Source organism: Pezoporus wallicus, unplaced genomic scaffold (genome assembly GCF_028554395.1).
Source record: "Pezoporus wallicus isolate ANWC-B61680 ecotype Strahan unplaced genomic scaffold, APGP_CSIRO_Pwel_v1 contig_6658, whole genome shotgun sequence".
NCBI lineage: Eukaryota > Metazoa > Chordata > Aves > Psittaciformes > Psittacidae > Pezoporus > Pezoporus wallicus.
The window spans coordinates 2631842-2920199 of NW_026642312.1; the positions used below are offsets into that span (position 1 = coordinate 2631842).

General features: G+C 37.1%; 1 protein-coding gene across 1 annotated transcript; it reads left to right on the top strand.

The window, feature by feature from the left end:
• The first annotated feature begins 851 nt into the window (after positions 1-851).
• Positions 852-120528, top strand: DNAH5 (dynein axonemal heavy chain 5). The gene is made up of 79 exons (XM_057428820.1): positions 852-1010; positions 6277-6411; positions 6731-6815; positions 7999-8162; positions 9755-9976; positions 10503-10640; positions 11240-11416; positions 12143-12256; positions 14605-14712; positions 15411-15533; positions 17062-17277; positions 20301-20408; positions 20884-20969; positions 21751-22072; positions 24550-24756; positions 25796-25967; positions 27255-27400; positions 29525-29684; positions 30166-30408; positions 31228-31418; positions 31502-31601; positions 32999-33135; positions 34603-34804; positions 36303-36538; positions 38188-38406; positions 39112-39174; positions 40122-40360; positions 41212-41452; positions 41908-42107; positions 42888-43041; positions 43650-43813; positions 44477-44633; positions 45576-45788; positions 46631-46855; positions 48194-48366; positions 49447-49625; positions 50677-50864; positions 51329-51523; positions 52198-52332; positions 53688-53795; positions 56279-56432; positions 58074-58220; positions 59786-60027; positions 62034-62210; positions 62695-62899; positions 63357-63499; positions 64234-64368; positions 65985-66107; positions 66969-67182; positions 67810-68033; positions 70115-70310; positions 74102-74274; positions 76878-77008; positions 83994-84147; positions 84914-85181; positions 85819-86050; positions 87459-87573; positions 87816-87992; positions 90825-91028; positions 92200-92379; positions 93249-93386; positions 93942-94077; positions 95302-95618; positions 96290-96445; positions 96860-97042; positions 100356-100599; positions 101568-101682; positions 102134-102324; positions 102745-102866; positions 103626-103775; positions 107270-107515; positions 109040-109259; positions 109918-110123; positions 110947-111150; positions 111770-111985; positions 115777-115989; positions 117347-117499; positions 119337-119568; positions 120062-120528. Exons 1-79 carry the CDS (start codon positions 933-935, stop codon positions 120211-120213), a joined length of 13911 nt encoding a protein of 4636 aa, XP_057284803.1. The 5' UTR covers positions 852-932; the 3' UTR covers positions 120214-120528.
• The last annotated feature ends 167830 nt before the right edge of the window (positions 120529-288358 follow it).

Below are 288358 nucleotides of genomic sequence, written 5' to 3' on the forward strand. Positions count from 1 at the left end.
GATAATGTGGGGAAAATGTTTTACTCATGAGATTTTTATCAACATTGAGGTTGTCAAGTGATTTTAGACATGATTCACATTGGTATGAGTGGAAACAGAAATATTTAGGGACATATTAAGCCTGAAATAGCTGTAAAACATCTAGTTTCTCTTGTTCCTAATATTGGATCATTAGTTTGTTTTTCTTGGCATTTTCAAGAGGACATCAGATTAGATTCTGTCACTGAAATGGAAATAAATAAGGCTATTTTAAGAAGAAAAATCTCAACAATCCTTGCTGGAGAAAAAAAAAATAAAAATTAAGTAGCTATTGTGTAACTGAAAAATAACTGAGACTAAGTGTGCTGGCATAAAAATATGAATGAAAAATTGGGTAATTTAGTAGTCTGTAGGTAAAAGCTATCTGAAAGCTGCTTGACTGTTGTTGCTATATATTTAAACAGTCGTGTGATAAGGAAAAAGATGTCTATTGACAGGAGGATTGCTTAAGAAGGCGAAACACAAATCAGACAAGCAGTTATAAAATTTATTTTTGCAAATGGTTATGTTGCCCTTCAACATGATGGATTGTATTGAGTGGTGTTTGCATATAAACAATATCACCTTAACAACACTGTGCTTGGTAGCAGTAATTTTCAGCTCCTAATCTACAGGCAGTGAACTCTGATGCTTAGAGACCTTTAGTTTCTAAGGGAGTCCAATTTAGGTTTCAAGTAATTTAAATGCACATTAGAGCTGAATTTTAAATACAGAGCTAAAGTCAATAGTTGTTGACTTTTTAGGGCCTTCTTGTGTTTTCTTAGAGTTATTTTGGTGTTCCTACAGATGAGAAATGAAATAAATAAGAACAAAAGGTTGGAGGGAGAGAGCAAAATAATGAAACGAGAAGCTTGCTCCATGGTTTAAGGCTTATTGCTGAAAAACAGTACTTAATGATTGTATCAAATAGTACAATGTTTAGAGCTGGAAGAAAGCATCTTTGGAAACAGAGCATTGGCAGAGTTATAAAGGTAAGGAAAACTGAACTTTGGACTAGGTAGAGAGTAGTAACTGCATAGTTTGAATAAAGGTGTGAAATGAGGGGCGGGGGGGGGTGTAAAAACTGTTTTGAAATGGTTTAAGTGGGTAATGTTGGTTTCAAAAAGCATTCTAATTACATAAAAATGGATAAACTTTGCCTTTTAAAGCAAAACATATTTTGGGACAGGTATTTGTCACGAGAAATAGTTTTTTTTGTGTAGCTGGTCTTATAAGTTAGTTGATAAGGAATCAATCAAGACTTTGAAAGATAGATTTGCATTTGGAGATACTTATGCATTTGACTACTGGTACTTGTATCTTGTCCGTATTATTGCACTGGTCTGGTAATAGTATAATTTCACAAACATTAGACCAGTGCAATAAAGAGTTTGATGCTGGATCTTGCAACAAAACAGGGGTGGCCTCCCTCTGCCACCAAGGAAAACTTTCATTTATCTTTACTTTTCCCATACTATAAAATGGGAATGGAGTTTTGAGGACACTATGTAGCACTAAGAAACGGTAATAAAATATAGAAGCCACTAAGACCCTTAGGCTAATTTTAAAAGCTGGTTATTTGAACAAGTTATTCCTGAGTTAATGCAATGTCATAACAAATGGGAAAGCTGTGCTTGAGGTTTGAGACTTAAAAGCCACTAAGGGGCTTGCACTAATTCTGTAGGGTATTTGTTTTTTGGAGAAGAGTGAATAAAAAGGTGTGTGTCTGTTGAAAACTCAGGGTGCTTGGAAAGCATAAAATGTTTTCCAGTTTACTTTTACAGGTAAATCAATGAGCAATACTTAGGCAATATAAAACATTAAAGTAAAATGAGAGAAAAGTTAAAGGAGAGACAGAGGAATGCCATGTTGATTAGACAGATTTTGGGTAAGACAGTAAATTAGCAGTAAAGTACTCTTTTTGACTCTTTTACTATTGAACTTCACAATAAAGTTCAAGTGCATTGCTTATCCACCAGGCTTTGATCTGAGTGTGTCTAAATTCAGTAATACATGGTATTCTGACAGCCAAGTGCAGCATTGCTGAATAAACTGTGCTCAGAAACAAGTTTTAACTTGTGCAGGTATGACTTGCATACTAAACATTCATGCTAACTCTAGAATGTCTGCAGACACATTAGCAACTGCCCACTGTAATGGAGAAGTTGGCAATAGTCAATATTTGGTTTCTAAGTCTGTTGTTTTAAAGGGAGGACCCCTAGCACCTCTGACTTCTGATATTTTACTACATTCTGCTTAAATATATATACTTATACACTCTTGTGATAGTTAGAAAATACTTTTAAAATAACAAGCAAACAACCAAAACATAACTTAATCCCCACTTGTTGTTTCAGATTGATGATGTGATGTCCATGGGTTTAGGAGTATGTTAAAAGGGCTTTAGGAATCTTCCCTTTATTCAGCTTCAGGGGAAGATGTCTAATTTTCTGTGCTAATTTTTTTTTTGTATTAGAAATTTTAAGGGTTTATGGAACAAATAAACCAAGCTACCTATTATAACCAGATTAATCATCAAAAGTAATTTTCAGTTAATTAGTTTAGCTTTGGGCTTACATCTGTTGTGCATGAAAGGATGACCTTTCATACCTTTGTAACTAACTAAGAGGCGGAAAAGAAACCCAAAACTAAATGTGGTGGTGTTGCTCTTCTTTATATCAAGAACTGAGGTAAAGCAGTATAATTTAAACTTGGACAGTCCTTCCATGTATCTAAGTGAGAAAGCGTTTTCTTTTGCAACTACTGTTCCACCTGGATTTTCCAAAATCATGGGTCATTATGAGGAGTCTTTGTTTTATGACCTTGATCAGAATTGTTGCTGATACTTTTCAGGGTTTGCATGTAAATGTCACTGCATTTACCATCAACGTTTCCCTTACCTGCATAAATGATAGCTTTTGTGCTTTAGCAATCCTTCCATCTTCAAATCTTAGTCTTCCAGTGTTCTATTAAATATTGTTTGTTCAAATTACATAAAACTGCCTGTCTTTTTTGTGTTTTTTTTTGTTTTTTTTTTTTGTGTGTGTGTACAGAGGCTGTCTGGGGATATGTACTTCTGTAGTTTATCCTGCAGGATGTAAAATACAAATACACAGAAACTCCTAGGCCATGACCACATTGCTTGTTTAAAGCATGATGGGGGGGTAGTTAAAGTTAGTGTCTTGAAGTCCAAAGACTGAATTTTGGAACAGGTTGGTGAATTCCTTCACTGAAGGTCTGGTTGATATGAAAGGGTTGAGGGCCTGAAATGCATCACTGGACAAAAATCACAAAGGAAACAAATGTGGATCAGAAATCTACTTGTTCCTTCATGAGCCTTTTGCTTATTTACATCTGACCCTTAAAGATGGATGGGAGGGAAAGAATGAGAGGTAGAAAGCTCAACATTTTCTTACAAGTCATTCATTGAGATTCCTAATCTTAAGCAAAGAATATCTTAAAAATTTATTTTTTTTTAGTGATATGTAAAAGGAAACTGATATTTTGATCAGCTTCCAGTCTAGTTTGAGTGTTTTCAAATATTTAAATTAATGACATACTATAGAAAGCATTTAAGTTAGGTTTCTTCTACTTTTTGGGGGACAACTGAATCCTAAAAGTGAGGCAGAATTGTCTTCATCTGACTGCAACAAGTGAAAAGTGAGAGTTTGTGACTGGGAAACACTTCATTTGGGGAGAAGTTCTTAGAAATGGCAGATCATCAAAATAATAGAGAAGCAAGACAGGCAGGATGTGTTCTTGACTTGCATTGTAGCAGCTATGAAGGAAAACATGCATGTAACTTGTAGCAATTGGGTGTCCACTGGAACAATGCAAATGCCTTTCAGAAATGATGTGATAAATGCAAGTTAATGTCTTTAATAATCATAAAACGATACCTTTACTATTGAGATAAAAAGTCCTTGGATTCTCTAGGTAGACTTCATTAAAATAATTTAAGTTAACTAGATTTTTACAGTTTTGTGACATATTAACAACAAACTCTTGTGGGACTTAGACATAAAATATTGCATAACGCTATGCGAGCAGCTACACACAGTAGCTACTGTATTTGTTATAAAGCTTGAGAGACTGCAATTAAAGGATTGGAAACATTAAAAGAACTGAAACAAATGTTGGAGCATGATTTCCCAGTTTGAGAAGGTGCTCATGATTTCAGCCTACATAAACAGCAACTTGTAGAAGAAATGGAGACTATGAACATATCACAGGGCCATCTGTATAGGTGGAGTTGGGAACTGGTAACATAAGATGAATACCTTGTGTAGCAATGTATCTGAAGTTCTATACTGGAAACACAGCAGAATATAGAAGTATTCTCTGTAGTTAAAGTAAAACAAAGGGTTTTTTGCTAGATAAAGTAGAAGCTAACTAATTGTCAGAGTATTGGTTGTATTTTCTATGTTAAAGATGCATCATCAGTTGTGCTCAAATTACTGAAACAACAGTTTTTAGGATTCTGCTGTTATAATCTAGTGTGAAGCTGATTCAGCCTAAAATGGTTGCTTTTTGTGTGCCTAACTAGGGGGAAAATTTTCTGATTTGAGAACATGTAGGAAAGACCAATCCTGTGGTGACATTTCACTTTTGGGAAAGTGATGACTGCTGTAGGGAACGACAGAGCTAAAATAGCATGAAGTACATGTACAAATTAATCTGCTACTGCATTCATCAGGTGTGTCTGTGTGTGTTTGTCTTCCACAGGGTAAAACATTTCCAGTGCATTCAGCATTTATGAAAGTGTGCTAGTAATTATGAGTTTACCAAATATTTGAAAATTCCTCCAGAAAGTAGGAAAGATGCTTACATAAGGGTGTAAACTGTATTATGCAAGTTCTATTGGCTCTGCAGAAGCTTGTGGATAAATCACTTGTGCATACTTTAAACAGTCACTAGATTTTTTTTTCATAATCACTGGGGAAATAAAGATTGTATTTACCACCAATGAAACATAATTCTAAATTTTTTTTTTAAATGAAATGATATTAAATCTTGTAATCCACAAGCACAACAATGCCAGTAACTATTCCAGAAGGCTATTTTGTCTATGATGTAATGATGTGTATCACATATGGGAATTCAATTCAATTAGTAGAGTAGGCATACTGCTTGAAGAGTGGTATAATAACTATAGTTAAGCACATTTGTAAACACTTGTGTACCTTGAAGCTTGTGGCTTGTTTTACTTCTCATTATACCAAAGAGATAAGGTATGAAACCTCAGTACCCTCCAGCAGCATCTGTCTTTATTAGAGAAAGCTTACAATATCTTCCACAAATAACAAAGATGGGTCCGAATCCTATCTTGATGATCATACATGATCAGACTTAAAAGTCTGGGACTAAGTACTTAGGGTGTTGAAGATAACTTGCAGAATGATGGAGCTGTACACATAAAATGCCTCTCCCTCTCTGTGGCAACTGAGGCATGGACTCCAGTTGTGATGCAGCTGAAATCATTTACTGAGTGAGCTTATAGGCTTTTGATAGACCCTTGCCTAGCAGTTAGTAATTGTTAGTATCTGCTAGTTTCTTTTTAGTACCTTTTGCAACATCATACGCTTTTCTCAACCAATCACATTATTGTTCACATGCCTTTGCTTGAACAACTTATTTGTTCGCGGATGTATAAGCACATTTCTCTGTTATCACTTTCCATTTTCCCTTAAACACACATTCTTTTGTCCCCTCAGTCCACATTGGAGACTTTCATTAGCTCCCGGGAAAGTCCCAGCTACAACATTACATCTTTGTCTTCAGTAGCTTCTTTGTTTCAATGTCTACAGTTCTCAGAGATTATCTGGGTGTTCTAACTTTGACTCCTCTTGACTCCCATGGTCTGCCGCTGATGATGGTCAGGATGTTCATGCTCTCTTTCAGGTCTGCTGGCGCAGCTTCTTGTGCAGCATTCCGCACACCTCTGCTCCCTCCCTCTGCTCCCTCTCTCTGCTCCCTCTCTCTCCTCCCTCCCCCACCCCAGGCTTTCAGCAAATAGTATTGAGCAAAAGGCTGATAATAGAGATTTTGCGCTAAATCTGAAAATAGAACCCAGGGAGTCAACTGTAACATTGTAATGGGTAGCTTATAAAAATAATCATTTGTGTGCCTTAGGAATATAAACCATAAGTATGGAGGAATGTAATAATTTTTACCTTTTAAAAGAAATTTTAGAATTTTTATTTTTATCTTCAAAATAGATTGCGAATTATTCATTGTCCACTTTGTGTTTTGTAACAGCAAAAGCTTAAGGAAGAAAGGGAGGCTAAACGTGCCAGGCTGGATGGCAGGCATGACTACTTACTGGACACCATTGCCTGCTTTGGGAACCTGGACAAAGCAGAAGTAGAAGATGAAATTCTTGATGGTGACCAGGTAATCTGATGAATTTGATAGTGAAGCTCATAGGGTGCTTTAGAACTGATATTATCATACTCTGTGAGATATTTATCAGACTTTGTGTCTGAGATTACTCTAGTTTTCTCTTAAAAAAAATATTTCTCAGCAGTTTGTAATTAAGTTGAACAAAAGTGTCCTTACTTTCAGAACCTATTGTGATGATTTTGAGATTGATTAGATATTTTGCTTTCCAGTGGTTATAGTTAGTACAATAAGTTCTGTGACTGTATTTCATGCAAAAAACCCCTTTTAATAGTGCGTATGCTATGCATAATCTCAATATTATCTCAAACAGATAGAGTGCATTGACAAATTCCTGGCCCCTGGAGGTCTGCGTCATCTGATGTTCTACTATCAAGATGTGGAGACGACGGGTACAGGTAAACAAACTTGGGTTCTCCAGCAGCATGTAATCACTGTACTGAGCAAGTATGCAAGGAAAAAAGCAACTAGTAAAGTTCTTATGTGCTGAGGCTTAAGGCAGATCAAATTCGGTTGTATTGGGACACCAATCCTTGTTCATGAAATGAGGATTGATAAAATTACTGAAGCTTGTCAGTGTACTTCCACATATTGCTTGTATGCAGCAGCAAGTAATTCCCTTGTGAGCCCAGCAAATCTCGTCTGGAGGGGTGAACAATGGTTTTCAACAGTTAAAAGATGATTTTAATGTGAGGTGAGCAGTGATAGGTGCTCTGCCCCTCCCTGTCATGCCACCAGTCTTTCCTAGAACCTCTTCATATTTCTTCACACTTTACCATTCATCCAGGTGTCCTGCTACCAATGGCCCCAGGAGGCCTGCAGGATGTGTAGTAGGGCCATTATCCCAGAATTCCCTTTTGCTCATATCCCGTTTCCTTCCCCAGTGCCCACATGTTATCACACCTCTGGGGAAAGCCTATAAGGTGGGGAGGGGGACTTACGGGTGGTCACCTGATCCAAAAATAGGGATCTCTGGGCACATAGTCACATGCCTGAGAAAAGAAAGGGTAAGGGACCTGGCACTTTTTGCATTGTTTTGGATGTTGTCCTTTAACTACTGGTGTCGGTGTCAGCAATTCACTTTTTGATCTTTCTGTTGTTGCAGTGTCTCACTAAAATGTGTATGCATGCAATTCTACTGTAAAGGAACATTAGAAAACTAGTATCAGAGAAGCAACGTGTCGAAAACCACAATTTAAGATATTTATTCCCTCCTCCCTTCCACCTCAACTGAAGACACTGCTGCTACTTGCTGACTCTTTACAAATGTTCCCAACAGCCTAAATGTGGGAGCAGCATATTCAGCAATCCTGAACTTTTGCTTAGAAGGAATAGAAAAGAAATAAGTTAATAGAAATAAAAGGCTTTTGATGTGAGAATTAGAAAGTTAGATTAAATAGTTCTTACTGTGCTGTGAGGACTCTGGATGCTGCATGCTGTGAGTGGGTAGTCCCATGGGGTGGTTCCCAGGGGCTGGGACTCAAGAGATACACAAATGATGACTGAACTGTTTGTTTAGAAAACTCTTATTTGAGTAAATAATCAGTGGGTTTTAAATATTCCTTTAATTTGAATCTATAGAGCAATTTGGCCTTCCAGAAACAGGAATGACCTCTCATTTGACAAAGAAAAAGAAACCTAAAGTGTTTGTGACAGAAGGAAAAGAAGTTGCTTTAACTGGTGTATGCATTTTCTTCATTAGATGTGGTCTTTCTAAACACATCACAGCTGAGAATATTCGCCAGGTAAGAGTCAGTGACTGCTGGTCACTGAACATAATCTTGTTTAAATTTCATCTTAGGGTATTTGCTCTCAGTATGTGATATGACAGTCTTTGACACGCAGGAATGAGCAAAAGGACACAGTTTGGCTATGTGAAACACAAGGCAAAACAGCAGGGGAAGGGAAAAACTCCAACATTATGTAGGGTTGAATTGTATTATTGCTGTGAAGAAATGATGCTAAGGAAGAAAATTTATAATAATCTAGAATAACAGAGTAATTAGTCAATACCTAAATAATAAACTGTTTAATCTCAACAAGTGCTAGCAAATCAATTAAAAAAAAAATCAAGAATGGCTTTGTTTTTGAGAGTGTACATGCAAATTATATACAAACAAGTATTTACTGGTGAAATACTCCTTAAATCTATGACAATCTGAAGTGAACAAAGCTGGATCAAGTGCTGCAGTAATGAGAACAGAGTAAAATGTGGGGTATCCCACAGCTGTAAGTTATCAGAGTGTTGTGGAAAACTTTCAATGTGCTTTAAAATAGGGGTTTTCAAGTACAACCTCTAAACCAGCAAGTTTTAACATTCCCCATCTCTTCTAAGGGTGGGAAAAAAAACAAACCAAACCCTTTAAACCTCTTTAAAACTGTATTTTGCCCAGATAGGCAAGAAATAGAAGAGCAAAGGGTGGGTGAGCCGGTGTCATCAGGTTATTATGATTTGTACACATGTATGCTTTAAAGTTTTATGCTAACTTCTTAATTTTTTTTTTTTTTGTGATTTTGAAAGGTCTGGCTTAGAGTTTTAACCAGTTATATACTATTTAATGTTTGAAGGTTTTTTTTCTTATTAATAGTGCTTGCAAGCTGGTATATGCAAATGAAAGATGTGTAAATCAGACTTCTTCACAAGTAATGATATAGACCTTGATGATAGTAAAGGATACCTTAAAGCTAGGAAAGACAAGCTGTAAAGTAAAGCTGGTATGTGTGAGGATGCATCTAATGTGTGACACTTGAATACAAGTTGTCTGGTGTTAAATTATGTTACTGAAAAAAAATCATGTGGTACCTTCTAATGAAGCAAAATATGGCTGGCAGATTAATGTAATTTACTTTAGAAGTCAGAAGAGTAATTTTCAGAATGTCTCTCTCAAACTGGATAAAGGTATTCTTTTTGGACCAAAATCTTTGGGCAACTGCAAATTGGGTTTAACTATAGTTCATAATTCCTCTGGTATTTAAGCCTTTTAAATGCATTGATCTCTGCCTATATAGGCATATATATCCAAATACATTAAAAAATAAAATTCTGATAGCTTTAGAAATGGCAGACTAATTTTATTCACCCATATAAGCTGAACTTTATAAATAACAGTCTCTTATACTCTCATTGTATTTTGAAGTGTTTTCAGATCTTTGTTTCCTCAGAATGACAAACTGTGACCATGTGCAAATATTGCAGCCCCTGTTAGCAAGAATTGTGCTGGTGGCGTTTGAAGGGCCCTTTTAATTTTTGAAGTAATCAAGGCAGTAGGACAGGAATAAATACAATGATGGCAAAGTTTTGTTTTCTATTTTAACTTGCACTGTGTTTCTTTTACAGGAAGTAAATTTTAATGTGATGAACGTAGGTCGAGATGGCTTACTAAAAAGTGTTGAGCAGTTGATATTGGAAATCTTCATTCCAGCCTTACAGACTATGGACCATAGCTGGGTTGAACTTGTTGAACCTCAACTAGCTTCAAGTGTTAAGCAGAACTTCCTTTATTCTCTTGAAGCATTTGTTAGTGTGCTATCAGGAACTCGGCAAACTCTGTTAGAAAAGGTAGTATATTCACATGGCAAATAGACATTGAGCTAGCTGAAGAATGTCTCTTGCTCTGGAGCACTTGAATTAACTGCTGTTGTAGAATACTTATAAAAATAGCTTTTGTTAAACTGGACAAAACCAACCCTTTTTTTTGTTGTCATCAATTGCATGTTGATCTGTGGCTTAAATAATTCTGCAGGTGCTTCTATTCTTGTTTGTTCTGGTGCCTTTAACCATTTGAGCTATTAATTACTTGACTCTCCAATGGCTGTGTCCACTCTTAAATCAAGAATGATTAATGCCTGACAACTAGTTGCTTTAACAGTTAATTTCTACTCAGCCTTTGTGAAGGAAAGAGCATGACAGCACAAGGTGCTAGGCTGGTGAATTCTCCAGATTCTAGTGTCCAGTTCTGACTCAAACCAGTTTAATTTAAGCTGAAGTGGGAATATTAAGTGGGGCAATCAGTTACTTTTTGATGCTCCTGGATTATTTGTTATGAACATTTCAGCGTTTCAGGGTCTTTTAACCTGTGTTTTAGATCAATCTGAAGAATTGTGAAACATATGATCTGAAAACTCTAAGAGGACCTTCAGATTACTTGGTGGTTGCTAACAGTGCAGATGCTCTTGAAAAAATAGAAGTCTACATGAAAGGATGGACCAAACAAATTGAGCAGGTGATAATATTGAGAAATTGTAAAATACGACAACATCTGCATATTGACAGAGGATGAATTTAATCCTGTTGGTGTATAGCTACCTTTCTATATAATTAGATGTGATCAATCCCTGTATTTTAAAGCATTGTTTGCATTTTGTGTGCTTTTACTTCTGCATGGGAATATTATTGAGAGATTTTTCCATCTACTGGTAAATAGAGCATATAAGTGTCTTTGGAAGCTTAGGCTCTGTTTTTGCTAGTCATCTATTCTTAAAGTAGAAAACAGTAATTCTCATTGGATTTAATGAAACAAAAGGAACACAATAATTCACTGAACACTATTCTCAGTGGTCAAAATTTCACTTTGAAACATACTTTGCAGGTTATTTGCAGAAAATGTAATTTTCTGTAACAGTGCCCTTGAGATACTACTCCCTTTTTGACCCAGAAGTAGAAAAGCCATGCAAAATTGAGGCCTCTGATGTGAGGTGGTGGCTGAGTTGAGTAATTTATTGTGGGAGGTTAATACTGGAAGTTAAATTATGAATTAATCCATAGTATCCATGCAGATAAAAAATATTAGCATCATTCAATAATATTATTCTATGATAAAAGGTTCTTGCAGAAAATGATCAGTTGAGAAAAGAAGCTGATGACCTTGGACCACGAGCAGAGCTTGATTATTGGAAAAAGAGATTGTCAAAATTCAACTACCTTACAGACCAACTGAAGAGCCCAGATGTGAAGGCAGTGCTTGGAGTACTCACTGCTGCTAAATCCAAGCTGCTGAAGGTTACTATTTTGACTTATGATGGATGCAAAGACTAGAAATGCTCTGTATACTGTAGTTCATTTTGGCAACGTGTGTAGCATTGCTGTTGGGGAAAATATCGAAGCATCTTTGCCTTTGCTTTCTTTGTCTCTTCCTATTTCTCATCTTGAGTAGATAAAATTTAAATCTATCATAATTTATTGGAGAAGACTGAAAATCCCTTTTGTCTAAAGGCTGATAATGTTCTGCATCCACATGGTTCAACAGAAATAAATACTTATATATCTTTGAAAAGTTGATTATTAAATCGGACATTGATTTAATGAATTGGATATTTGATGAAAAGAAAAACCCCACCACTTTCTCATGCTTTTACAGTGCCTCTCTAAACTGCTTGTGGGGTCATAACTTCTCACATTGACACAATGAAGTTAAAACCACAAATAGAAAAATAAGTGAATAAGACATAAGACAAATGTTTATCAGTCCATCAAGCAAAAATAGTTAACAGGTGATGTCTGTGTATTTTAGAGCAGCTTGTCTTGACACTGCTACTGGTGTAATCTGTTGAGCTGAGTGGTCTAAACTATGTTCAAAGTCAAGTAATTGAAGCAAAAAAATGACTTGTTCCTCATTTTGGGCAAACAAGTAACTCTCAAGTAATAGATCTGTACTTTCAAATGTGGTTAAAGACTAATAACAAAGCAGCTTGGGTTTATTTTTCTTTCCCAACTTTTTATTCTTAGAACTGGCAAGCGTTGGATATTCGCATCACAGTTGCAGCAAATGAAGCTAAAGATAATGTGAAATACCTCTATTCTCTGGAAAAATATTATGACCCATTATACAATAGTGATCCTGTAAGCAGAACTTTTTAATTCTTAACATAAATCTCTTGAGGCCACTAAAATTAATGTATTTTGCAGGATCAGTTTGGAAATTACATACATAGCATTTGTGGTATGCGTCTCCAGATTGACTTTTTTTCAGTTATGTTGAAAGTAGCCTGGTGGGATTACAAAATAAAGTACTTGTTATTTTGTTGCTGTGGTATCTATGCAGCTTTTGGTCTGATGATGGGACTGAATTCTGTGCTATGGGAGGAAGTGAAATTTTTGAGATTAAAAAGAAATAAAAAACGGTGTGTGTGTGTAAGTGAACCTAGCGCTATGCTAAGGACAAAGGCTGGGCTTTTGTCTTTGTGTTGGTGGCCAGGTCATGCTTAGCCAAACATCTATAACGCAATTTTCAGCTACTTGGGTTAGGAAAACAAATACAGTTATGCAAATGTTCAGGTGTAAATATAAAGGACCTTCTTGTAACATAGTAACAGGACATTACAAGCATAACAAGTAGTAAACAAAACTAGCCAACCTAAAGGACAAGATAGGAGGAAGGATTCTTACTGTCCATTATAGGCTAAAGAAGGTGGCAAATTATTGCTTTTATTAAAACGTGTTTTTCAACTGAATGTATGCATCTTTATAGTCAGAGATGCATGAAGAGTATCTATGAAGATTCAAAGCTTTGATCATCCAAGATACCTTTCTTTCTCTCTCCATACTTTTCCCAAAGTGAAATTGCTTCCAAACAGTGCTCTGGGCAACCATGCTGCAGCTCTGTTTGTTTCCACTTACTACATACACGCTATTAGAACAGTGTATTCTTTCAGTGTTTTCCAGTATGATATTTGAGTCTCTCTGGTGAAAGGTTGGGTATGATACCCATAGAAACCACAGTTGAAGTTAAATATGCTTGCTACTGGCACTGTGCAGGGTCTGTTCAACTTGATCTGCTTTGTGCTTCCCCATAATGACTCTTACCAAGGAGGAAGTAGTGCCATCTTCAGAGAAGTTTAGTTTTGAGGAGAGCATGGGGGGAAGCCATTGAGGTATGGAGAGTGTACCTTTTCCTTACTGATATTTATCAGTAAAATATTGAGAAGCAGTTTGTCAGTAGAGTAAAACTGACATTTCTTTGAAATTCAGAAGCGAGGAGGACCTGTCTCAAAAATCTTTGTCTGGCCTCTTCATGGGCTGAAGACAGGATTGCTGGGGTCTTGAAATGATGCTTCTCTTCAAAGTATTTAGCAAAAGGCATTTTTTTGGTACACAGGAGTTACTGAAAACCATATAGCGCACTGGAGAATTAAAATGGTGTGGTGGGTCAACCTTGGCTATGGGTTAAGCACTCTCTCCCACTCCTCAACAGGATGAGGGGAGAACATAGCATGAAAAAGCTCATGGATTTTTTCAAAGACATAGGGTTCACTTATCTATTATAACCATGGATGAAACAAACTTGACTTGAGACAAAGTAACTCAAGTTATTGACAGTTAAAATGGATTTAGGTAGTGAGAAACAAAGACAAAAATTAAACCCACATCTCCCCACCACTTCCCCCCACAACTCCTGTCTTCTTTTCTTCTTCCTCAGAGCATCACAAAGGGATGGGGACTGGGGGGGCTGCAGTCAGCCTGTATGGCTCCTCGTCCTACACTTTTCCCTGCTGTGGCCTGGGGCCCCTCAGGGCTCACAGGGCTGTTTCTCACCTGGATCCCCTCAGCCCTGGCTGCTGGGTAGCGGTCTCCCCTTACCCAGGATTTCTCTGAAGCGCCTGCCCATGGCTGAGGGGTTCAGCTCTGTCCTGCGGTGGGGTCATTAGAGCCGGCTGGGACCAGCCTCCCCTCACAAGGGCTGCCTCTCTCTCCAGCACCCGCAGACCTGCACCCCAAAAATGGCCTAGAAGATCACCTCTTCCCAGACACTTCATCTACTATATTAATTTTTTTATTACCTAAATGCCACTACTACAGGAAAGTTGGCTGTAGTTCCTTTTTTCAAATGAGTGCTATGAGGCTTAATGTAATTTTTTTGTGAATCTATTTATATACAAGCTTACATCAGGTTTAGTGAAAGAGTGTACAGACATGCAATTTTCGGTGAAAATAAGTGGTACGTTTGGTCTTTATCAAATTTCACTTGATATCAGAGCATTTCCAACCAAGACTAGTGAAAATTTTTACCTAAAATTGAACTGGAGAACTTGGAGGGTGAAGTAGAAGAGGCCCAGGGAAAGAGGCAAAAATGTTAAGGAGACCATGTTCGTAATATTCCTGTGTTCTCTAATTAGATGTTGAGCTAATGCATGGCAACAGAAGTACTCAGTACAGAAGTACTACAGTTCAGACTCTGTATTTCTTTCCAGGTGTCCATGGTGGATGCTATTCCAGGACTCATAAATGCAGTAAAAATGATTCAGAGTATCTCTGAATATTACAACACATCTGAAAAGATATCGTCGCTGTTTGTGAAGGTTGGTGCTTCAGCATGAAAGGAAACTTTCAGGGATTTTTCTGTGTGTTGTTGCTTGAGTATGAGAGAGAATACATAAAGGAAGTAAGTAATTGAAGAGGCAGCTTTTTGGTCAATTTAATGATGCTTTTTGAACGTTTAAAGAAGCAGAAATAGTGATAAAACTAGTTCAAAGTTACAATTTATATTATTGTCTGTAATTTGGAGTTGTAAGAATTTTTTCAGGCTTCTTGAAGATCCAGGGCTGTTCTCAACCCTGACATGAATTGATTGAGGAGCTTTCTGTTACAATGAGTTTTACCTGTGGTGAACTGTTTTTTGTAGCCCTTAAACCTCCTTAGGTTTGCATGAAGAAGGAAATGCAGTTGGAAGGACAACCTATTCTTCAATGATCATAGTCTCTTTGCTTTCAGAAGTGTTTCTTTTCAGTCTTATGACCTTGTAGTTCTCAGTGTCATTTCAGGGTTGGTTCAAAGTGTTTAGGTTTAAGGTGAGCATAGTTAATCAACAACATTTTAATGGCATAATGGTCTGGGGGCTTGGTATTACAAGGGGAACAGACTATGTGTCTGGTTGTTTGGTACTGCTATCTTGCAGGCTTTAAGCCAGTGGAGTCAAAGGTAGGGGATGAGACTGAAAGAAGGGCAAGTTCTGCTTTATTTTGAAATATTCTTTTCACAAGATGAAAATTGTTTTCAGGTGACCAATCAGATGATTGCAGCATGTAAATCTTACATTACAAACAACAATACGGCCACCATCTGGAATCAACCCCAGGAGAGTGTTATGGAAAAGCTACAAGCAGCCATTAAACTTAAACAGGTAGGTGGGAGAGCACATGGAAAACAATATAAGGTGATTTAGCAGCATGTGGTTAGGAAAACTTTATTTTATACAAGGAAGCAATGTTGTAATGTTTGAAAAAGGAGCAACTGAAAATACCCTTAGGAACTGAGGCATTTATGTTATGGCTAACAGGGAATTTAGACCAGTGTCTGTTTACCTTCCAGAAATAGGATTTCAATGGTTAGCCTAACTTAACTATGCTGCTTATATGAGAATTACTTGGATTGTCATGCCTGAGTTTCTTTAGAAAGTTTCTTACATGATGAAGATGGATATATGATAGAAATGAAAACAGAGTGAGTTACTGAGCTGAAAGTACTTCAGAGATATGTGGATAAGTTATACCTTTAGAAAGGGCAATTCAGTGAACTGAGAATTCAGCTGTTGAAGGTTGCATCCAGTCAGAATATCTTCTGTTTCAATTTATGCCCATTGCCTCTTGCCCTCTGTTACTTTGAAGAACCGAGTTCTGCCTTTTTTTGATAACTTCCCTGTAGATTTCAGAAGGTTCTTGTTAGATTTTCTCTATTATTACTTTTTGATTCTTTAATAATATGTGACTGGAAGATTAGAATTTTATCCTGGTGCTTTCTGAAGAAGCAAATTTTGCATGCTTCTAGTACAAATTAGTGTAAATTTATATGATGTCTTAGCATCAGCAGTGAGTAGTAAATTTGTGTATTTCTATAAACATATAGTAAATGCTGCATTAAAATATGGTGAAGGATTAGTTTATTTCAGTCCGGTGAGTTCCAAAAGCTTTCAGAAAATCAATAGATTAAAACTTAAAATTTGAATCACTTAACAAATTTAGGAAATTCTGGGCCCTTTTTATTAGTATTTCTAAGTGGGGTTATTCATATGTATACTTGATAAAGAAATAATGAACATTGTAATCTAAGGATTATTTTCTTGAAAGAAACCATTTCAAGCAAATCTGTTGACTATGAAAACTGTGTGTAGGAAGAATTTAATTTTAACATATTTGAAGCAGGGTTTGTGACCAGCTAAGAATGCAGAATGAAAACTGGAAGCTGATGACTTTAGAAGGGGTTTTGTTCTGGAAAGTGATTTTGGAAAATTTGAAATACTATTACTCAATAAAACTGCTCAGCACACAATCATTATTTTCTGTCTCTGGAAACTGAAATCTGGGTTGTCATCTTGGATATTCAGTAAACATACCAAGCCCTGCTGTAAAATAGAGGAAACTGAATTTCACGCTAGCTAAGGATGGAATGTACAAATACATACATGTGCAGTTCACTGATTTAATAAAATGTATGATCCTGTAATGGTATTGTTGGGTTAGTTTTCAGACAAATCCTGCTACCCAGTTTATAGTTCTCATGGCTATTTATTGATGAAAATTCTACTTGTTATCAAGATAGGAAAATATCTGCCTGCATAAAGTGTTCTACCTAAAGATAGTGCCCTTTATTATATGCTTAACTTCTTTTTTTCTGTTTTGTTGTTTTTTTTTTAATTAATTCTTTGTTTTCAGGAGTATCAGAATTGTTTTCACAAGGTAAAAGAGAAATTGGAACAAAATCAAGCTGAAAGACAGTTTGCTTTTAGTGAAGTGTATATCTTTGGAAAATTTGAATCCTTTCATCGACGTCTAGTAAAGATAATAGATATTTTCAATACTGTGAAAACCTACTCAGTTCTACAGGAGTCTAAGATAGAGGGATTGGAAGGAATGATCACAAAATATGAGGTACACAGTAAATTTTGGATATCCTGTCCATCTGACTTGAACTTTAAACAGCAAATAATTATGAAAATTAGAAATGTGTTTGCCAAGAGGAAAACTAACTCCAAGTTGTGCTAAAATTACCAATTAGTGTTTAGTGACATAACTGTGTGATTGCTGGGGAAGCGAGCAGACAAAGTGAAGAGGGGCAGGTGGGCATGTGAAGGAGGTCTGTGTTTACTTTTACTTGTTTCTTTGAGCAATTGGAGCAGTGGTTTTATGTTAGGACCAGGAGAAAAACTGAGAAGTGCAACATTTCTGTCTTTATGAACATTTTGCTGGCTATGAAAGTGTACTGTGGCCAAAATTGCAGTATGGGGCGAAATAAGTCCCAGTTCAATTTCTGTGCTGCATAAATGCAAACAAATATAATTTTGTTTTCTTGAAAAAAGTAATTTGAAAAACCTATACCAATTAAATACAACCCTAAAAAACTTGGACACTCAGATTGACTTTTTTTCATTAAGCAAATATGTCCCTGCCCGTGGCAGGGGAGTTGGAACTGGATGACCTTCAAGGTCCCTTCCAATCCAAAACATTTTATGTTTCTATGAAATAGCAAGCTTAATTCCAGCAAAACAGATTATTAAATTTACTTAAAATCTGTACTCTAAATCCAGAGTACAATCATCACTTTTGTGTTTTATGAGGTCAGAAAGAAGTATTTCACAGATGGCTATATTTAAGGTGGGAGAAGAAGAGAAATGACTTAGCTGGTTTGCTCTGGACAGCTCTTAAAGTTTAGGCTTTTTCTTCATTAACAGCAAAATCATTTTGCTTGTTAGTATCACCATTCAGGGTTCTTTCCTGATCCTTTTATTTAGTAGGAGAAAGACTTGAACAACAAGGATCTCTTCTAAGTATATGAATATGCTAAATCATGTTATTTTCCTTCCTTCTTTCCAAGATTAACTTTCTTTTCTAGAAAGAATTTACTAAGCCTGAGTTAACTTACCTTATGTCTTTCTTAGTGCGGTATCATAATTACGGTAATTATATACTGTATTATAATATATACTTATAATGTTACATGCATAAAACATAAAAATATTGTAATTACCATAATTATGAAAATTATATGTTAGAATAGAAAATAATTTTGTAAATATAAAAATAAATCAGAAGTATTTAATGTGTGGAGTTTGTAGACTGCTTTTAAAGATCACATGTGATACAGTGGCAGTACAGGCAACTGAGGCATTCTAATTTGCTTTACCTTGTCCATTGTCTTTTTGTTATGACCACAAGTAAGTCACTTTGTTTTAGTTTAGTAACTGTAGGGTCAAATATGAGCTTTCCTGTTGCAGTCTGCGGTTTTGATTCCTTGACTGCATCCTTCAGAGTAGTCAGTTTTCTTCCTTGTTCTCTTCTGTAGTCTTCTGAGAAGAAACCTAGGCACAAGTGGAAGGCTAGCTTAGTCCAAGAGTATTCCACATGGGCAGGATAGGTGTGTGCTGCTGTAAATTTTACTCTGCTCACTGAGAACTCCACTCTAAAGCTGTGCCAGGAAGCACAGCTTTTCTTCACAATTCAGGTAGCTGAGAATTTTCAAGTTGTGCTATAAAAATACTCTTTTGGTAGGCTGCAGCACAGACATTTATTTGGGGCATTCGTATTTGAAAAGCTGCTTGTGACCAATCGTCCAGGCTGTGATGCAGTCTGCAAAGTGTATGCAGATATACTGCATTATCCATTGCAGCACTCAAGTCCTAAAATAAGGGCTTTTGTGTGAGACCTAGTTCATAGAGTTGTAGAATAGTTAGGGTTAGAAAGGACCTTAAAAATCATCTAGTTCCAATTCCCTGCCATGGGCAGGGACACCTTCCACTAGATCAGGCTGCTCTGTGCCCTGTCCAGCTTGGTCTTGACCACTACCTCTCTGGGCAACCTGTTCCAGTGTCTCACCCTTCTCACAGGAAAGAATTTCTTCCTTATATACAACCTAAATCTCCCCTGTTTCAGTTTGAGCCCATTTCCCCTTGTTCAATCACTACAGTCCCTGATGAATAGCTCCTCTTTGGCATCCTTGGACACTCCCTTCAGATATTGCAAGGCTGCTACAAGATCAATTTCATTTGGTGGGTGGGAGTGGGTAGGTGAGAGGAAATTATACATGCCTTGGTAGAAAATACTACATGGAAGGTTCTGGATAGTATGCATAAATGGCAGAAAGTGATTGTACTTTTTTAATAGTGATAAAATTGAAGTACTGAAGTATTTGATGTGGACCATAGCTACAGTTATGTGACTTATTACATGACTTGAAAAATGTTTACAATAGGAAGTTATTATGTTGCGGGTGTTTATGCTTTACCACTTAGTTGTTATTTGGGATTTGCTTGTTTTTAGAGGAAAAGATGGAAATATTATTTACAGTAAATAAAGATGAAGTTCCATTGGCTTACAATAAAATGTTGTAAGTCTGAGGTGCTGAAAATATACTGAGCTTTGTAGGTATACTGTGGTAAACTACTAGGATGTTGAACAGCGGCTCAGCTCAAGGGTGATGCTGATTCATTTCATTTGAGTGGAAAGCAGCTATGTAAGAGAATCCTGAAATAATAGGTTCTGGGCTGTATATGATGCTTCTTACTGTGTCTTTCAAACTGTCTGTTTTTCTATGGAATCAGCTAATTTAAAGAGATGGAAAATGCTAATGTGAAAATATTTTTCTATGTTGAACTGCATAAGAGAATATTTAATGGATAACAAATGTCTTTGAGGAAAAGCAAGAATCTGAACTTTCTGTCAGTTCTAATTGACTTGAAACAGAAGTAAATAATATAAATGAAATTCATATGACCATTACAACAACTTGAAAATATCATGTAAGCAATTTGCATATATTGCTCAGTAAATAAATGGGAACTAATGGCAAAGGTAAAATGAGAATGTGCACAGCCCATTGTACTAAATATTTTGGTGTGGTGATTCTTTGTGGTAAGCCAATTTTTTTTGTGATTTCCTTTTTCTGTGACACTGTTTAGAGCATTGTGGACATCATGAAGAAAAGGCATTACAATTTCTTGGATCAGCGGAACGTTCATTTTGACCAAGACTATGAAGAATTTTGCAAAGAGATAAATGACCTTCAGGTAGGTTTTATGATTCAAATAATTTACTGAGGCATCCTTATGAAAATAAAAATTTTTATTACTGTACTTTATTTGGAAGTTTGCTAGCAAGTTTAACACAAAAATGGATGATTTTCTTGCGTGACTGGGAGCATAGCACAAATAAGTCAAATGATTAACTTTCTCATAGTTCTGAAGTCACAAGTTTGTGGAAGGAAAGGGTAACTGTAGAAGATGGTGAAACATCTGAGGGTACAAAAGCTTTTGTTGGTTGCACAGCCTCAGAGGGAATGTAGAAAGACAATCCCTTGAAAGTTGACTGTATTTTGTTTAATTCTTGAGAGGAAGAAGAAGGGGAAATTGATACTTACTGGGGTTAGCTTCATACAAATAATGATCCAATAGAGCGCATGATAAAACATAAGGCGGTATCTGGCATGTTTGAGGTGTGTACCCTATGTCGTTCTCTGTTGTAGAATTATTTTCTCTCTTTTAGGATCAATTAAGGGTTTTCATGGACATCACCTTTGAAAATATTCTGAACACTAAAAGAGCACTGAGTATGCTGAAGAAATTTGAAAGGTAGTATGTCCTATCTAGATTGCTGGAATTCCGCCTGGCAATGGAAATAATACTTTAAAGATTATGGGAAATGGGGGGAGCTGAGCAGAAGGCACCTCCTTTAAATGCAAACAAAAACCAGCTCAACTTTCTCTCACTTGTCCAGCTCTGTTAAAAGATATCTTTTTAGCAGTGTGGATAAATAAACCCCACATCTTTTTTTTGTATCAGAAAATGCAAAGCATAAGTGGAATTCATATTTGATCTTTCAAAAATATAGCATAAGTGCAGGAATACTTTATGGCTGCTAGAATAATTACTTTATGTTTGTCCTTTAACAATAGCATTAATTTGTTACCACAATGCAGTTAACAGAGAATAAATGCTTGTATTAGGAGACAGTGAAATTTTTCTTGATAAATTCACATTGTTGCAATGCAGCCTCAGTCTTTATTCCATCATTCTTCTTATAATACTCTGCTTAATGGAGTAGACTGCTAGTGGTGGATTGGTTACAGTTTGCTGCACATAATTTTAGCTCAGTGTTTGAAAACAGTGACAAAACAGAAAATGTGTAGGCTTACTTGGAAACTTTTAGCATTTGGTCTAAATCTCAGTTGCTTAGAATCAGGTTGTGACAGCATTTTTTTTTTTCAAATTTTAACAAAAAATCAGCTGTTAAAGCAGTTATTTTCTGTAGAATGCAAGAGAATCTGGAACAACTGTGTTTTCCAACAATGCAGCAGGAGAATTTCAGAAGTATTGAAGGAATTTTTTAAGTGATTATTATTTTTCTAAGCAGATTACAAATCCCCGCTCTTGGCATTGATGAAAAGTATCAGAAAATACTCCAAAACTATGGCCATGACATAGAAACAGTCTGTAAGATATACACTAAGCAGAAGCATGACCCTCCGCTGGCTCGTAATCTGCCTCCAATAGCTGGTAAGATCTTGTGGGCACGCCACCTATTCCATAGGATCCAGGAACCCATGGAGTCTTTCCAGCAGCACCCAGCTGTTCTGCAAACACCAGATGGGAAGCGCATAATCCGCAACTACAACAAAGTAGCAAAAGTTCTTGTGAAGTTTGAGGTGATCTACCACAGGGGATGGCTTCAGCAGGTAAACCAGCTGGTTTTGATCATGATATCTTAAAGAGAATGTGGTGGATTTTGTTGATGGTAGACTACTAACATCTAGCTTTACAGTCCAGATTGGATTCCTGTTGTTTCAGGCCTCAATGAAACACTCAGAGCAATGTGAAGGAATTTCTGGTTAATAACAGTTGTCAGGTACACTGAACTATAGACTCAGGATACCTCCTAAGTGAAGGATGAAATGAGAAAAGGTATTTTATAATAAACAGTGTCTGTACTGCCTGTAGCTGAATTTAGGAGGAACTGATACTTCATTATAACTAAAAGGTTATAATGAAAAATATTTATTATGGAAAAGTATAATGAAGATTCACTGGTAGCTACATCTGTGTCCTTTGGTTAAATGATGTAGTGATCAGGTTATCTGACATGCTCCTTGATGGAGCAGCCACATTCTCCTTTCGCCTTTCACAATATAACTGTAACATCCAAGTCATCTCCCCTGAACTGGTGCCTTCCCTTGTGAGGTCCTAGTGATCTGTGGTCTGATTCTGATCACGTTAAAAGTACATCTGGTTTCTCCTACAGCAGGGTCAAATTGCATTGGCAGCCATATAAATTTGCTTAGCCTGCTCCAACCTTATATTTATTAGACGAGAACAAAGAGAGGTAGATTTGAACACAATTTCAAGTTTTAATACGAATACACATGCCTTGAAAATACAGGATAAGTAGATCCGTTTTAAAATCAGTGCACTTGTCTAACAGGTGTGGCAAAACCCCAAGGCTACTGTTCAGTAGTCCCCTATTCTTGAGGCAAGAACAGACGAATGTGGACATGAGCACCAAAGAACACAAGGTGGAGCTCCTGCTCTACTAGTGAACAAAAGGAAAACCGTGGGTGTCTGGGAGGCAACGTACAGTGGGGATTGCAAAAGAAGCGCAGATAGTCCTGTAGCTCCTACTACTTTTTTATTCTTCTGTGAAATGGAAATACTTAAGCTTAGTGGCACTTTCTGATATTTCCAAACATTTTTCCCTCCTTTTGCCTGTTTGTCACTGGATGGTTATCACCTTGTTCATGTTTGTTTTGTTTTTTGTTTTTTGTTTTTTTTTTTTAAGCGTATGATTTAAAACTATTATTTTTTGTGCTGCAACAAATGATGTTCAACTTGGATATATTAAAATAATAAAATACTGGGAATTGTGAAAGTTTTTATAATTTTGTGGTGGTGTAAGATTTGTGCTTTCAATCTACCCCCTACTTCTGTTACTGTTTTCTATTACCTCAATAATGAAAATTCCATTTAAAAAAAACATAAATGAGAGGAAGAGATAGATAATGGGAATAACAACGAGTGCAGTAAGATTTTCTGGGGAACTGTGCAAAAATACATTCAGCTCTTAGTTATGGCGGCTGTGCTGAGTGACTTTGATGCTAGTGGACAGAGCATGACAACTTCACAGACAGAATTTGATCAGATGATTTCTTGAAAATGCTGTGTAAAGTGCAATGATAATACAAGATACAGCTGAAACAAGCAGTAGAGTCAACTATATTTTAGACATTGAAAGAGGGTGCAAATTTTCAGTCTGTTACATATACAAGAAAATGTACACTGAAAGAAATCAATGTGATATGAAACTACTGCTTAAAAACAAGCTCCATCTCAGTGTAATGTGATACATGAAGTTTGAGAACTAAATAAAGAACAATAAAATTATGTCAGCAAAATGACAACTAGTAAATAAGAATAGCAAACTGTTTCATGTAGAAAGGATTTTCCTACCTAAGGCATGACTTCTTCCTGGTATAGCCCAAATTTTCTATGTGTGGGGGTTTAATGAATATTGTCCCTTCTAACCACATGGAGAACAAATGATATCCTAATATTCAAATAGGGCAGTTAAACCAATAGTGTGATTAGGCTTTCCTTTTAAGAATTAAACCCAGAATCCATAATAAACATTATTTTTTGTCTTTTTAAAAAATTTGCCTAGAGGTTGAATATAATTGGTAGTTCCATTAAGATTGGTTTGTGGCTTATCTGAGGTTGTGTTTATATTCAAAAGATATCTAAAGAAGTTATCCAAGAAAAATTGAGTTCATCGAAGAGGTTGTGTGCAGCCTTATAGCAGGATGTAGAATAGGTTTTAATGAAATGAGAGTTCAGATTTAAAAGGATTGAACTAAAAATGTCTATGCCTCTGCTTTTGATGTTGGACTGTGGAATGCAGTTTATGATATACAAGAACCAACAGAAGAATGTCTGTGGGAGAGAGGACAGTTAACTTGATTGTTAAGCACTTGAGTACATACAGATTTTGTTAATAAAGTTTTGTTCTTGATTCATACACTATCAATCTTGATTCATACACTATCAATCTTTATTGTCAGCAAAATCTGATTTTAGTATCTGCCAAAGTGATATTTATGTCCAAAACAAAGTATTTCGTTGTATTGGCTTGCCTGATCAGGAATGATGGCTTTGTTTCCTGCAGATTGAATTAACCAAAAGAGGACTTGAGGCATCTCTCTTGGTAAAAGCACCAGAAACAGGAGAATTATTCGTGAATTTTGACCCTGAAATATTAACTTTAATCAGAGAAACAGATTGCATGGCTCACATGCACCTTGAAATCCCACCTTTTGCAAGTGTTATTCAACAGAAGAAAGACTGGTATAAGAAGATTGTCAACAATTTGCATGTGGGTTTATTTTAGTTATTTTATATATGTGTAATGTACATTAAGATGCCTGGGTTCTAAACATATGGAAGAGAAAATATGAAGTTCAACTATTATGCATTAAGAAAATATTGGAAAACCTGGGTTTTATCTCTATGTCTTCTTGAGGCACTTTTAAAAAGAATTTCTGGACTTTGTATTTTCTGTGAAGTCATTTCAAAGATGCATGGGTTTAGGGAATTTCTACAGAATTTGGGAAAGAGATGAGGCTGGGAAGGAAAGGAGGCTTACAAGGTACCTCTCTCTGTTGTCTGCTTTTTAAACAATAAGCAATCTATCTCTTATCCAATACTGGAGTCAACATTGTTTACACTTTGTTTTGAGAGTGGAAGGAGCAGGTGGTATGCCTTTAAAAAGTGTAAAGCATCCAGCAAGTAGCAGCATAGTTGCTGCACCAGTGTTTTACACAGATATCTGCGGAATAGTTTAAAAATAGAAGCTCAGACTTCCCTTTTTCTCATCTTTCAAATCCTGTGGGTCATTTTGTCTGCCTATGAACAGACAAGGTTCTTGATGACTGAAGCTGAGGATTCAAAGATAGGTGTTTAGAAAACTATATCTTCAAAGGACTACTTGATTCTGAAATGAGAAAAAAAATTCATATTAAGTCAAAGCTCTTGCAAGGATTGTGTTATGCAAAATGTGAAACTAGATCAGCTGGTTAAAGATGCATTGGAAACCATCACACAGACACTAGCTTACTCCACACAGTGGGATGGGAGAGGGAATCTGGAGGTTAAAAGAGAAAATATGTGGGTTGAGATAAAGACAATTTAATAGGGAAAACAAAACCAGCATGCATAAACAAAGCAGAATAAGGAATTAATTTAATAATTCCTATCAGTAAATCCAGAGGAATTTTCTTAATTTATCATAAATATGTGCATGTGTGTCCTGGTTTAAGCCCAGTTTAATAACTGTTACATTTGAACCCCAGACAATGTAGAGATGTACAAATCATTGTATATTATCTAGCACTTTAATTTTCTGTTAATTTCAGATGATGCTGGCAGAATATAGAAGAATTAAACTGAAAATACAACACCCTATTGAGCAACTGGTGGCTCCTCGGTTAGCAAATGTAGATGATGCTATCCAGCCAGGTCTAATGCTACTGACATGGACATCCTTGAATATTGAGAAGTATATTGATTCAGTTTTTTACAAGTTAAGTAAGTCATTTGCTTCTTTCCATTAGCTTCAGCTTGTTTGTTTCCATATAAATGCAAGCTATATTATTAAACTTACTGTCCTTTATATGGTTTAATTTAATTGGCTTATGTATGAAAGACATCAGAATTTCCATCTATCATTTATGAAACCTTTGTTTTTTAAAACGCCTTCTTTGTTTCACATAATTGTCAAACTTTTACTAATATGGAAGGGATGGCAGTTAAAATTAGACCAAACATAAAGTGCTGGGCAAATGGTTCTGTGTATTCTGAATTCAAAGAATGATAGCTAGTTTTCAAAAGAGCTCCTAGGTTTCAGACTTTTCCTAATCTTACCTTTAATAGGTACATTTAATATAATGTACAATACAAGTTCTTGGAATAATATCTCAACTGAGTTGGCACTGTTACTGCTCAATAGCTTTTCATATTAACCTTTTAGTTTTCTAACATCAATGTCTTTAAAACCAACATACACATCTTGGGCGATAGCTTTGGAAACAGATGAGCTTGTCTTTTCAAAAGATTATTGCAAGATTGTGCTGAGATGTGTATTGTTTCTGAAGCACCAAGTTCTTTTTGATTCAGCTTAATTACTACATCAAATAGATTTTGTTTTTTGAAATGATATAAGTAGTTATAGTGGGAATTTTCATTAGTTGAAATAGCAAATTAAAATGCATTTTAGATGCTAACTTGACATTACACTCCATTTAATTCTGAGTAATACAAGTAGTTTCAGTCTGGAGCAGGCACCTTGCTGGTATTTAAATTTCTGCATTGAAAGCAAATTGCTATTAAACTGTGAAAATTCTAGTGATTGTTTTCTGTTAACTATTATTTGACTTTTTTTGAAGGATAGATGTGATGTTTGTCAAAAGTTTCTGTTGTGAGTGTGTTCTCCAAGTGGTAATGATTTCAAGCTGTAGAAGTATTCCTGGATCTCAATTGAATTTTAATGTCTTTATGTTTGAAATGCATATACTTTTATATACATATATGCATATACCTATGAGCTCATCTGATACACATTTATAATATTCTGCTTGTTATATCCTAGAATATGGATAGTATACAATAAGGTGCATATGCTATTCAAGAAATTAATTATGATTTCAGTGATTAACTTCGCTATAAAAGTTTAGATATTTGACATAAGCTGGTTAAGGTGTAGAGTTCATACAAAATTAAACATGACTGTTGACATAAAAGTTTAAGCAGAGCACTGCAAAAAACTATTGCTTCAAAGTTCTAAGCTTGTCTTGAATCTTCTGTTTGCTTCAAAAGCTGGTCTGGAGTTATTGCTTGATCGAGTGAATGACTTGGTTGAATTTCGTATTGATGCTGTCCTTCAAGAAATGACTAGAGTGCCACTCTGTAAGTTGCCAGATGATGAACCACTGAGCTGTGAGGAATTTCTCCAAAAGACTAAGGTTATTAGATAAAAATTTCATAAAGAGGAGTTCAATAGTTTTGAATTAAGATATTTTTCTGTTTTTATGACACGAAACTAGTGCAGAATTAATGAAGCATGCATGGGAAAGTGAAAAAGGGAATCCTCACTTGCTTAGCTGCAATCTTAAAAAGGAACAAAAATACCAAATGCAAAGAGGTCGGAGTTCAGATGTTCTTTTCTGAGTTTGTTACTTTCAAGCCAGCTACTGCATGATATTTCTTTCATGCTTTAATATCACTCAACTGAAAAGTTTTTCCCCTGTGATAGTATCTTTTTTTGTCATTGTTTGTTATTTAATTCAATTCGTTTAAATAAGGGAATTGCTCATCTGATGCCTGTGAATAGCTCTGTAACAAGTACACTTTGTTGCCTGGGAGAGTAAATACTATGCAATTGTTTGTGTACTGAATATCTTTGTTAATCCAAAACTCTCCTGAGTTGCTAATGGGATGTGCAAAATATACTCAGAAGTGCCTAGGTGGAGTTATTCTGGAAATAACCCCTTCCTTCATCCCATCAAAATACTGTTATGTTGACAAGGATTAGCTGTGAGCAGTTGTTATTCAGTTAAAGAGCTGACTAAGCTTGTAATAAAATTGGACGTCAGAATGATTTTATGAGGCAATACTGAGGTATTTTGGCATTTCAGGATATAATGTTTAACTTGTGTTTTACCCTGAAATAAACTTCGCTTTAGTAAAAATTGTAGAAAATCATGTCGATAATCCCTATCCCTGGCCTCTTAAATTAAAGTTTTTTTTCTTGCTATACTTAGCTTTTTTGGCCTTTCCTCTTTTGTTCCTTGTAACAGCTCACATTGTTTTTAAATACAAAGTAAAACTTACTATTTTATGAAGTGAATGGTTCTTTTGTAAGTCTCACACTTTTGTAAAGTTTTTTTGTTCACTCTTTGTTGCTTTCCTGGTAGGTCTGGTACTATATTAAATGGAGTAAAAATATGTGAGTGTGAGCATAAGCACCTTCTCAACACTATGCGACAACTGATACTGCTTAATCTGCAAGAAAATGTGAGCTGCTACACAGCAATTACAACACCACAGCAGCAAACTGATTTGGGTTAGCAGAACAAGTGGTATACTAACCCCAGTTATGGGTACAATCAAAACAGTAACAACATTTGTAAGCTTATTGTAGGTTTTAATTAGAAGGGACTGTAAATAAGTTCTATCATATAACCGGTGTCTTTAAGTTTCTAAAGAAATTGCTGTAACAAAAATATTTAGACTGTGGAAAAAACCTCAAAGTACTTTGTTTAGGAGTAGTTGTGATACTGCAAATCAGATATGGCTTCTCTCTCAACTAGACTGAATCATTAGGAAGATCAAAGATTCTGTCTTAAAATTTGGAGGTGACTGAATATTTCTAATGGCATAATTTTTCCAATTATTGATTTTTAATTAAATGGAGGTAACCAGGTTTGATTAAGCTTAAAGAAATAGGAGATAACAAGGAATACAAAAAATATAAGGCAGTTATAGTTAAAAGTTAGGGTTTGCTAAAGCATACTTAATAAGTTTTACCAGAAGTATTAAACCCCCCCGAACAATACTTTAATACATTTCTGAATTTTATTAAATCTAATTCTTTGATTCCTTATCCCCCAGTTACTAATTTTCTTATTTATTCTAATAGATTTTGGTAGCATTTTTTTATCTCCTATCTATTTATAAATGGGAAATATGGTTGGCTAATACTCCTTTGGCACAGCCACGTAATGGTAAAACGGCACTATCAAAAGAAAGGATAAATCTTGTACATCTATATTGGAAAGTTAAGAAAATTAAGAAGCACTTATTTTTGGGAGCCCTTTAATGGAACTAAGCTTTATAAACACTGACTCATTATATTAACTATGGGTGAGCCATGTGATTTAGGAAAAAAGCCACAGTGATTTTGAAAGACAAAAAAATCCAACAGTAAATAGTTCTGAACAAACCACTTTAAAAATAATGTTCTATATTGATCTTGTTTTTCACAAGTCTGAGGCCTTGACATTTGTGTTAGTGAAGGCTGCTGTGACTGTGAAATAGACATGAGAACTGGGAAGATAAAAACATGTATTGTTTTTGCTTTATAACAGGAGCTCTGTATAAGAGGTTCTCGGACTTTACATTTGAAAAGCTCACTGGTGGAAGATGCTGTTAACGAGCTGATTAACATGTTACTTGACACTGAGGTACAGGTCAGTAAAGAAGATAAGTCAGTTGTACCCACTGGTGAAGTAAGGGAAAAAAATACAGGTAAGAAGATTTTATTGTAGCCCTGTGGTTATGTTTATTTTGCATGCTGATGGTATGTGTTGGGGGTTATTGTAGCTTAGCTGACTGAAGTATCAATCAGTATCTAATGTCTAAAGACTTTTGTTTGAATTTCCCTGAATAATGGATCATCTATCAATCATTTATCATCTTCTAAACAGATCAATATTATCAGGCTAACTTGAATGTTGAAATGTTAATGCCATAGAAGCAGCTGCTTGCAGGCTTTGCTTAATTCCTAGAGAGAGAATATAAGAAATGATATCTAAATCATGTCAGTTTGTACTGAGTAAAGAAGATGGATAGGAGTGAAAGGAATTCTACACCAAAGTACAGATTACAAATGAGTATAATCTGCACTTCTGTAAAATTCAGCTGTTTTTCAGAGACCTATGGAGCTGCTGCTTTATTGTGTTTTAAGTCCCATAAATTGATTTAACTAACTAGATATATGATATTTTAGCAACAGAAGAGGAAAGAAGATCAAAAATTTTGACTTCATCCCACAATTCCAGTGAGATATGGGCTGGACTGTCTCCTCCATTAAAGAGGAAGAGAACGGATTTAGAAGTATTAGAGGAAGAAGCCAATGAACTGCTTTCCTACTTCAATCATTGTAATATTGACGCCCTTTTGAAAGTCATTCGAAACACTTTGGAGACCATACGCAAGCATATCCATGCATCTTCCACAGTCAGCTTCTTAGGTGGCCATATTACAATACTTTGCTTTATTAGGTCATAAAACCAAAAAAATTATAAATGTAATATACGTTGACTATATATATATATATATATATATAAAAAGAAGCCACATATGTAAAAGAAGGGAAAACAAAGGGAGTTTCAATAAGCTGTCTCGTTAAACCACCATCGATAACATGGTATATTTCCAAAGGATTTTTTTTTTCTTGTGACACTAGGAATGTGTCATTGCAATGCTGTTTCTCTTAGGACTGACTGTATTGTTCTGAAGCCAGATATTATGTTTGGAGCTGACTTAATAAGTACTTACTTACTTGACCTTGGCTTTTCCATAAAACTGTAAGAAAAAACAATAGAGAAAGAGATGCATAAGTGTATCCCTTACTAATTACCTTCAGATCTTTCTATGCATTGTTATGAAACACTCTTCTGTTTTCTTGTTCCATACTTTTAAGAAACAAATATAAAGACATTTTTTGTTTGGTCTCTGTAGCACACAAGGCATAGAATATTACGAGATTGTGCCCAATTTAATATGCTGACAGGGAACACAAGCCAAAATTTTCTGCTGTCAGAATTTAGCTGCACAGAACAAGTTAAAGAGGAGCTTCATGAAAAGAAATAGCAAAGCACTTAGTTTTCTCTTGTGCTGCTGTAGACTTTATGTCTTGTAAATTACTCAGGAACCCTTTTCTTCTTAAGGAATTGCACTCAATACTCAAGAAATATATATTGGTTTATATCATTGCAGTGCACAGTCTGACATCCTGAGAAAAATGTGAACAACCTTTTAATTTCTATTTTTTTTGTCTTTTGTTTAGAAAATCACAATGCTTCTAAGAAGAAAAAAAGCGCCCATCCTATAATTAGGACTAGTATTAACTTATCAATCCCTAATATCATCATGTCACCCTCTTTGGATGAGGTACAGCAGACACTTAATAAAGCTGTACATAGTATTGTGAAAGTAATGAAAGGAGTTGGACAGTGGAGCATGGAGAGAATATCAAAGGTTTGTGTCTTTTAACTGCCTCACTTAAAATTAATGTTTCAAAACTACTGTGAATAGTACATGAAATTTTATTTCTTCCTCAGAAGAAAATGTTAGAGAAAAAAGTGGCTTTGTTGCGGTGTGAGAGCAGAGACAGCGATTCTGATGGTGGAATGAAAGAGTCTGGAAAGAAAAGTATCCATGGTAATTATAAACTCTGACATCACTCAATTTAAATGTTAGGTTAATGTGCTTCATACAGAATATGTTAAAGCATATTAAATACAAAATGCATTAAAAGTGGTGGAATGAAGACTTTAGAGATTTTAAACTGCCTTGGAGGATAAATAGGATATAACAACAGTGCCAGGGCTTCTCTTTGTGATTAGAAACCAGGCTTACCTGAGAATACTTGTCTTTGTGTGGATTTGAGTAAGGGAATTTTTTTTGTGCCTCTCAGAGTGTTGTACTGCTTTGGGTTTTTTGAAGCATGCGAAAAACTGCTGGGGTGCCAGCTTCGCCAGCACAGTAGAAACTGGGAATGAGTTTGGAGAATAATTATAGTCACTGTCACTACACAAAACATCTTTCATGATTTGTCAGTGCGGTTTGTAACATGGCATGTTCAAATGGCATCGTTAAACTTTTGCTGAAATTCCTATTCAAAGGGTAAGTTGAACTTAAACACAACCTGGTGCTGAAAAGAAATATTTATATCAATTGCAGCATTGCCGGAGAGAGGATTGTTTAGAGGATTGAACAGACTGAAATTTCTTGAACGGTTTTATCTTAATCTGTTTTGTGATCAAACATGGAAATAAGATATTGAAGGCATTAGTTCAAGGAAGTTTAAGACAGTATTTTTGATTGCTGTTTGTTTCTTGCCTGAAATGGTTTAGAAGCCAAGCAAATTAATTGTTGTACTTTGTACTTCAGGTACTTAAAAAATAAACTTAGTCCTTTTGGGTTAGCTCCCTTTTGCACACCTTAAAATTAGGAAAGAAATGCTTGAACTGGTTAAGAAATAAAATTGTTCTTTCAAAACTAAAAATTTCTCTTGCACGAGATGAAATCAGAAAAGATAACAAGTTCAGTCTTGTGAGCATTTGCTAACTAGTGGACCTTCCTTTTATTTTTCTCTCCTTTTAAGGACTGGCTATGATCATCTTCTTAGATTTAATGTTAATTTGTATTTCAAACTGTCAGTTGTGATCTATCCCACATTATTTCAGAAAATAAAAAAATGTATGTATTTGCTCAATGCTGAGACACCAGTAAATCACTTGGGTGAAGTATACAGGATAAACTTTGGGGAGAGGTGAGAGAAAAAAGATTATAGTTGAAAGATTGGAGTGGAACTTGTTCTAAATTTGACAGAGTACCTAGATGAAGCAAGTTTCCTAAAATGGAGAAGTTTATTAATTTGTGGCAATTATATTTGCCACCTAGACTTCTAGTTTCTTTTTTGATTAAGAACACAACTCTTTAAAATGCATGCTTATTGAAAAAGAGGTTTTTAGGTTTTGTCTATAAGAATTTACTTGTCCTGAACAATATATCTCTGTTATAAATCGCTTTTGAATTTGAATCTCTTTTTATAGATAGTCTGTCAGATGTATCATCACTCAGTTTGCCTGATCCAGTGCAAAGCCAGAACTACTTTAAGAGCGTTTCAGAGAACAAGGAAATTATTAAATTAGTCTCTTTACTCAGCACTGCTATCAATTCTACAAAAAGGGTAAGACAATAAAGACGTTAATTTAATATCACTAGCCAAGGGATATTAATGCATTACTTTTAACATCCTTGAGCAATAAGGGTAGGCATTTAAATCAGTGATAAATCATGCAAATGAAAAAATGTGGGATGGTGGATGGAAAACATGTGGCTGCAAATTTGAACATATGTTTTGAAAGTGTAACATGGGTTGTGTACTCTGTTCACAAATTCGAGGTTTCGAATATTACATAAAGTAAAAATCAGATCTGATGAAAAACTTACCTCCAATTGCTGAAAACATCATAAAATAACTCTAGGTCTAGTTGAGTTTTATGTATTTAATATAGAACTGGTAGTAATTGTGCGAGTGTGTTAAATACAGTTTTATTTACATAGAAATTCTAAAGAAGCCAGCATGATTTCTGCCCCATTATGAAGGGTTAATGAAGGGTTTTGGAGGAAAACTGGTTGTTGGCTTGGCATTTGTAAAGTGCTGCATAGGATTTGTTGCTGAAGGTTACAAGGTAGTTAAGGGATATGCATAATTTCTTTGCCCTTTTCTTATACTATGCACTCTCTAGCAAACTGTAGGTATTGAACTGATATTTCTTTGGGGAACTCTGCATCAGTTGCTCCTGGGGCCAGTCCAACCTTGCAGTGAAGCCTTTACAGGTGAAAATTTCTGACCCAAGGCCTTGTAACTTCAGTGGTATGAAAGTATGAAAGTACAGCAAGCACAATGACATACAGGTTGTGCTGAAGCATAAGGTGCAGTTGATAATGGTAGATAGTTACCTTGGTATTTTAATACTCAGTATTTTGTAATTGGAAATTTATCATTTAGCCAAATTTAAATGCCTGCAAGCACTATGTTTATCGTAAGTCATGATGAGGATTATCCCTTGTAGCATTCACTTCTCATTTACTTGTTTAATTAGCTGAAGTGACAATGATGTAACTTTATCTGATATTCCCAAACTCCTGAGGATCAGAAAAATAATTATTGCACACTCCTTAATAATACTAAAATCAAAGATACTTGAATTGAGTGTAGAATTTAATGTTGACATCGCCAATATCAGACATGTAATAAATTTTACGTCATAACTGCTCTTGCTATTTTGGGCCCTGGAGCTCACATTTCAGTTCCTAGTTCAGAAACGGTAGGTAAGGACAAGTGTACTCTATCCTAGTCTTAATGGAGTATTTTACTTCCCACTGATTCTTAGGATTTTGACTGAAGAATCACTTCATTGGAAAAAATGTAACTGATTTGACAAATTGAATGTGATTAGCATGCAGTTCCTGGCAAGGTTTGTGATTGCTAATGGAATTTGCTTTAGCTTAAATTTACCAGCTGCCTTATGTTTAATGATGTGATGCAACCGGCTTCACCATAGACTTCTTAATGTATTCCAGCAAGCACATGCTGGAATTTCTGCATACAATACTGAGAATCTTTCTTTGAACTTCTGATGTGTTTCAGGAAGTTCTTACAGCTTTGGAGAGTTTTAGTTGCTACCACCACATATGGCAGAGGGACAAGGAGGAAACCATTGATAAATTCATGATGGGAAACCCATTACTGTCTGAATTTGAATCTGAAATTCTGCATTTCCAAGACGTGGAGCTGAAAATCAGTGCTGAGCCTGAGTACATCTGCGTGGGAGCTATTGCACTGTACACTGGTAGAGTTCAGCTTTCCACTTCTCTCTAGAGAATATATGCTTCCTGACTCGCAAAAGAAGGAGAGATGTTGCTTAGTTTTGGGTGGGTGAACTAGGTTAAAGATGGAATGGAGAAATGGCTGTTTGCTGTTTTGCAAATGCATGCAAAAAAACCACTAATGCAGGGGTATCTGTGAGCTTCAGCTGGAGTTCTTTCCCCCATCTGGATACTTTGCTCACTTACAGAGTGGATGGTAGATGTTTGCCTGTCCTTCTGTCGCTGATCCCCATAGGTACATATTTTATAGGAGTAAGATGCTACATTTGATTTATGCTGCTTTTCTCCTTGCCTGGTTCCATGTAATGAGACAGCTGAAAAGCATTCTAGTTAACACAGCTGATAAAGTGAAACATGCATACTGCTGCTGATTCTCTTTTTGTCATGAAAACCAGGCTTCAAATCGAATAGCTCAGGTTACAGATCACCTGACTAAATTTTGCATGAGCATTTTACACCAGTATAACAGCAAAGACAGTTAGAAACTAAGATGGACTGTAAGAAATCATGCAAATGATTTTGAAGGGAATGTCAAATCTGAGGGAGCAGAATGATTTCTTCATTAGGAAAGAGTGTCAATCAACTGTCTTTGGTTATATCATAAGGAAAAGAACCAGAGAAACAATCTGGCTGTTGATACTTAGTGGAGGTGAAGTAGTTCTGATATTTAATAAATCAGAAAGACTATTGGGTGTGAAAGGTAAGCACTGTGTGAAAAAGGGACACGAGTGATTTCTGCACAGGGAATGAATAGGTAACAGTGTTGAAATTATATCCACCTAGAATGTTATATAATGCTTGTGTTGGTATTGATTTTTTACTTTTGAGAACTGAAAGGAAGAAGTTTGTATTTTATGTCATAACTTTAGAGAAATGGACTGGATTGTTGCAAAATTGGGCAGCAACTCAGCAAGACTTCAATTTTCTCTCTGAAATTTTTTTTTGCCACTTGGTTCCACTGATGCTACAGACGAAACTTAAAAAAAGTAAATAGTTGATGGACTGTTTGGTTTCATTAAAAGTCAGATCTCTTTTGCCAGCTTCCATAATCAGACTCTTACTTTTCCTTCTTGCATTATTTCTTTTTTTTAGAGATTAGTTTTTGAAAAGATTTTAGACTTAGACGAAAATATGAACCAATTTGTTAGTGATGTATAGGACAAAAATTTTATGATGATACATGAACAAGACGGCAAGTGTGGAGTCCATCCCCATCTTTCCAGTAGGAAAGATGATATATTCTGAGCTGATATAGGAAGTAAGCAATCCTGAATTGCAAGCAATCCTATAAACCACTCAAAGGTGTCAATGCAATTTCATGCTTTCTGTACATGGTACATGGGTAGTTAGTCTGAGAAAAGAACTGGGACCAAAGAGAACACATATTACAGAAAGATTAAAAGCGCATCTTAAAAAATATCTGCAATATCTAAATATCTCTTAATTGTTTAATGTTTTTAGCTGATTTGAAGCTAGCATTGAGAACAGAAACCAAAGCCTGGGTGACTTTGCTGGGGCGTCATTGTAATAAGAAATACCGAACAGACATGGAAGCAATTTTGGCTTTTATAGAGGAAACTGATAAGAAGTTAAATCGCTGCATCAAGGATCTAGATGATATAAGAATAGCCATGGCAGCTTTAAAAGAGATCAGAGAACTACAGATCTCCATAGACTCTCAAGTTGGGCCTATTGAGGTAATTAACAGGAATGTTGCATGTATGGGTGCCGTTTCAACAGAGAGCAATTATTTTCTGGGTTAAACCTTAACAGTGCTTTAACTGTGAAAAGATATGATTAAATACGTGTTAAATATTCGGTGGCAGACCTGTTGTGTTTCTGTAAACCTTTTTTTAATGGAACTCTGATTAGGACAAATGTAGGCTTGTTGAGGTCAGGGTGGTTTAGTGAATAGTGCACAAATTGAGTGATTGCGTTAAGAAGAAGACGAGGATACAGATGTTTTATGCAAGAAACCTTTTTGGCACTTTCTGGAGCTTTTTGGAACTTCTTGTGTAAGAAGTCTGTGTATGAAAAGCATTGATTTATTGATTTTCCTCTCTGTATTTTTTTTTTTTTTTGGTTTAGACTACTGAAGAAGCTGATTATATGTGTGAAAGTGATTATCAGCTATATCATGGGCTGAAATAAACAGAAAAAAAATGAATTCCTTAAAGAAGTTCACTTACTAGAATGTATTTATTGAGCATCTGTATGCAGTATGTTCTTGTATGTGCAAATGATGTAAATGTGCATAGAGCCTTTCCATAGTCTGAAGAGTACAGCTAAGAAGGAATGTATCTCTCAGCCTTATAAACTGTGAGGGGCTCCCTAGTTGTGTGAAGGAGCAAAAATGGGACAAGTAGTTTATGGTGAAAAGCAAAGCATATCTGTATCTGGAACCTCCTGTGAAATTTTCATAGGTAATGTGATCTCTTGGGAAATGGCAATTTTAGAAATTCCTGGTAAGACATATCTTGATTTGCCAGGTAATGTTTTTTTCACATAGTGGGGTGGCAGACAGTTTTGCAAATTGCAATTTGATCGAACTGGAAAAGGTAAATGAAAATAATTCTGCTCTATACAAAATTTTTCAGATGGACTATTATACCATAAGATTAATTTCTACCCACCTAAGATAATTCAGAGTAAGTGAATTACAGTTGTGTTTTCTGTGAAACTTGACTAAGGGTTTCAGTATGTAGAGTGTTTATACGTTGGTGATACAGCTGAAGAGCAAGTAGATTTTTAAATAGATTCCTCACTCTGAATGATGAATGATTATAACATTTGAAATATTTCCAACATCTTAGTTGTGGTAATTTTTGATGTGATTTTCTAATTCTTTTTTTTTTTTTTTTTTTTGAAAACATGAAGCAGAGCTCAAAGGTTTTGTAGAATAGAAGGTTGCTTCACTTTCTTGAACGCCCCTGCTTAGATGCTTTCTCATGGTTCACTTCCCGTAATATTCAGCTTGGGCTATTGCAGATAACTGATGATATGGATCAGAAAAATATTCTAGTTAAAATAAAACTAAAATCTGTAGACTTCAGGAGTACTTTAACTGGAAGTAGCTTTTCAGACAGTCAGATTGCACTAGGACAAATAATCTATCAGAAAGCAGAATGCTATGCAAAAGGTGAGCTGTTAAGGAGAGCTAGCTAGTTTTATTTTTGATGTTTCTTTCAGTTTGGTATAGGTTTGCCAATTGCTATGCATAAAGATGAGATTTTCTTTTCCTAACATATGAATCTCTGTTCTTAAAAATTTTAAAACTTAACATACATATATGTGTAAAATTAACTTCACTTACCATTTTGAGTATCTTGATTGAACCTTCTGACAGGAATGTTATGCTATGTTAAACAAATACGGTCTTCTTGTGGCCAAGGAAGAGACAGAGAAGGTGGACACTTTGCACTACACTTGGGAAAAACTGCTAGTCCGTGCAAATGAAGTACAGAATGAGCTCATTGCTTTGCAGCCGAGCTTCAGAGGAGAGCTTATTAACACTGTGAAGACTTTTACTGAAGACTGTGTGCAGTTCTATTCAGATTATAATCAGGCAAGTGGTTTACTGTATTAGAGGAGCTTTTGAGGAGCAGTGGGAACATGGAGACATTGTGGAGTTGACTAAAGGGAAAGGGATATGCATCTGTCTGAAGATTATATTTGCTCTTGTTAATGTGGTATTTGAATTTCAAAGTAGGGCAGGCTTTGCTTATTTTTTATATGTGACTAAAGTATGTAATGCTAGCAACAGTTCTTAAAGATTAAGACTTGAAACATTTAGGGTTTATGATAAACAGCTAGTTGTCAGGAGGAAATGTGAAGATTGGGACTAATGAGAAGTTGTTTTAGAATGCAAGAAACATTTTCTGATGTCGGATAGAAGTACGAATGACTTAAACTCTTAAATTCTTTCTCGGTAAGGTATGAGTCAAGCTGAACCACTCTTGTATCATCTTCTAAGTAATGCTGATTTTTACTTGCCTAGCCTTTACATTGTTATGAAAACTTCTGCGTTAAAAGAAGAAATAAATTTCCTTCTTTGTTCTTTAAAAAAGAAAAAAATGCTTATTCTAGTAGATAACTATGATCTGTAGTGTCAGTTATATCTGACATGGGGATGTAATCCTACAGCCACAAAGATTTCTGAATTTAGCATTTAGAAAACGATGAATAGAAGAAAGTGGTGGCTATATTCACCCTCTAAATTCACATTCCATTTATTTATAATTTATTTATTTATTTATTTATTTATTTTTAGAATGGGCCAATGGTGGTTGGTTTACAGCCTCAGGAAGCCAGTGACAGGCTTACTGTGTTTCAGGTACTGTTAATTCTAAGGCATTGTTTAACAGTTATTGCAAGTAAATTAACACCTGTAGGCTCTGAGAATGAATCAGAGCAGTTGAACTAATTTTCATTGATATATTGGGTTACTGATTAGGCAAGGTCTACTGAGAGCTGATTTGGTATTTTTTTCTATGCATTTGCAAGGGATGCTAGTTAAAATTAGTTTTTTTTAGGAGCTAATAAAAGGCTAAATGATGAGTAATAATTACTAGATTTAAGTATCTTGATAACAGCCTACTCTCAAGTTTAGGGTATTTCGCTATATACTGGTTTTGTGTTCATTATTGTCTTTTTGTCATGAGTACAACTCTGCCCCATCTTCCCTTCCCTTTGTTTTTTTTTTTTTAAATAGTATTAAAGATTTCCATTTAAACTGCCTATTTCATTATTTTTCCTGTCGAAATGTTTTGTTTGTACCATGATTAATCTCTATCACTGTAATGATGGCTTCTAATGTTTTTTCTTTTCCAATAGTGCTATTCATTTGGCTTCCTACTATATTCCCTCACATTACAGTTGACAAATTTTGTTATTCTTTGCTGCTTAAACTGTAGCAACCCTTACTTCAACCCTTCAGTAAAAGAATTGCACAGCATACTTGAAGGGGTAGGGTTTGCTGCATCCACCTTCCTTTGCTTTGCATGCCATGCTCCACCTCTTCAATGTGCAAGCATTTATTGTTCTATCGCTGTGCCACAGGGAGTAAATGGCCTCCCTGTCAGCTTCTAATGTGCCTCCAAGCTAACTAAACGTTACTTTTCTCATGAAAATCGTTGACAAAGCTGTCAATAGTGTAAGTTGTTAGTATCTCCTGTATACCTTTCTAGTATTTGCTAGACTTTAATCACTAATGCAGCTTTAAGCATTATGCCAAATCTTGAATATTTAATTTAGTTTAATCTGTTTTTTATTCTTTCCTAGAATCGTTTTGATCATCTTTTTCGGAAATATATTACTTACACAGGTGGAGAAGATCTTTTTGGTTTGCCTGTAACTCAGTATCCTCAGCTGCTTGAAATAAAGAAGCAACTGAATCTATTACAGAAACTTTATAATCTGTATAACAATGTAATTGACACAGTCAGTGGCTACTATGATATTCTTTGGTCAGAATTAGACACTGGAAAAATTAACAATGAACTCCTGGAGTTTCAGAACAGGTGAGAAACTGCTGCTGTGGTAAAGATGCCTAAAATAATTTTGTTACTTCTGATATATGATTATAATAATTAACACCAATAATGTATCTATTCATTGGAATATGAAAATAATGCAAAATAGGAATTTTAATTGATAAACACATCCACTACCAACTTCGTAAAATAAAGGAGCTAGTTTTTGACTCTAGGTTTTGAGAGGTACTGTTCCTTGGAGACCTTCTTGGCTATTTTATTTTATTTTTATGAGTTTGGAATATATGTTAAAATTGCTATTTATTTTGTTCCTGAAGGGAAACTTCACTTGTTTGTTGTAACAGTATTATTCATGAGGCAGATTCACCATAGATATCTAAGGCACATTAGTGACTTGCTGAAGTTTTCCTACAAAATCTGATGTATTGCATACCTGCATTCATAGAAGCTGAACTTTTCATCAAACCAGTAATCAGATGATTTAAAGAATTAAACCTTCATATTCTGAGGAACATGTGTTTTGTTTTTTTGTTTTTTTGCTTTTTTTTTCCCTAGAGTACAGATCAGGGCATATCACAAACTTTAAAAAAAGGTGAAATCAAGATATAAAGCAGTTCAGTTAATTTTTGAAGATAGCTTGGACAAAGCATATTGGAATTATGCACTTACACTTTTTAAAGGTTAGCATGTAGGTTGCTGCTCAGCTACCAGTCAATGAAATAGTATGGAAACAGATTTTCTTGCATACAGAATCACATACAGAATCTTCAGAATACAGGCAACCTGAATTTGAAAGACATGTGGTTGGTCTGTGGTTAAATGTGTAACAGAAAAAATATTTGAAACTTGTGGAAAAAGATTTCATTGTTTCTACATAGATGCCATAAGCTTCCTCGTGGTGTAAAGGAATGGCAGGCTTTTTTCGACCTAGAGAAGACCATTGAGGACTTCAGTGAATGCTGCCCGTTGCTTGAGCGTATGTCAAGTAAAGCAATGATGCCTCGGCACTGGAAGCAGATTGCAGATCTCACTGAACACAACTTTGATGTGGAAAGCGAAACATTCAAACTGAGGAATATAATGGAAGCTCCACTATTAAGATATAAAGATGAAATAGAGGTATTGTGAAGGAAAAGAAATGGATGCAGGAAACAAAACAATCTGCTTGAATAGTATAGGAGTAATAGTAGTAAGAAGGAAAATGGAGTATTTCTAAAAAAAACCCGGAGAAATGGACTATCACTTCAGCTTCCTGTATAAAATGACACAAATAAATTGTGGTGTCAACTCCTCTTTTTAAATCATGTAACTTGGCCCAGGAATAGATTTGTGAGGGTGCCTTGATTTGCAACTTAAAGATATTAAAAGTAATCACTATATTAATATTTCATTCCCCAAAGCTGGTCATGTAGTATACAAATTATTAACTATGGTGTTTGTATGTCTGTAGATCTTTCCACTTAATAAATATTTGCTCGTCAGCCTCACTAGGATTAAAGGAAATATGAGTTAGATTTGTATATTAGAGACATGAACCATTCATGGCTTGTTTTGACATCCTTTTTATTTGAAAGGATATCTGCATGAGTGCTGTGAAGGAGAGAGACATTGAGCAGAAGTTAAAACAAGTGATAGCTGAATGGGACAACAAAACATTTGTCTTCACAAATTTTAAAACCCGTGGGGAACTTCTTTTAAGAGGTGACAATGCGTCAGAAACAATTGCCACCATAGAGGACAGCTTGATGGTTCTTGGCTCTCTCTTGAATAACAGGTAATATGAAAAGTGGGGGAGATAAAAATATCAGCAAGAGGCTTTGTTTTATTAAACAAACATATATTTCACAGAGGAGAAGGTAAATAAATATCTAGATAAAAACTAAGAACTTTCTTGTCCTTGAAATGCTCATGGGCAAGTTCTTATTGTCTTTATACTTCCAGTAACTTCTTTTGCAAGCATGTAGATGCAGTTCAGACTTCTTGAATAATCAACTGGATAGTTTTCATTGATGAAGAAAGTGGTCATGAGCAAAAGAAGGAATATTTCCTGGTTGTGGAAGGCATACTACAGGCATTACAGACACTGCTACTCTGGCCTTGTGACAGGTCACTGTCTCATGCTGAACATGCTGAAAGTCCTTGTTAAAATGAGCTTCAATTTGTCTCATTCAACATGCCAAAGCCTGCACGCAGAACCTGATCATCAGGCAGATGTTCAAAAGCAACAGTTCAGTTGATAAGGACCTCTAGGAGTCTTGCAGCTTTCAAGAGTCTTGTATAGCCCCTTTATGAAACTACTTTGACTTAAAATTGAAATCTTGCTTCTATTTAGCTTCTTTTGGATCAGACCTGCGCTATACACCATCTGTACAAAGCAGAAAGTTGGAGCAGATTTGATTTACAGCTGCTAACTAGCTGAATTAAGTATAGGTTTTTATATTTTCACTAGACAAAGATGTAAGCAGCAAAATTATTCATTCTTATGAATAATATGCTGGCTTTCAAGAGATTTGCTCCTTCTTGAAATAAAACGAGTGTCTTCTTTTTATTCTAGATATAACACACCCTTCAAGACACAGATTCAGAAATGGGTGCACTATCTTTCCAGCACAACAGATATCATTGAGAACTGGATGACTGTACAGAACTTGTGGATTTATTTAGAAGCTGTTTTTGTTGGTGGTGACATAGCAAAGCAGCTTCCAAAGGTTTTCAGACATGCATTTTTCAGTTTGATTTTCTACAGTATGAAATTTAACCTTGTAGTCATAATTCATGCAGTAACATAAGCTACTTTTTTTTTTTTTTGGTAATTAACAAAACTGGCTTTGCTAAGAAATTAGGTAAAAAATATTGTGTTAGAATAATAACATTGTGTGAGGTAGTTGGCCTATTTGTTTCTGTATTGTAAAATTGTTAACCAATAAGTTTTGTGCCTAGCAGTACATAGGAATCCTTATCTTGAACTTTCATAAATAGCTTTTAAAATTGAAAATTAACTTTTATTTTTAGAGAAAAAGTCTTCTAATTTAAAGAATGCACTTCAAGCAAGAGTTTTCTGTCTTTTTCTCTAAGAATGATTTAAAGAGAAAGTAAACAGCAGGATTGGCAGTCAAGTATAAAGCTGTATTGTGTAAGCTGTAAGATTTGTGTTTTTCTAAGCTGAAAAATCCTTAGAAGTTGGGCTCTAGATTACTAATAAGATTACTGTTGAAATTACTGGGTGCCAATTCTGCAAGCAAATACCTTTGCCCTTTTCTCTTGTCATTCCTCCATCTCTTTCTTTCCTTCCACATTCATTGTCATATTTCAACAGGAAGCAAAGCGTTTCTCTAACATTGATAAATCCTGGGTAAGGATCATGACCCGAGCTCATGAAACACCCAATGTTGTTCAATGCTGTATTGGAGATGAAATCATGGGACAGTTACTACCACACTTACTAGAACAGCTTGAAATCTGTCAGAAATCACTTACAGGGTAAGATTACAACATGACTGCAGTCTTGAGCAGATGATTGTGAATTGTGTAACTAGGGAAAGAGCAATTGCTTGAATACTGTCCCATGGACTTTGCAAAGATGTTCACGTTCTAGTATAAATTCAATTGAACTGAGTAAACAAGTTAGCAAAATGATACAAAATCCTCCAAAGACATTGTGTAGCAACTATAAAGAAATGTTTAATTTGTAACTAAGCTATCACTCTATCTCTGCTGAAACTGAAGCATGATCCAGCATGGTTTCAATCCAGGAGACAGCCTAGGATTTATATGTCCTATTCAGATCCTTCACAAATCTGTGAGAAATTCAGTTTAAGAGACCTAAATAGCATGTAACAGACTTAATGTAAAAGCATTTTATTTTGGTTTTGTTTCTTTTCTTTTATTGGTACTTACATAATAAAAAAATAATAAAAGTTTTCCATTAAATGACTTCTGATGCTGAAAGAGTAGCATTACAACAGATGCTTAACATGAAGTTATGATGGATAAGAGCTGTTGTCATTACCACTGCTAAAAATTGCAATTATGCATTGTGAGAAATGCAGGCTTTAAAGAGGAAAGGATGTACAAGCTAATTGAATTCACTTACCATCTACAAACGTCCCACCCCCTTCCTACCAATTTTGATTTTAAATGCAGGTACCTGGAGAAAAAGCGCCTCCTATTTCCGCGATTCTTCTTTGTGTCAGATCCTGCTCTCTTAGAAATTCTTGGCCAGGCATCAGACTCTCACAACATACAGGCACATCTCCTCAATATCTTTGACAACATTAAAACTGTCAGGTTCCATGAAAAGGTATGTACTGCTCATACCTTAGTGTTTCATCCTTTCAAATCAACAATGTGTGATACTTGTTAAATAAGAAAGCTACCTGGGTGCATAGGGCATTCAGCTGTTTTAACAAGCTCATCAGCTGTTTATTTATTCAATTTAATATAAAATGAAATTGAAGATTTAGTTTTATGTTCTCATTTACATAATAGGAAAACTCTATACAGAATAGCAAAACAAACAAAAAATTGGCCCAGTGCTTAGGTTTCGGAAAAACCCCACCCAATACTGAACTGCATTCTGTGGCTTAATGTAGGCTAGCATTCTCTCAAATAAGCTGCTGACTCTTTATGTGGATATGTGTCTTTAGATTGCCTGTATTGTACTTTCATTCATTTTTTGATTGTAACAAAAAAGTACCTAGTCTCTCATTTGTTTCTGGGTTATTCTTAATATTGCCTTCAAACCCACTGCTTGAAGAACGTTTTCTTATACCTTTTACATGAACAGAAAGCAGCAAAAAAAAAAATTCTTTTTTTTTCCTGTGTATGTCAACACTTCCATTCATTTGAAATTCCTGTAATTGATCATGTTCCTTTTGTGCTTCCATTAATTTTCCATTGCAAGGCTGCAAATTTTGTTAGGATATTAAACCACCAGTAATGGGGGAAGGTTTCCTTTATTGTGACTGGAAGTTAGATACTGTCATTGAAACTTAAGTGAAGTTCAGGAATTTTCAACATATTGAGGTTTGTCTCCTTGTTCTGATGACAGTGTTTTGCTTAAAGCCTTTCTGCACACCAAAAGTAATAATTTATTTGTTTTTACATTTCACTTCAAAAGGTTGGTATAATTTATTAGTTACCTAAATAAGTTTGATGAAATGATGTCAGGAAAATCAAATAGTTATGGTAAAGCTAACAATAAATCTGCAATCACAAGATGTTCTTGCTTTGCTTTTATCAGATATATGATCGCATACTGTCGATCAATTCACGAGAGGGTGAGACTGTAGAGCTGACTAAACCTGTAATGGCTGAAGGTAATGTAGAAGTTTGGCTCAATTCTCTGTTGAAGGAATCTCAGCTGTCCCTGCATCATGTTATTCGCCAAGCAGCTGAGCACATTGAGGAAAGTAATTTCCAGCTGACTGAATTTCTTTCTACTTACCCATCCCAGGTAATATCATTGTTAAATCAGTGGATAACTGGTCACAGATATGTAGCCCATTAACGGAGTTTTTTCTTGGTTTTGCAATCGAAATTGCAGCCAGTGTTATAAATGCAAACCTGACATTTAAATTAATCTCAATCAATTCAGCCTTTTAAATTACACTTCACATATCTGAAACCAAAAGCAGAAAACTTACTCTGAAGGGTTTTCTTGTTTCCTTTTTTTTTTTTTCATTTTTATTTTTTTACCTCCAAAGTAATGTTGAATGCAATAAATTAATGTAATGGAGTTAACACTTTTACAAGCTTAATACTTGACTAATGAAGGAAAAGTAGTAAAATTCTATGCTTGTTTATATATTCAGGAAAACAATATATTTACTGGTAAAGATTTGGAGCTGATTGTACTGTTGAGTGAAAATTGTATTCTTGGTAGAAGATTCTTCACTTCTGATCAGGAATGTTGATGGAGAGAGAATAAAGAGTTTGTGAATTATTAAAATAAAAATTTTAAATCAGAGCATTAGTTTTTCATTAGTTAATTAATTATAAAGTGTATTAATTATGCATAGCATTTTTATGCTGTAAATTATATTGAACAATTGTAGATACTGTCTCCAATGCTCTGCTAATACAAGACTGAAGTGTGTTCTTAACTATGTGTTTATGAACAGAGTTGGGACACAAAACAAATGCATGGGGTGAATGACCTCACGGTGGTGGATGCATGAAAATATAATTTTTTACGAATAGTAGAGGGACACTTTCTTTAGTTTATCTGTGATTGTGAATGTACATTTTAGGTGAAAGAGAAAAGATTATGAAGCATATACTTTTATGTTTCCTAAGGTTGGGTTATTGGGGATCCAAATGATTTGGACAAGAGACTCAGAAGCAGCTTTGACTAATGCCAGGTATGATAAAAAAATTATGAGAAAGACGAACAAGTTTTTCCTGGATCTTCTGAACATGCTGATAGATACGACTGCAAAAGACCTTAGCTCAGTTGAGCGAGTTAAATACGAAACATTAATCACTATTCATGTGCATCAGAGGGACATTTTTGATGGTCTGGTAAGTACTGAAAAATTTACAATGAGGTATGAGGTGGTTTTCACATATAAACAATGTGAAAGGACAAGAAGAAAATATTACTATACCTATGAACTCGTGACTCTTAAACTAAACATTTAATTTCAGGGCTACTATGATTATATGACCTTGAGTATTGTATTATAAAAATTATGTTGTTGCTTCAATCCATGTCTTGGTTTCTCTTGATGTAATTCAGTGTTTTCTCTCCCCACAAGCAACAGCAGAATTTTATAGTGTTTTGTGTTGGCCCACTTAAGTTAGATGCCTCTATTGCACGATCACTTAAGGGACTTGTTTGGCCTCATACATTGTGTTACAAGTGATTATCCTTTCTCTGGACTACATTGTGAGTTTCAAAGAGTAAATAGAATGAATGTAGAGTTATAGTACAGGAAAAAGTTTGAAGTTGGCTGAAGCTACTGCCCTTTTACCTATAGGAAGCTCTGGACCTAACTGAGATTTAGCTGTCTGGAAAAAGAATTACTGAGATTTTTATCTTGTTTTATTTTTCCTCAGTAATTAGTGAGAATTGCTGCCATTGCTGATAGCCAGGCATCTATATTTTCTTTCTAAAAAGAGTTGTTTCTAGTTACAATCATCTTACATAAACTGTAATTTTTAGATACAAACTGCAGGGCATTTTTTTAAATCGTATAATCATAGAATGGTTTGGTTTAGTAAGGACTTTAAAGATCATCTAGTTCCAACACCCCTGTCATAGGCAGAGACACCTTCCACTAGACCAGGTTGCTCAAAGTCCCATCCAGGCTGGCCTTGAACACTGCCAAGGATGGGGCAGCCACTTCTCTGGGTAACCTGTTCCAGTGCCTCACAACCCTCACACTAAAGAACTTCTTCCTAATACCTAATCTAAATTTACCCTCCTTAAGCTTAAAGCCATTCCCCCTTGCCCTATCACTCCATGCCCTCGTAAAATGCTGCTCCCCAGCTTTTCTGTACACTTTAGGTTCTGGAAGGCTGCTATAAGGTCTCCCCTGAGCCTTCTCCAGGTTGAACAAGTCCAGCTCTCTCAGCCTGTCTCCGTAGGAGAGTTACTCCAGATCTGTGATCATCTTCATGGCCCTTATGTTCTTTTATGCTGGGTGCTCCAGAGATGAATGCAGTACTCCAGGTGGGGTCTCACAAGACCAGAGTAAAGGTTGATTTTTGTGGTAAAAATCAAGATAGATAAGGTCTCCACTATTCTGTGGAGCTGTTCTTTATGCTTTTCATTGTGATTGCAGTGCTACTTAGATAATTGGAAAAGTAAATGTTAACCATGAATACCAGAGACTTTTTTTTCCCCTCTTTTCTTAGTGTTGCATGCATATCAAGAGTCCTACAGACTTCGAGTGGCTGAAACAATGTAGATTTTACTTTAATGAAGACTCTGATAAAATGATGATTAAGATCACTGATGTGGGTTTCACGTACCAGAATGAATTCTTGGGCTGTACTGAGAGGCTTGTCATAACGCCTCTTACAGACAGGTGAAAAAGACTGATTTTATTTCTTTATTCTTTGATGCCAAAACAAGAGCAGTTGAGTGATTCCTATTGGATGCAAAATAAATCTCTGCAGAGTATATCTTTCACAGTCTTAGCAAAGACAATAATTTTGCATGGAATATGTGACTGTTTTTGTTTCTGTGCCTTGCAGCATGAATAAATTCCAGCTTAATTTTTGCCACATATTTGCATGATCCTCACAGATGTGATGTATGGGACCCTGATTCTCATGTATGTGAGGCTAGTACCTGAGGATCAGGTGCATTCAACAGATAAAATATGCAGAGAGTGATACAGCGTTTACAGGCAAACTAATGAGAATAGCTAAGAAAGAATAGACAGGAAAAACTTTTATACAGCTGCAGTGGATAGGAGAGCTTTGATCTAGAAAGATGTTGAAAGAATTGTAGTATTACTAACACAGAGGTCTACCTACCCAACTGGAATAACACAAAGAATACTTTGTAAGCTACTATTGGAAAATAAGGGCATTGGTTGTTTCCTTTTGTTTTGTTTTTAATTATTGCCTACAGAAAATCCCAGGGCTTCTCTTTCGATACAGCTGTTAGCTGGTGTTTTACTGCATTACACATAGAATTTTCATTTATGAAAATGGAATGCACTGTATGATCAAATTTTAAAGGTGATTGAGAAAGGAAGGTTTAGCTGTCTTTCATTACTGTACTCCACAGTATAATGTAGTTCAGCACTGCTTCAGTTAAAGTAATTCAGGAACTAAGCTAACCAAAGTAGATTAGTCAGCATCTCTGTATCTTCTCTCTTCCCTTCTTGTGACGGTTCACATGGTTGATTATTGAAGATTATCTGCTCTTCCATTTTATGTAGGAAGAGACAAACCTTAATAGTATCTACATCAAAGGCAGAGTGAAGGGTTTTCCTTCTTACTGACTTAAATCGTAATTAGAGGCATGTCATTTTGGTAGTTTTCTTGACTCCTTAAAACCAGACTTCTGGTAATACACTTGAGTAAGTTCCCCTGTTGCTATACGGAAAACTCTGTGCTGCAGCCTCATTAAGTGATGACAGACTGTTGCCTTTTAGATGTTATATCACTATGGCTCAAGCTTTAGGCATGAACATGGGTGGAGCGCCTGTGGGACCTGCAGGAACTGGAAAAACTGAAACCATCAAAGACATGGGACGGTGCCTTGGAAAATATGTAGTGGTCTTCAACTGCTCAGACCAGATGGATTTCCGAGGACTTGGGAGAATCTTCAAAGGTAAGATATTTGACAAAAGGGCCAACTGTATTCTGGGGTGCATTAAGTGCAGTATAACTAACCAGTGAAAAGATGTTTGTCCCACTGTTTACAGCATTGGAGTGGCCTCACCACAAGGTGAGTTTTGGGGTCAAAAGTGTAAGAACAGCAGGTGGTTTTCAGCCTTTTAATAAATGCAAATAATTAGTATCTTGTTAGGAATGTAAAATATATTTGCAACACTGTCTCCAAGAAAGGTAAATGTCTGAAAACATAAGGCAGTTTATGAAAAGATACATAAAGACACTTAAAATAATCAAGGACTACTGCCAGTACAAGAGGAAAAAGCTGTGAAATTTATTGCTGAACTAGTAGTATGCATTTGATTCTGATTTCAGTATTTTGTCTCCTTCAAATATCAAAGTTCTTATCAGTTGAAGGAAGTGCATGACAAGCACTATATATCTTAAAAAAAATTGGCACAGCTCACTGAAGTTAGATTCAGACAACATTTATTTTTTTTTGGTGCCTGAAATCAATATGTGTCAGTTATGGCAGATGTTGAATTGGAGATCAAGTCGAGGTCTTTGACTGTTGTATTGTTGCAAGTGACTGTGTTGATGATTTTTGTTTTGTTTTCCCCCACATATGTGGAAGAATGCAGTTCTGACACAGACTGACTCCTAACTTCTTTCCAGGTGAAAGCAGCACTATTGTTCTTTTTAAACTCTGCAATCAGCTATTGACAACCCATCATATTTTCAGACTGATTACAGGGATTTTTTTTGAGGGGCTGAAGAGGAACAGGAAAATATTAAAGATACTAAGAGAAGGAGAAGAAAATGATGGATATAGTGTACTAGACAAGCTTAAGGGCTTCTGGAACTTTGTGAATTCTTGATTGAAAAAGAATTAAACTCTTCTCCTGTCCCTTTTCCAATCCTCAAAAATAAACCTCTTCCCCACCCTACCCACAAGGTAGATTACCCTGAATTTTGGCTTATGAATTGAAAAAAAAAAAAAAGGGTTAGCAACATAATGGTCAGATGCTTCATTGTCTTTCTCTTTGAAGGTCTTGCTCAGTCTGGCTCCTGGGGTTGTTTCGATGAATTCAATCGTATTGATTTACCAGTACTATCAGTAGCTGCACAGCAAATTGCAATTGTGTTGACGTGCAAGAAGGAATGTAGAAAAAGCTTTATTTTTACTGATGGAGATAATTTGGAAATGAATCCTGAATTTGGCATCTTTCTAACTATGGTAGGTATTCACTAGGTTTCTAATATGCCAGTGATGATTGCAGAATAATTGTTTCTAACCTGGTATGTTACATGTACTTGCCAGTTCTTTTGTTACTCAGCTCTTAGAACTCACTGACTGTTTGAGATCACTGAGCATTACTTCACAGATAGTTTGCAGGGTCTTGTTTCAACAACATCAAGCACATGCAATTAACAAATTGTAAAAACAAGTTTTTAACTAAATGCTAAATTAATTCTGCATGCTATGTTCTAGTTCTCAAAGTATTCTTTTTTTCCTACAAGTACAGAAAAATGGCTAAAGAGATATAGGGGAAAGTAGTCAGTAAAAACGGGACCTATGAGACAAATGTAGGTGTGATTCAAAGCCAAAAAGCTTTTTGTCAAACCAGGTTACACATTCCTTTGCTGATTTTTCTGTTTCTGCAAGGTGCAGTCAACTTCATAATCCATTCTTCTCTCCAGAATCCAGGATATGCTGGAAGACAAGAGCTTCCTGAAAACTTGAAGATCAACTTCCGTTCAGTGGCTATGATGGTTCCGGATCGTCAAATCATAATTCGTGTCAAATTGGCTAGTTGTGGTTTCATTGCTAATGTTTTGTTGGCGAGGAAATTCTTTACACTGTACAAACTGTGTGAAGAACAACTGTCAAAGCAGGTGATTATTTTCATATGAAGAAAAATATCTTAGGGAAAATCTGTATATGATGTCATGACTTATTAGTATCTATGTGAAGAAAATGAAAAAGTTCATGTCCACTAAATAAGCTAAATGACACCTGTGGTTTAGTAGTGCAGCCTTCTGCTGTTATGGAGGATTAACTCCTGCTACAGGTTTAACTCCTGCTACAGGTTATCTGTACAAAATGGGTCAGTCATTCAAAACACTGTTTATTATTAAGATTTATCTTTAATGAATGGTGAGGATTGGGGCAAATAAAGCTCTTATATGCTGGTTGGTCTTCTAGAGTGGTTTGAGGCATTTGGTTTGTGCTGTCTGTGCTTGTTTAGATGTTTCTCAAATAAAGGCACCTTCCAAGATCCACAGATGATGCATTATAATGCTGCTAGTTTACTTCTTAATAGTCCTTGAGAACCTTATCTTGGTTCAAAGACTTGTGATTACCTTTCTTTTCTCTGTCACACCTTACTGTTTAACAGAGATGGGGAATGAAGTTGCCCATAGTCATACAGCCAAAGAGTAGGATTCTAAGAGGCATTTGTTCCACATGTACCACTTCTCATACATATCTACACCTTAAATGATAAATAAGAATTGTTTGATCCTTGTTAATGCAGGGAAAATTTTCCCAAACTTTGCATATCTTCTAGGTGCATTATGATTTTGGCTTGCGGAATATATTGTCAGTGCTACGAACATTAGGAGCAGCAAAAAGAGCAAATCCCACAGATACTGAGTCCACCATTGTCATGCGTGTGCTAAGAGACATGAACCTGTCTAAACTAGTAAGTTCCAAGGTCCTGGTGTTGTGGTTTAAGCTCAGCCTGTAACTCAGAACCATGCAGCTGCTCTCTCACTCCCCCCTTTTCTTCCCCCCACTCCTGGAGGGATGGGGAGCAGAATCGAAAGAATGTAACTCCCATGGGTTGAGATAAAAACAGTCCAGTAACTAAGGTATAACACAAATCACTGCTGCTACCCCCAGTAATAATAGTGATAAGGGAAATAACAAGGGAAGAGAATACAACCGCTCACCACCCGCCAATCGATACCCAGCCTGACCTGAGCAGTGATCTAGCCCTTCCAGGTAACTCCTCCCAGTTTATGTACTGGGCATGATGTGCTGTGGTAATGGAATAACCTTTTGGCTAATTTGGGTCAGGTGTCCTGTCTCTGCTTCCTCCCGGGTTCCTCTTCTCCCTGGCAGAGCATGAGACTCAGAAAGTCCTTGGTCAGAGTAAACATTACGGAGCAAGAACTAAAAACATCAGTGTTATCAGTGTTGTTCCCAGGCTAAAAGTCAAAACCACAGCACTACACCAGCTACTAAGAAGGAGAAAAATAACTACTACTGCTGAACCCAGGGCACCTGGTAAATTAATTAACTTGCACTTTGGAACGACATGTTTTTCTCTGAAATACTGTTTAAATCTTTTGAGATGATCACTAGAAGATTGGATGCGGCCTTTACACTGAAGCTAGCTTGGAAATGTTCCATTCTCTCTGTGTTGGGTATTGGTTTTGGCTGGGCTTGGGTTAATTTTCATTGCTGTACTTTGTATGGGGCTGGGAGGGAGTGAACAAGAGGCTTTGTGGTGCTTGGTTGTCTACCTGGGAACAGCTTGAGTTGTTCAATTTTTTTTTTTTAATATATTGCCCTTGCTACCTGCAGAAATAAGCAACCAAACAAAAGTTTATGGAGTAACCTCTTGAGAACTTTTAGCCTAAAGTATTTAATAATTCTTTTGAAATAATCTGTTATTCATAGTAATGAGTAATATCTGTCTTAAATAGCTAACAAAACCTCTTCTGTTGCTGTGTTACTTCATCTCCTTTATAATTTTTTTCTACACCTTAGACAAATAACTTACTATTCATATAAATGTTGTTGCTAAAATCTACTTTAATAAATTCAGTTGGTTTATTTTCTGTAACTTTTGATTACTGGAAACATCACATCTCCTGCTAGGTCTTTAGCACCTGGAGTGTTATAATAGGTGTTTTCTTTCATTTTCAAATATTTCTTCAGCTCTGATATAGTTAGGGATTTTTTTTTTTTTTTTTAACATGCTATAATAAATAATGTTTTAATCTGTGTTCCCCCCCACTGTGTTCCCCCCCACTCCCTGGTTTTCACTAGATTGATGAAGATGAACCCTTATTCCTGAGTCTAATTGAAGATCTGTTTCCAGATATCCAGCTTGATAAAGTAGGCTATCCTGAACTGGAAGCTGCCATTGATAAACAGGTAATGTTTGTCTTGATCTGTGCTGCTGTGGCATAACTATCAGTATGTGACATCTAAGAAAATCATTGCTTTTGAATTTACCCAGCTGGTAATAATATGTTTTACTCTTTAGAGGAAAAGTAAACTTTTCCATAAATCTTTACCACTGGTAGATTATTATTAAACTTGTTTTTAAAGGTGTCACTGAATTGTGATTGTCGTGTCCTGTGGTTTTCTTGTGAGTCATTTGTTGTGACCACTTAGAAAAACACGTCTACATTCCCTAGCAAGTTGGGGGGGAAGTGGAAAAGAGAGCAAAGAAAGGGGTCTTGATCATTTAATAAACTATTTAGTTCAGTTTAGTTAGTTTATTATTTAGTTTAATATATTGTTTAATAAATGAAAGAAAAAAAGAAAAAAGAAGAGCAAATTATGCAAAAGCAATTGCTCACAGCAGACCAATGCCCAGATAGTCTCTGAGTAAAGGCTACTTTGGAGAAAACTCACTCCAGTTTTATTACTGAGCATGGTGTTATCAGTGTAGTTAAACAATCATTAAATGTCCCTTCCAACCCAAACCATACAATGATTCTGTGGTATGGAGTATCCTTTTGGCCATTTAGACTCAGCTGTACCAGATGTATCCCTTCCCAAACTCTTGCTCACCTCAGCCTGCTAGCTGACTGGACTGTGTGAGAAACAGAGGTCTAGATGCTGTGTAAGCACAGTTCAGCAATAGCCAAAACACTGGTGTGTTATCAACATTGTTTTGATCACAATTATAAAACATGGCAAAATGGAGAAACAACCCAGATCCATCCCAACCAGATCCAGTACATATGTACAACTGTTAACAGGATCTTTTGTCAGGTCTACTTGTGAACATCTTTTTTGATAAGGGAAATATCTAGTCTATACATTCATCGTAGAATCCATGAGTGTTAGAAATTGTCAAGAGAAGATAAATCTCCAGTGATGGCATGGAACTGCCTTGTTTTATGTAAAGAAAGAAATCAGTTCAGTTACATTCTATTAGTAGCATCATAAGATTTTGGATATATATTACTGTATATATGTGGACTCTGGAAAAAATTCAGAAGGCTATATTCTATAGTGGAGAGATAGGCAGCTTGACTGGTTTGGTGTCAGCTGTGAGATCTGTTAAGATGTAAATGTATCCATGGAAATGGTGCCTCTGATGTCTTTGTTGTGCTTTGCAAGCTCCATTGCTTCAGCAGTTGTGTTCTTCATGACGATGAGGAGTTAGCGACAGCATATACTTTATGGTTGGTGTTGGTGAATTCATCTTGTGCTGCCTTCTGTTCTTGGCTTCCTTGCAGATTGAGATAAATAGGTTGAACTGACATGAGCTTTGATAAGTGAATAATATAAGAAGTGGTAGTGCCAGTTACATAGTTACAATTGACTGTGACGGTAATTTTAAAAACTGTTTTGTCTTATTGGTAAAAAGTTAGTCCTTTTTTTACTGATAATATTTTTCTGAGATTATTTTTGAAGCATAATTAAAAGCAGAAATCATACTTAAAATATAGTTGTTATTTTGAGAGCTTCACTTTTATAACATGATCTTGAGCTTTTAGTATATTTTTGACTGTCAAAAAACATATAGTGCTCTATGAATCCTTAAGAAATAGTTCTAGCTTTTCTCTACTGGCTAAAATCTATTTTTTTCACTTCCAGCTGAGTCACTTTCACAAGCAACAGCAATATCATTACAGTGAGACAACTTCTTTAAGCTTGGAACTAGCAAAAATTAGTAAACAAGCATATGATACCTGATTCTAAAGCATCATGTCTTTTCTTAGAAGTATAATATTAAAAGGTTACTCAAAGCTCTGCCTGTACACTGAGAATTAACAAAATGCTTTACAATAAACTTTTGACTATTGTAAGAATTTAGAAACACAAATCATCATCATAAAAAAGCAACTGTTCTGAGAGACAACTGAAAATGCTGTATAGCTATGGAAGACATTGGTAGCAAAAGTGTTTCTAAAATTCTTGGCTTTTCCTTAAAATTATATTTTAATCCTAAAAAAAAAATAATGTTTTAACCCTAAGAAGATGTAAAAAAAAAATAAAAATTTTTTTTCTTATTTTATTTTTCTGAATACATATTTGAGTACCAAATTTCTTCACAGAGAGGGTAACAAGGTGTTGGAAGTTGGATTAGGGAAGTAGTGGAATCACTGTCCCTGGAAGTGTTCAAAAACATGTAAATGAGGACCTCAGTGATACGGTTTAGTGATGGTCTTGGCAGTCCCGGGGTAAAGGTTGGACTTAATGATCTTAAAGGTCTTTTCCAACCTAGCTGATTCTATCTATCCCTTCTTTTTCCATTTTTTTTTTTAATATACACAAGAACTTTACAACGAGTGTAGTCTTCTGCTGAAGATTTATGTATTTATTTATTTATTTTTAAAGCATCAAAATATCTTGTGCTCTGAATTACTAGTAATTTGATTTTCTGTCACTTTCTATAGGTGGAGGAAGCTGGGCTTATTTGTCATCCTCCTTGGAAACTGAAAGTTATCCAACTTTTTGAAGCCCAGAAAGTAAGGCATGGATTGATGACACTAGGACCTAGTGGTGCAGGAAAAACTGTTTGCATCCACACTTTAATGAAAGCCCTGACAGGTATGTGAATATTTATGTTGTAAACTGTTATTAAACTTTAAACCATGTTGTTTTTTCATAGAAAGCCTAAATTACTTCACTGTGAGAACATATTACTGGAAGAAACTGTTTGTGTTGTATGATACTAATTTTTGTGGTAGTACCTTTTGAAAGCTTGAAAATGTCTGATGTTGGAAGTCGTACAATACATATCCTATATTCCAAGTTATGAACTTATATCAGAAGTTCTTATTCTAGAAACACTGAGAAAGATGCGCACTCTCTGGGTAGACAGCTTGGGCAAGTGATTAAACATCTCCCAGGTTTGGCTGAGGTAATGCTGAAACCCTCCCCTAATCATAAGTATTTAGCCCTCTTTGAGCATGATTCACAAGACAGTGTTTTTATCTGCAGTAAAAAACAACTGCTTCTGTCCTGTGTTGCTGCTAAGAGATCCTGTTTTAGGCAGTGACAATATCTTCAGGGATATTAATTTTGTGTCCTGGCTGGAGGCTTGAGGAATGTGTCTTCTTGTCCTCTGTATTTCTAACCAAAAATATTAGTAGAAGAACTTCTGTTTGATCTTATTAAAAGCTCATAGCTGAGGGAGAAAAAACACATCACTTGATGTAAGCTTGTGTTACCCCATTTCACAGGCTTCAGTGGGCTGCTTATACAATTTTCCAGAAATGGATAGTTTCTGTAAAATATTACTCAGCCAGTTGCCAGTCTCTCATCTATGCAGTAACTTAGTGTGCTTAAGAAACACTGTGAGCTCTGCATTGCAGGGTAAAGAACTGTTCCATTTTGGGAAAAAAAACAGAAAGAACACATAGTAGTGTTATACTGTTTTCCTATATTTTTGTAACACTGAGATGTGAATTACTACCAAGATAAAGCTGCCACAATGCTCTTTTTCAAGCTGATCTTCTAGTATAACTTCAAGAACTGTAAAACTACAGTGATTTGCCAGGCTTCTCTCTTGCATGATAGTGAGCTGTGATTATAATTAAGATTTTAAGATAAGCCATTTTTTACCCTTGCTCTTTTAACATTATTGGTTCCTGTGTAAGTTTTAATATTAGGTTTTCTAAAGATGTCTGGCATAGGATTTTTTTTAAACTGTTCTTAATGAGGCAAATATAAAGGCTATATGATCATAATATGGCTAGATAGAAGTTGGCTACCTAAGAGACTTCACAGGGATATGCCAATATGATATACTTTTTCTATTCCAAAATGTATACAGATACACAACAGGAAGAAACAACAGTCAACCATGTGGAGCATTTCTCTGGTTTTTAGTCACTGGGATTTAAAAATATATATCCAAAAAAAGGCTTTAAAACTCTATTGTTTGGTAAGCCTGAAAAATATTAAACAAAACCTTGAATCAATTTTATTTTGTTGTTCTCAGTTAATCTATGAAACATGAATTGTACTTTCAGAAGTTTCAGAACTTTTTTGTACTTGAAATTTTGATGGCTGCAGTTAACAAATATTGATGTATAGCAAAAGATAAATTTTCCAAGTAAATACATAACCTCTTATAATGATGAATGCATATTAAAATGTACATCTGGGTGTAATGATTTTGAATTTGTCAAAGTTCTCTGACTGTTGAAAATAAAACACAAACTAACTAATGATCTGCCTTCTTAGACTGTGGACAGCCACATCGTGAAATGAGAATGAATCCTAAAGCTATAACTGCTGCACAAATGTTTGGTCGTCTTGATGTGGCAACAAATGATTGGACAGATGGAATTTTTTCAACGCTCTGGAGAAAAACTTTAAAAGCCAAAAAAGGTAGAATGAAAAACAGTTCTCTTCAAAACAAACGAAACAATCAAGCTTCAGGACATCTCTCTAAAGCATATTAGCAGACTTTTTTTTTTGTACATACATGGAAGCATTGGATATATTGCTGCAAATTGCTGCAAAACCTTCTGTCTATTGTATAGTCTCTGTTTTAAATGCTTTGTGTTCAAACTGTGTATTGTAGCAAATACTGCTTTACTTATCCCTGTTTTTCAAATGACAAGCCCTTGATGGAAACACAGGGAATGTGAGTGCCTGTTTCCCCAACAATGGTATACTATAAAAAAATTTTGGTGCTGTCAAGATTTCTACCTGGTATTCAGGTGCTGTACTAGAAGGGTATGAATTTCCTTTGTGTCATACTTGCTAGCCCTGCACATGCCATAGTCCATGTCAAATTGCACTAGACAATTCTATTTAGGCAACCAATTTCTGCCTGAAGTAATGCTAGCATATATTCTTAGATTGATACATTAACTAAAAGATAGTTGGGTGCTAGTGGATTCTTCCTTGTATTGTCTGAATATTAATATGTGACCTTATCATTAGGCCTTTAAGGAAGGACTAAAATTAAGAAAAGAAGGGATGAAAATCCTAGCTTATGTTGTCTTTCCTAGTTTTTAAGGATACAGATACTTTTAAAATAGAAAATACTTTAGGATTTGATTTTGTTGGTTTTGTTTTAAATCTAGAAATTGTAGCACCCTTGATAATGTAGCATAGCATTAACTGCTGATTTTTCTGTTTTTCCCTTTAATGTGAAATAAAAATTAGCACAACCATGTGACTTCCTCAGATTCGCTATTTGTAACACTTCTGTAATGTCTCTTATGAAGTGAATTCCAGAACATCTCACGACTGTAGCTATGAAAAACCTCCAAATATAAAACTACTTGCCTCAGAAATTAGAAGGTTTCTCATCTGGAACCTTCTTGGTTCACATGCAGCAATGCATCAAGTCACCTACACCTAGATGATAAGGGCTTGCTCTAAAGGCAGATGAGAGTGAGACTCTCTCTGAATAAGGGCTATCTAGCAATGCACAGCAAAGGAAGATGGATCAAGTTTATAAGCAGGAGAAAGAACAGCAAAAATCTTCCCCTTACAGATCTCTTACTTATGAAAGTGATTTTTTCAAGAGTTCCTTTCATTTAATCTCACTACAATACACCACCTCTTTGGAAACAAACAAATTGTGGTTTTAAATAGTCCTGTAGTTTCTGTCTTCTTTATGTTGTTTTGTGTAAGTTGAAATAAACTTGATTTATTAGTATGTTGAAGACTGGATCCATAAAACTGCTTCAAACTATTGCAAACTGATGACTTATGATGATAAAACTTTATGTACTGAGCAATGGATAATTTTTATCAGTGGGTGGTGAAATGAAGTCATTGAAATTGGGAATGGAAATGGTAATTGTATTAAAAGATGAGATTGTAGCTGTGTGCATGAATTTGGAATTAGTTCAAAACTTGTCTGCAGAGAGACAAACTGGTCCTTGAAAGAAACTAAAACTTCCTCAATAGGTATTTTCATCTGTTATTTATTATAGGTGACCATATCTGGATAGTTCTTGATGGTCCAGTTGATGCTATTTGGATTGAGAACCTTAATTCTGTTTTGGATGATAACAGAACACTAACTCTGGCAAATGGAGATCGAATACCTATGGCACCAAATTGCAAAATAGTCTTTGAACCTCATAATATTGATAATGCCTCTCCAGCAACAGTTTCAAGGAATGGGATGGTATTCATGAGCTCATCAGTTCTCAGCTGGAGCCCTATCCTTGAGGTATGATAGCTAAGTGATTAGGTACTGGAAGTTTTACTGGTTACTTATTCAACACTTCACTGTTGTTACTTTAGGACCTAATTTTGTGAATTTTTGCTACGAAACACCTTTTACACTGTATAAACTTATAGGTCAGCATTTAATACAGCAATGTTTCTGGTATTAGTTTATACAAGAGTGAATAATGTATTTTTTCAGGAATATTGTCAACATATTACACTTTTAAAAACATAGACATCTCACTTTACAGAACATTTGTAATTCAAGGTATTTTATACACTTGAAGATCAACTCTGTTGTCAAAATATCAACTACGCTGCAACCTCCAGTACAGCTTCAGACCAAGGAAGAAGAAAGAATTTACTCTTACAGGCTGATTCAGGAATATAGAAATCCTCAAAGAAAAACATTTTATTTTGCCTTATCACTCATGATTTACCTCCTCACTTTAAAGCGATATGCAGACTAAATTTAGTTGTGTTGAAGTAAGTGTTGAACGCAAGTAGTTTCATTTAATCCATGACTTTATGCTTTTATTTTGGTGGCAGCAACGGTCAAAAGGAAAACAGATCATGGGTTGTTTTGTTTTGTTTTGTTTTTTGCTTTTGATTAACTAAACAAATTTTACTCATTTCAGCCATGAAACAACCATTCCAATGTCACTTTCTTGTTCCCTTGCCCCCCCCCCAAATAATATTTTGTTATAAAATTGCAACCTATGGTGATTTATCATTTGAGCCAAAAACATTTATTTGGTTTTTGTTTCATTTAACTACTAAATAAAATATCTTGATCAGTACATCTCTCTTTAAGTCTATTTTGGACCTTACAAACTTTTCTACTCTACCCCTAATATTTTATGAATAGCTGGTGAATTTCCAGATGTCTATTTTAAGGAGTTCTGCCTTTCATTCTTTGGCACTTTGTTTCCCACCTACCTGTTTCTAGAAACCTTTTCTGTATATCTAACTACTTGTAATCAGTCCTAGACCTTCTTTATTTTGGGCAGTAAAAGATAAGTTTCAAAATATTATAAAGGTCAAAGTGTATAAAGGAATCACAGAAACACGAAATATTTGAAGTTGGAAGGAACCTTTAGGGACTGTGTAGTTGAACACACCTCGCGCGTTGTCAGCTAGAGTAGGTTGCTCAGTACTATGTCTTATTGAATTTTGAGATGAAGACACCAGAAGCTCACTGAGAAGCCTGTTCCTGCATTTGAAAACAACCACCTTTTTTTTTCTTATGTTTAAATGGAATTTATTTAATTTAGATTTGTGCCAAATTTATTTTGAAGCTTGAGAATCTACAAGCATTTTTGCTGATGAGCGTATTTCATGTAAGAAATACATTCATGGGATGTAAACGAGAAGCATTCTGCCACACAAATGAGAGAAAGCTTCTAGGTAACTTGTAGAAGCAGGTTACTATGTTGAGCTAAAGACATGAAACAACAAATCCTGTCCTATGATTTTGAGAAATAGGTAATTTTAACTGGGTTTTGTTTATCCAGCATTACAGATACTGAGATGCGCAATAAAAAAGACACATACCAGCAGACATCCCCTCCTGAAATCCCTTTTTTCTGCAACAGCCAGATGTTTCTGGGGTACCCTGTACCACTACTAGACACTAACACTGTACACAGTGAATCAAACTTGTGTTTGATGAATATGAAATTCTTTCTTTGCAGTATTAAACAGCCACTGTGATTAAAAAAAATATTTGAGAATAATTATTTTTGCATTGTGGAAAAGTACTTTAAAGTACTTTTTTCTCCAGTGTCCATGTTTAAGAGCCAGTAGGAATTATACATACTTGAGTAAAGTTTGATCTTCTGCTAGCCAAACACTAACCAACAGGCAAGGAATCTGGGCTTCCACCCCCCCCCCCCCCCCCCCCAAATCAGTGTTCCATGCTCCCTGGACCTTTTTAATTACTAGAGTTAAATTTACTGATACTTGCATTGGGAACTAAATTTATTTTCTCACCATGCTTTGTGACAGGGATTTTTGAAAAGACGTTCATTCCAAGAAGCTGAAATTCTACGTCAGCTGTATTCTTCTTCGTTCCCAGACTTATACCGCTTCAGCACTCAGTGTTTGCAATACAAGGCTAAAATGCTGGAAGTCTTTGTGATTATGCAGAGCATTAATATGCTGCAGGGTCTTATCCCACCTAAGGTAGTGTGGATTATTTTTCTGTATTTACTTAATTGAATGGAGATAATTTTAAGTCATGAGGTTATGTAGAAAGGCGATTCTTTGACAACTTGGAATATTAATGAATACGCAGGTTAGTAAGGAATTCTTCTTCTTTAGAAAGTAATAGCTATGATGTGCCTTCTTCCATATTTGGTTTTGATGTTAAGCACTGACGTGTAGCATGCATCAGATTGCATCTTTCCTTCAGATTTATTTTTTTTTTGTGGATTATTATCAGATTATAAACTGGAATTCAAACAGATTAAATGCTGTAATGGGTGGTTAAAAGTGATGCTTATAAGGTACTTTTCTATATTTTGTGGTCTACTTGATATTGGTTCAATCTGTATATTGATGAAGACATCAGTAAATTTAAACATGACCGAAGGCTTTTAACGTGATGTTGCTATGATTATCAAGTAGAATTTTCAGGCAATTGAAAATAAAAACCTTAATCCTTCAGGAGCAAGGAGGAGAACTGACTCCAAAATACTTGGAAAGGCTGTACATCTTCTCTCTTATGTGGAGTGTAGGAGCATTACTAGAGCTGCAAGACAGATGCAAAATGGAGCACTGGCTTCGAAAACACGCAACAATAAAACTTGATCTTCCCTATATCCCAGAAGGCAGTGAAGATACCATGTTTGATTATTATGTGGCATCTGATGGTTAGTAACCCATATGGGTGGTATGGGGTGAAACTTAAAAGTAATGTTAAAATTATGCTTCTTTTACAGAATCAATTTAGAAATTTCTTGTAGCTTACCTGCTTTTGTGCTCCTTAGCAAGTATTGTTTTACAGTTACACTTTACTGATGATGTTGTATAGAGCTTTTTCCTTGTTTCCTGTGAGAAATCAGAATGTAGATATATTGCTACAGAAAGTTTCATGGACTTTAATAGACTAAAAGAGACAAGCCTTGTCATTGTCATAATTTATGTAGGAAAAAGGAGTAAGCCTTAACTTGAGAGATTCTTTGATTATATGATTCTATAATTTTGGTCTGAATTTAAGAGTGGTATTACAGTATGTGAGATGGGCACTGACAGATGACTCAACTCAGTGGAAAATAAAAGAAGTGATGATGCCTTGTATTTCTAAAACATTCATTTCTTTCTTACTAGGTAAATGGGTACACTGGAATACATGTGTTGAAGAGTATGTATATCCCAGTAGCAGCACTCCAGAGTATGGCTCTATACTTGTGCCTAATGTTGACAATGTGAGAATGGATTTCCTTATCAAAACCATTGAGAAACAGGGCAAGGTACTTCTATATTTCACATCTAAATAATGCTAACAGGTTTTTATCAGGTTTTTTAATTAAAAAGTGAAGTATTATATTGTTGAAAGGAAAGAGTAATTTTTTAAATAGAGAATGGTGATTCCATTCAAGTATATTCATGTGAATATACTTGAAGCCTTGAATACTCATTGCTTCCAGACTTTGTTGTCTTCCACTCACCCATCCTTTCTGTAGTGGAAATAACCATAATTGCAGCTGAGATCAGGTCAGAAGTGAAGTAACATTTTCATGTAGCTTGGAGAGGAGACAGCAGACAGGTCAGTAGAGTGCCAGACTCTGCTGATATGAACTCCTTCCACATGGGGCAGTTACAGCGTTTATGTACCTTTAGGTTATGCAACTTATGCACCAAAGCTGTGTCCAGTAAGCAGGATGTGGTAAATAACACAATCCAAAAGAAGCTGAAGGCTCTCGATAGTACATCCTTTTCCAGACAATCAACTCCTTTTATGAATAATCCACTTCTCGGTCAGTTAAATTGTGCTGACTGACTTGACCACTGTAAATATTTTTAACTTGAGGCCTGCAAAAGCCTATGAGACATTAACTGTTTTGTTTCCACATGTCCCTTGTTGAGAATTCACTTTTCATAACTTTTCTAGTTTCATTTCAGTTTTAAAGCTAAAGGGGATTGCTGAGGCTTTGCCAAGACACCCAGCTCTTGTGTTTATTATTTCGATGTTGTCTTTGTCTAGGCTGTCCTACTTGTTGGTGAGCAAGGAACTGCAAAGACGGTTATAATTAAAGGTTTTATGTCAAAATATAACCCTGAAAGCCACATGGCTAAGAGTTTGAACTTTTCATCTGCAACTACTCCATTAATTTTCCAGGTATAGTAGTCATTCACCTTTTAATACAATGTGACTGGATTCAGACATTGTTCTGAGAATTTGCCAGAGGAATGCCTCTGAAAGCAGTTTATTTAATTGAGAATGAGTACAAAAATTAAAAAAGCATCTGTTCAAAACGACTAAGTGTCCTAAGACATGATTTAAGACTTCTGTAAAAACCATGTTCTCTTCAACTTCTTCAGTTGTTATTGAGCTGTTCTTGGATTAGTACAATACTACGCATATTATTTACTTCATCACATTTAATGTTTTTATGCCAAAAGTATCAGTTCTCGCTAACTGGGTAGAGCTGTTGGTGACTTCCCTCAGATTTCACTAGAAGCCCTGAGTAAAATAAGTGCTACCCACAACAATCTGTCAACTGTGTGCCATCTGCAATTTAAATTTCAGTAAATTACTCCTTAAAAAAGTAACACATGCAGTGCAGCTGCTCTAAATAGAACTATAAATACTTAAATCCTGAACAGTGCTGCCTATCCAAATTTCTACTGAGGTAGTTTGAGCTATTTCAGGGTTTTTTAACCTGATGGGTATGCCAAGCTGATGCACTGACTATGTTGTAATCAGAAGTGCTGTCTATAGGCTCGATGCATCATGTATCATCTGGCTCTATAGCACAGTAGAAACTGTTAACACATTTAATATTTGAGCATGTAATTTTGGTCTTATTTTACTTAGTGATTTTGCTTCTATTGAATGGGCTATAGAAACAAAACCTAGTGTCAGTACCTCTATTTTTATAAAATATATGTCAAATTTGTTGATGATAGCAGATAGTCTGTTGATGGTAAAGAAATCTGAAATAGATGTGCAAGTCTAACAGTCAAGTATCTGACAACAATCTAGACTGAAGCACGGTCTGTTCCGACACATGCGTGTTCAAATTACTCTGACTTTCTTGGCCTAACTGATGCCATTTGTGTAAGAAGGCTTTCCAGCCTGCTGTACAGTAACTTAAGCACAGTGTAAGAATGCAGATATTTACATTTGCAATAATGAATAACAACACCTGGTTAAGTGAGCCTTCACTTGGTATAGTATAAATACCTGGTATAGAATAAATACCTGGACCTTAAGAAAAATGGGTTAATGGAAAGATGATGGGAAGAAAAGTGGTAGTAAGTCTAGCATTAAGTAATTTCATCAAGTGTATTTATGTTTGTGAATTTACTTATCACTGTATGCTTTTATGAAGTACATTGATGTATGCTGGAAAGGTCTTCAAGATTCATGTATTTCAGCTCTGACAGATTATTGGTAAATAAATATTAATATTTAAAATTTAATAAATATTAAATAAATATTAATAATTATTGCTAGTAGTTATCAGTTTTTCAGATAAATTGAAATGGTATCAAATTTATGAAACTATTAGACACCTACATTAGACATTTGTTCTGTTACCAACCTAATACTGTATAGTATGATATTTCAGGCACTCAAGTTGAACTAGTGCAATTAACTGCAGTAGATGTGTTGTCTAAACCTTCCTTAGTAAAATTCTGTGCAGCAAAATCATCAATATGTTTAAACTTTTGAATCTTGTATGAAAAGAAGAGCTGTTAGTAACTATGCTAATAATTGCTTTTTAACAGCGTACAATAGAAAGTTATGTGGAGAAACGCATGGGCACAACTTATGGTCCACCTGCAGGCAAAAAGATGACAGTCTTCATTGATGATGTGAATATGCCCATAATAAATGAATGGGGAGATCAGGTTAGTTTGTTAGAAAAGAAAAAGAAGGCCAAAGATTTTCTTATTTTCTTTCTTTCCTTCCTTAGCTTTAAAAATGACTTCTCTTTTCTGTCAGGCAGCAGGGGTAAGTTTCGTATGTAGTGCTTGATTTTTAAAGCTTCTAAAAGAACCCATCAAGTTTTATATTGTCCTGAGTTCAGTCAAAATAAACATGCCGACTACAAGAAGCAGTTTAGTGGTCCTTAAAACAAGCCTGTATGACTTTAATGATATTTCTAACAAACACTCATTTTTTAATAATAAAAAAATAATACAAAAAAAACCCATTTGGCACATAAATTTTGATAACAAACTGGGTGTGTGGACAATAATTGAAATAGTAATAATTTTATGAAAGTAATTTTACAGAATTCTATGGAAATAATTCTATGTTTGCAGCTTGAAAAACCATTTGTGATTGCTGAACATGGAAATTTCATAAAAATATTTGACAGCAAATGCAACTATTGAAGATGTATTATCTTGGGCTTGCTTAGGACAACTGGAAGTTTTGTGCTAAAAAGGAGAAGTATTTCCAATATAACAGTATTGGAAATCATGCAGCATACAAGCAAGAATAGTTTGAAGTATGAAGGATTAATTCTAAGCTAGGGATTACCCTCTACTCCAGGATTTTTGTCCACAGGTATTACCAATGAAGAAGACAATCTAAATATGCTTATTCCTAACAGTACATATTCCTCCTGAAGCAAATAAGCAGGAATTTGTGTGAGAAAATAATATTACAGTCTTTATTAGGTCTTTCAAGTGCATAAATGTGGTTTGTATTTCATTTAATCGTGTGTATAATATTCTGCTATATAATGCCTGATTATTTTACAGGTCACTAATGAGATAGTTAGGCAGCTGATGGAACAGAAAGGATTGTATAACCTGGAAAAGCCTGGTGAATTTACCAACATTGTGGACATTCAGTTTTTGGCTGCCATGATCCACCCTGGGGGAGGTCGCAATGACATTCCACAGAGGCTCAAGAGACAATTTTCTGTATTCAACTGTACTCTGCCTTCTAATTCTTCTATTGACAAAATTTTTGGTAAAGGAAAATTAGCTTTGTATCCATCCCATTTTTGAAAATGGTAGTTGATTTTTCCTTATCCCTCTGTTTATAAATATTATGATTAAATTTGAGGCTTAATACCCCACTGATTTGTTTCCCAGCATATTTTCATTCAGTAATCACTATTCACCTGCAATTTCATCAATCCTTAAGTTTTTCAGGTCCAGTCACGTCTTTGAACCTATTGGTATGCAATGTGTTAGAAAAGTGGCATGAAGGCCATTCCTAGTTGTAGTGAGGATGCTGGAGAGATGCTAAGGTCTACTGTTGCTAAGAATGACTAACTAATGACTAGACTTTCACAAATGACAGGATCATTGGTCTCAAAGAAAAGATTGGCTATTCAAAGGCTGGGGAAGATATTTTAATAGAAAAAAAAAAAAGACCATTTTTAACAGTTAATTCAGAGATAAATACCCAGTGAGCTGGTAGCAGAATGGTGTTAAGATCAGGTGAATCAAGGTTTGAGTAAAGACTGAAAAGCCATTTCAACAAATTAGAAAAAGGTTTGGGATTAAAAGTGAAAAGGAAATTTAAGAATGTTGCTTTTGGTTTTTCACTAATGTGCACTACTCTTTCAGTTGGCAATTTTTTTGCCCACAGGTGTAATTGGAGAAGGGCATTATTGTAGTGAGCGGGGATTTTCAGCAGATGTGAATGAAACAGTAGCCAAACTGGTTCCACTGACACGCAGGCTGTGGCAGATTACCAAGCTAAAAATGTTGCCCACGCCAGCCAAGTTTCATTACATCTTCAACCTTCGAGACCTCTCAAGGATTTGGCAAGGAATGCTAAATACTACATCAGAAGTGATCAATGAACCGAAGGTAAGTGGTTTTGTTATAATTAGCATATAATTAGTGTAGCAAAGAGGGTGGAGAGTCTATCTTCTTGGCATTTCTGGTTAAAAAGTTTTTCGGCTTGTTTTGAGGTGAAGTGTTTTAGTTCAACTTTTACAGTGCCAACTGAAACAACTGTGTTTCATAAATACAACTGTATTTATATACTGCCTCTATCTGCTCATTCTATTACTGACTGCATCAGTGACACTAGATAATGGTCCGTAGTGAAACACACAAAAATAGAAAAGTAGTTTGACACGGGTTGTGGGAACATAACCTTGAAAACAGGGGAGTTAACACTGCTGTTAGCAAAAGGGAGTCTCATACCAGTTGCAAGACACATGAGATAATGGTCTGTGATGGTTCCTCCCCGAAAATCCCCTAAAAGTTCCCAGCTCCAGAGGCCCTTTTTGTATAGCTGGCTATTCCTTCTGAAGTAGGCTGGCACCCTGCGTCGGAACAAGTGTGCCCTTTGGCTAGCATAAAAGCTTGAGCCTCATGCAATGCAGGGAGGCAGACCCTCATACCACCAACGTCAGTGTTGCCTCCAAGGGAACGCCAGCTGAGGTTGAGCCTGCTACCTCTCACTGCAATGATATCTCTTGGAGCTGGTTTCCTGATTGTCCTCACATGGTCTTAAGGGTTGGTAAGACAAACACTCACCAAAAATACCCATCACTGTTTCTTTTACGCTTTGCTGGCTCTTCCTCCCTATCCTTTCCTATAGTAATAAACAGTTTTTTTCTACATTGTGTCTCACTTCTCTCTCAACCTGGAACACTGAGACTCCAGAACACTGACAAATTCCAGGTGTTTTTTGAAAGAAGTGAGTGAAAAATAAAAAACAGAAGCAGTGAACTTATTTTAAAATAATGAAAACGTGTATACATTGATTAAAAGTTCCCCTCTCTCCACTAGTGTCTTGAGGCTTTCAATCACTGCCTAGTAGCTGCTTAATAAATGATTTCTGACTTACAGTTTAAAAGGAAATAGTAGTAATGAGTTATAGTTATTCCTCTTTATTTATTTATTTATTTTTTTTTCAGAATCAACCTTTCTTCCAGAAAAGCTCAACTTTTTATGCATCATTTCTCATTTAATTGTTTTAAGGAAAAGTCATTTAGTGTTTTCAGCACTGAAACATGAAGTGTTGGAAAAGCAACATTTATGATAATGATGGAAAATTTGTTATACATTTGAGTTGTATAATCACTTCATGGTTAATGTGCTTCCCTTGTTGTTGAATAAGCTCCTGAATTCTACTACATCTAAAATTTGTGTTTTAGAATTTATTTTCATTTCCAAAGCTAAAAATATTCATCATGACAATTATGCGTATAAATTCTAAATTAATTCTGTTCCAAGTATAACATTCCGAGTATAATAAACAGTTGCTCAAAATTTGTATAAATTTACATATTAGTTCTAAGACTTGACGTAGTATGTGTCATTTGTACAAACTGCTGTAGATTTAAACAAGAGGCCTTCAAAGAGTACTTGGAAATTTTTCTATGACTGTGTAGTGATAGTGCAGGATCAAAACCTGTGCTGTCAGGATTAAGAACCTGGCAGGTTTTCCTTCTCCATCCTCTGACCAAACTGAAGGGCTGTAAAGGTGTATTTGGAGAAAGAATAATATGAGCACCTATGCCTTTTTTTTTGTTTTTTTTTTTCTCTGCTCTCTAACTACTTCAGATATACTATTGGGACTGACATCTATGTTTGGGATGAAATTATTCATGCCATGATGTTATTATTTCCACCCACCTTCTGCTTAATGACCAGCTAAAAAAGTGGTTGATAAGTGCATAAATATATGTTAACAAGTATACATATGGCTAGGGAAGTGAAGTCTTAATTTAGTAAATACATTCCAGTTCAGAATGCTAGATTAAGGCTTCTTGCACATTAGCTGAAAGTTAGTTTAAGATACTGTTGGTCAGAATGAGAAGCTCAAGGTATCTCTCCTACATAAACCCCAACATACTACGGTTTCTTTTCTAGCATTAGTATGATTTTAAAATAAATAAAAATGTCAGACTGAATTTTTTTATATATGTGTACAGGTGCTGATAAAACTGTGGAAGCATGAATGCAAATGTGTTCTTGCTGATCGTTTTACAACTTCAGAAGATGTAAATTGGTTTGATGCAACTGTGGTAAAACTTATTGAGGAGGAGTTTGAAGAATCAAAAGCGTTGCTGGATTCTGACATTGATGCATTCTTTGTTGACTTCTTAAGGGATGCTCCTGAAAGAACTGGTAAGGTTGGGCTCTGATAACCATGGAGATGGCAAGAATAGGGTAGGGGATATGATAAAATAGACATTAATAGAAATATGTCTTCAAAAATGCTTAGTGAATTTATGCATTAAAGGTGGTTGTTCCGTCCAGTGACTTTGAAGGTAGTCTGTTACCAGCTGTGGCACATCTTTATATTAATGGGATTCTTAAGCCCATATTTATATCCAGGTTATCTGTATCAGAGAGTCTTGCTTCCATTTCCATCAATGTGGTAGGTAGAAAGAACTGTGAAATAGTGAGCAAAAGTCTAAATTATTCTAAAATGATGAAAGAGTGTGGTATGAATTACTTGAAGTGGTAGGGTTGCAGTACTAGATAAAGAATAACACTCTAACTACTATCCCCTGGAAACCTGGTAAAAGAGTACGGGCTCTGGGCTAATCCAGTATTTAAGGAAATACTTGATGCATGATTTCGTAACAAATGAGTATTATCTCAAAATCTCCTGAATGTTACTAAAACCTTTTGAATTACCCATATGGCTTACAACAATGTCTTTGTGTCTTTTAAATAAAAACGCTGTGTCATTAACCTTGCTAAATGACCTGGGAATATTTGTCACTTGATGAAAAAGAACATAAAACGCCTTTTTAGCTTCTGGAGAAGGTCATTAATTTAAGCTATTGGATGGTTCAATTATTTGTATTCATGTCACTGTAATGGTGGATAGTGGAGGCAATAAAAGGTTGGCATGAGTAATCAAAAGCTATTTAAATATCTTCTTGGATAATTGCAGTAGTCAGAAGGCAGTGACAAAGGAGAGTAAAGGATAGGAAATGTTTGACTGGAAGAAATAAAATAGAAGCAAAAAACAAAGTGGTGTGAGAAAGTAGTAAAATAGATCCTTAAATCCATTCAATAGTGAAGCACTGGAAACCATTGTTTTGAAGTGAAAAGTGCTAAAAGAAGTATGTGTTTTTCCAATTAACTTGCTTCTTATTTACACTGTAAATGTACCTGCTGTGTAATGTGTCATTTAGCATGAAACTTTATCTAACCCTCATTTAGAAAGGGTATGTGTTGTCCTCAATATATTTGTCAGAGCATTGAGAACCCCTTTCTGTTTTGGCTATAAGTGAAAAGAATAACAAGTGTTATTTTAGTTGTCCTTTTAATGGAATTTAGTATTGCCTATTACAATAGAAGTGTAAGAACGGGAACTGGATATCTGAGCTCTTAATTATTTAAAAAAATACGTCTGACATTAATTTCCAATAACCCTCTGCTGAAGTTAGTGATACATTTACATATACCCCTCTGTCTCTGGGTTGTACAGTAATAACATATTTGTCACTGAGATAAATACACAAAGACTTGAAATTAAGTACCTCTAACATCAACTTATAGACCTTAGCTTCACAGAAATTTAGTTGTGCTAGTGTTCTTTAGACCATCAAAGTGTTCAAAGGTGTTTTTTATCAGCTTTGCCATTGTTATTTAATGCTTGTGATTCTGTATCTTGAGACTATAAAAACATCACCGCAATTTAACTCTTTTTGCTGTATTCCTTAATAGTTCCCCCTCAGTAGCTGAGTTGTTTAAGTGTCTTATTCAACTTGTAAGAAACTTACTTCCACCTGGAATACTCCTTTTCTTTAACCAGTGTTTTTGCAGGTTAAGATAAGAAGTTGGTTAATTTTATTTGATCTAAATCAAAAAGGGTGTTCATACATGCAGAAGCAATACAGAACTGGAGAATTCTAAAATTAAGGTGACTTCAGGCATACACAGAATGCAATACAAAGGACAGCTGAGTGACAATTAACAACCAACTAATATTGAGAGGTTTGGTTGTTCTATAGGAAAAAAAAAAACATTTCTATAAAAGTTTTGGGGTTTGTTGGAATTTTTTTTTTTTTGGTTAGTTGGTTGTTTTGGGGTTCTTTTTGGACCACTGCTAATTTGTAAAAGTAAAACGTGCAAGAGGGAAATGGAGAAAAATTAAAATGAAAAAAATGTTGCAGATCCTATTCTAAATACAACACAGTTTGATTGCTTTTTTTTCCTGCTTCTTTTGCCCCTTTTCTTCTATTTCCACTGGCTTCCAGTGATTTACTAAGATCAGGGAAATGTTTATTTTACTGGAAGGACTTAATTTATTTTAATAGTTAACATATTTATTCGATAACAAAGAGGAGGCTTAGCGAAGCTGATTGTTAGTAATGACTGACCTATGGCAACTCGTAACTGGAAAAATAAATCCTGCAACATATAGATCATGAAGTCTTCAAAATAATGGAGCTATTTGTATGTAAATAAAAGAGAAATTGTACTGTGTGTACTAATTTTTTGAGGAAAAACAAACCAACCAACCAATCAAAAGCCACCATGATGTCTGCTTGTGGCACTCCTCCAGTGAAGTCTGTCAGTTATTTGCTGAGGATACATGGGCTGTATAAGCAGTGAGATGGATTGAAAATTGGCTGAGTGGCTGAGCCCAGAGACTGGAAGAAAGACTAACAGAGGGCCAGAAACCTGTAGTGTACCCTAGGGGTTAATACTGAGTCCAGTCATCCTCAGCATCTTCATTATTGATCTGGATAATGGGGCAGAGCATATCCTCAGCAAGTTCCCAGATGACACAAAATTGGGACAAGGAATGGATGCTATGTCAGAGGTTGTGCTGCCGTCCAGAGAGACCTTTACAAGAATCCTACAAGGTTCAACAGTGGGAGGTGCAAATCCCATGCACCAGTATATACTGGTGGTCACCCATTTGGAAAGCAGTTTTGCAGAAAAGGACCTGGGGGTGCTGGTGGACACCATGTTCAACATAAGATACTGATGTGTCTTTAGAGGGAAAAAAAAGTTAGTGGCATCCTGGGCTACATTAGAATGCTGCCAGCAGGTTGAGGGAAGCGAACCTTACCTTTTATTCAGCACTGGTGAGGCTATACCTGGAGTGCTGTGCCCAGGTCTGTGCCCCTCAGTACAAGACAGACAGGGACATACTGGAGACAGTCCAATGAGGAGCCAAAAACATGACTAAAGGACTCTTGCATGAGGAAAGGTTGAGAGAGCTGGGACTGTTAGGCCTGCACAAGAGAAGGCTTAGGGAGATTTTCTCAATATGTATAAATACAAAAGGAGAGTACAAAGGACAGAGCTGGGCTCTTCTCAGTGGTGTCTTTTAAATATGATTAATGCTTATGAATGGAAAGATGAGACAAGGGTACTATTTCCTCATTTCCTTTGGGTGGTGAGGATTTAGGAGTTCCTTGTTGCTTTCACATAATTTGCTGAAACAAATGTATGCCTTTTCACAGTGAATATACTATTTTTTTTTTTTGGGGTAGTCATTCATTTTGGTAGGGTTGTTTTCTTTTTTTTCGTTTGTTTGTTTTTTTTTTTTTCCCCACTAGTGAAATCATTTAAACAACTTAGAGTGTTTTTCCTTCACAAACTTTTTTAACTGCAGTATTTACTTACATTGATTCACTGGGTCTACATTTGCTTCTACCATTTAAGTTAATTTCATTTTTTAATCGTTCAGATTTCAGATGTAAAGAAAGCTCCTTATTTTCTTCTGGTTTTGTCTTTGAGAATCAAGCAGCTGAACTTGCCATTCTTTGTAGGTAGGGTATAGGCAGCATTCTCATATATACATTTAATATGTAATGTTATGTATAATAATCCTGCTTCTGGGTGATTAAAGAGAATTCTAATTACCTTCACTTACTCATTCCCACATTGAGCCTTTGTCAATCATTTAAACTGTTAAAATTTTATTACCTCTTTTTTTGTTGTAGGTGAAAAATCGGAAGAAGTTAATTTAGATATTCCCAGAGTATATGAGCCAATTTATTCCTTTCATCAGCTGCGGAATCGTTTAAATAAGTTTTTGCAAGCATACAATGGGAATGTCCGTGGTGCTGGGATGGACATGGTTTTCTTTGAAGACGCTATGATTCATTTAGTCAAGGTACAGGCTTACTAGATTGCCATTTGTTGTTGTTGTTCCCTTGCTCTCAACACCTGTGAGTGGAAGTATGCACAAATCCAGGTAAATTACTTCTAAAACTGAAGCAAGTTATTTATTGCTAGTAAATATTTTGTCTGTCACTCTAAAACTCAGCTTTTCTGAAAATGTATTGGATGGAACTATTTTTTTAAAATTATATTTTATGTCCGGTGAGATCATGGTCTTCAATATTATAACACTATTTCAACTTTTCTTCCTGCTAATTCTTCTGAGATCCCTTTCTCTCTTTGAAATTAGTCAAATCAAATTCAGGTTAGAACTCAATTGGTTGCTTTTGAAGTGGTAGGCACAGCTGAGTATAAATAAGGGAATAAAGTTAGTCCAAATTTCCTTTGTAGATAGATCATGTGTTTACTTTAAAATTCTTTTGAATGTGGATTGGAGCTGATCATAATTTTTAGCATAGCACAGCTTGATATGATTACCAACACAGAATAGGCTTCATACAAAGAGAAGAATTTTTTTTTAATAATTTTTATTTCTCAGTTACACCATGATGTTATCATAGAATCATAGAATGGTCTGGGTTAAAAGGGACCTTAAAGATCGTCTAGTTCCAGGCCCCCTGCCTTGGGCAGGGACGCCTCACACTAGACTATGTCATCCAAGGCTGTGTTCAACTTGACCTTGAACACTGCCAAGGATGTAGCATTTACCACTTCTTTAGGCAGCCTATTTCAGTGCATCACCACCTTTACAGTAAAGAACTTCCTTATATCTAACCTGAACTTCCCTGTTGAAGTTTAAACCCATTACCCCTTGTCCTACCACTACAGTTCCTGATGAAGATGCCCTCTCCAGCATCATTGTAAGCCCCTTCATATACTGGAAGGCTGCTGTAATATCTCCACACAGCGTTCTTTTCTCCAGACCAAACAGCCCCAATTTTCTTAGCTGTACTGCTTATCATAAATTATTAAAAACTGAATATTGGATTGTACTCTCCTAACAATATAATAAATATCAAAGCAAATAAAATTTATTTATAGTTGGCAAACATATTGCATATTCAGTTTTCAAAATTTTGGTCATAGATACTTGTAATCTCAAAAATTAGTCCCTTTCCTTGAAGTTCTTCCCTCCAGAATGGATCATGCTCTCCTATGGATTTCTTTAGGAAAAATTTTAAAGCTAAGAAATATCTTACTCAGAGAATAAAGAAAATGTGCCTATTTACTCTGCTTGGCAACATCTAATAGCCATAATTGAAGTGATCAGCAATATTCCAAGGGAGCTGTGCAAATCTATTTTCTTTCTCTGATTAAATACTAAGTATGCTTAGAGTAAACCTTCATACTTGTTTTTATTTTTGCTTATAAAATATTGACTTACGAAAAATAACTAGTACATTGCCCCCAATATTAAAATATACGTGTTTACAACTGCAGAAACTGGCATTTTTCAAGTTTTTACAAGCGTGAAAAAAGTACGTTAGAGAAAAGGCAACTAAATAAGTGTCCTAGGCTGCTTATTAGCATAATGTAACTCTGGGGACATCAGATATTCAAGATAACAAAGAGAACAGGAGCCAGTACTCTGTGTCATTACTTGTGCGGAAGAGACCAACTGCCAACCAGCTGGTTGGTATTACCTTGCATTTGAAGGTCAAGTAGCTCCATGCTGCTCTGGAAATTAATGTAGTTTTTTCTGTATGAGTACCTATCCATGTGCAACTGATGTGATATGGAGCAAGTTAGTCTCCTGTGCTTAAAGGCATATTTTCTCAGTATCAGGTAACAACATCTAGCTGTTTCCAGACTTCTTGGCATTGTTTTAGTTGTGGACAGTGGGACAGGTGCTGCATGCAGTTCACAGTGCTGAAATTTTTTTTGCTCTGAATTGCAAAGGGTCTTTTTGTTTACATTGTGCTGCTCTAAATTGTAATGTGGAGCGGGAAGTAACTGCTGCCTTTTCCTAAAAAAGAAATAATGAATTGGAGAAGAAAGGGAGATGTACTTGGGAGACGTTCTGCTGTTATCAAATATACATACTGATATTGTGCATTTTTATAATCAAGAAAACCAGAAGCTTAAGAAGTTTGATTATAAAGGCAGTATTATTACCTGCTGTAGAGAATACGGGAGACTGTTCTGAATTTAACATGCCTGGGACAGCTTGTCTACCTGGTCACAATGAAAGGGCCTGGAGAAATGAGGCTTACTAAAATCTGTTAAGAGAGTATGGTATTGGGAAAATTATTTCCTTCCCAATTTTTATAATGTGTCATGCTATGACAGCACATCACTAATATATCACAGTTGAGATTTACTTGTGCTTTGTGAAAGTGTGAGATGTAATTCCACTGTTAATCAAAAGTTCACAGGGATCGTATCAAGTGGTTGCTATACTATTGACAGGTTTACAGAAAATATTGCAAGGTGGAAGTGTCCAGAGAATATACTACTAATAATATAGATTCCCTTAATTAAACCTTGAAAATTTAATTTGTTCTACATTTCTAATGTAAATACATTACTGCAGTAGCATAGGATTTTTAGGTGTGTAAATTTTACACGCAGAAATAAATGACTGATCTTACACAGATTTCTCGGGTGATTCGCACTCCTCGTGGAAATGCTCTTTTAGTAGGAGTTGGTGGATCAGGAAAACAGAGCTTGACAAGATTGGCATCGTTCATAGCTGGCTATGATACATTCCAGATAATGTTAACAAGGTGAGCATTAATCAAACTGTAAGTAGATAAGTACTTTGTGTTTAAATTCTTCCTAAGAATGAAACAGGCTTCCAGTCTCTGCAAAGGGAGAAAGAACAAGCTAACACAGGCTGAGCACTGTTACCTAGAGTGGAAAGATGTGAAAATCCTTAGAGACTTATTAATTTTGCTTGATTTAAAATTATAGAACTATTCTATAATTCTGTGATTTTCTACATTAAGTCTGAGCCATTACCATCTTTGGAATAATAAACTGTCTTGTGTGTTTCACAGAATGGGAAGGATTATTTGCAGTGTCAAGTTAACTTTATGTCTTTTTCCACAGTACACTAAACTGTACTGAAAGTAGTTGTAGGTGGCATCTATCCATAATGCCTTATGAGTTCATCTTTTAATATTTGAAATAATGCCTGTGTGAGGAGATGGAATCCTCATCCCTGCCCATTAATTTGGTAGATCTCATGTATATGTCAGTATTTTGGCAGTCTTTTCTAAGTGTATCTTGCTTTATTTAATATTGTTCAACCAAATGTGGTTTCTTGCAGAATAACTTATGAAAGATATAAAAAATAAATTGTAACTCCTCTGAATATTTTAGGATGGGTGCCTCCCAAATTGCCTGTAGGACAAGTCAATGTGCAGAAAATATTTTCAGCACTCAAATATGGTGTCATTGTAGAGAAGCTAATTTTTTTAGTTCTTTTGCAGCAATGTTGGCTGCAGTAGAAATTGTAGATTCACATGTAGGAATGCCTTCTGGTGAGGACCTTGTTGAGAAATAAGAATGACTTCAGGAGAGATTACAGTACAGTTCACAAAAGAAGCAGCAATAAATTGTTGTGTATCATTCACAGAGACTTATGAAACCACAAGAGGGTGAAATATTGAAGTGGTGTGTAGCTTTCTACTTCAAGTTGCCAGAGGATCTGTATAAAGCCCATGAAAAAAAAAAAAGTCCACAAAAGATCTGGGGAATCATTGAATTGGAAAGCTTGTAAATCTCATGTGTGCACCAGATGATTTCAAGAAGCTATCATAAAGAATAGACTGAGTGAAGATTTGAGTAAACATGATTTTAAGAAAGACTCATCAAAGATTCTGACAAAACATAATCCTGCCTTGCAAACCACTTCAAGTTCTCAAGGTGTAGTTCTCCAGGGTCAACAAGCAAATGTAGAAGTGTGATCAGAATCCCATCTGATTGCTAAGAGTTTACTCTGTACTTTTTAACCTTATTTATCTGAAACACATCTAATCACATGTGCCAAAATGCCTCTGGGAAAAATTTTGAATCCTTTTTTGGATAGATGTTTTATTTTCCCTCTGTTAATTGGTGAGTTGATAATAGTTGATAGAGTAGATAGAAGATAATAGTTGTAAGATTTTAAATGGTTTCATTTAGTTTACCAAGGTAGATGATAGTCATAGTGCTAACTCAACTATAAGTATGTTTTTTCGGGTTAGTATTTTTGTCTAATTTTGAGTAATTAAATGAATAACTCTTCCAATCATTATTTCGCCCTGCAGCTGAAACAAAAGCACATAGAATATTTGTGTCTTTTCTGTGTCTGTTTCTAATTGTAGTAGTGTCTTTGAAGTGTCTTATTTACAAACACATGTATGGAACCTTATCTTGGTGATTGTGGCGACTTTGTGGAAATGTATAAAAATTATCTTCTTAATCATCAAGATAAATATTGTAAATCAGTTGTATTTATTTCCTGAGCTCCTGTCTAGTAATGAGCAGCTGCAATGCAGGTTTTGATATTTCAGGTCATCCATGAGATCTCTGTGGTTACACAAGAAACTCTTAATGAAGTTGCATGCAGCCAGTTCTCTGTTTTAATTCCCAGTGTGGATCCTAGAAACCTCAGCTTTTATTGCAGTCCTTTATGCAGCCAGAGAGATCATTTCAGTATAACAATGTGTGTTGGGCTTGTGTGGCAAGGTTTTGGTAGCAGCCCAGCTACAGGAGTGGATTCTGTGAGAAATTGCCAGAAGCTTTCCCTATGTCCGATTGAGCCAATGCCAACTGGCTCCAAGATGGACGAACTGTTGGCCAAGGCTGAGCCTATCGGTGATGGTGGTAGTGCCTCTGGGGTAACATAGTTAAGAAAGAGGAAACAAACCTGCTGAGGAGCAGCAGCTGGAAGAAGGGAGTGAGAATACGTGAGAGTAACAGCTACTCAGACACCAAAGTCACCACACCTTGTCTAATATTTTTAATGTTTTTTTTTTTTTTTTAATCTCTCTTTTATCTTTGCTGCTTCTGTCTTTCCTTGCTGTTAAACTGATGACTTTAACCAAAGGCCAAAATAGTTTGAGTTTTTCAATCAGTCAATAAAATCTAAAGTATCAATTGCTGAGGTGAGTAGCTCGAGAGAGGACGCCTTCAATACCTGAGCGGGGGGGAGATCAGTGTCCAGGAGCCTCAACTCAGAGCGGCGACAGCCACCGAGGGGGCCTCAAGTACTCGACAGAACCTGCCCAGGAGCCGGCAGCTCAGCTGGCGAGAGCGAGCAGCTGACTCACAGGGGGCGGAGCCAGGAGGAGCAGCCCCGTCCCTGTCTAGTTAAAAACCTGCCCCAGGGAGTGCGAGCGAGTAGGAGTGCGGTGAGGTAATTCGCGCGGGCAGGCGAGCGGTACGGTGAGCACTCGTCGTATGAGGCAGGGCGCCGTCTGGGGGCTCTGCTCTGGCTGCCCCGGCGGTGTCCAGCGTAGGCACCCAGACAGAGCCGATGAGAGGGGAGGCTGCAGTGCAGAGCTCGGGGTGTAGAGAGTGCCTGCACCGGTCTGGTGAGGGGAGGGAACGCAATGGGCAGGGCTGCACTCGGTGCTCCCTGGTGGAGGTCCTCCTGCAGCAGGTGGCTGAGCTGCGGGATGCCATTAATGGGCTGCAAGATCTCAGGGAAGCTGAGAGGAAACAGGAATGCTTGCTCCTGGCCCAAACTGTGCAGGGGCCTCGAGCTTCGCCTCTACCTCATGAAGCTGGGAATTAGTGACAAAAAGACAAGAAAAAAAAAAAAAAGGAAGGAAAAGGGCAACCAAAAGCGAGGGGCTTCCCCCTAAATCCCCTGTCCCCACGCGGAACCGCTTTGCTGTCCTGCAGGGGGCTGATGAGGAACCGCACTCGAGCCAGAAGCAGCCAGCTGGTGCCCTGGTAAAGAAGGTCTCTACTGGTGCTGCTAGGAAAAAGTGGCGGGATGTAGTAGTAGGGGACCCTACACTGAAAGGGACAGAAGCACTCGTCTGCTGTCCAGACCCCGTCTCAAGGGAGGTGTGTTGCCTACCAAGGGGCATGGATCAGGGATGTGGCAGAAAGGCTGCCTGCTCTAGTAAGTTCCACGGACTATTACCCACTCCTGGTGATACATGTGGGTGCTAGGGATATAGACAGTAGTAGCCTGGGGAACATAAAGGACTACAGAGCCCTGGGGGAGGTGGTTAGGGGCTCTGGAGCTCAGGTGGTCTTTTCATCAATTCTCCAGGGTACAGGGGAGGACCTAGGAAAAGCTAGGAGGATTAGCCAGGTTAATAATTGGTTAAAAGGGTGGTGTCATAGTCAGGGGTTTGGGTGCCTTGAACACGGGACCGAAGTTTGTAGGCCAGGTCTAGTGGGGGCTGGTGGAGCTGGTCTGATAAAGAAGGGAAAGAGCAGTTTTGTAGGAGGCTTGCCAGACTGGTCAAGGAGGCTTTAAGCTAGATGTGTTGGGGGAGGGGGGCATCATTCCATTCCAACACACTCAGTCAGTTGCCAGAACCTATAATAAATGCTTGGAGCAATGTAGAGATATCCCAGCCGCCCCAGCCAGTGAGCCAGCTTCAGTTGGAGCTCGGCTCAGATGCCTCTATACAAATGCCTGTAGTACGGGGTGCAAACAAGAGGAATTAGAGATGTGTGCATGTCTACAGGGGTATGATATGATAGGCATCACAGAAACATGGTGGGATGGCTCCTATGACTGGAGTGTTGGAATGGAAGGTTACAGGCTCTTTAGAAAGACCACGCTTGGCAGGCGGGGAGGGGGAGTTGCTATTTATGTTAGGGATAGGCTGGAGAGTATGGAACTCTGTCTGGGGACAGGTGATCAGTCAACAGAGAGTTTGTGGGTCAGGGTTAAAAGGAGAACAGTGATGGGAGACATTACTGTGGGGATCTGTTACAGACTGCGTGACCAAGAGGAATCTGTGGATGAAGCACTCTACGGACAGACAGGAGCAGCCTCACGCTCACAGGCCCTTGTTCTCATGGGTGACTTCAACCACCCTGACATCTGTTGGAATGACGGTACAGCCCGGCACAAGCAATCCAGGAGGTTCCTCGATTGTGTGGAAGACAACTTCCTCCTGCAAGTAATAGAGGAGCCAACAAGTAGAGGTGCCATGATTGACCTCGTGCTCACCAACAGGGAAGGGCTCGTTGGAAATGTGACGCTCCAGGGCAGCCTTGGATGCAGCAATCATGAGATGGTTGAATTCGAGATCCTCAGGACAGTGAGAAGAGCGTGCAGCAAGCTCACTGCCCTGGACTTCAAAAGAGCAGACTTTGGCCTCTTCAGGTACCTGCTTCGGAAGGTTCCATGGGGTACAGCCCTAGAGGGCAGAGGGGCCCAAGACTGTTGGTTGATATTCAAGTATCACCTGCTACAAGCTCAGGAGTGTTGCATCCCAACTAGAAGGAAGTGCAGCAGGAGGGCCAGGAGACCTTCTTGGAAGGATAAGGAACTCCTGAGGAAAATTCAATTGAAAAAAGAGGCTTATTATAATAAGTGGAAGCAAGGACAGGTGGCATGGGAAGAGTACAGGGATGTTGTCCGAGAAGCTAGGGACCAGGTTAGGAAGCTAAGGCTCAGTTAGAATTAAACTTAGCTAGAGGTATTAAAGATAACAGGAAGGGATTCTACAGGTACATAACAAATAAAAAACAGACTAGGGAGAATGTAGGCCGCCCCAGGAAGCTCTCGGGAGAACTGGCTACACAGGATTTGGAGAAGGCTGAGGTTCTGAATGACTTCTTTGCCTTGGTCTTCACTGGCAAAGGCTCTGACCAAACCACCCAAGTCTTGGAAGGCAGACGCAGGGACTGTGAGAATGAAGACCTTGGGCCCACTGTAGGAGAGGAACTGGTTCGAGACCATCTTAGAAATCTGAATGTGCACAAGTCCATGGGTCCTGATGAGATCCATGCGCGGGTCCTGAAGGAGCTGGCAAATGAAGTTGCTAAGCCGCTGGCCATCATATATGAGAAATCATGGCAGTCAGGTGAAGTTCCCGATGACTGGAAAAAGGGAAATATAACCCCCATTTTCAAGAAGAGGAAAATGGATGACCCTGGGAAGTACAGACCAGTCAGTCTCACCTCTGTGCCTGGCAAAATCTTGGAGCAGATTCTCCTGGAAGGCATGCTAAGGCACATGAAAAACAGCAAGGTGCTTGGTGACAGCCAGCATGGCTTCACTAAGGGGAAATCCTGCCTGACCAATTTGGTAGCCTTCTATGATGGGGCTACAGAACTGATGGACAGGGGTAGAGCAGTTGATATCATCTACCTGGACTTGTGCAAAGCGTTCGACACTGTCCCACATGACATCCTTGTCTCTAAATTGGAGCGACATCAAGTTGATGGATGGACCACTCGGTGAATAAAGAACTGTCTGAATGGCCGTACACAAAGAGTTGTCAATGGCTCAATGTCTGGCTGGAGACCAGTACCGAGTGGTGTCCCTCAGGGATTGGTGTTGGGACCGGTCTTATTTAACATCTTCATGGCTGACATGGACAGTGGGATTGAGTGTGCCCTCAGCGAGTTTGCCGATGACACCAAGCTGTGTGGTGCTTGATACGCTGGAGAGAAGGAATGCCATCCAGAGGGACCTTGACACGCTTGTGAGGTGGGCAGATGCCAACCTCATGAGGTTTAACCATGCCAAGTGCAAGGTCCTATACTTGGGTCGAAGCAATCCCAGGCACAGCTACAGGTTGGGCAGAGAAGAGATTCAGAGCAGCCCTGCAGAGGACTTGGGGGTGTTGGTTGATGAGAAAATGAACATGGGCTGGCAGTGTGCGCTTGCAGCCCAGAAAGCCAACCGTATCCTGGGCTGCATCAAAAGGAGCATGACCAGCATGTCGAAGGAGGTGATCCTGCCCCTCTACTCTGCTCTCGTGAGACCTCACTTGGAGTATTGTGTGCAGTTCTGGTGTCCTCAACATAAAAAGGACATGGAAGCGATGGAACAAGTCCAGAGAAGGGCCACGAGGATGCTCAGGGGACTGGAGCACCTCCTGTATGAAGACAGGCTGAGGAAGTTGGGGCTGTTCAGCCTGAAGAAGAGAAGGCTGCATGGAGACCTCATAGCAGCCTTCCAGTATCTGAAGGGGACCTATAGGAATGCTGGTGAGGGACTCTTCATTAGAGACTGTAGTGACAGGACAAGGGGTAACGGGTTCAAACTTAAACAGGGGAAGTTTAGATTGGATATAAGAAGGAAATTCTTTCCTGTTAGGGTGATGAGGCACTGGAATGGGTTGCCCAGGGAGGTTGTGAATGCTCCATCACTGGCAGTGTTCAAGGCCAGGTTGGACAAGGCCTTGGGTGACATGATTTAGTCTAAGGTGTCCCTGCCCATGGCAGGGGGTTGGAACTAGATGATCTTAAGGTCCTTTCCAACCCTAACGATTCTATGATTCTATTCTATGATGTTAATGAACCCAGCACTTGACACAATCCTGTGAGACAATACCTGTGTTTTCACTTTTTCAAGCAAAGGAGAAATAAATAGCATGATAAGACTTCAGATTTTGTGGAATGTTTTTTGTTGTTGGTTTTGGCTTTTTTGGTGGCTAAATAAAAATTCCCAGACTTTGGTACCATTTTATCCTACATTCCAAGATATTGTTTTTTACTTAAATTTGCCTGTTCTTTTTCTTTTAACTGGAAACCCTTCTTAAAAGGAATGAATGCGAGTACAACTGTCCTTTCTTGTAGATCGTACAACAGTTTAAACTTGATGGAAGATCTGAAACTCTTGTACAGAACAGCGGGACTGCAAGGCAAAGGCATCTGTTTTCTTTTTACAGACAATGATATCAAAGATGAATCTTTCTTGGAATACCTGAACAATGTTTTATCATCCGGAGAGGTAAGATGCCTTCTCATGGTAATTTTTCTGCTTTTAGAATTTTATAATTCTGAAGTAAAGTAATCAAATTTATTTGAATATTCTTTTATATCTCAAGGGACAGACATTAAAACACAAGTGCTTTTCATCATTACAGTATTATAAAAAGGGGGCTTGATCAATTATATTAGGTTAGAGTGAGTCAAAGGTATTGTAAAATTAAGAATGAGCATCATCATTCTATACAGAGTAATTGTCGAAGTCAGACCCTTTTGAATGTGTTGACAAGCTGTTAGTGACATGAGAATAGCTTTTTAAAAAAAGATAAAATTGTCTCTTAAGTTAAATATTTCATTAGTATACAATCAAGTTTTGTATGGTAAATTTGTGTCCAGAATGGATGGGATGGCTTTAATAATTTCTATTTGTTTATTTATTTATTATGTCAGGGGTGTGTTTCAGAGTAATTTCTGCTAGTTATTAGAAGAGGAGAAAGCAAAACCATTGTATGTGGATTCTTTTGTTTTGTGGCTGTTTTGTTTGCTGGTTTGGATTTTTTTTCGCTCAAGATAGTGGGTTTTACATTTACAGCAAGTTAGATTTCAGTATTTTTTGATGGAATAACTTCAGTCAAAGTTCTTGGTTAAGGGCGTGGGGAGGGCCCTAATAGCTTCAGTGTCTGAAATGTATGTACTTTCCTGAAATGCTATGTATTAAATGAACCTTATTCTATATACTTATTGGATCATCTCATAAAGCGTGAAAAAAATCTTCTTCTTTCTCAAAGGTGTCAAACTTATTTGCACATGATGAAGTAGATGAGATCATTAGTGACCTCATGCCCATCTTCAGAAAGGAACATTCACGTAAACCTCCAACCAGTGACGTTCTTTATGACTACTTCATGACCAGAGTTCGTCAGAACCTTCATGTGGTTCTTTGCTTTTCACCAGTAGGTGAAAAATTCCGTAATAGGGCTCTGAAGTTCCCTGCTCTTATTTCTGGATGCACTATAGATTGGTTCAGTCAATGGCCGAAGGATGCTCTAGTGGAAGGTATGTGTCGGTTTTGTCTTTGCAGATACTTAATTCTCTGGAACTTGTTTAAATTACCAACGCACAGGCAGAAGAAATTTATTTGGTTCTAAAATTTGCTCTAGATTCTTTTCTTCTTCAGATCTTGCTGTATTAGGCTTTTGAAATATTTCTAACAGAAGAAAAGCTTCAATATTTCTAACAGAAGAAAGGCTTCAAACACAGTTTGAAGGAAAAATGCCCTGGAAGATGGCTTAAAGACATTAGTAAAGGTGGCAAATTACTGCAAAAGAAAGAATTTATTAGTGCTTGTGATCAGGCATACAGAGGAAGTCTGTGATCACCCAGTCCCTGGTAGCTAGCAGTTAAATGGGTTGAGAGAGAGAAAGTAGTTGAACCCTTTGGAGGTGAAAGAATACCAGATCCTTGTCTATACTTTTACTGAGAACATGGAATAATGTTAGTAATCTGACAGTGGGGGAATAAAGGTGATTGGGGTTTCAGAATCTTGGTGAAAGCTGACATAATACATACTGACATGTTTTATATTACCTTGTAATATAAATATAATAATATAGTAATATAATGGAATATAATAGTAATATAGCTAAGAAGTTTTCCTGAATATTTACTTACACTTATGTTTTTCTTTCTTAAGTATCTGAGCATTTCCTGTCCTCATTTGGTATGGACTGCACTGCTGATACAAAGAGGGAAATTGTGCAGTGTATGGGCTCGTTCCAGGATGGAGTGGCAGACAAGTGCTCTGATTACTTTCAAAGATACAGACGTTCTACACATGTGACTCCTAAATCCTACCTGTCCTTTATTCAGGGATATAAAGCCACATACAAAGAAAAGCATGTTGAAGTGCATACGTTAGCAAACAGGTAAACTGCTCAGTTTACTACTGTTTTTTGGTAGTTTTCTTCCCCAGATAGGTATATTCTGATATACTTCATTTCAATGCATGGCTTGTCTCCTTGCACAGCAAAAGTATTTTTTTTTTTTTTTTATTTTCTAAAATGGTGTAAAGGTGTAACTTGATCAAACATTATAGTTGCTCTTGGTATATAAGTTAAAGACTGTATTTGTGGACAGGGAAAAAAGGCAGTTATTTATGAAAAAGAAAGGTGGTGGGGAAAAAGGTGAATATAAATTATTTCTATGTATTTTTCATGAGTAAAAGAAAACATCTACATGTAATTTAATAATGTATTCACAGTAGCTTTTACTGTACCAGAGAGTAACTTGGTTTTTGTATCAGGAGTTTTATCCTCCTGATAAACACCCTTGGCATTTTTGGTTTTGTGATCATGGAGCCCAATTTAGGCTGCTGAGCTTTTTAGCTGTAGATCATTAAAGTGGTTTTGATATATCCTTTCTCCTTTTCAGATGCTTTATTAAACTAATAAAGTCTATTTGCTGATTTATCTTCATGTCAGAAATACTAAAATAGAATGTAAAATTAACATTTAGTGTATCATTTGGTAACACTGTTAAGAAAAACTGTCTTCTCAGTTTTGAATGTCTTTGTTTCTACCTTCTGATGCCTTAAATGTACTAGTTTAATTCATGTGTGTCAACTTGTTTCACTTAACCTTAGTTGCTTAGTCTGAATTGCTTTGGCAGGTGTTACTCTGTCCTCCTGTATTTGCTTAGTTGTCCAAGTGCTGCTTAGTCTTTGCAATATCAACCTCTGTATAACCCACTTAAAGCTGTCTGAAAAGCCCTAAGACTTACTTTCTGGTAGACTAAAAGGAAGGGGCATTTTAAGGCTGAATGAGAAAAGTGTTGTTTTCTCATGCTATTTTTCTGTTGTTCTTGGTTGCTCTCAATTTCAGTATTTTGATTCTATTAGCCTTTGCAATATAATTTTCAAACATAACATAGTAATTTTTAGATATTTCTCAGCATTCTAGTCTGCAGAAAATGCTTTCTGCAGTTATCAAATTCAGTCCTTTGAGTATCAGGCTGGAGCTCAGCAGGGATGATGGCATATATGGAGCCAACATATAGGATTTTTATGCAGTGATAAAGGCATACTATTTGAGCAAAAGTGGGTAAAATTTCAAGCCACAGATGCTCTTCATATTCATCTTTATTGTTCACTTTCTGATTCTGAAGACATCAGACACTTGTGTGAAAGTTACTGTCCAAGTTTCATTTTTGGTGTAAAACATCTTTTGTTAGTGGTCTTTGCTTGATTTGATTTATTCTATTAATGGTATAATTTGAAAAGTGGAGGTTAAATTACATGGGGGATTACATGCTTCTTATTTTACTTTTCAACTCCAGAGTGAATACTGGATTGGAAAAATTGAAAGAGGCCTCTGAGTCAGTGTCTGCTCTAAGCAGAGAGCTGGAGGTAAAAGAAAAGGAACTTCAAATTGCCAATGTAAAAGCTGACATGGTATGTGCAGTCTTCAAAGTGTATTGCTGTTTGATCCCCCCCCCCCCTTTATTTGTTTTGAAAGGAAAAGTTAAGTGTTGGAAAAAATGTATCTTAGAAACTTAAAACAGGGACAAAAGAAATCTTGTTTGAGTTTTCTGGTTCTGAAATTCAACAGATAAAATTTTACAACAGAAATGAATACATTCTTCCAACTAAGTGTTTTCTTTAATATTTGGAATGTGGGTTTTCTCATGTTCTAGGTATTGAAAGAAGTTACTGTGAAAGCACAGGCTGCTGAGAAGGTAAAGGGTGAAGTTCAGAAAGTGAAAGACAAAGCTCAAGCTATTGTAGACAGTATCTCAGTTGACAAAGCCATTGCTGAAGAGAAGTTGGAAGCTGCTAAGCCTGCTTTGGAAGAGGCAGAAGCAGCCTTACAGGTTAGTTCTTGGACCCTGTGTAACATTATTTTACTGCTAAGAAGATGGATTTCTTTAAAAACAAATATAAGGTTGCATAACTCATCAGTTGACAGAAAATATAGGCAAATAAATATACAGGTTTTGAGGCTTTTTAGGTTCAGTTTTGTTTTTCTTTTTCCACCTGAGTACCAAGCCCAAAATAGACTTTTTTTTTTTTTTTTCAGAAAAAGGCAAGTTTTAATTTTCATTTGAAACTATAGTTGATATATGATGTGTTGCAGGTCATTAGACCAGTAACTGATGATAGCATTATAAAACAACTTGTGCTCAGTGAGTGAAGTGCCTTCCATATATAAACACTTGTTATTCCATCCAAATCTAAGCCTCCTGTTTTAAGTTTTCATCACTGAATTGCATTTTGAATAAGTGTTCTGATCCACTCTTCTCTGCCATCTTCAAAAAAATTTCTTTTTTTCTTATGCATTGTGGCATTACTCAGATTTCTAGTGTTCATCAGGGGACTTCATGTTTTTTCAACATATTCTTTTTGTAAAGCTTTTTAAGAGAGTGATAATGCTCTACCCACATCTTTGCATGATGCCTGGACTGCATCAAAAGCAGTGGGACCAGCAGGTTGAAGGAGGTGATCCTGCCCATCTACTCTGCTCTTGTGAGACCTCACCTTGAGTATTGTGTGCAGTTCTGGTGTCCTCAACATAAAAAGGACATGGAAGTGATGGAACAAGTCCAGAGAAGGGCCACGAGGATGCTCAGGGGACTGGAGCACCTCCCGTATGAAGGCAGGCTGAGAAAGTTGGGGCTGTTCAGCCTGGAGAAGAGAAGGCTGCGTGGAGACCTCATAGCAGCCTTCCAGTATCTGAAGGGGGCCTATAGGGATGGTGGGGAGGGACTCTTCATTATGGACTGTAGTGACAGGACAAGGGGTAACGGGTTAGAACTTAAACAGGAGAAGTTTAGATTGGATATAGGGAGGAAATTCTTTCCTGTTAGAGTGGTGAGGCACTGGAATGGGTTGCCCAGGGAGGTTGTGAATGCTCCATCCCTGGCAGTGTTCAAGACCAGGTTGGACGAGGCCTTGGGTGACATGGTTTAGTGTGAGGTGTCCCTGCCCATGGCAAGGGGGTTGGAATTTGATGATCTTAAGGTCCTTTCCAATCCTAACTGTTCTATAATTCTGTTCTATGATTCTCTTCTATGATTCTATGCCACAAAAACCTCAAAGGTGGTTACGTAGATTTATTGCAAAGTTTTCCTTTCCACTTGAGGGGCTGCCAACAATTGTAGTAGTTAAAGACTATTGTGATGTTCCTTCAAATCAAAGTCTTCAAAATCTAGTATAAGTAAGTTTTCATGGATCATCTGAATGTATGACTTCACTTCGAGGGAGAGGTGCTTAACAACTCTGCCTGCCATGATTCTTGAAGGGCAGAGGGGAAATGTCTAAATGAAGGCTGATGATATGACAGCTAATAAAAGTGCCATAAGAGAACAGGTCTGGATCATAAGTTCCTGATACTTAGCTACAGGAGAAACATACCTCCTCCTCCCTCACCTCTCCAACAAAAACCCCAAAGGTGGACAAGCATTCTGGCAAGCACATAAACAAGCAATACTAACTGTGTAATGTCTCAAGTATGAAAAAATACCAGTGTGCTGTCCTGCTGGCTTTCTGGTTTTGGCTAAAGTTATGAACCAAAACTGTACTGCTCTTCTTGAAATTTAAGATTCTAAGAAAAGCAAATCTGATTTTAATGAAAAGTTACACTAGCATTATTTGCTTAGTATTGAAATTTGTGCATTTGCTTTTTAGTATTGACATTTGTTGCAGAAATTGCTTTGTCTGTGCATAAAGGGGAAAATTATCATAAAAGCAAGCCTATCAGCATACATATCTGTATTCTCAACATGCATTAATTCATTCAGGAATTCCGTTAAGTGAGAAAATTATCTCTATGAGACTGTGAAGGATTGTATCTTTCAAAAAATGAAATTGTGGTAATTACAGATTTACAAATTTCCAGCTAGGGATTCCTGTAATGGAATTCTGTTTGCAGCGTAGACAAATATCTATTAAAATATTTCATAAATATAAAGGTCACTCCCCAGACTAAGAAAACCTGTGGTTGGTTATTTCACTCAATTTTTACATATTTTAAGACTACTAAATGTGACATTATGAGAGGTATGTAGGTACAGAACAGCTTACAAGTGTTTTTAAACATATAGTGAGATTACTTTTTTAACGTGTGAGTAAGAATTGTTAAAGTTCAATAAAACTAGTCGCACTTTACCCTGCATTAAAAACAGCACATTAAATGTACCTCAACTTCCAAAAGGTCACAAAGAAACACTGGTTAAATTTTCCACACAGATCTGCTGAATTATCAGGTCCACACTGAACCCAGCAAGCAGCAAAATATTGGAAGGGAAAAAAAGGCAGGCAGAAGGAAGGTGATCAAGATGATCTGCAATAATTTACAGTCCTTTTCTGAAGTATAAATACAAATAATAATAATCTTCCTTTATGAATTCTAAGGGAGGCATGTGCTAGACTAGAAGCATGGTGTCATAACACCTGCAATAGCCTATTTCTTACTGTTTGTCACTATTGTACTCAGGCTGATTAAACTGCCTGTGAATAAACAGAGCTTCTAATCCAAGTTATAGGACCAGGCCTGCCCCTCACCAATTACCATTGTTTCAATAAAAAATAATATGAATATATATATTTTTTTTCTTCTCCAATAGATTAATACAGTTGGTAAGATTGTGTCTATGTCTTATTAAAGGGTAAAGCAATTATTGCTATTCTTTGTTTTAAATTAACAGACAATAAAACCTGCAGATATTGCTACTGTCCGCACGCTGGGTCGACCTCCTCACCTCATTATGCGTATCATGGACTGTGTGTTGCTGCTCTTCCAGCGGAAAGTGAACAGCGTGAAAATTAATCAGGAAAAATGTTGTACCATCCCATCGTGGCAAGAATCTTTGAAACTGATGACAGCAGGGAACTTCTTACAGAACCTGCAGGTGCTTGTGCAACCTTTTTGATATTTTCTTAATACTAGGAAATAGGTGACAGTTTTTTGCTGGTATTCACAGGAGAATAAATGTGCAAGGGGAGTCAGACATGTAATAGATCTGAAATGTTAAGGGCTTAGAAATAAGTATATCATAATGAAATAAACTTGAATCCTTCTGGCAAAGTCAGGCCATAAATCAATTATAGTTTCTCCTAAGTAATGCAATGAAATTACTTTCAGTGACAAAATGATTCAAAGCTTTAAGCATTTGGTTTGAATAGCCATTACTTATCTGTTTCATTAAATCTGATAGAGAACATCTTTTTTTCTGGTACCTAACATTCAATTAAGTTTCAGCATTGCAACTTGTGCAGTGGCTTGCAAAGGTATAGTTAATTATCAGGATATATGAAATCAGATTTTTTTTAAATTTGGGAACTTCAGCTCCATAGCATGCATCTAGAGAAACAGGATAAGTAATTGGTGAATAAATACCTGCTCAAAATTTAAACTAATAATATTATGATTAATTTACTCAGAATAAATCCTACCTTGTCCTGCTCCATTGGATGTTATTAGTTCTGATTTCTGAGTTTGTTTAATCTGTCTCTTGTCCCACAGGAAATTACAGATGGCAGGCTTGGCCAACTTTGTGTAGTTGGTAGTGTCATAGATGCCGTTTATTATAATGTTCACATTGCATCCACTCTTAAGGATTTTTAATTTACTGAATTGCTTCAGCATTTCATTGCTTGTGCATAAATAAATGTATTTGTGCTTAAGGGAACTATTGTTTTGAATTTGTAAGTGATGACCTTTCATTATACCTTTTAAATAAATCTTTAAAGAGCAAACTTATAATGAATATTTGACCATTAAAATGAACTTGAGTGAGAAAATGAGCTTTCAGGAATGAAAAAGGAAAAAATGCTTTTCTAAGGAGAGACTCAAAATAAGTTCTTAAAATTGAAACACCCCAATAATGAGATAAGTTAATTTAAGTAGAAGATAGCTGGCTTGCCCTTGGAAAGGACTGTCTTGTAGAATGTATGTTTATGAACGAGAGCTAAGCTTTGTTTTTTTTTTCTTTTTGAAGATAGTTACTTAGTCAGTCTTAATAAAAATGTAATTTCAAGCAGCATACCAAACATATTTTGGATATATATATTTTTTTTCAGCAATTTCCAAAGGACACAATTAATGAAGAAGTGGTAGAACTTTTGAGCCCTTATTTTGAAATGGTTGACTACAACATTGAGACAGCTAAGAGAGTATGTGGGAATGTTGCTGGCCTTTGCTCATGGACCAAAGCTATGGCTGTATTTTTTTCAATCAACAAAGAAGTATTGCCTTTAAAGGTAAGTCTGTTAATCAATGGGAGGCATACAACTTCCCTTAGCTCCTTCTCCCCACCTGTGTGCACTTGAGGATTTTGTCTACTGGAAACATCAGCTGCCTTATTCTATATGGTGCATGCCTCTGTATGAATTTATTATCCTGACAATAAGAAGTCTACAATAAAATATATTTGAAATGTGCTACCACTTGTAAGTTGTCAAAATTATGAAAGAGTGTGCAGTTTTATGCCTCTGGGAGTCTTCTTACTGGGGCAGCTGTTATCTAGGTTAATTCACTGTTGCAGTTGCTTTAACTTAATTAGGCAAAAACTCAACATCTGGTTCTTTTAATGTCCTGGATCTCAGTTCACAAGAAGACTGACTGTACAGAGAGTCTGTGTACCAGTGTTGTTAAAAAACCCCAGCATTAATAGTTAAAAGGCAAGAATGAAAGTCAGGAAGAACATGGTCAAACGTGACTTTAACACAGAATAAAGAGGAATGACTGAAAGGGTAGCAAGATTTGTAGTTAGAGGTAGTATTTTTCATTAGACAAAGCAAATTGGTTGGAGAAATCAAACAGGCTTCTAGTGGCACCAGTCTCTTTTGCAGACTCACGTTTTGCGTCACATGGAGAATGGCTGGTGTTCCCAGAGGCTTTTCTAATTACTTTTTCTAATTGATGTTAGACCAACTGCTTGATTGCAGCTACCTGCAGTAAGAAGTCAGTTTGTTGTAAAATTCAAATAAAAGGTTTCAAATGCATGATAAAGTCTCTTTTGAGCAGTTTGATTTTGAAATGTAATACAGTAAAACTCTTTGAGATACATTATATCAACTGTTTTGAGATGTTGTATGTATGAATACACTTATATTTGTATGTTTTGTAGGCTAATTTAGCAATCCAGGAGAATCGGCTAACCACTGCTCTGCTGGATCTGCAGAAAGCTCAAGAAGAACTGGCTGCCAAGCAAGAAGAATTAGATATTGTACAGGCAGAGTATGAAAAAGCGATGAGAGAAAAACAGGTTAACTGCTCTTTACACTAAAGAAGTTGCCATTTTAAGGAAAACTGAATGCATTCTCTCATTTTCACTATTATTTCTTGAAAAGGATGTTGAGGGATGAAGGATAAGAGAGCGATATTATTTGGATACTGACTCTTTGGATCCCATCTCTCTCTTTTATCTCTGATCCTTTCATCCTCTCCCTTCTACCTCCTTAATATGTTTTTTATTCAGATTATTTGTGTAGCGTCTACTACTGTAACATCAAATTTCATTAATGTATGTTATCTGTGTATAATGTGTTTGAAATTCTGGGCAGAATTTCTGAGGCTTAATAAGTACCAGGCAGTTTGCATATCTTTTAACATGTGTACCAACATGAAAGTTAAGAGCAGATAGATTAACAAGTTGAATCACATTTATGCAAGTGTTACTATTTTGTCCTGATGCATGGTGATATGAGAGAATATAATTTTAGGCTGTTGTTTAACTACTGGCTTAATTAGATGTAAAGGTTTTTCTGGCCTATCAGAACATAACTGTAAACTGTTTTTATTGGTTTATGGTTTTCCCTAGACTTTGCTTGAAGACGCTGAGCGTTGTCGTCATAAAATGCAAACTGCCTCGAGTCTGATAAGTGGTTTAGCAGGTGAAAAAGAGAGGTGGACAGAGCAGAGTAAAGAATTTGCCATGCAAACTAAGAGGCTAGTGGGTAAGTTCATATTAAAAAAAAAAAATACAGGAATTGCATATGTTATGCATGGGCTTCCACTTGACATGTATAACATGCAGTGCATACCTGGGTCACTGATGTTTTATGTTTGCAGATAGCAGTCCAAAGAGAGTGTTATGTTAGCAAGTGCCAATAAAATGTCTATAACTGAGAACATACATGGATGAGACTGATATTCAGGCAGTGACATTTATATGTAGAAATCAATATTTTTAAATGCAGTTATTAATGTTCATCAAACTTGTTTCCTAGAAGTGAATTTTTATTTTGTAAATACGCACTTGGAAACTAAAGTACTTTGTAATAAATAATTTATTAGTTAGATCAGGTAAATGAAATTTATCTTGTCCTTTAATGTGGACTGAAATTTCTTCTCTCACTTTTGTCTTGAAATGCTGTAAGAAGCATATATGGTTGTATAGGTTGCATTATAGTAGATATATATTTTATTTGCTGGTATAAGATGTATATGTGTATTATTAACTTGCTAAAACTACAGGATACCTTCCACGTATACTTATGTTTTTTTATAGATAACTTGAAAAGTCTAAAAAATATTAGTACTCTGTAAAAGTACAGTATCTTCTTCAGTTTGAATCCTGCATTCTTACTTCAGAGGTAAAAAAAACCCAAACTTGTTATGAAACTTGGGGGCAGCTTCAGATTAAAACTTGTCACACTTAATACCTCTATAATGATGTCTATTACAATTTCTTATTACTAGTAGTAATAATTTCAATTTATTTTTTCTTAATTAGTAGTCCTAAGTAAAGGCTTTTTTCTCCCCCCAAAATATGGTTTAAGCTGGCTCTTGTGATTGTGCAAGGAAATGATGGAATTGGAAATTTATGAGTAAGTTTATTCTGCCATGTCCTGTTTGTGCAGATCTGTTGTTTGGAATAGTGTTGTGTGTATTGGGTTGACCTTGCCTGGCTGCCAGATGCCCGTCTCTTTATTACTACAGTTGTGCTGTAAAAAGAGTAACATGAAGTAGACATGACATCTACTGAAATGTAACATTCTATTCCTATGTAATGAGCCTTAGGGAAAGAGATGACAACTCAGTCTTGTGGGTCAAAATGTGCTCTTCAATTACAAGCCAAATGATACAACTAGTGAAGGAAGCAGCTCATTCATTAACAGAATAGGCAAAGTTGTAATGTTTTATTTATTTATTTTTTTTTTTCACTTTTTCTCTTTAAGGTGATGCACTCTTGGCTACAGCTTTTCTGTCCTATTCTGGTCCTTTTAACCAGGAGTTCCGCAGCCTGCTATTAAATGACTGGCAGAAGGAAATGAAAAGCCGGAAAATCCCCTTTAGTAGCAACTTGAACCTCATAGAAATGTTGACTGATGCACCAACTATCAGTGAATGGAACCTACAAGGATTACCAAATGATGACTTATCCATACAGAATGGAATCATTGTCACTAAAGCATCTCGTTATCCTTTATTAATTGATCCACAGGCACAGGGTAAAATTTGGATTAAAAATAAAGAAGGCAGAAATGAACTTCAGGTAATAGGAGTGCTGGTGCTTTCATAATCCCTAGAAACTCTTACCTCACAAAATATTATAATTCAACGATTCAAGTAATTCTTAACAAATGCCTTTTATTTAAATTGCCTGGGCTGGATATGAATGATATTTCAGATATATTTGGTATATATTAGATTTGACATTTGGCTATATATGAAAATGTACATTTCAAGCTTATTATTTCTAATGTCTTGATTTGTTTAATGAATTTATTTTAATGAAACATAAGCCTTTGGAAAACAGGCTGGATGGGTAATGTCTGGGAAGAGTTGAAGCATGTTTACAGAATATAATAAGCATTACAAACCCCCAAATAAGTGATTAGTACAAGTTCATATAACTGTTTGAAACTGAAGATGCACAACATATTTTTATCATCTTTTAATCAGAATTATTGATAATTTGTGTTGTCTTAACATGGATTTCAGGTGCTAAATGTTTTGCAAATCTACAGGGAAGACAGTACTCCAACAACATCAGTCTGATGCTGTCTTTTCTTGTATACACAGTCTTTGCCTCAATTCTAGTCTAACCATAGGATCATTGTTTTTATTAGAAATATAAATAAAATTGAATAAGTTTTAAATATAAAATAAAAATCCTGGTAACTGGGCATAATATAATATAGCGGTCCATAATTGTATTTTTAGATCACTTCTTTGAATCACAAGTATTTTAGAAATCACTTAGAAGACAGCCTTTCTTTGGGAAGACCTCTTTTGATAGAAGATGTTGGAGAAGAGCTAGACCCAGCACTTGATAATGTTTTGGAAAGAAACTTCATTAAAACAGGTTCAGCCAATAAGGTAAAAATAGAACAAATGAAGAAATAAGTGGAAACAGATATAACCCCTTTGCCCTCAATAAAAAACCTCCTATAAATATATGACTTTGAAAGATTAAAGTAATATTTAATTGTGATTAATGTGAATACTAAAAAAAGTAGAGTTTAAGATATCAAATAGTAAATATATTTAATCTACAGAGTTCCTTATCCATTTGATTATGCTAAGTTTTAAAGATGAAAATTATCTGTGAATGAGTAATTTAAAGTGATCCATAGATATTTTCAACAAATACTTTGCATCAGACATATAATTTAACACTGGATTTTTACACATTTTAACAGAAATTGTAACCTTTGTTTCTACATGCAGCACCTGAAAGAGTGTGCGCTGGTTCTTGATATGTCAAGACTTCTTTTTCATATTTTTCTTAAGGTGAAGGTTGGTGATAAGGAAGTAGATGTTATGAAAGGCTTCAGACTTTACATCACTACAAAACTGCCAAATCCAGGTTACTCTCCTGAAATTAGTGCTCGAACATCCATCATTGACTTTACTGTGACCATGAAAGGTCTAGAAAATCAACTCTTAGGCAGAGTCATTCTCACAGAGAAACAGGTAAAATAACTAATTGTATCTTTTTTCCTGGCTACATATCTTAATTTACCTGTAGAAGGTTTTAGTTTAATTTCAATTTATTACTCTGTAATCCCATATTACAGGATGACTTTCTGAGTCTCTTTATTGTGATTATTCAATAAGGAGGGTTTACAGCACATCATTTAAAGTTTCTGCAAAGTTTAAGTTTCTGTACCTGTATTGTCTGGTATGCCCACTGGTAGATTCTGTGTGACATACATCTCAAAGAATTGACTGATTAGAATCATAGAATCATAGAATAGTTAGGGTTGGAAAGGACCTTAAGATCATCAAGTTCCAACCCACCCCCCTGCTTACGCTAAATCATATCACCCAAGGCCTCGTCCAACCTGGTCTTCAACACTGCCAGGGATGGAGCATTCACAACCTCCCTGGGCCCCCCATTCCAGTGCCTCACCCCCCTAACAGGAAAGAATTTCCTTCTTATATCCAATCTAAACTTCCCCTGTTTAAGTTTTAACCCGCTACCCCTTTTCCTATCACTACAGTCTCTAATGAAGAGTCCCTCTCCAGCGTCCCTATAGGCCCCCTTCAGATACTGGAAGGCTGCTATGAGGTCTCCATGCAGCCTTCTCTTCTCCAGGCTGAACAGCCCCAACTTCCTCAGCCTGTCTTCATACGGGAGGTGCTCCAGTCCCCTGATCATCCTCGTGGCCCTTCTCTGACTTGAATAAGAATACTGGTGCTAACTTCTTTTCCACCAGAATGTTAAAACAATCTGCAAGATGTGGGTTAAGCATAAAAACGTCAAAGGGTAGCTGGTATATCTGTATAAATTTAATGCTACTATATTTCTTGGAATAGCTTGATTTAAGGGACTTGATTTATGTCTGAATATAGTATAACTTAGACTGTTTTAATGATATGATGGTTTTGATGCATTTACTGTTATTTAATTTAACAAAAACTTGCTTATTTAGTGTTGTAAAAACAGGTATGTCAGGTTACTAGTGGAGTTATAGAAGAACTGTTTCTGGCTTTTTGAGTTTCACATTCATATTTCAAAATTTTGGTGGAAAAAGGCTCAAGTTTTGTAAGAAACAGTTGATACAAATTCTTGTACTTGTGAATAATTTTGGGATAGAATCATAAAAGTTATGTAGCAACTAAGAAGAAAAATAACTCTATCCCAGTTGAAAACAGGACATACATTTTATGAATATTAACAAGATCTTGCATTCTTTGGTACAGCCTGTAAAATGAAATCAGCTTGTGAAAGGAATTCCATGAAGCTGGATTTGAAATAGCCTGTTTGGTGCAAATTTCTTGAATTTATATGTATTGTAACTTGGCTTAATTTTGGCTTTTTTTTTTTTTATTCTTGATGTTATGACTGGAAGGTTTTGAAGATCTGCAGAAAAATTCCAACTGTGTACTCGTCCTGATCTGCAAAAGTATTCTAAAAGATAAATAGATGCATTTTTCACTAAGGTTTTCGTCTCAAGATATTTCACTTGCTTTAGTTTGGTTATTCTGTTTCCAACTTGTTTCTCAGGATCTTCTTGTGAGGAAAACTTAACTTTCTGTTTTTTAAATACATTGCACTCTAAAATATATTTAACCTCTTAAAGTGAACTTAGCAAAACATGAAATTTAATTTGGCTCAGAATGATTTCTCAACATGATAATTATTATGTTTAATTGTATGCTAACATTCTTTTAATGCTATACTTTTAAAAATTGTTTCTGCTTTGTCAAACTTGCATAATGCTTGTGTTGCTTCATAATTGCCACCCACTTTTCTTTATTTCCATTAGGCATCAGTTGACTGAGGTGGAGCTACCTGTAGTTTACTGGTCTTTTTTTCATCTTTTTTTTCAGAATCTTTTGAACCTGTATGCACATCTTCTAAGTTATATGACATTTGCATTATTCTATGACAGCAGTCCAATAAATCTTTTCTACCTGATGATGATGTTTCAATATGCTTTTTGTATAGTGACAAGATAAGAACCTAAATCTAATAATGAGATGAAGACGATTTTTTAAAATTTCCTTTCTAAGATAGAAGGACTTTCTTTACAAATACTAAATGTTTGAAATACTTCGGAACGTCAGCAGTATGTGTGAGTGAGAAAATCACTAGTTCAGAGTGTGGGAAAACAAAATAATTTCAAAAAGTTGTAACAATGTTCCAAATCTGTATAAAGGCAACTCAAATGGTGGAGTAAAACCTTTCCTTGAGCCTTGCTAAGGTCTGAGGTTCTTAATGCCTCCAGTGCTATCATATATTTCTTAGTGTTGTTTCTGTTTCTTTGAAATAGTAACAGCCTGTCTGCACTGCTGAAGTGGAATTGGCAAAGGAGGAGTGAACATGCAGTTCCAGCTTAGTTAAAACTATCTACCAGCCCTTTGTAAACAGTGAAGGAATGCTCCTGTAGACATAGCTAATACTTCTACCAACTGGCTCACTTACTGTTGATTCATCAGATGCATATTATCTTATGAAAGACTGTTAACCCATCCCCTCCCTCTTTCTTGTTTTTCTGCTGTATAAAAACATTCTGTATTGTTTTAACAGAGTAGTTTTATATCCGTGGGATTCATTTGCAATGAGTTTTGAAGTTTAATTTGAAGAGTAGCATAAGAATGAGCTGAAAGGCCTTTAATCTCTGAAAAGCTGTTAGCAGGTATTCACCTTTCATATATGACTGCTGGGAAACAAAGTAGATATATAAACCACCCAGTTTGTATTAGTAAAAATAACAAACTAAATACTTCTAGTGAAGCAACTCGGTGTGAGTTCTACATTCTTTCTTTTCTTAGACAATGAAGCATTTCAGTGGGAGACTGGAGTTATCCCTGTTTGATGGAGGAGTACCTTTAGATGTATTTCTTGAAATATTTGGTGCTTGATTTGGTGTCTCTGGATGCTCATTGTTATTGGGACTATATTTTTCAACATGATGATTGGAAAAAAATGCATAAATGAGGATGTGAAATAAATGAGATGGAGGGAAATAAAATTGTGCATCTGGAAAGGTGCTTGCACTCGTCTTTCTCTGAAACGGAAAGAAGAAAAGCAATCACTATTCTGAACTTTTAATTCTGATATGAACACGTTCCATAGTATTTATTGAAAAGATTTGTTAATGCATACTTATGTAGTAGGTTCAGAAATACCCATTAGAAAAACCACATGAATTCTTTTCCCAAAGACTCTACACTGTTTTAGTAGGATAAGTACTTTTAGAACTAAATACCTTGCTTTATTTTGTTTTTATTTTCAATTACTCTTCTGTTTCCCAAATATTACCATGTGTTCCAACAGGAATTAGAGAAAGAAAGAACAGATCTTATAGAAGATGTGACTATGAACAAAAAGAGGATTAAAGACCTAGAAGATAATCTCTTGTTCCGACTTACAAGCACTAAGGGTTCTCTGGCAGATGATGAGAGTCTAATAATTGCATTGAGTAACACTAAGAAGACTGCCGAGGAAGTAACACAAAAGCTGCAAATTTCTGCTGACACTGAAGTACAGATCAACTCGGCCCGGGAAGAGTACAGACCTGGTGAGTGAAGGTAGTAATGAAAGTCAAATGACTGGAGCATATGGTTAAAACAGCAATACTTAGAGCAGGAGAAATAGTAAGATGTGATCAGGAAGACCATAATACTGGTGGGAAGGATTTGTGTTTTCCTGTAAGTAAAACGTATCTTGCAAACAGCACACTGAGCTACAGTGGAGAAAATAGTCAATATTATGCTTCATGTGGAATTTATAAAATGGGATTTTCTGTTGTCTCCCTAGGCTTCCCATTGCTCGCATGTTGACATTCTTTCAGGCATCAGTGTAATTGTAAATACTTTTTATATCTGTTTGGATGAATGATTTGGTTATTCTATCATAGATCCTTAAGTTATTATAAGACATTTCACTAGTCTTGTGGCTTTTAACTGACAAGTGAAAATATGAAAAAATTGAAGAAGAAAAAATGCTTTCTGGAATAAAATGCTACACCTGCATTTTATGAATTGTGTAAAATGGTACAGTTAGCATACCAAAAATCATTGCAGACTTTGTAAAACATTTGTATTTAAAGCTAAATGATTGTTGAAAGTAAATTAAATCAGTTCTGGCTAAGTTAAATCAATATTGTTCATTTGGATTTTATATGACCCCTGTAAAAGTCTGTAAAGAGAAATTTGAATACTCAAACAGTACTTCAAACCATCATACTTTTTATATGTTCTACTGATGACGTGAATGTTGCAGTATGCCATCCAGATGCTCTCCAGGTATGTTCATACTTTCAATCTGGGCTTTACATAGTATGTATTAATTATAGAAAAGATTTTTCTTTCTGATATATAAATGAGGATTAATAAATGTTTCAATTATTTTTCTGTCCGGTAAAGAATGGAGCAACTCAAGGATCATCAGTTAACATTAGTGTTAAACTCACTGTATTTGTAAAGAGTTGAGGTTTTTCTGCTTTGCATTTCTACTTTGAACACAGTCTTTTTTCCTGTCCTTCAGTTGCAACTCGAGGTAGTATCTTGTACTTCCTTATTACTGAGATGAGCATGGTCAGTGTGATGTACCAGACTTCACTTCGGCAGTTTTTGGTGCTTTTTGACCACTCACTAGTCAGGTAATTTAGCTAACAATAAGTAGGATTCGTATTTACCCAGTCCTGGAGGTAGTTGTAGTATCACAAATGTTTGTTCCTAATGTCAGAAAAAAGCATGTTCTTTGTTACAATCTTGACAGTTGTCAGTTTAAATACCTATAAGCCTTTGTCTGTTAGTTATCAAGGCAAAGAAACTTTAAATGTACCTACAGTCCTTCAGAATTAGATAGTTAAAAAACATACTATTCTGATTTTCAGCTATGCAGAAGCCTTGATTAGAAAGGAATTTGTTTTTGTTGCTCCTTCAATGTAAAAGTTGTTGATAGCTTGCTATCTGGTATTCTCTGTTTGAGGCCTATTACTTTTTCATGTTTTGAATGTTCTAAAATATGTCTTTTTGTCTTTTATATAATATTCTCTTTAGTGAAACCTATGTATAGTGGCATTCAACTGCAGGCATTTTTTCCAACAGGTCTACTAAAAGCCCTATAACAAGCAAGAGGATTACTAATATTATTGAACATATGACATATGAAGTGTTCAAATACACCGCCAGAGGACTTTATGAAGAGCACAAATTTCTTTTCACATTACTACTTACACTGAAGATTGATATACAAAGAAACAGAGTAAAACACGAAGAATTTCTGACGCTTATTAAAGGTTGGGAATACACAGCAATTTTAAGTAGAGGATATGTATTATTTTGTGAGCTGCAGTTTTATCTCCTAGCCACTTGCTTCTTCCTTTTGCAGATGAGAAGCTAGTCAATTGAAAGGATACATGTTTATTATTCTGTTCTGGTGACCGGCACATTGTATAGCAGTTCTGATTTGTAGCAGTGAACTTTACTAACAAATACAGCTTTGAGTAGAGTTTATTTGGTAACTGCAGGAGGACAAGCAAGCAAATAGGAACATAAAAGTGATGCTAACAGTTTAAAAGAATATTAGACTCTTAGCTAAATGTGACAAGTTCATGGCTTTAGTCTTAACTGCATGCAAGCACTGCATGCAAGTATATCTTCATGTGAAAGCTTAGATTAATTTATATTACGTTACCAAGATATTTAATTTCATGCAGGTGGTGCTTCCTTAGACCTGAAAGCTTGTCCTCCTAAACCAGCTAAATGGATTCTGGATATGACTTGGCTGAACTTGGTGGAGCTTAGTAAGCTTAAACAATTTTCAGATATTCTTGATCAAGTAAGTAAAAGCTTTTGTTTGACAGTGATTGTCTAGTAATGGTCAAGGCATGTAGTGGGAAACTGCCTTATTTTACAGAACAGAATGAAACTGACAGCAGATACCCACAGCTGTAGCCCCAACTTCTTAGCTACCTGTATTGACAAAAAAATTTAACACCTCCCTCCCTCCCCTCTGGAAATAAGAAGAAAGTGCAACATTTCACACCCCATAGTAATATAATACTTTCAAAATTGGGATATAGCTTGCTATTATTCATTTCACATAATGCAACTTGAACCTTCTTCCAATTGTTAAACTGTCTTCCATTCCTGCTGTGCTTTCTTACACTATGTGTTATGATGCTTGTTCCAATATTTGTCTGATTATATGGAGTAAGAGTTAGGGAAAGTGTGTTCAGTGAATTCAACACTTGTATGAATAGTCTTAATGGAGACTTAAGTGTATGGTAGTTAATGGATCAAGTAAATAGCAATTGTTATATGTGAAGAATACTTTCTGTACAGTCATGTGGGGAGTAAATAGATACCTAGTGTTCTCAAAGCTATGTCTGAGCCTAGCTTGCTGTGCCATTACGTCATTAATGGAAAACACTGAGTAGTAGCTAGTTTTTTCAGAATATGAATATTTAAGGGCATTGTTGCATTCTACAATTTTGTACTTAAAATATGAAAATTTCTCGTTTTTCTTTTTTTTTTTTTTTTGTGTGTGTGACTTATCTATTTAGTGAGATTTACTCCTTTGTTGGTATAACTGTAGATTTCCAGAGCAGAGAAACAGTGGAAAATCTGGTTTGATAGTGAGAATCCTGAAGAAGAACTGCTTCCTAGTGGCTATGGTGAATCCCTGGACTGCTTCAGACATCTTCTTCTTATCAGATCTTGGTGTCCTGACAGGAGTATAGCTCAGGTAAATATATGTAGCCAACATAGTCTATTAAATTGTCATTAGAATAATAGATACAGGATTGCGGTTCAGTACTTTTTTATTTAATGCTAAACTCCTTAACTCCTTTTTGTAATGGACCTTTACATTACATTTTCTGAAATCCTTTTCAGACTAGTAATGTATTCAAGGGCAGTTTTAGTAAAAGTATCCCAATATATTGAACATATATTAGCTAGTGATTTTATGGAGAGATAGGATTTCATCTGGAAATGTATGTGTTTATTCAGTTCTGCTTTATTAGTTCAGAAGTTATTTTTTACTGTCCTTGCTGATAATACTCAAATTATAGAAGTGTCTTCCTGTTAGGCTGAAGTAAAATATTTTTTTAAAAGTCTGCACTACGGTCTGTTCAAAATGTTTAGTTTAAGGCTATTTAGAAAGGACAGAAATATAAAATTAAAGTTTATTAAATGGTTAGATCCACTTTTAGGAAAAATCAGCTTCTAGAAGACTATTTTTAATCTTCATGTTCTTCAGTGAAAAAAAGTATGAATTATGCAATTTCTGACGATTTCAGAGCAATGGCTGGAAATTTACTCATGTCAGAATGTGTCACTAAAGTGTATTAATTTTATGGAGGCAAAACTTAAGATATTGTAACTAGAGTCAGAGAAAGTCTTGGCAATTAGTGTAACTGTAGTCAACAGAAGGGTAAATGGTACTCCATGATGAATTTCTCAGACGTGTGCTAGGTTTTTGAAGTGGAACATACAAAATTAGTTCCTCAGTTTTGTTAATGGGGGCAAGACACACTTCTGTCTTATGATGGTTTTATGAAAACTGGTATTATATCAAACAACAACTGCTAAATATCTTCTGTCTCTGAGAAGTAACCCAGAGTTAATAATGGGAAGATTGGTCTAAGACAAAAGCAATGTAGTGGGAAACAGTGCAAGAAATATAACCTCAGACTGTTTGAAAGAGCTTTTTCTATTTCTCAGTTCTCAGGAGCAATAACAATTTTTGAAATACATAAGAAAAGACAGAGATGGCTTCTATATGTTCCGCTCAATCTTCTACTTAGCAGCAGTTATTTTCATCATTGCTACTGTCAATTCATTGTTTGTTCAAGCATGAAGGTTGGAAAGGTCCTGGAAGCATATCTTCCATGCTTTCCTCCCTTTTTCTTAAGTATTTGGAAAGGGAAGCTAGATTTTTAAGGTTAGAAGCTTTGCTGCCTAGTGGAGATACAATTTTTAAATCATTAAAACCTTTCAAAAGGTTTACTAAGGTTATTATTTTTATTATACTGTAATAACAGGTATTATATATAAACATGCATCCAGGTATATATAATAGACTAATTATTTTTGAAATTTTAACTGGTCTTATAAGGTTCAAAATATCTGCTACAAGCTCAGGAGTGTCGCATCCCAACTAGAAAGAAGTGCAGCAGGAGGGCCAGGAGACCTCCTTGGATGGATAAGGGGCTAATGAGGAAAATTCTAAGGAAAAAAAGAGGCATATAAAAGGTGGAAGCAAGGACAGGCAGCCTGGGAAGAATGCAGGGATGTTGTCTGGGAAGCTAGGGACAATGTAGGCCCCCTCCAGAAGCTATCGGGAGAACTAGCTACACAGGATGTGGAGAAGGCTGAAGTTCTGAATGACTTCCTTGCCTCAGTCTTCACTGAAAAGGCTCTGACCACACAACCCAAGCCTTGGAAGGCAGATGCAGGGACTGTGAGAATGAAGACCTTGCGCCCACTGCAGGTGAGGATCTGGTTCGGGATCATCTTAAAAACCTAAACGTACACAAGTCCATGGGACCTGATGAAATCCATCCGTGGATCCTGAAGTAGCTGGCAAATGAAGTTGCTAAGCCGCTGGCCATCATATTTGAGAAATCATGGCAGTCAGGTGAAGTTCCCGATGACTGGAAAAAGGGAAATATAACCCCCATTTTCAAGAAGGGGAAAATGGATGACTCGGGGAATTACAGACCAGTCAGTCTCACCTGTGTGCCTGGCAAAATCTTGGAGCAGATTCTCCTGGAAGGCATGCTAAGGCATATGCAAAACAGCAAGGTGCTTGGTGACAGCCAGCATGGCTTCACTAAGGGGAAGTCCTGCCTGACCAATTTGGTGGCCTTCTATATGGGGCTACAGAACTGATGGACAGGGGTAGAGCAGTTGATGTCATCTACCTGGACTTGTGCAAAGCATTCAACACTGTACCACACGACATCCTTGTCTCTAAATTGGAGGGACATCAATTTGATGGATGGACCACTCAGTGAATAAAGAACTGGCTGGATGGCCGCACACAAAGAGTTGTGGTCAGTGGCACAGTGTCCAGCTGGAGACCAGTAATGAGTTGTGTCCCTCAGGGATGGGTGTTGGGACCGGTCTTGTTCAACATCTTTGTTGGTGACATGGACAGTGGGATTGAGTGCACCCTCAGCAAGTTTGCCGATGACACCAAGCTGTGTGGTTCGGTTGATAATGCTGGAGGGAAGGAATGCCATCCAGAGGGACCTCGACACGCTCATGAGGTGGGCTGATGCCAGCCTGATGAAGTTTAACCATGACAAGTGCAAGGTTCTACACCTGGGTTGGAGCAATCCCAGGCACAACTACAGGTTGGGCAAAGAAGAGATTCAGAGCAGCCCTGCAGAGAAGGACTTCGGGGTGCTGGTCGGTGAGAAAATGAACATGAGCTGGCAGTGTGCGCTTGCAGCTCAGAAAGCCAACTGTATCCTGGGCTGCATCAAAAGGAGCATGACCAGCAGGTCAAAGGAGGTGATCCTGCCCATCTACTCTGCTCTCATGAGACCTCACTTGGAGTATTGTGTGCAGTTCTGGTGTCCTCAACATAAAAAGGACATGGAACTGTTGGAACAAGTCCAGAGGAGGGTCACGAGGATGATCAGGGGACTGGAGCACCTCCCATATGAAGATAGTCTGAGGAAGTTGGGGCTGTTCAGCCTGGAGAAGAGAAGGCTGCATGGAGACCTCATAGCAGCCTTCCAGTATCTGAAGGGGGCCTATAGGAATGCTAGGGAGGGACTCTTCATTAGGGACTATAGTGACAGGACAAGGAGTAGCGGGTTAAAACTTAAACAGGGGAAGTTTAGATTGGATATAAGGAAGAAATTCTTTCCTCTTGGGGTGGTGAGGCACTGGAATGGGTTGCCCAAGGAAGTTGTGAATGCTCCATCCCTGGCAGTGTTCAAGGCCAGGTTGGACAAAGCCTTGGGTGGCATTGTTTCGTGTGAGGTGTCCCTGCCCATGGCAGGGGGTTGGAACCTGATGATCTTAAGGTCCTTTCCAACCCTAACTATTCTATGATTCTAAGATTCTATGGTATGTTAACATGTGAAAATAAATTCATTGCATATTTATATTTCTGATATAAATTTATAGTAGTGTCAGTTTATTTATTGGTTGTATTTACACTGGGAAGAAAACAGCATTAAATGATTGTATCACGGGTTAAATTTATCCTTTTTAATGTAGGCAAGAAAATACATTATTGACACTATGGGGGAGAAATATGCGGAGGGAGTCATCTTGGACTTGGAGGAAACATGGGAAGAGTCAGATCCACGTACTCCTCTCATATGCTTTCTTTCCATGGGTTCTGATCCTACGGACTCAATTATCGCCTTGGGAAAAAGACTGAAGATAGAGACACGTTATGTTTCCATGGGCCAGGGGCAAGACATTCATGCTCGTAAACTTCTACAGCAGACCATGGCTCATGTAAGGAACAAAAATCTGGATGTTTTTCTTTGTCTGTATTAAACACTTAGAAATGAAATTCCTGTTATGAAATATAGGTTTGGTGGGTAATTAATGCTGTATTTATTTGTGTAAGCAAATGTCCTCAGCAATAGAACCGTCTTTTCATAGTCATTTAATTGGCTATAACAAACTTCTTGATATTGTGCAGCAAATAGTGTTTTTCACATAAAATGGAATTTTTGTTCTAGCTTGTTGACTGATGAAAATAGCTGAATTGCTTGGATTGCATGGATAGTGTATATTCTTCAGCAAGTGTTCCACAACATTTTTTTAGTTTTCTATTTTTAGTAATAGAAACATATTTTGTTGAAGAAGATTAATTCCAAATATACTATTGATAGCTACATAACCTTGGTTGTATAGCAAAATATTTTGAATTTCAATAGCCTGGATTTTAAATTGGGATAGACAATCTGACAGCACAAGCATTTTACAGGTGAAACATGTAGGGATTAAAGAATAAAATTTCCTGTATGAGGATAAAACCCGAGATATCCTAATTTAGCTTTGCCCATCAGGTGGTAGTACTGCTATGCCTGCTCATGTGAACAGTTTAAAACTTACACTTCCATGTTATGAGCTTCTTTCCTGTCTGTATAACCAATTTTCCTCTGATTTGTGCTTCAGATTCTCATTTGACAACTTCACATTGAGAGCTAATTAGCAAAAGACAGGGAAGAGGAGCTCCTTTTGTTAAGAGAAATGCAGTACTTTCCCTCACTGTCTCACATACTCTCTTAATGAAGAGGTATGAGAGATGTCTATATGAAGTATGGTAATTCATGTTAGAAAGTCTGGTATCTATTGATCAATAGCAATACATTAATTAAGTATGTATGTTTGGTTATTTTCCAAGCTTGTGACCCTTGTGAGGAACATGGTTTAGCAGCCTGCTGTATGGAACTACTTCTGAGCTTCCTTATATAAGTCAACATTTATGTTTTTATCAGTACTATAATCATGTCCAGACATGTTTTAAATGTACTGAAATGGGAAAGGTAGGGACTACTTGAGAAGACCAGGTGGGATAAGTGAAGAACATTTGTTTAGATGATAAAGCAAGCTAACAAAGAAGACCAGGTGGGATAAGTGAAGAACATTTGTTTAGATGATAAAGCAAGCTAACAACGCCTCCAGAAGGAACGGCCCACATCTTAGCTCACATAAGCTTTCTTTGGAAAAAAAAAAAAAAATTTTTATTTGCATGTGTACCTTTACTATTGATACTGGTCCCTGTTTGTACATGAAATGTACATGAAATCAGATGACTAAGGCCTTGGTTTTGATTTGGTGAGCTAGTGGTCCAAAATCGACTGTGGATTATTTCCTCTTGTAACAGCTCCGATAAGCACTTAAACATGCTATATTTCGTTATATATTAGATGTGTCTGCTTTGTTCCTAACCTACAACATAGAGTGATTTTTAGGTGGTTTTTAAATTTGTAAACATTGATAATTTCATATTCTGCTCTTTTAAACTAGGGAGGTTGGGCACTTCTACAAAACTGCCACCTTGGACTAGACTTTTTGGATGAGTTGATGGACACTGTGATAGAGACAGAGACTGTCAATGAAAGCTTTCGACTGTGGATGACAACTGACATTCATAAACAGTTCCCCATCACCCTTCTTCAAATGTCTATAAAATTTACCAATGAACCACCACAAGGACTCAGAGCTGGACTAAGGAGAACATACAGTGGTGAGTGCTGAAGTGGTAATAATTTAAATTTCATTTCGTCCATATTTGGACTCTCTGGTGTTACGTGTGGTCACATTGTAGCCACTGGTAGTAGATGTAAACTAGTATGAGGAACTGATCACAGTGATGCCAGGACACCTCTTGATCCTTGGTTTGAGTTAGAAGTTTTGAAAATTAAAAGGAAGATAAGATCTGATGAAGTTCTGTTGCCAGAACTAATTGGACAGTAAAACAGGAAATGCTTTTTCTTTTCTGAAGTGTTGCCTTCTCATATCTCAATTCAAAGTGTTTACATTTTTAATCTTCTTTTGTCTTTTGGCAGAAAAGCAACATATTAATCTTTGTTGGCTGTTAAGTGATCTTTACATTGTATAAAATAAAGGTTTTATTTTATAATAGTGCAAAAAGCAATTTAATGTGAATTCATCTATCACTGAATGTTTTTTGGTTTTGTTTTCCCTTAAATTTACTCTTTTGATTTGAGAGATTTAATAAACATTTTTCAGCACTGAACACTTTGTAGGACAATAATTTACTTTTGGGAGAAGTAGAGAGCCAACTGAATATCTTTAGGAGTGATGTTTTAGCTCTGATTTGAAGTAGTTTTGAAAAGTACTTTTATTGTGTTTCTTATAAAGTCCGCTTACAATATCAATAGGTGTCAGCCAGGATTTACTAGATGTCAGTGACATGGTACAATGGAAGCCAATGTTGTATGCTGTAGCCTTTCTACACTCCACTGTTCAAGAAAGACGCAAGTTTGGATCTCTGGGTTGGAATATACCCTATGAGTTTAATCAAGCTGATTTCAATGCTACTGTGCAATTCATTCAAAACCACTTGGATGGCACGAATGCCAAAAAGGTAATGAATGTTTTTGTGGGGAAGGTAGATTAGGGTGATGAATCTTTCTAATAGTGGAATGTATATACATGGTTCCAAATAACTGAAACACAACCAAGATTTTGAATTAGTCTTTTGTTTCTTTCCACAAGCATTTAACATTTGAAGTATATGTGTCTGTAGAAGAACAGGCTTAGATTAGATTTTTAATCCTGTGCATGTTAAATTTTTATATTAATTTGCACATTTAAAAAAAATCCCTCCCACACATCTCCCCTGAAAACACCAGAAGTATAAATTTTAGAAGCAGAGACCTTCTTTTCAATGCTAATTCAGTCAAATAGTCTAAAATGGACCACTGTATTTAAAATATTTTTTTGTTTAAATCTGAGTAAAAATAATAAGATTTGGCTCCTCCAACCTATCTTGGCAGCACAAAGAAATAGAAAGTGGATTTAAATGATTGCATAAGAGTTCCTCTTACATTTCTCACTGTCATATGGTTAGTTGTCATATAGTTAGTTGTCATATAGAGGTCTGTGGAAGATCACTTTGTGATTGGCATTTTAAGTGAAGTTGAAAGCGTGATTGGAATGTAGCTCTATCACTCTTGCCCAAATGCCAGAATAGCCTCCTGTATTAGTTGTCAATGAACTCTATTTTGATAAATCCTTGAGGGTGTTTTGGGAATTGAGGGTTATAGGAAAAAAAAGTAATAGGAAGATAACTTTCTTCCAAAAGGGACAGAGATGCAGGACTTGGTATGAAAGCTGTTCTTACTAACAGAGATGTAAATGGGTGAGAAGAAGATTAGCTAAAGTCAGTGCTTTCTGCTTGCTTTTAGGGGATCTCCTGGAGTACTGTTTGTTACATGATAGGTGAGATCCAGTATGGTGGTCGTGTGACAGATGACTATGACAAAAGACTCATGAATACCTTTGTAAAGGTTTGGTTCAATGAAAACACATTCAGTCAGGAATTCAGCTTCTACAAAGGATACAACATACCTAAATGTACTATGGTGGATCAATACCTTCAGTACATACAGGTTGGTAAATGAAAGCTTTTCAAAACCCCCCCCCCCCCCAATTCACTTGAATCTTACAAGTTCCTGAGTCTTTGTATTTTGACTTTTCTTCTGACTGTGTTTTGGCATTTGTTCACAAACTGTTTATTACTTTCTAATAGTCTATGTATCTATTAGTCACACTTTATTGTTGTCATCAATGTTATCATTGCCATGACAGGAATCTTTCCTTCATCATATGGTTTGCTTGAGAGACATAGTTGAAGGCACACCCTTAATAAAGAGGGCAAAGAATGGACTCTAGACATTGGGTACAACCTCACAGAAATAAGAGATATAAAAATATGAAAGTACAAGATGACTATTAAAATAGCATATAGAGATTAAAATTGAATTTTTTGTTCATCTTGCTGTGATTTGGGCTGTGATATGATGAACAGATTACAGCAAGTTATTTGTCTTAAGACTGTTTGAAGAGATCTAGTCTCTTTACAATGTGTTTTGTGTGTGTGTTGGTTGGCTTTGTTTGTGTAGTTTGTTTTTTGTTTCTCTGGGGTTTGTGTACAATTTCTTTGTCTGTTTTTTAATAATTAGCTTATAAGTCTATCTCCAGTTGTGCTCTTTATATTTTACTGTGTAGAGCCTTCCTGCTTATGACACACCAGAGGTGTTTGGTTTGCACCCCAATGCGGATATCACTTACCAAACTAAACTTTCCAAGGATGTATTGGACATCATCCTCAACATTCAGCCTAAAGATAGTACTGGTGGAGGAGGAGAAACCCGAGAGGCAGTTGTCTCCAGACTGGCTGATGATATGCTAGAAAAGCTTCCCGCTGATTATGTACCTTTTGAAGTGAGTTAATGAAATTCTGTCAAAAACATTTGCTCCATCTTGTTTTGTGTGGATTAAAAAAAAAAAAAAAAGCAACTATTATTTTTTTAAAACCATGCATGAATCCATTTATACTGGCAATGCTTCAAAACTGCATTTTAAAGAAGTCTGACTAGACTCTTAACATTTATGATGAAGTCACTAAATGTGCACTCAAGTGCTTCTGTAAGAGCTTTTTCAAAATATTAAACCACTTAATGCTTAAGTTGTCGTTTGCACTATGGGGGAGGTAGCATCACCAGCTTTTAACTAAAGGTGTTGACGCAGTAAAGAACTGAGATCATGTTGCAAGTGTATTTGAGTTTCTAAAAGTATTACAGCTTTAGCATATGTATTACTTTGGGATTCAGGTTATATGCCGGAGATATTTTTAGGCTGCTTTCTTTGTCTGTGAAGTGAATGCCGAAAAGCTTGTCAAGTGGCAGGTTTCATTGACTGAAGCCTAGTGTTAGTGTCTCAGGATCCCTATTAACGTACAACAGCCTATGTAACTATATTTGTAATGGATGCCTGCTGCCTTGCAGTCATTTCTTGTCTGAAAGAGCAGCTTGCCATCTGTTTGTGTTGAAGATAGAATGTCTCTCAAGGTGAGGGGGTTTTCTTACAGTTAGAATACATTTACTAATGGCTAAATACATGGACACTCCAGTTGACTGTATTCTGTAGCCTCATTCTGGAGACTACAGTTTGGGTGTTTGGACAATTTGTGGTGTTTCTGGCTCTTTCTATAGTTCTTAATTACCCTTTAGGGCTCCAGAATTTTTAGAATGCTGACATTATCACAGTATCGCAGTATGCTAGAGATTGGAAGGGACCTGGAAAGATCATCTAGTCCAATCCCCCTGCCGGAGCAGGAACACCTAGATAAGGTTACACAGGAATGTGTCCAGGCGGGTTTTGAATGTCTCCAGGGAAGGAGACTCCACAACCTCCCTGGGCAGCCTGTTCCAGTGTTCCGTCACCCTCACTGAGAAGAAGTTTCTTCTCAAGTTTAAGTGGAACCTCTTGTGTTCCAGTTTGTACCCATTACCCCTTGTCCTATCATTGTTTGCCACTGAGTAGAGCCTGGCTCCATCCTCGTGACACTCCCCCTTTATATATTTATATACACTAATAAGGTCACCCCTCAGTCTCCTCTTCTCCAAACTATAGAGACCCAGCTCCCTCAGTCTTTCCTCATAAGGGAGATGCTCCACTCCCTTAATCATCTTAGTTGCCCTTCGCTGGACTCTCTCCAGCAGGTCCCTGTCCTTCTTGAACTGAGGGGCCCAGAACTGGACACAATACTCCAGATGCGGTCTCACCAGGGCAGAGTAGAGGGGAAGGAGGACCTCTCTCGACCTACTAACCACTGCCCTTCTAATACACCCCAGGATGCCATTGGCCTTCTTAGCCACAAGGGCACAGTGTTGGCTTATGGTCATCCTGTCATCCACTAGGACCCCCAGGTCCCTCTCCCCTACACTGCTCTCTGACAGGTCGTTCCCCAGCCTATACTGGAACCTGGGGTTGTTCCTGCCCAGATGCAGGACTCTACACTTTCCCTTGTTAAATTTCATCAAGTTATTCCCTGCCCAACTCTCCAGCCTGTCCAGGTCTCGCTGGATGGCAGCACAGCCTTCTGGCACGTCAGCCACTCCTCCCAGCTTAGTGTCATCAGCAAACTTGCTGATAGTACACTCGATTCCCTCATCTAAATCGTTGATGAATATATTAAATAATACCAGTCCCAGTACTGACCCTTGAGGCACTCCACTAGTTACAGGCCTCCAACTAGACTCAGCCCCATAGACTACAACTCTCTGGCTTCTCTCCTTCAGCCAGTTCGCAGTCCACCTCACTACCTGATCATCCAGTCCACGCTTCCTCAGTTTAGCCGTGAGGATGCTGTGGGAGACTGTGTCAAATGCTTTGCTGAAGTCAAGGTAGACCACATCCACCGCTCTGCCATCATCCATCCACCGTGTTATTTCCCAGGTGAGCCTGGTTATGGCTTTCAAATAAACAAGAAGAAAATGCTAGTAAATTACTTAAGGTTCCTATATTTTCTGTATCAGGAGATGTTGAACTGTTGTGTTTCATTATATTTACAAATGCTTGAAAATAAGTAAGATTAGATATGTCAGTAATAAAGCATTTACAACACTTTTGTTAGGAAATGGATGTGAATCACCCTAATAAGTCATTAGCGAAAAGGTTCACACCCATGTTTGTATTTTAACAGATACTCAGAGTAGTCTGCTCATCTAGGCAGTAAGATGTATTATTAATTAGATAATTTGCCTGCCATCTCCTTGAGGAGAATTTAATCTCTTATCCTTAGTCTTCTGCCACTTCACTTAGACTTTAATGGAAGTTAGCATGAGGACCTTTGTACAAGGATTAGGTGGCTTATAAATGCCAAATTTCTTCTGTCAGGATGCTGAGCTATGAGAAGGAGAAAGAAGGCTTGTACAATCAAACACTCTCTTTACTGTATTTGCAGAGTAGTAAGTTTCCCTTATGTGTGGTATGCTCATGAGTATGAACTCTCTTAATGTTTTACATCTGTCTTATGTTTTCTGTACCCTGTTTTGTATTATGTAAACTTTCTTCCCTCAAATAGAATAATAATAATAAATTTTATCCAAACAGGTCAGTTAATCTATCTGAACTGGGAATACTGACTATCTAGCAGTCTTCCAAAAGTTTGCACTTGATGAAGTTTCTGACCTACTGTCCTTCTAGAAGTCTGAGCTTTATGACCCTCCAAAGGGCTTAACCAGGTGTCTGCAAAGGATTGCAATTTGCTGAGTTTCTCAGAAGGGTACTGCTTCAGTGATGGGCTAAATCTCCTGGTAGCTGTTAGTTCAACTCTTAAAATTCTACTTGACATCTCCAGGAATAGATATGTGGCTTAATAAAGATATATTATATAGTATCACTGTGTAGGAGTACTTAACTCTGTTAAGTTTACAAGAGCTATTTTTGGGCAGATCAGCTCTGATCAGAAATGACAAATTGAAATTCAGTTTATATTAATAAAAACAAATGGGGAGCACTAAATAGTTTCACAGGGTGATAATTATTTAAATTACTTTTGTTTAGCAGAATACTGATAAATTTTTGTTATGCATATTACTAAGTTCTTAGTAATAATTAGTTATAATAGTAAGGCTGTTACCCTGCACAGGATTCAATATCTGTTACATATAATATTTTCACTTATTTCCTGAAGGACCATATTGACCACAAAAAATTCTGGTTCTGTCCATACAGTTGTTGTTAATTTGCTAACTTTACACTTTTAATTAAAAATATATTAGCAAGTTTTATTAGAATACAAGACTGCCTGGAATTGTGATAGTTCTTAGGCATTGCTGATAAATAGCACTACTATGCTGAGGCAAAGTGGCTGGGGCAATTGCTCTTGATCGGTTTGTGGAAAGTGAACCTTGAGAACTGTCTGTTGGAATTAAAGCTGAAATCCTTGAAGTGGGGTATAGCCTACGTGCTGTTTAAGCAATGTTAGCTCATAGAAAGGTATACACTCTAAACTGTGAGCTAGACTAAAACCATAGCCAGTCTCAGTGTCATAAATCTCTCTCGGAAAATATCTGTCTTGCAGATTATTCAAGGAAGATGCCAAACTGACCATTTAACTACCTATATAAAAGTATTATGTCTTATAAATTGTATTGGGGCCTAGCCTTGGCATAAAGCCACCTTTGTCTTTTGCTTCTGCTGAAGGATCGTTGTTTTTTTACCTACAGGTAAAAGAGAAACTAAAGAACATGGGACCATTTCAGCCTATGAACATATTTTTGCGACAAGAGATTGAGCAAATGCAAAGAGTTATTACCTTAGTGAGATGCACTCTGAATGATCTAAAACTTGCAATTGATGGGACAATTGTTATGAGTGAAAATCTGAGGGATGCTTTAGATTGCATGTATGATGGAAGGGTTCCTGCTAGCTGGAAAAAAGTAAGTGTACATAACTATTATTTTTTCCTTACAAAATGAATCTGTTAAACTACTTGGCACACAGTAAATACTTTTCTCAAACACAAGTGTCAACCAGGACTGTGCAACCGCTGGAATAGATTTTGGGCTAAAATAAACACAGACAAAACAAGCCCTCTCTCATTTATAAAAATGGAAATGAATGTGGGACATGCAGGTATTTCCCATTTTGACAGCTTGTTGCGTGTTGACAGGATAAAAAACTAGAGAGTAGAGAATAACTTAAAATGTGATGATAGATTTTAAAAAATAACACCCATACTGGTGAACTACATTGTTGCTGTTCTTTGAGATTAGAACTTGTAGTCATAGAATCAGAAAGCAGTAGAGGCTGGAAGGGACCTCTGAAGATAGTGTAGTTTAACCCCACTTCTGAAAGCAGGGTCACTTAGACCAGGTTTGCCAGGATTCTTCAGAATCAAGAATCCACAACCCCTCTGGGAAACCTGTTGCAGTGTTGGACACCCTCACAGTAAAAAACTCCTAACAAAAAACCCAAATGACTATCAAGCAAGCAAGTAAGCAACCAAAAAATCTTAACTTTAAATTAAATTAGCACATTTCATCTTGTGTCCATTGTTTCTTCTCCTATCACTGAAAAGGGTCTGGCTCCATCTTCTTCAGTTTTCCACATATGAGGTACAAATATTGATAATATCTCCTCTGAGCCTTCTCTCCTTCAGCTCTCTCAGCCTCTCCCCATGGAAATTGTATTCAGGAACAAATAGATCAACTGCTGAAAAGAAAAACGGGGAGGTTTTTTTTGGCATTTGCTTGTTTTGTTTTTATTGACAAAATAAAATGGTACAAAAACATAGACCAAAGCAGATGCTTCACAGCACAAGTGTGATACAACTATTCAAAGAGAAAAATATTCATAAATTTTCACGTAGTCTAAGCTCAATTTTCCTTACCTAATTTTTCCAGAAAGAGCAGAATAGTTTTGGCAGAAAGCCTGTTATCTTGATGCATTGACCTTGGCTTTAGAAAGACATGTATATAATATTTTTTCTTAGTTTACATAGGTATCTAATTTTGCAAAAACATCATTAAATGGACAATTACCACACAAAGCATTAAGCATGGCTAAATGGAAAGGTAGGCATGAATTTGAACAAAACAAGAAGTTCTTTCAGGTTTCAGTGGGATGCAACATTTATCTGGTTAAAAGTTAAGATATGAAAAATTAGCTTTAAATATGCTTTATTAAGATTGATATTTACTGTCATGTGAAGAATTACCTTTTCTTGAGATGAATTTGATGTTTTTAAACTTTCAAATAAAACTAAAGAATGAATATCCTGTTTACTATTTTTAGGCATCTTGGGCTTCCAGTACTCTTGGTTTCTGGTTTACTGAGCTTCTAGAAAGAAACCACCAGTTTTACAAGTGGATTTTTGAAAGCCGACCAAACTGCTTTTGGATGACGGGTTTTTTTAATCCTCAGGGATTTTTAACTGCAATGAGACAGGTAAATTGTGTTTCAAGTCTCACTCTACTTATTCTGTTACACTTTAAAAAAACAAAAATAAATATTGAGATAAAGGCTGAGTTATACACATGGCTCCATCATGTCAGGGGGGAAGATACATGACTGCATAACAGTTTAGTATTTCCTGAGTGAAATATCCAGATATTTTTCTGTATATCAATGACCAACATATTAAAATATATTTCCTGCTTTGACCAAGCTACTATATTAAGGGCTACCTTATAACATTATGAAGATAGACTGGAGGCAATGTCTAATGTTACCATTGAGATATTCCTGAGAAGATTCCTGTTCTTTTAGAGCAGCTAATTAAGTGCAGTAGGGGAAAAATATTAATTCAAATTACTTCAAATAAAGACCTTGGAAAACATTTACAAGACTGGGATAAGTCTCAGGTCTGGCATAACTTAATGGCATGGGATAGCAAGGGATGAAGTTTAACCATGCCAAGTGCAAGGTCCTACACCTGGGTCAGAGCAATCCCAGGCACAGCTACAGGTTGGGCAAAGAAGAGATTCAGAGCAGCCCTGTGGAGAAGGACGTGGGGGTGCTGGTCGATGAGAAAATGAACATGAGCCGGCAGTGTGTGCTTGCAGCCCAGAAAGCCAACCGTAACCTGGGCTGCATCAAAAGGAGCGTGACCAGCAGGTCAAAGGAGGTGATCCTGCCCCTCTACTTTCCTCTCGTGAGACCTCACTTGGAGTATTGTGTGCAGTTCTGGTGTCCTCAACATAAAAAGGACATGGAACTGTTGGAACAAGTCCAGAGGAGGGCCACGAGGATGCTCAGGGGACTGGAGCACCTCCTGTATGAAGACAGGCTGAGAAAGTTGGGGCTGTTCAGCCTGGAGAAGAGAAGGCTGCATGGAGACCTCATAGCAACCTTCCAGTATCTGAAGGGTACCTATAGGAATGCTGGAGAGGGACTCTTCGTTAGGGACTGTAGTGACAGGACAAGGGGTAACGGGTTCAAACTTAAACAGGGGAAGTTTAGATTGGATATAAGGAGGAAGTTCTTTCCTGTTAGGTTGGTGAGACACTAGAATGGGCTGCCCAGGGAGGCTGTGAATGCTCCATCCCTGGCAGTGTTCAAGGCCAGGTGATATGGTTTAGTGTGAGGTGTCCCTGCCCATGGCAGGGGGGTTGGAACTAGATGATCTTCAGGTCCTTTCCAACCCTAACTGTTCTATGATTCTAAGATAAATGAGTGTTGTTCAGTGCACCAACTGACTAAATTTGAAGTATATGTTGAATCTTAAGCATATCTATCTTCAAGTGTTCTCTGGTGATTTGCAGTCTCTATATGTAGCTTTGGAGCTGAGCAAGCTCTTACTCATTGTTAAAGATACAGTTAATGAAAGTACAAGTACAGAAAGAGGAATGTAACCCTGGAAAATATGCATCAAATTAAACATCTTGGTTTTGTCACTGGAACTGTTTTACTTAGCACATCCAATTAATGTTTTATCATCTTATGAAAACTGAAATTTTCATATTTGCAAAAGCCAGCTACCATTGGCATTCAGAGTTTGTGTTACTTGGTATGTTCCTCAGATACTGCATATAATAGAAAGATTGAAAACAAAATATAGTGGATGAAGTACTGGAAGTCTTCTTGTAGTACTATGCCATCAAAAGCTTAGAAGTCAAACTTCTGTAAACATGGATATCATAGGAAGTTTGCATTTGGTGGTTTTTTTTTTGTGTGGAGGTTTTTTGTTTTTGTTTTTGTTTTTTTTCTTTTTTTCCTAATAAATGCTGTGGAAAAATGGCTCATGAAAAAATGTAACCTCCATACTTTCATTCATTTTGGTCAGGAAATAACAAGGGCTAACAAAGGATGGGCTCTTGACAGTGTAGTGCTGTGCAATGAGGTCACGAAATGGATGAAGGATGATATCACAAGTCCTCCTTCAGAAGGTGTATATGTGTATGGGCTGTATTTGGAAGGAGCTGGCTGGGACAGAAGAAACATGAGACTGACTGAAGCAAAGCCCAAGGTGGTGTTTGAGATGATGCCAGTTATAAGGATGTATGCAGAGAATAACAGTAAGTAACTGTATTGTAAAGGGTGTTATTTTGGTAGAACAACTTTTTATTCAACTGCATGGAAGACTTTTGGGCTTTAGGGATTTGTGAGGCTGTTGCTGTTCATTGTATACATAGTGCATCTTTTTCAATGGGGGAGACTTATGAGTCTTCCATGTAAAATAAGCTTTCAACCTTCCTTAATAATTGGCATTTTTTTTTTACCTAATATTTAGAAAAGTCTCTACCTTCTGGTCCTAATGGTGTTAACAACCTTTTAAACCTATTACAGATGAGCTGTTCCCTGGCTCCTCTGAAAAAAACATGTTTACATTCAGTCTTCCATTGACAATATCTGTCCTAGATTGAGAAGATCAATATTTATATACTTAAACTCTGTAATCTCTGTATCAGAGAATTAGTTCAAATTTACATTTGCCTTATGCCCAGTCCATTAGGGCTCTGGTTTTTCAACCTAATTTCATTCGTTTTTATGTCTCTTTTGTCTTTTTAGCTTCAAAAGATCCACGTCTTTATTCATGTCCTGTCTACAAAAAGACCATTAGAACAGATATGAATTACATTGCTGCTGTGGATCTAAAAACCCTTCAGCCTCCAGAGCACTGGGTACTGCGTGGGGTAGCACTTCTGTGTGATGTCAAGTAAAGTAAAAGAAAGTTTACTAAGGGTTCTTTTCTGTTTTTTAAATATAAACATCAATATGTAGTTAGCTGTATAACGGATCACTTCTAAAAATATATTTTCTAAGGCATAGACTCCGTTATAGTATTTTTAGAAAACTGTTCTCAATAAACCTCTACAATAGGCTTATGAATGCTAAATCTTAGAGTGATATAAATTTTGGTGAATAAGATTGAAGTGTTACCTTTGATGTCTTCAACAATAATGACAAATATTTAGTGTTCCCATCTCACTATTGTGTGCTCAATTTTATCTTGAATAAAGATTCATTGACTCGAATGTTGTTACTTTTAAGTGATAAATATCCTTGTATCAGGGCTTACATTCAACCTGCTAAATGAAAAGCTTTTCTTTTGTGTGTGTGTGTGTGTGTGTGTGTGTGCATGTGTGTATATCTTTGGAAAGCTAAGCCCAGTTGCTCATTCATATTAGTTAGTAAACCTCAAGATGATGTCCTAAGATTTATCTCCTAGATGATAGCTTCTAGTTTGCTTGCTGTCTAAATAAAGAAGGTGAGACTGGAAAAATGTTACACCTCTTTCACCATTTGGAGAACAGTTTCATGGTGTTCTGTAGGAAAACAAACATTTGACAGCTGCCAAAATTCCTTTCTATCTGGCTTATGACTTATAAATATGTAATGGATCGGAAGAAAATATTCAGTAAGAATGCTTGGATAGTTTTTCATGTGCTGGTACATCAGATTTGTCAAGGTTTATGCTATGAAGGCTTTATGATATTAATTTTGACTTTGTTTCTTCTCTAATTTTGCGGTGTTGTGCTTTTAGTGCTGCAGTCATTTGGGTGTGTCAGCTTGATGGGAAACTTCATGTAGAAACCCATCTTAAGGAAGAAATGTTAGCAACTCCATTTAGTTGAACACTATTGGCTTCACACATCAAGCATGTTTATTTGATCATCAAAAAGCTAGGGTATTTTTTGTTGCTGAGTCCAGTAAGTCACATATCTTAGAGGTCCACTAGTCATTTGCAGTAACAGGTACTGCAGAAGAAGAAGCAGAATGAACCAATGTATCTGTTGCATTCTTCCATACGTAAATGGTAGAATCATAGAATAGTTAGGGTTGGAAAGGACCTGAAGATCATCTAGTTCCAGCCCCCCTACCGTGGGCAGGGATACCTCAAACTAAACCATGTCACCCAAGGCTTCGTCCAGCTTGGTCTCGAACACTGTCAGGGATGGAGCATTCACAACCTCCCTGGGCAGCCCATTCCAGTGCCTCACCACCCTTACAGTAATGAATTTCTTCCTTATATCCAGTCTAGACTTCCCCTGTTTAAGTTTTAACCCGTTTTACCCCTTGTCCTGTCACAACAGTCCCTAATGAAGAATCCCTCCCCAGCATTCGTATAGGCCCCCTTCAGATACTGGAAGGCTGCTATGAGGTCTCCATGCAGCCTTCTCTTCTCCAGGCTGAACAACCAAAACTTTCTCAGCCTGTCTTCATATGGGAGGTGCTCCAGTCCCCTGATCATCCTCGTGGTCCTCCTCTGGACTTGTTCCAACAGTTCCACATCCCTTTTACATTGAGGACACCAGAACTGCACACAATACTCCAAGTGAGGTCTCACAAGAGCAGAATAGAGGGGCAGGATCATCTCCTTCAACCTGCTGGTCACGCTCCTTTTGATGCAGCCCAGGTTACGGTTGGCTTTCTGGGCTGCAAGCACACACTGCCGGCTCATGTTCATTTTCTCATCGACCAGCACCCCCAAGTCCTTCTCTACAGGGCTGCTCTGAATCTCTTCTTTGCCCAACCTGTAGCTGTGCCTGGGATTGCTCTGACCTAGGTGTAGGACCTTGCACTTGGCATGGTTAAACTTCATGAGGTTGGCATCTGCCCACCTCACAAGTGTGTCAAGGTCCCTCTGGATGGCATTCCTTCCCTCCAGCGTATCAACTGAACCACACAGCTTGGTGTCATTGGCAAACTTGCTGAGGGCACACTCAATCCCACTGTCCATGTCGGCGACAAAGATGTTGAACAAAACATAACAGAGAAGCTGGTTTCTATTTTATGTCAAATTGACAGGTGGAATTTGAAGGGTGCATCAATTAGTTTCTTAAGTAAACATGTTAATATATCTCTTCTCCAAAGCTAGTGTTCAAGAAAATAGTAAAAATAAAGGATGACAGAATAATTGTCTTTAACTGAGACTTCAGCATTCATTTCTACAGTCAGACCAGCTACAAAACGTCCGTTGAACATTGATTCTAGGTGTAGAGATCTTTCAATTATCTTTTCATTTTGGTATTATTCTTTTCCTTTTTCTTTTTTTTTTTTTTTCTTCTTAATAATTCACAGTGAAGCTAATGAAATGCACGAAAATCTCCTTTAGGAATTTTCTTTTAGTGTAGTCATGGCAATAAATAAATGTATGATTGGACCTTGGAGCACCATACACAGACTTCCAGGAGATCCTCCAGATGCTCAGTGGAGTTCTAAGTTGCTGTGGAGTTGTGTCTTTCACTAGGACCTTCCTCTCTGAAGGAGATGCACATACTTCATCCTTGTGTAAGTCATTCACACTGAGGATTCTCAAGCCACATAAACTTCAAATGCCACCTTTGAAACAATGGATTTGTTGTACCATTATTGTTGTAGATGCAGTGGAGATGTCAAACTGTGTGGTAATTTTCAATGGGTGAACTGTGCACATTATTTTCCACAGTGTGATTTTTCTATGAGGGTAGTTGAGAAAGGGGTAGACCCCCAAATAAATACACACTGGTGATCCTAATTATGCCAAAGACCGTTAGATCAGTGAAGCAATTAATGTTAGCAGTAACTGTTATTTCTGTCCCACTAGCTGGGTTTCTTAAGAGGCTTGGCGTTGGCTTTTTAGGTGTCTGCAAAACCACCAGCAAGATGGACTGGTGAGGCAAGGGAAAGTTCAATGAAAAACTCTTTTGACATGCAGTATCATGTTGGAGGCCAGAGTGAACAACAGGCCCAGGGATCCCACTGCCTGGGCTGGGAGCCAACTTGGTGCAGCTGGAATAAGACCTGCCTCAGTACTGCAGACTTCCCTGGCAGTCACTGATTTGTGGCACACTCTGGTTACCGTCATCAGGTCAGGCTCTGGCTTGCTGACTAAACTTTCTGGCATGCCCTCAGATCTGCCTTGTTATTACAGTCCCATCTGACAGTCACCGATATGTTTGCTGGCCCTGGCTGCTGTCATGGACCTGCTCTCCTTTTTTGTTCAGGTGCCATGGGACTGTGCCCTTGTCAGAGAGAGCCTGGCCCTGCCCACCCTGCTGTGACTCTTGGCTCCCAGCTCCACTTTTATTTCCAAGGAGCCTGCCCTTGCTGCTCCCTGACATACTGTTTCAAACAGGTGAAAAAATGAACTGTTTTTGTTCATCTTCATAGCAGAAGTGGGTAATAAAATGTTTCTATTGAAAGGAGTATCAATAAGATAACCAGCCCTGACATGCCATAAAACTGTTGTACTTTCTCCATGTTTGGCTCTGCTATTGGTACTGAACGGATTACCTGAGAATAATCATTCACGGACATGAATTGTACTATTATTAAGCATGCAGCACTATAAAATCGAGAGTCTGGAAAAATGCAGGAATACAGAAAGTATTCTCTTCTTTCTGATATTTGGCATGATAAATACATCTATTTTGGAGAGTGTTATACAAATTTATCTTAGAAATTAATAGTAAAATAACTTTCTGAATAAGGGGAAGATATCAATGTGTCCTCAGAATCCTTTGAAATTCCTCATAAATTTTGTAAGGATTTTTAAGTAAGCAACCTAATCTTTCAAAATGTACACTATGCTGTGTAGGCTATACTGTGTAGAAAGGTTTTGTTTTCTGAACTTCTCTTCAGAAAGACTTTTAGCTCATAGGTCATTCGCACTGAACTTTTCATTCTCATTGTTGTGATTTATTTCACTTTCAGAGATTATAAAGCAGGAGAAAAGGCCAAGTTTTTATCACAGTAGGCAGTTCAGTTGCAAATTAACAGTAAGTACAGCTGTAATTATTGAAAAGGATTTTTTAATCAAAAGTACATTGTTATGGTATATATACAAATTGGATTATGAAGTATTTCTTATTTTGAACTATCTTCATTAAATTCTTTTGATATGTTTCCCTATTAGGTGTTTTTTAATTGTATACAAATATCTGAAGGGTTTTAGGCTTGAAAGCATTCAAGTCATATTTAAGGCTTGAAAAAACAATGCTGGATGGTTCATAGGAGACAGGTTGTATATCAGATGCATAAAATTAAAGGTCTATTAAACAGATGAAGAAAATAGGCATAGTTCTTGATATGTACACCTTGGGATCCACAGACATTATACTGGAACTTCTGGCATCTCTTAATTTGCAATATGCACTTTCCCTCAGTCTTTTCCAACTACCTTTTTCTGTACCTTTTGTTCTTATAATGAAGCACCTAGTGTAAATGATTATGTATTATGCATGTCTATATATTAATATAGAAAAAGAGAAATTAAAATCTGGGGTTTTAAACTAAACAACAAATACATATTGCCAATCTAAATTTGCCTGTGAAGTCTGCACATCAAAATAGAAATATCTTGGTACTTACTTGCATATTCAATTTTTAAAACAAATAACCAAACTGAGAAGCTGTTAAACCAACACTGGAAAAGCTAGCAGAAGAATCAGTGGGAAGAACAACATGGTTAAAATTTTTTCAGTTAGAGCTATGATTTGGAATGGTTACTACCTTTTAACTTTTTGGTAAAGCTATTATTTGTGTTGCATTCACTCTGAAAACTGAAGTAGTTATTTTAGGTTTTGCTGTCAGAGGGCATGAGATATGGGGTTTTGTCAAGAGAAACAGCAGATGTTTGACTGCTGATGTAAAACTATCTTTTTTCCAAAAAGTATTATCTTAGAACAAGAAATTTACACCAAAAAAAAAAAAGTTAGAAAACTGTAACATTCTGTGAAAAGAGCTTTAACATGGTTAACAGAAGGCATTGTAACTTAAGACACTCTTTTTACATGAATTGCCTGCAAATAATTGAGCATTCATTTTCACTGATAAACTGTCACAGGTATGGCAGCCAATATATATAACTCCTCCCCCAGAGCCTCTCTCCTACTGACTTGCATAACTGAATTAGTTCCTATATACCTCACTTGCTCTGAATGAACTGTGATTCCAGCAAAGTAACAGTAGTTTAGTTTGGAAAGGACACTGTAAGTGGATCACCTTATCTTTTCTAATCTGATCAGTAGGTACTCAGAAAGTAAGTGTTGACTGTTGATGAAGCCTGCTGGCACTGTATAAGATTGTGACAAGAGAATGTGTTTGCAAACAGTGTCTAGAAATGCTTTGTGAAAAAAGATGTGTTCACTATATCTCCATTTTCTGAGTTATCATTTGCAAAAATCAATTCCTTTGTAATAACTTTCATTACTTAAAGGGGGCTTATACAAAAGATGGGGACAAACTTTTTAGCAGGGTCTGTTGCAGCAAGGCAAGGGGTAATGGCTCAGCCTTTGCACTCTACCTTCAGGTATTTATACACATAAATAATATCCCCCCTTGGCCTTTTTTCCAGGCTGAGCAGTCCAAGCTCTCTCAGACTTGACTTACCTTACGGGAGAAATGCTCCAGATCATCATCTTCGTGGCCCTTCACTGTATTGTCTCCAGTATCTCTGTACATTTATTTCTGCTAGATTTCTTTTACAAAAGGTGGCATACATTTGGTTCCCTAACTATGTATGTGTGTTTTAAGAGCATATATTTTAAATATGTCAGGGTTAAGTGGCTTGCAATTCCAGCTTTACACTGTTGTGCTTTTACCAGAAGCTTTTATTCAAATGAATCAAAAATGTATTCTGTATAAAGAGGAGGTGTGCCTGTCTCTTTAGTGTAGTTAAGGCATTGGTGGTCAGCTGCATTGTGATGAAAATTTGTAAATTTTCCCATGTATTTTTTGGTATAAAATTAAAATACATTACTTTATGCCTTATGCCACCTATATACTGAACTATAAGACAATTACTAAGACTGGCAATATGTTATGAAAGTGCTGGTTGTTAGACATGTATAGTGTACTTGTGTTTTTCTCACACTAGACAGGAAAGCTTCAGGCTTATGTGTTTTCAGTTATCATATCAAATCTTTGAGAATTCTGTTACCATTCCAAATTGTCTCAATGGCTTTATTGTGTGGTAGATTCACAGTGCCTATGGCAGTACAGAAAGTGGGAGCACTTAACATTTTATATTGGGGAACTGAGAGTATTTGGAATTTGAATGCAGTTCTCAGTGAATTTAATCATACTGGTTTTGTTTTTCTAGTATTGGCACGTTGGGAATATGGTAGGTATATTCAGGGATTAAATTGTTGGTATTTACAAAAGACTCTGACAGTGAAAGGCATGTATATATATAGACAGTTCAGGGCGTTGGTGCTTGTTACTGTATCTTGCACCCTGTGGGTTCTACAAGCCAAACGATGGCAATGTGACATTCAATGAAAACCTCTGTGCTTTTTCTCAACAAGTTGTTCCTTGCATTAAGTGGAGATAAGAGAGATCTAAACAGGGTTTAAGACAACTGAAATGAGAAAAAAAGCAGTTTCTGCCATTCATCTAAACCAGGTTAAGGCTAAGGGGTGAAAGCATTTCAGATAAAAGCACCCTGCTCCTGAACTCGTTTGATAAAATAATCTTGCCTGGTCTGTTTCTCTTCTCATTTTCTTTTTTTTTTTGTTGTTTTTTTTTGTTTGTTTTTTTTTTCCAGTGGAAATATATTATTTCCTGGATTACACTTTTTAAAACCAGTAATTATTGTTGTAAAGAGTAAATGCAGAAGTAATAATTTTGGATATATCAATTATAATTAATACATATCTTAGTAAATAACAAATTGAATAGTCCACTTTTTGTCATGAACTAATAACTTCTTTGTCCTGGGTTCAGCAGTAGCAGTCATTTTTATCCTTCTTAGTAGCTGGTGCAGTGTTGTGGTTTTAACTTTCAGCCTGGGAACAGTGCTGATAACACCAATGTTTTTAGTTGCTGCTCAGTAATGTTTACTCTGACCAAGGACTTTCTGAGTCTCATGCTCTGCCAGGGAGGAGGGGAAGCCAGAAGGAAGCAGAGACAGGACCCCTGACCCAAAGTAGCCAAAGAGGTATTCCATACCACAGCATGTCATGCCCACTATATAAACTGGGGGCAGTTACCTGGAGGGGTTAGATCACTGCTCGGTTGGGCTGGGTATCAGTCGGCGGGTGGTATTGTATTCTCTTCCCTTGTTATTTCTTTTATCATTATTATTGTTGGTGGTAGCAGTAGTGATTTGTGTTATACCTTAGTTATTGGACTGTTCTAAACCCATGGGATTTACATTCTTTCGATTCTCCTCTGCATCCCTCTGGGAGCTGGGGGGAGGAAGCGGGGGAGTGAGAGAGAGACTGCGTGGCTGACTGAGTTTAAACCACAACAATCTTTTTAAAAAGAGACAAGTCTTTTTCAGCCTAGGCCAAACCAAGTGAGTTATGAAAAATACTAAGTGTGTATAAAGTATACATTTAATTTTTTTTTTTTCACAAATGAAAGTTTTAATTTGCCTTTGGAAAACAGAGATATTTCTTTGAAGTTTATCAGCAGAAAAAGAATTTATTTAGGAACTTTAGGGTAATTGTTTATTGAGTCATGTAGTAGAGTTTGAATCTGAAATTTACCATGGATGAAGGCAAAATACATCATGTGGTAGTGTCTGCCCTATAAGTCAAAAGGTTCAATTAATCACACATAGATGTAGCTAACCGAACAATTAATTTCAGTTTTCAAAAAGCTGCTTAACCATGGAGATTTTATTAAGTTCTCTTCTAATGCTCAAATATACTATCCCCAATATATTTGCAAAATAAAATTATATAGAAAGATGATGTTTTACCTGAACAGTTTTATCTTTCAATGGTAATTGGTAATCTTATGTGCATAAAATACAAATTATAGACATACAGTTATAACTGGTTTAGACATAATCTGCTTTTTAGTGTCAGAAGTTCAGCAGCCAGAATGTGAGAGTTAAGATGATAATCTCAGAGAATTTTAAGTATATTCTCTAGCTGGAAATATTTTGATTTTTGTGCCTTGGAGAAAGAAATAAGTTGAATGAACTTTCTATTTAAATGCAAGACTAAGTTCTGACTGGCTGAAGTGCCTAAGCCAAGATAACAGGCTTATGAGAAAAGAAAGTAACAGTGACTGTTTTGGCAGCACAGTGGACAGCTTGAGCATTGTCTGAAGAGAGACAGCACATCTACTGTCATGAGCATTATAAGAAAAGCACACTCTGCAGGCACTAGTTAATTTCTTTCATTACAAAATAATGTATTCTCTAGTGTTTTGTAGTCATATTCAGCCTGTGCATTCCTTAGCATCTCTATTTATGACAGAAAGAACTACTTAGTGTTTATTTTAGTGGCTTCTTTTATGTCAGTGAAGTTATTCTAATTAAACCTAAGTTTGTTCTATTGAAAATTTACAGCGGTCCAGCTCTCTCTGCATAGGTGTTTTTAAGCATCCAGATTTCTGTGCATTTTGCAAGACTAACTTATATGGCAGTGGGCAGCAGTAGGTGGTGTCTTATTTTCTATGCAAGACTAATGATCATGAACTCTTGGAGCCCCTTTTCAGGGAAGTTAAATGTGATTTTATCCATCTTTGTTATCACGGGTAGGCACCATTTAGGTTCAGCTGTTCAATTTCAATTTAAAAAAGGAGGTTGATTTTTTTTTTTAAACTGCTTTTATGTTCACTGTAAGTTGCAGAATTTCTTGATGTCAGAAAATGCCATGTAATTTAACTGATGCCTGTTTCCTAGGCAATATTAACCCACTTCAGTGAAACTGAGAATCTCATATGAAATTGCCATTTTCCCAAACTAAGCCAAGGATAAAGTGATGTGTTTATACTATTGTATTAATAGGATTAGATTAGAATTAATTTTAAGACAATTATAAGGACTTGTTTGTAGTTTATATTTTACATTAAAAACAAACAACAAAATAGTCATTAACTGGAAGTTACAGGCACTGAGTTATTCCAGTTAAATATGTGAGGCACAAAACCGGAAAGATTGAAATCACAACCAGTGGCAAGTTTCTTTGAGTCAGGCATCTTTGTAAAAGGTATTTAGGCTGAGAAAGAAAGACTCTGACCATCACTTCTCCTCTTTTACCACCTTTCCTCATTTTTACATCTCATCAGTATTACAGTGTTTTCTGAGTTGATATGATTCTGCACTCTGCTGAATTGCAGACATGGCCGTATAAAATATTTTACTGCAAGTGGAATGAAAGGAACACCTGCTCTGTTATCACCTCTCAGTTTTTTTTTCCTAGGAACTCGTGTGCCTGAAGCTGTTTGAGCAGAGGCTCACTAGGTGTCAGCAAAGTAGTCCAGTAAAAGAGCTTTTCCCAGAGAATTATAAAGGAAGTGACAGTTAAAACTTCATGCATGTAGAAGAAATTCTAAAGCATATTTGGTTGTTTAGTTCAAGTTAACCTAAGAAAACCAGTGTTATTGTGCTTTCCATGCCATTAGTTGTGTTTTATTTCATGGTCTTACTGCTTTCCGTACATTGAAAGTATCATCTTTGTGTCTAGGGAACAGTGACTATGATGTGCTGCGTTTCAGACAGTTAATGAGAAATACTCTAATGAGTTAGAAAAGTGATCTCTCTGTAAGCTTTACAAAATACCCTATCTGCTCAGACATGAGGTGTGCAGTCTGTAATGAATAGCTCTTTTCCATTTTCTGTGGGTTATTAGGTTCCGTGGTTTCATCTAAAGATGCACAGAAATTATGTCCCTGTTTTTTGGGGTTTTGGATTTCACTATTTGATAAAACTTTCTGTGTTTTCTCTGGTTTTCAGCTAGCTTCTGCCACAGAATATAGCATCTGTCTTAGCACTCAGGGCAATTGTGCTTGCCAGCTATTCAGGAGTCATCTTCCACTGGCATGCTACACCCTGGCTAACACTGGGCTTAACAGTGGGTTTTTATTTTATTCTTTGACAAATATTATCTGGTAGATCAGCCTTCCTCAGACTTTGCCTTTATTTCCCAATGCCTTTTAACATTTAGGCCTCCTCTTGGGGAGAGGGGGGAGGAGAAATGGGTATGTGTGTGGGTGTTGCAAAGGTTTTCCTTGCCACACAAAAAGTTCAGAAGCAAACAGTTCAGAAAAGCTCTTTTATAATCATCATTAATTAGCTTTACCTGGAGCTACTGTAGCACTGGCTATAGCTTTCACCTGAAGAGCAAGCAGCTCCTACTACCTGATACGTAATACAATGTAACTGATACAACCCACATATAGGGTGCATAGTTGCATATATTTCAGTATATACACATTCATATGTATATGAGTATATGAAAAGCATTGACTTTTTAAGATTTTAAAATACTTGGTATATGACACTTTCAAGTGACTTTTTTGTGAGGTTTTTTTTTTTTTTATTTGGTTTGTGGGTGTTTTTTTTCCTAACAGATGTTTTGGTATCCATGTAGAATCAATTGCTAAGTGGCTTAGGGAATTTGGTTTGGAAAGTGGAGATTATTTCTGCATTTATTTATGGAACTGATTCAGCCACTGTCTAAGCAGGAAAGCATATATATTGGCTTATTGAGGAGGCTGAAAAGTTCATCCTCTGTGTCTGGTAGAATTTTTGGAGTTAGATACGTGTTACTGTAAGGCAAGAAGTAATGCCCTCTGAGGCTCAAGAAAGAGTCCTAATAAAGGTTAGCTGGACAAATCTAAGTGTATGCAGTTTAATGTTAAGCTACTGCAAATGTTCATGAGGATGCATCCTCTAAAGAAGTAAAGCACTGGATTTCATTCTCATTCATTATGTTCATTATCATCATAGATAATTCGTGATATTTAGATTTTAACTTACGTTTGAAGAGACAGTTTTGAAGACAGTGTTCTACAAGGCTACTGCAATGTTTAACTTCTGCTGCATTAGAGGGAACAGACCTATTTAAAAGCTATGTATCATATAAAATTTGTTGTAAGTGTCCTAGTGTACATAGGACAGAGAATAAATATTGTCTTTTGCCTTTCCCATGTCTGGAACATTCGTCCAGAAACTGAAGAACCCCAAGATACTATAATTGCTTTGATCATAATTCAGTGAAGAAATACATGGGTTTTCTGTTTTCATAAGTTTATCATAACTTAACTTTTTCTTTTTAACATGGAAAAAAGTAGGATATTCTTTTAATTCTTTTATTTTGATAAATATCATCTATGCTAAAAAAAAAACAGTATGCAAAATGAGTGATGTAATTATTGAGAATGTAAAAATGATGTGAGCTTCAGTGTCAATAATACAGGAGAGAGAATCTTCTAGATCTTAAGTTGCAACTGGGAAAGTGGATAAGTGTATTTCGTAAGAACTGTAGGTTTTCTTATAAATTTGTGCCTCTAGGTGTGCACAACAATATGGTAATAAAAAAATTCCAAACAAACCCTTCTCATTTTACAAAAATATCTTTTAAGTATCTTGAAAGCATTGTTATCTGACTGCATACTTGCTTGCTTGCTCATAAACGTGCTTATCAAGAGGTATGTTTTCATGCTACGTTAGCTTTTGATAAAAATTAATTATCTTCTCAGGTTTGGAATAGTGTATGGACACTTCCTGCTTTAGGCTTAACAAATAAGTAGCTGTATGTAGCATATTGCATTCTGTGTAGATCAAGTGTACCTATTTTCAGGCCCCTTCTGTCCTGGGTTCAGCAGTAGCAGTCATTTTTCTCCTTCTTAGTAGCTGGTGCAGTGCTGTGGTTTTGACTTTCAGCCTGGGAACAGCGCTGATAACACCGATGTTTTAGTTGCTGGTCTATAACGTTTACCCTGACCAAGGACTTTGAGTCTCATGCTCTGCCAGGGAGGAGGGGAAGCCGGGCGGAAGCAGAGACAGGACACCTGACCCAAACTAACCAAAGAGGTATTCCATACCACAGCATGTCATGCCCAGTATATAAACTGGAGGCAGTTACCTAGAAGGGCTTGGGTCGGGCTGGGTATCGGTTGGCAGGTGGTGAGCAGTTGTATTTTCTTCCCTTGTTATTTCCCTTATCATTATTATTATTGGTGGTAGCAGCAGTGATTTGTGTTATACCTTAGTTACTGGACTGTTCTTATCTCAACCCATGGGAGTTACATTCTTTGGATTCTCTTCCCCATCCCTCCAGGAGAGGGAGGCGGGAGGGGGGGAGTGAGCGAGCGGCTGCATTGTTCTGAGTTACCAGCTGGGCTTTAAACCACGACACCTTCAAATTAATCTCCATGAGATTTAAAGGGGATGTGACTAATGACAAAAATCGTTAAGTATCCTTCGCAGACCTCTCAATTGCTGGATAGTACACTGTTTCCTCTGGCCTAAGGTAGTGTTTTGGTGTATGAGTTAGGCTTCAAATCATGTTAGCACTGTTTATTATGCCACAAAGTAATTTATTTATTTTTTATTTTTTTTTAAATCTGGCTTTGATGCAAGTGCCCTGAATAATAGCAGTGACTTTATCTTTCCATAGTTACTTTGGAACACCATGGAAAATAATGTCTAATACTGTAAAAAATATTCTAGGGATTATTATAGAAGCCTGAAATTGATTTTGCTGACAAATAGAGAACAGGAACAACAGATGGCAGGTGCAGCATGATTGCTGCATGATGTCCATTGAGCTTTTGATGCATAGAAACACTGTGCTGTCAGAGGTAATATCATTAATTATACAGAAGATGCAGGAGTACCCAAGCAAGAGTATAATTGTCACTGAAACCAGGCATACTGCACTAGCAAGGTTTCTCAGGGATTCGTGAATTTGGTTCGTTGCTGTATGCATTCATGAAGCAGTCAGTGTTTAGTTTCAGGAGCATGATGAACAGAGTGGCATCCCATACAAAATGTATTTTTTTGAGGTGAGAAGCCTTCCACCCCCTTTCAGGGTTTTTATGCTGCTAAAGGCACCTGAGCTTAGTCCTGTGTGTGTAACTTTGTAGCAGGTAAGCTTTGGAAGAAGGGAAGAGCTGGGTGCAGATAAACTGGTAGCAATAATGAGTTGTAAAGCTTTGACTTGCTTTTAATATCTTGATTTCTTTATCTTTTTCAGCACTACTTTTGCATGCAAAATATGTCTTAAATGCTGCATGTTCTGACTTAGAATCATAGAATAACTAGGGTTTGAAAGGACCTTAAGATCGTCTAGTTGCTTTAGCTGAAACAGTCATAATGGAAAATGACAATAGTAGAATAAAACCTTAGGGTTTGTGTTCCAAGTGTACCTCTGCTCATAAAAACATATATTGAGGTGAATTAAGAGCATGGCTCATGCCTCTGCTGCTATTTCTTTGAATTGCATGTAAAATAGTTTTCTAAAGCTAGATGATTAGGGAAGAACAGTGTCAACATCATGGATTACTTCCTGGGCATAATATTAACTTATATTTTTATAGAGAATTCCTCTCCTTTAAAAAAAAAAAAAAAAAAAAGAAAAAATCCCAAATCACACAACCTTTGAATGCAGCAGAACTTTCTAGAGAAAAAAAAAAAAAAAAATCCTGCCAAAACCCTGCTTGCATTGAAGATGCTGACCTGAAAGGGTTCCTTGAAGTTGCTGGTTTCTAAAACCTCTGAATATGCTGTTGTTTTGTATACACTAAGATTAGTATGAAATCTTATTTTTAAAGCAAAGTTTCAGAATTCTGTATTTCTCTCAGTCCCTTTTTTATTGACAATAGGATACAGGAGTGTGAAAGGAAATATAGTAACAGATTAAATAAACATACATAGAGGATTCTAAATTATTTTATGGCTTCTATATAAAAAATAAAAAAAAAAGGCAAACCCCTTGATCTCACCATTTCTTGAATGGGTGCTTGAAAGGCACACATTTAAGCGTTTTTAAAAAAATGAAAGTTCTTAATCATTATATGTTTGGAAATGGATAATATTTATAGTGAGGCTGAATTCAAGCATTCATCTTGTGTTTTCTAATGATATATAAAAATAAGTCCAACTTCTGCCTTGGATGGTCTCTAATCATAGAATCACAGAATGGTTGGGGTTGGAGGTAACCTCTAAAGACCATCTAGTTCAACCCCACTGCAATAAGCAGGGACATCTTGAACTAGATCACATTGCTCAGAGCCACATCTAGCCTGGCCTTGAATATTTCCAGGGATGGGGCATTTGCCACCTCAGTGTGCAACCTGTTCCACTATTTCACCACCCTCATTGTAAAAAATGTCTTCCTTATATCTAGTCTGAATTTACTGTTTTAGTTTAAAACCATTGCCTCTCGTTCTGTCACAACAGGGCCTACTAAAATGTCTGTCCTGATCTTTCTTATAAGCCCCTATAAGTATTGAAAAGCCTCAATAAGGTCTTCCCTGAGCTTTCACTTCTCCAGGCTGAACAACCCTAACTCTTTCAACCTTTCCTTATAGGAGAGGTGCTCCATCCCTCTAATCATCTTTGTGGCCCTTCTCTGGACCCTCTCCAATAGGTCCATGTCTTGTGCTGAGGACTCCAGAGTTCAGTCAGTACTCCTGGTGGGGTCACCCTGGTGGATCAGGGGGATATGTGTTTGAATCAATAGAAAAACCCATATGATTTTCAAACAAGTGCAGTACAGCCGAGTCTCAACTTATATTTGAGGGGCGTATTATGCTACTGTGCTGATTGATAGGAAATTCTTAAGACACTGGCAATTTGACTTGCAAACATATTTCCATTCAGTTTATAAGAGGCCACTTATAAGAGGCACATAGCAAAATTTATTTGATATTTTATGCAGATTATTAGTTTCGCAGTTGCTGATATCTTGGCTACATTTTTACATTTGAGGATGAAACTGGTTTACATGTGCAGTGCATTGAGTTGTCAGGGCTGTCATTAGCATTTATGCACCATTTAGTCTTCAGCTTTCCCCTGACTTCTCCAATATGCTTACTGAAGACACTTTATCTGCAATGATTTCTTGTGACTCCTTCCTTGTGTGCTGCTTCCTTGTAGGGTACTCTGGCCATGTGTGGGACAACACATGTACCAGCTGAGAAAGGAGCAGCTGAGAATGTTCAGAAAGAAAAGAATAAAAGACTGGGGAATAAAGCCAAGATTGACATACGGAAAAGGTAGAGAACAGTATAAGAAAGAGCCAAGGTACAATTAAAAGCAGATGGGAGTAGGGGAAGAAAGAAAGGTTATGAACTGACTGGAGAATGTAGAGGTTTAAGACAAGAACAGGGAAGAAGATAACAGAGGCTGACCAGGTGGATAAAAGAGGTTACAAAAGTGGCGTAAGAGCCTAGAAACAAGAGCAGCCATTTGCATCAGTAGGATTCTATTGCAAAGTGTGGGTCTGAACCAATGATTCCTGTATCTTGGTACTAATTTATTGGAAGAAGAGTGGAAGTGGGACTTAGTACAATTATAACTAAGTATACACATCCAAATGTTGTAATACTACAGAATTCCCTAAAGTTAATTTCTAGGTAGTTAGTCACACCAAAGTGTTTGCTGCTGTTTTGCAGTCTCAGTTGGGAGCCAGTAATGAGTTCTGTGCCACTTTGTTTCTTCCAGACAACCTATCCCTGGCAAGTTTCCCAATTTATTATCATCTGGCTTCACGTTTTTAAGGTTCTATTGTTTGGGTTGTGTTTGGTTGTTTTTTTAGTTTTCTTTTTTTGTAATGTTTTAAACATTTTTGTACAAATAATGTATTTATTATTTCTGACAAAACCTTTGTGGATTTTTTTTATCTTTATGTTTGGGTTTTGTTTTGTTTTTTCCCCTAGAACGTCTTTTGCTGAAGTGGTAGGACTCAAAGCACTGAAATGACCAAGTGTGAGCATTTAAAATGTTTCTGTTTATTTTCCTTTTGTTCCTGTCGTTTCTATGGAGTAGTCACTGTTGCTATGTATTTTTTCTTTTTGTAGTTACCAGAACATGACTAGCTAGGTCAACATGCTCATGGTGTTAGTGGGGAATAACATAATTGCTGCTTGATTAGAGAATGTATCTTAGAAACAGCTTTCTGAGTTAGAAAAATCCCTGTAGTGTTTAAATTTCTCTAGCAACGGCATAATCAAGAGTAATTAACTAAACAAGGCACAATTAATTGTGATGAGGTAACAACATCTATACTGGAAAAAAGGAGGGGGAGAAGTAAATCTGACAGCACTCAATATTGTGTCCTGAGCTTTGCTACTGCTCGGTGTGCACTTATGCATATCAATCTAAAATCTCTAGAGAAATGAAGCAGTGATCCTTTAATTATTTTAATCAATATTATATAGTCAGACAGGTTAAGTAGTTACCTGCCATGGCTGAATAATCTTGACTAAAAGAACTCTCTTAGCTTGTGCTCTCAGGGGTGCACTCAGGTGGATGTACTTTCACCTAAAGGGCTTGCAGACACCTGACAGGAAGCTTTTGGGAAGTGTTTTGAGTCATGAAACTTTCAACAGTTAATGGCTTGTTTTTCAAGAGAAAATGAAGAATGTGTCACAACCAAAACCTGGCAGGCTAAATCCTTTTCTCCCTCTTTGTGTTGTATTCAGTCACTGACTTTTGGCCATGCATGTTGCCTATCATTCCAAGAAAAGCTGAATGTAACTTACAAACTAGCAGAAAGAAATGTTGTGCTTCTTATTTTTTATACAAGTTTTCTTTACAGGCTGCAGAATTTCTAAATCAGTCAATTCCACAGTGTTGCAGTTTAGAACGTTCTTGAGCCTGAAACTGAATTTTGTCATCTTGAATATCATGCTGACAGAGAAAATGCCTTATGAAAATTCCTAGCGGAGCCAAGACAGAATGTAGTATAGAGGAGAAGGAACACAAAAGTGAAAGGAGCTGATTTGCACCATGCTCATTTCTGATTCCTGCACAGGGACAGTTTCAGCCCAGTGAAACTTCAGGGATGCCAAGAATTTCCCGTCAGCAGAAAGAAGTCATACTTGTGGTGTTCATTTTAGGGGTGGCTTCTGAAAATACAGATTTGCTTCTGAATTACTAGAAACCACCATTTCTGAAGACAGGATGTAAAACAAAATGTAGCACCTCGAGAGGGGAGTAGAGATTGAAGGGTAAGCATGTCATGGAAAAGGGTGCTTATAGCCCAGATTGTTTTAGTTTTAGAGCAGGATGAAAACTCAACTCTTACTACAAAGTTTTACAATAGAAATAACTGTGTAAGATCAACTAGGAATAACAGAGTTCTGGAGTATCGGCAAAGGAGTTGAAACAAATGCCCACTGGAAGCCTTGCCAGTATGCCATCTTGCGCCAAATGTGTAATTAACGCCTAGTGATACAGGGACCACATTGCACTGAGATTATGGGCATCTGAGGATTGTTATTGAACTATGAATACTCCATATCCACTGCTTATTGTTGCTCGTTTGCTTTGGGCTTAGAAGTTCATTAAAAAGCTACAATGTGACCTTTAGATTTTTGAGCAGCATGATGCGCTACATAACTCGAATATTTTGACAGTTTTTCTCAAATGAGGTCTAAGCTTGGAAGAGGCTTTAATATGGACAAGCCTGTTGTCATGATGCATGTGAACAAATATGTTGCCAGAAGCAGGTTTAAAAATGTGCTGTAGTTTTATGGACCCAGCAAATACACATAGGTCCTAGCTCCTGTAAACCAAAAGATGACAGATATTTGTTTAGAAAGTTAGAAAATCTATGAACATGCATCTTAACTGTAATCCTGATTGAAGAGACACCCTCACCATGCATTATAACCAGAATAATTGGACACACTGTGAAAAGGAGTGTACATACACTAACTAGGAAGACACCTTAGCATTAATCAGAAACACTAAAACCACTGTCAAGACATGATCATACTTTGCTTAAAATGTGCTTTAGAAAATACTTGAAAAGAATAGAAATTCATAAGCCATGAAATGAATCCTGAGTTTACAATGCAGAAGCTAAAGTAAGGTCAGCAAAAAATCTTTCACTGTTACCTAAAATGGTTCCTTTTGGAAATAGCAGTGTCCTGGTGAGAGCAATACTTTGTGTTGATGCCCTTTTATTCAGAGTGATGATAATGAAAATGGAAGCTCACCATTCTCGATGACAAAAATGTATTTTGCTTCACATAGAAATGTCTCTACTTGTGGTTGAGATAGATAATTTGGAGCAACAGCTTTCAAACATCTGGTTCATAACTTCATCCACTGTCCACATGGATAGCATCCAAAGCTGCTATCTTTGACAGAGTTTTCTTCAGTGCTCTTTTTTTTGGTCAGCAATATCTCCATTATTGAGGTAGTGCAGGACAGATTTTTTTTATTTATTTTTGTTTTTCTTCACAACATCACTGGGCATCACAATGTGTGACTTCACTTGCTACGTGTTAGTTTACTTTTTGTGTCCTTGCCCGCTGATGAAATTCTATTCCTGCTTCTCCTCTATGAACTATGGATATCTTGTGTTCACCTAATAGGGACACATTTCTAACATCATCTGAATACTGCTGGAAAGTCTTGTTTTCATTAAAATTTCTCTTTTGAAAGGAAAATAGAAGGACAAATTAGGAAAACAAACTTGTATGGAGAGATCATTAGAAGAGGTTTTTAATGGCAAGAAAATAGTGTCAAATTCCAGTTTCACAAACATTTAGAATCATAGAATGGTTAGGGTTGGAAAAGACCTTAAGATCATCTAGTTCCAACCCCCCTGACATGGGCAGGGACACCTCAAACTAAACCATGTCACCCAAGGCTCCGTCCAACCTGGTCTTGAACACTGCCAGGGATGGAGCATTCACAACCTCCCTGGGCAGCCCATTCCAGTGCCTCACCACCCTCACAGGAAAGAATTTCTTCCTTATATCCAAACTAAACTTCCCCTGTTTAAGTTTGAACCCCTTACCCCTTGTCCTGTCACTACAGTCCCTAATGAAGAATCCCTCCCTAACATTCTTGTAGGCCCCCTTCAGATATTGGAAGACTGCTATGAGGTCTCCACACAGCCTTCTCTTCTCCAGGCTGAACAGCCCCAACTTCCTCAGACTATCTTCATACGGGAGGTGCTCCAGTCCCCTGATCATCCTCCTGGCCCTCCTCTGGACTTATTCCAACAGTTCCATGTCCTTTTTATGCTGAGGATGCCAGAACTGCACACAATACTCCAGGTGAGGTCTCACGAGAGCAGAGTAGAGGGGCACGATCACCTCCTTTGACCTGCTGGTCATGCTCCTTTTGATGCAGCCCAGGATACAGTTGGCTTTCTGGGCTGCAAGTGCACACTGAAGCCGGCTCATGTTCATTTTCTCATCGAGCAACACCCCCAAGTCCTTCTCTGCAGGGCTGCTCTGAATCTCTTCTCTGCCCAACCTGTAGCTGTACCTGGGATTGTTCCAACAAAGATATCTATCTTGCTGATGTACCTTCATCTTGTGAATGTGATCGAAGAAATCACTGATGATGTTTCGTGGTAAGCTGGTGCAAGCTGCTGCAGGAAAAATAGATTAAAATTAAGTTAATGGATTGGTTCATGTCGATCAATGAAATTTTGACCTTTGAGCTGAGAGACAGAACAGTAATGGGCCTGCTGTGAGTGGAAGATTCGATACAGTCATGAAATCAGCTCAATAACTCCATCTTTAAACTTAAAAATCACAGAGAACTTCTTAGTTGTTGGTAGGTTCAATGCTTGGCAGCAAATGTTTCTCAAAATTAACATAACTTGAGGCTCCATTTACCTAGGTTTTACAGAGCCAACCAAAACAAAAAATAAAAAGGTTTTTTTGCTCTTTGTTCGGGGTTAGAATAAGACAATTGTGTTGTGAGAGCCTTAGTACTGGAAGCAAGGTGAAGGTATATTTTGACAAGACTGTACTATAGCAGAAGTAGGGCTACGACTAAGGTAGAAGTGACAGCATGGAGACAAGTCATAGAACAGTCAGCTTTTGGATGGAGGTGGGACTACTGCATCCTTTTTATTTGAGCTAAGCTGCACTTATTTGTAATAGCTAGAAATAAACCTGAGTGTCAGGGATGCAAGGAAATGAGGTTTTCATTTCAATCGATGCTATAATTTTACAGATGTTCTCTTTGTTTAACTTCTCTACTTGAAACATATAGCAGAAGAGAAAGGGCAAAAGGTATATACTGTGAATTTTCTAATGGAACTACATAGTCTCATGTAATATAAAATTTTTGTCTCTTTATACTAGTAAGATGGTGATGGCTCAATGTTGCCAAAAACTTTTCCCCAGGAAGCCCTTGTGTAGTTTGAGGCAAAGAGGTATACAGTTATTCTCTTTGAGAAAGATGTGTGTATGTTTTTATCTTTATATCCTAAAATGTGACAGGGAGTGAAGCATATGGGGAAAAGATACCCATTGAGGTAGCATTGTAATGCTGCACTTTTCATTATATACTGAAACTATTAGTATATGGCTTCCCTTCCTTCAAATCTTTTGGGATATTTGTGAAATACAGCTGGTGGATTTTTTCCTGTAGATATGTCAGTTTTTTGAATCTTAACAGTGTGAAAACTGTATTGCAGTCTTTTGCAAAAAGCATAAATTCTTTCTTAGAGGGCATGCAATGGGGTTTAGTACAATATTTTTCCCATTCAGAGTATGTAATATTAGCATTTCCTTTCTGTAACAGCAATATAGACTTGTTTAGTAAGGAATAGAGATAATATGGGAGTTTGTAACATTCTGAAACTTCAACAATGAACATGAATGAAAATTTATGTTTGTTTCCTATCCACTTATTTTTTCCACAATATTATTTTGCTGTTAAGGCACACTTCCCTCCTTAGCACTGCTTCCCATTCCCAACCATCTGGAAGATGACGATCAGTGATTTGGCTGATAAGATGTATTGTGATGGTTGCACTGATATCCAGAGGGGCTATGATTTTACAGGAGCAATGTCCCATACAAAGGCTCTCAGAATATCACCACAGTATGTTTCCTTACAGAGAAGGAGTAAGATTTTTTTGTGTTGTATTCAGTTAACAATTCTTGGTGCCATTTGAAATCTTGTGGAGACATATATTTTCTGCTTTTGGAATGTGTCTTATCGTCCAAAGTGTGGTAGTGGAAACTGAAATGTTAGGACACTTTTTGTAGCAACAAGAGAAAACAAGAATGTCTTTGGTTTGTGTTACTTGGGATCTTATTCAGCTTTTACCACATGAAAAGGAGATTGCCTCATGTTACCTAGTATGTCACAGAATCACTAATTACATTGCTATGATGTATGATGATAGTTTTGATGGGTATTAGACTACTTTCCCTTCTTTTCTGAAGGGACTGATGAAAGTGTTACAGGATTGTCCTGAATTGTGCTTTACCTCCTATAAAACTGTAACAACAATAATGTTGGTCAGTTCATTGGGTGATGGGTTGTTTTGTTGTTTTCCATCAGATTAAAGATTCACTTATTCTTTAGATATTTCTGTATTGATGGAAAACAGTGGAATGAGTATTTAAGGACAACATAATAGATGAAGCAGGAACATGAAGGAAGATAAGGTCAGCTGCTATTCTACTTGAATATGTTTTCTTTAACAAAAACAAGAGAGATGGAGGTTTCTACTGAAGGTATAGATTTGAACTCTATGTAAACTCACTCAAAAGTCAGCTAAAAAGTAATAGGTTTTTTTTTGGTTTTTATTTGTTTGCTTTTTTTTTTTTTTTTTTTTTTTTAATAGATGATGAAGTCTTAATACTTACTGTTACAGTTTTTTTAAGTCCCTTAAAATATGAGCTACAGGATTAGATTTTTTGCCAAGTTTTCTCGGTCCTAAGAAATACCGAATCTGGCCAAGAGCAATCATGCAGAACAATCCATTTATCTTTGAGGTAAATTTTTGGGTTATTTTTCAGGTGGCCTCTGAATGTATAAAGTAAAATGGACAGCAATAGGCATAGTTGTAAGCTTAAAATCAAGGTGATTTTGAGAAAATCATTACATTGGGATTTGGTTTGTGGTGAGCTGTAATATTTAATCTCTGTAGATATTATACCTTTTTCTAGAAGATACACTTCTGAGCAAGTTGTTAATTCTGTGACTAGCACTTAGTATTGATTGACTTCATCTGAAATGGTGCAACTGAAGGACAATCAGTACTATTTATAGCTCTAGGTTGATCACTGTCTATCATACTTGTGTCATTAGAAAAGTCATCTGTATTAATTTTAATAACATTTCATGAAGACCACATTTGTTATTCTAAATTTGTGCAGCTCTTTTAAATTTCCAGCATTAGAATCTCTGTAAAATTATTTTCTGGGATTCCCAATAGTAGGCAATATCTACAGAAATCACTTCCTGAAGAGTGCTGATTATGTTACTTTATGTTTAGACTTTTACGGTGTATAACTTCTTATTTTGTGATTCATTCTCAGACTATGAAATTTTAACATTAGCTGGTGGGTTGAGTTTCCCAAGATTCTGTTAAAAGAGCATAGATGTATAAATGTGTATATACTTCTTGCTTAGTCACATTTGAAAAATGCAGTATTCAAGATGATGGTGCTGTACATCTCAACCTATCCAGCAGCAGGAGAATGCAGAGCTCTATCATTTGCTCAGCTTCCTCAGCATTGTACTGTAGACTTCCAAACCCCAACCCTCTGCTGACAGGCAGACAGACCCTCTGACAAAATAACATGAAATCATAATCAAAATGAGGTTGTGGCATAATGTGCAAGGACAAGAGCCTGGAAATAGCACTGTCAGCCTTTTTAGATGCTACAGTTCCTCTCTCCTGTAAGTTTCTGATAATGTTATATTGCATGCATGTATGAACAGTTTCGCAATAGGAAAAGTCAGCATTTTAGGAAGTAGATGTTTGATTCTCTACAAGTGTGGTAAAGTATGAAAAGGCATGTTATGTATTTAAAGCTGCTTCTTTCCATAGAAATGTCTTATTAATCAGCTTTTATCCTTATAAAACCTATATGAAATAATAAAGCATTAGCATGGAATACAGTATGAAATAAAGGAACATTGACAATGAATTACCTACGTTTCTGAAGTAAAAGCATGATTAAGATGGTGTGTGAACCCAGATCTTCTGAGTTATGCAATATACCTAGACTCTTGTACAAATTCATAGTGGCAACGGTTTCCAGGTGTGTTGTACTACTGCTTATTTAAAACAATCCATGTCTGCAAGTGCTGCTAACACACAAAGATATCCATATTTGTCTGTCTTTTCAAATTTCATTTCCTCAAATCTTAAAAACTTGAAGAAATCCTGCAGAAATTTGATGGAAACTTAAATTATAAGAGTGTAAGATACATATTTGCATAATATTTGTAAGTAATTAATGTTCACTGCAGCACTATTTCAGAAACCTACTGTCAAGTTAAAGTGATATTTATTTAAAAGTCTTATGTTAAAATCATAACGTTATGTTGTTCTTCTAATGTTTGATACATTACTGGCCACAGAAGAATTTTGCTGGTGGTAGTCTCTAGTAGGTTAGTGTTTGATATAAAGAAATCAAAACTCTGAAGATGTTCTTAATTAAAGGAAAATCATTTTTTTATTGATGCTGATATTATGTAAAAACCTTATTTCCAACCTAGAGGAAACACTGGAGTTTTTCTTGACAACTTTGAGAAACCTTTTCTATTAGCACGATGCTTTTCATCAAAATAGCATAATGAGCAAATTTGCCTCTAGATTATGCTGTTGAAAATGTAGAATTTTAACTCTGAGAATTGATTTAAGTTGTTAACCTAGTGCCAAGCATTTTACAAGTTAATCTGGGTGTGCTGAGTGATATTAGGTGATAGGTTAAGCAAATGTTTCAACTAATCGAACTAGTGAGAAGGTTCCTCTGTTATGATGATAGATACAGAAATGATTGAACAAACTGTGAATTAAATTAATCTTGGCATTTTAAAAAGTATATAGTTGATTTCTTGCGCAGATAAATGGCTAAGGTATAAAATTTTCTCCGTTGTATGAGCTCTTTCAGAACTAGGATGAAAGGTAGAGAACAGGTACCCTGTTAATATGCATTGGCACTTTAATGATAATGGTAGAGGGTCCTGGGATGAGGTTTGGATGAAAACTAAATGTTCTTCAGTACAAATCTTGTGATAAGTTGGGCTACATAAAAATCAAATCCAAAGGCTAATCAGCCTGACTTACCTAACCAACTAAACACTCACTGTAGGAGTATAAGGGGAAATGTAGGCAGCCTGACAGCTTTAGAATCGGAGGTATTTGAAGGTCTGGAAGGGAAAATAGTGAGAAATGACAGGATTTAAATTACTGGGATGTCAATAACAGCCCTGTTTAATCAAACAATCAAGCAGAAGTTGTATTCTGAAAGAAAACTCTTTGTGGAAGAGATGGGAGATTTTAAAGCAATTTGGGGTACTACACAAACCGAAGAAGCTGCACAGACTGTGAAGTAAAAGAAGATTTCAGTGATGTTTATAGCTATCTTTCATCTGCATGAATCCTGCTGCATTGAGGGACTTTAGAGAGAGCACAGGAATGGAGCAGAGAAAACAAAGGCTTAAGGACATATCATCTTTAAGAAACTGTCCCACAATGTCTCTGTAATTGTCACCAGGTCATAACCTTTAGACCGTACACAGACTTCTAACTCCTCCTGTTTATTCCCCATGCTGCATGCACTGGTGTACAGGCATTTCAGGGAGCGAGCAGAGCACGCTAGTGGCACCCTTGGAAGGCGGGACGCCTTCTGGTCTTCATTCATACTAGAACATTGCCCCACTAGTTCAAACCCAGCTACGACCCCCTCGCACTTCGAATCTAACCTAGAGCTCTGTGAGTGAGCTCTGCTAACTCTTGCCCAAGTACCCTTTTTCCCCTGCAGGACAGGGTTTAAACAACTACGCTTTCCCTCAAATGAAACAATAGATTGAGAGTTCTCCCTAGTCTGCCATTCTTCAAGCCCTAGCATGTTTCTCTTGGGCTTGTCTCCAACAGGCCCAGTTATCTCCCCTTCCTACCTAGTTTAAAGCCCTGTCAATGAGCCCTGCTAACTCCTGCCCCAGAAACCTTCTCCCCCTCTGGGACTGATGTATCCCACCTGCCACCAGCAAACCAGGTGTCTCATATAGCAGCCTATGATTGAAAAACCCAAACCTTTGCCTTTGGCACCAGTCCCATAGCCATATATTGATCTGCAGTCTCTTCCTATTTATCTCTTCACCTTTGCTTGTAACAGGTATGGAGGCAAACACCACTTGTGCTCCAGACCCTCTAACCAGCCCTCCCAGGGCCCTGAAGTCTCTCTTCATTGCCCTTACCCTGCTTGTAATAATTTCATCACTGCCAACCTGAAAAACCAGCAGTGGATAGTAGTCAGAGGGCTGCACCAGATCAGAGAGTTTCCTTTTAACATCTCCAATCTGAGCCCCAGGTAGGCAGCAGACTTCCCTGTGGGATGGATCAGGTCGACAAATGGGCCTTTCTGTTCCCCTCAGAAGGGAGTCACCCACAACAATTACTCTTCTTTTCTTCTTCATGGAGGAAGTTCTAAGGCATGGGGGTGAGTGACAAGGTGACTCATTAGATGGATCTACCCCTCCATCTCCATTTACCTGGCCCTGTAGTTCCAAGACCTCATACCTGTTACTCAAGGGCAACTGGGAGGAGAAGGGATTGTGACGGTTGTCACTTACCTCTCTGAGGAGGGACCTCCCTCCATACTTCCTTGCCCCTTAAGTTTACTCCTTCTGTCTGATGGTAGGAGGGAAGGGGATCCATCACTTGTTCAACCACTTCCCTCTGCCCTTGCCTTAGCCTGTGGCTCCACCAATCAATTTCACTTTCACACTCTCTGATAGCTCTCAACCCTCAGTTCAACCACCTGCTTTAGCAGGTCATCTACTTGCTGACACCGCACACAAGCAGTGTCACTGGCTCTTTGCACAAGCACCAGGCTCGTCCTTCCTCCTCCTGCAGGAAGGCTCCTGGGTCACGTTATTCATCACTACAGGTTTTGATCAGTGGTGACCATGTCATCCCACTTTGCACAAGCAAGCCGTCCTTCCTCCTCCTGCGCTCCCGTCGAGTCCTCTTGATCAGGCGGTCACCCCACTCGCCTGCCCTCACAAACTGCCTCAGCCCGCTCTGTTCGCTGCCCTCCGGGTCGCCCGCGCTCCCCGGGCAGGTTTTTAACCGCTCGCAGCTGCCGCCGAGCCTGCTGGCTCCGCCCCCGGTGAGTCAGCTGCTCGCGAGAGCTGAGCTGCCGGCTCCTGGGCAAGTCCTGTTGAGGACTTGAGGCTCCCTCCTCAATGGCTTTTGTCGCTCCGAGTTGAGGCTCTTGGACGCTGATCTCTCCCCGCTTCACTCCGGTGTTGCAGGCGTCCTCTCTCAAGCTACTCATCTCAGCAATTGAAAGTAAGCCATTTCTGATAATTTAATATTGTGTCCTCTAAACGCTACTTTCATTTGCAGTGGTGAGGGCCTGAGTTCATGTGGGGGAAACTCCTGAATAGATTTTACAAGGCTTGATGTTCAGGTGCTTGCTTGTGGGTCTGGTACAATGTGCTATTGGGATATTAACAAGTGTAAAAAGACACAATGCTTAAAAATAGGTAAGGAATAGCTACCAGACTAAAATGTATGCCACAGCCAAGGCTCTTAAATGTGTCCATTTGATATCTTCTGTAGAAAAATATTTCAGCAGACGTCTTTGCATTATGATGATGTTTACAACCTTAACATTCAAAGTCATGAGACAAGGATTTGGATTGGTCTGTTTTGGACCTTCGTTGCTCAAGTTCTCTGGTAAACAGCAGCAGTTGACAGTTAAGCATATGTGGTTAATCCTGATGGACTCACCACTATAGATAGATTCTTAACCTGTTTAATATGTAATTCATCTTGCTTTAGACTGAGCAGCCAGCCACTCATGTAAACAATTGGATAGAGTTTACACTGGTCATTTTGGAAAGTCAGATATGGGTCCTCAGTGATGAAAGATGTTTCTTTGCTGTACTAAGGTTGCACCAGGAACTTGGTACCTGGTTCTTATTTGCATACTAAATAATCCTGACTACCACTAATATTCCTTCTAAATCCTGATTAATCCTTGGTTCTGTTCATTTCACTTAGTCAGCCAGTGAGTTCCAGGAAAAGCAAGTAAAATGTTAGCACCAGACAAAAGGCATGGTGAAAAATCACTATGAACTCTGTAATGCCAGCACATATAAATAGCACATTCTGTTGAGGTTCTTTCTGGAAAAGTAAATTATGGCATAGTCTACTAAATACACTTCACTGATGAAGTGCATCCATCTGCAAACATGTACATACATGAAGTCACCGTACACAGACCAATTAAAATTATGTGAATTAATTCCAAAATTCATATGAGATAATTAGAAACATTTTATGATTCATGAGTGAGCAGCCAGGGTAAAGCAAGGATCATCTCCTTTAGAGAGCACAGAGAGCATTTTAATTAAAACAATAAACTTTATAGTATAGATTGGAGATAGCACTTTAACATATTGCTAGTACCTAAGTGTGAAGGCTGGACAGTAATTTACACGTGGCAGTTTCGATTGAGTATAACTCTTTGTACAAAGATATAGTGAAGAAAGTAATCAATTATCTAGTGCTGAGGATTACCAAACAAGGCTGAAGTGACAGCAAAAGGCAATGAATTCGCAGAGGGAAAGGCAAGTTTGCAAATTTAAAGGCTTAGATGCAAGTACAGCAAACTGAGTAATGGGGTGTGCAGTAAGGAAAATCAGATGCTGCTGACATATGCCTCTTGCTGTTTGTGCTGCTGAACACTGATACAGATGTTGAGTGTAATGATGGCCTCAATTGGCACAAGGAAAAAGGAAAGGTTTGAGATAGTTACGTTGCTAAATCTTTATAACATATGAATTAAGCTATCATGAGCATCGTTAATTATTAACTCAGGAGTGAGAGAGGGGTTTTAAAAAGCTAGTGATTAGTGCTGTGATTCAGTATCAAACACTGGTTGATTAGGAGTCGTTTATGTGTGTGGTTACGTGAGCGGTTATATTAAAAAGATGGGAAACAGCTATATCGATTCCTTTTTTAGTACAAGGTTGGTGAAAACATGCAGTCTGTCTTAAAGACTAATCACAGGAAAACCTTCACTAGAGTAGCAGCAGCAAATAGAATGGCTTAATCTTGCTTATGTTACTCTGTTGCAACAAAAAGCAAGTAAAGGGTGGGAGTGAGACTGAGAGACTTTAAATCAAGGCACAGTTCTCAAAAGCTGACTTACTCTTCAGTAACCTAATGGTCTTCCTCATGTACTGATGTTTTGATTTCATCAGAGCTGGTTTATATTTATTTGTCCTTCACAAAATTTCATCTTTTCATTTTTCAGCATCAGTAGAATATGAAGAAACCAGCATGACTGGGGCAAAAGCAGTTGATACGTGTTTATCTTGTAGGACAGACATAATTAAATGATAGAGATTCTGAAAGAGAGAAGCAAGAGTATACTGCAAGTTTACTGTATCAAGGAGGGTATGTTAAATGTGGATGTATATCCTTGAGTTTTACCAGTAGTGTTACCCCAGAGAGGGGGTGGCTGAATTTCTGATGATCTGGGCTCTGCAGGTTTAGAGGCAAAATATAGACACTGCACCATCACTTCAGATATAGAGGTATAATCAGTTACAATTGGAAAGAGCAAGCTACAATAATGAGCATATTCTTTTAGTAGTAATAAAACATACTAAAATGGAAAAATGTGCTATGTATTGAAGTAATTCTTGCGCAGCTTTAACAGGCACAGTATTGTCTATTGAGTGGTATGAAGCTCCATTTCAAAATTTATTAACCTCAGAGCTTACATATATCTAGTTCAACAAGCTAACCAAAGTGAATGAAATCCCTCTAAAACCATTAAGCTCCTGATTTAACATTTCTGCTCATAACACAGGTGCACGATCACACATCCAGAACACCCAGGCTGACTGCTGTAAGTACCCCGTCTTTGAATCAGAAGTTAAGAAATTCTGCCTCTGTCATTGGGTTGTGGTGTTGTAGCTAAAGAAAAGTACTTCTGTCAGTATTAAGAGTGTCATGCTTTTGACTGTGATGGAGATTATCCTCTTGTATTGCTTCTACACTGCAGTGCAGAAGAAAAGAAGCTTTAGCTGAGGCTTAAGCAAAAGTCTTTCATTCCTCAAAAGAACAGAGTATATGTTTAGCTATACCTTTTAGAAATGACATACTGACACTTTTCACTTCTCCTGTAACACCAAAAATGAGGCATATGTATTTTAAAATGAAATACAAATGCAGGAGTAAAAGCTAATAAAAATGTTATCATTCCCTAATAGACTGGCAGTGAACATAAAAAAAATGATGGACAGTACTAAATATGTTTACATTCTCTAGCTAGCAATAAACAGTTGGAGGAATAGTCTGTGCTTTGCACTATTCATTACAACTCCATTAGCTTCTCAGTCCTGCTATTTCAAGATGTCTTTTGTCAAAATGTTTTTATTCATATGCAGACGTGGGTGTCTCAGAAGATGTGGCCAACACAAGGAATACAGCAATTGGATTAAATACTATGTTATGAGGCTAAGTCTAGTGAAGCAATTTCGATTTGCTGTCAGCTTTATGACCATTGCTTACATCTATGTAGTTAATTTCTAAGGACTGAGTACTTGTTTGAATTTTTTTTTCTTTTTACCAGCACTGATAATGACACCAGTAATAAGGCAGATTTTTAACATAACAAATAAAGCAAAGGTGTAAACTGAAGTTAGGCAGCTGTAGATGAGTAATGACTGTTGCTTAATTTTCTGAGGATAATGTTCAAGAAGTTTGAAGTATCATGTGTTAACAACAAGAAATGTGTCTCTTGTTTGGTCTCAAAGAGAAGCTACATTCACAGTCTCCAAGTATGCAGTTTGGTGCTGACATATCATGAACTGGAACTGTGATCCAAGTACGTGTTTTTTGCATGACAGAAGATACTGAATCTGTTTTGATGTGCTTATCAGTGAGATATCTAAAGTATTTTCTATGGTTCGGTACTGCAAAAAGTAGATTGCTACCTTATACATTTTCCAGTTTCTAGGAAGCTAGAGGGAAACTGGGAGAGCATTACTCAATTGTCAGAATTTAAAACATCCCGGTGGGATTATAATGTTGCCTGCCAGGCTCAGCCAAGACCCACCATGAGGAGCCTCCTGCATTCTTGGTCGCGGGGAGTCCCTGGACCCTGCAGTGGGAAACACAGGGTTAGTTTTTTGCTGGAGTAAGCAGGCTCTTGACCAGCAAAGCAATGGTTTGTCACTGAAGCTGCTCACTAGGAATGCAGCTTCTGAGTCAGGCCGTTGGCTGTTCAGTAGTTTTAAAGTGGTTGTCTTCAGTCGCTTTAGCAGCACGAAACTCTCTGACTGTTCTCAAGGCTTTGAACGTCTCAAGGTCTTCCCCACTTTGATAATTCAGTAAACCAGAGCACAGTTCTCTGTTGAGATCTACTGTCATTTAAGCTGAGAATGAGAAATCTCAAAGAATGATCTGTGCTTTTGATTGCACAACTGAGAAAATCACCATATTCACAGGAAGATGTTGACTAATCAGAGAGTCCAGTAACAGATCATAACTTGCAGTACAGTATTGTTGGCTGGGTTTGTGTGTGTGTTTTAAATTTCACATAAGTTTGTGCTGGAAATTTACACCTTTTATTAGAGTTATTGGATTTTGACACTATTTAAAAGGAAATACCTGCAGTTTATGAGTAACATGGCTGAGGAAAGCTGAATTCATATTATATTCTTCTGGGACTCTGTATCAAGAGAGCTTTTGCTGAATGTGAAGAAAAGCCATGTCACATAGTAAAACTGGCACCAAGCACAGTTTCTTTATGGAGGTAAGATAAATGAAAACCAAGATACAGATATATTTAGTTTATGCATAACTTTTTCTATTTTTTTTCTTTTCTATATATCAGCTGATAAATATAGTTATTAAAGATAAATCGAGTCCCTTTACTAAACCAGATTTTATTTGCGGGAAAAGTGGTCTGTGCTCCTGGGAGCAATTTGGTATTCTAAAATGGCTTTCTCTGAAGTGTTTATTGAAATGGAGACATTATTCCCCATATTCTTTCCATTTAGAATGGAAATCTACTCTAATACGGTGAACAACCCAAGAAAATGAAGAGTGCAGAACAAAACAGTTTTTGATGAAAGTATGGCAGAGGCAGGCACAGGAGGCAGAGTAAAACCATCTGAAGAAATGGGAAAATAAAATGCAAATATATGAAGAGATAGAGATGACCACATTTTTCATTGGCAGAGTAATGATGACAATTTGAAAAGTGGTTTAGGTCAGTGACATGCAACACTACAGGTGTGTTGCCATGGATCAACTCTTTTGGGAGAGTATATTTTCCCTTCACTTCTTGAGATTGTCGGATCCCAAATCCTCTTGGCTGGTGCTACCTTTTATCCAAGGTATCACTTGCACCAAGAGGTAGCTGGCCACTCAGCTAGCTACTAATGTCTGAGCTCTGTTTATCTCTTCTGGCTATGGCCATGCTCAGCTAGCTGCTTAGACAGGCTTCACAACTCCACTTCTTCAATTATTTGGTGTTAGTAACATCTGCTGTAGTGTAGAAGACCACATACAATCCCTGATTATTTTCCCCAGCCAAAGAAAATCCCACCTGAAGGAAGCCTCAGCTCCTCCAGACCATCTCTTAACCAGGCTGTTTTTCAGTTTGATTTTTTTGTCTTCCATGTCTATGAGCTGCATTGTAGATTAGGGCAAATATTAATCCTAGACATAGTTGGGTAAATTTAATACTCAGATGTTCATGTATATTTACAATAATAGTGGTTAGCAACAACTTCCTTTTAATTTATTTTTTTAAAACTGAAATTTCCTGAAACACTGTAAAAAAAAAACAACCTAATTGCATGTTTCAGACCTGCTCATTAGTCTATTCATTTCCCTTTCATGTCATCATAACCATCTCAATTGCTCTGCATATGACTTTTTCTTTCCTAGGCCTCTGTTACCAGGCTAATATATGACATTTTTTACTGTTTCTCAGGAAAATTAAGAAGGCTGTTTATAACCATTCAATACCAGTGATGAGCAATGAATGCTTATCAGGTATGATCATCAGTTTTAGAACAGGATCATATCTGTGTGGTAGAAAAAGTTTGAAAAGAAAAAAATAGGCAAGTGCTTGCTGTTAGTGGTAGATTGATGGATGTAAAAGCTATTCTAGAAGTAGGGCTGCTCAGCATGACATCTGAAATTGGCTTTTGTCTTCACGAAAATTAGTATATTTTTATTTGCAATTTTACAGAACAAGAATGGCCTATGAATTGTTTTGTTTTGTTTTTTTTTTGTTGTTTTGAAACCGGACTTGACTATTGCTACCTTGACCAATGTTTTCAATGACATATTACTGAAAATTTAAGGGTTACAGTAGCTGTGTGTTTTGCATAATGCAAAGTATAATTGAATGAGCATGTAAGGCAATTTGTAAGTATTATACTGCTATTGGCATGATGCTAACAACACTTAAGAGATAATATGCTTTCTTTCTCATGTTTAACTCCATAGGTTTATTATACCTGGCTAAGGTTAGTGCTTTCATGACTACTTCATTGATTTAAACATTATCTGGAGAATAAATTGCATTAGTAACAACTTCAGGTGTAGAAAAAAAAAACAAAAAAACATTGTTAACCTTGAATGGGAAAGAGGTTTTCTTTAGAAATGTAAAATGAATTTCATTAAAAAAAAAAAGAAGCTTAGGAAATGTCTTGGAACAGTAGGAAAAATCAGAGAAAGATTACGGAAAATTTTGTTGTCTGTGGGAAATAATTAAGCTAAAAGTCCTAATCAAAATTGTGATTAAAAGAAATATTGATTCTTTATACAGATTTTACTGAAATTGGGAATGCATCCATTCTTGGTAAGCATGACTGCAGTGTCAGTGACATATGGTTAGCTGTTTGTTATGCCTAAAATGTAAATGATCAATAAGGTTATCAAGGACAATCAGGAAAATTCAAGTAACCTCAAGTGTGCTTGTGTGTCTGTCGATCAAGTCTCAGTGAAAGGTGAGGACAGCTGTGTCCTCATGCTCTCTTTTTCAGTCAGTATCTTCTTGTTCATTGTCACAGTGACAAATGAAAGCATTTCCTGGAAGCAACTGTCAAAAGCCCTCTTGTGAGCCCTGCATTTTCTATTTCTCAGTCAACAGCTGCCATGAAATATGACTTCATATCAGTAAGCTACAGCTCTGTGATCAAATGGACTAGCTGTTAGTCACTGGCTGATGGCCATTTAAATGGTGAATGATGGGGTCTAGTTGGCCATTTTTCACTGAAGAAGGAAATAACTCTCTCTTTATAGGCTACCTCGTACTACAAACGTGGAATATTTATCTGTGACATAAAAGCCTATTCAAACAGTGCAGTGTCAAACTCACTCTAAACTGATGTGCAGGCCGATTCATAAAAAGGTGCTTGGCCTGTATCCTGCTGGCAATGAGGTTTCCAGAAACTTCCTTGCATCCATGTTACTCAGAAAAGGAATGTATGAAATTTATTATTATGTATGGTTCTGGTCTTAATAATTAGTAGCTGCCTGCTATCCGGGTGTTTTTCTTCATTTCTTCTACCTGATCTTTCATCTCCCTAACCTGACTATACAAGACCTTCATTTAATAGAAAATGAGTTAATGCATTTCTGGTCATAAGCAAGCGGTACTGCTGACTGGGAAGTACAAATCTGGAGTGAGGCATAAAATTCTTCAGGGAATGAAATGTGTGCTCACCGTTAGTGGTAGTGTTATTACATGAAAGAAATCACAGTTTAAACTTCTGGGGAAGAGAAATTGAAGGTTATCCAGAGCATGAAATAAAAAAAAAAAAAGAATCTATAATATAACATAAAGAAAGAAAAAGACATCTGGAAATTATCCAGCTCATCTTTTTTGTAATGTCACTGCTTTCTCCTGAAGAATATCCAGTGAAAAATCCATGTGTGATGTGTTTTTTTGATGGTCACTAAAGTGAAGAGAATAAATTATTTTAATGAATGGAAAGTAATTTGATATCAGCCAGTGTTGCAGAAATTTATTAGGTAAAGGATAAGAGGTTTTGGAGTAGAATTCAGCGTTTCAGATTTGTCCCTCTGCTCTCTTTTGCCAGTTCCTCTTCTTTGTCATAGAAAAGAGTTGAATATTATGTTAGCAATTTTTATTTTTTTTAATTTTTTTAATGTTTAAGAAGATAATTGCAAAAGAGTGGATTTTTGTTAATAAAATCTATCAGTAGATCTATGCCCTTCAAATTAATGATTTTTTTAATTATTATTATTTTCTCATAGATTTATTTGCATTATGTAGTACTTGTCAAATGCTGATTTCTGGAAAGTCAACTCAACACTTTGACCAATTGAATTATATCTGACTTTGCTTTGATGGCAGAAGCTTTGACTCAGGGCTTGGAGTTTTCAGATCACTATTTACACCACTTCGGTATTTCTTTTCAACATCAGAGCTGGGACCTTGTTTGTGTTTGTATTATCTCACTGTCCTGGGTTCAGCAGTAGCAGTCATTTTTCTCCTTCTTGGTAGCTGGTGCAGTGCTGTGTTTTGACTTTCGTCCAGGGAACAGAGCTGATAACGATGATGTTTTGGTTTGGCCAAGGACTTTGTGAGCCTCATGCTCTGCCAGGGAGGAGAGGAAGCCAGGAAGAAGCAGAGACAGGACACCTGACCTAAACTGACCAAAGAGGCATTCCATACCACAGCACATCATGCCCAGGAGGTAACGGAGAGTTACCCAGAAGGGCTGGGAGACTGCAGGGTTGGAGGAGGTATCGGTCAGTGCTTGGTCGGGCTGGGGGGGGCGAGTTATTGGTTGGCTGGTGGTGAGATGTTGTATTCTCTTCCCTTGTTATTTCCTTTATCATTGTTATTATTGGTGGTAGCAGCAGTGATTTGTGTTATACCTTAGTTACTGGACTGTTCTTATCTCAGCCCATGAGAGTTGCATTCTTTTTATTCTCCTTCCCATCCCTCCAGGAGCAGGGGGAGGCCAAAAAAAAAAAAAAAGGGGGGGGAGAGCAACTGCTTGACTTGTGGCTGACTTTGTTTAAACCACAACACTCACAAAAAGGTCCAACATCTGTTTCGTATTTCAATCTGACCTTGTCAATGGGAAATGAATTTTCTAGCCAAAATAACAAACCAAAATTTTATGGTTGGATAAATTTACTCAATCTATCTTCAAAACCTTTTTAAGGGTATTCTGTATTTAAGTCTAACATTATCTCTTTCACTCCTATTTCCACTAACCCCAAAAGAAAAACTGCTGTTGGATCTCAGTACAGTACGATAAGCTAGTTTTAGCCACTTTGAGGTAAATTCAAAATCTGCAAGTTTCAGACTCTAACCCTTGTGAAAATTGGACACAACTTATGTTACTTTTGCCTTTGGTCGTGCCATAATTTAGACAGATATGATTTCTACAAACCTTTGTCATTCAGAATATACTAATCATTTGATCTGTGCTAAAGCCATCTCAAATTTAACAGTACATGTGGGTCAGCACAGAAGCCAAACTGATCATCAAAGCCAGAATGATGTGTCCTCATGCTCTCTTTTTCAGTCAGTATCTTCTTGTTCATAGTCACAGTGACAAATAAAAGCATTTATATATAAATAACAGAAATAACAGATGGGGTGGTTACTTCAAATTTGACTAAATCATCAGAACTCACAATCCATTGTCAAGAGCCCCAGTGCCTCATGGACACTCACCACAAACCCTAGAGATAAAAAGGTCTGCATATTTATGAAAATTCATAAACACAGTGCTTAGTCATGTTGCCAGTTAAGCCTAGGTAAGTGAGAGAGGAAGACTGTGGTGAATAAATCATGAGGATACTGCAGGATACAAAATCCGTCAGTGTTCATTCTGGCTGGGAACAGGATTTGTGGAATGAAAAATGCAATGCTGACCTTGGTAATAAAGTTAGAAAAGCTTGAAACAGGCCCTGGAGCTATGTGAACTCTTTCTAAAGACTTTGTGTGTGTGAGTGTGTGTGTTTGTGTGCGTGTGTGTGTGTGTGTGTGTGTTAAAGAAGAAAATTGACTCATGTCATTTGGCCTTTTCCATCCAGAAGGATGTACTTCTCCTTGCTTTCACTGACATATTCCTTCTCAATGGTTCAAGGAGAGATATCTTTGCTTTCAGTGAAAAATTCAGTGACCACATTTAAAGCAGGGAAAAGGGCACAAGATCAAAAAAGGAGAGGCATACAAATTGATATTCACAATTGAAAGTCAAAATTTTAAGCTCAGTAACACTTTGACATTCCTTTACTTCAAGCTGTAGTCTGGTTCGTGTGACTCAACAAGTGTATATTTGAAGTCATATACATAAACGCAGTTTGCAGAACAATCATAAATACTGTTGTCTGGACTGACCTGTCGGAAAGAGCTTTTACTTACCAGAGGTCTTGAGAGGAAAGGAATAGTTTCAAGTCCTTCTTTTATATGAAGTTTTTCTTGTTAAATCACAGACATTTTGAATATTGAGCATGGAACAAACTGCTTATTTCGTTTATGCTCTTAAGCACTCCACTGCTTAATTACAAACAGCTAACGAAAAGTGCAACTAAGACCTTCTTCATATAAGTGGGTATGAGACACATTCTGACAGAGTTACACCATTATATCATTATTAAGTTTGCTATGCTTTTTGGCCTTTAACCTGCCTTGTTGATGTGTCACATGAAGAGATCAGTCTTGAAATTTTTAGTATTGTGTGGCCTTAGGCCTTATTAGCACTGATGAAAGTATGCATGATCTAAATATGAATCTGAATAAGAAATGAAGTCACCTGCTTACAAAATCTGGATGTATGTAGTTCTCGGTGATGCAGATTTAGAAATTTGTGTTATTTGTTATTTTTTTGTGTAAGATATTGAGAACAGCATACTGTGCCATGAAATGCATTAAACGAATTTTGATCTTCAAGGTAAATATGTATGGAGCTCTTCACTGTTCCTGCATGTGACATTAATGTATATGTTAACCATGAAGCCTGTATATGTCTTCATCATATGCTAATTGCAACAAGGCCCAGTGTTTATTTGGAATAATTTACTTTCATCAGCTTGGAAAAATACCTGCCAAAATTTCTTAAAAAAAAATTTCTTAACAATTTAAATTTCTTCCATTGATTCTTAGCCAAATCTCCAAGCTTTAGTTTCAAGAACAGAAATGCCAGTCTGTGCCAGCAAATCACTTTAAGAATGCCTTTGCCAGACATTTAAATTTTTGCTATTAGCTCATGAATTATGTTTTCAGCAAATGCATTATTTACTAATATGTGAAATCATAGTTCTAACTGTAGCTACTTTTAGATCCTGTCACAGGTGTTGGTGAATGAATGCAAAATAACAAATATGGTAACTATATTTAAGTAGGAGCAGTGCAGTGAAAGGAATTAGAGCAATTTAGTATAATGGAAGAGCAAGGAAGAAGAGAAATAGGAGCAAACTGATTAAATACACTCAAATGTAGATTGTATGAGACTAATCTGGGATCTGTTATATAACTGATTGTCTGGAGGAAAGAAATGTGGTGGAACTGAATCACAAAGATTTCAATAATTCAAATCATACAGCATCACAAAGCAAAAATGGTAGTTCAAGTCTGATGACGTGAAGGCTGTTAGGAACTTTGTTTTAGTGAGTGCAGGTGAGAAGATGTGAAAACTGCTAAAAAGAGCATGTGGCAGATTTGGACGTGACTTATAAGCAGAATTCCTTAAGAACTGCAGGCTGACCATATTAGAGAGAGAAAAAAAAAAATTAACAATAGGTTAATCGAACTTTTTGATTCAGTAGAGTTAGAAAGCTCATGTATAGAGAATGGGACTGGGTTTTTGACATGATGACTTGGATAATTTTCAGGAACTGGGTATTAGAAATTAAATGAAGCTGAATGGCATGAAATCCAAGGTCATTCCTATGAAGACAGAGAATTTTTACATATGAAGACAAAGAGACTGGAAATAACTAAAGGCATAAAAATGTGTGTGCATTTATTCAATTACTTACTGAGTCTGTATTGTCCATGTGATGTCTTTGTAAAATGTAGTTGTCACCTTAGGTTATATAGGGAATGATGTTTCCAGGAGAAATAGCAAAATATTAATGACATTATGTAAGGCATTGTCAGGAGACCTTATCTGGAATACTGAAAAATAAAAAAAGAGAATTGGAACAGGTTCAGGAAAGGTTTAGGATGGGGAACCTGAAGATATACTTCTGTCATTTGTGTATATGGCTTTTCGTAGGCACATGCTAGTTAGCACAAATTTTAGTAATGTTGGAGGTTGGTGCTGTAGGAGCATCTCAGAGTTCAGGATAAGAAAATAGCCCAGGTGTTAATTCAGTTTCTCAGACAGCTCTACAACTCCCACTGTTCTGTGTGATCACGAATAATTTTAGCCTGGAAACTGAAGATAGTCGCTAGCTATTTGAGCGGATGGATGAATAAAATTCTTTCTGGTAAGAGAAGAAAAGTAAATGCTGGAACACTTTTAAGGTTAAACTTGAGCAGTTAATGAAAACAAGGTGGAAAGACATTATGCTGATCTTGTCAGCTGCACTTTAGAAATACAGTTTTATCTGGTATAACATTTTCAAAGTTTACCTTTGAAATATTGCAATATAATATGTTACTGAGTCTCTAGTGGGATACTTTTCATTATGATTTTGGAATCATTACAGACTTTAACCAAGATTATGCTGAAACACAAAATAATCCCTCTTGGGTTATTAAAACCGGAAACAAACTGCAAATACTATTCCAGCATTTCTGAGACACAGAATGAAGAAAAAGAAGGCTACATATGGCAAACAGGCTGTTAAACGTATGTACATAAGAGTGCCCTCTATTTAGAGAGGTCATGGGCATCTTCAGGCTCTACAGTTGTAAAACACCATATAAATGCCTGTTTTTCTCACCCAGATTTTAAGTTTTGGTCCTCAGTTGTTACTGTCATATTTGAAAAAGATCCATACATACCTTCTCACTTATGCATCTGGTTATGCTAGCTTTATCTTCAGTAAGTCAGATCCGATGATTTGGACTCAGTCAACAAATTTTCATCTTCACCTACCTTGGATGGAAAAGAGAACATCAACAATATGAGCTAGAATAGCCACATTCACAAAGTAGATTCTACAATACTTAAGATATGTGAGTTTGCGAGTGATTTTAGTTAGACTGAAACTAATAAAAGGGTGGGTAGGTAAATAAAGTGCTGAAAACAGTTTTATTTTCCATGGTAACAAACACAATGCAGCTTCTGAGAATATTATGCTGAAAAAAGAATAAAACACACAAAAAGAAAAACGAAGCAGCCAGTGTGAGGGTACTGGTATAGCAATAACCTCCTTGACATTTTTATTAATCTTGTCAGCTTAAACCATAGTATTATGATTGTATTACAATTATACAATGTTAGAAAAAGAAAAGTCTTTGGTTTGAGCTTTGCAAAGATTTGTAGGCATGACAATGTAATTAAGAAAGCAGTGAATTTTCCTTTCTTACTTGCTGCTTCACAATATACAGTGGCAGATATTTTTATAGAATATAGGGTGGTATCAAAGCTCCCTCAGAGTGGGAGAGCTGGTAGGTTTCACTGCTGTTTGTTAGCACAGGCAAAGTGCTGAGACTGAGGAGGAAGCCATGACTCTGGAGGCACTGGACTGCTGCATGCACTTTCTTTGTCACATTCTTCCTTTTGTCTGACCTGTACTTCTGCTTCCAACATGGTCAAATCCTTCTTACTTCCCAGAGTTCAGGTATCTCACAATATTCTCACTTAATCTGTACTCCATTTCTTCACAAGATAAGTTATATCTTCCTCCTTTTACCTATTTTCTTGTCCCACTAATGTACAGTTGACTTAACTCAGAATGGAAACCCATTTTCCCTCACCCCCACTACCTTAATATTCATGAGTATTCCTCCTGTCTGTTCATCCTTGTTACCTCCCCAACCTTTTCACAGAGGTTTAATGCTTTCCTTCGTATTGAAGCTTCCTATGTGTTATTTTGCCTTCAGCAGTGGGAGAGAGACAGATAACCTGCTAAAATATATCTGATGCAGAGAGAAATTTTGGAACATACATTTTTTGAACTTCAGCAGGATGTGCAGGACTGACAATGCTTCAAGCAACTGAAGACTGATACCCATCTTAATAATACCATATTCCAGTTGTGACTAAAACATTAATTATGAGATTGTGTGCTGTGGTTCAGCTGTGGTTGATCTGAAAATTAGTTAACTTTATAACTGATATTCACCATCTGAAAACTCTAATTTATTCCCAAATGTTTTCTTAAAGGCTTTACTATACTTGAAAAGCAGGGCTTTTTTTTGGTGGATGCTGGTAGATTTTCCACAGATACATGTGTCTTAATCACTGAAAACATTATCAGTGGTTATACAGGTATACATTGGAGACATCTGAGAGCAAATACATTGCTGTTAGGGTATTTCTGTCATACGAAAGAGGTTGGGTATAGCTACTTGGTTTAGCTTCACTGTCTGCAGTATTTTTTTTTTTTCAGCTAAGACACAGTGTGTGACCAAGTAGCCATTACTAAATTATTAAATCAGTGGCCTACAATGAGATAAACTTAATGGTATTTTTGTTAGGAAAGGTCACCCAGTCTGTTATGAGGAGCTAATTGAAAATAAATTCCTTAGTTATAACCATTTTGGCCTTTCAATTTTTTACTCCATAACTATAGTCATAAACAAATAAAATATTCTCCAAAGAACATCCAGGTGCTGATCCTTCTTGTGATGAAGCCAATATTCTCAGGAAATCAGACTCTGGAAGTTTTCCACATTTAATTTCATTTTGACACTGAAGGAATTAGAGGAGTGAAAGACTAGCCCAGGGCTTCCTAGACAAGAATTAACTGTCCTTTTCTAACAATTATTAGCATGTTAACCTTAAGACTGCACTGTGATACTGTGTTCATTGTAACACTTCTAACAGAAATTTGGTTCTGCAAAGGTCGGTGAGGCAGGGAGCTACCAGGTGGCTTTAAAACAGTTGCTCTCTGAATGCCCTCATTCTTAGCTCAATCACCTGGAAATCAGAAGTGAAAGTGTTTTTTTGCTCTGGCAACCTACACATGGAAGTTCTGTTAAGAATTAAGGAAGCAAGGTCACATTTTCATGCAAAATACGTTTGATTATAGTCCTGTATCTGTGTCTTTCATCAGTTTTATATGTTCTTTAGTTCTTATTTGTCTGCTTGCTGTAGAAGAACATCAATTTCCCATTTCCTAAATGTAACAGTTCATAAGCCTTTACTTTTTTTTTTTACTGTAGTTATTTGTGTTTTGCATAATGCTATGATAGCTGACTTTGTGTCTGATGTGTGATGTACTTGAATAAAACTAAAATATTACCTGATGATATGAATTGTGGATGATTTTGGAATGGTCTTCAGTTGTTTCAAACTAAAAATTATAATAAATTGTTGGCAAATGCTTATATTAATACTTTATGATTGTAAAGCAATGCATTTATTTGATGATGCTTCTGTTATGAAAGCCGAAGAGCATTTCAGGTGAATTTATTATCTTTTTCTTGAGCATCCTTTATTTCATACAAAAAGATTAAAGATGTAACAGCTGCTGAAACTAGTTTGATTTTAAAACTTCTGGCCGTTTTTTATTTTAAGTTATTCTTTTTCTTTTTCTTTTTTTTTTCCTGGAGCCATTCTTTAAAGAAGTCATTCTTTTTTCCTCTTTTTTAATTATTCATTCTTCCCACCCCCCCCACCTCCCCCCCCCCCCCCCCCCCCCCAGCATGTAAGCTGCATTTTAAAAGAAACTATAAGGGAAACTTATTTTTCTGACACTGAAATTGCTTTCTCAACTAAAGAAGAAAGCTGAATTGCTGCTACCTTGATTACATTCCTAACAGTATTTGATCTCAGATGATTCTTTAAGTACTTTGTAAATCAGATTCCTAGGGATGGTGTCTTGACCTACATTTCAAGCAGTGGGGGTAAAAATAGGTAATTGTTTTGCAAAAAAAGAAATGATGAAGACTTTTCTACAAGCACTGAGAGTGAAAGGGATATATTAGTGGTCATTACTGACTGGGCCTGCTGAGATCAAGACTGCAGAAATCCTTTATTATCTGCTAATTGTCTCACTTGTTTTTACATCCTAAAAATGTCATTTTACATGTCTTTAAGTTCCAAGCATTCAGTTGCAAGGTGCCCAGGCACTGTATACGTCAAAAAATAGCTCTTTAACCTCCAACAGAACTGCGTCATTTTATTAAAATTCTCTTCACTTTACAGAAATAGAAGAAAAAGAAAAAAGAAGCAATTTTCCCTGATAAAAAAGAAGTCAAGACTCCCTGAGGGAAGACCTTTTTGGTTCTCCACATTTGCTTAATAATAACACTTTATGATCATTTGAAAATAGAAGGAGGATCTTCTGAATGATGGGTACAACTCTGGGTAGATATTGAATAGAGTATTATGGAGGTGTAAAGAAAACATTTGGAATAAGACTATACATGCAGAGGTCTGATTAAAGACAAAATCAACTACCTCTGAAGGACAGTCCTTCTTACAGTCCCCTGCCAAATACCGATTTTCAGTCATTTAAGTCTGCATGTGAAACCTGGCTTTAGTTATTTAGTGCTAGCTTCACTTCTTTACTTAAAGGCAGCATTTTGGGGCACTGCAATATACTGTGGACTAAAACTTTTGTTAACAGATGTTACTAGTTGACACATAGAGGAAAACAAACATGAAAAAGACTCAACAAACAATTAAATGTGGAGTTGATAAATCCTTCAGAGATATGAAAAAGAGATTAAATACTCAGAACTTGAGCTTGGGGTTATAAAGATTTTTGCCTTTTTCTTTTTATCAGAAAAAATAGGTGGAAAGGATAAAACTATGTAGTGGGGATAAATGAGGAAAAAACAGTTTATAAGTAGATTTGCCATAAATTGTTTGGCCTAGGAGAGAGCAGGTTTCCTTTAGTCTCTGAAAGATGTAGAGCGTTTGTACATCAGTGTTCCTTAATACCACATACCCCTCTCACTCCCCTAAACCTCAGCCAAATGACAAATTAGATTAGTTGTGTCTTCCAGAGGTTAGTTCCATGGTAGCTTATCAGTAAAGCTATTAATAAAGTTAAACATTTCTGAGTGTCTTGAGAGAAACTGTATCTAGCTCACAAAAAGCAGAAAGATTCCTGAGAGTAAAACTTTCCAGGGAAGGTGAAAAAGTACCAGGTAAGGACTGTTCTTGCTTCAGTGTCCTCATATCTTGAGTGTCCTCATATCTTGAATGATTACTAATATAGATTTTTTTTTTTCAAACACCTCTCTCATTTCTGATTTTTGGAGAACTCTTCCAATTGTATGTTCATTTGATTCCCATTCAAGACTGTTCATCATAAGGGTAGCATTAAGTGATGTTGGTATTAATACCTGGAGATCATTAATGCAAAATGTATGACTTAACGTTCAAGACTGTAATGGAGCTGTTTAGTTCTAGGATGTATTTCTGTCTGTACAGTGTGCTCAAGGCTAGTATCAAATGGCAGTCTACCTGACTACTACACAGCTTACAGTTCTGGGATTTTTCTTTTTCTTTCAAACAGCTTCATGCTTTGGATGTGTAGAAATTTATAACCTAAGGGAATGATACTTCAAAGTTAACACAGTCAGCCTTGAAAATCCTCCTCCAGAAAAATTATACACTACCCTATATAGGAACAGCTGTGATACAGGACAAACATAAAATATTGCAAGTATTTTAAGTGCTGTATGAATTGCTTGCATTTTTGTTTTCTCTCCACCTTCCTACCTTACCTGGGAGAACTGGTTCTTTTTGAAGTTTTTGTTTTGGTTTTTTTTTTATCATAATGACATCTGGCAATGTTGTAGATGAAGCATGATGATGGGAAAGGAAATTATTTAACATACCTAAAATCACACATGTGCACGGAGAAATAGACTACTGTCAAGTGACACTGACAGGATCTTGTGCTTTTATTGTAAAATAGAATGAAAAACTTTTATGGCTCTTAGCCATGGAGAAAAATAAGGGACAAATTGGCTTTGCCTTCTGCAGAAGCCAGGAAGTTTTAACGTTTGTACTTCAAGCATGCTTAAAGAGACTGTATTGATATCTGAGTTGACTGGTAATGCAAAGTGGAAAGAGTACTATCAACTCATAATTCATCTTAAGACAGATGGAGAGCCAAAATGATGCTAGATACTGTAGCTAACCCTGCTCTTGACTCTGTGACTTGTTAAATTAAGAGTTAAAGAGAGTTGAGTGCAATGTCCAAAAAATACTTTCTTATGGCAATTTTTAGAGAATTGTGAAAACAAAAAATAGCAGGTGCCTATTTATGCTTACAAGTGTGGAAAGCAGGAGCAGAAAAGGATTCAGAATGCAACCTCTGAAGTCCATGCTGTAAACTCTACTTTCTAACACATTCTTTCTCCAAGCTGTTACATGGACAAATTAATAGAAATTTACAGCTTTCTGAAATATTTCAAAATCAATCTTGTTGTTCAAAAGGAAGAGACATCCATTGAAATGTAAGCAGAATGCAGGACTAGTGTTATATTAATCCTTACATTCTGATTAACATCTCTGCAGACCTCTGCTTTTTTTGTGTTCTTGTGCTAACTAGTGTAGTGAAGAATAAAATGTATTTAATCCTCAAATAAAAATATAACAATTATTCTGTAAACCAGTGCTTTTAAAATAAAACTTATTTCATTTTATATTAACACTATAAGTGCATAAATTATGTGAAGATAGTGGCAATAAGTTTTGAAAATGCTTAAATTTTATTATGAGTTCTTGTCTGATTACATCCTAAAATCAGGTACTAGATAAAGCAGACCATCTCTAGCATAAATGTGGAATAGACTTACCTTGACATCTACTGTTACATCTTTTTATGGAGTAGGCATCTACACTGGTATTGTAAGTCTCACATATGAATGTGAGAATCATTAGTAGAGTGTGCATTATGACAGAAAAGGGATGCATATTTGCGTTATATATCTCACTGTAGTATTCAAGCCCTTCTATAGAACTTGCTCTGAATCTTGGCGGGGGAATATATCAGAGATTGTTACAGTAGGTTATATTATTATTATTCAGCTATACTGTTTTTGACCAGCTAAACAGAAATGTTAATAGGATTCTCATTTTTATTTTTTTTTCTGTATATGAAGTAAAAAAAAAAAATAAAATACATAATTCTATAACATGGATATGGATGATTTCTGTGAACCTTATTTCTGAGATACTGTACTACTGGATAATGGTTGAAAGTCTGCAAATGTGAAATTTTCTTGCATGGAAACAAGGATAGAAAGCTTTCATCATTTACTGTTTCTCCCTATTCACAGAATTGCTGTTGCAGCACAGGGCACAAACTTCATTTACACCATTAGTTAACCTTCCTGCAGGTTTGATGATTTGTAAAATCATAGAATGGTTAGAGTTGGAAGGGACCTTGAAGTTTATCTAGCTCCAACTCCCTGCCATGGCCACTGACACCTTCCACTAGACCAGGTTACTCAAGGCCCCATTTGTTGTTATGGTGTAATCCCAGCTGGCAACTAAGCCCCACACACCTGCTTGCTCACTCATTCCCCTACAGTGGGATGGGGGAGAGAATCAGAAGAGTGAGAGAAAACTCATGTGTTGAGATAAAGACAGTTTGATAGGTAAAGTAAAAGCTGTGCATGCAAGCAAAACAAAATAATGGATTCATTCACTGCTTCCCATCATCAGTCAGGTATTCGGCCACGCCCAGGAAATCAGGGCTCTATCATGTGTAATTGTTACTTGGCAAGACAAATGCCATAACTCTGAACATCCTCCTTCTCCCTTTCTTCTTCTTCCCCCAACTTTATATGCATGTTGAGCAAGATGTCATATGGTATGGGATATCCCTTGGGTCAGGTGGGATTCCCTGCCAACTTCTTGTGCACCCACAGCATACTCACTGGTGGAGTGGTGTGAGGAGTAGAAAAGGCCTTGGTTCTGTGTAAGCACTGCTCAGCAATATCTAAAACATCCCTGAATTAGTAGCACTGTTTCCAGCATAAATCCAAAACACAGTCCCATACTAGCTAAGAAGAAAATTAATTTTATGACAGCCTGTCCTGGGTTCAGCAGTAGCAGTCATGTTTTTTTTTTCCTTTGTGGTAGCTGGTGCAGTGCTGTGTTTTGACTTCCAGCCTGAGAACAGTGTTGGTGAAGTCGATGTTTTCAGTTGTTGCTAAGTGATGTTTACCCTGACCAAGGACTCTGTGAGGCTCATGCTCTGCCAGGGAGGAGGGGAAGCCGGGAGGAAGCAGAGACGGGGCGCCTGACCCAGGCTAGCCAGGGAGGTATTCCATACCACAGCACGTCATGGCCGGGGTGGGTGGTGACTGGGTGTTACCCGGAAGGACACGGGCTTCCGGGTGGAACTCGTTTTCTTGGCCGGTGGTATTGTATTCTCTTCCCTTGTTATTTTCCCTTATCATTGTTGTAGTTGATAGTAGTGGTGGTGATTTGTGTACATTGGTTGCTGGACTGTTCTTGTCTCAAGCCGTGGGAGTTGCACTTTTTTCGATCCTCCCCGTTCCTCCGGGAGTGGGGGAGAACCCCGGTGGGGGGGGGACACGGACCTCGATTGTTGTCAGCTCGGCACCACTCACTGGGAGTGAGTGAACAAGTTACCTGACTGGGTTTAAACCACGACACAGCCAAAACCAGCACAACTGTGCATTCATTCCTCCATAGATTTCCTCCCCTGCTTCTGTTGCGTTATGGAAAAATCTCACCAATATTCCTCTAATGGTATACAGTAGCTTGTGATGGTATTACGCATGGAGGAGAAAATTAAATGTAATTCATCTATTGGTCAAATCTTTGTTGTGCATGAACATTATCCACTCAATGAAGGGGCTGACCTGTCAGTCTGATATTTCGCATGGTTTTAGAATTTTTCTCCTTAAAGGAGAACTGAATGAATCCTATGAGCTTAAATAACAACAGCAAAAGAAGTAAGATGTGGAATTACCAACCTAACTGAGCCTACATTCGAACATTAGAAAGTAAAACAGCTGAGCAGCTATGGATGAAATTGTTGATTAGGCCTAAATGAGCTTAGGCACAGAGAGTAAAGTTGGTCAAAAATTGTTTTGACTCTCAGAAATCAAGTAGTATGATGAAATCCAGTGGCTTCTAATAGGTGCGAGTAAGTACCTCTAAGTTCCTCATGTTCTGTGTCAGGGCCTCCTTAGACCTTGCCACCACTACTCATTTAAACTCCATAGTTCAGTCCCACCTCTGCCAGCCCTACTACTTCATCCAGTCCAGTGTTTCAAAAGCTCAGGCTGTCAGTCTTACCATATTCCCTTACTACTTCCTTTTCGTCCCTTGAAACACTGGAAAATTCATACTTGCATGCTTTAGGCACTTGATTTGATACATGATATTACATGATATGCAAAGATATTCCCGCTGCTCCAGCCAATGCGCTGGCTTTATTTAGCGCTTGTCTCAGATGCCTCTATACAAGCGCCTGTAGTACGGGGAACAAGCAAGAGGAATTAGAGATGTGTACACATCTACGGGGGTATAATATAATAGGCATCACAGAAACATGGTGGGATGGCTCCTATGACTGGAGTGTTGGAATGGAAGGTTACAGGCTCTTTAGAAAGAACACGCCTGGCAGGCAGGGAGGGGGAGTTGCTATTTATGTTAGGGATAGGCTGGAGAGTATGGAACTCTGTCTGGGGACAGGTGAGCAGTCCACAGAGAGTTTGTGGGTCAGGGTTAAAAGGAGAACAGTGATGGGAAACATTACTGTGGGGATCTGTTACAGACTGCGTGACCAAGAGGAATCTGTGGATGAAGCACTCTACGGATAGATAGGAAAAGCCTCACGCTCACAGGCCCTTGCTGTCATGGGTGACTTCAACCACCCTGACATCTGTTGGAACGACGGTACGGCCCGGCACAAGCAATCCAGGAGGTTCCTCGATTGTGTGGAAGACAACTTCCTCCTGCAAGTAATAGAGGAGCCAACAAGTAGAGGTGCCATGCTTGACCTCATGCTCACCAAGAGGGAAGGGCTCGTTGGAAATGTGACGCTGCAGGGCAGCCTTGGATGCAGCGATCACGAGATGGTTGAAATCGAGATCCTCAGGACAGTGAGAAGAGCGTACAGCAAGCTCACTGCCCTGGACTTCAAAAGAGCAGACTTTGGCCTCTTCAGGAACCTGCTTAGTAAGGTTCCATGGGATACAGCCCTAGAGGGCAGAGGGGCCCAAGACTGTTGGTTGATATTCAAGTATCACCTGCTACAAGCTCAGGAGTGTTGCATCCCAACCAGAAGAAAGTGCAGCAGGAGCGCCAGGAGACCTCCTTGGATGGATAAGGAGCTGCTGAGGAAAATTCTAAGGAAAAAGGCTTTAAAAGGTAGAAGCAAGGAGAGGCGGCCTGGGAAAAATTCAGGGATGTTGTGCGGGAAGCTAGGGACCATGTTAGGAAAGCTAAAGCCCAGTTAGAATTAAACTTGGCTAGGGATGTTACGGATAACAGGAAGGGATTCTATAGGTAAAAGACAGACTAGGAAAAATGTGGGCCCTCTCCAGAAGCTATTCGGAGAACTGGCTACCCTGGATTTGGAGAAGGCTGAAGTTCTGAATGACTTCTTTGCCTCCGTCTTCACTGGCAAAGGCTCTGACCAAACCACCCAAGTCTTGGAAGGCAGATGCAGGGACTGTGAGAATGAAGACCTTGGGCCCACTGTAGGAGAGGAACTGGTTCGAGACCATCTGAAGAACCTGAATGTGCACAAGTCCATGGGACCTGATGAAATCCATCCACAGGTCCTGAAGGAGCTGGCAGATGAAGTTACTAAGCCACTGGCCATCATATTTGAAAAATCATGGCAGTCAGGTAAAATTCCCAAAGACTGGAAAAAGAGAAATATAGCTCCCATTTTCAAGAAGGGGAAAATGGATGACCCTGGGAATTACAGACCAGTCAGTCTCACCTCTGTGCCTGGCAAAATCTTGGAGCAGATTCTCCTGGATGGCATGCTAAGGCACATGACAACCAGCATGGATTCACTAAGGGGAAGTCCTGCCTGACCAATTTGGTGGCCTTCTATGATGGGGCTACAGAACTGATGGACAGGGGTAGAGCAGTTGATGTCATCTACCTGGAACTGTGCAAAGCTTTCAACACTGTCTCGCATGACATCTTTGTTTCTAAATTGGACAGTCATCAATTTGATAGGTAGACCAATCAGTGGATAAAGAACTGGCTGGATGGCCGCACACAGAGAGTTGTGGTCAATGGCTCAGTGTCTGGCTGGAGACCAGTACCGAATGGTGTCCCTCAGGGATCGGTGTTGGGACCGGTCTTACCGATGACACCAAGCTGTGTGGTTCGGTTGATACGCTGGAGGGAAGGAATGCCATCCAGAGGGACCTTGACATGCTTGTGAGGTGGGCTGATGCCAGTCTCATGAAGTTTTACCATGCCAAGTGCAAGGTCCTACACCTGGATTCGAGCAATCCCAGTCATAGCTACAGGTTGGGCAAAGAAGAGATTCAGAGCAGCCCTGTGGAGAAGGACTTGGGGGTGCTGGTCGATGAGAAAATGAACATGAGCCAGCAGTGTGCTCTTGCAGCCCAGAAAGCCAACCGTATCCTGGGCTGCATCAAAAGGAGCGTGACCAGCAGGTCGAAGGAGGTGATCCTGCCCCTCTGCTCTGCTCTTGTGAGACCTCCCCTGGAGTATTGTGTGCAGTTCTGGTGTCCTCAACATAAAAAGGACATGGAACTGTTGGAACAAGTCCAGAGAAGGGCCACGAGGATGCTCAGGGGACTGGAGCACCTCCCATATGAAGACCGGCTAAGAAAGTTGGTGCTGTTCATCCTGGAGAAGAGAAGACTCATGGAGACTCATAGCAGCCTTTTAGTATCTGGAGAGGGGGTATAAGGATGCTGGGGAGGGACTCTTCATTAGGGACTGTAGTGATGTGACATGGGGTAATGGGTTAAAACTTAAACAGGGGAAGTTTAGATTGGATATAAAGAGGAAATTCTTTCCTGTTAGGGTGGTGAGTCACTGGAATGGGTTGCTCAAGGAAGCTGTGAATGCTCCATCCCTGACAGTGTTCAAGGCCAGGTTGGACAGAGCCTTGGGTGGCATGGTTTAGTGTGAGGTGTCCCTGCCCATGTCAGGGGGGTTGGAACTAGATGATCTTAAGGTCCTTTCCAACCCTAACTATTCTATGATTCTACGATTCTATGTTTTCTACCTTCCATTTTTCTAGTTGTATAATCTGTCCCCTTTTTCTTACCCTTGCGGTAAAGTATACGCACTATCAATAGCTTCAGGACTCTAGCACATACACAGGTTTTGCATTTTTGGCTGGTATCTGCCTCTGGATGTTGACACCAAACCCACACCAGCCCCTGAAAATAAGGTGTGCAAGCTCCTCAGTCTTTACGTTGACTAAAACTGTTTCACTCAGTGTGTTGGTACTTTCCATGTCTAGTACAATCTATTTTGGAAAAGTGTGACAAATTTGATGTAATTTAAAGCTGAGCAAATAAGTCACTGGCATAGCTGTCTGAACTTAAATGCTCATACGTGCACTTGAAAACTAATAAAATTTTGGGGGATACTGCCTTCTAGCAGGAATTGCTTTGTTGATCTGGGCTTTGAGCTCATTCCTCTGTCCACTTTCCTTCATGTCTTTTTCACTTGTTACAATGGTTACCCCTATTGCAGAAGAACTGTACTTCTTGATATTATGTCCTCTCGGTGTTGCATGCTGGGACTAAGAAACAACAGCTTCACTAATTGTATTTTCTCTTTTCCCCCTACTGACTCCTTCTGATGATAAAATGAAATGTTTCTTGGAGGTAGGCCAGTAGTGAATCTGAGAGTCCCTGAAGCCTCTCAGTTATACTCCTTCAATGAATTTCCAGTCAGGGTGACTGCATTGCAGTAGAGTAGATTCTTCAGACAAGGTCAGACTAGTATGCAGCAGAATGCAAATAGAAATCGTAGCTCAGCACAAACATATCTCACTTTGTCACATATGCTGCCTGCTGACAAATTAATAACTCTTTCAGGATTTAAATGCAGATGTTTTTCAAGCCTATTCATTATTTTTGCAGCAACTATAACATTCTCAGGTGTATCTACCTTACACATTTTCTTTACAAGGTGAATCACTGAGCTGAAAACAATTATTGACTAACTGCTCATATCCCACTGAGTACTACTTTGGGTTGGTATTAGTTTGCAATGCTGTCTGTAAGCTGTCCATATATCAGTGGTTTGAAAGGTATCCCATGAACCTTTGCATCCCCATAGTGTGGGCAAATGCTGTATTTTCTTTCTACCTGTCTTACAAATATGAGGTTACCACACCAGTGCCTGCCACATAAGAGTGATACTAAGGTGTTCCTTTCTGCCATTGGTTACTATTACTGTCATCTTAGTAAGTTGTGCCCATTACTTCCTTCTCTCTTTGCTTCTGTTCTGTGGATCACAGTACCACAATACTCCCCACAGTGGATCATATAAGTTTTTCAGGAGGTGGTATATAAAACCCTTGCATATATCAAGTGCTGCTCTAGAAATACTCTTAACTGCACTGCTCTGTGTGTGTGTGTGTGTCAAGCACATCTGAATGAAGACTTCCAGATGGAAAAGATGAAGATCTCTTGGTGTTGCTTTGTTTGTAGCAACCATCTTCTTCTTGGGGCTAAGAAAAAGGTTATAGCCATAGAAGAAAGCACCAAAATGTGAATTCAGAGAGTCTTGTTTCAAGATCTCTCTTTGTCAAGAGCAGGCAGGTGCTCTGCAGCATCCACACAAGACTCTTCAACCGCGTATCACAGGAGAGAGGACTTTGCAGTAAAAACTTGTAGTAGGGGACCAGAGACTTGTCCAGGATAAAGTTAGAAATTAAACTCTTTACCCTGGTGTTCACATCGTTCTTTCTATGGAGGTGGCAGCTCCAAAGTAGGAGGCTAATAAGCAGAAACCTGAATATGTCTGAAGAAACTTGCTGCGGCAAATTTTCTTCAATGTGAAGGTCCTTTCAAGGCTTGCAGAGCAAGGTGTGGGTAGTTACTCCCTGCCTAATTTTCTCAGCTGCAAAACTGGGGCCTTTTCCTAGTGCAGTCTGACTTGCACAGCTGGTTCCTGCAGGACTCAGGGAAAGTAAGCACATCTGCTTCTCTGGAGGAGAAAGGAGAATCAGTGAATAAAATGTTAAAGGATGGGTGAAAAGAGGAGAAGGCAGCAAAAGAAAGGGAAGGAAAAAGGTCTGAAAAAGTGAAAATAACAGCTAGCCGCTAGCATGGTAAAAAGTGGAAAGAATAGCAGAGAAACTTGGGCTTGGGAACATGTTGCTGAATGAATCTCATGATGCTTGAGAGCTCTCTTAGTTTCCTTTTCCTTTTACCTGAGGTAACACATAACCATGGGAAAGCTTCCTTCTGGTAGGGTGGGACAAGTGTTCCCAGGTGGAGTCTGAAGGCAACAGATCATTCCTCTCTGCTCCCTCTTCATTTTCTGCCATATGAGAGTTTTACCTAAAATGTATTTTTTTTTTTTATTCCAGCTATATATCAAGGAAAGATGTAGCATATGTGAAGTGAGGGCATTGTGAAATGAAGCAGGTCCCATAGCAGACTGAAAGGGTAAGTACATATCTGTTATATATTCTCAAAGAGATGGGACACATGCTATGCCTGAATCATATGTTACGTATATTGTAAATGTGCACAAAATTATATTCCTACTTCCAAGTGATCCGAAAGAATGTTCATGCAGTTGCAGTAGTAATGTTTTAATTAGAAACAAGGAACATGTTTGCAGATGCATCATGTTCCCAAAGAAAGTAAAAACATATTTCAATAACAAATAGTGTATAATAAATCAATGATCCTGTCTAAACTGATCTTGAAAGTTTCCAGGAATGGGGCATCTACCACCTCTCTGGGCAACCTGTGCCAGTGTTTCACCACCCTCAAAATAATTTCTTCCTCATATTAAGTCTGAAATGACACTGGTGTTCCTGCTAAAATCTGACATTTTCAAAAAATTAAAAGATTGTTAGGCAGATGAACTAGTCTCTGTGTAAATATAATATGTAATGTAAATTCAATATACTGGATTTCATGTAAGTTCTTTCAGCTCTGAAAGTTAAAGAAAATTACTCAAAGATTTCTAAAATGTGGTTCCATCCTTCGAAAATAATGCATGTCTGGAAGTCACATTTGGAGTAGATTTTAGATCCAATTCCAATGCAAGCAGTCTTTAGAAATGGGAAAATAAAATTGATCATTTTTCTTAGTGGAAGAAAACAATTCAGAATACTGCTTTCTCATGTCAATAGCATTAGTCAACTTATTGGCATAAGCTTAATGGCACTGGTGTATTTTTCTTAAATTAGAAGCTAAGAATAAGCATGGAAATTAATTTTCTGTGTCTCCAGATTATTCTGGTCTGTTTGAAAATGAGAATAATAAATCATAAATAGTGTCCTAGGTTCAGCAGTAGAAGTCATTTTTTCTCCGTCTTAGTAGCTGGTGCAGCACTGTGGTTTTGACTTTCGGCCTGGGAACAGTGCTGATAACGCTGACGGTTTTAGTTACTGTTCAAATGTCTAGTCTGACCAAGGACTTTCTGAGCCTCATGCTCTGCCAGGGAGGAGGGGAAGCTGTGAGGAAGCAGAGACGGGGCGCCTGACCCAAACTAGCCAAAGAGGTATTCCATACCACAGCACGTCATACCCGGGATGTAACTGGGAGTTACCTGGAAGAGCTAGCTCAGTGTGGGGTTGCACTAGGAATCAGTCGGTGCTCGGCCGGGCTGGGTATTGTTGGTTGGCGGGTGGTGAGGTGTTGTATTCTCTTCCCTTGTTATTTCCTTTATCATTATTATTATTGGTGGTAGCAGTAGTGATTTGTGTTATACCGTAGTTATTAAACTGTTCTTATCTCAACATGTGGGAGTTACGTTCTTTTGATTCTCCTTCCCATCCCTCTGGGAGCAGGGGGGAAGAAAAGGGGGAGAGTGAGAGACAGACTGCATGGCTGATTTATGGCTGACTGGGTTTAAACCATGACAAATGTCATTTAAAGGAAAAAATCCCTGTATTTTATTAAAATATATGAATTTAAATGTGTTTTGCAGGGAGGAAATATTGTTTTCTACTTACTGTTTCAGGCTGGCATATTTATTCTGGCCTATCACTAATTTCATAAGTTGTGACAATGAATGTAACTTTTATCTTCTAAATTTTGAAATACTGTCAAATATTCCTTTTATTTTTCTTTTTATTTTTTTATTTTTAAAGTCTTCATCAATTAACAGAAAATAACAAACACAATCATGTTTTTTTGGCTATATTTTTGCAACTCTTACAAGTAATTTAGATTTAAAAGAGTTAACCGGGTTTATTCTATTGAAGTAGAGCAGTGTGAAATAATATTTTTTTATATATATATTTTTCTTCACTGTGTCATGAAGAATGGTAGGGAGAAGTGTGAATAAATAACAAAGCCTTGAGTAATATGCACTCTTGCAGAATTTGTAGAAAGCTGCTACATCAGGAAATAGGAAGCTTGACAATTATGCAGGGGATTAACCCTGAGAGTGCATCTACAGCTCTCTACAATCTTTATCACTGGAACACAATATTAGGAGTTCTCTTTCCATAAATTTACTGTTATTTTCCAGCTAATTATACATATTATTTTGGCATCTTCATACGAAGAGATATTAAATATATGATACCTTAGAAACTTTACTATAGAGTGATTATGTGCCAAAACTAAAATGTACAACTGTTCTTCTGAAAGTAAATTGTATGTGCTGTAGCAACAAAGAAATTCAAAGAGGTCAAATATTTCTGGTGATATTGTCAAGGATTTTGTGACCTTTCTGCCCGAGAAAAGACATTTAAATTATCAATTCAGTGGAAGAGGAGTAGGTACATGCTCTTTGCCCTGAGCAGCAAAATAAATTCTGTGCAAACTTTAAATTAAAATGCATCCTGCATGTGTTGGGGATGAGAAGCTTAAATGTGAGTGAAAAGAGGGAAAACAGTATGGAAGTAAAGAGTAAGATGTTTCCACTTCTAAGTCGTTTTATGCTTCACATCGATCAGCTAATATGATGGCATTCATAAAGATGTGAGTTTTTCTGAAAAGTGTTGTGAAGAAAAGCATAGATTGTCACCTTTAGTAGGATATCTTCTCATTGGCTAAATAAACGCCTCTCCTTACAACACAATTGGTCAAACATTATTCTGAACACAAAACATTAGATGTTGCTTTTGTTATTTTTTCCATCTCTTCCTCAGATGAAAAACATTTTTTCCACCGTGGGTAGTTAACCTAAACTCTCCTTATTGTCCTCCTAAACCTTTGGTAGCTATTCACCTTAAAGTTTATTATTTTCTTATTTAATAACTTAGATATTTGAAGGAGACTACTTTGAATTCTGTATCAGAAGATTTTGCTTCATGTTTATATGCACCTTTTTTTGACTGCTTAATTTCTGTTTTTTAAGATTATCTAGACATTCCTAACTTCACCACTCAGCACTTCAGAAAGAATAAGTCTGGTACAGATTAGATTTGATTCTTGCTCCCTCCTCTTGTGTGCTAGCCATCATGCTTAACATAGAGCTTTTATTACAGATTTTTGGAGTGTCTGATAACAATCCAGGCTTTAAACACATTTAAATGTGATTTGGATTCATGTTTCATTTCATCATTTGAGGAGAAAAAAGAAAAACAGCTTTATACCTCAATTTTTCAGCTGGCATTATGACAGTAAAATCTTAACACTTCTTCTAGAGCATTTGTCAGGGTCTGCAAGATATATCAGAACCATATTGAAAATATATTTGAAACAAAAATGCATTTGATTATATGGTATACCTTTTTGAATTTTTTGTACTCTACTTGTTTGTAAGCTGTAATTTAATCAAAAACTGTAGAAAAGCAATCAACTAGAAAGACTTACCGAAATTAACTATATAGGAATATTAGAACTGGTTTTGGTAGAGTTCACATATGTTTTCACTGTGGAATAACTTGTTTGTTTGATCCACTGGCTTAGTAGTCTGAACTAAAATGACAATAACTGTTTGCTTTATCTGCTTCTATCAAGTATTTCAAATTTTCATCATTTTCTCTTTGCTTAGAGATGTTGAAGACTAGATAAGGCTTTTCCTGGCCAAGAGTATTCTCCTCTGATAGGGCATATGTCAACTACCCTTGGATCAGATGATGTATTCTGGGCTAAGTTAAACTGTGAGGAGAAATAATACTTTAAAGCAAACACTATTAGTTATTCCTATTTAATAGTTATAAGCATTTCAATGCTGGTTTGTTTTTGGTTTCTATTTTTGTTTTTTTTTTGTTGTTTTTTTTTTTATAAATTCACCAGGTTTTCAGTTCTGGTTCAGACTTTGAATATTAGTGTTGTGTTCATGTTGAAATTGTGCCTTGTGAGAAAATATTATTTTTATGACCAATATCATCAGGTGTTGGGTTCTTGTCATTATTGTTTTTTTAGATATTGGAAGAAGCAATAGTAAACTGTATGTAGTCTAATGAGTTGTTAATGGCTTTTTTGAAAAACATTACCATTTTCCTTCTGTTGAAATGTTTCATAAAAAAGTACCCCAAAATCTTATTTTTCTATTTATATAATCACTATCTACAACTTTGTTATAATCTACAATTCCATTGCTGCTGTCAAATGTAGCAATTTCCAGACCTGAACTTTTACTTAACAAGCTTTTATTTTGTTTAGGTAGGTATTAACTATTCTACACTTGGTAGATTCTTTAAGCTAGGATAAATATAACACACTAAAGAGTTGTGTAATTATTGATGAACTTTAATATCTCTTCAAATAACTCAGCATTTCTCAAAATGCTGTAATACTTTTAAATAATTTAAAACATATTTATATTACACATTCAAGTACATTTCTGGTAGAAAAACTGGGAATTTTTCAATACCCACTGCCAAATTGTGTTTTCCCTTAAGTGCTAATCTCTTTTTTTACAGTTTATGTACATTCATACATTCATTATATATATTGTATTGCGCTTAATTTGCTGGCTTATTGCTGTTTATTTGTGGAAAAAAACTTCTAAAACTTTGGCTGGGAACTCTTTTAGAATCTAACCCTTCATTCCCCATCAGAGTTTGTGACAAATGATTAGAGAGAAAGAAAGGAGTGATTATAACCTCAGGCAACATGCATGACAACATTTTCAGCAAAACAAAATTTACTAAGGCTTAAGCACAGCTTTAATTAGTATTCACTCAACAATTTTTCTTATTTCTGCAAGAAAATCACTTGAATTATTCAAATCTTAGTTACTTACTAGTTTTGGGTTGTTTTGTTTTGTTTTTTTTTTTGCAGGGGTTGTGTTTGGTTTTGGTTGTTTTGTTTTTTTTTTCTGCATATGAAACATTTGGTAGATATGTAGTGTTTTTTTTTTTCCAACTAAACTGAAAAGCACCATTTTCAAATTTGAGAGTAGATAATCTGAGTTCTTTTTTCTTTATTCAGGTGGTGAATATCCAGTCTCAAAACCCGTATTATCTCTGAGAGTTTGATGTTCAAGAACAGTTAAGATTTTATGACTCTGCAGTGATTCACTATCCAGTCTTCTTTTGGCTCCTGCAGGTAAATGAAAATGAGAGATTTTCACATATTTTTCATAGCTTTCAACTGCTCATTGTTGAATCTGACACTGATGCTCGGATTGACTCCACAACTCGTTAAAGTTGTAAAGTAGGTATGCTTTTTATTCAGCGCTGAGACGCACGGGGATAATTCCTCAAAGTCATGCGTACCTCAGTGTTGTTTCCCTCTACATTTATTCTCTAAAGTTATATATATTCATAAGGTTGCAGAACACGCCTATACATATTCATGTCCTATCCCCGCTTCGTATTATAATGAGCCAGAAGGTCCTCCGCTCCTGCGCAGTGCCCCCTCTGGTCATGGGCAGGGGTCTCAAGATGAAGTAACTGAGTCTTCTTCCTGTGGGTAGGGGTCTTCAAGATGAAGTAAATGAGTCTTCCTCTTCTTGCACTTTTCACCTTTCAGTCTTCACATATGGCCTTAGGGTTTGGTCGGTATCCCAGCCATAAACCATCTGCTTCTCCCCCTTATCAGTAGATTCAGGCATCTGCTTTTCCTTATCAATAGCTGCTTATCAATAGGATCAAGTGTCTGCATTTCCTTATCAATAGCTGCTTATCAATAGGATCAAGTGTCTGCATTTCCTTATCAATAGCTGCTTATCAATAGGACCAAGTGTCTGCTTTTCCTTATCAACAGGACCAGGTGCCTTTGTTCTGCTTAGCAGGCATTTACAACAGACAGTACTTTTGTTTAAGCAAGTAAATTCCTCTAACCCCCTTGTACAACCCCCTTGTACATTGGTCAACTCTCTGCATCAACACTGTTGCATCTGTCTCCTTGGTTGTCTTGATCTCCTAGCACCCCATGTTCTCACTCAAAATCTTGTGGTGCTTGGACTTCCTTCACAAGGAAACGCCTTCTGTTTCTTCTGGTATGTCCCATTAAATGACTGTTAATCTCCTGTTCTGTGGAGCTGGAACACTGAAGGGTTAAAGTTATTTTTTGACATGGGCCAAGGTGATTGCTTCGCATGCTTGCTCAATTTTCCAGTTTTGTATTTTCCGTTAATGATTCGTCTTAATTGACTTTTCCTCTTTTAAGGGAGAATAACATTTGAGGGACTTTTTTTTTTTCATATAGCGTATGCACGGAGATACACTGGTGATTTTGAAGTGCTTGTGCTGTAAGGTTAGTTGTACTGAGAGTTTCAAGGAAAACATAGCTACCAGCTAGCAGATTTTTTTTTTTTTCTGGTTTTGCTCAAATAAGGGTTTCTTTTAATTCAATATGCTAAATTTTTGCCTTGATTGCTGGTACCAGAGATACCTTTATTTCTTTTCCTATACACTTCAGAAATAAAGGTCACAACTTGCAAAATTTTAGTACCTGATCTTTCTACTGTGTCAGTATGAATTGCACACATGAATACATGTTTAGATTCTACCTTTATAGTAAAATTTGGACATGCCTCTTACCTGGAAAGAACTGCTTTTGGATTTCAGTCAACTGGTCTTGCCCAATTAAAAAATCTATGGCACAGGGTATATTTTTACCTAGAATAAAAATTCCTTTTGCTAGTTAAAAAGTCTTCTATTAAGAGAGATAAAGCAGGTGTTACAAGATTTTGAGCAGGAGTGTAAAGTGTTAGATTGATTAGCGAGGCCAAAGAGACAATATGGCACCATATTAAGTAGACACATAGGCAAGTTTCCACCTAAGTTTGAAATGATATCACAGTGGTCACTTGTAGTCATGAGGATTATGAATGTGCTGTCATGCTCTGATGATTGTAATTTTGTTAGTTTGTTTACCAATTGTTTACATCTCTACCTAAGACAGTACTGTGCTACTTGAAAGGGTAATGGCAGTCTAATGTCAGCTGCAAGGGAAGGCCTGAAAGGACCTCTATATAGTGGGTCTCTTCAAAAGCATTAGGAAGCCAATGATGGATTAAACTCCTGCTAAGTGGTGCTGTTCTAAGACTGCTCCAGTATAACAGTTAGCAAATAAGAGCTAACAGGGCTTTTAACGTGTGGGTAAAATGGAGGATTCAGAGACTGCTGTGAGGTAAGCATAAGGTGTTTGTATAAGTTAGTAGAAACACTGCATTTGTTGTAAGTCAGAACATGCACATAGAACAATGTGGTAAACTGTTGAAAAAGGAGGGTAACTAGCCACAAAATGCAAGTTGCTGTATTCACTTGCTAGGGCCAAAACTACATTACATGGACTGGCCCCATAGTAAGGCAAAAATATCTGTCATGTCGTGGTTGTGATTGCTTTTGGAAGTGACCTGCCTCCATCCTCCTAGCAAGCTGATGAGTTCATCTTTAATACAGTAGTCCATCTGTCTTTAACTTTTGTGTTAACCATGACATTTGAATCGAAAAACATGTTACCCCTTGGCAGTATGTTCCTTGAAAGCACACTTGCAAAGACCAGATACTTCTAATGACCTTAGTTTTCCTCCCTGTCTGTCCTTATCTACCTTAGAGAGAGTCCCAAGATCTCTCATCTACTCTTGAGGCTTTGTTATGAAATTATAAGGAATGGGAGAAAAGGCAAGTAATTTGGCAGGTGGGATATAACACTTTGGCAGGTGGGATATGTAAAGCAGCCTGCTGACCAACCTTATGTATTTGCCTCTGAAGAGATCTTGCTCAAAAGTTTGCTTCTCTGTTTTTTCTTCATGTCATTCCAGATGACAAAAGGTAATTTATGGTACTTAGAATTTTAATTTTAATTTAAAGCTGGATTTGATGTGTTCTATGGACTCATAAAATAAGTAAAGCCAGGAAAGTTACTGGAAGTAATGGTAAATATAAATTGACTTGCTTGGGACTAGTGTACTGGTGGATTACTTTACGTCACTGTTTTATAGTTAGGACACCATGGTAGACCCAACTATTTATAAGCATATGTAGGGAGATAGAAGGTGAGCACATACAAAGCTTTATGATAGCCATTAAAGGTTATGGGATTCTACGCATTTTATTTGTGACTTCAGTAACTCTCTTTACATTTGACTTGATCTCTTAATTTCTTGTTGCACAATATAGAGTCTAAAGTTTGGGTTATTTTTTTATGTGGAAGATAGTAAAAATCTATGTAAACATTTTCTGTTAAAGTAATGGATTAAATGAAAGTGGCAGAAAAAATTTCCTTATCAAGAAATTGCCAAAGCACCAAGACTAAGAAATTGCAGTGGATTTCAACCCCAAATTTGCATAGTGATGACAAAGTGCCAGGAAAAGAATTAATGGTTTTGAGTCTCATTCAATTCTACGCAGTATTTTTAGCAATGACATATATCAATCCACATTTTTTTCCATGTCAATAGTTTTTATATTATAATGCTTATTATTTTGAAGCTATCTTAGGTGAGAAAATGTAGACTCTCATAACCCTTACAAGGGGGTACTTAAATGTTTATTTTTCTGAAAAACGATTATACTCTCCAGCTGATTTTCTAGGAGAAGTGAAGACATTTGTTGCTTAATTTTCTCTGTGCATATGTGGATATGAAGCTATTTGTATGTAAAATAATAGTAGAATAATACATTAAAAAATTTGACTACCATTTGTGTTTTACAGAAAATAGTGATAATAAACTGTGGTAATTAAATGTCAGACTAAAATAATAATAAACAATAAATTTGGACTCCCAAATACAAGTATACTGAAGATCATTTACTAGTGAGCCATTTGTAGGCTAATTTTTATAAAAGCTTTTCTGTTTTGTTTTGATTTTAATGAAATAGGTATGATGTCCTCAAGTAAAAGATCATCCAAGTGAGAGGTGACAGAAGAGCCTCAGCTGCATAGCAATGTGAATACAATTAAACGTTAGGACAGTACTTAAAAATATTTCTGTGTACATGCTTCTAACCTGCTTTATGAAAAATATAGCATCTCCCTGAATGATGCTTTTTACTACTGCATGTAAACAATCGTTCTTCAATTATGTGTAAATATTGGACTACACCTTTATAATGAATTTAAAATTGGAGAATAGATAACAGCTGATGCTTCTCCTCTTTAGTATTATAGTCCTAGATACTTTCCTTAACATACTACATATTTAAAGCAAATTTATTTTTTTTATGTATTAGGTATAAAACATATAGGATTTAGATAAAATTTATGTTTATCCTTTAGGTAATTTGAATTTTACTACCTGCTAAGGGAAGAGAGCAGATTTGAAATAACATAAATTTACCTTTGATGTTTGAAGTGGAATACACTTTTTGCAGGTTTTAAATAATATCTGTGAAGGTGTGAGTGTTCACCTTGACAAGGGTTTATAGGTGTATAAAGGAGTAAGCTGTGTTCCGTGATCAAAGTGTCTTGGAAGTCTAATCTACCATTATGAAATATAATTACTTAGAAGTACTCACAATATGTTGCTATGAATTAGAAAAGCTAACTAAATGACTCTGTGGTGTGTACTTTGAGATGATATATAATCACTTTTTTCAAAATAAAGTCAATAAGGATTGGTTTTGACAGTATTCTATTGTAAACTTGTAATGAATCCCTAGGAGTGCTGGGGCTTGAGTTGCAAGCTAGTATTTGGAGACCTAAGGTCTTCCAGAAAAAACTGATAGCTAACAAACAGCTCATATGCCATTGTATTGAATGCAGGTGTCAAGGTTTGGGTAGCACTGAGGGCCTGAAGGAGTGGCACATTGTGTTTCCCTTTGTTGAAACTCAAGGGATTCTTGTTGAAGTATTTTTCCAACCTGTTGTGGTCCCCTGAATGACTACAAAGTCATTTGGTGTGCAAATGGGCTGAGGGTGCACTGTCGTCCATCATCTAAGTCATTAATGAAGAGGTTAAACAGTATTGGCCTTATTAATGACTAGTGGGGCACTGTCGTGGTTTAAACCCAGTCAGGTAACTCATTCACTCACTCCCCTCCTTCTTTCCCTCCCCCTACTCCTGGAGGGACAGAGAGGAGAATCGAAAAGAATGCAACTCCCACCGGTTGAGATAAGAACAGTTTAGTAACTAAGGTATAACACAAATCACTACTGCTACCACCAACAATAATAATGATAAAGGAAATAACAAGGGAAGAGAATACATCACCTCACCACCTGCCGACCGATAACTCGCCCGCCCAGCCCAACCAAGTGCCGACCCATACCTCCAACCCTGCAGTCTCCCAGCCCTTCCGGCTAACTCCCAGTTACATCCTGGGCATGACGTGCTGTGGTATGGAATAGCTCTTTGGTCAGTTTGGGTCAGGTGTCCTGTCTCTGCTTCCTCCTGGCTTCCCCTCCTCCCTGACAGAGCATGAGGCTCACAAAGTCCTTGGCCAAACCAAAACATCATTGTTATCAGCTCTGTTCCCAAGCTGAAATTCAAAACACTGCACTGCACCAGCTACCAAGAAGGAGAAAAATGACTGCTACTGCTGAACCCAGGACAGGCACACAGTGATGGGCCTTCATCTGGACTTTGTGCCACTGATCACCACCTTCCTGGCCTGACAATTCAGTCAGTTTTCAACCCACCTCACCATTTACTTACCTAGTTTGTACTTCATGAGTTTTTCAGTGAGAGCTTTCTGGGATGCAGCGCTGAATGCCTTCCTGAAGTTGGCATAAACAGTACTCATTGCTCTTCCCTTATCCTCTGTGCCATTCATTACATAATAGTACACTATGAGATTGATCAAGCATTCTTTTCTATTATTAATCGTGTCTGTGCAACTTTCTTCAGTTTCTTTCCAGCTTTTTCCTTTTTATTTTAATTTTGGTGGATATAGAATATGTCCTGTTCGTTGTATTAGTATTGTTTTCTTGAGTCTTTTAACCAAAACTCTAGGTTTCATTTTAAAATAAAAATGTTGAACATGTAAAATTTATTGTAAGTTTACTTTCTTAAAGCTAATGGAAATCAATGAAGCAATGTAAACACAACTACACAGAGCCTTAAATACCATCTAATGGAAGTATGGACTAGCAGATTAAATGGAGTTAAGTAAACTGATGGCAGCTTTAGTACTCTCTTGCCAAGGCAAGGAGATAGAGGAGATTTAGAATCAAGTCTTGTAGCTATTTCGGTACAGTGTAGAGATTGGGAGACAGCCACCTTATTTACTCATTTTTTCAACCTATGGTTCTTTAAAATAAAATAATATCACTAAAATTGGAAATAGGCTGAATAGCAAAATAAGATATTATTGGTCTCTTCAGACTAAGAAAATTACCTAAATTTTTACTTTACCTGGCTTGCAAAGGAAATTGTCCAGAAAGACGAAAAAACAGTATGCCTTTAATCAACCTGATGATTCTTTCTGTGCACTTACTTAGTAATAGAAAAAAAAGAGTGATTGGCAAAGAAAGGTTGCATATTGTATAAATATAGGAATGTTACATCATAGCTGAAATATTTGGTATGATATTTGGCCTTTCCGCTTCAAAACTATTTGCATCTATCAGAACAAAATGGTCAGGAAGTGAAGACATGTCAATCTTCCTTCTTTACTGTGTGGGAAAAACAACATGCACAGATGGGAGTGAAGAGTCACTCATTAAATGTCATCATTACACTGGACTTGCTGTTTTTGATGTGTCTAATAGAATTATAGAAATATGAGCAACTAGCAGTTGCTGCATTTTATGTGACGAACTACAGGGCCTTTTATTTTGAATGGTTTTATAATAATACATGCAAGTTGAAATTACATTGTACATTCTTTCCTTCAAAATAGTGATGGGTAATTTGAGATAATTAAGTCTTAAAAAAATGTACAGAACTGTACTGGCCTATTAACAGTGACTGAAGACTGGATCAGAAGTTTGGAATGAGAATAAACCCAGTAATCAACTGCTCCAGTAGTAAAATGACAGAGCTATAGCTAAACTACTTATATACCTTTTTGCAACTAATCTTAAGTTGTAACAGATTTTTGCTCAGTATGAAGCTACCAAAATTATTTTCTAAAAAGTTCAATTTATCATTTTATGTAATGTATGCAAAACCTAGTAAATATATTTGAAAACCATTTCTTCAGACTTAAATTTGTCCATTTCATTTATCATCTTCCCAAAAGGTGACTGGTTTTGTGTTATTTGTTGCTACCTGAAATGGATTTAGCTATTGCTATCAGCAGATCAGATGACCATAAATACATTGTGAAGCTTTTTAAAGGAGCTGCATCACTTTTGCATCCATAATATTTTAATTTTTTTTTTAAATACGGAACAAAGAAAAAGCCTGTGACATACACTCAACTAAGAAATTTTTGGTAAAATATGTTAATCTATGGATAATTAAGTTTTACTGTCTTTCAAATTCAAAAAATTATGTGACTGCTGTAAATACACAGAGCCCACAGGTAACTTTGAAGCTTCTAAATTAATATTTGGATATAGAGCATCCCAACTTTGTTTTTAAAATGGGTAGTGAATTGACTACAATGGAGTTAACAGGTTGTAAGCTTCGTAGAAATTAAGTATCAGAACTGACAGATGTGATTAGTAAAGTTTGTTCGTGACCATTCTGGGAATTATTTAATACTTGCTTTACTGTCTTGACAGGAAAGAGGGTACATTAATAAGCTACGATTTCATACAGAAGAAAGTAAATTATATGAAGTATTGGAATAATAGAAGGAATGAACAATATAAAAAAGTAGTTTGGGCTCTTACGGTACATATTACTAACCAGAAGCTCATCAATTTTTAATAATAGAAATGAATTTTACTGTAGGTGCAATATTAACTTCTAGGGTGGTGTTTGATTAGTTTGTGAAGGTGATTCTTTGGTGTGCTCACCTGGGAACACAGGAGGCTGTTTGGGATAGAAGTGCTTAAGGCATCACTTAGCTGTTTTTCAAAAATGAGGTATCATTTGATGCTTTTGATATTAGTCTTTCTACTACATCCTAGTACTTTTCTCACCTTAGGAGAACCAGGTTTTTTATCTGGGCAAAATGCATGTGTGGGCTTTTTGTTGTTGTTGTTTGTAAGTATGTTTTTTTATTTAGGTGGCTTTGGGGTCACAGTATAATCTCTGAGGTGAACTGAGAGGTCAACTGATCCTGTGAAAGTGAAAACTAAACCACATAAAAGAAATTATTGTTCTTTCATGCAGCCATCAAAGCATAAAATGAAATAATAATAAAAAAAGCCCTGTACAGTAGAATCTTAAAGACATGTCAACTACCTCAATTCTCCTGGCAGATGTTGTCTAATATGTTTAAAACACTCTAGCTTTTGGAAACAACTCCAATCATTAGTGTATGTTATAAACCATGTTTATAAAGTGTTTTCTTCCAAGTGAATGTCCTTTGTATGGCAATGAAGTATGAAAAAGGTTAATGTACTAGAGCACATGTTTCTTAGATGAAAACCATAGGCCTGTGCAGGTACACCTTGCAGTTGCTCTAAAGAAGTATCTATGTAATGGCAATAATTCTTCTGAAAGAGCAGTGAAGCGAATTTCTGCTGAGAAGTGTCCTTGAGAAGTATTATTGTAGGAAATTGTTCAAATGCAATTGAAAGGGAGGTGATAAAGATGTACTCGTGTCATGGCCACTTGTAAGTCATGGGAGAGCAATGTAGAACAATGTGGTGGAAAGAATTGTAATTGGCATAGTGGCATCCAGGAAATAAGTGTCTTATCTCTTCCACAAAACTCAGGGTAAGTCTGTTTCCCCAAAGTCTATTACAATGAAATATACCTACTCTGTTAGAAGGTATGGAGGAAACTCTTCAGGAAAATTATATATTTTTCCTTATAATTTTTTTTCCCACCAATTTTTTCATTTTTTGGAGAGAGGAGAGAAGAGATTGAGATGTGGAAGAGGAATCTTATCTCAGTCATTTGAGGAAAAAAATGTCCAAAAGCATGTGTTCAATTTCAGAATCTGGTTCAGGCTAGCTATCAATGGCCTGCATTTTAAAATGTGAAATGAAAGTACTTATTTGAACAATGTCTTTTTGTTATTGTTAAAATGTGTAATAGACATGCTGATGAGTCATATAAATGGTGTCAACTATCTTAAATACGTGTGTTAACATCAGTAAAACAACTGATTGCATTATTATTATCTAAATTTATAAACATTGTTACCATTACAGTTGAAATTTTAATGATAATTTCTGTCCTCTTTATGATTTTCTAGTGTAATTTGGAGTCTCTGATAAAGGTAACAGATGTAAATCTGAATGTCTAACTAAGAGTTGTCAGACTAACAATTGATACAGTGTTTCATGTTTGACTCATCATTACTTTAAGCAGATGGCAGAATGCACATAATTTCATGTGTTTCTTTTCTTTAGAATGAACTGCAGCATACAGCTCATAGGTAGAGACTGCTTCTTTCTATAAAGAAACAGTAAAACTTTTTTATTTCCCTGCCACTCTTTCACTTAGGCTTTTATTGACTTCCTTGTCTTTGGAAAGAACACAAATATTTGAAAGACCTTTTGCAAATCTGGATGATTTCTGTCTCAACCTGTTCATCACATCTCTTATTTGAGTTTTATTTATCATTCTTTTTTTTTTTCCTGACAGCCTGTTCACAGGAACATCTTGTAACATCATTGCAACTGGAATGCCAAAGTCTTGCGAAGTGGAACTGTATATTTAAATCCTCAGAAGAAAATGAGTGAACTTCTGGATTTATTTGAAAGAGAAACTATCATATGTAGACATGTAAAACTTTCTTCTGAAATGATTACAAAGCTGAAAATCAAAGATTATGCGGTGGTGCATTTTGATATATTCTTGAAGATCAAATGTAGAAATGCTTCTGAAATACAATTTTTTTTTGTGCTTCCATATCTGTCTGTCCTGGGTTCAGCAGTAGCAGTGATTTTTCTCCTTCTTGGTAGCCGGTGCAGTGCTGTGTTTTGACTTCCAGCCTGAGAACAATGTTGGTGAAGTCGATGTTTTCAGTTGTTGCTAAGTGATGTTTACCCTGACCAAGGACTTTGTGAGGCTCATGCTCTGCCAGGGAGGAGGCGAAGCCCGGAGGAAGCAGAGACGGGGCGCCTGACCCAGGCTAGCCAGGGAGGTATTTCATACCACAGCGCGTCATGCGCGGGGAGGGGGTAACGGGGAGTTACGCAGAAGGACACGGGCTTCTGGATGGGACTCTTTTCTTGGTTGGTGGTATTGTATTCTCTTCCCTTGTTATTTTCTCTTATCATTGTTGTCGTTGGTGGTAGCGGTGGTGATTTGTGTTGTACATTGGTTGCTGGACTGTTCTTGTCTCAACCCGTGGGAGTTGCACTCTTTCGATTCTCCTCCCCATCCCTCTGAGAGTGGGGAAGGGGACAGTTGGGTGCCAAAAAAGAACTGTTGTGGTTTAAACCCTAGCCAGACAGCTTGTTCACTCACTCTTCCCCCCCCCCCCCTTCTTGCCCTCCCCTTACTCTCGGAGGGACGGAGAGGACAATCAAAAGAATGCAACTCCACAGGTTGAGATAAGAACAGTTTAGTAACTAAGGTATAACACAAATCACTACTGCTACCACCAATAATAATAATGATAAAGGAAATAACAAGGGAAGAGAATACATCACCTCACCACCCGCTGACTGATAACTCGCTCCCCCAGCCCAACCAAGCACCGACCCGTACCTCCTCCAACCCTGCAGTCTCCCAGCCCTTCTGGCTAACTCCCAGTTACATCCTGGGCATGATGTGCTGTGGTATGGAATACCTCTTTGGTCAGTTTGGGTCAGGTGTCCTGTCTCTGCTTCCTCCTGGCTTCCCCTCCTCCCTGGCAGAGCATGAGGCTCACAAAGTCCTTGGCCAAACCAAAACATCATTGTTATCAGCTCTGTTCCCAAGCTGAAAGTCAAAACACAGCACTGCACCAGCTACTAAGAAGGAGAAAAATGACTGCTACTGCTGAACCCAGGACACTCCCAAAATCCATTCTGCAAAGTTTTCTGTTAGTGCTGCAGATTACTCTTGTTAAAATTGCCATAGTTTCTTCCCTCTGCCAACCAAGAAAAAAGTTTGAAATTCTTAAAATTATTCAAGCAAAAAATTATGAAAACAAAGCTTCTGCCATAAGGCCCTTTATTGCCTAATGTTGCAAATTCTCCTTCTGGAGCTCAGCATGTTGCTGTTCTGCTGCTGTTCCTGTATTGTGTATTCTGACCTGGCTGGCCTTGTCATGTAGTCACTTACACCTGTTTTGCTCATACATGAAGACTAAGAGATTTTAACTCTGTGCTGAAGGTTTGATGCTTGATTGTTCATTTCTGCATCAGCTTACAGTGCAGTGAATCTTCATGTGAAACCACTTCACACAGTGAAGCTGCGATTCTGTAATAAGAAAAATGTAAATTTTATTTCAATACTTCCCCCCCCCTTAGAAAAAGAGCATGTCAGCTTTGTATTAATGTAGTTCTCCTGTACTTTGTTCTATTCTTTCTCACATTGCTTCATGTTTCTGCTTTCTGTGAAAGTTGTCACCTTTATTTCTGTCCTGGGTTCAGCAGTAGCAGTCATGTTTCTCCTCCTTGGTAGCTGGTGCAGTGCAGTGTTTTGACTTTCGGCTCGGGAACAGAGCTGATAGAGATGTTTTGGTTTGGCCAAGGACTTTGTGAGCCTCATGCTCTGCCGGGGAGGGGAAGCCAGGAGGAAGCAGAGACAGGACACCTGACCCAAACTGACCAAAGAGGTATTCCATACCACAGCACGTCATGCCCAGGATGTAACTGGGAGTTAGCCGGAAGGGCTGGGAGACTGCAGGGTTGGAGGAGGTATTGGTCGGAGCTTGGTCGGGCTTGGGGGGCGAGTTATCGGTCAGCGGGTGGTGAGGTGTTGTATTCTGTTCCCTTGTTATTTCCTTTATCATTATTATCATTGGTGGTAGCAGTAGTGATTTGTGTTATACCTTAGTTACTAAACTGTTCTTATCTCAACCCGTGGGAGTTGCATTCTTTTGATTCTCCTCTCCGTCCCTCCGAGAGCAGGGGGAGGGCAAGAAAGGGGGGGAAGTGAGTGAACGAGTTACCTGACTGGGTTTAAACCACGACAATTTCAAATTGCCCATCCCAGATTTTGCCCAGGTCTACTATCAATTAGCAAAATGCTAGCTCCTCTGTGAGCTACCAGAGAGTTTTACCACTGGGCTGTAGAGAAGTGTGTGCATAATCAGATTAATATCTAAGCCGTTTGGAAAAGAGATCCATCTCTGCAGTTCCCACGGAGATTACTTTGTCCTGTGATGTAATCCTGGCCATATGCAGTCTTACCTATGGAACAGTGCAAAAACGAAGATGCTTCAGGGTCTGCACTGTCAAATCAGAACAAAATCTCTGGAACAGTCTGTGGAGCAGCATGACCTAGCAAGTTTTGTGTTCAAAGTCAGAAAGCTTAGTAAAGCTGTACTTGAACACCTGCTTTCTAATAGCTGCTCATTAACTTCCCTATTATAGGAAAAATGGTAGCCTTACAGGGTAGACCACCTGGTTTAAGACAAAAATAGCTTTTCATGCAGAAGAATATGAATGCAATTATATGACATAACATTATCTGGCAATGGCAGATACGATGTTTGGAAAAAAATTCCTTCCATACAGCCATATATATGAAAATGAGTTTTAAAAGAGAGTTTTAGGGTGAAAAGATAGAATTGAGCTTATAATTAATAGTAGAGGTAAATGATTTCTAATTCTTATCTGTGTGATGGACTTAGCATGAGTAAGTGCCTGTGTTAGCAAACGCTGTTCCTTCTTGCAACTGACCCATGAGTCATTAGAATTATAGTGTGCTATAAACCTTAATTAGCATAAAAGTATTCTCTCAAGTGATATATATTTTAACAATCCTGTATTAATAGTCACATCCCACAAGTCCATTACAGATTTCATGGTTTAATTATCTCTTCTCAGTGTTTAGAACCCGTCTGGATTGTCTACTCTTTGGCAAATTCTTCCCAGCTTTAGTAAGTTTCTGCATGAAGTGGTTTCACGTACTGTTAATATCGGTCTGAATTTTGGCTGTCTGGGAAAACAGATAGTCAGGAATTGTCAGCATGGACTTACGTAGGTTAAATCATGCTTGACATAATTGCTATTGAAATGAGGATGGGAAAGCAGAAAGAGTGGTACATGCAATATACCTTAATTTTAGTTACAATTTTTACACCATCTGCCACAGTATTTTCACTTTGAAGCTCATGAAATATGGACTGGAAATATGGATAATTAAGTGGACAGAATATTGGCTGGATCTTCATGTTTAAGATGTAGTAACCAATGGATGAGCATCTATTTGGTTGATGGTAAGAAGCAGAGTGCTCCAGCTGTCAATACTGAAGCCCAGGTAATTTAATATCCTAATCACTGACCTAAGTCATGAGGCAGACTCCACTTTCATCAGATCTGTGGATGACAGCAAATGGGGTGAAAGAAGTGACATACCAAAAAGTCAAACTTCAATTCAGAGAGACCTTGAGAAACTTGAGGGTTGGGGCAACAGAAAGCTATTAATTTAAGCACAGAAGAAATGAAAGGGTCTGTACCAGGCGTAATCCATGTGTTACAGGCTGGGAATTGACTGTCTGAGAAACAGCCCTGCTGAAAAGAACCTGGATATCCTTGTAGATGTCAAACTGAATATGAATCAGCAATGTATTCTCACCTTAAAGAAGGCAAATCATGCACTGGAATTCCTCAGGGTGAGTGTGGCTAATGGATTTGAAAGACTTTCCTCTATTTGGAACTTGTGAAGACGCGCATAGACTGCTGAGTCCAGATTCAGCTGTCTACTTCTAGAACAATCTCGAATAGCTGGAGAAGGTCAGAGAGATACTGCTATTTGGGGTACACATGTCCCATGAGGAGAGGTTGAGGAAAGTGGGCTTGTTTAGTCTACAAGAAAGGAGCCTTAAGGGGTGGCCTACAGCTACTTGAAAGTGTAACAAAAGTGATGGACAAACTGTTCTCTTCAGTGGCAGGGGATAGGCAAGAGACAATAGCCTCAGGCTGCACCTTGGGAAGTTCATGTTAGTAGAAAAAATATTTGCACTAGTAAACCAGCGCTGCAGTGGAACAGGTAGTGGTATCTTGATCCTACTGCCTTTTGAGACTGCTAGATAAATTCTCAGGTGACATGAGTTGCTGATAGACCAACTTTGAGCAGGAGGCTGGACTAGAGATTCTAGAGGTGTCTTATAAATAATATTGTTATGATTATGTGCATTTTGCTTTCATTATTACTACTTCATCTGATGACAAAAAATGTTTCTAAATCTTATGAACAGAGATTTCTAAATCTTATGAACATTCTGCCTACTGCATTGCTGGACAAGGCTTTCTCTGATAGTGTGCTCTTAATTAATCAAATGACAGATAATTTCCTTTTTGTTCACAGCTAAGGCATGCAAACATTGGTCAAAGCTCTGATTTGAGATCTTCTGAATTAGTAAAATTTTTGAAGACTTTTTCCAAACTGGGATTAATATTAAAGTAAATGTATGGAAGAAAGGTCTGCATATGAAATCAGCTAAATCCCCCCCTTTCTTTTTACCCTCTTTCCACCTCTGTCAATTTTAGGTCAGAATTACTTACTAAAGCCACAATTTTAGCAGAAGCTGTTCAATATGTCATAAAAAAAAAAAAATAAACTTTAAAAAAGTTTGATAGGTTAATTTTTAATTGAAAGCTTGATGCAGAGAATGAAATATGGAAGACAGAGATAAAATACCGAATCACTCCATGTGAATACAGGTGTTTTTTTCCTCACCATTCAAAAAGGGGAAAAAACCCCCCACCATCTCATAGACTGCTTTAGAGAATTTTCAACCCATGAGGAAGAAAGGTGAAGGGCAGCTCTGTGATGATAAATGTTACACCCTAGGGCAATGTGATCTCTGCTGCTACCGGTCAGGTTACAGCACACCTGTTGCTTGGCTCCCTAACAGTAGCATTTACTCTATTGAGATAAAACTATAGCTGGACTGCAACAACTTCTTAAGGCATTTTTTGGGGCAGAATGAGGCCTCTGCTTGTCCAAATAGCTGCTAAATTTCATTGCCTCAATGCTATTTTTTCTAGATTTTTTTTTTTTTTTTTCCAATGAACCTCTTTCTGGTCAGTCACAAATTTTAGAAGAATGGGATGGTACCTTTTGAACTTGACTTACTTACTCTAAAGTGCAGAGCATATGAAAGTAAGTGTTATTGGCTCCTGAATAAAGAGGAAAACCTGTGTGCTGGAAAACCAACTGTTATTTCAGCTTTGTTACTTATGTCACTCATAATGTCTACGAGTGTGAGTGAGCCACAGCATTGATTAGTTCAGACTTCTATCAAGACAGTATTTAAATGCATTTGTCGTGGTTTAAGCCCAGCTGGCAACCCAGAACCACACAGCTGCTTGCTCACTCCCTCCCTATGCCCCCAGCTCCTGGAGGGATGTGAAGGAGAATCGAAAGAATGTAACTCCCACCATGAGTTGAGATAAGAACAGTTAAATAACTAAGGTATAACACAGATCACTGCTGCTGCTACCACCAATAATAATAATGATAAGGGAAACAATAAGGGAAGAGAATACAACCGCTCACCACCCGCTGACTGATACCCAGCCCAATCGAGCAGTGATCTAGCCCTTCCAGGTAACTGCCCCCAGTTTATATAGTAGGCATGACGTGCTGTGGTATGGAATACCTCTTTGGCTAGTTTGGGTCAGGTGTCCTGTCTCTGCTTCCTCCCAGCTTCCCCTCCTCCCTGGCAGAGCATGAGACTCACAAAGTCCTTGGTCAGAGTAAACATGACCTAGCAACAAATAAAAACATCGGTGTTATTAGTGCTGTTCCCAGGCTGAAAGTCAAAACCACAGCACTGCACCAGCTACTAAGAGGAGAAAAATGACTGCTACTGCTGAACCCAGGACATCATTGGAGCAGTAAATATTAACCCTAATCTCAAGCATGCTTCAGAATGTATTTGAAGCATATTTCTGAGCTGTAATATCCACATTTGTGTGGCCTGCTACTGGAACATGTAAAAAAAGAGCTTTGGAAAGCCTTGAAGTCTTTTTTCTTCATGCGGCAATTGTCACATAGTATAAGTCTTAGATGCTACTACTCTTTTATATTTGCTGTCCCATGGTAGTTACTAGTCACTTTCCATCACAAAATGCTGTTATAAAATCTGTTAAGATTTCCCCATGAATATTACGTTTGCTATAAAAGTAACACTTCAAGCCATGGCAACTTCTACAATTCAGATAACGATGCTTTCAGTTTCAGAAAATATCTTTTTTTCATTCATACTCCACAAACAGAAACATTTCATTCCTATGTTAGCCTCAGTTTGGTTTCATTCCTATGTTAGCCTCAGTTTGGAACGGATATGGGCAGAGTGCAGATAAAATGCACCAAGTAGTGATGGCCAAGTATCTCCAGTTAATAAGACATGAAGGACCATGTGATACATACTAAGGACATAATGTTCTTAGAGAATAACAGAGTCCCATAAAGAATTGCATGTTGAACAGCTGAAAATGTTGAAAACTTAAAAAGATATAATAATAAATCACTAAGACAAAGAAAAGAATTTCTTCCTTGCTTCAGTTCAAACCTACTTTCTAAAACACTGAAACAAAAAAAACAAATCTACTTCTTTCAGGGAAGTTATGGCTATGCTTGCTGAAGGGAGAGCTCTGCTTGATTATGATTTTCATGCTTGATGAATCTAAAGCTGTCTTTCTATAAAACTGGCATTTGACAGTGGTTTTTAAACCGGACAGAATCCATACTGCCTCTTTCTCACAGTTCCTGCTACTTGTAAATTAACTATGCCAGTGCCAAGATAGAGACCTACCTTGTTTAGATATACAAAATCTTTATCTATTAGATCTTTTCTCTTCTGCATCCATATATTCCACCTGGGAAGCTGTAGTTTCTTTTCCCATGTCTGCAGAGTGAAGGAAAACAATAAACAAAAAGCTCTGTCCCATGGAGGTTTGGGTGTTGTTTGTTCTGCTTAATAAATTTGAGCTGTTTCCAGCAACAATTCTATTAAAGGGTTGTCAAGTAACTCTCCTCAACAGAGCAATTATCCAGATGTAGCACAATAAATTTTCTCTAGGCATCTTCAGGCTTGTTTCCAATCTAATAATTTGACATCAATACATCCTAGTCTGTCATTTAGTGGAATACTGCACTGAAATAGCTACTGACCTAATGAAACAAACTGTAAGTTGCCTGCACCTATGGCTGCGTGAAGACCTCATAGCAGCCTTCCAGTATCTGAAGGGGGGCTATAGGGATGCTGGGGCCAGGCTATTCATTAGGGACTGTAGTGATAGCACAAGGGGTAACAGGTTCAAACTTAGAGGAAGTTTAGTTTGGATATAAGGAAGAAATTCTTTACTGTTAGGGTGGTGAGGCACTGGAATGGGTTGCCCAGGGAAGCTGTGAATTCTCCATCCCTGGCGGTGTTAAAGGCCAGGTTGGACAGAGCCTTGGGTGGCATGGTTTAATGTGAGATGTCCCTGCTCATGGGAGGTGGGTTGGAACTAGATGATCTTAAGGTCCTTTCCAAACCTAAATATTCTATGATTCTATGACATACTTCATAAAAGCTTTGTGGGACCATGGAGAGCACATAAGAAATCAGAAATCAGTAAAAATTATTGTAAAACTCATAAAATATTGCTGAATGCATTAAATAGTTCTTAATATAATAAAAAGTGCTGTCAAGAATAAAAAAATTTCAATAAAAGATTACTGATATTTGTACAGATGTAAAACAGAGTCTTTAATAGCTGCGATGACAAACTATGGTTCAGATTCTAGGAGTCTATGAATAAGATGAATAAATGTTTGAACAGCTTTGCTGTACAGAATACTCATGTATTCATTTACTCATTTCTTCAATTCAGTTTAATATTCAGCTTTCAGATTTGCTAACTAAATCAGTGAAAGTGAAAAATAAAATTTGTATGAAAAACTCACAGAAATTGTATTGCTGATAATAATATTATAAACAACTCCTTGTAAAAGTGACTTATGAGAGAAAATCTAGCTTATTTGTCTTGAGATAAAGTGTTTGAATTGTCAGAGTCCACAGTCTCACTCATCCTTTTCCTAAATAACAGCCCTTTCCTCCTGGAGGTGATGACAAACACAGCATATAAAATATTAAGCTCTGTAGAAGTAATTATATATATGCATAATATACTTATTTATAGCAACCTACAATGAAGACACAAATTGATTTCTGGCAAGAACTTGTGTAATACGAATCCTTGAAATAATTCTGAGTGAAATAGAGATTTCTAATAAGCAAAACATTTCTGTGCACAAGAAAAAAATGTCTTTAACAGTAAAAATTTTGCCCAGATGATATAAAGCCCCTAATTTATTTGGAAAATTGTGTTTATTTTACTTCTGAAATATTTTTTTTAGACTAATCATTATCTAGGAGCTGGGAGCAGAAAAATGCATATTTCTATTAGAATCAGTAAATGGGCAGGTTCTGTGTTTCACAGAAGAAATGGAGGAAAACCCTCATTTTGTGACTTTTAAATGTGAGAAGAAAGATCGCTATCAGTATCAACAGGAGACCAGATAACTTTTTCTGAAATAAACCGCAAAGAATTCTGGAGACAACAAGGTTCCTCGAACTGCTCCATTAACTTCTTGCTTTTGGTTAATCAATATCTTAGTTCTGGTTCTTTCAAGTTATTCTTTGTTACTGAAACTTTTTTAATATGGGCATGCAGGAATACACAGTTTTATTAAGGAAGTAGCAATATATAGCTTTATTTTTTTCCCTTTTTTTTTGTTGCATATTTTTGCCTTCTAGTTCTATTGCCTTTCCTTTTAGGGAGGTTACCTCTACTGAAGTGCTTCAGACCTGAGTGGGATTTAAGGTTCCAGGTGTTATTTTGTGTTTTTCTTTGCCAGTGTATGTGGTATTCTTGTCCCTTTAGAAATGACCCCTGAAACCACTAAAGCTTTTGTACAGATGGAGATTTATTAAAAGAGAAAAAAAAAAACAACCAACCAACCAAAAGTCTTGGCTTTCTAATACAGTTCCTGTCTTTTTCAGGGTTGTATGCAGCCAGACTGAATCTTGTAGTCCATTTCATACCTCATCAGGTGGCACTTACAGCCCCTGCTTCAATGAAATATCTTTCATTTGTTTCAATGTAAAAATTACCATTTCATTACCATTGGATTTTGCTGTTTTTTGATAGGGATGCACTGAAAGTAGTGTACACAGTGAAGAACCACAAAATAAATCAGCTGGTCATCTAATTCCCTTCCTAAGAGATGGGATGCTACCAAGCCCTCAAAATCACTTAATTACACAGTTATATGTGCTGTGATACATGTTGTCACTTGCAGTATTTGAAGCAAAAAAATACAATAAAGCAAAAATTTCACCTAACCCTTGTGTAATTATACAGTGCAGTTGTTCCTACCTTGATTAATAGCTGTGACAGCAATCATTTGACCAGAAAGTTAAAACTAGTGATAACAGTGCAATTTCTAAATTTAACATGCGTTCTCAAAAAAATGGCGCTTAAACTTTATAGTACAGAGCTGTGTAGTTTCCATTGAAAAAATATTAATTATATTCAGAATATATGCGTATAAATGCGTAATCATACCTGTTTTGATTCTATAAGACTTGGGAAATGCTGATGAGCACAGCAGGTGAGTAAATATGACTCTCTTGTTTTAGAATATCTGTAAAAGAATGTAAATATTATTTAACCTTTGGATTTCAGACTGAGTACTTAAAGTTGAATGCAGTGACAGAGGCTAGCTTTCTGTGCATGATGTGGTGAGGTTCACTGACTCAGAAATACCTGCAGTGGTCATAGATCTTCGCTGAATCATAAGTAATGCAATTTTTTTATTTTTATCTAGAAGAACGCAGGCATGTATATATATAGAGAAGGAGATGGTAGGTACTAGGCATGCTCTGTGTCTTTTTCTGAAGCTGTAAACCACAATTCCAACCAGAGTGAGGAAGCTTTCAAAACAAAAGCCTAGAGAAACTGGTCCATATAGAGCTCAAAGAAAAAAATGTTAGTTATAGGAGATGACTCACAGTTGTAGAGTTGATGGAATGACTGAGCACCCAGTATGACATTGTAAGCTTGTTTTTAGGTACTCACCAGCTTTGATGTAAGTTTCCAAAATCAGTCTTTAGCAAGGACTGCTGTCAGCTCAAAGATCTTACAATTTGAGAATGGAAATATTAAGGATTAGTGGCCTGCTCATCTTTGGAAACACTGTCAGTGGAAAGGGGAGGGAAATGGGTAAGTTCTTTTATACTAAAGTTAAAGTTTATAGAGCTGTTCTGGAGTGAATGTTACAGTTACCGAACAAGCAAGTCTGTATAACTTCTGCTAGTTCTATGTGGCCTTCCACTTGGACTACCACCGACTATCTTTTCTTCTTCCCCTGACTTTTGCAGGGTATTCCCTCCAAATATATTGCAGTTACCTGTGCTCAGCTGATCTCAAGCAAGTTACTGTCTCCTGCTTTTGCAGAAGTTTCAATTCAATCCAGAGCGCAGGAGCTAGAACAAAGCTAACAGGCAGCTTCCCTCCTGCTACCAAGCTACAACGTTTTAACAACAGGTAGTATTACAGTACACTAAACAAGTGAATGTTTATATAATTCACATGATCATTATGACATTAGCAAAAGAAAAAAATATTAAGTTAAGCAGAGGTACAAAAAATATGACTGACTGAACCCTAGGGCTAGAATGTGACTCCTTGAATAAACCCCTTGAATAGAAGAAGGCTCAGAGGAAATGAGTGAGGAGGATGTGCCCATGAAGCTCAGGGAATAGTGCAGGGTGTAACTGGACCACAGCTCTTGCTGTGATACAGATATTCTGAAATACAGAAGATGTCTGTATCTCAACATACAGGACCAGAGGGTGACCTTTGTTTTAGATAAAGTTATCAGCAGTTCAGTGGATCAGCTGGTGGTGTAACTGTTTCTTCACAAGATGTGGGTGGAGCTTTGGATTAGATGGGTCCTTGCCTGGGTATAATTAAGGGAAGCTGTGTTTAACCAGGAAACTGGAAAACTGTTTTCTGCAAGACCAAGCAAGCCCAATCTGCTGGAAAATAAATAAATAAAAAAGTTGAGATGGCTACACAGAGGTGCTAAATCCATTGATATAACCTGCATAAGGCTATTAATGATGCTCAGCACACTCACTTATCAATATTTGAGCATTTTTCACAAACAGCTCCTTCACTGCTGACCTTTAAGTTCCCATTTTCAGGGACATGTACAAAGAGATGAGTCTGGGCACTGAAAAGCCTGAGTTTGTTTGTTTCTAAAATTCAGGAACTCACTTGGGTTATGGATTAGGGTTTGCATGCAGATGGCTAACCCTAACCTATGGCACCACTTACAAGGTAGCAACATGAGGAGTTTCAGGATGCTGTGGATTACAAAAAGCGAGTGATATTTGTACAGATGGCCAACCCTGACCTATGGCATCACTAACAAGACAGTGACATAAAAATGTCAGGGTACTGTAGACAACAGAAAGGGGGGGGGAGGGAGTGAGGTGAGATTTAGCTTAACAGAATTAACAACCAACACAGATTATTAACTGGGTATCCAATAGTAAATACCAGATCATGCTAGCAAATTAATCGAAGGGAGGCCACTGGGGAAGAGTGAAAGAGGAATGCTCTGTATTTGAGGAGGGATGCAGGCAACATGAGAAATTATTTGAGATGCAGAAGGAAAAGCACTATAGAGTTAAGTAAACCTTTTGATCAGGGTGGTTTAAGAGTCTCTGTTGAGCAGCTCTGTGTCTGACAAATGCTGCTTGCAGCAGAACAGTAAATCTGTTTTTTTCCAACCATAATTGTGAATAACTCACAAGGCTGGGGGTGCCTGGGTTGCTTTCTCTACTGCTGGCAAGGGAACACCTAGAGGAGACTTCTTGCCATCCTAACATTTACTGATTTTATAATACCTTGTAATTCTTCCCACCATCAACTTAGACCTTTATGTTCCCCAGGAAATCATGTGCCCATCTGTTTAATGTACTAAGAATCTTATAATCTGTCCCCTTACTAGTGTTTTCTTTCTCTGTCCTGATGGTACCAATAATTTTTTATCTCAGATTAATTAATATGATCAAAGTGAGCTCTGAGCAGTTATTCTCAATCTATATTTAGCATTACATGTCCCTGGTTTAATTTCAGACTTAGTGAAAGGTCTGTCCATTGAAAAGCAGTCATATATTTATTTCTTTATTTGTTTGGTTTTATGAAATTGCCTCTTTCCATATGATCTGAGCCAAAGATGTAATCTTTGACAGCACCCTTAGTCAGTCCCAGCTATGTGAACTTTTCTTCCATCTAAGGTACTTAATTTGTTAACGTAACAGGCTTCCTGTTCCTTAAAGGGAGTTCTATTCAGAATCACTTTTTTCCTCTTTTCAAGTTTGCCTACAACTGTGGACAGTATAGCCCAGAACAGGATTTACACAGATGGGAAATAACGAGTAAGTGTTTATAGCTTATAACGTAATACTTAAGTGACGTGTAAGAGGGCTCAGCATGGGAGACTACAGACATATTGGGCCAGGCCTGTCTAGAAATGGTGCCAGGGACAAACTTGGGTAATTATCAGCTCTGGATAGAAAGATACTTTGTAGCTACTTTGAACATATATAGCCTTGTTCTGCCATAGGAATTGTAAGGGTTACAATTTAGTTACTTATTTTGCGCAGTGTAAAGAGATGTAGTTTAAAAGGTGGAAAGTGGAGGATTTCTGATAAAGGGTCTCTCACAGGAGGCAGTGATGTAAGGAAGCAAGCAACTGCTTTAATGCTGGGAGGATAAACCTTGCAGAAAGATTTGAAGTTGCTGATAGATGAAAATAAAAATGTAACAGATTTATGAAACCATTCCAAAATTCAGTGTTTCTTTCTATATGACACTGCTGCTTGTCTTGACACTCGTTTCTCAAAGATCGGTTTAAACGCAACATTTTAGAATTAGTAATTTTTTCTCATACATGGTGCTGTGAAACAGGTTCTGGATATCCAAATCATGAAAAGGTTCAGCAAAGTTTGATGTTTAAAGTGAAGTACTTAAATTTTCAAAATATTTATTCTGTTGTGGGAGAAATATATTTTTGCTTGGTTCTGTTAGTGCTGATGTGCAGTCTATGTAATAGGAAGCTGCACTTCTCATTGAAAAAATTAATTTGTGTTAGCGACAGTGGAAAGAAAGACCACTTTGTATTCACCTTCAGGTGCATTAAAGCTGGGCTTTGTGTGGAAGGTTTCACCTGCATTTGCTGCATGAAAAGATGCTCCATATTCAGCTTCTACAAGTGCCCATCAAGTAGAGTGTTAAGAGGGGTCACAGATGAAGTGCTCATATCAGGAGTTTAAGAGCAGAGTTTCACCTAAAAACTTTCCCAGTATTGATAGCTAAAAATCAAATGTATTTTTTACCCTGAGAAGTCTGAACTTTTCAATCAATTAGTCTGAGTATGCAGTAGGTCAAAAACTGAGGAAACACTATCACTTGAATAAAATTCAAAACAACCTTAAATCAGACTGTAAAGCTATGCGGGTTATTTGGGGGGTGCTTTATTTTTTTGAGGGCTTTTTTTTGGTTGGGTTTTCGTTGGGTTTGTTGGGGTTTTTTGGTTGGTTTTTTTTTTTTTTTTTTTTTTTTGGTAGAGGTCATGGAAGGCTATATTAGAAAACTTGGTACTGAAGTTCTATAGGAGATATTCTAAATATTCTTGAGCCTCACTTTTTAAAGGACTGCTAGAAAAAAATCTATATATTGGATTGAAAAAAGACCACAAACAAAGAACTAAAAAGCAAGCCATAATGATTTTTAGGGATACTTGTCTTCACAAGTATCTTTGAATCTACAGTTTCTTTGTATAATTCTGGTTGTATATACTATGGACACCCTACTGAACATTTCTAAGCATTACAAATCTACAACAAAAAGGTGTTCAGACAGAAGCAGAACACATTTATTAGGGAAAGGAGCAATAGTGCAGTTATTTTTGCATTCACTTTACCTGGTGAAAGAATATTAAATGGCTTTAATATAAATAAAAAAAAAAATCACAACCCTTCAAAAATTGGTTAGTCCACAAAACCATTAATGATAATAAACTTAATATTTATAATAAACCCCCAATAATTTCAGTTGAACTAATGTAGGACCATCTGAGTCTAGTCTTGAGTAACATCTGTTGAACACAAGTCTTGAAAAATCACTTATTTCACAGACATAGTAATTGCAGCCTAGCTGATGTAGTTTGTGTGTAGACATTGGGCTGCATGAAATAACCCTACTAGAGTGACAGCATATATTTGAAGTCATTTGCATATACAAAAGGAGTGCAAACAGTGATTATTTACAGAGGAGACATTAGGAAATGAAAATATTCTGCCACAGTAATTTCCTCCATCCAAACCAGTAGAGTATATGTAACTGTTCATGTTGAGAGTAAAATAAAATTGCATAGTAAATGACTTTTTTTGCACCTGTTGTTCTTGCAAATAGCAAAGAGAACTGCCTGCTCTTCCCTGATCACCATCTAATGTGCAATATTTCCTCTTTCTTCTGGTTTATATTCTTCCTTAACAGACAGGAATGCTTACCTTCTATTTAAAACAGTCCATTAACCCATGTTAGCACAAAGCAGGAGAGCATCCTCTTTGGTTTTCTTATGGGTCCTGACTCCTGTCAAGATAAGTAGGGAAGAGGCTGGAAGCTTAATTAGGGTGTGAATCCTAGTGTCCACAGATATTCTGGGTGGTCCATGACAGTGAACATTAGAAGACTTATTTTCATCACAACACAAAATTAGCCATTTAATATCTATTCTCTAATTTCTCACTTATTCTAGAAATGTAAACCCAGGTGTCTCATTCCTATGTAAACAGATGTGGAAGCTCATAAATTGAATTGCAACCTGAAGGAATGGGTTGATCTCAGATATTTTGGTTGCCAGGGAAACTACATTCTCAGTCTGTGTATGTTTACAATAGCCTCTTTTCCAAAGCTGTCTAAATTTCATGTTGTGGTACTCAGGAACAGACTAAGATAGAGAAATAGTAATATATGTCTACTAAGTGTTATCATTGATTTCTTAAATAATATTTACAAAAATATGTCATACATTCTGTCTCAGAGTATGTATTATTTTAATAGATATGAAGTAAACCTGAGAAGTATTTATCATACATTTTGATCCTTTTGGCTGCTTTCCAGTGCCTCACTTATAGATCAGTCTCAATTAAAGCACAGTTAGGTATGCCATGAATGTCTGAAGTGCTACTTCTCAACAATAAGTTGTTTCAGGAGATTTTTTTTTTTTCTCCTTGAAAGAGTGTATTTTCCAAATTACTTTGTGGCATAAAAGCAGAAATAGGTGTATTGAATCATGCTTCATCAATGGGGACACTATAAGTCCCCACATATGTTTTTTTATGTGTCAGAATTTGAGAATTACTTTATAGTAGTCCAAAATCTTAGATGATGGCATTCCTATGTTTACCACACCTACTCTGACTATCAGTTAGAGCTTTCTTTAACGTATTCTATTTTTCCTTTGAGTATCATGAAGTCAGATTTCATTCAGTAAGAAAATCGAGTTTGTAAAGGTATCAGACTTTCTGGCTTTTAATTATCCAATGAAATAATTTTCAGAAGGCATATCTCTAAAATATACGTGGATAGTGACAGAGTATAAAATTTGTACTGGTTCTCCATGGAGACAACTTGTGTGACCGACTGCCTGACTTCTTCACCATTTGTGAGTCAGTGCAGCTCTCCAGATTCAGTACAGCAAAAGAGTCTGTCCTGTGCTGGTACAGAATGTGCATGCAGACTGTTTCTAACTAATTTTCTCCACAGCAGCAGCAGCAGCATCCTCACCTGCGTTATTTCTTTCCAAGCAGTGAAATACAGAAATATTAGGGTTTATTTTTTTCTTTACTGAAAGACTACCATCACTGCCTCTAATTATTTTTTTTTGCTTTTTTAATTTAAAAAATCGTAGTAATTTCATACTGTATCTATAAAAGCAGCTTGTAGGAGCTATCCAGAAGTTGTTGTTATGCAGACTTGAAATAATCAATAAAAACCCAGAAAGTGTAGGAGACATGACAGATTTCTTCTCTCTGAATTATTTCTCAACAAATTATATTATCTCTAATAAAATAAATGAAGTAAATATCTCAATCAGAAGAATATTATTCTTAATAGTCCCACTGGAACAGCAGTTCACTTACTTAAAATGTGGGTCAGAACTGAAGCTGGTTTAAATACTGTGTTTGCAACCAACAACAGGTTTCAGCAGGAAGGAAAATAGCCAAAAGATGAATTAGTGACAAGAACAAAGTTTTGAAACACTTTATTTTGAATAATATTCAGGTAGCTTAACAAAGAAACTATTACTGAAGTGAAGGAAATTGCTGTGGGCATTGCAAAAACGTACTGTGTATTCCATGTTTGTAAAATTTATATAAAAAAATTATGTTGTATATATTAGAAAACTGAAAACTGTAGAATTTTAAGGGTCTGAACTCTGACTGGAGCTCAAATCATGCTAGCTTCTGGTATAAAATTCTGAGGATATTGGAAAGACCATAATCAATCAGTAACAAAAGAGATTAAATTACTGATAGCTGATGATGCCCTGGTTCTGCCATTGGTAAAGTAAATCCAAATGTTACAATAAAACATTATATATTGAGATTTATAAATATAAAATCAAAGCAAAATTCAGCAGTTCAGAGTCAGGATTAAGAGGTAGTAAGTGGAGCTATGAGATGTTTCCTGGTACTGAAGGGAAAAGGAAAAAAAAACAAGATTTAATTCTTCTTCAAGAGCTTCCTGAGGTGGTCAGTATTCCTATTACATGAACAGGTGTAATTGACAGACCTCTGTTAGCTGTGGAAGAGGAAGACCTTGAGGAAATCAGTAGACACTTGTACATTAGGAAATGAGCAAATTATAAGCCTACCAGGTGATCTACCATTTGCTCATTTTAATTTGGAAACAGGCACCCAGTAAACTGATTTATTATGAAAAAAAAAAAAGCATACTTAGATGAATAATTCTATGAGATTAATGGCTAGATAATAATAAAGCTGAAAATTTCCTGTTATTTCTGCCAGGACATATAAAAAAATCAGTTTAAAGGTTTCTTTGATGTAGTGATCTCAGAATGCAAACTATATGTCCAAGTCTGTGACCTTGGAGGACCATTATGCAAACACGTTTTACTAAGATGTTGTGCTAAAATCTTCAAGACATTGGGGAATCTGCAGGAGTATATGGAGGAATTCTGTAGGTACCAGTGTGAGAAGTATTTAGAAAATGCAAGTAAACCTTGTATATTGGTTGCATACGTGTATTTGAAGATTTACATTATATGAATATTGACTTACATTTGAATGGAGAAAGGGCTAACATAGGAGCTGAGAACAGCAGCTGTGATGTTGTGCAGAAGCTGATGATAAATAGAACTCCTATCTGTTCCATTAGGCTGGTTCTGTAGTGGCTACAAAGAACCCTGTGGTCTAAGTGAAGCCCAGATGAATGAAACATCATTGTATGTTTTAGCTCATATTTTAAGGGAACTAAGGAGGTGACTGGAGAGTTGATATCAAAGCTACCGAACTGCTCTTGTGGACTGCAGTGATGAAGGGACATGGTATTTGTATTTCTGTCATTTATGTGGATGGTGGGAAGAAAATCTTCATGAACCAGAAGGTTGACACTGAACCTTGACTGTTGAGTAGTTGAGCTCATGTTACTTGCTACATTTGTGCACTGTGCTGCAGCTTGTGTAAGATAAGAGGCTTAATTCTCTAAACTTCAATTTGACTAATCCCCTGACTATCTGGCCTATTTGAAGTGAAAGAAGTAAATTCCAATTTTACATTCATATAGACAGTTTTTTGAAAACTTGTTTTCTGAGCTTCTGAGTAGTATCTTCCTACAATATCCCTCAAAATCAAAAGATGCAGTGCATGAATAAATTTGCTACCCTTTGTTGAAAGTAATGTCTTTTCAAGCTACAGTCTTGAGTTGCTTTCTCTCTTGCCCTCTTCCCCATTTTCAAAGTGGTCATAATACAGTTATCTGAGATAAGTAAAACCCTTTACTAAGGGCACATTTCTTTCAAGTCTCATCCTGTAAAGAACATGTTATTAACAACTTGAAGTCTGGCACAGCTTTCTGAGATTTGTAGGTATATACTTGCCATTATGTTTTCAATCACCGTGTAAGTTTATTTTGGACTGCTTCATTTATCTCGCATAACGGACTAGAAGAGTGAGAGCCTGCAATAAGAAAGAGGGGGAAGTACCTTCTGGGAGTATTGATTTAATAAAAAAAAATGTTTTTCTGAGCACTTAAAATTTATAAGCACTTGATTGCATCTAATTCCCTGCCAAAATGCACACTTTCTATTCATAGAAGAATTACATAAATGAGCTGTCAGTTTGTCTTAGCATCTTCTGCTTTAGTGAAATACATACTTCCCTTATATGCAGTCTTCTATTTGCAGTATAGGTATCAGTGACTATACCATACTTACTAGTGAATCTCTTCTGGTTTCTCCTTTAGTGTCTTTGACTGCCTTTGAAGTGGCTGGGGGGGTATTGTTGTTGTTGTTTGGGATTTTTTTCTTAATTAAATAATCATTATTTTCAAGTGGACTACCTCATTGAAGAAAAAAAAATTGCTGTCAACTGGTCTATGCCATTCATGAGTTACTCCAGATTTTTCAAATAAGCCTATTGAGACAAAAATTTTATATGACTTTCATAATTTGGCAAACAAGTCTTATGTATTTCAAATTAGTCATGTTCTAAAGTGATGTTTCAGTAAATGCAATATGAGTTTATTACTAAGTCATATCATGTTAGCTGAAGATGAGGTGGCATGCTAATCAGAGGCACAGTTTTCTTTCTGCTTATGCTGAGTCCATCTTGAATTCAATATGACAATTCAGTGTAGTGTTCCTGAAGTGTTGTGCAGCAGGAGGTGACTATCATGTGCTGACTGTTTGTGGCCAAGTAGTCAGTTAATATCTTTCAGTATAACTCTTTTGTAAGTTTGAATAACTATGATTGAAATTAAATACTTTGGCAGATTGTAGGAAAAGAATGGAAAATTTCACTGTGGAGATCAGATTGTCTACAAGTAGCCATCTGTATTACTCTTTAAGCCAGAATCCATTATGAAGTTGCCTTTTTTATTCTGCTTTTGAAAGACATAATTTACCTTTTTTTGCATAGATGTGATTTTTAATTTTTAATCAATAAGCATAGGGGAATAAATGAAACGTACTCAGTGTTCAGCTATCTACTGTGAAGCCTCAGATAGGTTTAATAAATACCAGTGAGAGGTGTAAAGTAGGGTTACAGTGCTCCTTCTGGTATTTATTTCAGAATAAATAAAAAATTAAAAAGTCAAGCTTCACTCTGAGAAATGACTGTCTGATATACAGCATATAACTGTTCAGAGGAGCATTGGCTGGAACCTCTATTACTCCACCTCCCATTGAGAGCCTCAGTCTGTAACACACTGTGCCCTCATCTGTTGAAACGATACCTGATGGTTCTTTGTTCAGAAAAAGTTCAAAAGAATGTCGTCACTCTAGAACAAGGTATTTCCCTGTGCTTTGAGTTTCTCCCAGCTGGAATTCAATAGGATTTTAAGGCTATACATTTTGTTTGTGGGATCAAAAGTAAAATTATCTATATACATCCATTTTAGGTATAATCTTTACTAACCATAATAGCAGTTTTTATGCTGGTTATTTTCAGATGTTTACCAGTATACATTAGCTCATGCCTTCATACTGGCACATATTAGCAACGCAATTAAAGAATGGTTTTTTTTTAATATAACAACATACTATAGGATATAATAATACAGGAAAGAATATCAAATAATACTATATAGACTATTTTGTATTATTCAGGCACCACTTGCTTCATATTCAGCACATGCTTAATGATCAGCTTTACAGAAGTGGAAGTAAGTGTCTATTTGAATCTAACCCTACTTAGTCGTTTTTTTTTTTTAATGATCCTACTTTCATTTCATTTCCTATTAGATATTTTACATACAAACCTAGTTCACTTTTGTGTTACCAGGTCACCTGATCCTGAAATGATTTCTGGGTTTAAAGGCACATCTTTTAGGAATGCATAACAATTTGGTTAATCTTCACAAAAATTTTTCTGCCTCCTTGAGCTGACTAGGTCACCACGCAAAGCTGAAGAATTTGATATATCATGAATTCTCCTGTTTTTTTTTATCAGGATGGAGTGAATTGAGTGTTGAGATGTTTTTTACTGATGAAAGAAAAACTTCAATGTGCTTGGGTACATGCTCTGCTATTAGTTAAATTAAGCTTGTCTATGATTTTCTGAGACTTTTAGAAAGCATTGAGAGGACTGTCTGGTTTCGGGTAAGAAATAGAATGTCTTTCAGTTATCGGTAATAAAAAATTCTTAAGGGGAAATTAAAAACAAGGAGGATCACCTCCTCTGACCTGCTGGTCATGCTCCTTTTGGTGCAGCCCACTTTACAGAGTATACTCTTTCAGCTAAACAAGCATGTTCCAATGTTAACTTGTTATTAAAGGGCTAAACCCACTAACCATTACACCAATTCCTTCCTGCAGAACTGGTGTGTCGACACAGTTGGTAATTCAAAGTATAAAATTATTGACCAAACTGCTCAGGTTTCTGAGACTCCACCTTCTGGACTGCTGTTTTTGCTGCTTTGATAGCAACTGTTGCGGTGTTTGCTATTATGAGTGGAGTCAGTCCCACGTATATCGAGTTCATCATATGAATAAGTCTTCTGAGTAGGTCTTTATAATAAAATACTACTGTAAGTCATCTAATAAATATGCAAAAAACCCTGATGCAAAATGTGGCTCTATTTGCTCACTAATTACAAAAGACTTAAATTTATTTAAAAGTATCAAAAATAGTTAGTAGTTCTTAGCCATGCAGAATTTTCTTCTGTGGAATAGAAATAGATATGTTTCGGTATTAGAAGACTGTTTTTAGAGGGACATTGAACAGTAATTTTCTTTTGAGTTGAACAGAATGATGTCAACATATTCAAAAGACATCCTGTCATCCATGGACCCCTTTTCATAATGTTTTGTTCTTGATGGAAACTGCATTGCAAGCTCCTGGTTTGAAGGACAAAAAAGTTTTTGGCTCAGGAGAGTACAGTTTTCACCTAGACAAGTCAAAGAGCACACCTGCAGTTTTTGCAGTGAAATGGTTAACTGAATTGTTCACATTTCAGAAATGCTCATGGTTAGAAGACAATGAAGTGTGGATAATCTTACCATTATTCTACTCTGAATGATGTACAGTGATGAAAGATCACTTTGAGAAAATGGAAAACAATGATATTATTCAATGAACTGAAATGACTTTATGTGGTACAGTAGCTGTGCAAAGTGCTTTTTCCTTGAAAAGGTCTCAAGCTTGAAAGCAAAAGTTGGAGCAGCTCTTGCAATCTACTTCTGTGCATTCCCACTTCTATGCCTTTTGTATTCCTCAGGGCATACTGACTTATTTAAAAATTGAAACAAAACCATTCTACTTGGTCAAAATGGAGCTGATTCACATCAGAGGCACCTGATAGCCATTTCCCTACAGTAAGCCATACTGCAATAAGCAGCTGCCTTGTTGCAGTACCAATGTATTGTGTATGCATAGAGTAAATGTGTAATTTTAGTGTTTTGCTTTTTTTTTTTTTTTCTGTCTTGTATTTCTAGGTTTGAGTGAAAGGTGACTCCAGAGATACTGAAATAGAATACTTTTGTCGTACTGGAACTCAAAGATGGTATATAGAGCTCCAAAATTTCACCGGTTTATAGTGGATATAAAACTAAACCTAAAATTATGGTGAGAATTTTCTTGCTTAAGATTATTTCCTCTGTAAACAATTTATTTTATGAATATCCTGTAATTCTTAAAGAAAAAGAGTTCTCCAGAACTGTGAAATTCTGCAGTGTGTTTTCAAAGGTATTTTATTTTGACACAGGGAAAGATTTAACTCTGGTTATTAAATCAACTTGCTTCTAAATTTTCAAAACCAGAAAGTTTTGGTTTGTTATTTTTTTGGGTGGGGTTGCATTCATTTTGATTTCTTCTTCCAAAATATCAAGAATAAATAAATAAATTACATCAAACTTAGCAAACAATTCTGCAGATAAGGTTCTGGATAAAGAATTCAGTGCTAGTGAGGCTTAGAAGAATGAAATTAGAACAAAGAGTTCACTCCCTGAAATTCTTGTCGAATAAGATAGTCTAAATAACCTGATAGTATCAATGCTTTACACTGCATTAAATATAGAAAAAAAAAAGCATAAAATCATTGCTTTTGTAAGATGCAACTGTTTTTCTGAACTTAAATTCTAAGACAATTAAATTAACACTTCTTATGTTCAGAATACTGAATGAAAAATAACTTATCCAGCTTTTGTTTAGATCAGCTGAAACATAGAAAACATTCAGAGAAAATGGGCATTTTTCTCCATGTTTTTTTTTTTTACTCCTTTAACCTGCATTAGTTAAGTGGGTAGGCATTAAGCATCTCTGTGATGGAACTGGGACTACCATCATAAAGTGACTCTGGTATTGCACTTGTTTCCTATTATATCCTGTGAGAATTAATGACACTTGCATCACAAAGTATTTTCTCTCCCAATGTACATTTTGACAGACAATGAAAGGTTCCGTACTGCCTGGGAACAGAGGGATTTTTTCTTACAGCTGGAGTGGGTAATTTTGGGAATCAATTTGAATTTAGATAAAAGTTGTTAAAACTTCTTGATGCATTGGGAATCATAAAAGTCGCAGGACTTCAGATGCTAGTAACAGAAGTCCTTTTAACTGCTGATGTAAGCACATCTGCATCGGAGACTAATTTAATCATTCCTGGATTTGTCTGCTTAATTCCAGTTCCAGGGACTATATGCAAAACATAAATAGTCCTTGTGAGCTGCGTCCAAGCTGTTATCTTTTCAAAGACAGTACTACTTATGTACTGAGAAGTAACCATAAAATGTTTCATCCTAAGGTCATCCCTATTCTGTCATCCTATTCTAAGGTCAGATGAACAGCTTGTGAACTTGAATTAACTGATTTGAGCTGAGATGATGACCTGATTTAAACTGACTGCATTTGTACTCCTACCACATGTCCAATCACACATCAGATAATGAAGGATTTTATAAGATGACTTTGCAGTGCTGAAATTGCTGGAAGATAATTTTCAGTTATTAAATTGGAAAAAAGAAACAACAAACTATGCAAGCATAAGCCTTTCTCTTAGAAATGCTTTTCTTCAGAATATTGTTTATGACATAGGATTTATACTTCAGCTTTTAAAATTAAGTTTAGGAAACAAAAAAATGGAGTCTGGTTCCACTGGAAATGCAAAATGTGCGTGTAGATAGCATGTGCTGGTGTAAAGCAACTGGATTTTCACAGCCTGGATGCTTGAGAATAGTCTGTTTACAGTAGCATAACAAGCTGACAGTTGTCCTTGTTATTTTTTCCTTAAAATCACCCATGCATCTCTTCTTGCTCTTTACCTCTGCATTCTTGGGGTTTTTTCTTCTTTCTCCCAAGCTTTAAACTTTTAAACATATCTGAATATTGTATCCTCTTCTGCCTTCCCTTTCTTTCAGTACTTTCTGTCAGCAAATAATGAAATTACAAATCTTGGGCAGATATTCCTGCTAGAAGTGCTTCTTACTTTCTGCTCTAAAAATGAATACCATGCCACCTATAAATAGAAGAGTTTCCTAATTTTACAGTAATATTTCAGGATGATGTGTAATGTTCTTTCTTCTCTAGCTGTGCACCCTAACATGTATTCTCTGCAGATTAATTTCCCAGTATGAACAAGGTTATTGTACATAGCAGTGTAAAGGAACACTATTTTCCATGTACAGATACAAAAAGCACTTTCCCTCTTTAGGGCTGCAGTAGTTGTATAAGGATGAGAAGAGTGTGCGCTTGTTAATTTTAGCTATGACCTGGCTTGATCGTTGACTTAGTAAAAAAAAAAACGTTTCTTGCTGTTTAGCTGTTTTCCTCCCCTGTTCAAGATTTCCAAGTTGCCACTTTTAATAAATTAAAATAGTATATTGTATTTCTTCTGCTGCGTCATTCTATAATATTTTTGATACTGTTCTTTTCTAGAACGTTGATAAAGATTTTATTTTAGCCCACTGCGTAGAAGGGGCTATAATACAGTATTCGATGTTTTTTATAGTGGAATTGGTATGGTTGTCCCTGCAGCTGATACTGGGAATGCAACTTCAAACTGAATTTTTTTGTCTCGTCCCCTGAATTGTTAGCATGATCCTTTTGCGCAATCTCCTAATTTGCCTCTAGTTCTATATTTGAAGATGAAGATAAAGAAACACATTGACATCTCACCTTGAATGTTTAACTCTGCCATCAGTGTTTGGAGCTTACTTACATAACACATCAAACAAGCTCCCAAGGGTCTTACTTATTGCTATAATAATTTAGATGTATGTATGTAATATATATATATTAATAATAGTGTTCGTATACTTGGAAGATAGTCCTAGAAAGTGGAGGGACTCTACACCCCCTAATTGCAGGACTTCCACACCTCAGACAGCTGTAATAAAGCACTCTTGGGACCAAATTACATAACATTGTAGTTTGCTGTTATGTATCAATCTGGGCAAGCTGTTATTAATTATATGTCTCTCTTTCCATTTGGCAAAAAGCCAAATATACTTTAAGAATTTTCCTAACTTTTGGACATCATTATGTTTCAATGAGTGTCTATGTAAAGATTTTGGTTCTCTTAGCAAAAAACCACATTTTGATATTTGAAGAGACCATTTTTTTGGGGGGATATAGTTTTTATTCTGTTATAATCCTGCAAAGTGAAAACATTTTGACATTAATTTACTATTGCTACAATACTTATGAAAATTAATTATAATTTTAACTTGTAATAACAATAAAATAATTTTCCCATAAAATAGATCTTTCTCTAAGCAATAATTAACTAAGCTTTCCTTCCCCATGTATTTCCTCTGATTAACATTTATGCATAATTTTACACAGAGTGGTGTTCTTTCAACTTCAAGATCCAGGAAGAGAAGCTAAAACAAGAAGGAAATAAGGGAATAACTATAATAAAGGCTTTTGGAGCTTGTTTTTGTGAAAATACCAAGGACACATTTGACAAATTTATTAATAGCCTCACACTTTAGGGAGAACTACTGATGACCTTCCATAAGGAAAACACTTTCTCAGTCAGAGGAAATGTTTTGATGTGAACATACTGATTTTTGTCTCTGCTCTTGGGAGAAAGTGGGCAGCCAGCTTTGTTTCTTATTTTTTTATGGCATGGTACCCCTGGTGCTGTCAGGAGCACAGGAGAGTCCTTCCAAAACTCTGTTTCTTTATGAAGCTAACTACACAGGGATCCAGTTCCTGACTCCCAGGCATGTCTTCCCAAAGACGTGGCTCTTTAATTAGTTGGAGAGTCCTAAGCAGCTATTTCCATGATTCAGTCACCCCACACGATAAGCCATTTGCACGCCACTGTATTTCAGTAATTAGCTGAATTTCATATCAACGCTGTGTTCGTATAACTACTTGTGGAGTTTTACAACATAAAAAGTGAATGTATTGAGAGTCATAAACTCACATGATTAGTGTCTCCTCAGCAGTCTATCTTGAAGGAATACATCTGCCCTTTAAGAAAAGCACCCTGGAAGCCAAACAATAATAGAAGCTAGCTATCCAGGTAGTTAACACTTCAAAAATATATCTACATATCACTAGCACTTTGTTAGGCAGCCTTACATTAGCACGAGATTCATAAATCAATATCCTGATAACATTTATCAAGGGTACTCTGGATTAGAGGAAATCCTGATAGATATATTTACATTAAATACAATTCCACCAAAGATTCTTCAAGTTAGAGGTTACAATCTAGAAGACAGTTATAGAAGGATGTATATTTTCTGATGAATTAGATTTCAGATCTAAAAAACTCAGACTCCCTCATGTCAGCTCATAGTTGATTGAAGCACAGAAAAGACTTTGGGAATTAAACCCAAATGTACCTAATGACATGTATTCTTTCCTGATTACTTCATGTTCATTTTTTCAAAGTAAGGGAATTAGTTTCTTCATTCTATGTTTTAGAGAATAAAACACCTTCACCATTTTCATTTGCATCTTTTCTGAAGTTACAGTGATTTCTAGACTATTGCAAATAACAGGGTGTTATCTCCTGGGCTAATGATGAGAAACATAGTCCTGCCCTTGGTGCAGTTAGGATTGATGTCTCTTATGCTTTCAATATCACGTTTCAAGAAGAGCCAGGCTGTGTCCTCTCCTGGACTTTCCAGGGTAGCTGAAGGGAGAAAGTAGCTGAGAAAGCCTCCTTTGAACTTTCTTCTTCAGAGTCACCTGAGCCAGCTATGTCAGCATCTCCCTATAGGTCCTGTGCTACACCTGTCTACTTGGGGGAGCCTACCTGGGCACTCACTGCAGCTTGGTATGTCCTTGCTGGCATGAGGAACCTAACCTGCAGATTCTGTCTGCCCTCCTGCTGTGGAGCTGGGAGTTAAGGTGTTTGTGTCTGCAGGGCTTCTGTGTTGATCCCGATCTCTTCATCCTCCCTGATGTTTCACAGCCTGCTCACCTGCTCCTACAGCCCCATACCCTGGTGAGGCAGCTCCTCCACAAGCCCATAGCTCCTGCAAGCAAGGATACCACCTATATCTGCCTCCACTGTGGGGAGAAACCAGAAGCACTTGGTGGCCACATCATCCTTCTGGGTCCAGTTTCTGGTGTGCTGTGAGAGCTGCTCCAGGTGCTGCTGGGACCATGTTGTTACACCAGCTCTGCTGGGTACTTGTATCCTGTCGTGGGCAGTTTCTAGACCCAGCCATGTTCCCTTGTGAACCAATAGCAACAGGCACCCTGAACCTTGAAGAGATCCTCGAAGTCCTCTGACAATCACAGAGGTTCCCATAAGATGGAGAAGATGTATAAGCTGAGCCCAGAAATGACTGCCCAAAATGCTGTATCTCTCAGCTGTTTTTCCATGATGCTAGATGACATCCTTACAGTACAGCGTGACAGCTCTCTCAGCATTGATAGCTTCCCTTATGGTCCCCTGCAGTTGGAAGGTCCCAGAACTGATCTCCTTGGAGCACTTTGCCTCCTCCATATCCTTTGTCCCTGGGTTGTCTGCTTCATGAGCAGCAGGCCCAGCTGACCTTGTCTTTCCTGGGTTTAAATGCTGCTTGAAAGACAGTTTTCCTTGTGTTCTTATCATCCAGCCTCTTATTGTCTCTCTGTATAGTGTTTTATCCTTCCAGCATACCTACTTCTCCTGCCATTTTGGTGTCATCCACATAACCTGTGATCACACCTTTGATCCAATCATCCAGATGATTTGTAAAAATTGAGCACTAGGAATATGAGCATCTGTACTCTGGGGCTCCATTCCTAATGTCTGCCAGTTTGACTTTGAGCCATTCATCACCACACTTCAGGCTAAGTATTTTAGTCCTTTTCCAACCAATCTTGTGTTTCATGTGTCTAGTCTAGAGACTGTCAACTTGTTCACAAGGATGTTGTATGAGAAGGTGTCAAAAGCCTTGCCAAAATCAAGGCAGATGACATCCATGGCTTGCCCCTCACCCATTCAGCAAATTGTTTCATAATAGAAGGCATCCAGATTTGTTAAGCACAGTTTACTTCTGGTAAATCCATATGGCTTCTCCCAGTCACCTTCTTGTCCATTGTGTTACTGGCAGTAGCTTTTTGGAAGAACTTTCCTCAGTTTTCCCAGGAAAGGAAGTAAGGCTGACAGACTAGTTTCATGGATCTTTCTTTTTGCTCTATTTGCAGATGGGAAAATTAATGGCTCTTTTCTGGGCATCTGGACTTCCCTTGATACCAGTGACCTTTCAGACATGAGAGGGAGTGTTTTCTAATGAAGCCAGCCATATGGTCAGTGGTCTATGTTGCTTTCCCAGCATTTCCATGCCTGCTTTCATCTTGTCCTCCCTGGCTACACTCATATCCAGGTTTTAGACAGCACTCCTCCTTGACTATTAACCAGCTCTGTTGGTAGCCAGCCCATTGACAATGTCCTTGTCCCATCTTGGTAACCAGATCCCATTCTTCTTAGAAGACTTCAAATAGTCTTCGACAAGCATCTTGTGGTCACAGGGCCCAAAAACCTGCCTGTGACACAAACCATGCAGGCAGGTGCTGACTGGTTAATATGCTTGCCCCTGCCTGCACCCTTGCCCAGCACTGACAAGACTGAGGGGAAAGCAACCTTAGTTCTGGTTATCTTTCCTTTACCCCTTGGGACTTTGTTGTGCTGCTTGTTTTTTCCTGGCTCATGTTTTGCAGAATCCTTGGTGCCCACATAGAAGAAGAGAGTGGGTTGGATCAGCTTTGGCAGTCCCTCCATGATGTGCTGAGCTTTGGCTCCAGGTAAGCAACAAACTTTCTGTGACTGGGTGTTGAGTCAGCAGATGGGTCCCACAGTATCCTGCGAAAGGTAAGTCTTGTGATACTTCTGCCTAAGGATTCTGACCTGTTGAGCAGAAGCTGCTGGCCTGGTTCTCTCTTTCAGGGGCCCTTGTTTGTTCTTCCCATCATTTTTCAGGATTCCCTGCCTCTTTGTCTGAATTTTTTCAGGTGAGGAGTAAGCTGTTGTCATTCAGTGACAATTATCTCTAATTAGGTTCTTTGAGATATTCCACGAGGAGGTTTTACTTGTATAGGGTATATAGGTGTGTGTATATATATATATATATATATATATAAATATGTATATGGGTTTACAAGGAGGGTATTAAATTTACTAATGTGATAGATTTGCAATTACATGGGATTTTTATTTAGCAGAGTAATACAGCAATATATTACATAATACAGCAATTGCACTATGTATTTGAATCACAGTAGAAATGTGACTCCTATTACAGGTCTCTGTGTCCCGATTATGGGTATTCCCAGTCACTAGGAAAGAGTATGTGGGTTGAAGTCAGCTCAAATTTATTGTATTTTTTTCAAAGATCGTTGTATTAGTTCCTCGGTTTTATGCTTTATGTTGGGTTGAGCCATGTACACACTTTCGCCTCCACACACCAGGCTGGTAACACACTGGGAAGACATCAGTTTCTACTAATTATATCAGGGAAAGCTGTTTATACAAGTTGATGATACATTGTAGCAGCCATACAAAAGGTTGTATGTTCAAAACAAAGGTGATCCTCCAGTTCCCCTTGCGTTGAGATAAGCTTAGCTGGGTTTATAATTGATGGAGGTCATGCTTTACATTCTTCCTCTTTGCCCATAAATAAAACATTTTGAGGCTATCACATGGGAAAAGTAATAAGTGCTAAGTAGTAAGTGTAAGTATTTTAGTGTGTTGCATGTGTTTAACTTCTACCTAGTCCCACCCTCCCATGAATTTGTCCAATTCATGATAAATGGCAGTGAAGGTTATGCTCTGCTTGCCTCTTTCTTCAAGCCTTTTCTCCTTTATGCATCCTGGGCTCTTTTTTCTTCCCTCCTCTCCCCCTCCCATTTTATTTTTGGGGAATATGCGCAATATTCAGTGGGTACTTTGTACTGTTAAGGCAGTTATAATTGGTGAGCAGTTAGGACTTCATGAGCTATAGATAATTCTTGGATCCAAGAATCTCAGAGAAATAAAAGTATTACTTAATAAAATAAAAGTCAGAAATGTATACAAATAAAAGTGCCTAAGTCCTCTTGTATCAGCAGATAATGTGAAATATCATCTAAATACCAACTAACATGCAACAGTGCAGTTAAAATTACTATAATTATCATAGTCTTGTTATTCCTGTGTCTCTCAAGCTGAGACGAGGCTGCTCACATCTTTAGAAGTATTTAGAACCCGCAGCTCCATCACAAGACATATTCCCATGTACTAATAGCTCTTTTGAGAAATATATTAGAGAGCTCACTGAGTTTTGTGTTTGTGTTTGCTTTTGTCAAATCCTAGCCATGCAAAGCTAGGAACTGGATGTTGGTTACTACTGTGGTTTTTAGCTACACATCTTGTGCAGGATTAAAAAAGGGTGTAAGCTGTGGTGGGCTGTTGAGGGTGTGGGAGCATAAGGGGCGACCGAATGAATCTGTGGCTCAAATGATGAGACCTCGTAGGTGTGCAGTATTGTGATTTCTGAGGAAAATTGAAAACAATAATACACTGACATGAAAACTAAGGCACAGAGTTATTATGTGATGTCTTTCCCATTAAATATCTGTTGAAATATCTATAATCAAGGCTTGAAATTTTATATGTTCCTTTTATTTATTAAGCTCTACACATTTTGTTTTGATGTGCAAATGTCTTGAAAGAAACAAAATAAAAAAGAAAAAAAAAGATATTTTAAGGGAACTAAAGATCTGAAAATCATGCATATTAAAAAGTCTCTATATGATGGTTGCTAGGACAGTGGGTAAACCCGAATGAAAGGTTTTCTGGATTCAGTTAGTGCTGGTCTGACACCATATTTAATGCTTTCATGAACTTTGAATGTTTTCTATGGGTGAACTTGCCTTAAGGCTGTTTCACTCAACAAAGTGGCAACATGGTGTGCAAAATGACCTCCTGCCCACAGCTGATAGCAGGAACAACAGCACTTTGAAATCATGCCTCTGGGGAAGTTACAATGGTTTCTCAGAGGATTTGTAGAAGCAACTTATACTCAGCTTCTTGGCCTGACCACCTTCAGGCACTATCACTCATTTAAAGTGGCCTGCTGGAAGCCCAGGGGAATGTAATTTCCTCTGTTTTTGTTTTACTACCCTATTGATCTGGGAGATCTTTGCAGAAGGCTATGCTGGGCAAAGTTTTGTATGTTATATGCTGTGTTTGTATAGCTGAGAAATTATTCGCACCACTCAACTGCACCAGCTGTTAGATGGCCATCAAATGCTTAAATATATTTTGCTTACTGGAATCTTAACATGTGCAGACTCATAATCGCAGTTGCCAACAGAATGCTGTGCAATAATGATAGCACTGGTAGCTTACTCCGAAATGCCGTCTTATGACTGTAACTTTCCTTCCACCATAGAGCTGCCTTCTACATGCTGTTCTTGGACACCTTTAAAGTTGGCAAAATACAGCATCTGAATTCCCCAACGTAAGCATTTTTATAACTGGCTACTGTCCCTGCCACTTTCCTGGTGGAGATCTCTAACTCCTGGTGCATTTCATTGTCATATTATGGAATAACAGGCATATTCTGGATGAAACCTTGCATGTGTGCTTGGTGCTTGAAAAACAAGTCCTTGTTAATCTGATTGAATGTACATTTTAATGCTATAAGTATTTTTTGCATTGTTTTTCTGTGAAAGGCAAGTTACCTTCAGTAGAGACCATGAACATCTGAACGTGGTTTTGGCAGTCTCTGCAGTAAGAATAGTTTGACTGACATTTTTCTGAATCACATCTCAGAATCTTTTCCCTTTTAATAGTAGTTAAAACATTGAAACAAGTATGATAAAAACATCCTCTTGGTTGATTGCTTAAAAGCTGTATAGAATATTTATTTTGAATGTTCATTTTTAAACTGCAACATTATTTCTGTTTTATAGGGAGCAATACAATTCTCTACAGTTTTGGAAGTGTGTCTTCAACAGGATTAGTGAAATGGAGAATGAAAGGAAAGGCACCACTGTCTTTTTTACATGCTGTTGTGCCCAAAACCAGGACACTTATATGCATTTATCTGTGAGAAAAACTGCTGCAGATACTGAAGAAAAAGCACTCCGTAAAAGAACCACATGAAAAAGAGCAAGTAAAAAAATATTTAATTTTTGATTATATGCAAATTTAAACAAGTGTTTTAGAAAAGTTTAGCTGTATATGCCAAATAAAGTATTCTTCTCATGCAGACCTGATGAGAATGACCATTTATACCATCATTATTTTCTAGGTGAAATAACTGTGAACAAAATGGGATGGATGGTCTATTTGGAACAAGGACTTTTTGATCTACATGTATTTATAAAAAAAAATCTAAATATGAAATTAGACCCTGGGTAAATCCTTCAAGCTTTTGATTTCTGCTTTTTTAACCCACATAATTGGTAACATCATCTTAAAATTGCTACTTATTCTTATATTTTCTTAATATTTTCTGTATGTATGTAATATTTTCTTAGTAAAATTTGCTACTTTCAGCACTAGCTCAAAGTTTTTTGGAGTGCTGTGGACATTGTATCATATTGAATCTGGTGAAACATAATTCATAGAATCACAGAATGGGTTGGGTTGGAAGGGACCTTAAAGATCATCTAGTTTCAACACCATTACCATAGGCAGGGTCACCTTCCGGTATACTAGGTTGTTCAAAGCCTCATCTAACCTGGCCTTGAACACTGCCAGGGAGGAAGCATCCACAACTTCTATGGGCAGCCTGTGCCAGTGCCTCACCACTCTCATAGTCTTTGCACCAACTTGGTTTTTTATTTTTTTAATTGCAAATCTGTCCATACAACGCTATATAAACTGAGTTAGACACAGGATTTTACTTGAATGAATCATAAATGTTATATGTTATTCTAAATATGGTCAATTATTTATTTTTTGGTGGAGACAGTAAATACTGAGACCCCAACCTAAAACAATCTCATTTTTTATAACGATTATTTAAAAGCAAAATACCCACTGTGAAATAAAAAAAAAAATATGTAAAGTAAGTAGTTAATTTGCTCTTGCACATTGCTTTTGAAGAACTATTTTTAAGCCAAAAGCCCTGTCTGCACTAGATAGATATAGGTAATTTATTCCAGGATGTGTTCATGAAAATAAATGCAAAAGACCTTCTCACAATGTCTTTTTCAACCTTGGAATAAGTTAAATAAAGTCCCTTAGTTGTTCATAAACCATAAACTTGTGTAGCTTTGGTGATGTATGCTCTGCCAAAGAGTCAGACTCCTTAGCAATGAAATAATTATCCTGATCAATAAAGTAGATTAGGAATAAAAGACAGAGTGTAAGAGGAAGATTCTAGGTAGGACAGTGAACAGCTGTAGTTGTTTGATCTTGTTTTCATACAAAATCTGGCCAAACTAAAAATAGAAGTGCTAGGATTATCTTCTGTTAAACAAATTTTAATTTTAATCTTAAATAAATAATCATGGTCAGTCAAAACGTAAAGCTTAAACTTAAAAAACTCCTGAAGTTTAACAGGATTTCATGTTAAGTCCTGTTAAACTGATTCTGAAAGGCTGCAGCCAGCGCTGAGAGCCTTCATAACCCTTTCCACACTTGCAGCTATAGTGCTGTGGTGTATCAGGTAGATATGTCAAGAGGTAAGAAGTCTGGGTTAGTAGAGTCCTGTAGCATGGTGGTTTTTTTTTGGTGTTTGGTATATGATCTGTAAAATTAAGAAGCCCTGGGAAAAAATAGTCTGTTGAGTTAATTTGTGTCTACTATAGCACCAGCACATACAGGAGGAGGAGCTGCTTTCTCAGTTTACAGGAATTGCACCTTCCACCAGCTGCAGGGTTAACATAGGCATATTTAAAGGTGGTGATTGTGGTGCAAAAGTTATACAGTTTAGTGGCGGTAAGGTATTTTACGTTATTTGACTGTATACTTAGCAAATTAGACACCCAGGAAGGATCAAAGGTACAGTATTTTTTAACTGGGGAGAATGGAGAACACTCAGTTGGCTCCTCCTGCAGTCAGCCAAGGAGAGAGGCTAGACCACTGCTTCTGGTACGAAACCCACCAAGTTGACACAAGGACAGAAATGCTCTCCCTAGATTACTATTTAAACTGATAGGGCTAATTGATTAAACAGGGTTAGGTGTTACTACAGTATGCAGAGGAAATAGCAATTTGCAATGGGGCAGTGATACTTTTGGGATTTTATGGAAGGAGATTTAGGGGTATGTGTAGTGTATTATGGGATACTTAGGGGAAAGAGCAAAGGCAGGAAAAAGGAGGGGTCCGTGTGGGTTGGGGAGGAACAGGCTTGGGAAAATAGTGGGAAGAAGAGATGTTCAAACAGATTGGTGGTCTGTAACCTTGTGTGACAGAGCTCTTGTGCTTGTCCTATATTCATATTGAATATTAGTTCTATATTCTGTGGTGGTATACTATCTATCCTCTCTATATGTGTGCATGAACACTAGGAAATAATTAGTTAGACTAGCAGAGAAGGAGGTTGAGAGGTTTGAGTACCATCTACCAAAGCTGGATCACTGGCATGAGGAATTTGAGGACCTTGTGAATGACAACTGCAGGACATAAGGATATGGGTACCAGCTAGCAAAATCCAGTCTTGATCAGCTGAAGAAGAAACACAGGATCAAGTCATCCATCACTGATGTTTTTGTAAGTCCTGTGTTTGTGTTGGTGCACCTAAAGGTACTGCTCTCTGTCTCTATTTGTGTGGTTGGTCATACATACACCGTGGAGTGTGTGTCTGCACCTATGCAGAATACTTGCTTGGCCTCATTATATCCTGTAGGCACAGAACTGCACCAGCCTCTCTGAGACAGGAGAAATCCCTTAAGACCAGTCCCCAGTGGGTACAGTTACCTCTAACAGAATATTGGACACATGAAAGAAAAGTAGAATACAGAAATGAATGGAGCGATGATTCAAATATATTCTGCAGAACAGCCAGAGCAGTTCTGTGACAACACTGTTAGAATTTGGAAATGCATATTGCAGCCAAGCAGTTTTATCTTGGATAACAGGCAGTGAAAAGAAATCTTCATTTACCCAAAACAGCTGCATAACATCACTTGCTTCTTCTTAATGGGTTATTAACAACTTGCAGCTTAAAGAATTTCTAAAATGTGGTAAGAGCCCAGAGTCAGAGAGATGTTGGACAGGGTGTGTGAATCGGCAGTGAAGGCTGGGAGAGCTTACCAGGAGCCTGCAGTCAAGTTTCACTTTCGTAGATATGATCAGTATCCAGGTGTGTTTTGTGGGAAAGGGGAGAATGAGAATGGGTTAGAAGACTGCTGGTAAACAAGTATGTGTTCTTTATCTCATTCAAACTAATAGGGTCAGAAGTTATACTGAATGCAGTACTTAAGACAGAAGCAAGTTTTTTCCTTGATCTTTCACTGGGAAATTACATTAAACAAGATATTATATTAATCCTAACTCTGTGGGGCTTTTTCCCAGTATGTGTGGGATTATGCTAAGGAGTTGAAACCTAAATCAGTTAAGGAAAGTAGGTAAGTGTTGTTAAGTATGTATGTAAGAGGTTTTAATCAATGATAGAAAAGATAATTCACAGAATTATTTGTGTATTGGTATTTAAAAACCGGTAAGTTAAGCACAGCCCATCCCTAAAACAATTCTGGAAAAAAAAAACCAAAAAACCAAAACCAAAATATGTACTAAAAAACTAAAACCAAAACAGTGTTCTACATTTATAAGCAGAATTGCTTAAATCCCTGGGTACCTGGTAGATTTAAAGGCCTATGAATGATCATAGCACTTGCTATACTTGGGTATATTTTTGGCACTTGGTATTCGACTGCTCTCTCATTACTGTCGCTACACTGAAGCTATAGTGATTAGGGGCTTAGTCGGTAAAGGCTCATTACAGGTGCAAATGAAAAAAAAAGAAGATACTTTTTTTTTGTTACTGAATTAAAAAAAAAAGCCACAAAACCCCCAAACAAACAGATCTCCATATAATATGCTGTTTTCAAGTGTATAATGAGACAGTATTCTATGCCTGAACAGCAACTGCAGTAAGATGTTGAATGCCAAAGTCTAAATTAAAGTACTATCTGCTGACCTTCACATTATTAGTACCAGAAAAATATATAGTTGTAATAACTGTGCTTCAGTAAGTTAGCTTGCTCATATCCAGGCTTATGCCTGAATTGCAAATGGGAGTTCTATTGTAAAGATAGGATTATAGTATTGGGTATTTCTGCTCCTGTTGATTCTTACAAGTCAGAAGAATAAGAATATACAGACAAAGCTGATATAAAACATAATGAATGGATACAAGCTAAACCTGTCATACTTTATTACAACCAAATAAAAATATTTGCCCATTTCATAGCTGTAACATTTGAAAGTCCCTGTAAATAATACACTCAGATTTGGGGTTGATTTGGTTGAGACTTGAGTAATTCTCTAATGCTGTATAGGGTTTTTTCCTGAATAACTGGTCAACTGATCCTGTTCTTCACATTTCAGATTCAGTAAATGGTATGGGCTGACAGAGAACCCTTCAGTCTCTCTATAGAGTATTGTCTGAGAGCATTTTTTTACTCTCATGAAATGTAAAAAGATTTTACTTTTCTGGTAGTAGACATAAAATCTAAGTTTGTGTATCTTGGAAAGTATTAACCAAGGCAAAAAATACTATAAATGTATACCAAAGAAAAGACATATCAAAGACTGGTATTTCCTCAAATTCATCTTTCCCATTGGGCGAGGTATAGTCATCTGATGACTTAAACATACCTTTGTTCCCTGAAAATCTTGATATATATTAACATTTTTCTTAAAATTGCATTTTATACAACCTCTAATTTCTCTAGGAGGTCTTACTACTGCAAAACAGTAATGTGAAAGTAAGTCAAACTTTCCATGGGAAGGACATTGTTGATATTAGCCAGCAGCTGATATCAACAGTACGCTACAGATCAAAACAGTACCTATATGTCCATGCCTAACTCAAAGTCCCATTCTTTTCCTTCTATAAATCAAGCACAGTGTCTGCCTTAACAGGATGCTATTTAAACAGAGTGATTTAACCTTTAATAACCTAAAAGATAAATGATAACTTTTTGTCATAGATTTACGCCAGCTAGCTGATTGAAACCAACTCATTCTGAAACTTCATTATAATTGTTCCACTTATGCCACTGGAGAGTGTGAATGTGAGATTTAAAAATGAAAAAAAAAAAAGTAGGCTGGCTTTAGCTCTTGTACTAAATGATGCAATCATTAGATTTAAGCCATAATAGACTTCTAAACGTGTGTATACAGTGCTAGATAGGGACACAAAGGTGGTCAGATGACAGTGTTCTACCCTATAATTTAGGCAAAATATTTTTCCAATGATTTTGTGAAGAAGACATCCATAAGCTTTGATTACTATTATTTGTATGCAGCTTTGTTTTACAGTGAAATCATTTCCTTTTCTTTAAGAAATAAAACAAACTTTCATGGAATAGATACATCAAACATCAAAGCCTATGCAGGTTTCTTTGTTCTTGGACAACTAGTTGCCAGCAAGTCTTGGATACGTCTTAGCTTAGCCAAGGAATTTTATATTCTTGCCTTCTATGGAGCAGAGATCACCAGAAATCTCACTGAAGCTACTTTCTATTTTAAAGATTTTTGTCCAGCACCAGTCTTTGCTTCTCTGGAAATAATCTAAGGTAAACATTAATGAAACAAATCAGCATTTTTAGTATTAGGCACAACTTCATCAAAGGAATGGCATGGAAAATCAAAGAGCAGTAGACCTGGCTAGGAATTGGCTGGTAAAACATAAATGTCAGAAAAGACTGTTAATAAAAAACAGGGCAGAAGCATCCTTCCTATTACCCCAGCTTCACAAAATAGGATTGAGAAACTGGAGGAAGTGATGGGAAAGATTTCTAGTGCTGATAGCCCAAGCATATCAATGAGTCTTTGACTCATTTACTATTTTTGGTTTGGATAAGTAATAGCCACCAGACTTACAGGTTGGAAACTTCAGCTTCAGGAGAGCTTTCTGATCAGGCTATACTGTAAGGGGAAAAAAAAAAAAAAAGTTATGTCTATCTCCCTGATACATAGAGTTTCAGTGTTTCCAAGATTAAGACTTTGATTTTTTTAATAAGAATAGGCTTGGGTTGGAACAAAACCACACTAAATATTTGATTTTTACTCTATATGGAAAACTCAGTGATTTCACTCTTTCCCCAGTTTTAACTATACACTGTTTCCAAATGTTAACATTAAAAATGTTAACTGAGGCATAAATAAATATAGTAAATCAGCACTCATGTAGCTGGGCAAATATGTAGCAAAGCACAATCTGTTTCTAAATATATGGGGGTTTACAGGCACTTTAAACTGTATGTTTCATTTCATCTAATCCTTTCTATTGTTTCAGAAATATGAATAATGAATATTTTTCAAACCTTCACTGTGTAACTTGAGGAATATTTTGTAAGCTGCTGTTAAATACTAAGTCTGGAGTATAGATTTGCTACATTTAACCATTTTTAACAGTCTGAGAAACAAATTGTTTGCCTAAGTATAGTGTTCTAGATTGACAGTTTCAGGTCTTAAAAATCTTGTAAACAAAACAGTCCATTCATAATGACTTAAAGCTTTCTTGCTATGTAGAAAAGTTGATGTTAGAGAAAAAGGCAATTTAAAAGCAGATGGAAGCATTCTGATGTCTTCTTAGTGTGAGTAATGTATGGTACAGCTGAAATAAACATTTTGATAGCTTTTCCTTTTATTCTGTAATTGTGCCTTGTCACTTTTGACTTGTACATGTCTACTATACAAATACAGAGGGCAGCAGTGTGAACTTTTTTGTATCTTGCAAACGTGAGGACCTTCTCACTTCAGACTCAGTTGAAAAGCCATTAATTAACATTAATACATCTTTATGGGACTAGGTTTATAAAAAAAAAGCTGGTGCTGTATAAAAAAAAAAAGGACTGGCACTGAGACTGGAAGCCCACACTAGATGCATTATGGGGACTTACCTTGGACTCACCCTAGTCTGGTCCTAGTGACTCAATGTACCTTAGAGCTTGGACTACACCTTCTGGTTTGGCCTCATCTGAAAGAAATGCTGCTCTTGCACTTCATGTGAAGCATGGCACAGAAAGTGGGCACAGTCAGATTTGTTTCAAAAGCATGATCTTGAACTCATCTGAAATGATAATGTAAATACACTCTTAGGGTACTTGTGTCCCATTGCTTTTCCTTCAAAATGCTTCATGTAGTGTCAATGTCCCTTGAAAATGCTTTTTTTCTGTGATGGGGAAAACCAGCCTGTTTTGCACTGAACTGATATTTCCTGTCCTGTTCTAAACTGACACAGCTTCCAGTTTTTATCCAACTAGGATTCATTTTACCTACTTTTAGTTGAGTAAGATTATTTTTTTAATATCAGAAAGTCATCCAGACTCCACTGTCTGCTAGAGAGAAATGCACCTCCAGATGGAGATCCGTCACCTGTTCTAGGATATAATGGATCACTTTCCTATGGAGAAGGTTCCACTTTCTCTATATGCTAGAAGGAGATCCTAACCCTGAAGATATCTAAATTTAGAAGGTTAGGTCAAGATGAAAACCATTTCATGCTAATTCATCTGAGCTAATTTTGAACTCCTTCCTTGTCACAATGGCTTAACATTAAGTTGCAAGCTAATCTCTGTCCATTTCTTAAATTAATTGGAACTAGTTATTAATTAGAATCATAGAATCAGTTTTAAAGGAACCCATAAAGATCATGGAGTACAAATGCCTGCTCATTGCAGGACTATGTAGAACTAAACCATATGACTTAGAGCACCATCCAGAACTCTGACAGGCTTGGAGCCATGACCACTTCCCTGGTCTTCACTGACCACGCTCCCAGTGAAGAACCTTTTCCTCATGTCCAATCTGAACTTCTCCTGATGCAGCTTCATTCCATTTCCTCATGTCCTGTCACTGGTCACCAGAGAGGACACCAGCACTTCCCTCTCCATTGACCCCCTTGAGGAAGTTGTAAACTGTGATGAGGCAGACCCTTCAGCCTTCTCTTTTCCAAGCTGGACAAGCCAAGTGACCTGAGCCTCTCCTCCTAAGTCTTTCCTTTCACCACCTTGGTTGCCATCCACTGGAAACACTCTAATAGTTTGATGTCCTTCCTGTATTAAGGGTCCAAAAACTGCACACTGTACTTGAGGTTGGCTGCACTAGTCTACTATGGAGTGGGACAATCAGTTTCCTCCACCACCTAGCTATGATGTGTTTGATGCACCCCAGGATATGGCTGGTCTGTCTGGTTGCCAGGGCACACTGTTACCTCATACTCAACTTGCTATCTACCCAGACCTCAGATCTCTTTCTGTGTCGCTGCTCTACAGCCTCTCATCCTCCAATTTGCATGTATAACCAAGATTACTTTTTCCCCTGTGCAGAATCTGGCACTCGCTCTTGTTAAATGTCATATGAATGATTGCCCAGCTGTCTAGTCTATCCAGATTTCGCTATAAGGCCTTTCTAACATTAAAGGAGTCCACAGGTCCTCCTAATTTAGTATAATCCTAATAGGTATTCCAAGGAAGAAGCTAAAGAACTGTTTTACAAACTCTGGGGCACATATGTAACTTTTAAAAATACGTCTTGCATAGATTTGCATTTGGGAGTATGGCTTCAATTCTGTGCATCATAAGCACATTATAAGGCTGAACAGTGAAAGATGCATCCTAGTCTTCCATCCTCACCCTAGATCCAGAATTGCAGTTGCTACAGGGGTCTCTTACATGTTGGTGAAATCAATCTCTTCAAAATAATACAGTGTATTATATTGTCTTCCGTAACAACTTTGTGTCTGATATTGAATATGCTGCTCAGTGAGAGAATGGAAGAATATTTTCCACATATGCTCATATAACATATCTTGTTTATATTAATTCTATTGAAAACAAATCACCCTATGAAGTACAGCTTATGATAAAAGATGGATGGTCTCAAAGGTAAAACCTTTTATTTTTTTTTTTTTTTAAAGATATACCTCTTGTCCTCTTTTGTTACCTCCAGATGTTATTGTGAAGCTGAAACTACCACCCCTGAATTTGTAAAATGCTCAGGAGTGCTATGGTAGTGATTAGTAAATGACTTAAATGACATGAGAAAAGTCAGATATTTACTGTTTGTCTGTGTCCTTAGGGAGATATTGTAGAACTGCAATATCCCAGTTCTATCAGTGACTGTACAGGAGAATGAAGGCTATACAAGAACAGAGCTAAGAAGCCTAAAACACCTGCAAGAACAATTAATAACAGGTCATATTATCTTGAGGAGGGGGCACCCCAGAGGTACAGGTACACTCAGCACATGATACAAATATCAGAATGTATTACAGCTGAGTTTTGTGATTGATGATAGCTTTTATGTGGTTTTACATGCTAATTACTTTGCACATCATCTCTTTGAAGATCTCCCCTACCTCTTCCTTTTATTTTTTTAATTTTTTAATTATGTGTGTAGGCCATTTGCCTTTTTTTTTTTTTGTTTTGTATTGAAATGTTTCCCACATCTTACTTCAAAACCCTGATGTTGTTGCTGGTTACATTCCTTGCAGTAAGACATTTATGTAGAAAATGCAAGAAACAAACATGTTTCTGAGCTATATGCAATCTTGACAAAATGACTACATTTTTCACCTGTGCTGAGAATGACCTTATTAAACATGTCATCAGTGACAAGGGGGGTTGAATGGTTAATTGGAACCAGTTTTATACTTGGTTCCAGCAATTTCTGTGAAATAATTATTTACCTGATCAGCAGAACGGATCCAAGGAAGAAAAGTAAATGCCAGGTGTTGTTCTGCCTTTTCCATCTATTTCCACAGTCAAAGTCTGCAGCATTTTTTTATAATCTTTGGCTCTATCAAAATAAGCAGCTAGATGACAGTTGGTACATGTTAACTTGAGAGGGGAGCAGCAGAGGTCAGCTTTCAATGTCTGAAAGCTTCCTTTCTGAGCAAAAATGAAAAAAAAAAACAAACCAAAAAGGAAGAAGGAAGGAAAAAAGTACCAGTTAGCTATTATTTTTAAAAAGGCTTTCACAGTGATGCTTATGCTTGTTTAGCTGGTAGCAGCGACTAAAAGAAAAATGGGAAGATGCTTGCACTATAGGAACCATGGCATGCAAGCTAAACTTTAGCATTGTTCCTGCCAGATTTTCAAAAGAACTGTATAAGATAGTGTAAATATAGATTTTTTTTTTATTATCGTTTCAAACAAATGTTTAGAGATAGATGTTCACATAGAAGTTCACTAAGGACATGTTCATAAAAGTCATCTTTTTGTATTGAAAAGGAAATGCTTATACACTTCTTTTTGTCCTCTTTCTATTGAGACTTTTCTCTTAGGTAGTAGGAGATACATCTTTCTCTTTCATGAATGATTTCCAGGTTTCTGGAATATAGTGGCTGTACATTGCTTTTACAGACATGGTTGTCTTTCTTGGGGAGCTTAATCACAGCTTTTGTTCCTGAATTGGGGGATTGGGGACATTTACGGGTTAGCAACAATCACAGATGAAATTTGTACTGGATGAACCATCTCTGATGTATCACCTGTTGATTTACTAATGGTGCAGAAAGTCTCAGTCGTACTAGTTCTTGTACTGTAATGAATGATAGGGTTTTTTTTACATGAGTCAACACAGTTACACTGTGTTTATGTATGCACACACATACATATGTATATGTGTGTGTGTGTGTGTAACTGTTTTCCAGTCTTAGGCTTTTCCTTCCTTTGTTAATATTTCTGCATTTACACCTGGAATTGTTAAGATGATTTCATGACTGAGATGCACAAATGTGCAATGTGCATTTTTTTTTGTTTGTTTTATTTTTAATAGAGTGGGACACATCATCAGTTTGATGTTTATTTCACTTAGTTCCAAGGGTGTACTTAAGTAATGAATTTGTCTTGTTACATTGTGCAATCCATCAATAAGCTGGAATCACCTTCATTGCTGATATGCAGTAGCTATTAAAAAACTATAGTAGCATTTTTGCCAGGCTTCTTTGTCACCTTTGTATGGGCTAATATTTTCTCAGCTTGACTTGCTGGTGTTCCCAGCGTGTACATCTTCCACAGATGAAACCAGGCATCCTAATGCTATTTAATTTGATAGGAGAGCAAAGTGATCTACTCATGACAGCAGCTGTCCCTAGAAAAATGAAGAAAGCAGATATGGTGCTTTGTTTGGCACAGACTTGCAATTTTGTGTCTTAAGAGCTTACTGCAGTGTGTCAGCTCTAGATCTGGGCCTTAGTAAGGTATAGAAACAGACATTGTCTCCATAGTTGCTGTCATTTCAGTCTTGAAATTGCAGGAAATGTCTTGAGTTTCATGTCCTTATTGATGGGATTGCATGTTAAGAAAGCCACTGAAGTTTCATAAAACTTACACCCTGATTTTGTCAGTTGTCCTCGAGAATGATTTGTGTCGGTTTTGTCATCTTTCTTCGTAAGTGCGGAAAGGTCACTGAAATTAACCATTTTGATATGAAATGCTGCTTTTTAAACTATCAACAGTTAGGGAAGACTGAATGCCACTTTTCATATATCACAAAGCACAATCACAGCTGTCATTCCTTACGCAGTAACACTCTTTTGTCTACTTTTTACAAAACAGATCAGAATCTTGGAAAGATATTTGGAATTTTTTTAAGAAGAGATAATTTGAAATAATATTGAATGTCTTTCATGCAGAGGTTTATGCACTCATCATCCTTGAGAAATCATGCTCTTTGTATGTCATGCATGTATATGTCTTGCTGGGAAGCAGCTAAGTTTTTACTTCAACTTGCTGTTACACGAATGATCCACCTGTTTGAAAGGTGGGAGTCTTCTTTCACAAGGTAGGAAAGCATCAAGGCAAGGTGGCAGGCAAAGAAGCAAAGAGACAATACTCTGGTCCTCTTAATGTAAAGGAAGAGGCCTGCATTTACTTCATGAAGTGTTGATGTGGCAGTGGATGGAAGAGTTAGGAGAAATGCAGGATGACATAGACAGTTATTGAAAAACTGCAAAAGAAGAGCTGCACTATTTCCATGCACTATCATGCAGCTGGAGGCTGCATCAAGAAGCCTTGTTGACTCCAGAAAACTCTCTGTTTGTGAATGTGGATGCTCCTTTCAGGATGCTGGTAACTAGTTTTTTAGCTGTATTCTAATGCAGTTTAGGGTGGTTTTTCAGATGACAGGTGGAGACTTTCCGTCTTCTGCGTTGGATGCAGCCTGTGACTTCCTGTGTGTGTCTTTCAGGAAGGTGATTTTGTGTATGTAGGGAGAGGCCTGTTATTTTTGTAAGTGAAAGCTCTATATGGTAAGCCTGAAAAGGGTGTGCAAAAGGACTGTCTAATACATAGGTAGTAAAAGGATGCCTGCCCCATTTGAGATTTTTATTTCCCAAGCATTTCATAAGTATATCAGAAAAATCCAATGCATCTGGATAATCATATATCACAGTGTATCCAGAACTGCTTACCCAAACCCCATTTTTTCTCCCTCTTTCTTAAAAAAAAATTGTCTTATTTCTAACAGTTCTGGTCATTGGTAAAACTCAAAAGCTTTGCACATGTATCTGTGGAGATATACTTGGTATACTTGGTATACTTAATGTCAAACAAAGTTTTGCCAGGGACAGATTTCTGTTAAATTCCTCAATATTTGAGATAAGACTCCTTATTCAGTGTTTGCTCTTTTGCCACCTTTCACCAAATTCTCTTAAACAGAAAAGAAAGCAAACAACCAGTTTGCAAATGTAGTTGCAAATCGTCCCAGATTTCGTTCACATTTACATACATGTAGAAACTTGCAGATACTGAAAAGGTATTTCTTAAAGATTATTAGTGATTCTCAATTTTTGTTCCTCCACTGCCAGGCAATTTATCATTCTACCAGACCTGGGTTTAACTATTTTTATTTATTTGACTACATAAATTTCGCAAAATTGCTTCATAACTACTGAACTTTTGAATGAACACAGATTTTGACAAGAGTTTTTTAACTATCCAGGACCAAATGGTAGAATGGGAATCCTTACATGAACTTTATTTTAATGGTTTCCAAGGAAGCTTGTGCATGAAAACCTTTGCCTCTTTGCATAGACTGAACCAGAAGGCTGTCCTTAATACAAAATCGTGCAAAGTGTCATAGTATTCAAAAAGGGTGGAATACCAGAAGTGGTACTCTGATACCAGGAGATTATGTAGCTGCCATTTTCACATTTTTTTACATAAGTAGGAATTTTATTTTTGTTAGTTTATTTTGTGAGCTCTTCTGCGATACTATTCTAGCATTTATACTGGTAGTTTAGGAGATAACTAAATATTTAATTTTGGTTGTCTCACTAAGGACTTCCTTTTTTATTGTTCCAAAAACCAGTGGCAGGTAAAGACGCAACTTGTGAAATGGAGACAGACATGCTCTGTCCACTGACAGTGGAAGAGTGTATTTTCACAGGAAATTTTTGTTCAGTAAGAGTGCTGTATTTCTTCAAACACTTAGAGAGATGAACCACAGTCAATAACATTATAATATTTATATTTTTATACACTGTGAAAACACTGACATTTGGAATTTTTTTTTTTTTTTTTTTTTTTAAGGAAAATAGACTATATATTGCCCTGCAGTTTCCCTGAAATGTGAGGATTATTAAATAAAATTGCATGGGAGAGATTTAGAAGATTAGTGCCTTGCTTACATGAATGATTCTGCCCAAGACAGACACAGTTAAAGTAATTTCTGGTCCCAGTTTCTGTCCTTTATCATATCCTATCTTTCTCTGCACTACACTGGAGACAATATATTTTCAGTCTTTCTGTTTTTCCTGTCTTGAACATTTGTCTATCACTTCTCAGTCTCATTTCTTTGAAATAAACTGATTTTAAGAAAAAAATGAAAAACAAACAAGGCCTTCTGTTAGGGGAATGGTAAAACTGGTATGATGGAGAAGCAACCACCAGTGTATTGTGAAAAGATAGCTAAGGTGATAACAACACAGATACATTGTAGCTACAATCCAGGTGACCATTCCCTTGGGCAGGATTATCCATTTAGTTTAAACTATCTGGAAAGTAACTTTGGAGAGATACTCAGCAGTGTTACTCCTGCTGTGAGGCCCTTTGCTCCCTAATGGCGTCATCCGCTTCCTAAATGTCAATGCAGTGTTTGACTGCTGCCTGTTCTTTGATTCTGTATAACATTACTCTATAAAAGCTAAAGGTTACTGTTCTACTGGTGGAAAGTGTCTGAATGATTTGTAAGAGCAAAGCTAAAATCATAAAAGGAAGGAACTCAATAGATCAGGGCATGCCCTAAGACATGCTGGTATAAAATTAATCAAAAAAGCCGTTCCAACCCTTGCTCCCCCTTTTCACCAACATAAAGGTTGGGAAAAATAGAGCAAACAACAAAGAAACCATTTCTGTATGAGACAGATGGAATTTTAAATGTTTTGAATATACAATTAAATATTCTTATGGCAGGATATTACTTTCTGCAACTTTTCTAAGTCTTGTAGCTAAATTGCTGGTAGTGAATATTAGTTTTATGTAGATAGTTAAAGATTTTGTGTGGGGAGGTTGCGGGGGAGGTTGTTTTATTTTGGTTTTGTTTTTAGCCTGAATCCTTTAGGTTGTTACACAGGAAATGCAAGTTCTTTGAATCTTGTGAACTAGTTATTTGATGCAAAAATTAGCTGTGGCACTGAGAAGAGTTTCGGCAACTATTTTTGAGCAGGCACGTCTGGTTACGGCAAAAGAAAATACACTTCAAACTCTGCAAGAAGCAGCCATATGGAATAATAGCTGTAGGGGTCTGCAAGAGAAATGGTGTTCCATATTTGAAGTTTTCTTTTTAGCATTTCAGCTCATTTATATTGAGCTATAATCGCCTGAGGAGTCAGGAGCTAGAACTGGGGTGTCTGGTAAAGATCTGAGGCAAAGCTGTTGGGGGCTTGAGGGAAGAACAGTTGTTTCTTGTGAAAGATAGTCGAGTATCAATATTGAATATTCAAATTTCAATATTGGATGACTAGAAAGAAGTTGGCTTCCTTGCCTCTGGTCATCTGTGTCAGTTGCAGTTAAGATATTGTACTAATTTGTGTTCATGCATCCATAAATGTTTGCTTTAAAACCGTTCCTTGGCAGCCATCTTTTGAAGTTCAATAAGAAGCTTTGAAATTATTGAAAGAAGAATAAAAGAAACTCCTACTTAAGTCTAGAGTAGTTTAAGTGGCAGCTTCAAAGAGGTGAGATATATGCTGTCATGATTAAAGAAGGACAGAAAGAAACAACACTGCTATCCTTTAAATTGCCCCATTATCTTTTAATTTTTAATATTATGCACAATTTTTTATAACAAACAAGTACTACATCATCTTTTTTTTTTTTCTGTAAACAGATAAATAGCTGTGGACTGCCTGGCATGAAGATCACTAAAACAGCAAGCTGCATATAAGTGACAAATTTTGATTTTAAGTTCTCTGTGGTACATGGGATTTGGGCATCTTTTTCAGGTACTGTGTACAGATTGTCTGTCTGTTGAGCTGAGTTTCCTTCCACAAAGTCCTTCTGCATAATTTAATAAATACTTAATAAGGCAAAGCATCCAGTGTCTGACAGGCTACCTGTGCTGTGGTAATCTGTGCAAGCCAGCTCCTTGTTTCTCTTCCTTTGCTCATTTATTATTCTGTCTCAGTGGTTGAACACAGATCTTCCCCACTGCTGCAACTCAAATGCAGCCAGTCACTTTAATGATCTGACTAATGCTCAAGTACAGCAAGCATGAGGATAAACATCCTCTGCCAAAATACCCATTAGCACCTATTGTGCATGGATGTCAGCTGAGCAGTGGCTGATTTCTTTGTTGCCCAGTACTCTGCAACAGCAGATTGTTGCCTGCAACAGTCAGTGTATGCCCTATACTTTTACACGCCATGCTAAAGTCAGAGGCAAGACTGTTCAGCCTATATTTAATTATTACAGTCTTCTTACATTTTAAGACTGTTTCACCTTTCCCCTCCTTTTTAAACTGTATTCTTCCTAGAAATACCTTTGCATCAAACAGTACTTGGAAGGCTGACAGCTAGAGATGAAATGTGGTGTTTGATTTATTGCAACATCTGACTTTCTGTGCAAATGCCAGGGTACCTATTTAAGTTCACTTAAGAATGTACATTCTCTCTTCTCCCCCCGCCCCCAACTTTCCCCCTCCCTTCGAATATGCAGGATGATATTTAAGAAAACATAGTTCTTATCTTAAGTGAACTTATGGGTGATTAACAGCAAACAGAATGTCAAGAAAAGGTTATGGGCCGAAATGTTCCTCATTGTAATTCCACATTTTTAATGTGAACTCCTCCATCATGTTGTAGTAAGAACAGCCTGGTGCATACAGCTTGGTTTCTGACATTCTTTGTGCCAGTTATTTCCTGAAAATAATAAAATCCTTTCTTCTTGGTTTATTTACTCCTCAAAGATAAGTAGTTTACCCGGAGCCTTTTATTCACTTTTTAGGTAAATTAAGTGTTTTTCCCTATCTCTCAAACCTCTGCATCAGTCAGAGCAGTGGGTATCAGGTTTAGTCTCTGTGACCAGGCTGAAAATCTCTGATCATCTGGAACAATCTTCCCTATAGTTACAAATGTAATCTGTAGAATATTACTAGTATTTTCTCTCTTGATTTTTATTTATTTTTCTCTCGATTTTTATTTTTTTTTTCCCCACTGGAAATTATGCAATGTAGCAGCACTGCGGAATTTGATAGAGGTAGAATTTTTTACACCTACCAAAATTTTTCTTCTAGTGAAAGTGCATAATCTAATTAACAGGATTTATTGTTTAGCCTTCATTCACAGGAACGGTCCTCTTTGGGAATTGTGTGTTACTTCTCTCCCTCTTACATCAGCAGTAGTTCTTGTCTGATCTGATGGGAGCTGGTGCAAGATACTAAAGGAAAGAAAAGTATTTCTTGTTTGTACGGTTCGTTCTCTATTGTTTACCTTCCAGGATTGGCTTGCCATGCAGTCGACTTGGTAGCTATGCAAGTACAAAGAAAATGGACTGAGTTTTTGGATTTAATAAATCATATTTAGAAGCAAAAAATTTAAAAAAGAAACTAATGTTATCCTACTTTTTTTTCTTAAATACAAAAACACACGTTAAAGCTTGACATTAGATATTAGATTTTTATTTTATTGAATAATCTCAGCAGTAATTCTAAATTCCCCATTTTGCCAAAGATCTAGGTTATTTGTTGGCAAACAAACAACATCACTCAAGCAAAACTGTTATGTTCTAGTCCAAAAAAAAAAAAAGAAAAAAAAAATCTAAAAAATCCTCCTCAAATATCAGATTCTAGTGAACTACAAATCACAGAGATTTTTGTTCCTTTCTCCTTGTTTTGTAAACAATTAAAATGCATGGTTTTTTTACTTAAATGTTTTCTCAATAATTAAGCTAAAGGAAGCAAGATTGCATTTTGGTTTACATTGATGAAGAGTTAGACTTAATTGCATGTGGAATGAATTGATATGATATTGCAATTGAAAAGGAAGATTATGAATGAGGCCTTGCCTGGTACCTTCTGGGAAATGCGAGAAAAAAAGCACCTCAGTTTGTGTCAAGTGCTAATGATCTGGTTTTAAGAACAACTTTTGTCAACCCCTGTGATTAAACTAGGGCTAGATAGAGGTAATACCACAGATAGAGAGCAGCTGGGTTTGCTATAAATGTGGATAGGTTCTAAACTTTACCCTGTGGCTGGTTCTGCTCCAGTAAACGCAGACACTTTATTTAGCAATAGAGCTTTCATCTTCTTATTGCTAGATACTGGCTGAGGCTCATATATTCTGATGAGAGGAGAAACTTGTTTTGTTGCAGTATATTGCATAAAACAGTTGGAGTTTTATGCAAAAGATAATGCTAAAGTTTCCCAAGGGAAGGGAGGGAAGAAGAGGTTTTGGGAACGAGAGGAGGGGTCCTTTATAACTGTGTGGCATAACATGATTTGCTCAATGATATAATTATTCTGTCCTGTACCGGTTTTTAAAATTGCAGGTGCATGATGTCTCAGAATCTTGTGACAGGCATGCTGTGATATAGTTCTGTGTCCCCACTGTTTTGTTCAGCACTTGTTGGCTCTAAAACTTTTTATTGCAACATATGGCTGTCTGATGTTAACATTTCACTGTGGATGACATAATGAACTTCCAGAAGTCTATTGCTCCCATAAGCCTCATGGTAGCTGAGCAGTGGTGAATTCATCTGGTAAATATAGTGCATTTTCAGAAGAGCTTGATGTGAATGTCTGGAATGTGGAGACCATCTTCACCCTCCCCTTCCTAATTAAAACCTCAAAATCTTAGTTTTTGTGCAAACTCTGCTTAGGTTCTGGCTTCTTTTTTTTTGTCTGTTTGTTTTAAATATTATTATTATTATATCTAGATTCTTCATTGCTTTTCTATCCCTTCACCAGAGTATCAAAGGACCTTCTCTGTGGTTTTGTTTTCTATTCTTAATTCAGCTGGTGAGGAAAAAGATCAAAAATTGGAATTTTTAAATTGCAGTATAATGCCTTAATAACTAGCCTATTACCTTTTTTCTTTGTTTTAATTCTATGTTAAGTTACAAATTTTTACTAGCTTTTGGACACTGTTTCTTCTTATTTTGAGCTGTTCGATTCTACCTCTATGAGTTTCTGCATTTATGGGCTACCGTAAATATTTTTGCAAATTGATGGTGTTCAGAATTGTTGCCAACTGCAGGCAAACACTAAAGATTTTTGAGGTTTAATAAAGTACCATGGAACCTCCATAGTTACAAGTATTTCTTAAGGGGAAAATACCACATTGCTTAGGAGTCTAATTTTTGAACTCATCATCTATTTTTGGAAAAAGCAACAGAAAGTTCAGTGGAGGAACTAAAATCTTAATATAAATCATGGTGGTATATATAAGTGAAAACAAGCTGTTTACATAGGTTTTGTAAAACTGTATGTAATTTATGGAAACAGATTGTACCTGTTGGTTATCTCATTTGAGCAACTGGTGATTTGGAGGAATGTTTTCATGCACTGCTTAGGTTAGGAAACTAGCCTGAAATTTTCATTATCATACTTTAAAGCCAGTAGTGTGTCTTTTTGATAGTATTAAAGTGAAGGGTAATTCAGTTGCTGTCACATTGAGCTACAACTTTCAGCCATTTCTGCAATACTTTAGAAAATTAAAAATGAGAGAGTTACAGATATTCTAACACATGCAAGAGGAAGGATCAACATTAGCCACTCAAAAGCAAATCCGCCCATTCCTTGCCTGGCATTTTCTGAAGAAGGAGTCCCAGTACAACTGTCAGAAATTCAGAAGAATACTGTTTAATATTTTAGTCAGATAGAACTCAAAAATTTCACCTGTCCTTCAAGTCCAGTCCTTATTATGTAGGTACTATATTTTATATATGTGTTTTAATAACTTCATTGCTGATGATCTCCAATGCAATGGTGTACTTTGCTATTGTTGCTTACCCTGAAAGTCTGTTCCAGTACCTGAGTGCTCTGATGGTTAGAGTATGACAATTTCTATGATGAATTTATTCTTGGCTGGTCTTTTGATCCTTTTTCTCATCCTTTGACTGAGTGGCTTGAATTCTAAGTATATTTAGAGACAATATTTACATCTTATTTCTATTCATCATGGGTGGTGTTTATAAATCTTCAGTGACATTGAGGTTTCTAATATGGCGCAAATTCAAATCCCAGGAAAAATATAGTTTTTAGTCAGACTATAAAGACTGAATTAAATTAACTCCTTGATGGTTGATTTCAGCTATATAATAACTTTGCTCTGAACCCATGAAATTCATTAAATGCAATTTGAATGCTGGACAGAAATATAAGGATGCAGTCCAATGATGTCAAAAATGCAGTTTGAATGCTGGAGGGAAATATAAGGATGCAGTCCAATGATGTCAAAATTCTTAAACATAACAGCCTAAGTAGTTGGTACGAAAAGGTCATGGAGCTACAAGCAATATGAGTGAACAGATTGCCTGAACCACTCTGGACCATTTATAATGTACAGGTAATAAAAAAGACAGTGGAAAATACTGCTTGAGGAGATTCTTTGGTCGACTGAATCCCTATCCAAGGGACACCATTAATATTGATTCTAATGGCAAAACAATGGTATTCAATTCTGAAAGCAAGTGCTTTGTCATCTTGTTATTTTGCAATATGTTGAAGCTTTAGGAAGTGATCTCTGCTCTAATAAAAATTTTTTATGTTAACTGCATGCTAATACTGACTTAGTTTTACTGGTCTGAAGAACAAATGAGAAACCACAGCTCCTGGTCTCCCTTTCTAGTGTCTTTAAGTGCTGGATAGAGCATTAGTTGTCAACTGAAGTCAGACAAGCTATTATGTTTCTCCTTTCTGCTAGGGAAACAGTCACTGAAATGATTAGGAAATATTATGTCATGCCAAATCTGACCTGGATACAGCAGGTGTTGCCCAACAGATTGTCTAGGTGTTCTGAGGAAAGACTAGAGTGATGGAAAGGCTTTTTCCTTACTTCCTCCCTAAAACAAAAGTAGTTTATAAAAGACTAAGACATTTTAAATTGATAATCTAGTGTAGTCTTAAAACTATTGCCATAGTCTGTTTGGCTTAATAGAGAAACAATGGGGAATAAAATGACACTACCTTATTCTTGACTGTACTTGTCATGGCAGTGAGCACCCTCTTCTTCTGTGTCCTGCTGTTTTGGCTGCTTAACACCCAGGTCAAATTAGATACGGCATCTGTGTGACCTTGAATTAGTCAGCTCTCAGAGCAAGAGGTTTCTAAAGCTCTTGTCGCCTTCACCTGGGTGATGCTTTTAAACTCAGGCTGTCACCAATGGGGTCTGCCTGCAATACTGCTGATGTGCCTGTCCCTAGCCATGAATCTTGCTACACTTTGGCTTCCTGGCTGGCCTTAAACCTGCCTCATCATCATAGACTTCTCTGGAGATCACTGGTCTTCAACTGAACTTTGCTACTACCCTCAGACTCACTCAGTTCAGCTTCTGTGGATATCATGAGTCTGTGTTCTTGCCAGTGAAGGTGTTCCCCTGATGGGTTTGCTGTCACCCACAGCTGCCAGCTTGCCTCCCTTTACTGAGTAATCCTCTCCTGCTACTCCGTTCTGATAACTGCCAATACATTTTTAGTCATAAAGATTCCCAGCTTGCAGCCACATTGGGGTGACTTATAAAAGAAAGGATTTTTTTCATAGCATAGATTTTCTTCAGTGTTTTACAGTTCCACAAGAGACATTTACTGATAAAATCAGTCTGTTCCATTCCTTGATATTTGAGGTGAAAGTGTATGGTGTCTCACCTTCTTCCAGACATTGAATTAGGGTGTGTGATAAGTACAGTACTGTTCCTTTTTTTCTTAAATGTTTTGAAGAATATTGGCTAGCAGGTAAATGTGTGCTAGAATATGGATGTGCTTCAAATTACCCTAATGGACTACAGCGCTCTACAAAATCATTAAGATAATCACGCATGCTGATGACTGTACCCTTGAAGCAAACATAGCAAAACATGCAGCTGATTGTGAACAAATTGGCATAACCAGGAGATAGATAGAACTCAATTTTTACAGTGGCCTTTGTAAAGTAAGTTCTATATAGCTCCATAAGTATAGCTGGGGCAAAGAAAGTTAAAGGCGTCTGTAGTTTAACCCATTTTGCCAGCATGTTATTCGGTGATACCCTCTCATATAATGCATTGGCAAATCCAGAACCAACGCCTCTTTGGTTAATGGTCAGACAAAATTTGAATTCAATGTTACCTGAACATGAGTCCACTGATTAGGTGCTAATCTTTCCTTTGCTGTTGACAGATATATATGGCTTTTGCCTGTGTTTAGACTACACACTATGTCATGGTTAATGTGGCAAGGTATGATCTGTAATAGTAACGTTCTGGAGTGCTGCAGGTTCCTAAGGGTTGAAATACTGACAAAGGATAGTTTTTGTGGGCTGGACAAGGATTGGGAATGAAAGGCATCACAATGCTGACATGACTTTTCTCATGCTGAGGCTGAAGTATTGCACTGAGTAGCATGAGACTGAAATCAACAGCTGGGAAACTGTAACTATCAAAGTCGTACACAGTCATTTTGGCTAGTGGGACTCAGCAAGGAAGGAAAAGAGCTAGGATGGCAATCAGTTTTCTGTGTGTGGAATGAAAGTCAGGGATGTCAGATTTCATTGCTAAAATCTCTCCTTTACCAGTTCATAAATTGGAAATAAGGTTGGGTTTGTCACATTTGTATATGAAAGAGAATATTCTCAGTCGGGTCATTTCTGATTAGCAAAGTGCTACGGAAACAATAACTGTACTAAGTGGTGCAGTGTCAGTAAAACACAAGACTAGTTACAGGCCTACAGAGAGTCTTCAATGGCTGTGGTGGTAATATAGCTGTGTAATCTGCAGGACAGTCCTGAGACTGTTTCAATTAGACGTAAGTAGTGGCTTCCTCTACACATTCATACCAAAAGCATCTTGGTTTAGCTTCTTCCCTCTTTTTCTTCGTATGTGTCATAGTTACTTGCCCTTGCCTAAAGCAAGCCTTGTTGCTTTCTAGTATCTCAATCTTTTTGTTTTGGGTCCTTGTTCAAAACACTGTTCTAGTCCAAAAGGTACCTGTAGAAAAGAATATTGTGGAAGTGTAAGTCAGTGTGCCATGTAGATCATCACTCAGGCGGGAGAGGGAAGTATCTTCTAGATGAATTGTCTAGCACACCTATGAAAAGGAAACAAACCCACTTTAACTGTGAAGGACCTCCATTCCTGCCAACCCCCAACTAGGTAAAGCTTCTTAGCAGCCTTTCAATGTTGGAATGGCAGTCCTTTTCCTCTCTGTAAATTGAAGTGCTGTAACTTTCTGTTGCTAAGCGATCCATGACAATTACATTTTGCTCAAGTGTATAATTTCTCTTAAGTCAATTGCAGGTTACTGTAGCTTTTACGGCTTAAAATCTAACTTTTGAGAGGACAAACAAGTCTGACTTACTTGAGTCAATATTGTCTTTTTAAGTAACTGCCTAACTTGCTTTATTTAACTGATTTTTCTCCATTAATACCCTTTCATTAACAATTCTACAGGGATAAAACTTATGTTAAATAAAGAAGAGTTAGAGTAAATATTTTAAAGTTATCTTATACATGCAGACCTGAGTGACAATACCTCCTTCTGCTCAAATGGTTTGAGAACAAATTTTACTACTGCTGCTCACAGTGTCATTTGGATAATCTAAAAACATCTAAAACCAGTTTCTATGCTAAAGGACTTTGCCATGACTACAACCTAGTTATTGACTAACACCTTCAATGTATACTGTAACAACCGTCTGTGTAATGCAGTCAAATGTCTAGAAAAATATAAACAGCTGTTAATGATTTTGGGAATATTCCTTTCCCCCTTTGAGAAATTATATCTTGTATCTGAGAAGCAGAGCTGAAGCGTGCTCTGACTCCATTGCTCTTAACATATCACTGTCCCAGGTTACAGATCACAGGTAAGCAAATGTAATGTCAGTGATGCAGCATTTGGTGCAATTTTGAAGCAAGCAGAAATCTTGCTTAGTGCATATTTTTCATATTGGTCTGAAATGCAGAGATATAGGAAAAATATTATTATTTTTTTTAATGATAATTTCTCTAGTGATTTCTCCAAAAAAGTTTTCTTCTCATTTTTTTACTTTTAGGTATTATAAAACACATACCAAAATCTGAGTCTAAATCCCAAGATGTTCTTTGAATTGAAAATATTCTGTGATGAAAAGCCAACACTGGACATTTTGTTAATTTACGAACTTAGGGAACTTAGGTAATACAAAGAACATAATGCTTTTTGGTTTTTCAAATATATGTTTTTAAATATAGGAATACGGAATGCATTAAATAAAACATTTAAAACAAAGTTATTTGATTTGGGATATTTTTGTTTTTTTTTTATTTTTAAGTGCCAGGTGTAGTTCTGGTCATGAATCTATTGGATTCTAAAAACAACCCATCTGGCAGAAATGTCAGGTGTTGTATGAATAACAGAATTATTTATCTTTCTTGGAAACTAGAGTAATTACTTTTAAGTCTTTCTGAACATGTTTTCTATACAAAACATCCTTGTACACTGCTAATACTTGTCTAGTCATACTCAAGAGTAGCTGAAGAAAAGGGCAGATTTGGTATCAGCCTCTTTGACTGTTGCTTTTTTTATCTTAAGATTTCTGCAGTTGCTTCCTAAAAAAAATCTGGGTTTAGTTTTTTAGATCATCGTTCTTCCCTATTAATCTGACTCTGTCCTACTCATCCTACTAGTGTTCTTCCTTTTCTGCTTTAAGTAACTAAACTTTGGATGGATGTAGACTTGTGTTATCGAGCAATTAATATCATTAAATGCTATCGATATACAGCATTGTCCTGGGTTCAGCAGTAGCAGTCATGTTTCTCCTCCTTGGTAGCTGGTGCAGTGCAGTGTTTTGACTTTCGGCTCGGGAACAGAGCTGATAGAGATGTTTTGGTTTGGCCAAGGACTTTGTGAGCCTCATGCTCTGCCAGGGAGGAGGGGAAGCCAGGAGGAAGCAGAGACAGGACACCTGACCCAAACTGACCAAAGAGCTATTCCATACCACAGCACGTCATGCCCAGGATGTAACTGGGAGTTAGCCGGAAGGGCGGGGAGACTGCAGGGTTGGAGGAGGTATCGGTTGGTGCTCGGTCGGGCTGAGGGGGGGCAAGTTATCGGTCTGCTGGTGCTGAGGTCTTGTATTCTCTTCCCTTGTTATTTCCTTTATCATTATTATCATTGGTGGTAGCAGTAGTGATCTGTGTTATACCTTAGTTACTAAACTGTTCTTATCTCAACCCGTGGGAGTTGCATTCTTTTCGATTCTCCTCTCCGTCCCTCCAGGAGCAGGGGGAGGGAAAGAAGGGGGGGAGTGAGTGAACGAGTTACCTGACTGGGTTTAAACCACGACAAGCATATAGTAACAACAGTGTTAGTGCAATGTAATGCTTCTGAATAGAAGTACAATGTAAAAAGGTAATAGAAGATTCTTCTGGTCTATCCCTTGTTCTTCTTTTAAGAGAAAAATAAGCAAAGTGGGGACATGAAGAGATTCAGAGCAGCCCTGCGGAAAAGGACTTGGTGTGTTGGTCGATGAGAAAATGAACATGAGCCGGCAGTGTGCACTCACAGCCCAGAAAGCCAACTATATCCTGGGCTGCATCAAAAGGAGCGTGACCAGCAGGTCAAAGGAGGTGATCCTGCCCCCCTACTCTGCTCTTGTGAGACCTCACCTGGAGTATTATGTGCAGTTCTGGTGTCCTCAACATAAAAAGGACATGGAACAAGTCCAGAGAAGGGCCACGAGGATGATCAGGGGACTGGAGCACCTCCCGTATGAAGACAGGCTGAGGAAGTTGGGGCTGTTCAGCCTGGAGAAGAGAAGGCTGCATGGAGACCTCATAGCAGCCTTCCAGTATCTGAAGGGGGCCCTATTGGGATGCTGGAGAGGGACTCTTCATTAAGGACTGTAGTGATAAGACAAGGGGTAACGGGTTCAAACTTAAACAAATGAAGTTTAGATTGGATATAAGGAAGAAGTTCTTTACTGTAAGGGTGGTGAGGCACTGGTGAGGCACAGGGAAGCTGTGAATGCTCCATCCCTGGAGATGTTCAAGGCCACGTTGGGCAGAGCCTTGGATGGCATGGTTTCGTGTGAGGTGTACCTGCCCATGACAGGGGGGTTGGAACTAGATGATCTTAAGGTCCTTTCCAATCCTAACTATTCTATGATTCTATTTTATGATTCTATGGGAGTTTTTTAAACAAGAAAATGTCCAAATCAATCTTCTGAAGCCAAACATAATGAAGGGAAGGGATTCATGCTGTAATTGCTGAAAAGTAAGTTGTACAGATGAAACATGCATGACAACAAGAAATCCAGAGAATGTGGCTGAGGTCAGAAAAAGAACAATTTGAGAAAGAAAAATAAAAACCATAATTTCATTATAAAACAAACACACACACACAAACAATATTGGCATGATATTAAAAATCTGTTTTACAAACTGCTCTTTGAATAAATGAGGCTGTCCTGGTTCTTTTGCAGGCTGTCTCTAAGGCAATCATCCCCACAGATGCACAGCAAACATCTTGTGGGAATATTTTTTTATTACTATCCACTTTCTTAGTATAAAATAACATAGTTCAGTGCTCAAGAGACAGGGACATATATTGCTGTCCAGAGCAAAAACTAGATATTAACACACAGTGCTGTACAAAATTTATTTCTTCATGCATGTAAAGTATTAATGCATCCTTTGTAAATGTCTCTTCTTGTGATTGAATGTACACACTGTAAAGATAGTCAAGATATCCTATTGCATTTTCATATGACAATGGTTAAACAGAGGAACAATGAGTAAGAATTTTGAATTTAGTCTCTCTCAGCAAAATGACTCACTCTTTGTGCTATCATATGCATTATATGTGGAGCCAAAAGTGCCTCAGGTAGTTCCTAGCAGAAACTGACATTAATGTCAGTAATTAGACCAAGGACTAGAAGAATGTATGTACAATTTATAATTTCATAAAAAGTTTGTATCAAAAATGCAAATGTAAGTCTTGAAAAGATTGCAAATACACATTTCAGAATTTAGAAAATGTGGAGAATCTGTATTTCACTACTTGTGGCAATGAAAACCTAAATTGAGGAACCAGAACGAGCATCAAGCATCAAAATTTGAGAAATTAATTTTTGTGAGGAACTGTCTTCACAGATTTTTGGACTACAGCTCTTTGTATCTGATTGTTGGGATAATGAGGATCAATGGCCTACTACAGAGGTTAACAAAGTATAGGCAGTCAAAATGAATGTGTTCTGAGTGTGCAGGCAGGGCTGTAACCTAGAGTAATCTCCAGAATATATTTTGTAGAAAGGGAGTATACTGTAGGAAGTTTGTTACCTTACCTTCCCTCACTGTTATTCTGATCATAATAACTATCTTAAGAAGCTGTTTGCAAACTCATGTCATCTTATACTCATTTGTAGTCCTGGAATAAGAAAAAAAGTGAACACCCTCCCCCCTTCCCCCAGTGATCTTCAGAATAAGAGGCCTCATCCACAAAACATAGTCTGACCAGACTCTACTCTCTTTGGCACTGTGTATTGCACATTAATTTGGGCCTTACTATAGTAACACCTCAAAGACAGAGAGTGTTTACTGAAAGCAGATCTTGTTATGGAAGTATTATAATTTTATAACACACATGGACAAGCTGTTATGAATCCAGAATTAGTAGAAACAAGGGTGTTCTAGTTTCGGCTGGGATAGAGGGAATTTTTTCCATAGTAGCTGGTATAGTGCTGTGGTTTGGATTTAGTCTGAGAATAATGTTGATAAAACACTGATATTTTAGTTGTTGCTGAGCAGTGCTTACGCTAAGTCGAGGACTTTTCAGCTTCTCATGCTGTCCTGCCAGCAAGTAGGCTGGGTGATGCACAAGAAGCTGCAAGGGACACTGCTGGGACAGGTGGTCCAAACTGGTCAAAGGGATATTCCATACCATATGATGTCATGTTCAGCATATAGACTAGGGGGAAAATGGCCGGGGAGCCACTACTTGGAAACTGGCTGGGCATCGGTTGGTTGGTGGTAAGCAATTGTTTTTCATTTTCATTACAAGTTTTTCTTGGGTTATATTTCTCTGTTTTTGTTTTTCTTTTCATTACAAATTACAATATTATTTTTTATTGTTATTGTTGTTATTATATTTTGTTTCAACAATTAAACTGTTCTTGTCCCACCCCAAGAGTTTTCCCGCTTTTATCCTTCTGATTCTCTCCCCTATCCCACTTGGACAGGGGAGTGAATGTGGAACTGTGTGAAGCTTAGCTGCTTGTTGGGTTTAAACCAGAAGCAAGGGTTAGCTTGAATATTTCCTTACCTGAAATAAAAAACTTACTATTAGTTTGGTTATAGTGTAATTTCATGATGGTTACTTCTTGAATTACTGTGTGTACCTTTTGAGTAAAGATGATGAGTTTGTATAGCTAAGGGGATACACGGATAACAAAGTAAATGTTCTCCTCAGTATTGACTCAGTTACTGAAATGTACTTATATTGCATAATACCTTCCTTAGTTAAACCTAGGCAGAGTTGGAAATGTAGTGTAGGTAGGTTTCAGAAGGCAAGTAGGTATCCAAGAAACATCCAACATGAAAGTTGGTGTCCAGTGCGATTAGAAATGCTGCCTGCAGCATTACCTTACTGCAATTCTAGTACAACTCTTTCTGTTGCAGACTGTTTATAATTACTACTAATGGAGTTCCTTTGTTTTGTAAGAGGCTATGCCATAGTTTTTCACTTAATGCAAAGCACCAAGTAGAGAAAAATAACATCTGGAAGTGATGACTACTGTTCTATGTATATTTGCTTCATTTTATTTTCAGCTTATGTCCTGAAAGGGAGAAAAAAAAATGCAAATGTTTTTCTCTAAAATTAGATTTTAAGCAGGAAATTCATGACTTGCTGAAAAGACTTTGCTTATATCACCATTGCTTTGGATTTGTGTCAGCATTTGATCTATGAAATTTATTTGCACAAAGGATGATGAAAGTAAATTCTGAACTTACAAAACCATGTTATTAGGCAATGATTATATTGATTAGACCATCAGATGTCACGTTTTTCTGTCAGGCTTCTGCTTCATTTATAATAGATAAATTAGATCTGTTTTGAAGATAATAGAAATATGTCAAATATGCAAGATCCCTGCTTTATTTCTTTGCTGAAATAGAAATGTACATACCATGTAAAGCATGAGATTTCAGAGAAGGTACCTTTATTTTATTCAAAGGGCCACATGCTGTCCAGGAGAACAGGATTTATTCCTAATTTTTCTGTAGATAGTGGTCTTGTTTGGGTGAAATCTGTGATAGGAGTAAGATGCAGCTATCCTGGCAGAAGCTGAGTACCTAAAATTGTAATTGAATATACAGCTGGTGAGCATAAGACATTCTCAAAATATCATGGCCTTGTTGTTCATCCTGTTATGGGAGATATCTGCTCTGCAGTGCCTAGGGTGTAAATTGTTCATGTACATTGCTTGTCTGTACCCCAAAGGTGAATGATAAATAAACAAAGAAAGCTTCCTTAACATATGTGTGCATTCCAGGGACAGCAAGAGAAGAAAATATTCAGGCCCCAAAACCCCAAAATAAAAACGCCCCCCTTACATTCAGTGCAATGTTCAGTACATATTATGAATGAGGACAGTACTGCAAAAAAGGAGAATGCTATCAATTTTCTTAAAGTGGTGGTCATTCTGGATAAAAGGAGAACTTGATAATCTGGGTTGGTTTGTTTTTTTGTTGTTGTTTTTTTTTTTTAATCTAATACTAAGCATTTTAGGTAGGAGTCTTATTTTACCTCTGTAATTATAAATCTCATAAAATAGTTTAATATTCCTATTCAAAATTTTGTAATCATAACCCTTGCAAACTTGTTAATTGGAAGCAATCAACTGATGCCTTGAAACTATTTACTCATAAATGTCTAATGGATGTTCAGCGTTATTGCCAATACCTTGCAGCTGACAATAAAGCCTTAATAAGGCTATGTACATTTAAGAAGTGGATGCACTTAATATCTTTTTCACATACAATATAAATTTTTGCTTTAACACTATGTAAGGCATACATAAAATTTATTAGTTCACATACACCTCAAGATACCTGAAACACAGCCATTGCCTTGAGCACACATCAGATGAATTAGGTAACACATGCTACATAAACCAAGTTGGCCTAAATACCTTTTCAGCTTCTGTCTTCAGCTAATTCTGGATAGCCTGGGAAAGTAGGGTGCAGGGAAGAATGTACTAATGCATACTGAGGAGGGTAGGACTGGCTAACATATATACTACAAATGAAGCTGGATGCTACAGAGTGAGAGAGACAGAGAAATGTCTTAATCTGCAGTTAGCTCTCACTTCCGTGCTTCAAGGACAGGTATTCTTCCATGCCAATGTAGGCTGAAATTGGTATCTGTCTCATCTTTCATTCTTTTATTTTCTAAACAACTTATAAGGATTGTGCAGTTGTCCTCCGGTCAAGTTTGTAGATTCCTTGACTTCTTTCAAGAAGCATTTAGTTAAACCAGTTTCTTTTAGCTGAAAAATGCCAGCATCATATAACTGTCAAAATCTATGAAATCATGCTTGACTACAAGTCCCATTATGTGGTACCAGGATCCCAAATTCTGATTTTTTTATAAACTGATGCTCAACATCCTGGTGAGCTGATGAGTCTGGTACTGTTCTTTGAGCAAATACTATAGGCATTTTGGAGAATAGAAGATTATCAAACCAGCAGAAGATGATGCTGGTTTCCCATCACAGGAAAGATGTTACAAAAATCTTGCCAAGTGAGCAGAATACAAAAACTCTTTCTCTTCCTTCTGATTTTCCTAAACTCTGTTCTTTTCCTTTGATTTTTGATTTTTACTAGAAATTCCGAAAGTGAAATATAGAAAATAACTGCTTGTTATTGATATAAACAGAGATTTTTTGACCTATAGATATATGCTAGAAATTGTTCTTTGTTATATTGTTACTCATTTTTCTTTCTCTGCATTAAAATATTATTTATGTACACAAGCTCTTCAAAATATTTGGGAGAAGGAAACCTTTGATTAACAGAGAAAGCAGAACTCTGAGCCATTTTTTTTCTTATGTAATTCCTCATTTTTTTTCTCATATGTTATTTAAATTTAAGAATTCTCCCAATTTGGCATATTTCATAGTTTCACCCACTTCAGTGAAATTTTATCTTTTTTAGCAAAATAAGTGCTACCTTTGACCTTATTTCTGTTGAATCATATTTTTATCACAAGTTTTTTAGTCGCAAGCCATTTTATCAAGTAGTTTGTAACATGCAGATTCCTATATATACTCAGTACAGAACTATTTATTCAGCTATAGATGTTTTCTTTCTTTATATATATAGTAGGAATTGGTTTCTGAAGGCTTAGACTTTCATGCTCACTGCTTCAACTTTTGTAGAGTTCATGCAGTTTTCTTCTGTTTGTAGTCATTTAAAGTTCTCTATTCAGATACAGCCATTACCACTGTTTTTTTGGTTTGGGTCATTTTTTTGTTTTGTTTGCTTGGGTTTTGTTTCTATTAAAACATGCTATTTCCATTGGAAAGAAAGAATTACAATTTAGGCTTTGTACACATGCCTACTTCACATGCAGACTTTTTCTTCAATTTATTGTTTCCTTTTATTTTAAAATCTATTCAGCACTTTTCACTAGAAGAGTAGATCATAGGAATTATAGAAAAAAAACCAAGTTGAATGGGAACTCAGCAGGTCATCTTTACCAAACCCCCAGCTCAAACCAAGGCTACCTTCACAGTTATATCAATTGTACAAAGTATCATCCAGTTGAGCTTTGAAAATCCTCATGTGTAGAATTTTCAGTCCCTGTCAGCCTTGCCTTCCTGTGCTTAACCTATGTAACTGTGAAGAATTATGTTCTGTTGGAATAGCTCTGATTTATTTTTTGTAAAATTTTTTTGCTATTCATAATGGAGATTAGTCAATCACTCTACCAGCATTATCTTCTGCACATTGAGGAACATTTCACACTGGAGTTATGGTGATGCCTGGGAATTGGTACAGATGCAGAGAAAGTCTTCTGAGTGAGTGCATCACTTGCCACTGTATATTTACCTACCAAAAGTTCCAAGAGTTTTCTGGAGGCAGTAACTTGAACTAACATTCTTTTAATTGGGTTATTCTTTGGAAAGGCTTTTCTGACTTTGATTGATAGAAATCTACTCAAAATTGCATGAAGTGATTGTATTCTTATCATGAACAACACCTGCAACACTTTGTGCTCTTCATCCACTGCTGCAACTCATACTTTATCCTGTTAAGTATTAACGACATTTAGCTTTAAGTGATTTGATGCTTTTTTTGGAGATGCTGTGTTTCATGCACAGGATGATGTTCCATGTTCCTGAAGAATGAGTTTGGATCACATTGATTTCATTGTTCTCATTGGGCAGCAGCCAAAGGGAGAACAGAGGTGCTGTCTGTTTCTGGGTTAGTGTGTATTACAGACAACAAAACATCTGCCAAGACTCTGATTGTGGGCATTCTGCTTTGCAAACAAAAGAGAAATTTCAGTAGGAGAAGCATTTTTATGTAAGTGAATTTAACAGTTGTTGATTTTCTGATGTGTCACACACAAAGCCTGTGCTGATATTAGGTTAGTTTTCTTGAATGTTAATGTGCAGCTATTAATGTCAGTGGGCTGATGAAGATGTGGTATGAATGAATTACTTCAGAATGATGGAAGTCTGCCATTTGAATCAAGATTGATCAAAGAAACAGTAAGTTTTTCTTAATACTAAGAAAATCCAAAGGGGAAAAGTGCTGCATATCACCACCCACTCTTATGTTAAAGAGTCTCCCAACAGGGTTGTACAAGATGAAAACATCAATGTAGAGCAGTGTGAATGAGTAACTAAGGCAGAGACCTTGGTAGGGAAGGTATAAGTGAGGCTTCCTCTTCTGTATTACCTGCAAGTCTGCTATTCACAGCTGAATTCTACCAATTTTACCCTTAAGTTTCTGTTGGAAGTGAAAGATGCTGATTTCATTTGTAGTTATTATTAGGAGCATTACTTTTTTAATGTTTGATATTTTATTTTTCACATGCATTGCTATTCTTTTGGATTTACTTTTTAGGTAGATAACTCATTATCTAGATAATCCAGATATCTTAGTAAGTAGATAAATCAGGTAAAGTGCTATTTTAATGAGATGCTTGCTGCTGCAGTTACTATATCCTTGACTGTGACTAAAATGATGATTTTAGTTTTTGCAATATGACAAAGTAGTTGGTGGTATTTCTGCCATCTTTGTACTGAACAAATGAGGCTACCATGTCACAGGTCATCACTTTTCATGTTGGGAGGGCAGTTATTGCAACAAAGGAGTGTGGCTGAGCAAATATCTCCTCAGGCTGCTATGTAAAGCCAATAGCAATGGAGCTCTGAGTCACAGAATTTTCTTTGCTGTTTTTATAAACTCTGGTGGAGGTGGCACAAGAAGTTTTCAGCTAATGGAGCTTTTCTTGCTTGCACTGTTTTGGGCTTGTTTCTCCCTTTGTAAATTGCTATCTCTGCCCCACTCACTGCTGGATTCTACTCTTTGTAAAAAATTACTATCAGAAATTCAGAAAAATTTGCAGATCAGAATTCAGCCTTGGGGCTGCAGCACTGGAGCACACTAAATCTAGAAATGAAACCGAACATATAATTTCCTTCACATGTCAGCAATCCTGAAAATACTGTTAAAAATGAACTCAGCCCAGTGAAAATAATTTAATAGTTAATAATTCAGCTCTGTAGGCCCATGAGATTTACTCGTATATAAAGTTACTGTAGAAACTGCAATTCATTTGTACTGAAGAAATGGCATTTTCTTAGTTTACAGGGTAATGAAAAGATAGTTTTCTTACAAGTGAAAAAATGAAGTTTGGTGGGAGTTTGATATTAATGTATATATTTTCAACTCAAGTTAAAACTTTTATATCAAGATACCTAAGTTGTTAAACTGATAACACAATTCAGAAATTTTGGGAAGGCTTGTACATTGCTATCTTAGAATCTTAGGATTTAGTTGATATAGTGACTTTATTCAGAAGTACATGTTAGATTTTTCAGGTTTTATCCTGTAAGTAAGGATAGATACAGACGCACTCAGGTAAATAAATATGAATGAACTTTTAAAATAGATTGTTAAACAACATTTAATATCTGAATAATACTTTTATCATGTAGAATTAAAATGACAGTATATTTGAAATTTGTGGCTTAGGTTAACCTAAAATGAGGTAACTTTTATTATGAAAAAAAGTGTCTGCAGAGGACGATTTAAATTTAAATAATCCTCTGCAATAATATTTTCTGTTAATTTGAATTCATTTTTGAATATAGTAATAATGTACATTATTATGAAAGTTTTGTGTTTATGAAATACTGTGATTTAGTGATGGTTTGTTAGCTTGTTTTTTTTTAAATTTCTGAGAGCAAAAAAATGCATACAAAATTAAAGGGCACAAAGATTCTCAATTCAGATTGCTCTGGCATGAATTCAAAGAGGTTAGCTAAGCACATCATTCCTGAATGGATGTTATTCTGAAAAAATGAAAAAGTTTAGAATTTTGTCCATGCTAAGTGACTTTGGATGTAAATAAACCTGAAAGCCATTTTAATACTTAGTGGAAGCTCAAACAAGATTTTATTACAATTTAGAGATTATGTGGTATTATTTTTTCCATGTAGCAGAAATGTTTGAGTGTTTGGTGCCTTGTACTTGGTTAAAAATTTACTGGGGATAAATGATTACAAATTTAAACAATAAAATCAAATAATAAATCCAGCTTCAGTGTCACAGCATTTTAATCCCAACTTGCTCATATTATGAGCTTTTATACACTGTTAGATACGGTATCAGGTTTTAGAGTTGTATCTGTATGATACCGTACTAGTATATCTTGAAGGAGCTGAACTCTTTGATGGGTCAACATGATTTGCTTGTAAATGACAACCAATGCATTAGTTTAAGCCAAGAGCCAGAGTTCTTCTCTTTGAATTCAGTCACAGAAAATTTATACCGCATTGCATTTTTATATGCCTTTAGAAATGGACCACCAAAATTCCTGAGAAAACATCCGAATGAAACTGACTTTATTATTTCTTAAAAACTCTTTTAAGGGAGGCGGTAAGATCTCCCTGTAGTATGGATCTGATGCTGATAAATCCATCAAAATCTTCTAGAGCCTTATGCATGCCAACTGTCTTAATAACACTACCCTCACCATCAGTTGTCAGAGAAGTGACAGCTCCCAGTAGACCTCTGGAGTGTAATGAGCTCTTGGCTAAAGTTTTATTTTCTGGATTGGGAATATATCTGAAGGTTGCTGCTCCCATACTTCGAAACTTTTTCATTTCTTTTCTAAATGCATTTCCTCCTTCACAGGCATTTGTCCACAAGCCAACAAAATCTTCTGGCATAGTTCTTCCTTTGCCTATTTAATTTTAGATCCACATCTCTTTCAGCATTTGTGGTGCCAGTCAGAGTGAAATGTGCTTCTTCCAGTCATGCCTCTACCATAACGTGGAAAAGAAGCACAGCGTGATGACTTTTGTGCTGATGACAAGCAAGGGGCTGTGGCACAGCACAGCCCTGGCTGAAGGCTACTAGTACTAAATAGCAGAAGATGCATCTTTATACTGATATATTACTTCTGGTTTGATGTTTCATGGTTTGGACTTTTCCATGCTGCATTCAACTAAAGATGGACTCTTCATCTTCCTTCTGATAAGCTTACTTGGCCTTTTTTTATGTAACGGAATGCTCTATCATAGTTTATTTTGCCCAGAAGAGGGATATTATCCCCAACTAGAAGGAAGTGCAGCAGGAGGGCCAGGAGACCTCCTTGGATGGATAAGGAGATGCTGAGGAAAATTCTAAGGAAAAAAAAGGCTTATAAAAGGTGGAAGCAAGGACAGGTGGCATGGGAAGAATACAGGGATGTTGTCCAGGAAGCTAGGGACCAGGTTAGGAAAGCTAAGGCTCAGTTAGAATTAAACTTGGCTAGGGATGTTAAGGATAACAGGAAGGGATTCTATAGGTACGTAGCAAATAAAAAACAGACTAGGGAAAGCGTAGGCCCCCTCCGGAAGCTATCAGGAGAACTGGCTACCCTGGATTTGGAGAAGGCTGAGGTTCTGAATGACTTCTTTGCCTCAGTCCTCACTGGAAAAGGCTCTGACCACACCACCCAAGTTTTGGAAGGCAGATGCTGGGACTGTGAGAATGAAGACCTTGGGCCCACTGTAAGAGAGGATCTGGTCTGAGATCATCTTAAGAGCCTGAACGTGCACAAGTCCATGGGACCTGATGAAATCCATCCATGGGTCCTGAAGGAGCGGGCAAATAAAGTTACTAAGCCACTGTCCATAATATTTGAAAAACCACGGCAGTCAGGTGAAGTTCCCAACAACTGGAAAAAGGGAAATATAACCCCCATTTTCAAGAGGGGAAAATGGATGACCCTGGGAATTACAGACCAGTCAGTCTCACCTCTGTGCCTGGCAAAATCGTGGAGCAGATTCTGCTGGGAGGCATGCTAAGGCACATGAAAATCAACAAGGTGCTTGGTGACAGCCAGCATGGCTTCACTAAGGGGAAATCCTGCCTGACCAATTTGGTGGCCTTCTATGATGGGGCTACGGAACTGATGGACAGGGGTAGAGCAGTTCATGTCATCTACCTGGACTTCTGCAAAGTGTTTGACACTGTCCCACACGACATCCTTGTCTCTAAATTGGAGAGACATCAATTTGATAGGTGGACCGCTTGGTGGATAATTGATTGGATGGCCACATGCAAAGACATGTTGTCAACGGCTCAATGTCCGGCTGGAGACCAGTAACGAGTGGTGTCCCTCAGGGTTCGGTGTTGGGACCTGTCTTGTTCAACATCTTTGTCGGTGACATGGACAGTGGGATTGAGTGCGCCCACAGCAAGTTTGCCGATGGCACCAAGCTGTGTGGTTCGGTTGATACGCTGGAGGGAAGGAATGCCATCCAGAGGGACCTTGACAAGCTTGTGAGGTGGGCTGATGCCAACCTGATGAAGTTTAACCATGACAACTGCAAGGTCGTACACCTGGATTCGAGCAATCCCAGGCACAGCTACAGGTTGGTCAGAGAAGAGATTCAGAGCAGCCCTGCGGAGAAGGACTTTGGGGTGCTGGTCAATGAGAAAGTGAGCATGGGCTGGCAGTGTGCGCTTGCAGCCCAGATAGCCAACCGTATCCTGGGCTGCATCAAAAGGAGCATGACCAGCAGGTTGAAGGAGGTGATCCTGCCCCTCTACTCTGCTCTTGTGAGACCTCACTTGGAGTATTGTGTGCAGTTCTGGTGTCCTCAACATAAAAAGGACATGGAACTGTTGGAACAAGTCCAGAGGAGGTCCACAAGGATGATCAGGGGACTGGAGCACCTCCCGTATGAAGACAGGCTAAGAAATTTGGGGCTGTTCAGCCTGGAGAAGAGAAGGCTGCATGGAGACCCCAGTATCTGAAGGGGCCCCATAGGGATGCTGGGGATGGTCTCTTCGTTAGGGACTGTAGTGATAAGACAAGGGGTAATGGGTTCAAACTTAAACAGATGGAAGTTTAGATTGGGTATAAGGAAGAAATTCTTTCCTGTTAGGATGGTGAGGCACTGGAATGGGTTGCCCAGGGAGGTTGTGAATGCTCCTTCCCTGGCAGTGTTCAATGTCAGTTTGGACGAAGCCTTGGGTGGCATGGTTTAATGTGAGGTCTCCCTGCCCATGTCAGGGGGGTTGGAACTAGATGATGTTAAGGTCCTTTCTAACCCTAACTATTCTATGATTCTATGATTTGATATTATGTTATATTATGTTATGCTAACCAAAGTACAGTTTATCAGGGATTGCTTGTTTACACTTTGTTGCCTACCTGAGCTCTGCCCCCAGTAAGGTCAAACATTCTCGAAAGAACACAAAATTGATCTTGCAAAATGAGTAGCTTTTCAGCTGCACTCCAGAGCTCCTAAATCATGGTTAAATCAGTTATCTTTTCATGCATCTGGATCACTGATTTATGATGGTGATAAATGGTGGAGTTAAGTAAAGTAATAAAATTCTGTGGAACTGAATAATATATGTGAAGGAAATTATATCCCTTCACATGTCTCACCCTTTGAAAGGAAACATTTCTATTTTTTTTTGTGAAGTCTCTCCTTTCATTCTGATGGAAGATAAATGTTTTACTGAATTTTCTAAAACTTAATCTTTTGTTACATTTGTTGGTCCTACATGGCAATATTAAGCACAACTCATAGCTTAAGAAGATTATTGCAGTTTCCTATATAAAACAGGTTAATTAATTCCCTGAGAGGACTAACGATGCTGTGCTTTTGGTATAATCATGTTAGTTTCCTGACTGTGTAAAGAAGCTACTAACAATTGGACAAATGCAATAAGGGACTCTCTTAGGAAGCTTTATGATTCTGTAAAGTGCTAAGTTTGTTAATTATCTGGTTAATTTCATGTTGGCACTCTGTGTTCAAAAAGTATCAAAATTAGTTTACCTGGATGAATTAGATTTCTTTCATATCAGTTCTGACTCCTGTTCAAAAGAATCTGTTGATACTGCTTAGTGACAAACGGATTTAATATTGTATTTCTGTGGAAACTTTCGATCAATCCCTTTGTTTCCATGGACTATTAAGTTATCCGTCTTTTTCTGATGGACTAATCGAAGCCATAGAAGAAACTCATTAGTTCACGCTGACAGGCTTAAGAAAATATAACCTGATTGGTTTTACTTTAGTTCCAGTGTCATTTTACAAAGGTAATTGAGATCTAGTAGTATTATATCGAAGTTTTCTAACATTTAAGTCTTTATGCACCTATGACTATCAGACAAATTACATTTCTGTTCACAAGAACTAAATGTTTTAGAATACCAGGTCAAGGCTAGGGATGCATCTAGTAAGTATTTTTCAGATAGACTCTATTATTAAGTGCTTTTCTACTAATTTTGAGTAAAATCATAATTTTCATTTATTCATATAATGTAGTATAACGAAATCAAACATCTACCTTAAAACCATTGCACAATAGCACAACCTATTTCCTAAAGAGTCAGCTTGTACTAAATAACACACAGTAAACATCAAAATAAAATATATTCTGGCCAAAACTCATTTCTGTCTTGTATTGAACAGATGTTCACAAATTAATTTTGCTTATAAGATGCTCCTTAAAAGCAAGAGGATATTTTAGGGTTTAAATGAAGACAGAATTGCTGTCTAGGTTATGTTTTGTTATCCCTGTAGTCTTGGTCTCTTGGTTCTGATGGCATTTTTTGAACCACGAGCATCAGTTTTAGTACTATTGCAGATGTTGCTTCAATTTACATCGAAACAGATGGAAATATTATAATATTTTAAGAAGTCCTACTGTCTTTAGAAAGAAAGGGGTATTTTAGCCTGAACAACTGTAATCCTGCATAAAGCAAACATGAATTTAAATTAGAAAAAAGAAAATCAAACCCCAAACTAAAATAAATATATTAAGTTTTAAGACACAAATTTTAAGACACAAATTTTATAACACAGATTTTCTTCCCCATAGGTTAAAGAACAATGAAAACAATTTCCTTTCAAGTCCTCTTCCTCTAAATCATCTCCTTGCAAAATACTTAATATCACAAGGTTTTCTAATAGTGATATTAAAATCACCTTCATAGTCTCATTCCAGAGGCACTTTGATTTCAGAATTAAACACATTTCACAGATTTACTGTGTTAATGCCTATTATCTTGGCATGCAATTACACACAATGAGATTTCGTTTCCTCTTTTGATTTTGTCTCATAAAAGACCTGTTTGTTTCTAACTGGATTTATCAGTTTGAAAAGAAGGTTGTTGCACAATCTGAATTACAGTTGGAATTTCAAGGAAGATAGAGTGAAAGCCTGGAAAAAAATAGTACCCTATGTTTTGGGGAGGTAGAGAATGAAATGATTCCTAAGCAAATCTCAAGAGACAGAAACATGTAAAAAAAAAAAAGTGTGTTCATACTTGCAAAACCCTCAGTTAATATATGCAAAAGAAAGTTGATGAAAACTGGTGAAAAGGTACTTCTTTCTAAGACAAATGCTTTGTACATTTTACAAAGAAGTACTCTGAAAGAGCTGAATATGTGCTCCTACTCCAGGTGAAGATAGAGCTTTATGTCTGACTGAAGTGTGTTATACGCCCTGGAGTTGTGGTCTTTAAAACTAAAGCAGCTTATGTTCATCAGTATAAATACCAAACTGCTCTGTGAGGCTGAGACCTTACAAATCCCACTGTTTTCCTTTTCTGAAATTTTGTGATCCATGACTGTCTCCTTCAGTACGATATCCACTTTTGTTAAAATTTGTTTCCTTTGTGTCTCCAAACATAGAAGAATGTTTACTTTTCTTAATATGAAGGATAGTAGCATAGCCTTGTAAATGTGCTTGTATGCTTAACTAATGATTCATACCTATATGAAATTAAACATGTGATATATATTCTGAAAATTTAATCTCCTTGTGCTCTACAAATCTCCTAAATGTAGTGTTACTCTTCTAAGTGAAAGATGAAAGTCTGAACTTCTGATATTAGTTACAACCCAGTATTGCAATGTCTTCCGTGTTTCTCCTTCTGTTGTAGTACTGTCCACTGTGTCAAGATCTCCCACAGCAAACCATTTTCATTTGTCTATTTATTCCTTTATAATATTTCAGTTTGTGGCAGGTATATTTTTATATTGAATAGGTAACTTCTATTTGAATAGTTTTTATTTTATATATGTTACAGAAGTTAATTTGAGTCCGGTGCATATGTCTGAATTTAATAATTTATAATACAAGTTTATTATTGTTTGCTTCAACATTGCTATGACTGAATACCATTACAGACAGATATATTTTCTGTTAATTCGAAATAGGCAATTCTCATTCAGATCAAGATAATAGTAACTTCAGACTTATGAAAGTTATCGTTTTGTTTCGTTGTTGGTTTTGTTTTGGTTTTTTTTTTCTGGAAAACATTAAACATGTGATTAGCTGTTTTTCCTAAAGGTTCATGTGTTTACCTGGCTATTCTCACAGTAAAATCCTAGATCTTGGAAATCCTCAAGCAAGTGTTTTTATGCCTGACAACAGCAAATATTATGAGACATGGATTACATTTGGAGATGTTAGCCTCTGGTTTCACTATGTTATTTTATGTTCTTTTTGCATTGCTTGTCCTTTAGTTTTCAAAGCAATAACAGGCTTCATGTAAAAGTCAAAAAAAAAAAAAAAAAAGACTTGGAGGGATCTCCATTTTAACCTGCATACTTTTTAATAAACTATTTGATAAAAAGTGTTCATGCTAATGTTAACCTCTTAGAATACTGCTTTTGTAGTTTTGTCTCATGCTAGAAAAGAAAGCTTTTGAACCACTGCTTCGATTGTAAGAGCAGATACATAAACTCTGGATTAAAAAGAGAAGTCAAACTACGAATGCTCAGGACTATAGAAAATGCCTTAGAATAGAACCATAGAATCATAGAAACATAGAATAACCTTTCAGGTTAACATTTCCAGAAAGGCTTCTTCAATCCCTTAAAAAAGAGAAAATCTGTATATTGACATCAAAAAGAAAATAAGAGCAACAACAATCTCTACACTTGATAAGCAGAATATTTTGTAGAAATCTAATCAGGCTTTTGGCAATTCATTGTTAAAGGACAAAAGAAGAAGGTGACATTTTTGAGACATCACAGTGGGTTTGAACTTGTCAGCTGACATTTTAATAGGAAAAGGGGTATTCCTTTTCCTGCATGGATGGGTTTATTCAATATACCATTGTAGTGAAATAAAATAAACAATGATATATTTTTTGTATGTATCTTAAATTACTTGCTTGTTTTACTACCGCAGTAAGCACTACTTGTTGCCAGAAGAAAAGGAAATCAGTATTTCAACCTAGAAGTAGCACCCAAACTTTAGGTACATAACAGTTTAAGGGTTAATAATGTCTGAGTGAGGAACTACTCAGAGTGGTGACAACAGTTATTGCAAGAACCAGGAAAAATAACAGTACCAGATTTGTATCCTTATTTCCTGGACTAAGGGAAATATGCTTCTCCAAGTTTCTCAAGATGTTTTATTTTGAAAATTGGTTATACAATTGTAAAGCTAACAGCTCTGATGCTGATACTTACTAACTAGAGTTACGTGATTGTGGCAAAACAAAGCTTTCTAAGTATCGTTTGAAATTAGAGGTTTTCTTTTAGTCAAATCTGAGAATGCTGAGACCTGATTTTCTAGAAATGTCTGGCATATCTTCTGTAAACAGTCATGGATTTGATTACAAATTGCACATTTTTATTATCACTTCAGATTCTCTGATATTTGTAAATGCATGGAATGTCATGGCTTCTGGGTTTTTTTTTAAATCATTTGGGAAAAATAGTGATATTAGTTAATAAAGTGGAAGGATACTTTGGTCTCAGTGGAAAACATTTTTTTGGTTCACTGAAAATAATTACTAGTCACGCTATCAGGATTTATAGGCTAGAAGTCCACAAAAAGTACAGGTTTGAAATATATCTGCTGGGAATGATTTTAAAGGTATATTACTCTTACTAAAAGTTAACAAATTTAGTGATTTTTTTTATCACATTAAGAGGAACATTTTTAATTTATAGTACCCTAAGAAAGAATCATAGAATTGTATAATTCAGGCTTGCTTAGGGCTATTCAGTCATGACAGCACTGATTATTAGACCTGCCTGATTATTTTTCTGTTATAAACTGCACATACTAAAATATACTGCAGGAAATTTGTAATGTTCTTTAAAGATATCCAAATCACTGTTAAAATTATATATAAATTTCTGTATGCATTGTGGTATTGTCTTTTGGATTACTTGTTTCTACCTCAGAAAGAAATAACCTTGCTCGCTTTTTACTCCTGAATTCCCAAATTTAAGTCTAGTAATTTATTTGTATAGTATAAAAGTGCAAGTCTAAATAGTTAAAGTTTTGCAGAGACTAGATAAAGTAACTAGTGCTTCTATTTAGTTCTCAATGTTGAATTCAGTTGAAAGAAACATATTTTTATTAAAAAGGTAAAAAAATAAGTGAATTAATGAGAATGTCCTATTGTGCTGCAACAAGACTACATCAAATTGCTTTGCAGTTAAATGTAAAATAAGTATATTTGAAAAATGCTTCTAAAAATTGTTAGCATAAAGAACTGCATATACATTCACTCAAGCTGTTAGTATCTAATGAAAAATGTTTCTTTTTAAAGTATAATTATTATTCAAATTAAGTGTTCCAAGTTTAAATAAACAAACAAACAAAGATTATTTGAAGATTTGGGTTAATTTTTTTCATTAATTAATAAAGGTACAGTTATAATTCCTAAGGCATTAACAGTACTTCATAGTTTACAGACATTTTTCAGGTGATTGTGTTCAGCTAGAAAGAGAGACAAAATTACATGTATCACAGAAAGGAAAAAAAATATTTTTTTTTGTTGCTAAGTTGCATGGACGAAATCCAGCCAGAAACTAAGCACCACACAGCTACTGTCTAGTCCAACCTCCCCTGCAGATCAGGTTGCTCAGAGCTCCATCCAGCCTGAGCTTGAGTGTTTCCAGGGAACGGGCATCAACCACCTCCCTGGGCAACCTGTTCCAGTGTTGCAACACCCTCATTATAAAAAAAAGTCTTCCTTATGTTTAGCCTGAATCTGCCCTCTTTTATTTTAAAACCATTACCCCTTTTCCTATCACATCTTTGTCCTGTCCCCATTTTTCTTACAAGCCCCCTTTAAGTCTTGAAAGACTGCAAAAAGGTCTTGCTGGTGCTTTCTCTTCTCCAGGCTGAGCAACCCCAGCTCTCTCAGCCTTTCTTCACAGGTGTTTCATCCCTCTGATAATTTTTGTAGCCCTCCTCTGGACCTTCTTCAACAGGTCCATATCTTTCCTCTACTGAGGACCCCAGAGCTGGATGCAGTATTACGTGTGGGGTCTCACCAGAGAGGGTGACCAGAGGGGCAGAATCACTTCCCTGCACTTCTTGGCCATGCTTCTTTTGATGCAGCCTAGGATATGGTCATCTTTCTGGGTTGTGAGCTAACATTGCCAGCTCATGCGCAGTGTTTCATTCACCAGTACCCCCAAGTCCTTCTTCATAGGGATGCTCTCAGTCCCTTCATCTCCCAGCCAGTACTGATGCTGCGGCTTGCCCTGACCCAGGTGTAGGACATTGCACTTGGCCTTCTTGTACCTCATGAGGTTTACATCGGCCCACTCCTTGAGCTTGATGAGATGCATTCAATAGTGAGCAGGAGAAAGAGAAGAAAACATGCCATGTTAAGGGAAATTATGTATCTCTGAAAAATACTTAAAAATAAAACTACCAGGTAGGTATGTACAAGCCATTTTTTTCATCAGTATTGCATATGTTGGGGCTGGAGCACAGAAGAATCTTTCATATCTTAGACTAAAACTAAAAACCCGTATCTTTTTGCTTAAAATGTCAGGGATTGCAGGTAATGCTTATACTTCCCATTCGTATTCTGTTACAAGTGTCATGGTTTCAGAAGGGCAGAACTCTACTTTTTAAGAGAACATATCAGACATTGCTCTGGCCATGTGTTTGTTCTCAGAGATGTTTATTTATGAGTCAATAAAATCGTGTATTGAAATCATCTAGAAAAGAACCACAAACATTGGAAATTAAAAAAAAAAACAACCACCAAAACCCAACCCAATTCTAAGTTTGTGATATGTGCCCTCAAAAAAATGGTTATTAAATACTGTCTGCAACTGCCTTAGGTAACCTGCATTTACCCTCACTAGCATGCTAAAACTCTTGAATTCAAGAACCATATGCTTCAAAATTCACATAACTCTGGAAAAAATAGTGATTTTTATCTTCTCACTCTCCTGAGAAGGTACTGACTAGGAGACTGACTAGGAGCTGACTAGCTGTTTATTTGTTGTACTTCAAATAGGGCTCAGTATTAGGATTGACTGCCTTTAAAAGCAAGCCGTAGTAGAAGACAAGCTCTCTTTTTTTTTTTTTTTTTTTGAAATGACAACCTGATTCATTATGTGTCAAATCTTTGTTGGATAGAAACCAGTATAGTCCCATTACAACCTGTTTAACCATTATCCAATATAGCAATTAAAGCTCCAAGACCCTACCTCTGTCTTTTTTTTTTTTGTGTGGGGGGGGGGGGGGGGGGGTTGTGGTTTTTGTTTGTTTTTTTTTATTATTCCCCTCCCTTTAATTGCAGGTTTTGGTTTTTTTTTCTAGTAATATTATCTTCTAGGTGTAAAGTGCACCACTTCACAATCATTTTCCTTTTAAAACTCCAGCTTCAGTCTTTTATGCCTTGCTAGAAACATATTTATTATGTAGTATATATGAAATAATGAAATAGGATCTCCAGGATTTGTATTCCGCCAAATTTTAAACGTAGCAATAAAGCAAGTTTCTTATAGTGTGGCTAGACATTTGTATGTCTATTACATAAAATTCTATTACACTTCCAAATGGTGATGTACATGTATTTTCCTTATTACAGCAATCTACCTTTCTGTTACTACAGTCTTTGTCACTTCATCTGTTACACTTTTGTTTGTGCATCACCAATACCAAAGCTAAGAAAGTGTGTAAGTTAAAATCAGTAAGCAACATATCAATTTGCCGTAGCTGTCTCATGCTGTTCAGTAATTCAGTGAGAAATCAGCTACTTGATAGTAAAACTCTAAGCACCTCTACATACATGTAATAGTCATCTGATTTTAACACTGAGGACAGAACCTTCAATTCAGTTCTCTGCAGTACTCAGATTTTACAAGGTTTTTTAGGAAAATGCATAGGAACTCAATAAATGTAATATTGCAGTAAGTGATTAGTAATCTCCATAACAGCAATATGCTCTTTAGTCAAAATATGTTTTATCTGTTGCAGCTTATTTATTCCAAATTCACTAGTTTTATTTATATTTAGGAGGCTAGAAAAGAGTATATTTTTTCCTCTAGATTTTCCTACCTGTAGTCTCATGACTGACTCTCAGACTTGGCATTTTTTTTAAATAGAAACTCTTATTCTTATAACTTAAGAAGAACCATTTTCATCGTTGGAATTTTCTGCATGCACCTACACACTAGGTGATTTTTCATCTTGCTCACATATAACATTTAAAATGTAGATCAGTTGTATAATTAAGATGAATTTTATGTGGGTATGAACAAAAGTGGAAAAACAACCCCAAACCCCAATATTTGAAGAATGTCTAACTTATGTATCTTTTTTCTGGTGTCTATTTCCATTTCTATGTTTGATGCAGAAGGAAAATACACATGGTGTGTAACTAAACATTTACTTTTAATGCAGAGATGGTTCTAACAACTTTTAATTCATTATGTAAGAATAACTGCAGGGAAAAAAATATCCTTATCTCTGAACTGACTGTGTTCAGAAGACAACAGAGAAGTTCTTTCAACACATTTGAAGTGTTAATATCACTTCACTTTCAATGCTGACTTTACCTCTTTTTTTATTTACCACTATTGTACTTCTCTTAAATATTCTGCACCAAAGGTTAGTCAGTATAGGAAGGAGATAGATAGACAGTGCACCTACATAAAATCCTTGGTCACATAGTAACAAATACCATGTGACTGACAGATATTAATTCTAGAAAGCAGAAGGAAACTTATAACATGACAGTACAGTAGGTAGTAATAGTGGTATACCTTGGTATTATGTACACTTGGAATAGGAATAGCACTGTACCACTGTCGTATTGGGCTGCTACTAGAAGGAAGCTGTAAGGGTTTGTCAAGTGTGTTTTGATTGAAGTATTATTCCATTCAGAACTGAACTCTCATTCTTGAACACTAATTCCATGTGCCTACTGTGACATATAAAAATACATTTTTGGTTTGGGTTTTGGTTTCTTAGGTAACATTGAGTAGTATTCTTGAAAAGTAGTTTACAAATAGCTATTACATAATATCTGAAAAAGATCTTGGAAAATATAAAATAATATGTCCAAGACGTGTATCCTGTATTCTGTAGAGAGATGGCACCGTGCTAGTAAAACATATTCTTAAGAAATGTAAAATGGCATAGTAATTGTATCTGTACATTTACCTGTGATTTTCATTAAGATACAAACTCTGTAATTATAAATGAGAAGTAACTGGTTGATCTATACTTTAATTAGTATCCATTGCAATAGTTAAGTAGTTTTGAGCATGCTGGCAAATAAACTTCATTGATTTTGCAATTTTATACCCAGAGAAAAAGGACTACAACAAGGAAATTTTATTTAGTTTCTTGGAGTAATAGCAAATTTTCACACCATGCTTCATGTACTTTTCAACTGTCATTTTCATATGTTTGATTATCCATGTTTGGATATGTTTGGATTTAATATCCAAATACTAATGATGCAAGAGAAATAAGGGTTCTCTTTGCATTCACAGACTTCAAGTAGTCCCATTAATTAATGCTAATAAATTTTTTCTAACAAGCAGGACAAAAGTGCAAATATTTCCCTTTCTAATCACATTATTCCTTTTTAAAATTTCTTTTTATTACATTATTATCCCAATACAAGGTCTTTCTTAAATATATCTTTGTGTATTATCAGTAGCAGATTATAATACTATGACTCCAAATGAAAGTTAAGCACGCAGATTTGAAAAATAAAGTCTGGTAAAGAGAATGTTTATTCTAAATTTCTCTACATAGGGATAAGTGGAATTTATTTTCCCAGATATTTGCAAAATGTCAATGTTTCCAACACTGATGATTAAACATTTTTTTATTATACTTCCATATATAAGGTGAATGTGAGTAAATGAGCTGTAGAATACAGGATGTGGAACGTGAATTTTCTTTAGCAACACAACTCTAAAGTAAAACTCAGGCTTCTTAAAATTCTTGGATAAGTACATTCAGAGTAATTTAAAATTAATCAAGGAAATTTTGTGATGGATCTTTCATACAGCATGAGATTGTGGCTTCTGAAGTCCTTTGCTTCTAACACTTTGGAATTACTAAGTGCTTAGTCATTCTATTTTGATAATTTTACAGATGATTTCCTAAAGCTGAAATGTTGACCTTTAATTGATGTCAATGCTTCCAGTTATTGATAATGGTTCACAAATTGTTCACTACCAATGTTTCCTTCTTGGTTCATAGAGCTGAAGCTAGTAAAATTGCCTGGTTTGCCATTTAGAAGTCTTAATATGACAGAAAAAAATGAACAGAACTCTCTACATATGATGGTAGACGGTGGGTAACACTGCCTGCAAATACGTCTGTACAATGCTTCCAAGTGTAGCTGAAATGGCTTGCAATTTTAGGACAAAGTGTAGAAAAAAAATGTATTTGTTCTGTTATTGTGAAAAGTGATGCCTTTTTTCCTGTACTGTTGCAGTCCAAGGAGAATCCTGAAATTCTGCTAGGAGCTGGCCTTTGAATCTTTTGCTAACCTTGTTAAAGCTCAATCATCATTAATCAAATCTTCAATTGTAAGCAGAGTGCCGATCACTCACTGCCCTGAATGACCTACTCGACTGTAATGGTTTAAATCTCAGATGACTCTCTCCATACACACGCCATGCCAGCTTTTCTCAGTTCCCAGTGCTAAAAACTCCAAACAGCCCAATGTTCTTTACTGCTCTACATGGCAACAGCATGAAAACATTTCCCTGCAGTCTCTGCTCTCAACAGGAAACCAGCAGGGGGGCTGAATTGCATTCCCAATTACCCAGATGGCAGATACTTCAGGTAAAAGTGAGTCAGTACTTCCTAACCTGGGACAGCCACTAAAGTGTCAGAAGGTACTTCCTAAAATGACTGGAACATTTAAGCACAAAGTAAAAAAAAACACCAAAACAAAAAAAAAAAAAAACAACCCCCAAACCATCTCTGCATATTTCCACGCACACAACTAGGGACATAAAAAAAAAAAAAGAAGAAAGGAATACTGAAAGGGCAACCTAAGTTTACTTGGTTGTAAGTGAAAGCATTTTAGCAACACTGCAGAATATGGCCCTTTCTCCCACCCCATACTTCCTTTGAAAATGATTTAAAGGATTTAGATTAAAAATAAATAAATAAAACATTAAAAAAGAAGGAAAGCAAAATGCATGAACTGAATGGTTTTTCTCATGATCAGAATTTCCTATGGGTGCTCATTGCTGGTCCAAAAGTCAGGTAAGAATGTAGTTTGCACAATAACAAGGGTGGATATTCTTAGAAAATCACATCCCTTTGATACTAGATATTTGATGCAAATTCATGGAATTTCTTCTGTCAGAGAGCTTTTCCCAAAACACTGGGAAATAACACACCAATGAGCATCTTAAAAGGGCATTAATCAAAAATTGTAAAGTCAAACAGTCAAAATTTAACATAGGAAAAGCCAGCATGAGATAATAGATTTTAAATATTACAACACTAGTGATAAACACTTAAATAAGCAACATACAGTCAATTATTTTTAGCATTTTCTATCATAAGGAAAATGACTTACTATTATTCTTCTTATGGGAAAAAATAATTTTCCTTGTGGGTATTTAAAAAAAAATAAAAACTATCGAAACATGGAATAAAAATTTCACCTGAATAATGGTTATATTTAACCAGAAAAACATTCGATAAAAGTCTGGTCAGGAGGGTGACTAATGTATATACTTGAATGTGATCAGTTTTTGCAGCTACGTAAATTAAGGCCAAGTCAGTTAGAGACTTTTCCAACATCACAGATGACAGAAATGGAAGTAAAAGAGAAAAGTTAGCCTCAGCTTTTTTCAATTATTGTTCAAAAATATTAAGAACACGTATACTGTTGTACTTTTCAAATAAATTTCAAGGTAAGGAGCAGTAAATAAATTTATCCCCTTTGTGCCCGCAAATCTCCTAAAGAATCTGTAGAGATTTGGCAGAGGAGTAAAACATTTTTCACATGGTGAACAGACTTCACTCATTTTAGTGTTTAAAGTATTTCAAGAACAAAGGAATTTTGCATTCCTTTTTCTGATCTGTTTGTAAAATCGTCAAACTCCATTTCTGTTCATTCTTGTTTTGTAAGGTTTTTGTTTAATTGCAATGTCTTTCTTCCCATGTTGGACAAAGAAAAAGGGAATAGGAAAAGGTATTTCTTCTTAGTGGCACATCTGAACTAAATTGGTCTTTTTCAAACTTCAGCTTGCATGTCCAAAGGTAGTATCTCCAAAAATCCTGCCTTTTTAAGCATGCCCAGAGCTCCACTCACCTCTCACTCACTTTGCTGATGGAGCATCCTACAAACCATTCCACTTCAGGAACTGGCTTCCAAACCTTGCTCTAAATTTTGTTTAATGTAGAAACAGAGATATTTTTGCCAATGCTGTTGTGGAATAATGGGGGAAATTAGAGACCATACACCTCCAAATGCTCAAAGTTATCTTACAATATTAAAGAAATTTTAGGGTGAAATGTAGGAGATACCTCTGGGATGGAATGTGGTTCCAGGGATTTTCTAGTTCAAATTAGAACTTATAAATATGCAAAATTGGGGTGGGGAATTAAGGAAGATTTCATTGTTAACTGCTAGGATTGGCCAAGGGGCTGAACCTGTCCTCTCCCCACAAAGGGACGCCTCTTGGGTAAAAGATCTACTCTATGCACATTTAATAATTGATTTTTAGCTGGCTTTATATATTATTTCATGCTTGTTCTCACAGTTAGTATATTACATTGTCACTGGCAATCTTCGAACCTTAAGCTGCCACTAAATATAATAAAAATTGTCAGTTAAGGTCTATTTTGTGTGAGTTTCTGGAGAGTCAAATTGACTTAAAATTGGCTTTAAAATATACTTAACTTCTTTTAATTTGGTGAGTGAATCTGCTGCTGCGAACCCTGAATAGGACGGTAAGTAGCATCATCTTCTAATAATAGTGTGCTCTCCAGTAGAGCGCCTGCAGAGTTCTCTGACATCTTGATTGGGCTCAAGGGTCTCATCTTTCCTGGGACAGTAACAAACCCATCAAACTTGCAATTGAAGGGATGAAATCTTCCCCCTTACAGAGGGAAATAAAACCCATACTGGTGTATAAGACCTCTTAACATGACAGCTGTCTGCAGAATATAACTACTTCTTTTTGTAAATCTATAAAGGAATACTCAACAGTTTTTTACACTTGTCTAATGAAAGTGCAACTTTCTCAACTTTTTTTACTGTACAGTCTCTTGCAATATGCTGATGAACATGACTGCATGATGAACAGATGGGTGGTGAATATATTCTCTATAAATTATTCTTATTAAGTCCAAGAATCAGATGCTTAATAATAAAAATCTACAGGTTATGGAAATGTAGGGTAGTTTAAATAATAAAATAAATCAGAGGCTTAGGAGCCTATAAAGTTTATTCTAATTTCTTGAGAGTAATAAAAGTAAAAAGTGCAGTAATAAACTAACCATATGATGATTAAGCAACTTTGGACTGTACAAACTCTCTTTGTAATAACTTACATTATTCACATTTTGCTTCATAGCGTATTTATGTGAATTTTTATGACACTACATAATCATGCAGGAGAAATTGAATCACTGCATCCACACACATGAAATCTAAGCTCAAGTACAAATATAATTACATAACTGACTGTTGTAATTATAGGGTTATTATCTCAAGAAGAAAATACTATAAAACTTTAATAACTTTTCATTCAAAAACATTTAAGTAAACAGATTATGTGACATACTCAGAGAGAAATCACTTATCCCATAGAAAGATTGTTCTCACAATTTGAAAGCGAGTACAGAAAATTAATGGAAATCTGTCATAAATCTGATTAAAAACACATATTTTACTTGCTGCCACATACTTCAGGTGAAAGTACAGAAAGAAGATGTTGATATTACTATCATTAATATCAATTTCTCTCTACTCTGCTGCTTCTCCTCTTCCATCTCACATCACTGCAGTGACAATTCTATTTACTTTTCAGGAAAAAAGCTGAAGAGCCTAATAGCTATTTAACTACTGAAATAGCTAAAGATAAAGTTTAAAAAATTAAATTAAGACCATGAAGTTGCTGGTCCTCCTTTTCCAGGAAGTAAAAGATTACATAAAACAAAACTTCAGTTCTTCCTTATACTTTTGAAGCATAGGTTTATTTTCATTGATTACCCAGAATTTAGATTCAGTGCTAATCTATAAAGATATTTGTTTTTTTTTTCTCTATCCTTACTCTGAAAATATGAAATTCATAGAATGACCATTGACACTGAACTGTCAAAAATGCATTCTAAGGCTCAGATATAAGCGTGAACTTGATCATCAATTCTTTGTTGCAAATCATGGAAAATGGCTGAAGAAAATTACTAAACCATAAATCTATAGCAAAAAATGTCACTAAAAGTTCACACAGCAATCCTGTGCTCCCATGTATTTTCCTTTGAAAGATATTTTCGCTGTTAGCTCCTGTTAGTTGTATTAAACAGTTCTTTTTTCAGCTACATAAAAATCTTCCCCTCCATTCTGTATTAAGCAAGTGGAAACATGGCTTAGCAGAGGTATTTTTAAAGCACATTATTTTTACCCAAGAGGTTTGAGTCTTGAAAATAACTTGAGCCCTAAGAGACATCTTCACTTGTCTGCATTAGCTCTTTCGTGACTCTATAGAAGCGGAACACTACTTCGTGAAAAGATTAAGTGATGCGACAACAGCTCTAAAGCAAGCTTCATGGGGAATATAACTCAGATTACTGCAAGTTGCAGTCAGTGCAAGCTCAGAGTAATATTTTCAGCATGTTTTCCTATCAAGTGGAAAATAATGCCTAAAAAAAATTCCCCAAATGAAGCATCATTTACCTTCTCCATCGTTTCAAATTTTTACATTGTGAGGGGCATTACTAGAAAGCTCCTTTTCATGTCTTTGAAGACTATTTTCTTTTCACTATTTTTAACATTTTTTATCACTTGCGGTGTTTCACCTACACTATATTGTTTTTGCATGAATACCTCATTCATTATTATCAGACAAGAAAACCTTTAAATATATTTTTAAAATAAAAGAAAAATGGCATTTCATCATGCTAATTGGACACTTGTATAACTTTAACTTGTAAAGACATGAAACCCCACTATCTCCAGGAAATGAAAAAACTTTTTGAATACTTTCATAAGAGCGGATTTACTCTTTCTTTTGGGATTTACATAACTGTTTGGCATAATTATCTACATTGTTTTTGTGAGGTTCTATAAAGGAAATAAAACAGCTTTTATCTTTGAAGGAAAGAACAAGTACACAAAGCATTATTTCAATCCTTTTAAACTCCAGAAATAAAGATAAAAACCTATTAGACAGTATTTTAATCAGTTGCCACATTTCATAATAGAAAAATAAAGATGCAGAAGAGGGGAGCAAGCCTTTTTGCAGTTACTGTGTTCTGGATTGCTTTCTATTTTGCAATATCAATTTCAATCACAAATAAGCAATATTATTTAAATGTGTCTTGCTGCTAAAACAATTGGCAAAGCATTAATTTTTCTTTCAGACAATAATAACTGAAATGCTAAACATTGGTTTACAGACTAACACAATTAAGTTATGTAACGGGCAAAATGAACAATGGAAAATACTTTTTGCCATGAAAATTTATACCAGTTTTCAAAAAAGCATTAAAACTGAGGTATGTCTTCTTTGAAAGGAATCCTTGCTGATTAAAAATAATACAGAAAAACTTTCTGTGGTGTATGACCTCCATTATTTTTTTCTCCCAGAGAAACTTAAGTATGGATATATAAATCCGTGGTACATGGCAAAATTGTGTGTAGCAAATAGGGAGTAAGGCTGTTCAGAATAGGTCAGTAGTGTTAGGGAATTAAAGACTGTTAAGCACTTCAGTGTGAAAGATGTTAATAAAAAGTTCTGAACAATGTAGTAATTTTTATTCCTATTCTTAGCTATAATAATGGGTTACAGGTAGACCAAAACATTTCACATATAAATTAAGTCAGATCTATTAAATAAAAGCATTTGACCTTGGAAAACTGTGATAGTTAGAAGATACTACACCAAAAGATGTCTGGCATCTATTGCAGATTAATATTCTGTATCTTGAAGGAAGTCAAGCTACAGAGCATCACAAGCACAGTAATCCCTAAATTTAAAAACAAAAATTATTTCATAATAGTTCCTAAATAAAAATCTATGAAAACCAGAGGTCTAGTCTCAAAAAACATTTAAACCAGCTAAAACTCATTACCTGATACTCATTTAGTGAGTTAAGATAAATTAGTTGCCTCTGTTGTTTTTTAATTAACATATACAGGTGTAAAGGAAAGCATTAAGATTTGAATTAGGATTCTCTTCTGGGGGAACAACTTCCTGTCAAACAGAATTTATCAAGACACGATTTCCACCTCAGAGCAAATAAAGTTTCTTTAAGGAGCAGCTTACATGTCCTCACCAAAAAGCTGATTGTTCTTGTAAAAAAACATATATTGAAGTATAAATGACTGACACAAGATACAATTGAAATGCAGGTGAACTGTAGAGAGCATTAAAAGTGCCATGTATGGCTACTAGTCTTCTGTTAGATAGGAATTCCATGTAACATTTTATCATTATTATAGCAATAGATGCTAAATGCTTAAGAATCATAAATAAATTATTTGCTTTCCTTCTCTGGAGAAGGAAAAATATCACTACTTAGAAGACACAGGGAATGGGAAGACAATGCATGGGTTTTATAACTTTGCTTAAATGCTTTTGAGAAGATGCTTCCTTAAATCAGGATTTATATTTTGAAGTGGCAAGGTGTATTAGAATTCTTTTGAGCAAATTTTTTTTATCTGCTGTTTTGCTCCTATATCTCAGCACTCTCCAAGGCATACAGTTTATTTCACTGTCTAGACAAAGCAACTGAGGAGTTCCTGGAGGAGAGAAGCTCAGATGCTGGCAAAGGGGTGGCTGCTGGAAGCTGAGACATACAGGCAGCGTGGACATGAATGAGCATCCCCACTATTTTCTCCTCTGCCTGAAGCAGCCTTGCAGCAGGTTCTGCTCTCCCACATGCTGCTCATCCTCAGTTCAGCATGGTATAAAAGCAAAGTTATTAAGTCAGCTGATCGGAGCTAGCCTAGCTAGAGCCACAGCCGGCACGCTTCAGCGACGCGAGGGTCAACGGAGATTAGGAAAATCAGAGGGGATAGCGCAGAGACATCGCGATTCCCGACATCTCCCGATCCCCGAAGCCCCAGCAGCCCTTGCGAGAGAGAGGCTGACGTGGAGGGGGGCGTTCCCACGGTGACGGCGACCACTCCCCTGCTGCTTGCCTTGAAAAAGCCTTTGAGAGGGCAGCGACCGGGCACAGGGAGGAACAAGCAGGTCGTGTTGCTGGTGTCCCAGACTGCGCACCAATATGGTTGCTTCCAGAAAGAGAGCTTGCAGTAAGGTGACTACAGCAACTCAGACAGAGACCCTGTCCCAGACCGTGGCTGTTCAGGTCTCTGGGTGCAGGGAGTGCCAGAGCCTGCTGCTGCCGGGGGAGGGAGGACAGCATTCCACCTGCGTGAGGTGTGAGCAGGTAGAAGATCTGCTTAGCCTGGTGGCAAGACTTAAGGAGGAGGTTGAGACACTGAGGACCATCAGGGAGTGTGAAAGGGAGATCGACTGGTGGAGTAACTCCCTGGCGGGCCAGTCAAAACGGTTCCAGGGAGATACCCCCCAAAAGGGGAAGGACCCCCTGCCCCCTCACACAGAGGGGGATGGCCTGAGGCAGCCCCTGCCCTGTAGCTGTTGCGCAGAGGTAGGGGACCAAAAAGACGACGAGGGTTGGAAGCGAGTTCCGGGTCGACGTCGTGGGAAACCCTCCCCCCTTCCTGCCCTGCTTCCCCAGGTGTCCCTCCATAATAGGTTCGAGGCCCTGGATCTTGAAGGAGAGGTAGGTGAGAATGTGGGGCAAGGCCAGCCCACAAGGCCACATAGGAAAAGGGAGTCGACTTTGCACCTCAAGACTGCCTCTGTTAAGAAAGAAAGAAGGGTCATTGTAGTAGGGGATTCCCTTCTGAGAGGAACAGAGGGCCCGATATGCAGAGCTGACCCTCATCATAGGGAAGTGTGTAGTCTGCCTGGAGCCCGGATCAGGGATATCACCAGGGCGCTCCCCAACCTGGTGCACCCGACAGACTATTACCCGCTGCTGGTCTTCCAGACAGGTGGGGAGGAAGCTGCTTCCCGCAATCTGAGGGGGATGAAGAAAGACTACAGGGCCTTGGGGCGGATGGTGAAAGAGTCTGGGGCTCAAGTGATCTTCTCCTCACTCCTTCCATCTTCCACTGATGATGTGGGAAGGAATGGGAAGATTCAGTTCATGAACAATTGGCTTCGAGACTGGTGCTACAGGCAGGGCTTTGGATTCTTTGATAACGGCTGGTTTTATAGGGCACCAGTCTGGACAATGACAAGTGAGAAAGGTTTGTCTCACAGAGGGAAAAGGATGCTGGGGCACGAATTAGCAGGGCTCATTTGGAGAGCTTTAAACTAGATTCGAAGGGGGATGGGGTTGTAGCTGGGCTTGCCCCAGTGGGGCAGCGCTCCAGAATTAATGAAGACTGGGAGGCCTGCTACAATCCTAGGGTGAAATCGGTGTGCTCAGCTCGCTCCCTGAAATGCCTGTACACCAATGCGCGCAGCATGGGAAATAAGCAGGAGGAGTTGGAAACCTGTGTTAAGTCAGGAGATTATGATCTGGTGGCAATTACAGAGACGTGGTGGGACAGCTCACATGACTGGAATATAGTCATGGAAGGCTATGTCCTTTTCAGGAAAGACAGGCCAGCCAGGCGGGGTGGTGGGGTTGCTCTTTATGTGCGGGAGGAACTACAGTGCACCGAGTTCTGTCCAGGGACAGATGATGAGCAAGTTGAGAGTCTGTGGGTGAGAATTAAGGGGCAGGCTGGCAGGGGGGATACTGTTGTAGGTGTCTGTTACAGACCACCGGATCAGGGTGAGGAAGTTGACGAGGCCTTCTACAGGCAGCTGAGAGCGGCCTCACAGTCACAGGCCGTGGTCGTCGTGGGGGATTTTAACTTCCCTGATGTTTGCTGGAAGGACCACTCGGCAACCCAGCCGCAGTCCAGGAGGTTCCTCCAGTGTATGGATGATAACTTCCTCCTGCAAATGGTGGATGAGCCGACCAGGAGAGGAGCGCTGCTGGATCTCATCCTCACTAACAAGGAGGATCTGGTTGAAGCAGTAAGGGTTGAGGGCTGCCTTGGTTGCAGCGACCACGAGATGGTGGAGTTCAGGATCTTGTGTGGCAGGACTAGTAGAATACCAAGTAGAATTGCAACCCTGGACTTTAGCAGGGCAAACTTTGGCCTTTTCAAGCAATTGCTAGGGGAAATCCCATGGGCAGGGCTGCTTGAAGGTAAAGGGGGCCAAGATAGTTGGTTGACATTCAAGGACTACTTTTTCCGTGCTCAAGATCGGAGCATCCCGACACGTAGGAAGTCAAGGAAGAGGGCCAAGAGACCTGCGTGGCTAAATAGGGAATTGCTGGGTATGCTCAAGTGGAAGAGGAGAGTTTACAGGTCATGGAAGGAGGGGCTGGCCACTTGGGAGGAATATAAGGCTGCTGCTAGAGGATGTAGGAAGGCAGCTAGGAGGACTAAGGCATCCTTAGAATTAAACCTGGCAAGAAGGGTCAAGGACAGCAAAAAGAGCTTTTTTAAATACATGGCAGACAAAACTAACACCAGAGGCAATGTAGGCCCACTGATGAACGGGATGGGTGCCCTGGTGACAGAAGATAAAGAGATGGCAGAGTTACTGAATGCCTTCTTTGTCTCTGTCTACTCTGCTGCGGGCAGTCCTGAAGAGCCCTGTACCCCTGAGACCTTAGATGAAGTCAGGTCGACGGAGCGGTTTGCCTTAGTCAATGAGGAATGGGTTAGAGACCAGTTGAGCAATCTGGACATCCATAAATCCATGGGTCCAGATGGGATGCACCCGCGGGTGCTGAGGGAGCTGGCGGAAGTCATTGCTAGACCACTCTCCATCATCTTTACCAAGTCTTGGGAAACGGGAGAGGTGCCTGAGGACTGGAGGAAAGCAAATGTCACTCCAGTCTTCAAAAAGGGCAAGAAGGAGGACCCGGGTAACTATAGGCCGGTCAGCCTCACCTCCATCCCTGGGAAAGTGATGGAACACCTTATCCTTGGTACCATCTTAAGGCATATCAAGGATAAGAAGGTTATGAGGGGCAGTCAACATGGCTTCACCAGGGGGAAATCATGTTTGACCAATCTCTTAGCCTTTTATGAGGAAATAACACAGTGGATGGATGATGGCAGAGCGGTGGATGTGGTCTACCTTGACTTCAGCAAAGCATTTGACACAGTCTCCCACAGCATCCTCACAGCTAAAATGAGGAAGTGTGGACTGGATGATCAGGTAGTGAGGTGGACTGCGAACTGGCTGAAGGAGAGAAGCCAGAGAGTTGTAGTCTATGGGGCTGAGTCTAGTTGGAGGCCTGTAACTAGTGGAGTGCCTCAAGGGTCAGTACTGGGACCGGTATTATTTAATATATTCATCAATGATTTAGATGAGGGAATTGAGTGTACTATCAGCAAGTTTGCTGATGACACTAAGCTGGGAGGAGTGGCTGACACGCCAGAAGGCTGTGCTGCCATCCAGCGAGACCTGGATAGGCTGGAGAGTTGGGCAGGGAGTAACTTGATGAAATATAACAAGGGAAAGTGTAGAGTCCTGCATCTGGGCAGGAACAACCCCAGGTTCCAGTATAGGTTGGGGAATGACCTGTTAGAGAGCAGTGTAGGGGAGAGGGACCTGGGGGTCCTAGTGGACGACAGGATGACCATGAGCCAACACTGTGCCCTTGTGGCTAAGAAGGCCAATGGCATCCTGGGGTGTATTAGAAGGGCGGTGGTTAGTAGGTCGAGAGAGGTCCTCCTTCCCCTCTACTCTGCCCTGGTGAGACCGCATCTGGAGTATTGTGTCCAGTTCTGGGCCCCTCAGTTCAAGAAGGACAGGGAGCTGCTGGAGAGAGTCCAGCGCAGGGCAACTAAGATGATTAAGGGAGTGGAGCATCTCCCTTATGAGGAAAGACTGAGGGAGCTGGGTCTCTATAGTTTGGAGAAGAGGAGACTGAGGGGTGACCTTATCAGTGTCTATAAATATATAAAGGGGGAGTGTCACGAGGACGGAGCCAGGCTCTACTCAGTGGCAAACAATGACAGGACAAGGGGTAATGGGTACAAACTGGAACACAAGAGGTTCCACTTAAACTTGAGAAGAAACTTCTTCTCAGTGAGGGTGACGGAACACTGGAACAGGCTGCCCAGGGAGGTTGTGGAGTCTCCTTCCCTGGAGACATTCAAAACTTGCCTGGACGCATTCCTGTGTAACATTATCTAGGTGTTCCTGCTCCGGCAGGGGGATTGGACTAGATGATCTTTCAAGGTCCCTTCCAATCTCTAACATACTGTGATACTGTGATACTGTAATTCCTGGGAACAAACCTCATTATACAGCCAAAGTGTTTTCATTCGTCATTGAGATGACACAGAGAAATCCCTGCAGAGGCCTCAGATTCCCTTAGATATAGATTGATTTCCCAGGTGACATCTGAGCAGCTGTTTTCTGGCAGATCAACACTGAACAACAGTATTTGAAACAGAAAATCTTAAGGTGGCCAAGTTGCATAAGCCCACAGTTCAAGTGGTGGTCTGCTGTAGCTGAGCACAAGCATTTCTGTCAGCCTGACCTGTCCTATGCCTTTGAATGTGGAAAGACGAGTCATAGGCCTCTGCAGTCCTGGGTCAGAAACAGTCTCCACACAATGCCCAGAAAATCCAAAACCTCACCCAGATCTCAGTGACCTCAGGTTCACTCTTTTCCACCCTTCCCCAAAGGTCTCACCAGCAATATGGGTCGGGGGGTTGGCACCAGCATGGTGCTAGGCTGGGCACAGATTTTGCATCTATCTCTCCTTGATTACAATTGCTTGAGGAAGAGAGAAAACACAGGCAGTGCTTTCTGCCAGTGATCACCCTTCAGCAGCAAGAGCAGTTCCACAAAGCCATAGCTTTTTATGGTGAGAAGTTTCCAGTCACCTCTCTCCTCCCACCCCCACTTTACGTGATGAGGTGAGAGTACTCCACTAGTGCAGTATTCTGTCTAGGCATACAGAAGGTTTCATTCTTAGATACATCTTGATTCCAAAAAGAAATATTCTCCCCTATGAATTCAATGTAAAAAATCCATTTCACATCCCCTTGGACAAACACCGTGTAGCAGACTTTTCATTTACTGAAATAGTGAGTCGTTCATGTCAGTGACCTACACAGAAAATGCCCACAATCATGTCTCTTGTGGCTTGTCAAAAATCAGACAACAGGACTGCTGCTACCTCCAGATATCTGTGTAACTGTAAATATATATTTATTGCTTATCTATATTATACATATTATTATATATATTATTATATATATTATTATTATATATTACATTTATATTTGAGTGTTTTAAAGAAAACAGGCTCATGAGCATTGTGATGAGTTTTCTTTTATGGATGTGTCACTGCCCCAAATAGCAGAATACTGTCATTAAACACAGTGTTTCCAATTTTTTCCCAGGGCACCATTAAAATGATTTTTTCCCATAACTCCTTACAGAAAGTTGCCTTAAAATTTTGCTCTACAACAAACCCAACTGAAATCTAGTTAAAATCCATTTAAACACTGCCACTTTGATAACTGTTACAATTTTTTAGATGAGACACTTATTTCTAATCTGGGTCTCTTTTTTTTTTTTTGTCATGTTTTTATATATATTTTTTGGTTTTGGTGTGAAATCAGATATTCTATACAACATCTACAGACAGTGAAAATAGAGGCAAAATCAGTCACCTCTTTCCTTGTTGCAAATGTTGAGGCTTCCTAGATGTAACAGCTGTGAGAAACACTTTCTTAGAAGAGAGGAGCTGTAGATCTGGCACAGGTGAGGACGTGGACTCCTTGCAGGGGAAGGGCAAGTACTGCTGAACCTCTCCATACTTCTCCACAGATTCCAAGCCAAAGTCATCACCAAAAATGACCTTATCTTCTCTATGTTTATAAATTAGCCAGGACATACATGCAGACAAGGATAGGATAAATAATTTCAGGAACAACTTTAGCCCCATAAAACAGCTATCCCCACTGGCTTGACAGGTGTTGCACATTGCCTTAGGTGGCTTCACCTTTTGCATTGTAAGGGTCTTCTATATGCAGCTACATAGGCTGCTTTCCAGCTGCAGCTCCGTATCCCTTCAACCAAGATGTCAGGGGAGTGTTTTCTAGACCCTCACAGTGTTGTTATGGTGGTTCTCAAGGAAAGACTGCCACTTGTCACTCTTTCCTTCCTCCTTTTTCCTAGCCCTACATTTGTAGCTTTTGATTTAGTTTAGGTTGACAATAATATTCATTCAGAAACCTTAATAGCCAAGCAACCTGCAGTATTAACAGTCTTAACAGCATGCAGATCCTGCCCTTAATTTAAGCATGTTCCAGTCCGCAGTAACAGCATCTCCTGTCTCCCCTCTCTCTCCCTCACACTCTCCTATTTCTATTTCCTTCTCACCCTCTCCTCCACTTCTTGTTTTTAATTGTCCTCAAACTTAACTTCGCTGTTAATAAATCTTCATGTACACGTTTCAAGCCCCTTTGTTTAGCCATAAATCAGCATCATCTGCCAAAATGGCATTAAATTGAAATATGCTAACTTTCCAGATGTTAATTAAGTCAAGAAATCTGTACACAGACATGGCAAATTGCTTCAGATGCTTTGTGGTATTCCAAATGATATCAAACAACAAGTTATCTCATCAACACTTGAATTAAAGTTAGAACATATATTGTATTTTTTAAATACTTGTATACATATATTATATGACACACATGGACATTGCACACTCCAAAAATAACCGTAAGATATTGTATATATATTATATTCCAAGTAATATTTTATCATACTGTTTCCTGCCTGAATTGCTATTTTAGTTACACATACAGAAAGTTATGAGAATATTGCGAAGCTTAGATAATGAAATGCTTTGTTATTTCAGGAATGGAATTAAAAATACTATTCAAACAAGTATTCAGTGAATGGTATAATTAGGAAATAAATCTTACAATGTTAATTTGTTCAATTAATATGTGCAAGGGAGGTAATGAAACTGATTTAACTGCCTTTTTAAGATGTTTTTGAGATTGGGATGTGTTGACACAAGTTGTAAGATACTTGTAAAGAGGAGTTAATGCAACTTGTTGTCACTAGCTTTTAAGTTTGTAAATTTTATGTTTAAATTCATAGAAAAAGTGTCAAGTATAGTGTATGATACATGAGCAATACCATATACTTAAAAAATGGGAATGAGGCACTTTAAAGGAGAAAAAAAGAAATTGCGTGACAGTCTATGTGCCTGTTTTAATGAGAAGGAATCTGACATCTCCCCTTATTCCTGCCAAAACAGTGAGCTGTAAGTTTGACATACACATTCAACACATGTTTAAGCAGTATGGTTATCATTATTATTATTATTATTATTTTACAGACAGCAACTAAGGACAAAAAGGGAAAGGTCACAACTCTAACATGGCCAAGCCAAAACAGTTAGGTCAATATTTATACTTTAATATAGCTGAATTTTGAACATGCAAAAAATTTACTTTCTAGATTAGACTTGTTCTCCAGCAAAACCATCAGTGAGCAGCTAGCAGTATATTCCTCTTTAAAGCCGTTTAAAAGACCTCAGTGACTGTAAGTCTGTACCATCAAAAACATTGGGTGTTGCCTATGTATTTCACTTACACGTTTTCAGATATGTTCTCATTTATAGCCCAGGTTGTAACAGTAGATGTCAAGCTATACTGGATAGCCTCAAAGGATATCTAGTCTGTTTTATAGTGCTGTGTTTTTTTAAGCATGCAAATGATTTGAAATTTCTAATAATTTTAACTATTTTAACTAGTATAGAAATATTAATCTGTATATTATCAATTAAAAAATTATAATTTGAGAATAATTTTTTGTAATTTTTTAATTCCTTTGAAAGCAGCATATCAAAGGCATTGCTAGAATGTGGAAAACAATATTTCTGCTGAATAGAAATAGAAGGTACATTTTTTAATAATATCTACATCACATCAGATTATTTCTACAATGTAACCTAAATAATAAAGAATGATAATGCTTAGCAATTTATATTTTGATATGTATAATAGATAGTTCTATTAAAATAATCAAATTATTAATTAAAATAATATTAAAATAAGTAATCTATTCCAATGTTTTTCATTAATAGATATTTTAAGTCTCATCATTTATTTATTCAATTCTCATTTAATTCCCCAATACCATCATTTTATTCATATTATAAATCTTAGAAATAGGTTTCTGCTTTTTCTTTTTTCTTTTTTTTTTCCTTTTTAAAGGATGCTAGTAATCAGTTCATTGTTTGTTTTTTTTTTTCAAAAACTCATTTTCTACCAGAATTCTGTATTCTATTTCATACATCGTTTACAGCTTGCTTCATTTTAGCCCCAAAGGCAGTATGTGTGTTGTAAAGGAAAAAAACAGTTGGAAAGCAAGGCTCTTTTATATTTGTGGTCATGGTTATGCTGAGAATGTCACTGTTTACACAATAAATGCGGTTACTTGCTGCCTTAAAAGAATCTCTAGGATATTGGTAGGGTGTTTCACAATGAAACAGCTCTGTGAAACTCATCAGAAAAGGAGAGAAATGAACAAGTTGACACCCTAATCAAACACTGCATAATGGTACACTAAAGCTACACAAAATTCACAATAATACAGACACAATATCTGTGGAAAGGTCAATTAAGAATCAAAGCAGTGTTTTGGAATCAAGAAAGGATGTTTGCAGAGGTATCAGAAATGTTTCCTCTGTTAGACAATGTCCCATCACCTGTGCGATTTTGTTTCTCAAATTGAATAATTCTATATTACATAAATGAATAGCTATAATAACTGAAGGCAAAAGTTCAAAAGTCAGCAAATCCATTTAATTATGTTAGCCCTAAAGGTATTTCAAAAGTCTTCTTGAAGGAATACCTTTTTATATTTCAGTACCTCTGTGTGTACACATCTGAAGATCAAACTGATGTTTATTTCTGAAATTTCTGAGTATCAGGCTTTTCATGACCCCTTAATACAACTCCTGCTCTTGTTACCAACTGACATGAGCTAAAAAACTGTTAAACTGCGAGTTCAATTGTTTCCAAATAGAGCTCACTATTTCATCAGTTGTTTGCTTTGGTTTTGGGTTTTGTTTTGGTTGGTTTGTTTGGGTTTTTCAGTTATTTGATTTTGGTTTTTCAGGGTTTTTTGGGTTGGGTTGGGTTGTTTTTCCCATTATGGATGGACACAATATTTTTTTGCAAAGAAGTCAAGCTGGTTACAAGTACAAGATAGGTAGAACTAACTCTCATTTTGGCTACTGTCTGCTATCAGATTCCCTTTATTAGATAGTTACAGGCAGATATAAGCAATGTTTAAACTATAATATAGTGTTTTGTTTCAGTGTATCCATTCGGAAGCTCATTGAATGCATTAGTTGCTTCAAAAGAAAATAAACCCCATCACCCCCAAAAAAACCCCAAACAAACACCCAAAATCACAGACTCTGATTTAAAAAATAACAGGGCTAGGAATCCTGTGTACTTAAGAAATCTTAGGAAGTACCCTAAGTTTCAAAATTACTGCACATCTTGTGATTCCAATATCTTTAGAATAGTCCAACTCATCATAAACTGTTAAAAATCCCTTAAAACTAAACGACATGTACAGACATACTGACATTTTCAGTTTTTTCCTGTTGAATACTTTACTGCTAAGTAGCTGAGTACATCAGACCTTTAAAAAATATTTGAAGATTTTAAATTGGAGCATATTGGGTGAATTAGCAATCTGTAGACATTGAATAAAACCACATTCTGTTCCCTCAGATATTATTAGGTTTTGATTACTTGTGATATTGATGAAATATAGCTGAAATATTTTTACTATGAACTTAGATTTATGGTTCTATAATAAAGTAACTGTGTTCTTATTAAGATTTGCTGACAGCATGCGGTTCAATAATTCCTGTGTATCATATCATAAGTCTGGACATAAACTGCATTGAACTGGGGTGCATTATGCTATTGCATCTGCTTTTTCCTCTATTAGGTTAGTAATGTACATTTTTCTAGACAGATAATAGTGGAATGCAAATTAGCAGAAACAGCTGCTAGAGTTTCAAATATTTAATGCTACCCATATTGTAAGCCAAAATCATAATTTCATGAATTAATTAAGCATTAAAAAAGTAACAAGAGGAAGCTGAATAAATAGCTTTCTCTTTGTCACCTTATAAATGAAGATTGAAATCTTTGCAGAGCACATCCCAGCAAAGATACTAAACTGATGCTGGATTGTATGACAGTGTTCATATGCAACTTCAGATAGCCAAATGTTTTTCTAGAAGTAATCAGAAATGGCTATTAACTAGTCTTGAAAAAAGTATATTGGGAAGACAAAACATGGTAAAACTAAGACACTGTCATTTGTGGTAACATTCATCATATATAGGAGTGAAAAACTGGTGGAAAGTACAACAGATTACCAAAAAACTAGTAGGGAAACAGGTGAACGCAGGATGTCACAGCTTAAGAGAAAAAACTGTGTACTGCAACCCCAATCAAAGAGTTTATGGTAGAGATATTATTACATAATACATTATAACAACAGCTTTATGAAGTTAAAAAGTCTGCAGATAATCATAGAAATGTGCAGCCCACTCTTTAGTTTTAACTGTTTCTTCCGATGCTCCTTTGCTAATATGCTCATGGCCTACTGCCATCCTTTCCTATTGGAAATACTAGGTCTGGTGCAGCCACCTTATTGCACCTTGACAGGCACAGATTACTTTCAGATTATTTTCTTCTGATACCTTCTAATATGTCTTGTCTAAAAATAAGCTTGATTTCTCTGCAGTGAATTAATCTAATTTCCATTCAAACACTTTTATTTTTCCTTCACTGATCTATTTTGAATACCTTTTGCTGATTGAGCTTTCCACTTTCTTTTCTTTTTTAAAACACTTGTTTGTTTTAGGGTTGCTTTTTATGCCCTTTGGAATAAAACACTATTTATTCTCCATTCCCTTTATCCTAATTCCTCATTAGTAAACCATGTCTACCTAAAATATATAGAATAAAGTGCAGACTCACTGATACTCCAGTTCCCTCCCACTATGAAGCAGTGCCTACTGTTTCTTAGTCCATTCAATATTTCTTACAGTGTTTGTTTTTCAAAATGTGAAAACCACCATCCTCAGCAAAGCAAAGAATAAGTCTTCAACAGTGTGGAAAAGCACATAAAATAAAAGTTATCGAATGGTAAAATTCACTCAAAGTAACAATTAGCTGAAGTTACCAGATTTTTAGTATCTAGCTTATAGTAGTGCCAAACCCATAAAAACCTATCTATTTAATAGCTAATAATCAAGTTAATCATTTATCTACACTATTTAAAGAATAATTTGTGTTTTTCTGAATACATATATTTGAAAGACAGTTTTGTTCAAGCTAGATTGCTGTGACTCTCAATCTCTGTGCAAACTCCTCATGAAATGTCTCTACAATAGGATTCATGTTCCCCCTTCCCAAATAAAAAAAAACAACAACAAAACACCACAAACAAAATCAACTGTTTTATTCAATTGAAGTATTCATTTTGCAGCTCTATATCACAGTTCTTGTATACCTGTGTGTGAAGCTAACACTGAAGTTCACGTTACATTAAAGGCTGAAACCTTTAAGATGCTCTTGATATCAAGGATGAGAGTCCCACCTGGATATGTTCCTGTGTAACCTACTCTAGATGGCCCTGCTTTGGCAGAGTGGTTGGACTACATGGTCTCCAGAGGTCCCTTCCAACCCTAACAGTTCTGTGATTCTGTGATCATGAATACTATTTAAGGCTTCTGCTCTGTCCTATGTTAGACTCATTCAAATTAAGGAACTGTTGAAATTCCCTAGTATGTCATTTGAATTAAGATTTTGATGTAGATAATCACTCAAATCACGATTGTTTCTATTTCATTTTATTTGCCTCCTGAGTATATACACAAACAAACCAAATTGAACTCATCTGCTCAGAAACAATCACTTCTAGTTCATCAGGGGCTGAGATGTTGATTCAGAGAAACTATGCATAAAGGTAAACAACATTCAGTGTTTTGTTGAATTGGTTCACACACAGGAATACTCCAGTCAGAAATCTTTATGCTTTAATTTCTTTCCCCAGCCAATCTGTGGAAGCTTAATCTTTAGCAAAGTCAATATTAGGTCAATACACAGGAGTCAATGAAGCACTTCAATGCTGTATTTGCGTTTGCTCCTTGGAGGCATTAACTCTTTCTGAATTGTAGATTTCAAATCGTGTTTCTTATGTATTCTGCCCCTATAAATAACTCTGTGTTTATTATGATCAAATGACTCTTCTTGGTCTACTTCCTCTCTGTTCTAATGTATCCAAATTATTTTGTAAGTACGTGCTGTTCACTCCTCTGGTAACTCATCTACCATTTTGAAGTCTACCTAGAAAACTCATAAATTATAGAAAACTTAATCCGATATAAAGCAGTAACAGTCAGACAATACATGTGGGGATTTTCAGAGTCTTCACAACTTTGTTGGTCAAAAAACCCAGCAGGAAGTTACAACCAGCAGGAAGTACAATTGCTTGAAGACTAGCAGATGATGTCTCATAACAGCACAGGAAGCTGTGTGTTAAATCATCTGGAAACATGCCACACAACCCAGCAGGAGAACTACTGAGCTAAAACTGTATTCTGCCAAAGGCTGCTGCATACACACACATACAAAAAGACACAAGAGGGATTCAGTTATGGTGTTCATAGGAATTTACTTCCATAAAACGCAAATCAGTGTGTTAGAGGTGAAAGTCAATGGCATGTTTGTCTTATTCAAAAACAAGGGGAGCACAGAGAAATTTATATACAAACTTTCTCCTTCCCCCATGGATCATGTCAAGGAAGGAGAGGTGATGGGGTATCCCTATATGTTAGGGAGTGTTTTGTCTAGAACTTAATGATGGTGACAATAGGATTGTTTATGGGTAAGATTCCGGGGGAAGGCCAGAAAGGCGACTTGGTGGGAGTCTGTTACAGACCACCCAACCAGGATGAAGACACAGATAAAATATTCTATAAGCAGCTGGGAGAAGTCTCACAATTGCTAGGCCTTGTTCTCATGGGTAACTTCAATTTATCAGCTCTCTGCTGGAAGCACAGTCTAGGATGTTCCTGAAATATGTGAAAGATAACTTCCTGACACAGCTGGTCTGTGAGCAAAGTAGGGAAGGTGGACCTAGGAAGGTTTTAAGCCTCACCATCTGTCTGGTCAGCACCAATTTTGTAACACAATTAGTCATAATAACAAACTTCATAAAAAATGAGGTGTAAACTCCAACAGTGCCAGGCTACACCAAAAAGGAATTTAGGATTACTACAAAACTTGTGACAAAAAAAAAAAAAGTTTGTTTTAATACAGTAAAATTGGTATATATTATCAATAGACTTCC

Coding starts and splice junctions, on each gene's coding strand:
- DNAH5 (XM_057428820.1), top strand. CDS start 933: ATGATTGTATCAAATAGTACAATGTTTAGAGCTGGAAGAAAGCATCTT. Junction 93,387..93,941: donor AAGCGATGAGAGAAAAACAG/GTTAACTGCTCT, acceptor GGTTTTCCCTAG/ACTTTGCTTGAAGACGCTGA. Junction 115,990..117,346: donor TTCCTGCTAGCTGGAAAAAA/GTAAGTGTACAT, acceptor TACTATTTTTAG/GCATCTTGGGCTTCCAGTAC.